General features: G+C 40.4%; 2 protein-coding genes and 4 long non-coding RNA genes across 14 annotated transcripts in view; 3 read left to right on the forward strand and 3 right to left on the reverse strand.

Annotated features, from left to right (window-relative positions):
- The window catches only part of LOC135295539 (uncharacterized), a 16,038-nt gene extending 5,846 nt beyond the window's left edge, over nucleotides 1–10,192 (reverse strand). The window contains exons 1-3 of the long non-coding RNA XR_010357667.1: nucleotides 10,093–10,192; nucleotides 9,003–9,104; nucleotides 8,455–8,541 (exon numbers count right to left, since the gene is read on the reverse strand). This is a non-coding gene — a long non-coding RNA (uncharacterized LOC135295539). The remainder of the gene's footprint in view (nucleotides 1–8,454; nucleotides 8,542–9,002; nucleotides 9,105–10,092) is intronic.
- Nucleotides 10,193–11,934: 1,742 nt separating this feature from the next.
- Nucleotides 11,935–14,002, forward strand: LOC135295540 (uncharacterized). The gene is made up of 2 exons (XR_010357668.1): nucleotides 11,935–12,240; nucleotides 12,372–14,002. It is a non-coding gene; the product is annotated as an uncharacterized LOC135295540 (long non-coding RNA).
- An 8,039-nt stretch (nucleotides 14,003–22,041) lies between these two features.
- Nucleotides 22,042–180,285, reverse strand: TMEM135 (transmembrane protein 135). 2 transcript variants are annotated; one of them, XM_064409588.1, is made up of 15 exons: nucleotides 180,001–180,284; nucleotides 169,783–169,910; nucleotides 164,275–164,367; nucleotides 145,232–145,265; nucleotides 112,161–112,226; nucleotides 80,647–80,693; nucleotides 39,544–39,585; nucleotides 38,144–38,290; nucleotides 35,931–36,000; nucleotides 31,861–32,028; nucleotides 29,174–29,237; nucleotides 28,401–28,477; nucleotides 26,682–26,780; nucleotides 25,136–25,203; nucleotides 22,042–23,601 (listed from the first exon to the last, which is right to left on the reverse strand). In XM_064409588.1, the coding sequence occupies exons 1-15, from the start codon at nucleotides 180,139–180,141 to the stop codon at nucleotides 23,469–23,471; spliced, it is 1,377 nt and encodes a 458-aa protein (XP_064265658.1). In that variant the 5' UTR covers nucleotides 180,142–180,284; the 3' UTR covers nucleotides 22,042–23,468. The 2 variants fall into 2 exon arrangements, with proteins under 2 accessions (XP_064265658.1, XP_064265659.1); XM_064409589.1 differs by lacking the exon at nucleotides 112,161–112,226 and having other exon boundaries at nucleotides 180,001–180,285.
- On the reverse strand, nucleotides 119,757–126,297 carry LOC135294405 (uncharacterized). Its single transcript, XR_010356506.1, has 3 exons — nucleotides 126,234–126,297; nucleotides 122,517–122,698; nucleotides 119,757–119,972 (listed from the first exon to the last, which is right to left on the reverse strand). It is a non-coding gene; the product is annotated as an uncharacterized LOC135294405 (long non-coding RNA).
- A 113-nt stretch (nucleotides 180,286–180,398) lies between the features above and the next one.
- On the forward strand, nucleotides 180,399–196,950 carry LOC135294406 (uncharacterized). Of its 8 annotated transcripts, none has more exons than XR_010356510.1 (8): nucleotides 180,399–180,423; nucleotides 184,278–184,387; nucleotides 185,062–186,577; nucleotides 187,507–188,166; nucleotides 188,310–188,383; nucleotides 190,344–190,421; nucleotides 191,786–191,911; nucleotides 195,322–196,950. It is a non-coding gene; the product is annotated as an uncharacterized LOC135294406 (long non-coding RNA). The 8 variants fall into 8 exon arrangements; XR_010356514.1 differs by having other exon boundaries at nucleotides 187,507–187,574; nucleotides 188,076–188,383; XR_010356509.1 differs by having other exon boundaries at nucleotides 185,062–186,002; nucleotides 186,296–186,577; nucleotides 187,507–188,383.
- A 1,887-nt stretch (nucleotides 196,951–198,837) lies between these two features.
- Nucleotides 198,838–204,239, forward strand: FZD4 (frizzled class receptor 4). The gene is made up of 2 exons (XM_064409590.1): nucleotides 198,838–199,133; nucleotides 200,295–204,239. Exons 1-2 carry the CDS (start codon nucleotides 198,873–198,875, stop codon nucleotides 201,621–201,623), a joined length of 1,590 nt encoding a protein of 529 aa, XP_064265660.1. The 5' UTR covers nucleotides 198,838–198,872; the 3' UTR covers nucleotides 201,624–204,239.
- The last annotated feature ends 84,119 nt before the right edge of the window (nucleotides 204,240–288,358 follow it).

Consider the following 288,358-nt stretch of genomic DNA (forward strand, 5'->3'; position numbering starts at 1 on the left):
TCTATAGCTACAAAAGTCCTTCACTGATGAAATCACCCACAGAAGATCCCACATAGGAAGCACATGTCAAAGTCAGGACAGTGTGACAGTGCTGTCAAAGCTGCTGCTATGCAAGGCTTGGTAGCCCTTGAGCTACAGCTGAATGCTTTGAGACTCTCTCTTGTATCCCACTCCACTCCAGCACTTGAAAAATAAATCCAGAAGCAGAACTAGCTATGAGCAGAGGGCATACCACATCAGAAATTATTTTTTGGGATCTACCATGCAGATCGGGGGGCAGGGGAAGCTGTGTCTGTGCCAGCCTGCTGGGAGGACTAATATCACACAGAAATCAGGACAAATGTGCTGGCAGAACCCAAGCAGAGCATGAACCTGCTGCAATGCACCACATGTCCAGGACTGCTGCAGGGAGCTCAGCACTGTACACAGATTTCTGTGGGCACTTGCATGTCATACAACCCACAGAGGGTCCTGAGAAGGCTCTATTTTGCATTGTAAAAGTATCAAACATGTTTTCACTGCATATTAAAGAGGACTTGATGTTTGATTTGAAGAATGGTACCTTCAGTGACTAAAATGTTACTACTCTTTATCCAATCACACACTTACTCACAAATGCTGGCACTACTGACAACTGGCAATTTGATTCAAAACTCAAAATGTCAAAATGAAAATATCGCCCAGATCATCAGCAACTTCAGTTTTATCTGATGAACTTCATGGGAAGTATCTTTTCTTGCACGTTAAAGCTAGGAGGAAACATGGCACTGAGAGATCTGGAGCCATGAGGACTACTGAAAAGGCCCAGATCCCCTCTTTAGAAATTGTGTGAAAAATTCTATTATCAATCCTAAAAACAAGACTAGTGAATTTGCCTTCTCTGTGCCAAAGGAAATTAATTTTGAATGAACAGCTTTAAAATGTAGTCGAGCACTCTCACTTTCCTTGTCAGAGTTTCTACCCCTTGCAGCAGTTACAGCTGCAGTATTTGACTCTGCTCAGGAGGTAAAATATATCCTGAGGAGCCGAGATAGAATAAATGACTAATGCTAGGAAGAAGGGGGAAAAGGTTGGTAGGTCTGCATGCTCCTGCAAGTAGCAACTGTGATTTGGGAGGTTTCTGCCTTGCACCTTTCCTTGTCTGCTCTTCAGTCATACCAAGGGTCAGAAAAGCTGTTTCTGTGCCCTTGCAGCAATGTGACAATTGCAAGAGAAAAAGCAACCTCTTAAAGCATTACTGACAAGCTATTTCAGCTATTAATTCCAAATTATTTTTTTTTTAAAGGTACTATGCTGGTTACCATGTAACCTCCCTATTTCAAAATGAACCAAGGAAAAGGAAAATACATTCCTGAATATCCATGAACTATTATTTTGCTTGTTGAGCAGGCAATATGTAGAAGTTTGCTCAAAACAACCCCAGGAAGTTCTGTATCCTTTTCTAAGAAAGGAATCAGTCATTGCAGTTAAAGACAACAGCTTAAGACCCTCAAAAAAAACAGCAAGTATATCCCACAGGCAGAAAGGAATCCAAATTTGCCATATAAATGAGTTATTGTGAATTTTTGGCTCAGCTCTGCAAGGCAGATTAGCATTCAACCGAGCAGTCACCTTCCATATGTCTGAAACCGTGTGACGTCGGTCCCTATCAGTGCCACGCAGCAATCACTGACTTGCAGGTTGAACAAATGCTTTCCACAGTTGCAAAGAACAGATGTTGCACCATTCACTATGGTTATGAAAGATTGAAATAATTGGTCTTTGTGCTAATATACTTTTATGACTCCTATTGCCCAATGATCTCAACACTCTCTCATATCCCTACTGTGTCTCCTATGGAATGGGAACAATAACCCATTAACACAGCCAAACAGGCTGTATTGGTCAAAAAATGCATTGGGAGAGGACAGGCAAGCCCAGGGAACTTTTCCTTGGCCAGATCAATTGCTAATGTCTGTTAGTCCTTGCAGCATTCAATTTTCCTCCAGAGAGCATGACTGAATTAGGCTTTTATAGTAAAACAATAAAAAGTAATTAGACTGTTCTACAGGGTTCAGCTTAACTAGATTTTTTTTTAATATTTTTGTTTCTTTATTTTCATCTTGTGAAAAACATCCTGTAAATCACTATCTATCACAGCCACTTTTCTAAAACCATTGACTTGATTTAAAGAATTTGCTTTGTTTAAAACTTAACTGAAATAAACAATCTCACACAACTGTGAGTTACAAGACTGATACAGATCACAATTTCTTTTTCTGATTTTTTTTTAAATATGTATTTGAAAGATAACAACATTTACCATGAGAAAAATAACCTTTATTTTAAAGAAATAATTTCAACCAGTCCTATTCCCTAAAATTTTCTGGAAGACCACTTTTAGGTTTGCATTGCCTATGTAAACCTCCTCCCATGTGAGTAGGACCACCAAGATACCTTGGTCTACTTCTGTAGGTCCCTCAGAGGAAACAAGGATGGTTTTCTTCTAACACATTGGAAATTTGTAGCCAAAACCCCATACTTGTTTGTTTAGGTTGCATGGATCTAGAGTGGGGTGAGTCCCAGGAAGCCTGCATCTTTAGGTGGGTAAAGACAAATAAATTTCCCATGTTTAGCAGCAGTACTACTAACATGGCATGGCAGTTCAGTTATCAGTCATATCATTTTGTTAGCCACAAAACCTTAAAATAATCTTGTGTGAAATCACTCCAGTAGAAGAAATTTCAGCCTAAGTATCAGAAGTGTATTAAATACCTAAAGCCATTTTTTGACTCTTACACACTCCAGTACTTCCACGTATTTACATGCCAGCCTATATCTACAAACAAAGCTGTGACCATGACCAAAATGAGACTTCTCTTTTTCCCCAGGCTGCACACATCTGCCACTTGTGTCCCTGAGTAACAGGACAACAGTTTGGAGGCAGTCCTGCAGGGCACGGAGCACTCTGTCCTGCCCAAAACCTTCATAGATGCTTACGAAATCAGAGGCTTGAGCTACAGGCTCAACCCTAAGTGAGGCCAGCAGAGAAGGTGCTGTTCACAAAATCACAGAATATTTGAGATAGGAAGGGATGTCTTGGAGATTGTTCAGTCCAAGCCCCTGCAAAAAGCAGGGGTCATCAGGAGCAGGTTGCTAGGGGCCAAGTACAGCTGGATTTTTAATACCTCCATGGACTTTGTGCTGGTGTCACAATGATTTTACCCCCACAGTTCAGTCAGTTTTCAGTCCACCTGCCTGTCTATCTGCCCTATATTTCATCAGTTTGCCTATGAGGATGCTACAGAACAGTGTCAAAAGCCATATGGTCTCTCTTCATCCACTGAACTCATCATTTCTTGTGAGAAGGTTCTTGGTTTGGTCTGCAAGACTCCCCTTTCTTTAACCTATGCTGACTGCTCCCAATCACCTTCTTGAACTTAATGTGTTTGGAATTGGTTTTTAGGAGTATTGCCTTCACAAGGTGAGGCTGAGCAGCCTGCAGTTCTCAAACCCAACTTCTTGCTCATCTGAAGTGACACTCATCTGGGTGACAGGAGTGACACTGGGTGAAAGAAATGCAAAAACTTAACTGAGAGAGCATGATCACCCAAGGCAACCATCCAGTTTTGCTCACCACCAAGGTTTGTTACTGACCTTTCTCATTAGTGTAAAAATAAGAGCTGTCCCAGATAAACAAGGTAAAGTGTATTTCTTCTTTTTCTTTTTTTTTTCCCCTGCTCTGGACACAGTTGGGCACTGATGTCTGCTTAGTACACCTACAACTCATTTGTCTGCTAATTGTTCCTCCAGGAGACATCAAGGTACTTAAAGTTCCCAATGAAGATCAGGACTTGTGATTGTGAGACTCCTTCCACCTGTGTGAGGAAGATCTCAACTACTTTCACCTCATCAGGTGGTCTGTAGCAGAACTCTGCAAAAACAACACCAACTTCTGACCAAATCCTGACCCACAAGGTCTAAGTTTATGGCTTACCACTCACACCAAGGCAGAGCTCGACATGTTCCCAATGCTCTCTCTCATACAGGGCAGCTCTCTCTACTTCCTTCTTTTGGAGCCTGTAGCCAATCTTCAGAGCACTCCAGCTGTGTGAAATATATCACCATGATCCTAAAGAGGCTGTGGCCCTGCTATTGCACAGAGACCTCTCATTCCTTCTGTTTGTTGTGCTGCACTGTCGGAGTGCCAGCACTTCAGGGAGGTGTCCAGTCATAATGATTTCCCAGAAGAGGCATGAGAACTTTCCTAGTTTTTGACCAGGTTGTTGAAGACTCCAGTGTGTTGGCTCCAGTCAGTTTTACATGGGTTCATCAGAGCCCATTTCTCCTGCAGCAGTCAAGCTGATGAAGTTCCCCAAGTCCTGAATGTGCCCAGAAGGGCTGAGAATTGAAGAGGATTTGTTTTCCTGCCCTGTACCCTTTATTAAGCAGTAGTCCAAGCTCAGAATAAATGTGAAATTTTGCCATTTCCAAGAAAAAGTTTCACCTGATGCCTTTAAAGAATTGCATCTTTCTGCACCCTCCAGTTTTGCCAAGGTGGACATATCCTACTGAGTAACTTCACACTTCAGATACCCAAAAAGATACCCAAAAATCTCCCACCATTTACAAAGCAGGTTCATTTGCCCCTGTTACTTGTGTGACCTATCAGCATCCCCTTGTTTGGTATTATCAGTATTTCAATCCCATTTACACAAAGAGGGGTGTTCATGCAGTCCTGACATGATCCTTCAGAGGGACAGCCTATTTCACAAGTGTTCATAAATACAAGTAGGCAAAATTTGTTTCAGAAGAGGAATGCTGAATGGAGATCCACAGGAACTCACTGACCACCTCAGAACTAAACCAGTAATACTCTAATCTGCTCACAAAATGTAAGTAGCCATGAGGCCTGAATTTATTCTCGTTTATATTCTAGAAGACACTGTTGTTCAGGAATAAATATCGTATGTAAATAAAAGACAGATTGTGAGTTGCAGATTTTCAGTAGCAGATAAAACCATAAAGCTTATCTTAACACTAGACTCCATGCATTCCTGTAATGCTAAATATCATACTTCAACAACCAGAGAACAAAAACTAGTGAAAAAATCCCACATATTTCAATGAGATTCTCATACCTTATAGCTCCTTTGAAACAGAAAAAGTGCAAGATTTTATATGTATTTATACAATGCCACCTAGTGTTGTACTCACCAACACTTTTTAATCCAGAGAGCACCCCGTATTTTTTTAAAAAACAGTGTTTGCTGGCACACTGTCATCAAAATGCTTTTCTAATACTGAAAACCAGCAGTCAGATTACATGGCCAGACTTCATTCTTTATCTCCATTTTTTCCTGTGTTGTTCTTTACAGTGCATGCAGGAATGTGACTTAATTCTTACTATTCCTAACTTGCAGCTATTCTATAAGCCCTGATGTCACACATCACCAAAAAAAAAAAAAAAAAGAAGAAGAAAAAAAAATTTATAACACTCCTGTATCTAGACCAACTTTGTAGCCACCGGAGAAAACCAGGCACTTTGAGGGGCTATGTAATTTCACCCTAAAACCAGTATGTAAGATAGGGCAGATGAATTACAGCCCCAAAGTTTATCTGTCTCTCTCTTGTTTCCCCTACTTTGCAGCAGAGAAGCAGGCAGTGTTTACCTCCCACTAGTAAAGTAAACAAAGTTTCTGTAGAAGGGGAAAAGTGGAAGCCAGTGAATTCTGGCATCAGGGTGAAGGCTTCTGCCTCCTAAGGGCTTAGAGTTGCAAAATGGATTCGCCACCATCAAAGATGAAGAGGGAACAGATGTGACAAGTAAAAGACTCACAATACTCCAGGTGAGACAATCCCCTCCCTTGCCCTGCTGGCCATGCTGTGCCTGATGCCCCCAGGGCACACTTGGCTCTCCTGGCTGCCAGGGCACTGCTGACTCACGTTCAGCTTGCCATTAATCAGGAACCCCAGGTCCCTTTTTCAGCACTGCTTTCCAACCTCTCATTTCCCTGCACACACACCAAAGGTTGCCCCATCCCAAGTGTAGGATCCAGCTCTTTCCCTGTGTGAGTGACAGGGGTTTGGGTTCTGTGGCCTGGGACACATCTGCAGAGTAGCATCTGCTTGGAAGGTGTTTGCTAAGCAGAGAGAAGTAATTTCCATCATGACAGCTGATCTCGTAAGGAGGGCTTTAAATTCAGGAAAATGAAGGGTAGGGTAACTAGCAGTCTTGTGAAGGAGAGATGGACAGAATCACCGAGCAAAGGGCGTGAGGAGTGATGTCATGGAAGGGACCACGAAGTCAGCAAAATGAGGCTTAAGCAGGATCTCCAGCATGTGAGCAAGGAAGTGCCTGCAAGGCACTATCATGGAGAAATCTTCCAAACCATCTCCAGAAACTCAGGGTTCTGGGGAACCTCTCTGAAGTACCTGTACAGTCGTGCTATAGTATGGAGCACACACAAAACCAAAAGAAATACTGCCTGAACATCAGGAGACACTTTGTTCATGTGAGAGAGCACCAGCACAGGCTGCCTAGAGTGCTTATAGCCTCATCCTCTGAGATATTCCAAAGCCATCTGGACAACTGGCTCAAGGTAGGCCTGTGAGAGCAGAGGGGCTGGATAAGAGAACCTCCAGACATCCCTTCTAACCCTAACCAGTCTTTGATTCTCTAAAGAGAGCCAGAGTCCCTTGATCAGACTTCCACACTGCACAATTCCAAGGTTCTGTACAGGAAAGAAAAATATTGACCCCAAAACCATTATATTTTGAAAGAGGGGATAAAAGATCTTGATGCCAACCAGCTCACTGTTTGGGCCTATGTACTTAATATTGTCGAACAGACTTGGAAGGAAAGGATAATTAAAGTCAAAAGCTAAAACTGTGTCTTATCTGAGGTACATAACATTCAGGGAATTGGACTTATCTCAGGAGATAATGGGCTTCTTACATAAGTAGAGTGCAGAGCACCTATGCTGTCTCTTTTAAAACATAGTGGATATCGTGCTTCATGTCCTAAAATAGGGTCTCCTGAAAGAGGAATCACCAGGCTAACAAAAGGTTGTTAGTGCCGTTTCTCAATATTCAATTGGGGCACCAAGCCAGTTTAATGCTTTTATTTCACTGTTGCCCTGTATCCCATTAAATTCAGGATTGCCATTACTGTAAAAGACCACAGGCTTCATTCTTTCTCTGCAAGGCCTCAGGACTTGCCAGGCTTTGTTCAAACGTGTCTTGGCTTGCCTAAAGTTTTACTTTAGCTTGCTCAGCTCTAACAGCACTTTTTCTAGACACCCTGGCCATTATTGCCTCATTTGTTTTCTTTGTTATAATAATGTGGTAAAACAGTATTTTTTTTATATAGACAATACTTATTCTGCACTAAATGAAACATTTATGACCGCGGGATAATGATACATTGTATGGGGAAAGCAAGGCTGATACGATAGCAGAGGCCTTGAGAATGGGGACATGGGATGCAGTGCAAGCAGGCAGAGGGTGATAGGGACATTCATTAGCGCTGGAGACTCCCCCAAGGCTGTAAACAACCCACCAGAATGTGCTGTTAGAGGACTGCACACCTGTAGCTGAGCAAAACAGCTTCAGGGGCAACAAGGAGACCAAAGAAGTTGTCTTTGCACTGGAGTCTCATTGATAGCCGGAATTCTCACCAGCTGTCCTGGGCGTCGATCTAGTAAAGCTGTTAAGCCTGTGCTTAACTTGAAAGAGCACTAATGGAACTCAAAGCTTGAAGCAAACAGGACTTAGGCTGAAGTTAAAGTAGCTGTCTGGACTGAATGGGTTGTTTATATAAAAGTATTACAGCTCTGTGAAGCTGAGCAAAGTTTTCCAGTTTCCTCATGATGAAGTAATATTACAAATACAAGAATTACATTCTCAAAATGTATCTATATTTGTGAGCACAAACTTATAAATACTTTCTTATTTACTCAGAGAATGATCTGTCTTCAGTGTTACACTGTTTCCTATATACCTACTCAAAATTTTATGGTCTTAGTCTAAATGTTTATGATTTAAAAATCACATGGTATAAACATTAGTGACAAGGGCAAGCTAGTATGTTAAAGAAACTTGGTCTCAAACCAGCTTATTTTTTTTTCCCCCCTGAGGATTTATTGATTTGTACAGTTTGGGGTTTTCCTCTTTGGCAAATGGGCTGTTCTCTCCCCCACCCTTATCAGTGCAGCTGTGTAACTTCACTAATCTGAATCATGCTCTTGCACCAGGCACTGCCACACTGAAATGCTGCTGAAGTCAATATTTATGGGTGTGAATTGCATAGAAGTGAGGTGAGAATCTGACTGATTTCAGTAGCTCTGATCTACTGAAAACTGGAGGGAAATCCAGGGCTGCACTTTGCTAAGCCTTCATGTCAAGATAACCAATATCAAGTTGCCTCCTCTGCTCAGACAGACAGAATTCAATTCAAAAATTCCTGATTTTTACCTGCTGAGTTGGGTCCCGAAGCACTAGTCCTGTGATGACAAAAGAGGCTACAGATCCATTAGACTGGGTCACTGCTGGTTGTTTTAGCTGTAAATTCATAGAATCATAGAATAGTTTGGATGAGAAGGGACCTTTTAAAGGTCATCTAGTCCAGTTCTCTCTGCTGTGAGCAGGCACATCTTCAAAAAGACCAGGTTGCTCAAAACTCTATCCAGCCTGACCTTGAAAACTTGCAGGGACAGGGTGTCCACAAGTTCTATGGTCAACATGTTCCAGTGTTTCATCACTCTCATTGTAAAAAAAAAAATAGTTCTTAAAAGTGTTCTAAATCATCTCTCCTTCAGTTTACAGTCATTACCCTTTCTCCTACCACAACAGACCCTGCTAGAAAGTTAATCCCCATCTTTCTTATAGGTTCCCTTCAAGTACTGAAAGTCCACAAATTCAGCTCTTATAGGATTGGAATGGTGGTGGGTGGGCAGGGAATTGGGCAGTAGGAGAGCCTTTGGGGCTTTTTCCTGTGTGGGTGTTAATTATGCAGTACTTACCTTTGAGCTCTTTCTGGTAATCCTCTACCAACAGGAGAGGACATCTTGCTCTTCTTCTGCCTCTCTGGGTGATGTAATTTCAGTGCACCAATCAGCAGTGGGCTGGCAATGATCAGAAAACCTGAGAACTCATCTCTCACAGGCCAAGGATGAATTATGTGTAGCCGACCAAGCAAAGAAAAGTAGATGAATTCTGTCTAGGCCATATTAAAAACAGGCCAACTCTCATTAACTATGTTTGGCTTTGACCACACTGTTACTTGCACCACCATTCTTCTCTCAGTCTCAAAAAATAGCTACTTCAACCTGCATAAAGTAAAGGAGACTAAAGCATGGAAAACTCTAACCAGAAACAGAGCAGAACATTTATTGCCACTGGCAAAATCTCGTGGTCATCCAATGACCAGATCCAGGCAGGGAGTGGGGCCAGCCAACCTCCCACAATCCCTTCAGAAGTACATCACTCTGTGATGCCCTGACAGTAGAACCTTCTTCTGTTGTACAACTGCAGCTTGAAAGATCATCTTGATCCAAAAACCACATGTTTACAGTTAAATGTTCTTTTTTTCCATTCAAAACAGTCCCAGACAGACATGATGGACATAGAGTGAAAGAGGAAACAACAGACAGACATTGAACAGCTTTGCCCAATGTCACAGAATAGACTGAAAGCAGAAATGGAAATAAAACACTGTGTACAATTCCGAATAAAGAAGGAAATGGGAGTTTTGAGTCACTAAATCAAGGAAGATCGAGGAACATGACTGCTGAGGAGGGAAGGTTTCCAGAAATAGCATGCTGCATGCAACAATCATTCCCTAATGCTGCCTTCCAGACATGTGTACAAAATCCCCTCAAAATCCTCATCTCCCCTGAGACAAGGACTGTGCCCTCGTGACTAATGGTGGCTTAAGGCCTCAACATGCATTGCAGAGCTCACAGACAGCCCTGGCTGAGGGGAAAACCCAAACTGACTGCTCACCAAGCCAAAAGGAGAGAAGGGGCCCACATGTTGCTAATTTGAATGAATTTGTCTGCTGCTTGCTTAAGCCAGGATACTCTGTGGAGTTGATCTGGGGACCACACTCACCTCAGTAACAGAGGAGGAGCTATGCCTGCTCCCTGTGGCTCCTCTTCCAGCAGCTGCATTTCCATACTAGCCAAGAGCCCCAGTAGCCTGCTCAAAGATGCTTGTGCCCACCACCACAGCCGTGGGGAGCCCAGTGCCTCCCAGCACCAGCCAGCAGCACAGGGCAAGCTGGATTCAAGGCAGCACGCACTATGAGTGTTTCAAATCTACCGTGGCAGGCCTGCATCGCTGGCTTCCCACATCTCCATGGAGAGCTGTGAAGATGTTCCCATGTGAAGATGTTTGGGGCTGCTGCTTGCCCAGGTACCTGTAATAAATATCTCGTTTAACCTGATTTTTATTTTTTTTTAAAAAAAGAAGATAATTACCCAAAAACTTCCATTTCCAAACTTTGCCACTTCTGTGACAAAAAAGAAAAAAGGTGCAAAATTATGTCTTTTAAGAAAAATGTTTTCAGCAAAAATAATGAAAGGAGAGCTGGAGCTCTTCCTAAGAAGAGGAGAAGACAGGAACTGTCAGGAAGCCTTGTGCAGCTTCCCATGGTGCTGTGACTCAGAGCACTGCTGTCCTGGTGATCTGAGAGGATGTTCTCCTCAGCTGTCATCCATGACCCTCTCACCTGCTACAGTGCAAGAACATTTATTCCATAAACCTTTACAGAGAACAATGTGTCAAACACTTCAAAACAAAATCAATGCATCAAACAGCAACACCCATGAAGGAAAACACGGCTACATCAGTTCTGCAAGTGGAAGGTGTTCTGCTTTCTGACAGAGCACAGCATTTCTCAGATGCTGCAGGGTGTAACTCGAGTTTCTCCTGGTTCACCCATATCCTAAGGAGGAGGGCAAGGATGCCTGGAACACGCTAAAATAGACAAGTCAGCTCAGCTGCTCTTCCAGCCCACATGCTCCTGGCCTGGGCTGTAACCTGGCACTCAGGGTCTTCTCAGAATAGATGATACTGACAGCAACTGGCAGAGCATCCCAGCTCACACTCCTGTGGGAACCAACAAATAATATCTTTCCAATTCTTTCCAGGCTATATTGACATTTTATTCAGTGATTTTAAAAAATGTTACTCTGCAGGGTTTGGTTTGTCACAGTGTTAGACCTACTGAACGTCTATTTCTCCCCTCTCGGTCAGCAACAGGCTTGCTCACATCTGGCCTGTCTGGTCTTGCTCTCCAAAGACAGAGAGCAAAGAAGTGCTCTATTTCTATTTCATTTCTGCCAGTTATTTCTTTCTTTTTTTTCTTTCCTCCTTTACTACAGTCAGATGAACATGATCCAGCAGTGCCCAGATGACCAAAAAGGCTAGTGGCATCCTGGCCTGGATCAGCACTGGTGTGGCCAGCAGGAGCAGGGCAGTGACCGTACTCAGCACTGGTGAGGCCATGCCTCAAATCCTGTCTTGAGTTCTGGGCCCCTCACTACAACAAAAAACATTGAGGGGCCGGAGCGTGCCCAGAGAAGGGCAACGGAGTTGGGGAAGGGTCTGGAGCACAAATCTGATGAGGAGTGGCTGAGGGAGCTGGGGGTGTTTATCCTGGAGGAAGGGAGGCTCAGGGAGACCTTCTCACTTTCTTCAACTACCTGAAAAGAGGATGTAGCCAGGCAGGGTTGGTTTCTTCTCCCAAGTGAAAAATTATAGGACAAGAAGAAAAGGCCTCAAGCTGTATAAAGGGAGGTTTAGATTGGATATTGGGATAAATATGTCCTGAAAGTGTGGTCATGCATTGTAACAGGCTGACCAGAAAAGTGGTAGAGTTCCCACCCCTGGAAATGTTCAAAATCATGAGGATATGGCACTTGTGGATATGGTTTGGTGGTGAACTTGTTGGTGCTGGATTGATGGTTGGATTTGATGGTCTTGGAAGTCTTTTTGAACCTAAACACTTCAATGATTCAGTGATACCATAAAGAATCTTATAAGCATTTCCAGCTGTGCATAATGGTTCATGGTATTTCATTGATTGGTTCTTGATTGGCTCTTGGGAGCCTGATCTTTGTGCTGGGAGGAGTCAGCACTGGTTGCTCCATCAGTGTAATAAAAGGTCACCCTTGGATTTGTAGGAGCCCATAAAGAAACCTTCCAGAGGATTTGGGTGAGACATCTTGTATCTTGCCTGTTGTTTTTTTCCTTAGTGTAAGTTCAGCTCTATGATGAATACCCTTTGCTCACTAGCCTAATTTTGAAAGAGCTGTAGGGAGCAAAAATTGCAAAAAACTCTTTCCATTGACTTCTCTCATTGAGGTTTTTCCCATTTCTTTTGCAAGCTCCAGGTGTGTTCTTGGAGGATGAAGACAATTCTTCAGGATGGGTGTAACTATTGATGCTCCTGGAAAAAGTTGCAAAAGATCCTCTGCCCTCTGGGTCATTATCACCTCTGTGTCTCCATTAGGCTGTGCACTGCTCAGCAAGCTGAGGCACTTTGGGCCAGCTGCATCCCTGCAGGGATGGACCTGACCCCAGCTGAGTCCTGCAGAGGACCCAGCTTATTCAGAATGCGGGAGAAGCAGCTCAGGCTCAGCATGTGGGTGAGAGCCCATGGTTACACCCTTTGTGGAGCAGCCCCCGTGTCAGGGCTGGGGATTGCCTCAGCACTCTGTTATGATGAAGTAAGAGAAGGTCATCTTGTACCAAAACCTCACAAATTAAGTGTAGCACAGGAGACACAGGCTTCAGACACATTTCTTGGGTATTTTTGTTCTCTTATGACCTCCAGCTCAGGTGCATCCTGCAAAAACAAGAAACTCCTCTCCCTCCTCCAGGGATGACACTGTACCTTTGGAAGAGTGAATCCCTGCCACCAGGGGGGTAACCCAGGGCTTATTGACCCAGATCGTGGTGGCTCACTTCCATCCAGGGGTTCAGGGAGAGAAAATGTGGCACTTACTGCACTGAAAAATGCACCAAGACCAAATCCACCAGCACCCACCTGCACCCCAGTAACTTCTGGTAGGAAACCATTTGGTGAGAGCCTCTGTCCTGCCCCCACTGCACTCACTGAAAAACTGCACCCAGGCAAGCCACCTGACAATGAGCATAGGTATCAAATGAGATCTGTTTCTGGTGTGTTATCAACAGCTGCAAACCATGAGTTTTTTAGCTCTCCACAGAGTGAGGGTGAAGATTTCTAAAGTGACTTGTGGGCTTCAGGTGCAGCTCATGCACTTGATAGACTCCACTCCCACTGGAGTGAAGACTTCTGCAGCTGCATCAGAAAAATGTTCCACCAGAGTAAACCCTGTTTCAGACTTCTTTGCTCATCTAGAGACAACCCAAAAATCAGAAGGTAAAAGTTTGGCCCCAGGGAATTCAAATACTTCAATAGGACCAGATTTCATGCAAAAAATCTGTTTACAGAGGAGGGACAAGGAACCAACCGTGTATTGATGGAAGAAGTTAGTTTGACCACTGTATATTTGTTAGATATAATTAAGCTCAATAGTTTTATTTTCTGTGGTTCATTTGTATAAAAGTACCATTGCCAGGAAAAGGTTGGCATTAACCCTCAGCAATAGAGATTTTATAAAGCATTTATAGGCGAGAAATGCATACATGCTTGATCTCTCTTAAAATGTTTCCTTTGAATTCTCCTTTGATTAAAAAAGAAAATCAAATGTCTATTCTCAATGTAGCATCAAATTAAACCACATGAAACAAAACTAAGCAAAGTGCCAAAACATTTGTACCCTGTGCTGTGTTTATCTGCACGTGTGCGTTCCTGTGGGTGTATTTTTATATCTGCCCAAGTCATCTCATGGCATCAGGGCAATTAGGGATGTGAGGGATTCCTGGGTGCTGAGTTTTGGAAACATGTTTATTGATAGGGAGGTATTTCTCGCCTTGGCATCTGAGCACAGTGAGGACTCCTCATCTTCCATGGGGGAAGCTCAAGAAGGAGCCAGAGCTGGATCTGAGTGTTCATGACAGTCACGTAGGCAAGGGCTGTGTGGATGGAGAGTACAAGCAACTGTGTCTGTAAGAAGAGACGGTATTTTCTTCAGTTCTTTAAAACCTCTAAAAGGAGATGAGAGCAGAGGACAAATCCCATAGCATGGTACAGGCATGTTGCAGGGAAGATTTCTGAAGTGACTTGTGGGCTCCAGGTGCAGCTCATGCACTTGATAGACTCCATCTCTGCAGGTTTGATGGGCAATCTTCTCCCAAAGGTTCTAGATTACCCCTCTAAAAAGGGGTAATTTCTCAAACAAAAGAATGGCAGGAGAGTAGGAACCTACCTACCTATCTGCTGAGGTCCCCTGATCTGCTCAAAAGGTGTCATATTCATGTGCTGATGTCCCCATCTCTCCTACAGGAGCAGAGATGCTTGGTTCCACACTCACTGCCTACCCCGTAAAACCAATTCACTTTTTCATTCAGTGTCAGAGCTTATTAGACAAACTAAAATGAAACCTGAGGAGCAGCATTTAATCTGCTTCATGTGCCCCTGCACAAGCAGGAACTTAGAAATGTCAAACACATACAAACAACATGCAGTTGGACTCCTCTCCTCTCCTCTCCTCTCCTCTCCTCTCCTCTCCTCTCCTCTCCTCTCCTCTCCTCTCCTCTCCTCTCCTCTCCTCTCCTCTCCTCTCCTCTCCTCTCCTCTCCTCTCCTCTCCTCTCCTCTCCTCTCCTCTCCTCTTCTCCCCACACAATTTTTATGGCCTCATGGTTTTGTTGGCACAAAGTGTACTGTCTTCCCTGTGGAGTTTGGCACAGATTCACATAGCTTTTCAGAAATTTTGTATATCTCATGCAGGGCTGGTTTTCCTCACATGGTAGTTACTTGTTTTCCTCCTTCATTTCTTGACTTCAAAGGCAGAAAAAGGTATTTTGTTTAAAGAAGCAGTTAAAGGATGTTGATGAGAGCAGAGTGCATCCTCTCAGCAAGATTTTCCCCCTGGAATATGAAAATGCTCCTTCTGTGCTGTAGGATATCACCCCTAGGAATGTTTCTCTGGCCAAGCAGGGAGGATGGAGATGCCCCTCCTGCTCCCAGGCACCCACCACAGCAGCCCCTGGGGATGGACCTGCCTGGGACATGCTGGCTGCTCTGCCCTGGAGCCCGGCTGCAGCAGGGACCACAGACAGCACGGGCCTGTTGGCAACACACATGTAAGTCTGTGCACTTCCTAGTGAATTCACAGGGATTTCCAGGGAAGGACAAAGGGGGAGCGAGAGGAAACAAGCACATCCATCTCTGGTTTCCTCTCCTGCTTTGTCCGTGCAGTAAATTTTGGAGGCTAAAGCTATAAAATGCACATCGCCCTGCCTGACCCCGGCCTTTGGCAAAGAAACACCGCTCCCTCCCACATTGACTGCCCACAGGAGAAATGTGTTTATGTGCATTACTGGTCCAGGCAATTAATTTGCAGCCATGATAATGAATCTGAGACCTTTTGCCTGATTTCTCCCTTGCTGCCAGGCGCTTGGCTGTCTGGGCAGAGTCCCTAGTAAGTAATTTCCCTGCATATCTCCTCAGGCCAATAGGAAACTCCATGAGTCACTTTCCTCCCTTTTAAGAGCAGTAAGCGACAACTGGGAATCAGAAACTTCCTGTGAAAACAAAGCCACAAAGCCTTGCCTTGACAAGTCTAAATCACAACGAAATCTTTGTCAATCCTCCAGCTAAGGCTGCCATGCCTCTCCTCCCACTGCTCTGCTCTGTGCAGCAGCAGCCCCTTGGCAGTACTGCAGTTGTGGGAAGCCCTGTCCCTCCTCAAAGAATCATGTAATGATTAAGGTTGGAAAAGACCACCAGGATCATCGAGTCCAACAGTTAACCCAGCACTGCCAGGTCCACCACTAAACCATGTCCCTAAGCAGCACACCAACATGCTTTTTGAACACTTCCAGGGACAGTGATTCATTCCACCACTTTCTTCCGCAGCCAGTTCCAATGCTTGACCACCCTTTCTGCAAAGAAATTTTTATTAATATCCAACCTAAACCTCCCTTTATACACCTTAAGGCCTTTTCTTCTTGTTCTATTGCTTTTTACCTGTGAGAAGAGACTGGCTCCCCACCTGGCTAAAGCCTCTTTTCAATTGTGGAATTGAAATTGTGCAATGTGCAATTGTGGAATATGAGAAGGTCCCCCTGAGCCTCCCTCCAGGAAAACACTTCCACTTTTCTCAGCCACTCCTCCTCAGTTTTGTGCTCCAGACCCTTCTCCAGCTCTGTTGCCCTTCCCTGGACACAGTCCAGCCCCTCAATGTCCTTCTTGGAGTGAGGGACCCAGAACTGAACACAGGATTCACAGTGTGGCCTCACCAGTGCTGAGTACAGGGGACAATCCCTGCCCTGGTCCTGCTGACCACGCCATTGCTGATCCAGGGTGCCATTGGCCTTCCTGGCCACCTGGGCACACGCTGGATCATGTTCAGCTGCTGTTGACCAACACCCCAGGTCCTTTTCCAATGGGCAGCTTTCCAGCCATGCATCAATGCTGCATCCACACCTCTAAACTGAAGGGTGCCAAGGGATGTTGCTGGGACAGAAAAGGTGAACTCTCAGAGCTAAGTTGTTTATAAGTTCAACAAATTGACATTTGTTGGCCAGGACCAACCAGTACACACCCAGCACATCCTGGGACATATCCAGGAGTTTACATGGGCCAGACCTCATTTCCTCTGGTCGGTGGCTGCCCTAGGGGACTGGCCTTGGCAAAGGGACCCTTGCACCCCTGTGGTCATGTGGGAGGCAAAAGGCTTCCCAGCATTATCACAGCTCACAAAATCCATGCGGAAGTGGCAGCACAGAAGGTCCTTGGAGGTTTTCACAACTGAAAGGAACACACTACTGTCAAGTTGAACTGAACCTCACATGGATTTTGAGAATCATGATTTGAAGCTGAACCTCCAAAAATGGAGACTGATATTCTTAAGTCACTTAGGAATCTAATCTGTGCTCTCAGCTACTGCAGGAGGGAGCATACAGGAGGGGAGGAAGATGTTGCTTGTATATGATAGCATAAAGTGTTTTTATTGTCAAGTCTTGGGAAACATTGCCCAACACAGCAAGTAAAAGGTCGCTCTTTCTTATCAAACAGAAAACTCTTTAGAATGAAGAGCTCAAAGAAAGATTTGTTCCAAGGATCTGAGCTAACGTCTGAAAACATGGCCTCAGCCCCCAGGAAAAACATTTTGCATTGCTACACACACTGTTTTATTTGGACTCAGTCTCATCTTTGTGAGAATATTCTCCTCCCACTCCCACTTATTACAGCAAAATAATTTAAAACTAACTCATGGAATCAAAAATTAAACCCATGCTGAGTGGTATTATGATTGCTGGAGCAAGCAATAATTTCTGCCCAGCATCCTTGTCTGTGTACAGATCAAAGCCAGCATTAAGGCCAAACACATCCTCAGCTAAGAAGGACAGCCCCACTATTGCTGTTCCCAGCTGAGCGAAAAGGCTGAGCTCTCCCTGTTGGATCATCTTTGGAGTTTACATGCCCTGGAGCTGGGATGCAGATAATCTTCAACAGCTGTAGGCTACCATGGGGTTCAATGAGGAGCATACAGCTGAAGGGGGACAGACAGGTGAGCAGAAACTCCAGCTGAGGTGAGCAAGACTTCAGCATTCAGCTTCCCACAGGAGCACTGTGAAGGCTGTTATCCAGGCTCCCTCTTTCCCAGAGACACGTGAAGCCTGAAGTCATGCTCACAAACAGCTGACTGTCAGAGACTGCATGGAGCTGAGTTCCCAGGCAGGCCAGCATGTGAAGGGCACCATCAAAGGGGAGGTTTTCCATCAGAGCTGCTTTGTTCTGCATGCTGCACATGGCGGGGAGCTGCTGGGCACAGCTCTGATGGCAGCGGCCAGTCTGGCTCAGTCCCCTTTGCTGGGACTGCTCTAATTTGCCCAGTCCGTCTGACTCCAGCAGTGACTTAAGAAACAGGCTCCAAGGCATCAGAGGAAGCCTGCGGTGCTGAGTGGCCTTGGGCTTAACAAGCCTGAGTCTGTTCTTGTGGCCACTGGTTTCCTGCCTGGGTTCCAGCAGGCTGTGCCTGGGCAGATGAAGCTGGTTCCATACAGAAAAACCCATGTGACAGGTGATCTCTTTTATCCTTGTAAGCCTGCAAACACGAAGTAGCGCTATCAGGGCACATACCAGCTTTTTCATTTCTTGACATCCTCTGCATGAGCGACACTGCTTCACTTTAGAGATCCACAGCAGTTTGTGCTCCAGTGACAGTTGCGGGAGAGGGCACCTGACAGAACAGGACACCTGCTGACTTCCAGGACACCTGCTGACTTCCAGGACACCTCCTTGCTGTCCCTGTGACCTTGCAGAGGATTAAGCTGTACTGTTATAGAAACCAACTGGATTTCTTCATCACCCCTGGTACGTGAGCTGGGAAATCAAGGCCGTGTGCCTTCAAAGATGACTTTTGTCCAAGTTGACTGTTCCTCGTTGCACACTATCCACAGCTCCTCTAGGTTCAAATAATGCACAGATAATACTGTCTCAAACCCATGGCAGTGATGACAACGGGTTAAGGACTGCACCACATGAGCCAATGTTTTTTTAAGCCTTTGGGTATAGTTAGAGCTGACAATTTGGTCACTTTTTCAACTAATGTAAATGGTCAAAGGAAAGGAGTTTCCCAGTTGAGTTACTTGTCATGGTGAGGAGAAAAATTTCTTTCATTTTTCATTTGTTTTACAGCCAATAAGCAAACCAACATTTCTGGATTCTTTGGAACTAGGTTTTTTATGTTTGTATCAATGCAGTGCTATCAGCAGCACTTTAAGGTGGGACTCTCTCATCAGATCTGTTCATCCCAGCCCATTTACCCTTTCTTGCAGGTTTTTACTGCCTGTAATGGGAAAGCAGGTTTTTACTCTAAAATACTATGAAAATGCAGAAAAAAGCCTTGCCTTTGTTCCTGATTCTGTCTGATTAGGTCTTTTGTAAACTTCAAGCAGGCCTGGGAACGGTCTCATCAGCTCCTGCTCCAACAGCCACAGCAGCATTTTTTAGGTCTCTGTTGTGCCAGCTGAGGGGAAAAAACATCCACTGGATTCCACCAGCATGAGGAGATTAATAATTTGCCTAAATTTCTAACCAGACTCCTCTACCCTGCATAGAATTTTGTCATTAATGCTTAAAATTCTTCTGACTGTTCTCCATTTTAATTAGCGAGTGGAAATCTCTCTGGCCTGTGCCAGGGAAAAGAAAACAGTCCTTGAGATTAAAGTGGGCTCTAATTCACATTTCTTCTTGCCACATTCAAAGCAGCATTTGGTAAAGCAAGTATCCTGTTTGATGGAGAGGGAAGGACACAGTCCAACTGCTGCAAAAGATGAATGCTGTGTCCTGAGTGAAGACATCCCATTTCAGTGTGGCTAAAGGCAAGGAAGAGCACTGGGTGATTGTGCCAGTATATCCACAATGGCAATTTTAGGTTTCTTACGGGGGAAAGATTAATGCCTTAAATCTTACTGTTAATGTATCTACAGGATAAAAAACCCATCCAGGATCTGCTACTAAATGGTAAGAAAACCCATGTAACTGTGTAGCTCAAAGAAAAGTGCCATATTTTTCTGTTGCATTCTCAAGGGTGTGAGAGAAAATGTATTGGTTTTGTCAAATGAGGTGACTTGTGAGGCACCCTCCCCCTGCAAATAGAGAGGGAAATGAACACCTCCAGACCAATATTTAGGTACAAAACTACAGCCACTAAAATGTCTTCACTGTCCCAAACTGCATTTTGCTACATCCCCCTAGTCCTGAGCTTTTGCACCACAGCAAGGACTCATAACCCTGATGTAGAGTCACGTAAGTTGATAAAGACCTCTAAAACCATCAAGTCCAGACATAGAAAGCCTGGGCCCTGCCTCCCCATGTAGTTGTGTAAAATAATCCTCAAAATCATAAAACCCCAGTATAATCCTCACTGATTTTCTTGCAACCTTTTTGTGCCTTGTCAGTGCACGCACAGTCAAGGACCACTTGTCCAGAAATATTTTCCTCTGACAGAGTTGGAAATTTAAGCAGCACACAAACTGTTCTGAATCTGAGCATAAGGCTGGGCTCAGACCACAGCAGACTCTTCTACCTGGGATGTCATCAGGAATCTGGAAAAAACCTTGCCCATGTCCTCAAACATAGGCAAAAGCACAGTGGCTTGGAAAAAAGGAAGGGAAACTCGCAAAGGGGAATGACCCAACACGGGGATAAGTAGAGGTGAGGGAGGAAGAACTAAGCCATAGGCCATGCTTGTTTCTGGGAGCCATGGATGAAGGAGCAGCCTCCTTCAGGCAGGAGATGCCTGCATGGAGCTAAGCACTGTTGTCCTGAGCAGACTCCCTAAGGACACCCAAACCTCTGTTGCAGAACTGTGACATTTCAGGTTGACCCACCACTTCCCACCACCTCCTGCGCAAGCCTACCCCTGTATTCCTCTTTGCACAACAAACTTTTGCAGGAAGTTTGGCATCATCAAAGAGACACCATCCTATCATCACGAGCATCAGGAGGCAGAAAGAGCTGGCCTTTCAGTCACATGCGGCCCGACCGTCCGGCCACGGCAGGCAGAGCTCAGGGTGTGCAGCTCTGCCCTGCCCGCACATCAGGACATGTGGCTTGCTCTGTTTGAAAAAGAAACAGTAACATAACTCACCTTACCTCATCACCCAGGGAAGTGCAGAGCTGAAGTTGCCAGCTGAACAGTTCCGAGGTTACCTCTTCTTCTCTGACACTGCATTGAGACTTTATTTTGTAACAATTTAAATGCTCAGTCACATTCCTGGAGCTCCTTCACCACCAAGAAGCACTTCCAGGGCTAATGCCTGCAAACTGGGAGGAGAGTCCACTTGGATTAGATATAAGAAAGAAGCTTTCTACAAGGAGGGTGGTGTGGCACTGGCACAAGTTTCCCAGAGAAGCTGTGGATGGCCCATCCCTGGAAACATGCAAAGCCAAGTTGGATGGGGGTCTGAGCAACCTGGTCTGGTGGAAGGTGTCCCTGCCCACGGCAGGGAGCTTTGGAACTAGACAGCCTTTCCTTCCAATCCAAACCTTGTATGATCCTATGCTTTCATTTCACGTACAACTCCAGAGAGATTATTAACATGGCCCAAAAAGTCACTTTTTAAAGCAGCAACTGTTTATTATTGGGAAGAACATTAGGACTTTATTTTTTTTTTCTTACATATATTCAATTTTAATAAAAATAATTTAAATTTTTTAAATTTTTCTTTATATTACATGAAAATAACTTGAAACAACTGTGAATTTTGGAAGCAAGAAACATAGACAAAACTGTTATTTAGCTGCTGAGATGTAGTTCTTGGATTTTTTTCCCAAAAAATCCCTCAAATAGAGAAACAATCACAATTGTCATTCCAGTGGAGAAACTTAATCCATCTATAAAATATCTTTAAGTTTGAGAATGGTATATCATTACACTAGAAAGTATTCATAATATATTGTGTGAGTTTTAATATACCACCTAAAATATATAACGTCTCAGACTTTACAAGGTCAAAAACTTTAGACCATATTCCAGTGGAAAAACACTATAAATCTCTTACAATCCTTTAAAGTTCTTGTTCAATTAACTTTTATTTCCTTTTGAGGAATTCTAATATAATTGCAAGCAACAAAATATTGCATACAAACTAGCTTGCAGAACTTTATTCACACTAAATTGGACAACCACTGTTTAAAAGGATGAAGCACCTTTAGTAACAGTGACAAAACATCACTGTTAGTGGAGCTGATGAAGAAGCAGATTTTGTGCACAAATTTGTAAAATTGTCATGACAATAAATTTGATTAAAATGACTGTATATTCAGTATTAAGAAATTCAGCTAATTGGAATTAAAATATGTTTATGGCTGGGGTAGGATTACAGTGTTACAAGACAAAGACTAATTAGTCCAGTTCATATTATCTGTTACAGACTTCCAATAAAACACTGATTTCTTCTTTTTGGTTTGTTTTTTTTTTTTTTTTTGAAAATACATGCAACCTACTGCAATTTCCCTGGCTTATTTCACTTCTTTTCAGTTTTTTCAGTTGAATGTGAATATAGTTCATCTTCTCATTAACTTCTAGGATAATGAACACCATTCAGCACCACCTGAACGGGTTATAATTAAAAAAAGCTCAAAAAAGCAAAGGGAAAAAAAAGCAATTAGCATGTCAAGGTTTCACTTTGGAGCACAAATCTGCAGAAATATGTACAGTAAAAATGAGATGGACTTTATGTAGGTAGTTATTTGCATTGAGTACCAGATAAAATTTAATGTAACTGTGCCAGTCGTGAGTCTGATAGCCTGGTGGAAAACCACTCTTCACCAATCACAAGGAAAAAAGACTATTAATATGATTGTCAAAACTGTTCTCTCCAACAGCTTAACCTCAGGGGTCAGTTCTCTTCCAAAGAAATGCTTGAAATGCTGGCTGGTGCTGTAGCCCAATAAACAATCTGATGCCATCTAAGGCGACAATGACCAACCCTTTCAAAAATAAACATTTTGCTTCAGTATATTTTAGCTGGGGAGGGGGGGAGGTGGGTGTGTGTTTAGCTTTGTTTTGTTTTGTTCTTGGCTTTTTTATTTTTGTAACTGTCTGCTGTTTCCAGCACCATCTCAGAGGCTGGAATGCTTCATTCCTTCCTCTGCCAGTTGTGTCCCTTTCCACTTGGCAGATGCTGACCACCACACCCGCCGCTCCTCGGCGCACGGCAGCCACCGGTGCCACTTTCTTGTTTTCCTTGCCTGTTATCTGTGTCATCAGAGGAAATTACAGCCCTGGAATGTGATTTCTGAATCAATATATGGGTTTTTTTCCTAAGGAATGCCTTATTTTGCAACCACATCTGTGTAAAAATACCCTAATTTTAACTAATGAGGGGGTGGTGGCTCTTTTCAGACAAATCAGTGATGCAATTTGAAAAACCAGGGAGGCATTTTCACCCGACTGCAACATTTTTAAGATCAGGTAAAATTTTGGAGCTAAACTATGCCAATTGTCTTCATTTCTAAATTAATAATTACTTTTAGTTTTATCAAGAAATATTCTATTGGTATGAACTATGGAATTTTTGAAATCATGAAGCATATTTATGTTTTACTTCTCTTCTCTAAATATATTACTCATTTGTTTAATTCATTCTACCATACTGTCAACCAACTATAGTAATCCAGAAATGTTTTCTGCTTATGGAAGGGGGTTAATCACTAAGCCACACCTCCCTGCAAAGCTTCAGTATTTCTGATTGGTAAAAAGCTTTTCTCATTGAAATAATACTGAAGTGGAGCCCTAGTCCTCCTCCATATATACGACTGTCAAGTTAATTAACTTTTCAGGACAAAATGCTGATCACAGTCAATGACATTCGTGTTCAAGACAGCTCCAGTGGTAACTCTGGTGGCACAACTGTGTATCTTGGGTCAAGTTTAGGCGTGAAATCCTTGAAGTTCTTAGATGCTTCAGTACCAAACACATCTAAAACTTTCCTGTTCATGAGAGCAAATCTGAAAAAGAAAAGACAAGAAAGCATGAATGCATGACTCATTTACTTATGAAAAAATAAAATTATTTCATGTCATAAAAGTTTACCAAAATCTCTGACATATAAGGCTTCAACCTGCACCATTTATATGTTGAAAGTTCTTCACCTCAGGCAATAAAGATTTTTTTTAAAATTGCATTTGAAAAATGTGGCTAATAGTGTTTGTGTTAGTGTACTTCAAAAATGCAACTCATTAAAAAGGGGTAGGGTCCCCTTCTACTTTTAATTCCACAAAAAAAGGTTAAACCAAAACATACTGCTGTTCTCTCTCACTCCAGCAGAGCAAACTGGGGCCCTGTCTGCCCAAGTCTGGATGCCAATTTTATGGGTGTTACAACCGATTTCCATTTTGTTGTTCTTCACAACTATAGAATGAAAAGTGTATGAAATGTCAAAAGAAACTGCCTTTATGGAGAGAGTATCAAAACTACCATTAGAGAGATTTGCTTCAGATAAAATAAATGAGCAGAACAGAATTTGTATTCCTTCCTCTCCTTCAATTAAGGCAAGCATAAGATTATGAAAAAATGCAGCCAAAATTGGACATCTGCACTGACATCATTCCCTATATCATGTTTGTATGGCCTCAGAGGTTGCCTGAGGACTGCCTCCAGGCATTCCAAGGAAAGCTTCCCACTATATCTTCCAATGTATTCAATCACCTCATGTGTACTGTGCCACGGGGAGTGCAGATTCAACATGCTCCAGGGACTGGTCTCTGATTTCATTTCTATTTTTGCAGTCTGGAGAGCTTGTTGTCACGAGAAGCATTACCTTTTATAACCCCATTCATAAACTGATCAAGATTTGGATGCCTTGTTCCTGCCACACACTGCACCAGTATAACAGTGTACACTTCACTAAATCGTATTTTTGTAAGTCAGTTATAGCAAGATCTATTTTTAAAATTAAGTTTTTTAGATTCCTGCAGAAAATAGGAAAAACATCCAGTATGATATTACATTGTATACTTATGATTACGATGAGTGAAAATTTTTCATTAGCTTTCCAAGAAAAAAAAAATCCTTTCCCAACTGAAACAGTTGTAAAAAAAGTACTGAAACTTTCAAGTATTCTTAGGAGATATTCTGACATTTCCAGTAGTGCTTTTAAACCCATAGGCATACTATGTTGTCAATCACTGTGCATACTGATTTCTTCAACATGTACAGTTGTTTACTGGATTCTTCATGTTCCAATGGAACTTGAAAGCATCCCACCCTCCAAGTGAACTAAAAAGGCTTCAAGTAAAACACTCATCTGCTAGATAGTCTTAACTAGAGCAGTATGTTTCTGTCATTACACTAAACCCAGCAATGTCACTTCAGCAGCAAAGAACTTCAAGAGTACTGGAAACCGTTTGAAAAGCAAAGTAAATCCACAGGAAATTAGCCCTCATGTACTTCTAGCACTGCTGTTGGTAGTGAGTGACACAGAAAGCTGAGTGTGATCAATGACAGGTTTAGACAAGCCAGAACCTACCCCTGAGCACATACCTGCCCTTTGTTAGACGTAGAAGAAATTTCCAGTATGAAGGTCTCAGGTTCTGAACTTCCATGACAGCCTGCAAGGAGAGGATTCTGTCAGAGCCAGCTGACAGTGCCAGGCAAAAGCTTCATCTGCTACATTAGGTTGCCAAAATCAACAAAAGGATTGTTATGGAACTCCTTTTTACTGCTCTCTGCTGAATTCAATGCTCAGTATGATCACCACCAACACAGACTCATATTTCCAGAATACAATATTTTACCAATGGTGACAATTAACTTACATCTCATTGTAAAGAAAGCAACAACAACCATTATATCTACATACATGACTTTGGACTGGTGGATGCCAAATTTACCTCCTACTTAATCCCCTATCCATTCTGCATTTTGTTATCCACCATTTCTTGTAGTCATATTTCTATTTCATGCCACATTATCTTAAATAATGTCATAGATTCAAAATCTATGTATTCTCTCTATTCCATTACTTTTCTGGGTCACTTAGAAATACAGAGAAAAACAAACATCTCAGTGTGGATCCTTTTTATAATTTTTCCTTCCTTCTTCCTGCCAAACCCAGCAATTTGTTTCTAATCTTAGATTTGTTTTCCAATCAGTTATTAAGTAATCAAAAAATCCTTCTTTTCTTACATTAACTTTTTGTCTGTTAGTCTCACACAATTGTCCCTGACAGGAGTATTTTGGAGGCCTTCAGGCACATCCCAAGCACTAAAATATCAATTCACTTTGATACTAGACTTAGAGATATCCCAAGTACATGGGAAGAAGGAGGAGGAGGAGTGTCTCTTAAACATCCTGTTAAGCACAAGACTGCAGAAGATTGCTTTAGGGTCATTTTATATTCTCTTTATTTGGGGGCACAAAAAATATAAATTGTTATAGAGGTTCCAGAGAATATGCAGTTCATGCAGGGATGTTTCAGCAGAAGGTCTAGAAATAGTGAGATGCAGTAGAATAGTAGAGCTATTTGGGTAGCACTAAAAAGATGATTTTCTAGCTGATGTAGACGATTAAATGACTGAGGTTAAAGGCATGTAGCTAACTTGAGAAGTACAAAAAATGGTACTACTGCCTGTGTCAAATGTAACGCTTCAGGGTTTTTACTACTTTTTGCAGATTTTTTCAATTAGGCAATATTAATTTAAGTCAGTGGAAACTTTCAGTTGATTTAAAAAAACATAAAATATTGTATTACACTGGTTGCCTCCTTGAAAAACTGTCCTTTCACATGCTCATGGAAGTTCATACATTAATGTTCATCTGCCGGGTGAGCGCATTTCAAAATTCTTTCCAAAGAATTCAATGCTTTGTATAACATATTCAGCTATAAGCACAGAAGAAACTGAGTCCTAGAAATGACCTTCCCCCAGTGACACTCAAAACCAGGATCCAGGAGCCCCAGGATGCAGGAGCACGATGCTGTGAATCACTACATCTCACCATCTTTTCTACAGAACTATCTCCCTGTGCTCCTCTTTTCATTCAACAGTTGATGTAAAGAACTTCATGCTCTGTTAGAGAACATACTTACTGCCTGAAAGCATATTGATGTAGAAATGGCATAGATGATGCTGTCTGCATGAGGGAAATAGGGAACCTTCCCTGCTTCAATGCCTTTGAAGTATATAGTCTATAAAAATAAACAAAAAATGTTGAATGCAACAAAATCATAGTATCTTTTTACTTTTTTATTTTACCTTTTAAAAAAAACACATCAACTTTATATTTTTTTATACGTCCACAAATGTGATATTGATTAAAATAGATTATAGATGTTGCACAAGATCCATCTAATAAGAGGCCATTAATGCACAGAACAGGACTAGCAACAGCTTGGGTGCTACAGAACCTAAAGATAAAAAGAGAAAAGTTTGCCCTGTTAAATTCTTCATTTTCAAAAAGCAAAAGAAAAATGCAATAACTATTCCAACAAAGTGAATATTCACTGTTCTTAAACAGCTTGAAATCACATACTTTACTTTCTGAGAAAACATGTACAGTTTATTTTCCTGAGCACAGCCTGACCTTGCGAAGCAGCACACGCCTCTTTGGTCAGTTACCCTTGGCTTGCGTAAGATGATAAAGCAGTAAAAAAAAAAAAAACCAACACCCTCCCAAAAAAAAAAAAAAACCCCACACAGCACACAGCACTTTTTTTATTTCACCGTAGCCATGATGTCTGAAAGTCCACAGAAAACCATCAGCAATACAAGATAATACTGGATTTTTTACAACTGGTGATCCAAAAGTCATAATGGATAACTAAGGTTTGTCTTTATATGACCAATATGTGAACTGCCTTCAGAGCTCAGTCTGGGATAACCAGGAGGAGGAACAGAGAGTATCTTCCCTTTTTATGTTTCATTTTATGTGCAACAGGAAAAAAAAAAAGTTCCTTCTTTTTATGAATTCTGTCTTTAAAATTAATTCTGCTCTGGTAATGGAGGTGGATAAATATCACTAGAAAACAAGGCCTTCAAGTTCTTCAGGAGAAATATGTGATACAGGTATGATCATACTCAGAGAACTTTATCAACTCATTCCAGTCGTGGTGTTGGGGAATTAACAATGACTAAGTCTCACTTTTCTGGAAAAATCAGAGTAAGAAATCAAATGCTGGTTAGAAAAGTATAATCAACATACCCAAACTCTGCAACTATTTTTTTCCTGGGCTCCTAATTTTAACAAGTTCAGAGAAATAATTCAAACCTGAAGAACAGTAATTAGAACAAAGTTCATTCCAAAGCTGGGTATTCAATCAGCTGTAGTACAGTGACAAACAACTTCAGCTCTAGACCAAAACCTAAGCTATTTTGAGTTATCTTAGACTGTTGAATGCCAAAATTAGGGAACAAAGGCAGGAAGTTAAGCTGTAGCTTTTGGCAATAAATCTGCAATTAAGGACTAGGTCTGATTTATGTTTCTGGCAGAATAGACATTCTTGGAACTTTCTGATTTAAAAAATCTGCAAAAACTACAAAGCAAAGGGTATCAGAAGATTTAAAAAGTAATGGAGAATATATATGAAGACCAGTGGATAAAGGACATTTAAAATTAGTCAAAGAAAAGAAAGTAAGAAAGAAATGAGAATACATGGCAGCATTGCCTCTTGGCACACATGTAGTCAAACACCATACAACTTTGTATTTTACTGGAATTGCCTGACAAAACCCCTGACATTCATTTTCTTTTCTTCTGCCTTGAAGAAATAGATTAAATGAAGGCCTCCTTTAGGAGGATAATAACTTACCTCTACTAATTTAGACACCAGATACATAGAGATCGTTGTACTTTTGTAAAACATCATAGAAATTCCTGCTAGACACCCTGTAACAATTAGAAAAGCATTGTTAAGGTTGTGATTTGGGTTGTTAAGGTCACTGTTACGTGTCAGCCCAACAAACTGTACAGGACTATTTATTTCTGCTGCTACAGACTGCACAGTCAGCTGATGTTCTTTTGCTGCCCATCCAAATATGGTTTGTATCACTAAAAATAGAAAGTCTCACAAAGCTGAAAGAAATCTGTACTTCAGTGCTCAGGAGCACACTATCAAATTTCTCCGTTTTTTGTGGGATGAGAGATCTCTGCGGTTCCAGCATGTGACAGATGCACATGAGGGAAGGGCCCTCACCACCACACAAATTTCATGATAAAAGCATCTTGCTTTGGACCCAGTGGAGCTCAATGTGTATTCCGTCACATATGGAAGAGTATTTTCATGTCAATGTCTACAGCTGCAAATTAAAGGACAAGTTTATATTTATGTACACAGTAATACACTGTCCTTTGAGCTGACCATAAACTCCACATATGACTGAATTTGCCTTACAATTTTAATTGCAACTCTTTCCTTGACACCACTTGAAACATCACTGTCACTTTGACACAACCTTGATGTACATAGGAACAGGAACAAAGTCCTATTTTAATCACAGAAGTCTGAAAATGGAATTGAATGACAGACAAGAGGAATACTTGCAGAGTCCCAACACAGACAACACAAACTTTCCATGGACTCACCAGCTACAAGTGCATGAAGCTCATCATCTAGGTTTCGGACCCAGCGCAGGAAGCAGCTGGTACCCTGCAGGAGAACAGAATGCAGGCTTAGCCCTACTTATTCCTTAGAACACACAGACTGGAGGTATCCCTTATAAGCTAGTAATACAGCACACAGTATGAATTAAGAATGTAGTGTGATAATACCCATAATCACAGAATCATAAAACGGTTTGGGTTGGAAAGGACCTTAAAGATCATCTCGTTCCATCTCCCCTGCCATGGGCTGGGACACTTTCCACTACACCTGGTTTCTCAGAGCCTCATCCATCCTGGCCTTCCAGGAACACTTCCAGGGATAATGCATTCTTCTTCTTGGAAGGTTGTTACAATAAAAGGCAATTTAATTGATAAGTGAGCAGGCAAACTTTCCCATTTTATGAGTCTTGTAAGGGAAATATAAAATCACACCGTAATTTCTTAGGAGCTGTAGAAACTTTCATTATAGAGACATGATATGTATGATTAGGTAATCTTAACCACATCAAGAAACACTAAATTACATCAACAAAAATACAGGCAAACAACAAAACTAAAGAACAAGCCTTTCAAAAGCATGGATGATACTAAAGTCTGAAGAGTCGGACATAGTACCCATAACATTCCAGTGTCTTAAATTTTCAATTTACTGCTGCCATTTCTTTCAAAATCGGAGAGCAGATTAATCTAATTTGAATTCAAATCTAATACCAAAGCTAATCTTGAATTCATGTCATCCTCAATTGCTGTACCTGCTAAACTCTTTCCCATGATAAAGGGTTTTTTCAACTACATACGAACCTCCAGAGATTTTTTCGTTCATCCAATAAATTCTGGAACTTGGAAAACACATTAACTTAAAAAGGCAGAACTGCATACCCTTGGATCCAAAATGCACCAAGCACGTAATTTTTTTTTGCCATGGTCCTATTTTTTTGAGTGACTAGAATCTTTGCTGCCCTACATGTCTATTTAGACTGGAAGAAAAATATAATGCAACCCAAATTTGTGTAAGTTATGAAATGCAAACAATAACATATAGTAGATCATAGAATTGCAGGATCATTTAGCCTGGAAAGGGCATTTAAGATCAAGTCCAACTATTAACCTAGCATCCACCAGGTCCACCACTAAACCACATCCCCAAGTGCCACATCCACACACCTTTTGAACACTTCCAGAGATGGCAATTCCATCTCTTTCCTGGACATCCTGTTGCAGGGCCTGACAACCCTTTCAGTGAAGAAAGATTTCCTACTATGAAATCTAAACCTCCCCTGGGCAACTTGAGGCCAATTCCTCTTTTCCTGTCCCTTGATACTTGGGAGAAGAGACTGACCTACACCTGGCTGCACCCTCCTCCCAGGCAGTTGTAGAGAGTGATGAGGTCCCCCCTGATCCTGCTTTTCTCCAGGCTAAACACTCCCAGCTCCCTCAGCCAGCCCTCATCAGTTTTGTGCTCCAGACCCTTCCTCAGCTCCACTGCCCTCCTCGGGACATGCTCCAGCCCCTCAATGTCTTTCTTGCATTGAGGGTCCCAGAACTGAACACAGGATTTGAGGTGTGGCCTCACCAGTGCTGAGTACATACTTAAAAAAATAGTAAATAAAGGTCAGAATATGTCACCCACATTTTATGAGTATCCACTGGGCTGAATTGCACCTCTTAGTTGAAGCTTTTAAATACATCAAAATCATTTTAGCTTTTGCAATTTAAATATTTTTCTTCTCTAAAGGCTTTTTTCTTAAAGTTTAAGAAAAAATTTAATTTTCAAGCAAACTCTGAACAGCTCATTTGCACTTTCCTATAAAAAATTTTAGACTCTGCAACCTACAAATTATTGTCTCTCGATTTAATTACCAATCAAGTGAAGTGCTGTTTTACTTATGTTTAAGACCGCCTTCATTATTTTTCAGTAAATAACATTTACCCTGAATAATACAGCATGATATTGAATTTGCAGAGCAAATAAAGTGGCAGTTGAAAAATGCTATGTGATTAAGAATACAAAAATGCAAAAGACACTTCAGCACTGCACTGTGCTGAAGTGCTATTCTGCATTAGGGCAGGTGCTTTGCCACATTCTCTTTTGGCATAAATAAACATAATTGATTAATTCCAACAATGCTGTATGAATGCATATCAGTTCACAATCTGTCATCTTATAATGGGGTAGAAAGGATAGACTTCCAAGCAGTAAGTGCAATGTCTCCCCAGCTACATGCTATATGTTCTGCAGTCTCCTGCTATTCAGTGTCAAGTAAGAATTCCAGATATGTGAACCATCAAAATCTGCACATGGCTTCTCTCTGGCAACACAGACACTATTGCAGTCACTACTTGTGCCTGCATGAAAATGCTTTTGTGTAGCAGCAAATCCCTCTGAAATCTGAATTCACTTTCTCTGAAGTACTCTCTTTCTCCTGATCTTGAAAACAAGTTGCAAAATCCATCAGGTTCATATAGAAATTACAGAAAAAACACACAGAATAGAAGAATAACTTTCTATTTACAATTTGATTACTGCAATAGTACTAAAATTGTCAGTAACATCCTGTAGGAAACAGCACCAGTACCATTAAGCAGCTTGACATTTTAGCTCTTTGTGATATTCTGAAAAGAGAAATAAAAAACAGAGCATTTGTCATTTCTGTATGCTATAAACTTACTTTGTATATACTGACAAAAGATCCCAGAAAAGCTCCAAGCTGGAAATTTTCCTTGTTGTAGAAGAGGGAAAGCAGCCGTGATGGTTGTGTAAGCAGATGCCGGAAGGTGGAAGGAATCCGAAGGCAACACTGGATCAGGTAACCAATGCTAAACATCCTAATGAAGCCCTAGAGAAAAGAAATAGAGATCTTGTGGTAAGAAACCACAAAATCTGGAATAGGAAAAGCAAAAGCTTCTACAGAAGGTTTTATTTTTGACATCAAATAGTATAAAAACCCACTCTGAAGGTAAACACATCAATGTATCCTATCCCCACCTTCTAACTCAAGAGTTTTCTTTTTCCCAGTTATCCTGTAAAATAGCAAAAGCAGTAAAATTATAGACAATTGACTCTTCTTTAATTTCTATGAATTTCTGAAAGGTCTTAAGAGAGAGCCTTCTATTTTACTCCAAAATTCTGTCCTTTGAAATAATCTTGATGACTTCATTTCTAGGTTACTTGACCAGCTTTTAACCACAAATGGGTTTATAGAGGAAAGCGATGCAGTGGAAAAAAAATGAACACTTCTGTACTCAAATGTCTCGAGAAAACAGTAAGGAGGAAAAAGTCCACTAAAAATAAATTTCAGAAAGTGTGAGAATTAGAAGTTAACCCTGGTGGCTTGGCACATGCTCATGGACTTTTCCTCAGCCAAACATGAAGTTGTGGGATGCCTGTAGCAAGGGAAAGGGAGAAACTGGAATGGAGTTCATGTGCAGAGCTACTGAGAAGAGATAAAATGGGTTCCAAAGAATTTACTTACTATTCCACCTTGAATAGGAATCTTTTTTTTTTTTAACATGGCACAAAACCACACTCACTTTTTTCCCCAAATTATTCTCCCCAGTTTCTTCAAAATTCCTCCAATGCTTCCTACCATTATTCTTACCCTGAAGTGAACCTTTTTCAATAATTCTGATTATGTTTTGCCCAGTTTTTCTTTGGAAGATTCTTTATGTGAAAACTTTCTGCACCCGCCTGCAAATAAGGCAGGCACCTTATTCAATTACAGGGACACAATTCCAGTGACAAGGAAATCTGGCAGAGGTTTTGACTGAGCAACCTTTCAGACTCAGAAACTCAAACCACTTTCGTCTCCTAAAGAACTTTATAATGCATCATAAAGCTCATAAACTTTTATTGTGGTTAAACATCCAGTAATAAACTCTTCCTGAAGCAATTACTCTTCCTGCTACTCAAGAAGTGATTTATGAATTCAAGTGGAAGAAAATAAGTCAACAAATGATCCAACAGCATTTTTGATTGAAAAAATTCTATTCTTTCATGCCATTACATCAGAAAAGAAGAAAATGTCCCAAACCCAGCAGTGATGAACAAAGCCCAAAACAAGAAACAACAGAACAGTGTATTTGATGTTTTTACAGAGGAAAGGTGACTTCAGTGGGGCGAACAAACATCTAAATTATAACTGGAAACACTCAAACACATCCCTGATTTTATTCCTATTTATTCCTATTAGTAACCAAATTAGAAGCACTGAACAACACGACAGAGGTTTAGTGTTCATGTGCATGAAATACCAAGTATTGTGCAAAATCTCCCTATTTAGCTCCTTACTTTAACCAGGTGAAATCATATCACACCTACAGGTGTTTTTTTCACAGTCACAGGAAGTATCATGTCTTATAATCCATGTACAGTATTTTATCTTTTATCTTCCATAAAAAGCCATCCAATAAGAATGGATGTAATACACAGCAGAGCATATGCAGGACACTGTAATAAACTCAAGTGACCAAAGAAAACTCTGCTAAGAGCCATTTCTCCACAGAGATTTTGAGCTGGAGCTCAGGTCAGCCAGAAGTAGTAGCACAGTGTAATGACATATCTCTAGAATTTGCTGAATAAAACTTTCTTTCTGCTTTTGAGAAACAAATTTCTCAATACCTTCTAGATACTTGCTATAACTCAAATTCAGAAGAGCACATGTGGACACAAGCAGCATACTATAAACTCTGTTGCAATATATTAGGAATTAGTTAAGATAGTTAAAATCAATTAATTAGGATATTTAATATTTATTCTGGGTATAGAGTAGCCCATGTTCCTTCAAGAGACAGAACTCTGAGACAACAATCATGGAAAATAATCTCAGAGAAGTCATGGATACCCCATTCCTGGAGCTGCTCAAGGTCAGATTGCATGAGGCTTTGAGTGATGTGCTCTAGTGGAAGGTGTCCCTACCTACAGCAGCGGGGCTGGAATGAGGTGGTCTTTAAGGTCCCTTCCAACTCCATTGTATGATCCTACAACCTTCTTTGAGGTCACCCTAGTCACCAGTAAATTTGGAGAGTTATCTGGTCCTGTCTGCAGCACCAGCAGAAGAAACAGACAACTGGACTTGTGGCTAATGGCTCCTCACTGTAAACAAGCAGAATCCTAAAGAGGAAAAATATTGTTCCACTGCTTCTGTCATGGCTCTTTTCAGACATTTACAAGAACAAAGCATTTCAAGTATTTAAAGTTTGAAGGGAAGTCAATGAACTCAGGTGGTATGGCACTACTGAAGGGTACCTCATGTAAAAGCCATGATGCTGTCACCAAGCTAATGCACATTTAAATGTGCAGCAGGAGAAGAAGAGCATGCAAATGGCAGTTAAAGCACAGATGTATTAATGAGGAGAAAAGTTGTTCAAGGGTAAGGGAAAACAGCACTGAGGGGAAGTTTTGGCAATAAGCAGCTCATCACATCGTTATCAGATTTGAAAGCTCCATTACAGAAAAGGAGCTGTAAAAACATGCTCAAATCATGTCAGCTGACAGTTGTTGTTGATCAACTCCAGGAACAGTCATAGAGCTGAACTTTGAGAATTTTGGATCTTTAAAAATATGAATACATAAAAATAAATTTTTTTCACTCATGTTTTAATTTAAATAAAAAGTCACAGAACAGACAGGAAATTAGAGGATCTGACTGCCACCTTCAGCAATATCTTCCTCACTAGATTATTGCAGTCAAGACTAATTTATACCAAAATACTACAGAGGACAGGTCCAAGGATGTATTCAAAATATATTTCAAATGCACAACTGTCTTCTCTAAAGAAAGAACAGCCTTATAAAAATTTCTTTTTAAAATTTACGTTTTTTCAGGTCAAGTCTTTATTCAGCTTTATTATCAGTTAGGATTTTTCCTTCCCTCATTACATTTAAGGATATATAAAACAAAACAAAATTATGCTGAATCAGTAAGTGAAAAGTATGTGTATTCCTGAATATCTACCTTCCACCGCATCCTCGGCTTCCTTTAACATTTTAAAAACTTATTTTTGAAAGTAATATACATTAAAAGCATCTGAGGATACTCAAATACATTTTTGTTGCTCCATCTATAAAACCAGATCAACTGTTAAGGGACTGGGATCTTCTGGAGCCTTACCAAATCCCAAAACAGGCATAGCAGGTGGTACCACCTGTGCCAACCCAATGCCAGCTAATACAAATTTCTGCACAGTAATTTTCTGAAAAAAAAAATTGCACTGCTCACATTAATAATGGAGGATGAATTATACCACCAGAGATAAACAGCTCTTCCTGGGCGTAGCAACTGTGACCAATCTCTCATTACCCCGAGCCCTTAAAATAAACGACTGGAGGAGTGCACCCAGTGCCCAGCAGCGACGTTCCAGAGCTGTGCAGCTGCACGGGAAGCACGGCCGCCTGCCACAGCAGCACATTCCAGGTGCTTTATTTAGGGGGGAGTCACAAGTGGGCTCAGCCGTGAAGTGCATCACATAGTTAAACAAGTTCCTTGCTTGCTAGGCCATTTTTTTCCCACACATTTTATGTTACTCATTCACTACAGCTAATCTGAAAGACCAGAGAACTTTAACCCCACCACCGCCCCATCCTAAATTGAGAAAATCTGTTTCTGGCTTGTCACATTTTCAATAGAAGCAGAATGAGTAACAGGCTCATTTCTCACTTCCTAAGCATATGCTGTTCCTGACTACAGACTTTTACCCCCTCTTTGCCAGAGTTTGTCAATCCAACTTTTTCTGCACTTACTTTAATACAGTATGAGATGCAATTATCTCCATAGTGTTTACAGCATCTATGCCTTGGGCCATGTTTGCACCTGCAAAAAGCATAATGAAACACGTATTAACTCGTAGCTGTTTTCAGCGTCAGCGACAGGAGACTTCATAAATTTTTCTTGCCTAAAAATACATAAAGTGCTATTTGCCCAGCACTCATTCTCCCCATTACCCACTGAAGGGCACTGTGAACTTTTATGATGCCATAAAGGGACAATAAAAACTAACAATACTTTAGTTGTACACCAAGAAAAAAGTGTCTGCACACTTATTTGGATCCAACCTCTTGCCATGCTACACATAAAATACTAAATTAAAGAACAAATTTTCTGCCATGGTCAACAAGGAGAAGTGGTGTGACCTCTCCTCGTTTGTCTCTGCTCCATGGTTCTGGAAGGATATTTGAGCAAGCATCTGTTACCTGTATCCTTTCATCTTTCACACCACTAAGGGTCACTGAAAGGCAATGCAGATCATACAAATGCACACCCTGTGAGACTTCCCTCAATTACAAGCCTCTCACTTTTGGGCTATTTCTTCTGTAGTGTACATTTTTATGTAGCTCTTCCTTTGAACTGAGAATTTGACCTTGAGTATGTAAAACAGACTGGCTTGGGCTGTTGGGATGTGTGGATTGTACAGTTTCTAGCCCTACACTATGCAGAATTAAAATAAGTAATTCATACTGGGTCTGAACATTATATTTTGCTATATCCAAGTATTTAAGATTTAATGTAAAATAAATTACACAATTTATATACTATGTCAAATATCTTGGAAGTTTTGAATTGTGTACCATAAAGTCTAATGGACATGAATCATCTGTGAGGTCAGTTTATGTAGCAAAATTGTAATGAGAATGTGCTCAGGTTACAGGCATTTAGACTCAATTATATTGAAAAGAACCATATGGAAGAGAAACCAGTGGGAGCATAAAAACTCCATATTGAAAGTTTGCTGAACGTCCGAGTTGGGAGTTTCAAAACCTTAAAAAAATTGTTCTTCTCCATCTTCAATCCTTGCATTTAACCAACAACAGAAGAGCAATGATCTATCTCTAGCAAACTGAGTCACAGGTATTTAAGACAAAACAGACATAAGCCATTCAGGTAAAAGCATTTGATTATGGCTGGAAGTGTCTTTTCCTTGTAGGTCTTTTGCTGTCTAATACAGTCAAGCCTGAAAAACCACTGATGACTTCCCTCATATTTTTCAACTAAAACTCACAGAAAATCATAGGAAGTCACCAGGTAATGGGGATCAATTCATGTTTGTTCATCATTGGAACAAGTAAAATAAGCTACTACTTTGAGTACACAATGCACTTGGAAGATTCCCTCCTGCAGGACAGCAGGTAGAGATTTGGTCATAAAACTGCTCTGGAAGAGGTCGATGGAAGTGAAGAATCATAGGTGTCACTATGAAAATACTCCCAACCCATTTTTTACTCCATCTTCTCTGTAAATGAATGACTCCTCATGGTATCCAGTGTGCCTGAAGCAGAGGAATCAGTCATAGCAGAAGTCAGCTGAACATATCAGACTGAAAAGCACACTGCTCTCCCTTCTTTAAGCTCATACTAAAAGACAGTGAATTGGATCCTGCAGATAGGGGGACACCCACCTTGCCTAACTTCACATGTCTAGATCTGACCTCATGTAAAACAGTTTTAAGACTCTTTGCTTTGCAATTTCCTATCTCCAGACAGCAGAGGCAGCCCACGTGCCATTAATCCTCGTTTTAGGTAGTTCTCCTTTATGCAAGACAGTCCCCCAAAAAACTATGTTACAGTCACTTATGGTGACATAAGTAAGATCTGCTGCTGTGCAATTTTTCTCCTTAATAGTACTACTAATTCCAGCAGAACTATGCCATGAACTGGTTTTGCTGAGAACTGCAGAAAAAGCAACCACCATTCTGCACTCATCGTGGACTGCATTTGCTCTCCCTTGTTAGACAACTGCATGTTGCAAGTCATAGTTATGACATAGGTCTTCAAGTTTTGCTTTCACCAGAGTCCATAATTTGCCACTATTAACTACCTAGTAAAAATGAAATTAATAAACACTGAAATGCAAAGCAGAAGTATTACAAAACATTGTCAAATACAACATAACAGGCATTAAAGTGCTCTATATAATAAAGGTTCAAATTTTTTTTTTTCTTTTGGGTTTTTTCACTCACACTTTGTCCATGAGCTTTTTTGTTAGTGCCAGAATGTTCATTGACTGTGATACTTTTTCATTATGCTTGATTTTTCTATCTGTTTTTGAAAATGCTGCTTCAGGTGAAAAAGAATGGGTGGGGATTTCTTCTTTCCCTACAATGAACCTGAAAGAAAAAAGCAAAAGAGAACAAAGCAATTGCATAAGTAACTCAAAGAAATACATTAAGTCCTGTATTAGCCTCTAAGTCTTAGACTAGATTGAAGTTACTCCCAGACCTGTAAAAACCCATCTTATACAGCTGCTAAACCTCCTACTTCTTCAGAGAAGATCACTCCATTGACATATATTTAAAGATATACTTCAGCTAGAGGATACAATTCATGTGGGGAATTTTTTAAAACTAAAATCAAAAACATTAATAGGGAAGTCCACCTCTCAGACAAAGGCAGAGCACTAAGTAAGAATATAAAATGGCACTTGAAATATCTCAATTTTCTCCAGCAAAATGGGGTTACATAAAGGTTGATAATTACTATAATATTTTTATAAAATATCTATTTTGCAGATTCTTTGAAATGTTTTGGCTTCTGCCGAAAGCACCAACTTTGTTTTGCTTGGCCTCATCTTCAGCCTTCTTACTTCACCCAGAAGTTGATATTGCCAATATATTGGCTCATCTTAGATGTAGAATTACTGTGTATCAATGACAAGGGAGGACGCAATGGCAAAATGTTTCCTAAAACCATGCACTATAATCCAAGTTACCTTTGGCAAGACTGCCAAGGTACAGTGTAAAGAAGATATAAAGACTTTGTCATTCTGTAATGCAGCAAATAAGATCCAGGTACAAACACAGCAGCCATTTGCTTCCAGGAAAACATGGGTTATCATGAATACCAGTTTTAGGAAGACAGAAGATAAATGCTCCTTCTAAAACATGCAATCATATGTCTGAGTTTCCTTTAATAACAGTCCCAAATATGAAGGGATTTCTCTCTTGCTAGCACACAGAAGGAAACTGCCTCAAGCTGCACCAGAGGAGGTTTAGATTGGATATTAGAAAAATTTCTTCACTGAAACGATTGTCCAGCATTGGAACAGGCTGCCCAGGAAGTGGTGGAGCCATTGTCCCTGGAAGTATTTAGAAGACATGCAGATGTGGCATCTGGGGACATGGTTTACTGGTGGACCAGGCAGTGTTGGGTTAAAGGTTAGACTGGATGATCTCAGAAGTCTTTTCTAAACCAAATGATACTATGATTATGCCTTCTTCAAAATATGTTGTATACTCAAAAGTTGGACAAATTTTAGAGCAGCATGATTTTTCTTAGGAATAATCTTTTCTTACAATGCAGCTGCCACCTGTGCATGATTCCTCAAAATCTTGTCTTACATAGTCACAAAACATTTACTTACTTTAGTGCAGAGTATGTAAATCCTTTCAAGCCATCTTTGCACCTGAAAGACAAAACCAAAAGATTTTTCTAAAATGGGCTGCTGGCAATATAAAGTGTTACAGATTAAATATGGCATAGAAGGGCTGTGGAGGAACACCAGTTTTCATTAACAAAAAACAGCACGTTTGCAACAACTCTGTGGTTATCCTTGATTCTCAGTTGTCACCACAGCCTTGGGACACATTTCTGAAACAAAGGGCACAGCATCAAATGCCAGTGCTTCTCTTTTTTATCCTAACCATGAGTGGAGAAATTTTTAAAGCATAGTAACAGAACCACTAGGGCAACAATGCAAGCTGACAAAGAACTGTTGCTTTATGGAAAAGTAGTCATGATGAGTTGAACAAAACAGAAGTTTTACTGCAAGGAGAGAAAGGAGGGTTGGATCTCAATGAAACACCCACCCTTCTTGTGAAAAGCTGCAGGGAATAATTTCTCTGACTTCGAGATAAACTGTGGTACTTTGCAAAGTGCTGATCTCTGCAGCTTCTTACTTTAAGAAGACTCTTAATCTGAAAGTCCTAGGTTTTCAATTATACAGTCAGTGGTTGCTCTGATTCTGAGCTTGACAGTATGTATATATATAAAATATATATATGTTCTTACAACTATGGGGTTCCTTTTTTGAAGAATGACCACAGCAAGGAGCCCATATTTGGCTACTGAAGATTTGGACTATTGACTTTTTTTCTGTCCAGGATACAATGAAAGGAGCTGAAACTTGCAGCTGCTACTGATTTCTCCTGAAAAACCATGTTGACAGCATAGTAGAGAGGAGATATCTGTGTTTTCTCCCCTTTTCTTTTTGTAGAATTGTATGGGGAATATAGGATAGCAAAAATGCATTCCTGACACAGTATACAAAGCACAAACTAGTAACTTATCAACACCACCATTTCGAGAGCATGCCTACTCTAAGGGAAGGCAGGACAGCAGTCGCAAAAGCTTTGTAAACAGAAGCAGCTGATGACAACCCTTTGCCTTCCATCTGCACAGACCACATTGTCCCTGGAAGTTCTGTGCCCACACCCTTCAAGAGCAGGTGACACCATCTCCCAAAAGGCTCCATGCATGGTCAACCTGTACTACCAGTGGCTGGATACATGCAAACAGCAGGAAAAACATATCAAATCAAAGATGTTCACAAATGAAGAAAGTCTTCCTTTGTCCTGGCAGGGGATTGCCTGGTGCAGAGCTGGTAAGACATCACAGCACTAAACACTCCTGGGAAATCTTCCCAATGTTACGACCTTCAACACACATGTTTCCAAGGACTTGGTTTTGTCAGCATGTGCACAGTTACACAGAGCACCAAAAAATCATTGCAAAGAGTTTGTCTTTTAAAATGACTGCAGTTAAAATATTGGTCGCATATTTATGATGCATAGGGGTTCAAGGTAAATATGTAAAAATAAAATTGCTCATTGTATATTTAATTAACATAGAACTTTGAAACCAAAGACATAATTTTACTTATGATTCTTTACCCATACATACAATTCAGAAGCCAAAACACTATCACAGCACTTTTACAGCACAATGGACTCAAAGATGGGTTGAAAACTAAATGATGGACTGAAACAACTCAAATCAGATTAGCCCAGAGATCACCGTGAATCACTGGCAGAAGTCCAGAGTCCAAATGCACAGGTTTAATATACACCCCACTTCATCCACAGTACCACAGTCCAGTTTCCAAAGTTTGATTTTAAACCTGCAGCTGACTGTAAGTTAAATGTCCTTTGAGTGAAGGGTGTCTAACACATTATGCCTGCAAGCTGCCAGCTCATGAATAGGGCTTTAGTTTCTACTTTTCCAGTAAATTAAAACCATATATACAAACTGCAATCTAAACATGCACATAAGTGTTTCAAGAATAATATCAGAACAGAAGAGTAATCACAGCATGGACATAATTATGTTTTCTCCTTAATCATTCCAATGTAACTGCACTTCCAGTTGCAAGTGTTCAATGATTCCTTTACTGCACCACCAGATGTCCCTGCCCAGCTGTGCTAGAAGCACCCTGATGGATGCTATCCTACAACTCATTTCCTTTAAACTGACCCCAAAGAAAATGTCAAATCTTTTCTTCATTAATATTGAAAATCAGAAAACATCTGAATGACCAAAAGAGAAAACAGCACTCCAACCCACAATTTTTTTTCTCCAAGAAATAAAAAATATTTCTAATGCCTAATCTAATTACAAAAAAAAGTCAATTCTGTGTAGAAAGTATTTGGTGTATTGGAATTTTATTAGCTATGCTTACTTTTCTTATTTTTCAGTTGTTCTGTGTATTTGGAGCTACAGCTATGAACCTCCCTGAAAAATACATCAAAGTTAAATATGTAGTTCCTTAAGGAAGTGATGCTAAAGACACAATTAGAATTTTTCCCCCTTAACTTCCTATTTAATTTTAAAAAAGTAAAAAGTGCAATTAAGCTTTTAAATACAATGTAATTAATGTTACTTGCTGCCTAAACTCTCTCCTGTAAAACCATTCTGCAAAACTAATGGGTGTGCAGAAAAATTGTTTATTAAGGATTTTATAAACAGGAGTCCTAGAAAAACAATACTTGCAGTAAAGAGTAATTTGTACTGTAACTTCCCTTCTCAGGCACGGCCATTTTGCTCTTATGGATGAAGAGGTAACCAACAACAAAACTGTAATTCTAATTTTTTGTTTTACATCATGGATAATGAATTCACTATATTTAATGTTTCAGAATGCTGGTCTAGAGATTGAAATGACCTTTTTATTCACTCAACACTGGCAGCAACCAAAAAAGCTCTACACACTGACTTCAAGCACACTTTTTTTGGGGGGGAGGTTGTGACAGCCCCCTTGCAGAGACATCACAAATTCAGTGACTGGTCTCGACAGTGACTGCTGAGGAACAACACTGGCTGCACATGGCACGTTTCACAAACACCTGGCTGCTAATAACTGAACTAAGAGTAATGATTTGCTTCATGCAGCCACTAATTGGTAATAATAATGCCACCACTAATTGGTTATAGTAACTTTTACTCAATGCTTCACTGCTCAAGGGGTGAAAAAGCCTGCACTCTGCTGCTGACCCCCACGAACCACTCAAGCTTCAAATGAGCCTAGTACAATACATTACATGTGCCCAGCACTGCAGACACCCCTGAGAGGGGAAAAATCTAAACAGTGAATTGTAAGGGGTTTGTTTAGGGTACTATTCAACTTGCAAAGCTTGGGATAACAGAGTTGTATGGCATCAGAGGGACTCTGTGTAGCTCACCTACCCTTCTGTGAGGGCATGTAGTGATAGGACGAGGAGGACAGGCTTTAAACTGCGGGGGCAGGTTTAGATTAGATACTAGGGAGAAACTCGTCACTGTGACAGTGATGAGGCACAGGTTGCCCAGAGAAACTGTGGATGTCCCATCCCTGGCAGCGTTCAAGGCCAGCTTGGATGGGTCTTTGAACAACCTCGTCTAGTGGAAGGTGTCCCAGCCCATGACGATCATTAAGGTTCCTTCCAAACCAAAACACATTCTACTGCTCTATGTTTCCCACCATGCTGAATGTCCCAGGGACCAAATCCCATTCTGCAGGAGTATAACACTGTTTTCTGCCCAGCAAGCAGTAATTAAAATGGTCCATAATTTGGCTACATTTTCCCATCAGATGGGGACTGTCCCTGGTACAAAGCCAAGAGTGCCAGTCACTTTGCTAGCTGTCCCTGCTGGCACCACATACCTGATCACACAGCAGAAATGCTCTACTCTGCTCCAGATTTTGTTTGGCCAGAACTTGTGTTTCGTTGGAGCCAAAGGAGCAGAAGAATCAAAGAGCCAAAGCAATAAATTTGGATTCTCAAAATTCTCCTGCTGGGACTATTCTGGCACATGAGCAAATAGGATTGATTTTAATCATGCCTATTTATAAGATAAATTTAACTTACGGCCACACACATTTATTTTTTCATAAAGAAAACAGCAAAAGTGGAATAGAGCCAAGGCTTGATACAAACTATACTTCCAACAAGACATGAACAACTGTAATTGTGTTTGTATATATAAAGAGGTGCTGTACATTAATTAACTGTACTCTCCCTCCATCCTGCGGGAAGAATTTCCCACATTGTACTGCACAAGCCTGGATGCCAGCAATTATATTTTGGGTTTTTTATTAGTATGTCTGTTTTGGAGTTTTTTATTAGTATGTCTTGTCATAGCTCTTCTCAAGACTTCCTCTGTGACCAATAAATATACACTGCACAAGAAACCTTCTGAGGGAATGTCACTTTTCACCCATGGAACTGGTAAGCAGAAAGCAGCTCACAGTAGTAAAAACATGCCATGTTTAACAACATCCCCACAGTGCTTATGGTATCCTTTAGGGTAAGAGTAAATTAGAAACTCCTACATGCAGAGCTCTCATTATGGCCACGTGGGAAGGAAGCACTTCAAGCACAGGACGTGTTAGCATTTTACTGCAGCACCTCTGCCTGTGAAGACTGGTCAGGGGGACTACATTTCCACATTAAGGCGTCTTCTTCATGAAGAAGGGAGGATCATACTGATGAAATGTGACTGTGTCTGAACATGCCAGCTATACCTCTTGCTATTAAATCCCTTCCTTTTAGGAATTAAAGGCTATCTACGGTATTTTGTGACCTATGCTGATCTCTAGAGGACAAAACATTTTCTGTTTTAAGTTGCTTAGAGAGGTTACTATATCTCCCTCCTTCTGTTTTTCAGCTGGACTCCATGATCTTAAATGATTCATTCCTCATCCTCTTCCCTGTGTTAGAAGTCAACAACAACAGGTGCCATTTTTCTGATATGCCTTCTGTATCTCTTTCTCTTCTTCCTTCTCCATCTTCTCTTTCGCCCTTTCTTCCTACAAGTTGAGCTGCTCTTCCACATTTCCACCCAACTGTCCTTTCAATGTTATTCTCGAAAGCTCATTTCTCTTTCTTAAGAAAAATTGCACTGAGGAAATCCAGACATAAGTTTATGTGAAAAAAATTATTCATACCCAGATTCTCTCTTTTGTGAATTTCCACTTTTATAGATTAAACATATATCTTCTTTCTATTTTTACACACAGGTCTTACCTATTCAAGCCAGAACTGTGAAAAAAATATAAGGTGCAATTATAAGCAAAAATCTAATCTCCTACCCCATAGACAACATGCAGTTTTTGGAAAACATGTCAGAAATCATATTAAAAACAATTCAAATCAGAGGAGTTGTAGTTTATAAAAATTATACTTCAAAGTTTTAAATGTACAAATGTAACCAGGATCAAAATTCAGTCAAAAGTCTCATAACATGTGCTTCCAAATCAGATAGCTAACTTCTGCATGTTTAACTTAAACACTAAAGAATGTATCCATGGCATTTCTTTTAGTTGTGCCTGAAGTATAACATGATCTTTTGAAAAGGCCATGGTTTTGCAATCACTATATGCAGTGAATATAAAATCATATTTTATAAAAAAGTAAATGAACAAAGAAACAGTAAATAGGGACAACATTCAAGGAGAAGGATGAGATTAGCACCATGGAGGAGGTACATTATTTTTTTCTTGACCCAAGTTGAATGCATAATTTCCAATACTTGGAAAGAAAAGGTGCATGGAAATGACAAACCATGTAGTCAACAGTGACCTATGGTCCGTCCCATTAAACTGCCATGTAAATCCAGGGAATTACATTTTAGAACAAAAATTCTGCAATTCTCTGAAGAATGTGACACTGCAATTGAAAAGAAAGCTGTTTATATTGAAGTTAAATTACAATACTGGATTCAGATTTGCAAACCAAAGTTCCTATCAATCAACTTCACATCTGATTGTTAATCAAGTTTTCTGCATTATTGTCAAATTGAAATCAGATTTCTAGTGATGCTAATTGTCCTACTACTTATAACACTCTCATTTCTTCAGAGATTAGCACTTTCTGAAATGTGCAAGTAACTGCAATTTCAGTAGGTCAAATTTCTCTTAAAAGGTCTTGTAAATGACAAAAAAAAATGTTATTTTAGCTGGATGCAGATGTTCCATATCTTTTTGTACCAACAATGTTGTGCTGTGGGCTCATACACACAACGACTCAATCATTCAGGTGGCCACGTTCCCATCTCAAAATCCTTCATCAAAGCCCCTGCCTCACACAGCTAATAGAAGAAGCCAACACAGAACCACAGAACAGTATGGAGTGAAGGTACCTTTAAAGATCCTCTTGTCAACACCCCTACCAAGGGTAAGGACACCCTCCACTGGATCAGGTTCCTTAGAGCCCCATCCAGGCTCTGAATGTTTTCAGTGATGGAACATCTACCACCTCCCTGGGAAACTTCTGCCAGTGTCTCACCACCCTTATAATAAAACATTTCTTTATTATATCCAGTCTAAATCTACCCTTTTAGTTTAAAACCATTAACTCTTGCCCTGTCACTACAGGTTCTATTAGAAAGTCTGTCCTCACCTTTCTTATAAATCCCCTTTAGGTAGTGGAAGGTGCTCTAAGGTCTCCCAGGAGCCCTCTCTTCTCCAGGCTGAACAACTCCAACTCAGCTTGTCACAGAAAAGGTGTTCCAGCCCTCTGATCATCTTTCCTCCTCTGAACCTGCTCCAACAGGTACAGTCTTTCCTGTGCTGAACACTTCAGAGCTGAATAGTTGTCTGAGCAATTAAAAAAGCTGACTAAACAATGAAGGATTTATCTGCTTAGTTAAATTGATTTGCTGAATTTTGCGAAGTAATGCAATTTTTCCACTATTCAATTTTGACCTTTTTCTTACAAGTGTTTTAACAAAATACAGCGACCTTCTGTTAAAGCAAAACCCAAACACTCTCTCCAAAGCAGGCACAGAACAAAAATAGGAAATGGAAAAAACCCCTGGAGACATGAAGATGGGAAGTCAAATTGTCTCTAGAGGCATGAGGACACAGAGAAATGTACCTCGACACGTGTTCAAAGCCACGTCCACCTCTGGAGCCAGGGCTGCACTGATGCTGTCTCATTGTTGTTAGAACAATGAGTCAGTCACTAAAGGGACATGCTGTTACAAGATTACAAAACAAATAATCCTTAAACCCACAACGGGTTTTGCTCATTATTAAATAATAGTGGCACCTGCAGCGATTCTATCTTAGAAGGAGACTTGTGCTAAATTTATCTACTGCCAGATTTTCTGCTGGCTTACTCTTATGGCTCTTTGCAAATGGAAAAAAAAATAAAAATAAAAGAAAAAATAAGAGGCTAAATTTGCTGGAACTGTTTTTTGTAAACATACTTAATGCTCTTTGCAAATGATTCAATATTTCTCTTACTGATTGATTACTTCATGCATTCAAAAGAAATGGCTACAACATTTGATTTACCAAAATGATCCTGTAATTGGATTTGAGCGAAAGGTTTGGCTGTTTGCTTTGTTTCAATTTGGGGAAAATATGATTTAAAGAAGAAAATCCATTTATATTTTTACATTTATTAATTCTATCTCTGACATTTAATAACATATATGATCAGGATAAATTTATATTTCAATGCAAAACTATAAAAATATTTTAAAGAAATTAGCAAGCATTCTGAATGTGCTCAGGCTGTTGCTGAGCTAGGATAGAGAGTGAAGATCAGTGAGTTATTTTTAGTACATTAACTTGAACTGAGACCTTCACTCTATTTTTCAGAAATATTTTTCATTCGGTATAATGCAGAATGTTGCCAAAATTATTGAGGCTGTTACAAGTATTTAGCCACAAGCATTAGGACAACATCAGCTGGTTGTTACACACAAACTAAATGACTATGTTGCAAAGTTTGTTGAAATTCAACTTCTATTTCTTTGTGATGATGACTGCCCCTTGCAGATTTACCCACTGACCCAGAGTTCACACCCACATCTCCAAGATGAATGCTGTGGTATTTGCCTCTGATGCTTGTAAGTACCATAGGAAGTCTTGAAATTACATTAAAATGTAAAATCTGTTCTGGAAGAACCACATAGCGAATAAAGTGTTTGTGCAGAGCCTCAAGAAAACACTATTTTGAAAACCAAATTTCAGTGCAACCACAGAAATTTACTCCTGAGTAACTCCCTTGCTGGCTTATACTTCAGCAAGAGACCACATTTTACTCTAACATAACAGTTTTATTTTAAATTACTACAGTGCTGGTCAATTAGATCGTATTTTTAGTGCTGCACATCCAGGTGCAGTATTTGGAATAGAAAGTTGCATCACCAAAAAAAAACCCAAAAAACCAAAAACACCAACTTGAGAGACTGGTCATGAGACCTGGAGTGAGCTGACACAAAGCCCAAGCCTACATGTCACAGTCAGAGGGAGGATGCATCATTTCTGTGATACACAATGCTTGTTCTTTCTTCTTCTAATAATCACATAAATTTGGCTTCTGAACATCTATAATTCCTTCCAATTTTGAATTTTTGAAAAAACAACTTTTAAGAAAAAGTTAATTCCATACCAAGAATGTATATAATCATCCAGATAAGACACAAGATTTCCTCAAAAATACAAAGAAAAATAAAATTAATTATTTTACACTGAATACTTGCTGCAGTTTACTAATTTAAGCAAGAACATGGTATTTATGAAAATAATCTACCCAAAATAATTGCTGGGAAGTTAATGCTGTTGGTATCCTTTAGGAGATCAGTAGAACCTCCTGCAATTATTTCACTTTGTAAATATACCACATCTGCATTTGTCAGCTACAAAGTATGTAGCATAATCTCAATTTTCCTGGGCTTCCGAGAGAAGGCCAGGTATAGACTGATTGTGAACCACCAAAGTGACCTCTATAGTGAGAAAGCTACATAACTGTGGGATGTTTAGTTATTTTTAGAAAAGACAGTGCTAAATACTAACTATGGTACTGTCTGGGAAAGGAGGAATTAGACAAAACTGCAATTCAACTGGCTTCCTAAGGAGGAAGGCTGTACATAAACAGACCCTGTAAGCACCTGGAAGACAATCATGAGGACATGACTAACAAGAATACACACTTATGAAAAAAAATCCTTGTAACATCGTGTCACATTTTGTAACTGGGATTGCAAAGTGATAGGTGTCATATGCTATTGACTTAATTCAGGCTTTGAACATAAAGCATTTGACATTTTCTTACAAAAACAACCACAGAAATATAATCTAATGGAAAATAGCTAGAATGAATACAAAACTGCTTAGAATGTAGTAGTGAGAGAACAGTTGTCAACGGCTTCCTGAAAAACTGGAAGGACAGACCAAGTGGTACTCCACAAGGACCAATTCTGGATGTCTGCTACTCAACGATTTCAGTACTGAGAGTGGTGACAGAGAAAAAAGTGCATGCCTATTACATCTCCAGGTAATACTGAGCAGAAAAGGGCTACAAGGGCTGCAAAAAAAGGATGAGAGAGTTGGGGTTGTTCAGCCTGGAGAAGACTTTGGGAGACCTTATATCATCTTCTAATACCTAAACAGGTTGCAAGAGTCCTTTCTAAGAGGAACGTTTAGAATGTCATTTAGTCTTAGGACAAGAAGTAAATTTATACTGAGAGGAGGTTTAGATTAAATATTAGGGAAAAAATTTTCCTGTGATTGTGGTGAGACACTGTTACAGGTTGCCCAGAGAAGCTGTGGATGCCTCATCCCTGGAAGTGTTCAAGGTCAGGTTGGATGCGGCTCTGAGCAACCTGGTTTGGTGGAAAGTGTCCCTGCCTATGGCAGGGAGGCAGGAACTAGGAGATCTTTAAGGCTCTTTTTAACCCAAACCATTCTGTGACTCCATGATTTTATGAGGTGGAAGAGATTGGCTCAGGAAAAAAAAACAAACAGGATGCTATTCATCAACTGCATGTGCATTATATGTGTGGAGAAACAATCAACTACACTCAGGATAAGAACTGTGAAGCATTAAAAAGCAAAAGCTGATATGGGATGCAAAAGAAAGGCTACAACTTGCAGAACACTGGATTGTCTTTCTCTATTGTATCAATCAAGCTTTATCAGCTGAAATAAATTATCTTGAGCATCACAAAAGAGAATAGGGTAGAGGGAGACAAGGGGGAGAAAAATATAGCAGTATGTGATAAATCTTTGCTACTAAAGTTTGCTACGAAGTAAAGCAAATAATCTGTTTCACTCATGTTTGTGGATGAGAGAAGAAGGAATAGACTAAAATTTTATCAAGATATATTCAATTAGACTCTGTAAAACTGTTATCCAAAAAAATGGCTAAGAATAGATTGCTCAAGGATGTCGTGGACTCTCAATTACTGAAGACTTCAAAGAAAAAAAAAGTCAGACATTTTACATGAATGGGGAGAAAATAAGACAGTCTCTCATGAATTCAAGTCTGTTTATTCTACATTAAAAGACTGAAAAATAGAGCAAACACTTAACATAAATGTCCTCACATATCCAAAATTTAAACCAATGGCATAACCTTAAGGAGGGAAAGTGGAGATTCTCTAAAGCTGTTCTTGAAGGTTTCTTTGCAGTGAATGAAAAACCAAAAGGGATCAGCCCATGATCAACCCTTGGTTCTTGTTCTTCAGCTGAAAAAGTCCTCAAAAATAGTAAACAAGAGCTCGAAAATCTGATTTTAACTTTGAATTCATCAGTTTTGTATTGGAATTTTCATTCACTTTTAATGTTCAAGTTACAAATGTAACCATTTGTTCTCCTAGAATAAAACTAATCTTGCTCTCATTTTACATTTAAAAATGTGTTTTAGCAAGCTCAATGCACTTTGTTGTTGTTGAAAATATAAAGCCATATAAAAATGGTTTTGCAAACAAACTTTCACGTGGCTGCAGTCCCAGCAGGCCTGGGAATGGAAGGTGTTGCATTATGTTTGTTATTCAAAAGTAAAGGTCAGCTTAACTTCATGAAGAAAAACAGTGCTAGTCAGTTATCAGCCCAAAGAAGAGGCACAGGTAAATGAATCCACATGGACAAAATCCACATCTGAAGAAGCAACACAACTGGCTTGGCTGTGGAACACAACTGTGAGACAGCTGCAGGAAGGACAGAAAGCACATTTGCCACTTCTTCTGTGTTTGATGCAAATGTGCAGCCAACTGGAATTAACTGTTCTATTGGTCTGTGCCAGGCTCTTTTTTCAAAGTCAGTATTTGGTAAGAAACAACGTCAATGTGACTGGCAGACCAAGGACTCAGGATGAAACTGTGGGCTGTGCCTGTATCCATCCAGTTAAGCTGACCATCCTTCTCTCCTTTTCCTGTGGGTTTTCTTGTACAGAGTGCTTCAGGAGAGATCTTATGTTTCTGTCTTACTTCTGTGTTCTCTTCATAAAGTTTTAGTAAGAATAAATAAACAGGGAATGTCAATGACACATCTCCTTAATTCCAACAGAAGCAACAAACTAAATATGGAAAAGTAAAGAAAGAGTGTAATATACAAAGGAAATTTTTGGCCCACTTGACCTGCTAATACCCCACATTTTAACAGGAAAGGAAGAAAATCAGCAGACAAAAGATTTGCACCATGTTCCTTCAGCTCTGACAGCTTTCCAGTGAAAAAGTTTAGAGTAATAGCCAGGGCATTTGGACTGTTTTCTTCAGGGGATTACATTCCTCCATCTATCTCTTCCCAAGCCAGAATGTGTCTTTTTTCTAAATGCACCTGATGCTGACTCATGGACTGCTCTGGACACTGCAAAGCCATGAAAGCAGATTAGACAAGGCTGCTTAATTTTTAATTTCCAGTCATTAGGTGGAGAGGAATCAAAGTTCTAGTGGCATATTCTTGGTGGGTTTTTACTACTTTAATATACTCATCGATATTATGTGAACACTGTTCCTAACTCCATATGGCAGATATTAATTCTTGGATCCATAAAATTTTAATTGTTTATAATAAAGTTATAAAAACTAGCCAGCTGTGGAAAAGATCATTATAGTTTCAGAATTTTACTTGTAATCCAGCATGAAAGTACAGCAAAAGTTTTACTTTCATATGGCAACCACAGTTCAATAAAACTACACTGAAGTCAAGTTATTAAAGGTACGTAAACCAGGCAGCATGTAGCAGCTTCATGGTCTTTCATTCTACCCATTACTTGCTAAAGTTTAATTAAATTCATTATTTTCCACTGGCTGTTAGAAATACAAAATTTTTTAAAACAGTAGTATTTTACATATTTCACCCAAAATACACTGATAGTTGAAGGTAAAAAAATATTAGCACTAGTAAAAGTGGAAGAAATTGAAGGTTTATTAAATTAGGTAGTTGCATGAATGTGCAGATTCATGGTAAATTTTACTATATGCACAGAAAATGAGTTTTGAAATAACTGAAAATAAACTACTCTTCAACAGGATTTAGGAAACCCCCAGCACTTGTGAAAAGAGATGATTAGCACTGTATTCAACCAAGAACTGACGTTTTAAAAAAAAATGTGAAGAAGCCATGTTTTGAATTGATGTGTTTCAGTCTATGATGCTGAGAATAAGGAAAGGATTCATGGCAAGGATTAGGATGTTACAAATCATATGGAACATATGAATAGGAGTCTGTTTTCACATATCAATAGGGGTTTAATTTCTGAATGAGAAGCTTAAGCAAGGGCACATTCTTTTGTAAAATATCCCACGGGTTTCCTAGAATACACAGATGTAGTGACATCCTCACTTCTAACTTTATTCAATAAGTTCTTATAAATCCTCTATGAATGTTTAATTTAATTCCTAAAAAAGTAATATATTGGAAATTGTTTTTTGAGAAGGATAATAAAAATAGAAATAAAGTCCATGACAGAGAGAAAACTAAATCCCCTCAACCTAAGAAGAAATATTTATTAAGGACAACTGCTTATAACTTCTCAAAGTTTGCTGCTCTGACTGCTATCTGAAATCATTATCTCCCAGGGGAAAAAAAAAATCCAAACCAAAGCAAAACAGCTGGAACACAACCTAGAGATAAAAAATAAATCACTTGCAAGTGAATTCCACATGCAGAAGCCCCAGTCAGTACTCTATACAAACAACAAAACAAAGACCAGAAGGAGCATTAACATCCCTGGTAACTGGTGTCTACTAATTGCAGAGCATCAGGACAGCTTCAGTGGAAAAGCAGAACCTGAATACGATTGTCTGATAAATCTCCTACCCTCAAACACTCCACACAATATTCTTGACCTTGTAGGTCACAATCTTTTGCTCCCAAGTCACTCATGCCAAAGGGAATAAAGAGGTTTACCCCATTCTGTTAAGTCCCTGTAATTATTTGCTACAGTTTTAAGTCATGTAGCATTATGTACATAGCAGCTTTGTGAATCACCCATGCTCTTTTAAAATGAAAACTCAACAGACAAAATGGATGTAATTTAAAAACCTGTAAGGTAGCCCAAAACTTTACAAGTTTAATTACTTTCATATTTCATTTGTAAGAATTCTGTGTAGCAAACAATTTGCAGCAGACAAATTAGATGTAATAGCCTCCAATTATGTCTAAACCAAACAAACATGAATTAATTCACAATAGAAGAAGGTTAGAAATTTATCTAAAGCTTAAATTCACACAGATGGGAAAAGCACATATTAACCACAATTGGGTAAGAAAAAGAGGGTACCATCAGAGAGCAGCAGAGTCATAAGTAAGTCTTCAGATAGTTTTCATTCTCAAATTTCACATCGCTAACAGTTTGCTGTCAAATATAATATTTCTTTTATGGTGTAATTTGGCTGGAGTCTGCCAAATGCACTGTATAAAAATGATTACTTCACCTTATGAATCACTTTTCATCAGCATACTTTTAAATACAGCTGTGAACTTTTGTTCTAGAGAAAAACAACAATTTTACACTTGATTTATCTGATGGAGCAAAGGGTGGAGCCTGGGAATTTAGGATGTTTTGAGGTTTTTTATATTCACTTATTTGTTCTCTATTTTAAGTATAACTACTTTTATAAATATATTTCAAAATACATAAAAATATGTGCAAAAAATATTATATGGCTCTCAAATATTAATGTGTTTCATAATATGCTTGCAAAAAATTGACCTGGGGAATGCAGCCAAGAGAGTTTTGGGGGTCACACTGCAGTCTGGAATATCACTTTGGGCTTTATTAGGAAGAACATTTTAGCCATATTGCTAATCCTACTAGTAATGGTAAGGTCTAAATGCCCTAGAGTCATGTCCTCTTTAAGGGCCATATCTTGCAGAACAAGCAGATATACCTAAAACTGGCAGTTTGAAAGGACAAAGTAATCAATGCCTGTCTTACTCATGTCAAATCCCAGTAAGAGTACTTCATTCTTTTCTCATTTTTGGATTCATGATCCATCCCTATGGGCCAGAAGAAAACATGTGCAAGAAAGTTTAATCTATAAGGAGGAAAGGAAAGTTGATTACAAGCAATCTGCACCAGGAATAGCATTAGTGTTCTCAACAGTATTTCAGAAGAAGTTTCCATAGAGGTTTTTTTGGTGTTTGCTTATAATGTGCACAGAATTACACTATCAAATAAATCTTCTCTGGAAGGTTATCCTCCAAACTGTTGTGTATTCCTATTATCAGGGCAAATATTCCAGAATTAAGACTTCTTGGTAGAGGCAAGCCACATTGATGTCTGGACAACTAATGAACCCTGTAGCTACAACCCTGACAAAGCAGCATGTGCCTTGACACTTCAGAAGATTTATGTGGTCAAGTCACAGAGGCTCCACAGAGCACTTGGTAACGTACATTTTAGATCTCACTTGATAAATTGATACAGTTTGATCTAGACTCAGTTCCAGACTTTCTTATACCTTGCAAATTAACAGGGGCTTTCCTCACACAGAATGCTCATGAAGATGCAAGAGACTGTGTAGTGGTGGTGTCAAATAAAAAGAGTAATGCTGCATCTCTTCATTAAACCTACTGGCTTGCCAGGAGAGGTTTCCATAGAGGAGCAGAGCACATACAAATCTGCTGGTGTTTTGTATATTGAAGCCAGAGAGAGAGGCCAGATTGATTTTGCCCTCCTAGAGATTCAGACTCTCTGACCAGACATGCATATTACCCAGTTTGTTTTTTGAGGTTTGTATGTGTTTTTTTTCTTGTTGTTCCATCAATACAGAATTTGCATGGTTAAAAGCTATACTGAAATTGTGTCCCAAATTAATTTAAACTAAAAATTAACAATCATAGAATTAAAGAATTATTTGTATCCAAAGGTATCTTATAGGTCATCTAGTTCATACTCCTCTATTATACCTTCCACTAAACCAGGTTGCCCAGAGCCCCATTCAACCTGGCCTTGAACACTTCCAGGGACGGGGCATCCACAGCTTCTCTGGGAAACCTGTGCCAGTGCCTCACCACTCTCATAATAAAGAATTGATTTCTTATATCTAACTAAATCCATTTTCTTTAAAGCCATTTCCCCTTGTCTTATCATTACAGATCCTTGTAAGAAGTCCCTGGAAGGTTCTATAAGCTCTCCCTGGAGCCTTCTCTTCTCCAAGCTGAACAACCCCATCTCTCTCAGCCTGTCTTCACAGGAGAAGTGCTCCAGCTCTCTGATCATCTCCATGACTCCTCTCTGGATTCTCTCCAACAGGTTCATGTCTTTCCGGTGCTGGGAGCCCAGAGCTGGACACAGCACTGCAGGTGGGGTCTCACCAGAGCACAGCTGAGGGGCAGAATCCCCCACCTTGCCCTGCTGCCCACACTGCTTTGGATGGGTGGCTTTCTGGGCTGTAAGGGCACATCGCCAGGACATGTTGAGCTTCTTGTCAAACAATATTCATCAACTTTTTGTTCTGATACATCAAAGTCATGTCTTATACAACTCAGATTTTGAGTATCTGCACACAGTAAGCATTTTTATTGCTACTTTATCTAAATTGCCAGCATATCAAACCATAACTTGATGAACTTCTCTGCCTTCCAGGGTTTTTTTGTTTGGTTGGATTTTTTTCTCAAAAATATAGTTTTCCCTTTTTTGCTATTAATAGTTTAAAAAAATAACTTATACTGAGAAGAATGTACATAAACAGTTATCCTTTTAGAGACAAGAAAAATACCAGACTTTTAAATGCCCTTTATTATTGATTAGACAGGTTTGTTTTTTTTTTATCATCCCCATTCAACTTCAACAGGACAGTGGCAAAGTTTTTAAAACCTGTTAGGCTAAATCTATTTTGTTTTTTTCATGAACAATTAAAGCAACAATTTCTTCCAGGAGAAAACAAATTCACGGAGCCTGGTTTATGGGAAATGTGAAGAGCAAGTGTATTCTATGAGTGCAACACCCTCACACACTTCTGTGAGGTCGACAAAGGACTGGGTTCATCCAGGAGCATGTGATCACCAGCACAGCTGTCTTGTCTGCACAACTGCTTATTGTTGTGAAAAAAGCAGAATTTTCTGTATCTTTGGGACCTTAAAACTTTTACAAATATGACTAAAACTGCCTCTAGGGTTCAAAGCTTCCTTAGGAAAGGGATCGGCAGAAACACAAGGGAGTGCTGTGGGTAACATACTTCCTCCTTTAAAAACCAGGTGAAACACAGTCAGGATTTCACTTGACTAATATATGAGGTCTTACAGTTATCTCCCCTGACAGAAATGATGCCTGTTAAAAGGCTAACCTGAAAAAGATACACTTAAGAAAAACAAACTTTCCCCGACTCTTATCTTTTTCACATCTCGTCATCTGTTTTTGTGGGAAGTTTCTATTAACATATGTTCACAATATGAATTTCTAAAGTCACATATTAAATTCAATTCATTATATTTTGAAATGGAGATTCTCATATATCACTTTTTTTACCCTTTTTTGCCCTCAGATTGCCTCATTCTGCCAACATAAAGCAGCTCAAATTTAAATCCACAATGAATTTGAAAATAACACCATTTGTTGCTTAAAGTATCATTAAAAGAGCAGTTTTAAAATTTACCTGGTCATTTTTCTAAACAGATATACCACATCTACAGTATCTCCTCTTTTGCAAAACATTCAAGAAAACACCATAAAATTATATGAACCACAAGAAAGTGCCATAGTTTGTTTGCTACAGATTGCCTTAATCAATGCTTTAATGAATTGTGATTATTTGAGCTGTAAGTGCTTTAGAAAGAAAATTCACACTCCATAATACATTCATGCAAAAATCTAACTGTGGATGTTTATATAAATTAAATATAATGTACATTATAAATTACTCCTCAGATCCCAGTGTTAGCTGAAAAACTGAAATATTGCACCAGCTTGCACATCAATGTCTGCAAGAATAAATTCATATAAGTATGTCAAAAGAATTATTCACTTTACTGGCAAAAACTAACTCATTTCTCCAAAATGGGACTCAATAAAATTCAGAAAATATAACAATGGGAAATTTGCTGTTGGATGCTGTTTCTTTGGTATCATTTGGATAAAGGATTTTTCTCAAGGTTAGCTGAGAAAGAGCCTGTCAGTGACCGCAGCCATCACAACAAACATTATGAAGACCACATTTCATTTGCAGATAAGAGCAGAATGAAACAGTAAAGATTACAATTTGGGACATTCACATTTTTCTCATTCTTAAATGAGATTCCCAATATCAGAGAAACCTACCTTTTTTCCCCTGTTGATATTTTTTAAATGGTGCTTTTTGAACTGGAGAACATCTGGTGGGCCACCCTACCACTCAATAGGGCATGCCATAAAGGCATGGAATTTCACTGAATTTTGTCAAATTCCTTTGTGAAACAAAGTCACCAATGATACACATATATAATATACACATACTTTTTTTTTTGGTCTTGTCCTCTAGTAGAGATACCTGTACTCAGGGATACAGTTTGTTAGATGCTGTGCCCATACTGTGGCAACACAGAGACATGGCTGGAAGGAGACTGTACTGCGGGATCACACCCATCACCTAGAGTAAGCAAACTCAATTCTCAGCAAGGAACCACACTTCTGATAAGCAAATCTTCTTATTCCTTATTCGAAAAACCCATCAGACTTATTTGCTGTGAAACCTTTCACTAAGGAAGATGTGAAAAGAAAGGGAAATTAAAAGGTGGATTTTCCTTTCCTAAGCATTCTGCTGGCCTCAGCAGGCAGCTCAATGCTCAGTTGAGTCTATTTAGATTTAAGAGACATAAAACATGACTTCAGATCTGGGTGGGCTGTGTAATGTCCAAGAATATATGAATTGGTTCACCTTCAAAATAATATTTTGCTGCTTTTCTTTCCTCCAACAATAAATTATATCCACTTTTGCAATAAAATTACAGGGTAGTGTCTAACAATACTGTTCCTTCTACATCTACTGCTGGGTGTGCATCGCTGACAACCGCCTGCCTCTTCCATTTAAAACAGCAGATCACTTCAGTAAAACTATAATTACAACTGGATGAACAGATAGAAAGTCAGAAGGTGCTGGTTTTACACAGTTTCATAAACAGATCAAAAGTCTTTTTTTTCATCATGCCCTAAGGGGAGAAAAAAAGGCAGCTCTCCCTCTGTAAAATGAGCTAAGTGCAAGGTGTAGCCAGAACTCTGCTGAAGCCAGGAAAAATCTGACAAGAAAGAAAAGACCCATGAAACTGAGTCGTGCCATAAATTGCTGAAGAAATCAAAATATCAAGCTACTACCTTCTGTAAGACATTTGCTGTCATAAAATCATATTTTCAATAATATGAACATCTGTACAGTACTTCAATCACTTTCACAGCACCTCAGGTTTATTTAACACTACATGAGTTCCTAAGTGCAATCCAAAATTAACATTCCATCCAATCCAATCTTGTAAAGTCATACCACACCTCTAATTATGTGTCTTATAAATACACTGGTTTGAATTTTTATTTTATATTTCATAGTTCCCAATTATAACTGATTTTTACACAGGAAACAATTTTGAAGTCCTAGTAAGCATTAAGAGAATATTTTATCCTTCTGTATTACTGGTATTTCAAAAGTAAATCTGCTAAATAGAGTGTTTCATTTTCTGAGACCAAAACCCACATTATGTCACCTTTAATTATGTGGTAAGTATCCATATTAAACAATTAAAATCCCATTCTGCCTGACAACCACCAGTCAAACATTCCATTTAAAGAAACACTGTCACAGACATATAGTTTAAAAATTAGTATTTGGTTTAAGAATGGGGAATTTACCTAAAATCTGGTATTCTCAACAAGTATGTCAACAACACTTAAATTTACTGGCACTGGCATCCACTAACAGGTTAATTTCACCCTATGCTTTTCAAGCAGCTTTGTAACCCAAACGACTTAAATTTAAATGAACCAGAACAGCGCCTGCTCTGAGGTCTCCAACCACGCACATGCAGCTATAGTACTGCTGGGTGTTCACAAACATGCCATTGCCAGAGACCACAGCAGAACACGTGCTGTGCATGAGGGACTCCAGCAGAGCCTAACAGAGGGCTCTGTGGATGCTGTGACCTCCACTCAGATCATCACCACTGGCAACACTCACTTCTTCAACACTGAAGAATTTCCTACCCCTGAAAGGGATAGGGTAGCCTTGCAGGAAGGCTTCTACATGGCTTCCTCTGTATCTCCTTAACCTACAGCAGTCAGGCATTAAATAAGTTAATCATGCTTTCTCCTGACTGCTTCCAAGATGGAAAGGGAAATTCCTTCTCTTCCATTAGCCAAAGAAGGATTCAGAACCTTCACACCATGGACTACTCAGGCAGCAGCTCTGTCATGTCTGAATAGATGCTACATCAAACTGTAGATCCTACATATATATCCTAGGTTCATGACCAACCATTATCAGACTGGATTACACACAACAGGACCTCATACAAAGGCTGCTCCTGTTTCTTGTGGCTACAGCAGATCTGTGGGGGTTGGTTTGCACCTTCACAAGACACACTTCACCCCGTAAGGGCCATACTGTGCCATTGGGAAGTCACCACTTGAGCATCTTCCTCCAAGGAACGGGGCAAATGCTTGCTTTATTAGCAGAACTGAAACACAAAATGACCTTAACAAAACAGCAGTTCGACACATGTTGTCCCCCTGCCCCCAACTACACAAGGTATCATTTTTCCATCTTACAAGACTCTGCAGAGATAGAAGAATGAGAAGCCATGCACTTGGCTCTTGGGGAAGGAAGGCAGGTCTGTACAGAAGGCCTACGGTGCAGGCATCCCAGCCACACAGTCCCACCTTGCAAGTACAGAGCAAGGGCTCACAAGCAGTGGCCTCCCAGAAGACCAGGAGGGATTTTTCTGCAAGTACCTTCTAGCACTGACACTTTAACTCAGTGAAGGAATGAGACCTCCTGTGGGGCAGGAAGATGGAGGTGGGGGGAGATCAGTCACCCATGATTTGCACTCTGCTGCCAGGTCTCCAGCTGGGCTAAGCATTGTGTGACAGACCTGAAATCCTGATCAAGTCCTTGAATTATGTTTTGGCATGCTTCACCAGTGCTTCTCAGCAGGACTAGATGAATCATTGATCTGTTCCAGTACAATGATTTCTGTGTATGCTCATAACCTTGGAAGAATCTGTGTAACATTTGAACATGCATTTAGCTTGCTCAGTGCTCAGCTTTAAACACTGAATTGTATTCAAGCTGCACACTTACATTGTTGCTGTCTACATCTGCACATTAAAAAAACACCAAATTTTAGAAAAAATACAAATTTTTAGAAAAAAATACAATCATTTCTTATATCTTAATTTAGGCCTGAATTCAAACATTTTGTGAGATAAATGGTTCATAAATTAACTGTATCAGACAATGTTACTGTTATAAAATCCTTGACCCCAGAAAAACTTTATTTAATTACTGAATAAAATAAATGTAGCAAGAGAGACAGCTAATCCTTGAGCATTCTTCCTGAATTTTGTCTCAACCACACTCATGCAGGTCAGACACAGACAGACTGTCATACACAAATGAAAGTAACTACAACTGCCTATGCTCAGAGAGCTCGAATAACTCTCTACCCTTGCACAGCCAGCAGCCCACTGACATCACCTTTTAAAACAAATGCAAAAAAAAATTATAATGATCTAAAGAAATTTCCTGTTATTCTGCTCTAGAGAAAACCCCCATCCCATGTCTTTCACATATGGTGGAGACCATCAGCATTTTCCAGGCTCAGGACATATTTTCTTAATGAGCATTGCAGACAGATTTCCAAAGCTGTATGTTAACTTGTGAGGCCTTTGGAGCACCAGGAGCTCCAGACACCTTGGGGGTCCCTGACCTCCTCTTCACAGGTGGGTGCCACAAGGCTGAGGACCAGAGAAGCTCTGCTTCCCACCTGTCACCTCACTAACTCTGGAAACACTGAGTTTGCAGCCCTACCTCCTCTTTGGTTTCCCTCAAATTAGGTTCAATTTGATCCTTACAGCTCCATTTCATGTCTAATGCGCCACCTTGAGCAACTCTGGCAGTTAGTATAAAGGAGAGACAATTACCTAGTTACAGAAAGACTATACACAATGCAAACAGTTCTTTCCTCTATATATCCAAGAATGCCTGAGGTTTTATAGGGTGTTACTTAGGAAATATTCATTGCATAATTATGCAAAGAAAACAATGAATATTTTGTTTTACTGAGTCTTGCTCAAGCTGAGGAACAGCAATGTATTCACTATCAACTACCAACTTACTTGATTGTGAAAATGAAGCAACTTCTTCCTCTTTGTTAAATATCCACATCAGAAACCACTGAGATTATATTAGATCAAATACCCAATTCCCAAGAGTTACTTTTAAAACACCAGGCAAAATTATTCAGGCAATATTCCACTTCAATAATTTTTTTAATCAATAAATCTAAAAAAGTGCTTATCTACTATTCCAACAAATAACACCAAAGAATACTTTAACTAAAAAGAAAATTAAAATAATTATTTCTTTTCCCATGACTTTTTTTAGTTGCTAGCATACGCAATATCAAAAAAGTTCTTAAAAGTCAGGAAATGTCATTGCAGAACTACAACATTTGGTATTTAAAAAGAAAAATAAATTTACTATTAATCCTTTAAAAACCCTAAATGAAACTTAAGTAGTAATGCCTTCTGAAGCACTTTCATGAAATGGCACTAAACTACAGATGTAGTTTATTAAACTTTCTTTTTCTTTCACTTGTCTTTATCTTTTAAGCTGCAATTCTCATACGGCATGAAATAAATTATATGAAAATTGCAACTTAAAAAGGACATTTGAGTGCACATTTTAAAGTAATGGTATTTGAAAACTCTTAGGTAAAGAGGCGATTTCTGGAAAATCTTTGTCAATATAAAAATGCAGATGAGGTTATCTACCTTCTACCTACTGAGACATCTAAAACAAGATATCTGCATCAAATTAGATCTGACATAAGATGAAAAGAACAAAGCACAGGAGAAGAGATGCTAAGCAGAACAGGGAAGGTGTTGGGTTCTTGAGATGAATGTCAGGTATGCCAGGTAATCATTTCCAGCTAAGTGAAAGAAGAAGAAGAAAAAAGGCTATTACAGAGCAGATGGCTACTGAAAGAGACATTCTCCAAAAGCTCACTCTACCCAGTTGCAGAGTAAGAGCTATGTGTAAATAGCATCCTGAGCTTTACCAGCAGACTAGCAGCACACAGTATGCCAAAGAGCACTTGTGGAAGTGGCAAATTATCCTACACTGCACACACCCTAAAGCCCTTCAGACCTGAATTGATTTTATCTCTACATTATCAGACACCTTCTGAAATGCTAAAGATTGTGTGGGTCTTTTCTTCATTCCCTGCTTTTGCAAATAAAATAAAATGAGAGAAAAATCACAAGCCTAGCAGACCATCTCATCTGGGGAAAGGAAACCTCCAGGACTGCTCTAATGGCCATAGAATAGGATATCCTGTACACAATTAGGGGTTAAACATGTCCAGTTTCCTGAAAAGAAAAGCCCCTCTAAATAGATGACTTCTTTATGTGTAGTCTATAGAACAGAGAAGAAAAGACTGGAAAAAACAAGACCTCGAACTTAAGTATTTCCAAATCTCATCTTGGTGCTCTGATAATTTATAACACCAAATCTTCCCTAACATGGAATCTTAAGTTATTTCAAATAATAGAGGGCTTCTGAATATATATATATATACATACATATATAAACAAAATATAGTATTTATATACAAACTATTTTTGCTCAAAGTCAACAAATACTTTCAGCTGAAGTTGTACTTTGCAAGGAGGAATGGAGAGGCACCAATTAGAGGGCAAATAACAGAAATGCACATTTTAGATTTAATTTAGCAGAAGGCAATCAACCAAATAGTTCCTAGATACTAAAACATACCATCATAGTTTTGGTTGTTTTCCAAAGTATTGTTTACTTTATATTAAATTAATATAGTAATATAAATTAAAGTCTTAAAATGCATTTGCAGATCAAATGCCAGAGGACTTCTTTAAAATTAGAACTGAAATGGAACTGAAAGTGCAGGCTCTTCCACCTTTGAGTACATTATTTAATGAGACTAAGAATATTCAAAAGAAAATTTACTTTATATTAATTTTCTCTCTCCTGAGAAATGCTGCATTTTTTTAATGCCTCTCATTGAAACCTAGATAACTGCTTGTCAACGGATACATGTGAGCACAAATGTGCATATCAGTCACAGTGTTATCTATAATTCTGAGTACCAGGTGGCATGTTCAACATTCTATTAATTGCTGCTATGCTAATTGATTGCAAGGGCACTTTAAAGAGGGATATGCACAAAATTATGCATAAAATTAGTCTTTTATATTTTTAAAATTAATAGTAGCTGTCTGTGAATCGAATGTGCCTGAAATAAGGACATGCTGAGAGGCTGAGAGTGAAACAAAGAACCACCAGACTGCTTCGGTAAATCACAAGAATAATTCCTGGGTAAGTCACTCCATGCTTCCCAAAGACAACTGACAACAGATTAACAGTGAACCTACTTCAAATTATCGCATCTTCAGCTTATCAAACAAAATGTAAACAAATGTTTCTTATACTGCCAAAGAGGAAAAGCATGGATATTGGTTAAGAAACTCAAATAATTTATTCCTGCACTTTCCCTTTATGTTTGTCACTTCTTAAAACATACTCAAGCACTTTATAACACCCAATAAAGAGCAGTCAATCATTTTACATTTTAATCAATATGATTTACATTGTATTTCTAATGTGACTCTTTAGACTAGAACTGCTTGGGTGGGGCGTGCTGATATAACTCGAACTGACACTTCCCTGTCACCTACTCACAGCACACTCAGTACAGTGAAAACACTCACACTCTTATCAGAAGCCACAAATAAAGCCCCAAACCTCTTAAACTATTTGAAAGCTTTGCTTTCAGCACCAGGCTTACCCTTTGTTTGTCCCTGTGAGAAGAGGTGCATCAGCAAGAAATTATCAGTAACCTGTCAGTCTTTATTACAGAGTGACAACAGAAGATAAGTAAAATGCCAATTTCTTTAAGTCAGTTTTGGAAAGTGACACATGCTGAAAACCTAATAGTGCTATCTTTTAGCTGTGTCTAACATTTAACTTTTCTAAAGGGCAGGGACAAATCAAATCATTTTCTCATCAACTGATCTTTACAAAATTAGAAGAATGAACTCAAAGCAGAATTCCAGAAAGAAGCTTTTCTACTTACACATTCTGGTTTCAAGCATTTTATGACTTCAGTTTTTCCTCTAGTGCTATAGGCAGTTATCTCTTTAATTAATTCTTCATGAAGCAACAGAGAGAGAAAAGATATTCTAAACCAGGAAATGAATAATTGGAAAAACCTGAAGTTCCTTGGTATTCCCATTGCACAACAGTTGAGATTTCAAGATTTCAAAAGCCCTTTAGAGCAGCTGCTAAATAAAGACCTGTGCTACAATCATGTATCTTTTCCTTCTTTCTTCAGGAGACCTTGCTCCTGGAAGAAATGCATACAAGCATGTATAGAGACCCAGCCTATGACAGCTACCACACATTTATATTGCATGAAGTCACAAAGGTGTTCCAGCACATCAAAGGTGTCCTCAACACATCATCTTCCTCTCTACAGCTGATCTTTGTTGCTTCAGTGACGTTTATTTTGCCAGCAGTCCTTCCTCAGAATTCTACCACTAAATACAATCTACTGTTCTTTGACACCTAGGTGATACAAAACATAGTATTTCCAATAGGTTCTCTTTTAGGAGTGATGGTTCATGCCTTATGCAGAAACAGTTCCTGCAGGGAACAGAAATCACTATTTTTTTAAAAATCCAATATAAACATCAACATTTTCATGTTAGTTCTACCATGTTAGTTGGACCAGACATTTAGCCTCCATGTATGGATGCCAGTCCACTTGAGTTCTCCTGTGCTTAGAATCAACACGCACACTCAGAGACAGGGTCATAATCACGACTGAACTCAGACCACAGGTTATATAGAATAATGACATAAAATTACAGAAGAAGTTTCAAACAGTCGCTTCTCCATCAAAAACAAGGACTGCAGCTCTACCCTCCATGTCAGCCCTGGTCATCAAACCATCCCTCACTATTTGGTTAGTATTAATATTAGAAAGATTCTCAAATATAATTATTTCTAACCCACGTCTAGACCCTGCAATTTTAGACTATTATTTTTTTTGCTTTTACCCAAAAGAGAGTCCTTCATTCTTGTCCTCATTACAGAAGTACTGCACACATGAGAGACTAGTATCAGCTTAATATCTTTCTAGAGTAAACAAAACATTTCAAGTAATTTCAAGTTTCTCAAACAATATGGTCTATAAATGTCTGATCACTTCCATTCTGCTCTGGCTCTGCACAATGTGTCCATGTATAGATTAATTTTGTTACTGCAGCTGGCATTACTGACACTAAGGAGAGATCAGTGGTTAACTTCACATGCTTTGTATGCTCTACTCTTATTTATATCATCACAGAATCAGAAAATGTTTTGGCCTGGAAGGGACTTTAAAGATTGTCTAGTTCCAACCCCACTGCCATGGGAGGGGACATCTTCAGTTAGACCAGGTTGCTCGAAGTCCCCTCCAGCCTGGCCTGGAACACTTCCAGGGATGGATGTGCACTCAGTTTCACTGTCCATATCATTGATGACCACTAACAGAGATATGTTCCAAGACAAAGCTGTGAGGGACACCACTCATTACTGGCCTCCACCTGGACACAGAGCCATTGATGACAACTCTCTGGCTGTGTCCATTCAGCCAGCAGCCACATACCCCCAGTTACAAGTGCTGTTCTCCACAACTCAGTACTTTGGCTCATGTCCAGGTTGACATCTAATTCCTACACGCTGCTATAAGAGCTGTGACCCATGAAAAGGCTCCAAATTCTCCATCTGTACAGTTGATTCTTTCTTCTAAAGTGCAGAACCGTCCATCAATTCGCATTGTATATTTTGGGAGTATTTTCCAATTTGCCAAATTGCTCTGAATGACATATTCATTAAATCAGTGGAAAAAGCCAGACATCTTGGAAGACAGGTTTGGTCTCATTGTTCAACAACTTTAATAATGATCAGGATGATTACTTAGAGCTTGATATTAAATCTGAGGATGGAACCAATTATCCCTTCCACTCGATGGTAAATTCAGTACTCTGGTTTTTCAGCCAGTTTTAAGTAGGAGGGGTTTTTTCTACAGTGTACTTTCTGGCCTTTCCTATGAGAATGTCACATGAGAGTCTGTCTAAAGATTTACTGAAGATATATGATAGCCTCTATTACTTCTGAATCAACGAAGCCTCTAATCTTCACAGAGGGAAGCCAGATTGACTTGACACAATTCATTCTTCATCAATAACTGTGCACACTGCTATTCACCTCCTTGTTTCTTCTAAGTGTCTTCAAAGAGCGTATTTGAGAAATCATGCCAGAATTTTTGACATTTGCATGATCCTGGGCTAAACACTACTGTAATGCCTTATTGAAAAAAATTAAATATGTTTTAATTCAAATTTATAGAGAAAAAAACTCTGGCATATCAGAAAATCGCTATTTAAAACACCTGAGGTATCCCACCTACTTTACAAAACAGACTTGAAAATCTAAAATGCACTAATCTTACTCCTTTCAACAAATACTCAAATATGACTGTTCTAATTTAATTTTTTTTCAGGGTTTTTCTTACTTACTAACTACTTATATTATTTTATTAATATAAGATTATCTTACTTCTTAATTATCTTATTCACACCATAAGTGAAATCCAAGGTTTTTACAAATTAATTAAAAAGAACCATAGTTTCACCTGATGATGAGAACCATGGTTTGGAATTAATGTAAGAGTAGAGTCAGAATCTGAATTAGAGTTTATTATTATATTAATCAGATCTGGTTAGTTCATGGTAAGGTTTATTTAGGCAAAAAATGTAAGACTAGAAACCTTTCCTCAGTATGGTTTCTAATCAATGTATCAAACATATGAAAGAGAATAAAGAATGTCTCATTCTTTAGAGTATTTGAAATGGCCCATAAAGTCTCAGTTTCACAGAAGAAACTGGTTTTTCTTGCAGCAGTTTCTTTTTCTGTGAAATTGAGACTTTATGAACTGAAGCATGTCTGTGAAAATCATCTATGACATAATTTATACTCTTTCAACCAAATAAGCAGATGGCAGAATGAAGAAGAACTATGTAAATCAATGTTTATAAAGTAGCAGACATTTGACAGACTTCAAATTATGTCCAGGGTACACGATAGATGCCATTATCCATTACTGTGCTTTCTCTGACATTTTATCTAAGGGCCAAAAGCCAAAAGAAAGACCACAAGCATCTAACCACAAAGTAGCTCTTATTTTCCTATTCTAGTCAGCAATTAGCTCACAGGAACAGAATCTCAAGTATTTCCAATGCCTGTAGTTAAAAATATGCCTTTTTCTAAAATGAAATACAAATGTCATATGCTAAAAGCCATATTTGAGACTGCAGTCTTTGGACTAGAAATATATACTCAATTTGCACAGTAGTTACATGTAAAATATTTGATCACGTGCAAGCCTTACACAAACAGAAAGACTATTTATTTTAAAAATACATACCAAAACATGTAGACTCTAATGTAATGTAATTGCCTTCTGCTTTTCATGAAACGGAGATTTTCTGCCCTGTCTGCTATCAAATCAGAAACATGTGATGAGTGTGAGTTACCAGTTCAGGACTTGTATTTCATGACCACCCTGGTGTCTGCAACCACTCAGTCTCGCCACAAAGGATTGTAGCAATCAAATAGACACAGGTAACATTCAAACAACAAGCAGAGATTTCTGAACTCTAAATCCATCTTCTAAAAATTATAGTTCATTTCTTGGTGTGATTCTCCTTTCATAGGTGGATTTTGTTAATACATAGATGGTTCTTAAATTTTTCCTAATTGCTGCTCAAAGGGATCTCTCTTTCTTTAATGCCAGGAGAGAATTTTCTAATTTAAACAAGCAACTACACAGACCCTCAGCTCAGCAAAACTAGGTAACTATTTTTAAGAAAGCAGCAGCAGCAAAACCAGGAAGAACCGACAGGCAACAAATGGGCAAAAGAAATTAAGCTGAGCTGGGACAGCAAAGAAAACAAGAGGAGTAAAGAGTACAGGATGTGTTAATGATAACTTCCTTCTCCAAGTGATAGTGGAGCCAATGAGTACAGGAGCTATGCTGCACTGTTCTCACCAAGAGAGGGCTGGTGAGGAGCGTGAAGCTCAAGGGGAGCCTGGGCTTCTGTGACCATGGAGTAGTGGATCAAGATCCTTATGGCTGCAAGGAGGACACACAGCAAGCTCAATCCCCTTCAGGAGAGCAGACTTTGGCCTCTTCAGGGAGCTGTTTGGTATAATACCGTGGGATAAGGCCCTGGAGGCCTCAAGAAATCTGGTTGATACTCAAGGATCATACCCTTCAAGTTCAGGAGTGATGCATGCCAAAGAGGTAGTTCAGCAAAAATGCCTGGAGGCCTGCATGGATGAACAACATGCTCCTAGGCAAACTCAAACAAACAAACCAAAAAAAAGCCTATAGAGGATGGCAGCAAGGACAGGTAGCCTGAAAGAAATAGAGAGAAATTGCCTGAGCAGCCAGGGACAAGGTTAGGAAAGAGAAACCCCTGAGAGAATTAAAGCTGGCCAGAGACACCAGGGGCAACAAGAAAAGGTTCTGTAGTACCCTGGTGATAAAAAGAAAACAAGGGGAAATGCGGGCCCTCTCTAGAAGAAAATGAGAGACATGGTTACATGGGTTTTGGAGAAAAAATAGGTATTCAGTGACCTTCTTGCCTAGACTTCATCATCAAGTGCTCCAGCAACACCACCTGAGTTGCACAAAGAAAAATCAGGGTCTGGGAGATGGAAGAGCCATCTGGTATAGGAAAAGATCAAGTTCGACACCATCTTTGAAACCTGAAGGAGCACAAAGCCATAGAACCTGAGGAGATGCATCCACAGATCCCAAGAAAACTGGGATGAAGTAGCTAAGATACTTTCCATCCTTTCTGAGCAGCTGTGGCAGGCCAGTGAAGTTCCCAGTGCCTGGAAAAGGGGAAACAAAATTCTCACTTTTAAAAAAGAAAAAACAAAGACCCAGAGAACACAAGCCAGCCAGTCTCACCTAAGTGCCTGGCAAGATCATGGAGGAGATCCTCCAGGAAACTATGCTAAGGTACATGGAAAACAAAGCAGTGATTGCTGACAGCCAATATGGCTTCACTAAGGGTAAATTGTGCCTGACAAATCTGGGGGCCTTTCACAATGGGGTGACAGTGGGGTGGATAAAGTAAGAGTGATGTCACCTGCCTGGACTTGTGCAAAGCATTAAGCACTATCCTGCATCATATTTGTGTCTCTTGTCTCTTTCTATGGTTCTGTATAGCTGTTTATATACTACTTTCCACCTAATGCTCTCGCAGCAATTCTGCACCATGCCCCACTTTTCAAAGTTAAATTATGTCCTGTAACAAGAATGCAGGAGAGATAGCCTTGTGATTTAAGAATAGGACTGGAACTCTACGGCTTGAAGGCACACAAATTTTGTCTCTGGCCTTCAGCAGGGTATTTAAATCTTCTCCTTTAGCACTCTGTATGTAAAACGTAAAGTGCCTCAAATGTATGTGAAAGGGTAAGTCAATTAGCTGCCAAATCCTTACTATACGGTGCAGACATAAGAAAAGCAATACAAAAAAATAATTTTAAATAAGGAAGAAAAAAACCTAGTTCCTTGTAGTGCTGGCAAAAAACATAGATAAAATACATCTAACAGTTTTGAAATCCTGCAAAAATACAAGACAATCCCTGCATCCTGTGAATGGATCTTTTTAGCAGTGGGATTAAAGCGACCAGAAATCTTGTCTGCACTGTACTTCCACTCACAGAGCTTGGTACTTTAATGCCAGGATCAAAGACAGAAATCGAATCTGTGAACCTCAATTGCTTTTTCATCATCTGACTTGTAATATCAGCCTTGTTCTGGCCAGTGCCTGGGAGCTACAGGGTGATGTGAGATGGTGCCACTGATCACATCCCCACAGAAGGCATTCCAGGGCAGCTGGGATGCCGAGGTCCCCAGCAGCCACAAGCAGTTTCTTCTCAAAGCCTGAGAACCAGAAGCTATTTCCTTTCTTTTATTTTGCATTTAAGGATGACAGGAAGATGATAAACAGCCAAAGCCCAGACACATCAATATGCTAGCAGTACAAAAGCCCTTTGTGATTGACTGACAAAACCTAAAGAAGGGGAGGAGACCCTCTTTTTCTTCCACTGAGGATGGCTCTGGACAGAGACGCCTGAAATTTTAGCCCTCAAAAGCTTCTCCTGTTACCACCAGATCACCTTGCAGGTAAACACTTTCCTGGTTCACTGAGTCACTGTTACGTATCTGAAAAAGAATCTCCACTGAAAAGTGATAATGGTGGAAAAATACTCCCTATTGTACAGCCGTAATTCTTGTACTGCTTGTCTGCAGGCAATGCATTTCCTCTCTTGAGGAGGCTGTGCAACTGGATCCAGCTACATGTAAAGCAATCTGTTAAAATGAGGACAAGATTTACTGCTGGAAAGAAAAAGTTTAAATACATTCCAGGAACCTACGTACCATATGACTAAAAGTGACTAAACATAGTAAATTAAATTTAATCTCTTCACATTACATTCAAAAGTTTGTATTTTTCTATACAAGAGTAAACTTACTGATTTAGCAAATGCAATTAACTATTTGCAATAACTGGTATTCCATTTTAACTCTTAAAGAAATAAATTCTTTCTGTAGGCTAATTAGTTATATTTTTAATAGTGTATGCACAGTACTAAAATCCATATTTCACTTACTTCCTAGCATGCAAATTGGCATGTGTACCATGCAATGTGGCAACAGAAACCATGATGCTTTTATCAAAAATTTTTCCTTTCTTCCCCTATAGCTGTAAAATCATTGGTACTACTTAATCCACAGGAAGCAATTATGCAAGACTTCTAAATTTATGGTAAAAGGGGTTTTGTTTCTTTTAAAAGCAGTGAAGACCAACAAAAGAGAAGTCATATGTTTTAAAGATTCTTTAAAGAATCTTCTTGACTTTTGACACATGTATTACCATTGAACAGATGTACCAGCATATCTCAATATGAAAAACAACCACAAAAAAAGATAGGAAAGACAGGAACTAAACAGAACATAATTTTCCTCCCTCACTGGCAGCTGAAAAAGCCTACTCTGCAGCCTTTTTGCAGACTGCAGGAATCAGGAGCAGCATGATTTAACATAGGGAAAATGAAAACTAACCCAAGTTCAGCCCACACATTTGATACTTCTCATTTGGACCTGACCTAACCACAGCTCATGCCTTCAAGAACAGAGCTAGTTTGAAGACAAGGGTATAATACAACAATAAAATACTTGCCTACTCATTTCAATCCACTGTTAGCTTTTAAACTTGAAAGACAAAGTGAAAAATAGTATGTACTGGAACTGGCAAAATTCCTATAACAAGAAAGGTGGGATTGGAAGCAGTATCTGTCTTTTGTAAAAAGCCAAAAGGACAATGATCACCTTTATTCTGGGCTATCATTTGATACAGATAACATTTGGGTACTGCTTAGGCACATAAAAACAGTTGTAGAAAGCATGCTGCAAAAGTATGTGATGTTTCTGTTAGATCCAGAGGCAGAAACAAAAAAAGGAAAAAAAATGACCTGATTACTTGCAAATTACTTTTATGATTCACTATGCTTTTAAGTAATTACTTTATCTGAAGAGCTTTCGTAAACCCAAAGAAAAAAAGCTGCACTACAGCCCTAATAATGCAACCACCTATGTTCTCCGATTCCTTTAATTACAGATGGATCATGGGTGGTCAAAACTCTGTCCTGCTTGGCTTCTTACTCCTTCACTGTGGATACTGTTCCATCTCTCTTCCTCACATTTCTCTTTTTTACTCTGGTCAAGCAGTGCATCTGATAACAGGAGTAGGTGAAGGGGAAACAGCCAGTTTTGAAACTCAATATAATCTATCATCCTTAAGAGGATCCAAAGAAAAAAATATTTTGAAAGGCACTCAAGAGGAACATTTGTTTTCCCACTGCTCATAGCCCCATTTGGAGCCTCCACCCAGTCCCTTCCCTCCCCTTGGCTCTCACCACCACTGCTCCCAATCGATCACAACTCTGGGAAAGCAATGCTAATCATCTGACTCTGCTGATAGAGTCACAGTGACAGTGTCACTATCTCACCTTTCCTACACTCTCACCTGCTTTTGAGGAGACTGCAGAGCTGCCGGCTCGGATGGGGGCAGGCAGAGATGCCACTCGCACAGCTTGGCAACAGGTAAAAGCTGCTTTGATCTTACTACCAGATGGAGTGTTTGAAATACTGTAAATATATTTATGCTTATCCCTTTGAACACCTAAATCTTGCAGTATGGACTCTCAGGTTTGGTTTAGTCTCCTATGATGCATATGGACATGCACTCTGCACCTCTTCTGGGGTAGGCACAAACACAGCGACATTGCTTGGCTTGGCACAGCAGCCGTACCATGGCTGACCATAAAATAACCAGGACAAGGATTAAAGGCTGCTGTGGTGTGCATTTCCTTGGGAGAAACTGGAAATACAACGGGCAGCACACAATCAATGACCATTATCAACATGTCAGAAGTTTTCTCTCAGGGTATTTTCAGGAAATTAGTCCAGTAACTCCTGGTATCTTAAGACTAAGTATGTTCTAGTAACATTTCAGTATCACAAACACATATATTCGAAAGGCAAACATGAATATTAAATGCTACATTCTAATCATTAAATATATTGTTAACACATTCTTTCTCAAAAAAAGGTACTAGAAAAAACTTTGTAAAATTAACATGACATGCATGACAAGTCTCTAATTTAAAGCAATACTTTAAATACTGTTACCAAATTGGTATGTACATTTTGAAAGACAGAAATAAATAATGGCAAATTTAAAACTTTCCAGTTCCAAAGATGGATCTCTAGGACACAAAAAAGGTGTAAATGCTATCATTTTTTCCTCTTGACAAGAATCTAAAGTGATCACAGTGTTTAGTGAAGTTTTGAACTTTATATTACTGTAAAAATTACAATAATTCAATTTAGAACTTAAAGGATATTTTTAAGTGTTTGACATATTTTTTCCAAGCAGGAGAGCAGTTTGCTCTATGATGTTCTTTTCCTGCAACTTCCATCCAAAAACTTTGGCAATAATGCATAAAAATCAATACTTAAATAAATACTTTTAATAAACACGTCCTTTTGGGGGTTTTTTGCTTTTATTAGCAGAACAAAAAGTAATTTCTTTTCATCTCAAAGCCAAGAAATTGAAAGATGACATGGGCCATGTATGCAGAATATGTCAGAAAAAACTTAAAATCATAGTATCTCAGCATTTCATTAATTCCAAACACTTACCATCCCTCAGAATAATTTTAACAGGATTTCTAGGTAACTTGAAAGAAAAATGTTAAATAAGACACTCCATTTGGAGCTATGCAAGTAAGTTTAGTGCACAATCCCCTATATAATCAGTTAGAGAAAGGAAGCTCCTCAGCATGAGTTGAGCCTACACAAGATAAGAACTGCCTTTGATTTGCCCATTTTTCCCTCCTATATCCTAACTTAAATCAGATAGGTGCCTAAAGCTGAAGATGAGTCCTGGAAAGAGGCCCTAGAGACAGGTCAAAGATCTAATTGTTGTAAGGTTCTCTTTAATGCTATGCTGGGTATCAAAATGGATTTCTTCTGATTTTATGAATACCACTATTGTCTTCTTCCTCCAGTACCTCCCAAATGAATAGATGAAAAATAATGATTCACAGTTGAAAATATAAGAACACAAAAATTGCAAAAGTGGGATTTGCTCATGGACATTGAATAGCAGCCACTGCAAAAAATGAAGGTGCAAGAGTGTCAAGAGAGGCTCACAAACCAACTAAAGATGCTCCCCTTAATCCTGCTGGACACTGCAATTTTCCACCCTAAATTTTTTTTTTTTTTTTTTTTTTTTTTTTTTTTTTTTTTGGTAAAATCTCTAGGTCCAGATATTCTTCTTACTTGTATGAAGATCTCAAAAACTCGAATTCATGCAGTAATAAAAATATGCTTAAGATGCACCTTTATAATTTCTGAACCACACATGTATGTCCAGCATTAGCCCGAGGAAATCAGTCTCCCTCTCCTGTGAATGTAGCAGAGTTTGGACCAGAGCTCCACAAAATTCAGCAATCCACAAAATTTCCCTTCAAACTAAACCTAAAAGTACTATAAACCCAAAAGAACAACATGGTATAGCAAGATTTAAGAGACAAAAATAAAAGAAACAGAAAACAAAAACTAAAATGCAGTGGAAGTCTGCTAAAAGACTATGAGAGGAAAAAAATATCATTCATGAAAAGAAAAAGAGTAAAAATCCTCTTTCACTTTTTATTCCATTGGTAGATAAACAGAACATGGATTATCTCACCTTTTACCCATATTTATATTTGAACCCAGTCTGTGCAAGTCCAGCAGCAGGTCTCTGGGGGCATTTTTAGTTGGTTTGTGAGCCTCTCCAGAAGTGCCTGAGCTAACCCCCAGAAGGTTATCTTCTCATTCCCAACCCCCTCCTGCAATCCATGTTCTACTTTTGCTCGCACTAAATAAAGCAAACTGGTATTTATAGCATTTCTTAGGAGGCTGACTGTTTTCATCTACTCACCAGGTCATCCAAAATACCTCAGAAATCAAGTTTCATGACATTTACCAAAACAATGCTTTGAATCACTAACTTTGAGATGTTTATATAAGGATAGTAAAAAACATATAAACATGGAAAAAAAGCCTCATCTGTTTTTTTCTTCTGATTTATTACATAATAATTCAACAGCAGAGGGCTTTTAATGCACTCCTGTAACTCTACAACAAATGGAAAAGGCTCCAACATAATCTTTATAAGAAAGGGGAAGATTATTTCATATTAAATCCATATAACAGCAACTCTGACTGTTAAGCTTGCTGATTCTACTGCAGCAGGAAAGTAGAATTACAAGGCAAAAATATCCTTCAAGCAGTTGCTTCAGCACAGAAGGCAGTTCAGGTGATTAAACAAGAGACTAACATGGCACTGGTACCACACATTTTTAAAAGAAAATAAAGGCACTTTGAAATATCATGTCGAAAATACTGAATAAATTACAGGATATGTGTTTCACAGAGAAAGAAGAGCAAATAGCTGTAATTTGGGAAGCTAGAATTTCCTTAATGAGATAGCATAAAGGGCTCTGCAAACAAAAGGACCTTTCTCAAAGGTTTTCAGTGTCTTTACACAAATTTCAGTACTCTAGTAGCAGTATATGACACTGCATCTGCATTTCTTAGGTGTTTTTTTTCACTAACCATTTTTAATCAGCACATAATACATAAATGGCATTAAGAGATCAAGAGCTTTCTCTTGTGAGCTATGCCAATCCTGTGTTATGAAAAACATTATGTCCTGCTTTGTGAAATCATAGCAGTAACTTCAGATTGTCTGAAATTACTGTTTCAGAACATAACACTTCAGCATTTATCTCTAGAGAAGGCAGCCTTCATCCTCAACTCATGATCAATCAATCATCAGAAACATTCAGCCTTCCTTAATAGCTGGTTTCAGCTCATAGGTGGGGCTTTGCTTTCTAAGGTTCAGAGCAGATGAATTAACATGTGCATATTATAAACTGGTGGTATATGGTCTAAGGATTAACTACTATAGCAACCAGTACTGTAGTCTGACAACACATATTCACCCAAATTGCTGGATTTTCTACATTTATATGGATAGGATTTCTACGTAGGTGTTCATTTATTGTACAGAGATTGCAAGTTTTATATTAAGTGGATTTCTTCAAGCATGAAAATGCACAGCCATTGCATCACCCTTCAAAAAAAATCTCTTGTGCATTATTCAAAATGAAACTGCTACTAAAAAAAACAATTGCACTGTGTTTTACAAATATTTATTTTACACATTGTAGGATCCCTCCTGCTTCTTCATTTCATTCTATCCAATTACTCTAGAAAAGTATTCTGAACAGTACCATGAATTATTCAAACTGAAATAAGCTGGCATGAAACCATGGCATAATGAAAACCTTTCTACCTACAAATGTAATTCCATGTAAACTGCAATTTAAAAAACAATTAGAAGCATTAAAGAAAAGTGTACTTTTATTATAAGATATTTTAAAAATTATCTCTGGGGACAGATCAAGTGACCTCTCTGCTCTCTCTTCTCCTTAAAGGGAACTAGAGTTGGCTAGTCTGTTCATATCCAGAGGTATTTTCACCCAAACCCCTCCACACCTGGTCTCTTTAGGAAAGCAGCACACTGTGAAGAACTCCTACTCACAACACATTAGATGACACCACTAAGTACTGGCCTTTTTGAGTAAATGGTGAACACTCAGACCCAGTGGAGTTCAATATCACCTAAAAATTAATTCATACAGATAATATTCTACAGATATGATAACATTCCTTTCCCCAGACACACTTCTGCATCTAAGATTCTTAGGCAAATATGGGTGGAAGAGCGACAATCCTGTTTCAACTGTGGTTGCCTGTATATGTAAATTAATATACATGTATCAGATTCCACTACACTGTGTATACTACAGCAATCTACAAATGAGTAATACATCTTAATTTCATCACTACCAGTGGAGTGGAGCAAAAGCATTTTGAGAAAAAACAGAGGTCCAAGTTAGAAAAAAGAACCACAAGATGAGGATGGAAGAGAAGAAATAAAAAAGTACTGCACTAAAATATGCTTCCTCTGAGTGTAAATATAACTCTGTTACTTGTAAACCTATCATCTGTATTTCAGCTGCTTTTTTCCAAGTATATTCTTCTATTTTTTCATGTCTCCTGACATGACCTTTTTTTCTTCCCTCTTTGGTCACTCTCTCCTTCCTTCTTCCTACTGTCTTCCTTTGTATATTGCTCTTCTGAATTTACCTTTCACTCTGACTCTCCTCCCACTTCACCTATTCTGGAGTAATTATTCCTGGTTTTTCCTTCTACCATTTCAGCTCTGTAACCTCACTTCTTTACTCCTGAGATTTAGCACCTTATTTTTCTTGTCCTGTAGCAGATGCAATAATGTTTAAACAGTCCAACAGAACTGGGGAAAAACTCCAGCAATAAATATCAAGGCTGCCTGGTGAAGTTTTCAACTAGTATGGAACACCTGCCCCATTAACAGACCATTATTACAGAATTTGTTTAGAAAACAATGTAAGATAGCGATTATAGCAAGATACTGAAGATGATCAATATACTAGAAAAGTAAATATTCAAATACATCAAGAAGAACAATGTCTATACTTCTACAAACCAAGACTCATGCATCTGTTACAGCAGTATTTCCTGCAACAGTAGGGAGTAGGCAGGAAGACACCCACCTCAAGGGAGAGGTATGATCATGTTGCAATTAAGTGCTATGCTGGTTTTTTTTTTCCTCTTTTAATGGATAACTATCAACAAGAGCACTGGCCTTCCAGAAGCAACGCTAAGCAAACTCAACTTTACAGGCTGCTGTTAACCTGAAAGCAACCTGAAAGCTATCCTGGAAGCTGTGTGATATAGAGAACATACCTCAATTCTTCCATGCAGAAAACAGTTTTGAACTTTCCAACTCAAATAACTTTTGATTTCCTAGATTCAGCTAAGATCACCTAAAGTCATGCTCATATGCAGTTACTTAAAAATTACCAAAGTCCATGTGAATGCTGTGGAGCATCTGTGCTCTCCATGCTTTCCCAATCAGCACCACTGGCTCAGTCCAATGCAGCTACCATGCATCACAGTACAAGCTGTGCAAGGAAAATGATTCAGCTCAAAACAGAGCAGAAAAAGCAAACAAATTTAGTTAAATCTGGAGCTGTTAGGAATGCAGCTCCAACCAGGGCTACCTATTAGGGACAGTAATAATTTTTAAGATCAGAGAACCCAATAACCTCAGATAAGGCAGTTTATATGAACTCAGAAAATAAAAAGACTACTTTTCTTTTATTCCATGCAACAATTGACTCCCAAGCATCAGACGTTCATAGCATAGAGGTAGACTTATATTTCATCTCTTTTTAGAAAAGTTTTAAGCTTCAAATTACACCATACAGATATTAGGATTTTATCTTTAATAATTAAAGATATTTTATATATTCCTGGTGACTATGACTACTACTGCTGTCAGTACCTTTGCTGATATTTTAGTTGGATGGAGAGGACAAAAAGCCATTCTGGGAACAAGTTAAGTAAAATGTAAAAGATAATTTTCTGTTTTTCAGGTCAGTCAATGCTTGTTAGGAGTTAACAGTGTTTTATAGTCAACAGGAATATATTCCACAAGCCAAACAGATCTGACTTTGAATAAGGTGTTTATTCCAAAAGTATGAACATAATTTTGTCAGTTTGATCCACTTATGATTAAGAAAAAGGCTGAAGCGATTTTGAACCATTAAATAGGAAATGTAATTTGATGACTCTCCCAATTACTTTCTGCTTTAGATAACAACAGAGACAAGACTGCCTTCCCTAGGACTCCACACAGGATTTTCATAAGGGCTCTCCACAATCTTACTGAAGGGCATCAATGGTTAATTCACTTATTGATTCAGACTGCAACCAGCTCACAATCACAGCCAGTTCAGACAAATGGACAACTCTGAGGCCTGATTAAGTGACCTCTCTGCTGTCGCTTCTCCCTGAGCAGTTGACCAGACTCTGTTCCTACCCAGAGGTATTTTCACCCAGTCCTCTTTATACCTGGTTTCTTTAGGAAAGTATATGAAGAAGTCTTCACACAAAAGAAGACTCACAAAACTGATTATACCAAGGAAAAAAAAAAAAAAACTCAAAAACTAGTTTGTGCTAATTATTTTTGACAAATTTGTCTTAGTACATTCATTGGTGTTTACAAATAGATTTTATTTTCCCCAATAATTAAACTAAACTTGTGCCTATATTTTAATTCCACTGTTAAAACACAAAGGCGAAAGGAATTAAACGTTGTTCCTGATTGCTCAACAGGATATTCCATCAGCCTTGGCATGGAGTCACTATTTTAGAAGACAAAGTGGTTTGGAGACCATTCAACTGCCAGTGTTTGTGTGTCAGGTCAGGGAAAAATTCACCAAATATGTCTGGGCTCTGTGTCCGTTCTCACCTCTAAGGAGGCCACAGGAAAGCTGGAGAGGGACTTTTTACAAGAGCATGTAGTGACAGGATGAGGTATTGGCCTCAAACTGAAAGAGGGTAGCTTAGATTTGATATTAAGAAGAAATTCTTTACCGTGACATACCATGTGGTGGTGAGTCACTGGAATGGTTTCCCTGACAAGCTCTGGATGTCTTGTCTCTGAAAGTGTTCAAGGCCAGGCTGGATGGGGCTTTGAGCACTGGTGCAGTGGAACATGTCCCTGCTCATAGCAGGGGGGCTGGAACAAGTTGACCTTGAAGCTCCTTTTCAGACCAAACTATTCTAGGATTCTGTGATTTAACTTACAGGCTCTCTCTAAAACACCACTTCATTACCGAAGACATAGGTAGGAGACAATTAGCTTCCTCCAAGATCATATAGTTTTGACCAGAATTTTAGTGCTCTGAGCTCATTTGACCAGCATGCATGCCGACAGGTGTCTAACCTCAACATCACAAGTCAAATTCTCTGAGGTTGTTATGGCTTAACTCAGAGATGTAGAAGAAAATAAAGCAAGAAGATCTGCTGCCAATGCAAGGTTCTTAATAGGTTATAGATAAAAGGAGGAATGCATCTTCAAATCCCCTAAATTAACAGCCCTCTTCTATCCACAGACTGTTCTTGGCCAATATCCGTAAGTAATGGAGTTATGAAAAACAAGCTGCAGCTTCCAGAGTTTTGCAATTACCAGGGGATCATACAGCTTGAAGAACCATAGATGGCTGCACGCCGCAGAAAATTCTAAGCCAAAGGGTTGTAGTCAAAGGTTACTTTAAAAAGCAACTTTCCAATTTGAGATATAATGAAGCAAATTTGAGAGGTCCGGTATTTAAAGGGAAATAAGATAAATTACATACATCTACATTGCAAACTGAGAGAGAAACAAGCCATTAAAATGAGTGTCTCATCCATCTCCCACCACTGTAAGTTTTAAAACATGGCTATAATTCATAATTTGTGAAAACATGTGAAACAAGTTTATTCCAAAATTGAAAGAAGGTAGTTACACCCGCACACAAGTCAAATATTTGGCATTATTTAAGACCACAAAATTTGATTTTCCTCTTCTCCTCTGTTTTTACCAGAAGAGAAAATGTGATCTTCCTGCTGTGAGCTCTTAAAAAGAGCCATGAAAAGCAGATTTCAGTTGTTTTCACACCATGTTATATCTCCAGGGTCTTAGGAGATGAAACTCCTTAAGTAGTCAGTATATTTTCCAGAAGACTCAACATTTCCCTTTTTAGCCCAATTATGATCACAGCACTGGGTGATGCCACTGAAGCAGTCCAGTCAATTCATCTTGAGCGAAGAATATACAGAGGAGTACCAAAAAGCAACAAGCTCTAAGAAACACTGTTCAAAACGATTTGTACAACATAAATAGATACACCAGTGACATACCTGAAGAAGAACATGAACAGAGCAGCTGTGATGCAGAACAAAAGAACCTACAAGAAAAAGAAAGGGTGTTATTACATAACACACTACTACTGCATGTTCTGGATCACGAAGATTTTATGACTTTTACTATAAAAGCTATGCTTTATTTATATGCTTGAGGGGCCAGAAAGAAAGCTTATCTGAGTCCACAAAAAAGGACTGCCTAGTTTCTAGTGAACTTTGAATGATTCTTGTAGAAGCTTAAAAAATTGAAACCCAAACCAGGGTAGTGGGACAATGGACACAGCAAATGGCACGACTTAAAAGCATCTGTAATAAAAGGCCAAGTAATAAAATAATTATGAAACAACAGAATTTAAACAATAAAATATTAAAACTGAAATTTAAACATCACATTTTACCAGTCTTTGTTTTTGTGATTTATTCAAATATCATATTGCTAGTTCCAGTTTAAAAGGAATGTTGTTTAAAACATCTGTATAGACAACTGGTTGCGCTGAACTGCTTTCCAGCAAGTTTGAGAGTAGATAATTATATTCCAAATTAACACCCTTTCTAGCAGTTTAGCTTAGTGCTAAACTCACTTGGAACAATCCTATCTTGCTCTGGGCTCACACACGAGCCTTTGAGCAAACTTAGCAGCCCTCCAGCACTGAGAGGGGAATATCCAACTTCCTCCAGCCATCCTCTCTGCTGGGGCTTAGAGCTGTTACCTCCTCCTTATCACCTGCACAGGGACTCACAAGTGCTGAAGAAAACCTGCCTTTATCCAATCCATCTTTGTCAGGTACCCCTCACAAGCGAGAAAATATTATTTTATTCTAGATATACTGGCCCATATTCATACCATCATTTAGGAGGCAAAATCCTTACAGAAATATTGCAAGTCTTTCAGAAAATATTTGCATCTATTTTCAAGAGTTGAAGAAGCTTTCATCATGAGAGGATACAGACATATCATGTGAGAAGAAATGGAAGAGGTGGCAGAGGTGTAAATTAGAAGGTCATGAACACATAGAACAGGAGGCTGCTACGTGTTAAAACAGATCAGAAAGTGTGAGAAAAATCTGCATAGGAAATCTTTACAATGACTTTCAGAGAAAAAAACATCTTACAAATGACACCATTTCTCTTTTCTAAGTCCTCTGTGATTTAAAACTAGGTTACATGAGACAGTATAACATGTGCTGTGTAAACTATCCATTTTTTCCTTTTCTTTCATCAGCACTATCATACTTTATTAATCTGCATCAAATATGTGAACATCTGAAATCATTTTATACCAAATCATTAGGGCAAAGGTATATTTCATGAGGGTAATTGAATATTTCATTTCAAACTAGCAGCAAAAGCAGAAAAGCAGACTTGTTTTTAAACATAAATTCTACTCAAAAAAATCTGCCCTATTCCTCTAAAGTTCAAAATGTATTTGATCAGTCAACCAACCATCAGTTCTCTGGAGGTTATTTTGAAGACACAGGGAGAAGGCGGCTTGACAGCCTGAGCAACAATATTGAATATTGGGAAATCACTGAGCTATGGCAAAGAACCAGTTTTCTGGATGACTGGGGATTGGGGTGGGGTGGGGGGGGGATGGGTGGGGAGGAATGACAAATAAAACTAATTAATTAATTGATTAATTAATTGATTAATTAATTAATAAAAGTATGCCTTTGCATCCTAAAACCACTTTACTAAGCAGTCTTTTTCTTGCCCTTTTTTCTTTTATTCCTTTTTTACCTTTTTTTTCCCAGTAAGTTTGATAATCTACCAAGTATTCTATATAGCCTATCTAACAATCTATATGTATAATCAAGATTCCCTCAGAGCTCTTTCTACTCCAGGCTAAAGCACCAGAGCTTTCTCAGCTTGGGAAAGGCAGCACGGGACACAACACAGAGACATGTCTCAGCAGCACTGAGTAGGAGGGAAAGATCACCTTGTTCAGCCTGCTGGCAGTGGCCTCCTATGCTGGAAGGGGCCTTTGCTGGCTCATGTCCAGCTTGGTGCCCACCAGGACCCCCAATTCTTTTTTGAAAAGCTGCTTCTTTCCAATGCCCGCAGGATACACTGGTGCCATTCCTCACCAGAGCCAGGACTCATCCCTTTGTTGAACCTCATGACCACCACGATTAAAGAAAAGCACAGACAAAACAAGACAGTCCAGAAGATCATGATGGGAATAAAAGGCCTGTAGGCCACAACTGTTGGAAAACTGCTGAAAATATAAAAGTAGTAGTTAATGATGAATATGACAACTATGTTCATATAATTATCATACACTGATAAATCTGTTTCATCAAGTACAGAAGGAGGAGGGCAGAGTTAAATCTACAGCAAATAAAGCACTGTTAGATAACAGAAAGAGCTCTCCCAGGGTAGTGATACACCAGAACAAGTTGCCTGTGAGATTGTGGAATGCCCTTTATCAGAGATGCTTAAGATCAGTAGATGCAAACATATCCAAGAAATGCTGTGGGCACGTTTGACAGGGTCTCTCCAATATTTACTCAACTGAAGGACAGCAAGATGTGTGGCTAAACCAGACCCAGACTCTTCTACATGAAATTCACTGCCCCACATGGAAAGTCTGGAGACTGCCTCATCATAGCACAAATAAGGCAGAAACAGAAGAAAATTGTCACTTTGCTCCAAATCTAAGCTACTTTCAAAATAATATTTTTTTAAACTTTTTCCCCATTCTAGAATGTTTTATAATATCTTCAATACAATATGCAGTACATATTTTAGTTTTTAAAATAACTAGATTAAGAAAAAAAAAGGAAAAATACCTACAGAAATAGAATTCTAAATATTAAGTGAATTTAAGACTTCTATTCCAGTGCACAGGAAGTCTCACTTGGGATTTTTCTTGCAGAGTCCATTACTTTTTGATTTACAACAGAAGACCAACACAATGTACTTGGCAAAATACAGACTATGAATCTTTCCAGCTGCAGAAACAGATACAAGCAGAAAACCTGCATGTTGCTAATGAGAATTATATGCCCTAAAGATTCTAACATCTATGAAGAGATGCCTGTAGGTTACAAGAAAAAATCCTTAAGCTCCAGGACAGGTTAGCATTTTTGGTATGTGAGTACGTTAATTTAATTGATTACATTATACTTCACTGTACTATGCTAAACCTTAAAAAATTTTTTTAAAATAAAAGGAAATTTGCTGACATAACTGAAAAGGTACTTTTTTCCAGATCTCTCTTCGCTGACAAAGCCAGTATTTATTTTTTTCCAAGAAAGTTCAGCCCTCATATAATCAGCCACAGGAAGTGACATCTGGCAGTACCCAGCACTGAGCACAAAACAAAAAGCTCTGGGTGAAAGTGGTTACCACTTGCCCTGGTGACAGCAGTAGACCCAGTAACACCAGCAGAAGTAGCTCACAAATGACCTTCCCTCACAGCCAGATAAAAATCTTGGCCCAAAGAAAGGAAAAAATAACACTGCTAAAAGTATCAAAACTACTTGAGCCTTGTGTATTCAGGCTTTTCCCGCACATTACTCAATCCTGAGGTTATGTGCATTTTCTTTAAGCATTTCCATTATAGTCGGATTTCCTGGGGTACAAAGGTCTCTGATTGGAGGCTGCTCCCCTATCAGCCAGAATAAAGAGCAGGACTGAAGTCTGTGATAAAGGAACACAGACCTAGTAATTAAAAAGAAAAGCACTGAAGGTACTCATAATCTATTTAATGAAGACAGGAGAAGGTAAATGGGCAGATCAGTGATATTAGCACGTAGAAGAATCCAGAGTGTTGGAGCTACAGTTCAACACTGCATAGTGCTACTACCAGCTCATGGAAGACCTAAGGCAGCTTCAACAACTGGCACATAACACTTGACTTCCAGTGTATTCATAAAGCCTGAAAATCATCACCTTTCTGATCAACTATTTTGCAATGTATGTGAGATCTACAGCTACACCTGATAAAAATAAAGTTACTACTACTACTCCTAGATCCTTGGAGGCTGCATGCTACAGAAAACTGAACTGCCAGCTAAGCTCTGTCTGAGGAAAAGCTTAGTGGCAAAAACCATGGAAAATTAAAAACACAGTTTAAATAAGCCCCTTCAGTAATTAGTACTTGAGCCAAATTCTTCAAAAGTTACCAGATATATAACTCGGATATATATAACTAGGAACTTTGTACAGTTGGTTACAAATTTTTACTCTTAAAATATATGATGCAGAAAACCCCAACTATTGTGCATATATTTTTATTCCAGAAAAAAAATACATTCATCCACAGAAGAGTTTACTGCTGCCTGTGCTGGTAGAGGTTATAATCCCCTCTCGCCTTTATACACACAGTTGAATAGCAGCATAGCAGCTCTAATATCTATTATTATACCAGGGATCACAGAAGATGTTCCATGGGACTTCTGACTACACAATCTATTTTTCTAATTTACCCCCACTTCAGACATGAAGAATGATTTGCTGCACACAAAAGCCATTCTGGTTTTTTCCATACATATTAATTAGTCTAATAAAAACCAAAGCATCACTAACAGTAAGCCCCCAAAGCTACACTTGTTTTCTGTTCCTAAATATGTGTTATTGCCGTTATTAAAATGTTTTCTACAGTTCTTATCACTAATATTATCTCTTAAGCAAACTCCCTTCTAACAGAAGCAAAACAAAACAAATTAAAATAATGGAACTAGCCATGCAGATTAATGTAATGGTCTTGTACTCCATGACCCAGGAAATACATATGTATGGAATACCTCTTTTTCACCTGAACATTATACAATATTCTAATCAATGAACGGTCTTTATTAAATACATTGGTTAATATTTTCCAATTAAAAAAATAGCTAGTTTAAAAAGCATGCAATTTTCTGTACTTCTCTAGTAGTTAAAAGGGATGGAAATCAGTCTGAGTAACTAACAAAGATACCAGAAGTCATACCAAAAGACACCAAAGACACCAAAAAGAACTTACGTAAAAGCAGGAGCCACATTGCTTTACATTCAGCCTCTTAAAATCTGATCTGATCACTCTTCTAATATAAATAGTTATTTTAAACCATTATTTAATGCCTCAGGCAAAAAATTACCACAGTAAACAATTACCTGATGGAATTAGTCACCATTAGCTGAGACACCAGTTCCTATGTGACAGTTCCATCACCACAGCTAAAAGGCAGAACTTCAGCCCTAAACCCAGGAGGTGCCAAGAACATCAGCTATACCTCTGAGATCACTGCCATGAACAGCACTTGCACAGACACAGTGCAAAGGAGGGCCACTACAGCCACTTAGCACTAGATTACATCAGCAATGGGTTTGGCAAGGGGTTTTCCTGAGCACTGAACCAGTTCTCCCTGCTCTCCACAGAGATTCACTGTCCTATCTATCTATCTATCTATCCTATCCACTTATCCATTCACTGTCCCAAGTAAGTAAAAATCACTTGGGGAGGTCACTCGTCCCCCACTTTTTAGACTGATGTTCTTTTTGAGCAAGTACAGCAGATTCTCCAGAGCACAACTCTACTCCCACCAGTCAGTGAGCTAAACAACACCAGGAAAAGGCAGATGCAAAAAGCAACTCAATGCCCAAGTTACACTACTCACTACAAAACTAAAGCTAGCAGTGTCTCAATGCCTTCGGCTTATTCACGAGAGGACCTTCAAGGAAGGTGGCTGGAGCACCAGCCTGCAGGAATAAAAACAATCCATGATTTGGTAGAAAAATGAGAGCTAGAACTTGAAGTCTTGTCAAACTCAAACTAGTAAAATTGCAACTTTTTCTATGGTTACTTAGATTAATTAATGAAATTTGATTAGACTGGTTTGTGTACACTTGATGCAGTTTGTGGTGAGATGCACCAGCCACTGATCAGTATATAACTGGATGATTTTATGGTCTCCTGTGACATTACCATTCATAAAAATGGTATTACTGATGCATGTCTCTAAAACAAATGCATTATAAATACTAAAACATGCATTTCTACACACTTTAGCAAAAGCTTCTGAATCTGTTATTTTTATTTAAATTTCAGTATTGAATAAAATATATACCTCAGCTCTGTCAAATGACTTATTAATACTCTATTGAAAATATAGTGAAGACTGAAGGGAAAACAAACTCCCAAATCCTGCAGCAGCTCCAGCCCTACTGCAACCCTCCAGCTTTTTGTGTCCAAGTCCCTTGCTACTCCCTCCACGGCCAGTACTGTGTTACAAATGGCCCCTTAGAGCACCAAGCAATGCCTTGGACAAGACTAGGGTGCTTCCAATGACCATTTTTACATTTAACCACAAGCTCCTTATTTCTCAATCCCTCAGGGAGAGAAAAGGAGCCAAGTGGGAACGCAAAACTCTCTGAGTTTCTTCAGGCACGTACAGATCTGGAACAACCGAGACTATGAGTCCAAGATCCAACAGCTGTAACAGAACACATGCAACCACCATGGAACATTACGGTCTGTACCTGCTGAGTTGGCACTGTCTAGTTACTGTGAAGTCATATAATGTCTCTTCTCTTTTACATACTAATCAGAAATTGTGATTTACTTTTTACTTTTTAATTTCCATTTAAATCTCTTTATAATATCCCTTTTTTCTATTAGGAGCACTCCTCAATTCCTAAGAATTGCAGCAAGCAGCAAAAATGAGCTATTCCATTTCTCAGAGCTGCCACTGCTTATTAAAGAAGTCACACAGTTCCTGTACAGAAATGTCATTAATGAAGTTTTTAAAACAAAGATATTTTACACTGAAAACAGGTTATTTGGTTTTGTATGAAAGCATAAGGGCTTAGGAAAAATGGTGGTTGTCCTTCACCAAGCTCAAATTTCTAGGAATCCCAAAAGACATATGTCAATTGGAAATCCTGAAATGGAGCCACATCTCCCTGGTAATTTCAAGGGATGCAATGTTTTGCCTTCTTTCACTAGGTGATCCTGTCAAATGGAAATCCTTGTAAGACCTTATCTCCATCTCTAATTGAAATGCGTCATATCTGGGGAGAACTTCACGAGCTATCAAAAGTAATGGCAAAAACTCTTGCCATTCCCATGGTCATTGCATAATTATTATCTTCCTAGCTGAAATTAAATAACTTTTGAAGCGAAATTGCTGCTGCTTTAAGATTGATAGGCTTCATGAAAATGCAGAAAACAATTTGTCAGATACTCATTGGGCGCAGGGCCAGTTCAGCTACACCTACAACACTCAGCTGTTAGAGGCTCCTGATTTTTTTTCTGCCAGCAAGTCTGAAGCAATCTCTGGGCTGATAAGATCAAAAGAAACACTAGTATGTGTTATTAAACAAGAGATTATATAGATTCTTGTTAAAGCACTGTTGTTGGATCACGATTAAAAGATTACAATTGGCAGATGCAGACAATAACTGAGCCAAGACTGGGAGCACCTGCCAGTCCCAGAAGAACAGCAATGAATTTAAAAAAAGCTAAACATCTGATTTTCGAGTTCACAAATTCTGTGTATGCATGTGTGTGTGTGTGTGTATATATATATATATATGCATACCTATAACTGAGCATTTCAGCATCTTCATTTGTTTTCTCAAAAAAAAAAAACACTTGTCAAGTTTCTTCCCCAATTTTTCATATTCTACTAGCCATAGCAAACAGAGCTACAACACACATTGCCAGAGCCACCAAATATCCTTTCAGCTTCTCAGGAAAGTCCACTGCCTTCAAGAATGCACAAGACTTGAGAGACTGAAGCACAAAAAAAGTAGTTGCCAAATGACAATGTACTCTCATCACCAACAAAAAAAAAAGTTTTGTGTTATACCACTGGAGTGTACTGAGTTCAATTTATAAATCTACACTTCAAATCCACATTTAAAAATCTGGACTGGGTCACTATGATCCTTCTACAATCTGACATGTTCCTCATGACGGCTGCACGTCTTGCTGTGCAGGTTTGCCCATTGCTGGGTCACACACACAACTTGAGTTGAAACTAAAAAGTGCTTTCAGGCAACATGAACATATGTAGTCATCACTCCTTTTTTTTTTGATGATTATTCCATGTGTCTTCTGATGGCACAGAGATGCACAGAAGAACAAATCTTAGATGTGACCCACCTGAAAACAACTACTTCCTGCTCTCAAGGACTGAATAGGGGCAGGGCCAGACAGCTCAAACCACACCCAGATCAAATCATAGCCTCATGCCAACAACAAAGTCAATTCAACCAGCAGGATTTGAACCTCCCTCCATTATACTTTTGACAAATAAATGTGAATTAGTTGTGAATTGCTCAAATTATATTGAAACAGCAGAATTAGTGATATACTTGAAATACAACACCACAAATGCAAACTACAAAAACACTAACATCTCTAAGTATCAAATCCATATGTAAACTGAAATTTTAATCTGGCTACTTATCCGACAAGAGCTTTACAAATGTAGGAAATACTAAAAACCCAATAAATTTTCTTAGTAGTCTGTGCGGATGTCTTGTATTAGGCTTCTGAACGTAAGTGCTTAGCTCATGTTACAATCATCCAAGATTTCATCTCCACCATGAGAATTTTTGCTTATCTGTCTCTTCTTCTTCCAGAGCTCACAATCACTGAAGAATTACAAGGTTTGATATTACCTTAGTATCCAAAAAGGAACTGCAAGTTATTAATCTTTAAAAGTTTACAGGTATTGTATATTTTGTTGCTGTAAAGCACATGTATTAACATTATAGACACAGCACTTTGCAAGGCAGCATCATGAAAGCCACTGTATCCAGGAATGATTCATACTGGTGAAATTTCCGAAAAGTAGCAGAACGTGATGAATTTCTGATACGCATTGAAAGCTAGTAAAGGGACAGGATTAAAGAGGTAGAAATAAATTATCTATTTCATAATTTGGACATAAAAAGCAGGGTTTTCCCACTATTGCAGCCATTTAACTATTATCTATGTATTTGATAATTGAAGTCAGTTAGGTGGACAAATTTTAAAATTACTAAAAATTTTGGCATGCTCAGATTTATTTTAAGTTGACTACAACAGACGAATAGTTATCTTTTGAGCTCAAGAGCTTCCTGCCCCACATGCCCATGCCCATAGCTGCCCGCTCTGTTCTGCCAGTTGAGACTGTGGGCCGTGCAAAGAAGAGGCTGAGGAAACCAATGGAGGAGCCAGGAGAAATACACATTAAAGAATGTGCTCAGAAACTGTGCATTTCGTTTCTTAAAAATGCTGTACAACTAGCAGACACAAATGCTATTTCTATATATACATATACAGCAGTGTTTTGATGTTTAGTAACTGAGGAAAAATATTTAAAATTTATGATAATTATTTATGTTTGTGCATAAATCCTGGTACCTTGTATATGATGTCATTTAACATTCCTGTATCTCTTCACAATTTTGGCAGAGTTTTCATTAACATTCTGAACTACATGCATTGCTTTGCAAGTAAGAACCCCCCTTGAGAATGTGAGGAGGGGGAATAGCTAAACTGATAAGCTAAAATGCCTCTCACATTTCCCCAGATAGGAGCCTCCACAATGTATAGCTCACACTGGCTGTCATCATAAGACACAGTCAGGTCCTCAGGGGAACAAGGGCTCTTGAAAAGTAACATTTATGTGAGCATGTAAGGAAAGAGAATCAGACCTGGCTGGAAGGGGGTGAAAGCAGTGATTGTGACTATTGAATGGAGGAGATCATGCTGAGACAGAATTACTTTCCAGTGAATTTTCCTGAGAAAGTACAGATACTCTTGTGGCATATGAACACCAGTTGAGTTCTCGCCACAGATGTCTACTCCATCCCACTGCTGGAGGCTCCTTCTCCCTCATCATCCACATCACTGCAGTAAGCCAGGGAAGGGGCTCAGGGTGCTGGTGATGGCTGTGCTTCAGAGAGCAACTCATTTTGAAGAGCCCCCCTGGTGGTCTTTTTAACCACCTGTGACATGGTGACTGAGTGGAAAGAGGAGATGCTGAGCAGAAGCTCATGAAGCACTATTATGAACTGTTCTAGCTTGATTCACAGTGCCTTTCCCTACCTTTTTATTAAGGTACAATATTCTCAGACCTACGACACACAAGCTAAAAACTAATACAGAAATCAGTGGAAAAATAATGGTGTTTTACTGAAGTACTTAATTTTTAAATATTACACAGCAAAGGCCCACACACCAACAGTAAACACCCATTCTTCCTCCATTACAGAACTTTATTACACCTTGATTAAGATAAACAGTACCGACTATATTATGCTTCTCTTTCTCCCAACAGTTTAAATTTTGTCTTGTTTGTTTGTTTTACCAACCGTCACTTTAGTTCTAGAAGATCTATCACCCACTTCTCCACATAACACCTACAGGTTCAGGAAAAAGTCTTGGCACCAGCAGAGAATGCAACTGAGAAGGCAGACTAATTTTTATTCTTTCTGCTATTGTTACTACCACCACAACACAGAAAAAAATCAGATCAAAACAACATAAGCAAATTGAAACAGGGTTACCATAAGATTATGCCCTTTGGTCACTGTTTAAATATGCTCTTAGATGGTTAAAAATTGGTGTGGATGTTTATTCATGCCTAGAGGTATTACTCTGTTGCTGATCCAAAACCAGAATACAATATTTTCTAACTGGCACATAACAAAACAACTAAAATGGTCACAATTTCATTTATATTACACCCCTGCTGTATTCTGCTCTGCACCCCCACCTCTCTCACCCGTTCCTGTCCTCTGGGAAGGGAGGATGGCTGTCTGCACACAGCTTCTCCTGCCAGGAGCTGGAGAAGGAGGGCTGCCAGAAAGGCTGCCCTAGACCCTCAAATTACGTCTTTCACAGCATCTACCATGGTGGATGAAATTCCTAATGGTACACTACACCCATACAGTGGTATCAGACAAGTAGGAAAACAGGATAGGAAAGAAAAGCAAAAGGGACAGATAATGTGGGTTACCTGGTATACCAAATCTCCTGAGTCTGCTCTTGGAGAACTTCAAAAGTACTGTGGTACTTGGTAATAGTGTGATTTTTATTTTTTTGTAACTTTTATAAAATATAAATGAGGACGCATTCAAACTGGGCACAAAAGACCTCAAAGAAAGAAGTCACCGTGATAAAGAGAGTTAAAAAACCCTTGAAAAGCATTTAATTAGGTAAGAGCTGGTTATCAAGATCTAAACCAATTCATCTGCAAAGATTATTTTCATTTAGCAGTATTAATCATTACCGTGAAAATTAATGAAAATCCAAAATTCTAATTCTAGTAAACAGCTGTGCAATCCACTGAGCTAACTGCAGAAAACACCTATGCCCAAGACTACAGTGTTGTACCCTACAAATTACTGGGAACCTGAAAAGGTCACAATAGGGAGATTAGCTGCATTTCTAACCCACCACACAGTTAAATTTAATGGGCTCTTGACACTGCTGCAGTGTCTTCACGCCCAGTTGCTTCAAATTCCTGGACACATTTTAGGAAGCTATCAAAAATTTCAAGTTGTTTATTATTTTACGCAAATAATGTCAAATACTACAAAACTGGGAACACGCATTATCTCCCATTAGCTAAGGGGCTACAGATTTACTTTAGGCTCTCCTTCATCTGGCCTCTCCTACTCAGCAAGGGGACACTCAGCAAGCACTCCTGAGTGTAAGTAACAAGCTCAAATGAGACAACCTTTCAGCAGCTGAAGCTGAGAGAGAAGTCTGATCTTTCTTGCAACACTTTCTCTCACTCCTATCTTTTCCAGTCATTATCTCAGAGCCATCAAGCACTGTATCACTGCTTTTTCAAATACAAAATACATTAACTAATGGCTAAAAATAGTGTTAAAGAGACTATACCACAAACAAGATATTTAATCAAAATTTTGAACTGCTGCTAACTGTGGGGTTTTTTTTACCTGATTCACACTTGATTTTGCTGCAGAGACACAGCTAACATTGAGTAAAAGTACCAGGTCTATGCAGAGCACATAGTACAACATGGCACATGTGAGTTCAACTCCTTCCTAATATGCATGTTCCGAATTTCAATGCAGTACAAAACAGTTATCCCATGAGAAAAACTTACATCTGAAAAATGTTTTACTCCACTAATAACTTTTAAAAAATTAAATTAATATTTGTTTGTGGAAAAATAAGATAACTTATTTAAATTATTTTTAAAAATTTAAAGGCTTATCATATGTATGATCTTTAGCTACAGGAGAAAAGAGAATATTATTTAAACACTTGTATTAATGAAACATCTGCATTTAATACAGTTGATTACTCCTCTAAAAGACATCATCAGTTATATTTTTTCCTGTAAAATTAGTGCTATAGATTTGAGTCTTCAAAAACATCACATTTTCAAAGTGTTATGAGATTATTTCCCCTCCCAAAATACTGCATTCAAATAATTCTTAGCCCCAAATTAGTCGTAAATGTCACCAGAATCTACCTCACCTTGGCTTGACCGGGGAGCCACAACACAAGTACATTTGAAAGACCTGTCTGATTTGGTTGACAGCAAAAGATGAAGTGCAAGAACTCTAGAAAGATTTCTTGTGATAAGAGAAAAAGTGAAGGAAAGCACATCATGATTTCACTCAGTTCACTGAACTGTGTAAAACGACTCAACATGAACATCTTCAAATACAACAGCAAAGAGCTGAACTGATTCCCTCCTGCTGTCCAGAACACACCTGCTGCCCTTTTGAACTGCCTCATTAAGTATCGCTCTGAAGCACATGGGCGAGCTTCAGCTAGAGAAGATTACAGGGCTCCACACATCCCTCTTTCAGGAAACAATTTAATTCTCTGTCTTCTGCAACTGTAGATGCACCACAAATGATGCAGAAGACCAGGTGACTTGGTTAAGATCCCACAATTAAAGGCTTTTTGATTATAGAACAGGCACTCTGAAAGCAGTCCAGCAAAAGGTGAAATGTACCCATAGGTGGTATTGAAATATTTGCTCTATTAAAATGATTCAAGTTTTCCAAGTCACCACTGAGAAACTCAGTATTTCCCAGGCCGAGGTGTGAGTAGATGAACTCCCAGCTAATGAAATAAAATGGCATTCAAAGCAGTATTATAAAAAAAAAAAAAAACCAAACCAAAAAAACAACCAACTTATTTAAACTTCGAAGACCATGGATGATTATAATGTAAATCAAACAACCCAAACACTCTTGGGTTCAGGGATGACCAGTTGAAAACATCTTTTCATCTCTCACCTACTTCCAGACAAGTTTTTACATAAAAACAGGACTAGGAAAAATTTGTGGGGCCAGTTCCCTATTGCACAAAAAAATACTATCTTAGTTGTACTCAAAAGCATAACCGGGCTATGAGAACATCCAATGCAAGGCAACAGCACTAGAATCTTATCTTTCCAACTACAATTTCATCATTTTTATGTCTTTAATGCTGAAAAGGAGAGCTAAACGAAGTGCCACAACTATGGTTAACACAAGGGGTTAAAAAATTCAAACCCAGAAAAATGTAAACTCAAAGTAAAATTTCCTTCCTGCAAATTGCAGCAATGGAATTGAAATTAAACTGCATTCAGTTTAAATCCTATTATCACTGGAAATTCTTTTTTAAAAGTCAGCAGCTTTGGCATAATTATGTTCCTGGCCTGTTTCCTCAAAAGTCTCAAAAGACTTTCCTGTAAAACAGCTTAAGTGCACATCCTACTCTGTGAAATGACAGAGTGCATAATATCAGGGTATCCATCACGTATAGATGTGCCTTTTTCCCCAACAGAGCACATAAGAACAAATCAATCAACCAAAAGAAGACTTCAGCATATCTTAGTGAAAGTATCCTGAAACAAAGACTTCTTTCTGCTAACTTAATAACAAAGACAACTGAGGTAAAAGAAGACGACATATAAGGTTATCTCATCAAATTTCATTATTCCATATTTAAGGGAATGCTTTCACAAATACTCCTGAAATCTTTGAGTAAACTGTTATATCACAATTCCCAGGGATTTCAGAGATTTTAGTAATTTCTCTGAATCCAAGGCAGAAACAAAAGGACTTAATTTTTGTTTCCTTAATAGCAGCCACGACAGCCCAGCAGCACCCAGCACCACAGCCTCCTGCACTCACCTCTGCATGGACAAAGGGCTCTCTAGAGGAGGCCAAGAGCTCCTTATATTCCACTAGCCAACAACAGCTGTTCATTCAGAGCATAAGCAGAAGCCTATAATCTTACAATTTAAAACAGGCTTATTAAAAAAAAAGGGAGTTTTATTGTTGCTGTTGATATATTTTTTAATAACTTGCCTGCCTTGCTACCTCTTGGCACTGTTACTACTCAAATTACTTTTTAGCATAAGCTGGTAGAGAGAGAAATTTTTTGAGCTTTCAAATCACTCACATGTACACATCACTTCCTACTTTGCAAATGGTATTTCTAGCCTAGAGCCATCTCTTCTTTTGGAAACCTGTAAGAAAATATTTTGTGTTCCCTCCATGCACTCTCACTGTCATCAGAGACTAAAATTATTCCTTAGCAAGACCAGTTTCCTTTTCATGCTACCCAAGTTCAGGTGGTGGTTATCTAGAAACAGCTTTGGCAACACACAAACCCTAAAAGTAAAAAAATAAAATACATACAAAACATTAAAAAACACAAACTCAGAGACAGAAGATCCCTAAACATGCTCAATTTACAGGATTTTTTAAAAAAGTTAAATACAAAAGGGGGTTGGGAACAGGAGCTTACTCAGAGATTCAAATCTGAACCTAAAGATAAACCAAACTTCATGCAAAATCCTTGCAAGCTGCTCAAAAATTACTAGCCTCTAAATTAAATACAGGAAACACCGTGCAACCCCCCCCCCCCCCCCATATTTGTCATTATTTGCACTATTATCACTATCTGCAAGGTATGGTTGACCTCACATGAACCTTAATGTTCACAGACTGCAGGGAATCATTATACAAGTGAAATCTAGGGAGACAAAAGCAGAGTGGAGTCAAGCAGGCAGTACATGCTCCAGAACAGCCAAAATTCAGACAAATAGGTCAGGTTACACAAACTCAAGCAAGTGCAAACCAGTGTAAAACAGGAACCAATAGTTTCAGCTATCACATTACAGAAAAAAAAACCCTTGTAGAAATGAAATACCAATATAGATAAAATGTTAATTTGGACAATATTTAATAGAGTAATACTTAAGAGATTACTTATGTTATAGATATTTGGTTGAAAGTCAGAAAATAAATATAATAGTTCTGGTAAACAAAAATGAACTATTGTGCTCACATTAGTATTTTTAAAGAAACATCTTGCAAACAATAATATTCAGATACATCACATAATAACAGAGGGTATTAATGTTTTTGACACTTTAGATTACCTACTTACTATCAATTTCAGCCCCCACTGAGAACAAAAGAAATACTGGGGGGAAAAAAAACCCTCAAATGATATTGTCTGATACACAAAGTGATTCACACAGAGAATAGGCATTTAGTAAAGTAAAGGCACCAGCCTTTCCAGGTATAACACTTTCTGGAGGGAGGATTTAAAAACAACTTCCTTCCCAGCAGGATTGGACTCTTCTCCCACAGAACAAGTAATAGAACAAGAGGAGACAACCTTAAGCTGTAGCCAAGGGAGGGTTGTTTTAGCAATTACAAAAAAAAATATTCACTTAGAGGGTTGCCAAGCATTGGAAGAGGCTGCCCAGAGAAATGGTGGAGTCATCATCCCTGGAAGGATTTAAAAGATGAGTAAAAGTGGCACTTGGGGACGTACGTTTAGTGGTGGACCTGGCAGTGCCAGGTTATAGTTAATCTTATGGGTCTTTTCCAACCTTAATTCCTCTGTGATTCTACTCCACTTTTCTGATGACTGCAGTGACCAGGGCCTGAACAACATCTAGTCTTTACCATTACAGAGATATTTGAGATGTCAGCCAAGGGGAATAGAACATGCTTACTATTTCATTTCATGAGTTTGTGTCTTTGAGGTATTTTCTCCCATCATTCTTGATGCGCACCCATATGAGCTATCAGGTTTCTGGCTTTTTTCTGAATATCAGAACATCACTTCTTTGAACACAGTGCTATTTTCAGAACAAACACTATTTTTCCATTTCAGCTGCAGTAATAGCAAAGCTTTCAATTGGGAGACTGTTTCAAGTGGGAGTCTGGAACACCTGGTGAGTTCAGAACACACCCAAGGCTGTCCTCTTGCACAGCTTACTGCATTTGCTGCACTCACTGATGCTGTTTTGGTCTTGTGTAATCCAGTTGCTTCTGTTAAAAGGATAACAAATCTTGGACAAAAGTCTGTTCATCATGAGATCAGTTCATGAAGACTCAGTAAAATACACCAACTATTCTGATTCACATAGTAATCAGTTTGGTCCTCCCATTATGTAAGTTTTTTTCCTCTACCTACTCACACAGGAGTAGGTTTGCTGGGGTTTTTTTAGCTAGGACTATGCCCTCCTTACTTTTCTGTGCCCTACCGCCTTATCACTTACCATAAATTAAATGCTGATGCAGAATTATGTTTTTGCAGAATTATGCTATTCAGTCTCTGGAAAAAGTAAAACTGATCATCTGCATCTTTCCTCATTCCTTGAGAAATAACCAAGCCAAGCAGTACACAACCAGAAGTTATCTATCAGATGACATGAATCACTCAGTAGTGGGATAACAACAGTATAGATCTTATAACATACAAAACACTAGCATAACACTGTATTTAAAAAAAAGGTTGACAGGCAGAAAAGGAGAAAAATTTCCAATTTTTGTGGAAATTATAAAAGAGGATCATTCTGGTAGGCGGTTTGGTCTTTGTATAAATCAACTACTCCCTTGCCAGTGAATGACATGAAAAATGTGTTTCCTGAAGCAAAGGGGAAAAAGGAAATAACAGTGGAGACATTGATGGAGACAATATGGAAAAGTTCAGCCTGTTATTTTAAGTTTAGAAAAAATGCCAGGAACCCAGGAAAGAAAAAATATTACACGAGGGAGGGAATTTTACTTCAATTTTTAAAAATGTGAAAGTTAGATTATAACTTTATGAGAAAATATTACAGCCAGTAAAACTGATTTAAACCCTCTAAATTGCAGCCAAGATGACGATCAGGGAATTTAAAAAACACTCATGAGAAGTAAAGGAAATGTCTTATTGGCTTATCTACGATTAAGTAAAACACAGGTTATGTGAGGAAGAATAATTCACTAGTACAACTCACAAAAAGATGAAACAAAATGGAAGGAACAGTTTTATCACGGCCCAATCATCAATGGAACTGGTCAATTTTGGACTAGTCATCAGTCTATTCACTGATACTTAGGAATAATTAAACCTGTCAGGACAAGGAAGAGGAATAAATTAGTAGACCATTAAGAGTCCTTTTCAACCCTAATTACAAGCTGCCTTTTGTCAAAAACAAAACCAACCAACAACAGAAGATATATATTAGGGGGTTTCTATTGCTGCCTTTGTGTAAAGTAAAGAGCTTTACTTTAAACTGCAAAAACAAGAAACAAGAAACTATATGGGAGCTTGCACAGGGTCCTAAACTTGGTACCCCTGTACAAATATTGTACCATCAAAGCAATTCTCAGATTGCATCCAGAACTTCTAGCAGTGTTTCATACTATTCCTAGAATTTCACTACTCAGGCAATGAAATGCATGTTAAAACACTGAACAATACTGTGCTCATTACCAAGGGAGAAGCACACAAAAATATTGTTTGGGGGGGAAACCACAGACCCTTATTACCATTCAGCTTCTTAAAACAAAAAATAAACTTCACAACAAATACACATCACATTAAAATTGAATGAGGGCTTAATACTAGCAGATTTAATGTAAGAAGCCTTTATAAATCTGACCTGAGGTCTCTATGCTTTTGAAGAGAAACAAATCCAAGGCAGAAAATTAAACAACAGAAAAAATCAACAACTACAAATAAATAAGAAATATTTGAAAATTAAATTCTGTTATCTTCTGGTTCTCTTGAAAATGTGTCTTCCATTCGAAAGCTTTAATATTTAAATTAGGAGCTTTCTCAGTTCTTACCTATAGTAAGTGCTGAATCTTCAGCAAAGAGTTTTTGCTTCCAATTAAAAAAGAAACGTTCACACCAGAAAGGTTTTGATTAATTATAAGACCGCCTTAAACAACTGTATAAACACATTTGTATAGTCTGAAAGGGTGTAACTTTGCTACATATATAGACATTAAAGAAAAAATGGTTAAATTAAAAAAAAAAAAAATTTAAAGTATTTTCTCTCCTCCAAGTACAACACCATTTTTATCTTCTTGCTAGGTCAGCTGAGCAGAAACTATTTTAGAATCATGTAACACATGACAAATCAGTCCTTATCTTCAAAGGTGGTGGTGGGAAAACCCAAAGGAATTTCAAACTCCTGATATACCAACAAAGAATTTAATTATTAAGTGATTTACTACAGTATTTTGATACTATAATCTGCCTACAATACAGGAATGGGTCAAAGAAAAACTGAAACAACTCTGGTTCATTACTATATCCTCAAATGTTTAATGTGTATATTTTCAAATGTTTAATATAATGTCAGATGAGAACATCAGAAACAGAAACACTATTCTTTCTTTTTTAGAGATCTTGCATAAAATTCTTTAAGATACCCTGAGGGAATTAATGGAGACAAATCTGAACTCTCATCTATACTGGGAAAATGTCTGAATGAGGTATTTCAGCAATAAAAGCAGCTTTGTCTAAGTTTAGCTCTCCTAAAATCCCTTCATATTCAGCACTGTGGGACTGAAGACATCTTAATAGCAGGCAGCACAGAAATTATGTTGTAACTCAGAGACAACCTTTCCCACAGTCTTTTGATCAGATGGTGACACCAGTCCAAAGAGTCCCTCTTCAACAGGCTGGCCCAGTTCTCCCAGTACCACTCCAGCAACACTGATACCCTCTAACCACATTTTTCTGCCATAGCTCTCACTCTGGGGATGAAGCTGAAAATCTGCTCTAGAAAGGCTCTTTCCACTTACTATAAGAAAAGACTTTGTCTTGATAGCCCCTTAAAAAACCCAACTGTTAAATACTGGAGAAAACAAAAATGGGGAAGGGTGAAGATGCAAAGGGAGAACTTCCAATTGCACAAAGTATTCTGTCTGCTTCAGACATAAGCACAGCATTTGAAATGCAAAACAGGTGTCACTTTTCACTCCAGAATTAGTAATGTAACCTCAAATTGTAATTTTTTTGGCATAAAAATGCATTGAGATAAGGGACCAAGGCAGGAACATTTTCTTAGCCAGCTATTTGTCACTGTGTCTATTGTTGAGCAGCACTTTAATGGCTTTAAAATCATGTACTGATATTTTAATATATACCAAAATATTTATTAGTCAGTAGAATCAAGTATCTTTATTTCTATCTTTTGTATATAAATTTCCACTACCTAGAACAGTATTTCCCATATTACTGACACATTAAAATAATAAAAACATTTGTGCATCTCAATGCCAAATGCTGTTTGTAGAAACTGCATATACTAGAACTGAAATAATTTATATTGGGAGTTAGAAAAAAAAAATCATTTAAGCCAGTTTCACAAGTACAGGAAAATAAGACATCTCACAGAGGAATGATTTCTTGATACCCACTGCCTCTACCATACTGCATTGGTCACCAGCTGTTACTTTTAAATGGCTCTCTGTTATTCAAGATCAAACAAGAGAATGAATGATCTTTGGTGGCTATCAAAAACATAGAAAGAAACATTAGTCAATCTTTTCTTTAAACATCATCACTACCATTCAAATCAAGTGAAGGACACTTTCTTTAAGTCTGATAAACAGCTCCAGAGTCAGATCTGATTACATAAAAGTTCTGAGTTTCAGGAACCTAAAAGTTAAAAAAAAAAAAAAACAACAACAAAAAAAAAAAAAAAAAACCAAAAAACTCCTATTTTATCAAACATATGTGAACACTTCCAAATGTCAGGAATTCCAAGCACTTTCCTTATGACTGGAAAATTGTACCCACTCATGGTCTCTTGACATAGTTATTTCAAAGTGAAACTGAGTTCAAGGACATGCAGATGACACAGGGAAATTTATTTGTCTACATTTTTGTCCCAAATTTACACAAAGTCCAATGAGTTGTACTGAACACCACAGAGAAGAGTACATTGTGTACAAAATAATCTTCCTGAAAAGAAATATTTCCACATCTGCCTCTGTTCAGTTCCATCCTGCACAGACTGCAAAATGACAGCTCAGAGCAAATTCAGAGAAGTAAATTGTACGAAAGTGTTGAACTCTTCTTACAAACAAGTAACAGAGATTTAAATCCAATGTGCAAGGGAGTGAAAGCACCTGCCAGAAAGGACCTTTGTAAAAAATACAGTGCATCTCTCCCTTTGCTATAAACATTTCAGCAATGAACAAAAGGAAGCAGCAAGGCTGTTACTGTTAAGCCAATAAAAGATTTCCTTCTAATTAGGAGTGAAGCTTAGTTTACAAACTTTAGCGAAATTCAAGAGGTAGTCAAAGAGTATGATTTATCCTATATTCCAAAAATATTATAAACTCTAAATTTTTTGCATGAAGTTTCCAGGCATCACCTTATTCCTGAGCATCACCTTATATCACTGGATGATTGAAAAGAATAGGTGCTCCCAAGCCACTGGACTTAGATCCACCAGAACCTAAAACTGCAGGAGACCACGTGGGTTATCAAGACCATCTTTCACTGCAGTTAACCCCATTAATTAGTTTATGATAGGAATTAAGTACATCTACTGCATGACCTATTGCAAAATAAGAAGTGGCATTTTGCCTATATAATGAAGAGAGCATAAGCTTACTTTTCACCTGTAGGATTCCTAGTCAGTCACTTACTTATCCCAAACCTCTCAAGGAGATGTTAATACTAAACTTTTTCCCAGCCTCTTCCTAAATTTATTCAGGTAGTCAACTGTCCAGGGCAAGTATCCCTTACTAAGTTCATGATACACATTGCTGATGCAATTTTAATTCAGGTCTGTGGTCGATCTCTCATTACTTTGTCACAAGATGGATTTTATGAAAGACCTCGTGCCTCCTTCATGAAAGGAGGCAAAAAACATTGCATAGTGCAGATGGGAAGCACCATCCTCATTACCCTGGAAAATGTCAGTCTGAGAAGCTTGAAATAAAAAAAAATTGGTACATATATAACACAAAATATAATAAATATAAGCCAAGGTTGGTAACCATTCCAGAGATTCTCAATATAAGGCTAAAACAGTGCTGATTCTAATGAATCTTTCAATGCCCTGACCTAAGATAAAAAAAAACAAAAATTAAAAAAAAAACCTTCAAGTACATGCTTAAATTATTATTTCCTGCCTAGCAAAAAGCTTAAGTCACTTGTTTGGTTAAATACTGTTGAAATCAAGGGGACATACACACACTTTTAAATTCACTCCCCACTGAGTAAAGCACTAGACCATGTGCTAAACATGCCCTTGGGAATTAGTGTCTCATGCTGCACACTCTCACAAATATTTTGGCACGTGTTTGTTTTGTTACCATGAATATTTCCATTGATAAACGTGTCCATAGCTGTTAACAGGAAAAAGACCTGAAGCATTACTAAGGAAGAAATCTATCAAACAAATTACAACTGCAATATTGCATATTTTTGTAAATTGCAATCTTAGAGGTGAATGAGAAATTTCTCTACATGAAGAGATAAGAGTAAGGGACTCAAAGCTGTTAGGGTGAAAAATACACTACAGAAGCAAAGCAAGTTAGTGCCACAGCCAACCAACAGAAAAACAAATTTTATTTGCTCAGCTTCCACATCTTTTCCATACTCACAGTTCCTTAATAGGGCACATAAATCCAAAAGAGCAAAGTATTTGCATTTTTAATCCCAAATAATTAATGAGCATTTTCCCTCTTACTTCAATCAGAACCCCCATATAGGAAAATATAAGCCAATTGATGCCATATGTCCCTCTGAATTGTTATTCCAGATGTATTGCTTGTATTCCTTGGAGTCACAGAATAAAAGTTCTTGTTTCCTTGAAAAGTAACATATTCCTAAAAACTCAAATTAAGCAATTTTGAGTATAAAGTAGTTTATTAATAGGATTCATTTTTTTTGGTAATATTAATTTCCTTCAACATTTTTTCCCGTAACCTAAGCACAAAATAAAGGAACAATTTACCTATAACATATTGAATTGTCGAGAAGCACAAATGCATTTAGCTTTAGCTTTTAGCTTGAGATTTCTCTGGCCAGAATAGTTAACTAACACGTAGTCATTTGAGAACTAATGTTTAAGTTTTCACTTCCATTACCACAGAATAACTTCACCCATAGTCTGAAGCAGTGGGATTTGACCAGAATGCTTGCTTTTAAAAGCAATGTTTCATTATCTTTTTCTTTAGCCTTGTAACAAAGAAAGAAATAAAAATGCACCGGTTTTGTGGGAATATTTGCTTAACTGAAGGTTAACTGTTCTTTAAGTACTGCAAACAGAAAATCAGAAGCAGGGAAGGGAGTGCAGCAATAGTTTTCCCACACTGCCCTGCCAACAACCTCAACCTTGTTGGGCCATTTTCTCTAAGGGCTAGAAGTAATTAAGTTTCATTGCTAAATCAGTCTTGAGGCTGTCTTGAGCAGAAAAATCACTTATGCTTAATTGCATGCGGTGATGTGGTGAGCAGTCCATTAGGCAGACTGCAGATACCAGTTTACTTTTTGCAGCTCTGCAGGATACTTATAAATGAAAGGTCATTATTTCATCCAAGCAGTCACTTGTATAATACATATTTCCTACAGAAAACAGTGGTACTTCAAAAAAGGTTCACATTAGACTTTTTGCTACATACTTTTACAAAATATTATTTTGAGGGTTGTTGGGTTAAAAGCTTGAGTTCCTGAAACTTAGGAAAAATAAAACTGAATATTCATCCTACCATAAAAACATATGTTTAATAATTATAATTTTATCAATGATGATACAAATATTTTAAAAACAGTATATTTAAAAAACAAAACTGCCCATCATTTTTTAATACAGGAAGATAAATATGTAACATAAATATGTAACATATGTGTAGTCACACACATCTGAACACATGCATATGGCCAGAGGAATATTCTCCATGACCAAGAAACTCTACAGACTCTTTGCTAATCAGAACCACATATTTTTCACCTGATTCCATCAACAAAAAATTAGTTTCCATAAAATTGTAGCTGCCAGGAACAGATTGGTTTCATGGTTCAGAGTGGGAGAACTGTTCCAGCAGCTCATGCACCCTATCATTCCTGCTGCTGACAGACCAGATCTTCACCCAGCACAATCACCTTGCACTGAGGTATCAATCAAGAAACACAATATAACCCTTCCTAAGTCATTAAATATTGCAAAAATATTACAATACATTACAATGAACCAGTGCAGACTGTTACTACAGAACTTCAGCAATGTTAATTTCCATTAACATCCACTATTCCTGATTCTTGAGTACCCACTCCTGAGCAGTGAGCAACAGCATTTGATCGTGCCCATAACAATAACTTCCTTAACATTGAAAAAGGTACCTAAATATCTCAGGCTAGACTGTTCTCCTGCTGGTATTTAGGTACAGGGATGGTCTCACGGGGCAAATGCATAGAAGTTTTTTAAAAGAAGAAAGAACACCTAAGATTTTTAAGTTTGAAATCTATAGTACCAGTCTTACAGTGTCCGAAAAAGCCAGCTGTGCTCACCCAGTAAGGATCACAATCTGTCACGTTATGGAAATGCTCCAGAGTCTCTTCCCCATGCCACCAAATAATGTCACACCAGAAATACTACACCCTAGTTTTGGTACTCGTTCCCAATCCCAGTAGTCAACCTCCCTATCAACAGTATTTTCCCGTATCTTCACATTTTGTAAAGAACAAAAAAACCATTAGCCTTTATAAGCAGGAATTGCTTACCCTAGGAACTGTCATTTGATTCTTCTACAGCTTTACATACAGAAATGTATGTAAATTTTAACTTCTATATAATATTAATCAAGTAAGTATACACCAAATAAAAGTAGAATTATTCTAGTTTCATATCTACAGAAAAATGTTTGAAAATTTATGTCTTTAAACACAGAGTAGCACACAGAACCACAACACGATTGTTTAGGTTGGATGGAATGGAAAAAGCTGTCTCACTGACTATAGGCACTTTCATCTTTTTTTCAGAAACCCAAAAAAATAATTTCAAACTGCATTTTGATTTATGCAATCAGTTAACATACAGGACAATTAAAAGTTACCAAACATGACTATTATTTCTTGGTTTTGTTCAACAACACTTTAGTAAGTCTAACACATGGCCAAGAAGCATAAAATAATTTGAATTGAATGAGAACCCTGTTTTCCAAAGGGAATATTACATTTAATTAGCTGAAAATCTTTGAATGTAAGTAACATACACTCAAATTAAGATACTCATCCTTCAAAGTGACTGTTCAGCCTGGAGAAGCAAAGGTTGCAGGGAGACCTCATACCAACCACCTAGCATCTGAAAGGAGATGGAAAGGAAGCCAAGTGGGGTTTCCTCACCAGGCACTGTAGTGATAGGACAAGGGGGAATGGCTTCAAACTGAACGTACATTTGGATTAGTTGTTCAAAAGAAATTCTCTGCTGTGATGTTGGTGAGGGACTGGCACAGGCTGCCCAGAGAAGCTGTGGATGGCCTATCTCTGGAACTGTTCAAAGTCAGGCTAGATGTAGCTTTCAGCAACCCGGCCAGTGGAAGGTGTCCCATGATGGGGAGGAGATGTAATTAGATGTTCCTCAAGGTCTTTTCCAACCCAAACCATTCTATATTCTGTGATTGTACATACAGCAGTGATTTAGTTGACATGTGTATATTTACACGGCAAAGTGTTAGTGAAAATGGTGCACATTCAGACACTGACAAATTCTTCCAACAACTTGCACAAAAACTAAGGATTAGTTACACATATGCTTTAGTAACACTCAGCATTTAAGAATACTAAAGGAATGTGAACAAATTCGTAGCTTTATCAGGTTAAGTACCTTCTTACAGTTGCCTATTTCTTCAACTCTATGAATGAATCAACATACAACGGTATCGACACCACCAAAGTGAGAAAGAAGCCATGACATACAAGACTAAAAAAACTAGATTGGGAGCTAAATAGCTTTCCTTACATTTAGCTTTGTTGCCATAATTTTTTATTGTCTACTTTTATCATGCACTAGCTGCTTTGCTGATGCATAAGAGTAAGAAATCTGAAATACACAAGCTAAGTACTAAGGAAGGAAAAAAAATGGAGAATTCTTTAAAATAGGTAATTCTCTCCTTACTTTACTCCCTTGCCAATACTTTCTTGGTGAAACACACCTGGCAAATACCTCAGGGCATAGTTTAATTTACTTTTTAGCCTTGTGTTTCACTTCATTAAGGGAAGTTAAGACCACTCTAAGACAAATACATACCATGAGCTTGAACCAAAGACAATTACAATAATAATAATGCCCAGCATGATATGCTGAATGCTTAAAGTATTAAATTCTGTTGTTCCGCTGCATGAAAAATAGACAGACTACATTTTCCATACACTTAAAAGAAAACTACAAAGCATGAGTTACCTAGATATTATTTCACTTCTGTTTTGAAATTCAAGTTCTCCAAGCTTCCAAACTTGTGTGTTACCTTTCTTCAGTGGTACCTCTCCATATTCTGGAATATGTAGCCATCTCTTACTTACAGATATTTCTACCTTAAATTTACTACATCACAACAATTTAAAATTATTTAGAGGAGGTCAGTACCCTATCAAGGCTTGAGATGATTTTTAGTAAGAAACAGACTATCTTTAGGCAAATAGTATAGTACAAGAGCAGAAAAGTTCTTCATATTCAACTATGTTTTTTAAAACAAATTTTCCTTCCTCTTAATGACTAAAAATTAATGAAAAATCCATCCATAGACCACTTAAAATGGATAAACCATTTGTCTAAGGCCGGCTAGACAAATAACACCTTCACACAACTGAACACACGGCAAAAACAGTCCTGGAACACTGTACACTGGAACAGCTCAAAGGCAATCTGCTGGTTTCCCTCCCCAGGGTTCAATGGCATTCTCAACCTTTCTCTCTCTCTCTCTCTCTCTCCAATCAAGCTTTAGTTTTCACTGCATTTAATCAGAAGAATTATTTACTTTTGACTTACTTCCAGATAACATAGATAAGGTATGCCAGTCTTTGGCAATTAAATTACCTTTGAACTGTTACCCATTGTGACCTGCCAGAAGAATTTTCCAGATCCCGGTACTATTTTGAAATACTTCTGACACATATGCCCCAAACCAAAACCTTAAGCCAAAGGACTATAAAACAGTTCTATTCTTGTGGATACATTTTATCCATTGCTGCTTCTTTACAAGAAGTTACAAAAGACAAGCTCTATACTACTTCCAAAACAGATTTCATTAATGAGAAAGCTATAACCATGTATGCCAATAATTTGAGCTGTTAATTGATGGTTCAGAACACTCTTATAGGATATCTTTTTAATTTTATTTTTTTAAAAACATTTCTTTTGAAAAAGCTAAAAATAAAATATTATTTTCTTAGAACAGAGAGAAGGGACTCACTTTTCATGAACAGGCACTTAGACCTGCCTGCAACCAAATATTTTCTTTTAATTTTGCCAATACCTTTCAAATATAAGTAAGTAATTTTATACGAGAAAATACTGAAACCTACCAGCACTTTGGAGCTTACACAACATTCAGAAATACAGTCTGGTTAAATTACATTTACACTGCTTTGCAACATTTTTAAATTTAAAAAACACACATGTTTTCTGTGTGCCAGCAGCCCTTAACCAGGCCAGGAAAAACAAAGAGGGTAAGACTCAAGAGACTAACAATCCTTTATATAGAGAAGAGATTATCCTTTAATGAATACTTAGTTCCACATTACACAACTAAATATGATGACAGGTGTCATAACATCTCTTTTGAATTACCCCACTGGCAAGTAAAATTAAGATGTTCCTCCTCATGAAAAAAGTAATCACAGTTTTTGTTAATAATACAAAAGGTTCATGTCTAGATGACTTTAATTCCACAGGTGACTTTCCAGGAGCCTACACTGCACTCTGCTATGGCACAGAAGACTGGGAAGAAAGAGGGCAAGGAAAACCCGACCTGGCAGTAATGTCACTTGAACTATATACCCTCCTTCCCAAGGTTCTTTCAATATACCTGTGGAACAAAAAGTAGTGCTGCATGAAGGAGCATTTCAGTGCTCCCACTGCTACATATTCACTTGTAAAAATATTAAAGAAACCACATTTTAAAGATCCTTACTGGTCCTCTTGTTCAACGTTTAGCTAAGTGTGGCATCGCAAACACATCACTGGTATTAACTATGAACACAAATCCACAGAAATTACTCTTGACAGATATCTGGGCTAAATTCATAAAAGTTTGCACTTCATATTACTGAATTTACAGAAAACAACCAGAATGGTGACATGTCCTAAAAAAAGCTTTAAACAAAAACAAAGACTTGTCTTCTTCCAAGGAAGTCCACTTTCAAGCACGGGTATATACTGCCATAGCAATGAATGCAGTTACATGTAATACACTGCAAGGCAGTAAGCCATTTTAGGCTAGAAAAACTTACATATTTATGCTAACAGCCACAAAGATCATGGCTGGTATCAGTTGGGGCTCTTTGTGAATCATAGCTCTACCATGAAATCTGTTGGCTATGTCAGCCTGTGCATTTCACACATTTTTTCCATGTATGGGTTCCACCCTCTCAGATTATCCCCCCCCTGCTCCTTCTCTGTATGGATCCATTTCCCTCATCTACAGAGCCTGAGACCATCAATGACTTGTGAGCTCATTGTTCTAACCAAATCTCTCCTTCCTGTTCAGCATCTCCACAGGATATCCATATCCTACATGACACACTGGTTCTGATATATCACTGGCACAACGTGAATAAACTTGGTCACTTCCAGTAAAATTTTGGAAATTTTCTCTCTCTCTCTGTGTATAGTCACCGAACTGATCTCAGCTTGTGTCAAATGTATTCCATCCTGCTGCCATGCACTCAGCAACTCCTCACAGCCCACTGCTGCCAAGCCTTACTCCTCCTTACAGCTCTCCCTTGGGAGCTCAGCACACAGCAGCAGAGGCTTCAGGAATTCAGAACTGGAAAGCACAAAAAGTCACCTCTGAAGCAGAAGCCTCCTTGTATTCCTCTTGTCACTCATTTCAGCTGGCAGACTGTTGCTGCTTTTGTTTCCTCAACCCCATCACTGCTGCCCTATCAGCCAGCACCACAGAGACAGCAGGCCTGTCTGGCAGAGACTGGCACTGAGAGGAACTGATGGCAGCAGATCTGAGCCTCTTGCAAGACCAGAAGCAGAAGAAACAGCTGGAGAGGCTCTCTAGGTGGTGCCAGGTCCGGGCTCCCCAAATGCACAGCTCTCAGCTGTGCCAACCACCGGCTCTCAGCCTTGTGTCATTAATGAAATGCATATAAAGATTGCCAGAGAGAAGCACAGCCATGGGATTTGGTGTGATCACATCTGCTCCCACAATTTTTGAATCATTTAGGCATCAGCTAGAAGTAGCAATAGAAATGAACAGGGCTCTGCCCCATATGCCACCCCCACAATAAAATAACTCACAGGAATCACTAATTAACATAGAAAACAACATACTGAATCCTGAGAATGAATTACACTTCTGGGTTTGATTCCCTCCCACATATGCTACTACACTTAAACCCACCCAGGAGCAAAGAGAACTGCTGAGAAGATTCTTCAGGAACCTCTATGATTAATATTCCACAGTTAAATAATTTTTGGCACTATGCACCGAATTTTGGTAATTAGTTTTGGCAGCATAATTATCTAAACTCTTAACTGTGATTTTATAAACCACATGCAAAAGTAGAAAGATCAAACCTATACATCCTAATTTTTCAATTTCTTCAAGAAAAATAAATGAAAAACATAAAAATTCTACACACATAAAGACCTTATAAGGCCAAATGAATGAGGAAATGTTGAAAGGAGAAATAAAAGAGACTGCCAGTGGACAGTCAATATTGTAACTTATAAATCCACCTGGTAATGACAGCTGGATCATAATGGACAGCTTTTCATGCATCCTGTTTTGCCTGTAGAAGAAATGTTTGCATAATAATCTGTTCAGTGGTAGATACAGAATAATGCCATTTTTTTAAATAATTTAAAACAAACAGGTATGACTTCTGCCTCCTAGCAGTGAACAGTTTTACCCTCTTTCAAATTTTAAATGGTGTTACATTTTTAAGTGCTGATGTGAAAGTTGAACAGCACTTTTGTACATTTGGATTGCTGCCTCCGTATTTTGAAATTTCCATTAAAAAAGTTTCTCTGTTTTGATTCTCACTGCCAAATTCACACTTCTCAAACAGAACACAGTCAACTTTAGTTCATATTCAACTTTTATTCTGGCTTCCTTTCTACTTATGTGTGCAAACATCCAGCAAGTTCTTGGAAGGGCAAAAAAAAAAGTAGTATGACTTGATAACTATATATTTTTTCTGGAAAAATTAGCTTCATTTGAATAATGTAATCTTTCATTTTCAAACTAAGTAAATTATAATTACACAATGGAATTTAATGAAAATATCTCCCTTGAGCGAAAACATTTTCTGCTGCATGAAGTCCAATAAAAATACAAGAGAGAAAAAAGGTATTTTCTGGTTTCTCCCGCTGCCTTCTTACACAAAAAGCCAATTCTGGACCATTATTACCATGTTTTATCTATAAATTATCTAGCTTAGTCTTAACTGCATTTCTACTGAGGTCCCAGGAATACCTCAGAAAAAGTATCATAGGACATCATACACCAACATGAAGTTGACTTTCTCACACTTCCTTTCTTGCTAACCACAGTTACAACTTCTCACCACTTATATTGCTGCTCCTCCTCTGGTTCTTGCTAGCCTTTGAGGTGGTTTAACTGATAAAAAATCAGAAGGTATATGTGAAGAAAAAATTAAATTTTTTTCTACCTTATCAGTGAGCTAAACTGGCTCAACAGAAGATGTATCAGATTCAAAAATTACTAATATCATTCACAACAGACATCATTACATCTGTTGTTGCCCCAGTATTTTGGATTGCAAAACAGTACAATTAGTTACTCTTTAAGAAAACCAACAATTTTCTTTTTCCAGAATTCACACCCCTGACTGGGTAACTACATAAACATTTTGAGCAACTTGGTCATTAAAAAATAGAAAATTAAGTAGCCTTCACTGTGAAAAAAAAAAAAAAACAAAAAAAGAAAAAAAAAGAAAAAAAAAAAAAAAAAAACCACAAAAAACCCACAACAACCACCTAACCAGGGAATTTGGAAAAGATGTACATATTAGGTAACTAACACTTCTGGAAATGGCATTACATTCTTCTGCAGAAAATAGCAGTACACAAAATTCAGAGAGGACCCATATATTCAGAAAAGCTAAAACTACTTTAAAGACAATGGCAGGACATGATATCTCAGGTACATCTTCAGACACTGATGCAGAGTTACATTATTTTGTCACAAAAAAGAGATTAAGGCAACCTCATCAGCAAAAGGAACCTTTACAGTACAGCTGGGACTCCAGAGTCACTGTAGGTCAAGATTCCAGACTAAACACTGTGTCTCTGATAAGAACTTTTCACAAACTTATTAGTAATTTGATCAAAATAATATTACCATGAGAAAACACTGGGTTTTCTGATACTGAAAAACCCCACACACTGTAGCATCCAGCTGTGGCAATGCCCAGATAATTTCTCATTTTCAGCATCATGACTGACTGTAATATTTTATTTTTAAAATTAAATCCAACCTAAGTATAAATGGCACCAACTCATATTGGACATACTTAATCATAACATTCAAAACCATGTTAACCAGATATAAAACTGCACAAAGAAGGGAAAAAAATGTTCACCACAAACAGAAGCATGTATGAGCAACATAATATTCAAATACATTTAGCCTCTCTGGAATAATTGATTCATTAATACATTTATATGTAACATGAAGTTACTATTTCTCAGAAGGAACAAAGGATGAAGTAACCTCTCCATAGCTATCCAGTAATAAATACTGATCTCCTGTGAACTTCTCTAGATTTGACCATCCTTAATAGAGAAAATTGAGTGAAAAACTTGGCAAAGCAGCTGAAAGGCTCTCTTGAGCCACTCCTATCATACGGCTAAGTAATGACTGAAGCAAAGAGAATAGAGTATTCTTTGAAAAATATTTCATTTCTGACTGGGCAGTATTTAAGTTCCTGTTCTCCTTTAAAACAATACAGGAATGTAGGTATGCACATTATATGTAGTCCAGCTCTCTTCACTTACTTGAAGACAGTATGACTTCCAGGAACTTATAAAACACTATATTAATAAAGCATTATATAAAACATAAATAAGAAACAAAAAAATATATATATTTAGCCTTACTTCTCCATGTCTCAAAGGTGTGATAGCTCCTCTTGCTACCGCCATTCGGAACAATGTTTCTGTGGCCTGCATCAATAAACACACAGTCAAATTAGTTAGTTAGTTAATTATTATAAAAAGACAATACAGCTCATGACAATTTGTTTCAACTTTTATACCATTTTTTATATTTTCTGCTACCTTCTAGCACCTATTTTACAATTGAATTGCTCCAGTAATTCCTTTAGAACAACCTGCAAAGTTTAGGCAAGGGGACACATGTTGAGGATTTTGGTGTCAGTCTAAGTAACAGTACATCATTCCTCAGGCAACATCACAGCTGTTCCAGAAGACTCTTTGAGCAGGTCAGAGATGCTCAGCCCCAGATAACTCTCCTCCAGAAGCTGCAAAGAACTTCTTGTTGGAAGTTGTAAGGAATATAGTTGGGTTACTGTGGAAAAAATAGCTATATGGCATTTTATGACTCATGAAACTTAATTTCAAAGTTGCTGTTTAACAATACACACTTAAACTGACAAATGTGTATGAAAAAATAGTATGATGCAGAGCTTTTCCTAAAAGCACCTTAGCCCCTCTTAACTCTCAGTAATGGTGGGATTATAAAACACAACACTGTCATGCGCAAATGGCAGGGAACACAAATTTGGGGAAATCTCCTATCTTTGATTAGTTTGAATACCTTTCTGTGTTAGTTGCCCCATCCTTTCTTTGATCCAGCGAGACAATTGGCACATACCTCTGATACAGATATAAATTTCTGGCTTAATACATACTATAATAGGTTCTGTACCACTTATCTTTCTACAAGTTGGTTGGAAAAAGGCATGAAAAAAATCTGCAAGTTACATAAATTCACGGACAACAGCACACACATGAACAGATTTGTTTTAAAAACTTGTTTCCATAGCAAACAGTGAAGATGGTTTCAATTTCAGCTGTAAAAAAACCATGGGTTTAATATCTGGTTCTAATTAAAAAAATACCCTGACATTTAAGGATCTATGTTAAGCAGAAGTTAGCAGGCTGTTTGGGAAAAAACAACAACAACAACCAGATTTAGAAAGTTTACAAATAAAAGCAGTTTGCAGTAGCTGATCATCTTTGCAAACAGTGATTTGAAAAAAAAAAGCATCTCAGTGTTTCCATGATTGCATGACTTGCTGGGTTCCCACTACCACTACCTTAAGAAAGCTGCACCTCAATAAATGTGGTATCAAAGACATTTCTTGAGCTAATTCCTCAGTCCTCCTAGAGACACATTGAGGCTTATTCTTTCCTATGTAATTTTCTAAAATAACTTAATAAAAGATATTTAGATTACCTTATGTTCTCCCAACACCCCTGTAAATGAATGTGTGCACCCCAGAACATTGGGCTGCAGTATGTATTACTTCATTTACACCCTCAAGGATGCAGGGCAGTGCTCCAATGTGATTCTCCTTCTCAAACCTTTCTTCCCTGAGAGATTAAGTGAACCTCACACAACCTTTTGTATTTCACAAAATTGGCTTCTTTCACCAAGGTTTTTAGGGATGTTGCAACCAAATTGAGCATTCTGTCAATACAGCTAAGCTGCTTTTGATTCTTTTGAAAACCATTGGTGTGTGTGACTTTCTTTTCACATCTACTAGTAAAAGACCTCTCTTAGTACACTTGTACTCACCTTGTTAATGCCAGATGTCAAAACCATTCAGAGACAAGGAAAAATCATAGCAATAGCAAATGCAACATCACAGATGCCTTCCAGTAGGCTACCCTTCACTAAGAAGATTAGCCCTACAAACACAGCTTCCCACACAAACTGCATGGTGGGGATGAGGCCACCCATAGCCTTTCACCGGCAATGACAAGGCTGGAGAAAGAGCTATTGGGGATTTCAGCATGCAAAATCCAAGAGGAACCTTAAAGAAGTTTATCTTTCAAAACAGAAATCAACCCAAGCCTACTGTTGGTGTAACCTTTAATGTGAAGGAGGTGGACAGTGGCAGTAAATAGTTCAGGTCTGCATTCTTTTGACAAAGCAAACTAGGTGTGAACATGTGGAGATTCAGTAAGGCAATGTCTTACAAGGTAGAAGAGCATGATGTAACCATTCGGAATTTTTTAACATCTTCACAGGGCTATAACATCACACAGACTAATGATAAAAATAAGCAGCTAGCAAAAATTTGCCAGTCTTAAAACACAAATTTATCTCTAACACTTCTGTTTTTTTAAAGCTTCCACACTGTCTTCAATTTCCATCTTTTTCCCTTCTGTCCTGCAAATGAAGAAACAATCATACTGGACCATGTCCAAGGAAGTGTAGCAGCCCTGGAAAAGGGTCTGAAACACAAGTCTTATGAGGAGCAGCTGAAGGAGCTGGGGATGTTTAGTCTGGGGAAAAGAAGGCTCAGACGGGACCTTATCCCACTCTGCAAGGGTGAAAGGAGGTTATAACCAGGTGAGGGTCAGACTCTTCTCCCAGGTAACAAGTGACAGGTCAAGAAATTATCTCAAATTGTACTAGGGGAGAGGTTTAGATTGGCTATTAGGAAAAGTTTCTTCCTGGAAAGGGTTTTAAAGCACTTGAACACAGGCTGCCATGGGAAGTGTTTGAGTCACCATCCCTGGAAGGTGCTTAAAACCATTTGGGGACATGGTTTAGAGGTAGACTTGGCAGTGCTGGGTTAATGGATGGATGGATGGACTCTACGACATTAAAGGCCTTTCTCAGCCTTAACCACTCTATGTTTCTCTCTGATCCTGCTCAAGTTTTCCCTTGAAAAAGCTTCTCTGGGCCCATTTTCAGCATCTCAAAGATTGGAGGTCTCACAACCTCTCTGATCAACATGTTTCAGCATTTCAAAACAACATTTTAAGTGACAAGCCCACAAAAAAAATGCAATTTACAGATGACCTGTAAATTCCTTCTGCTCCCCAAAGAAACACAGCCCAATTCCTCAAATTCTCTCTAAGTGGTGGAAAAGGTTTGTGCCAGCCAAGTGGAAGGCTATCCTGCAGTTTCTAGCTGTGACAAGCCAAGACACAAGGAAATCAAAAAACACAGAACATCCTGCTGGCATTCAAGCTGCACATGTTGGATATGAAAGAATAAGCATAAGGGTGGAGAAAGTCAAAATATACATGGATTGTATATTTTTTTTGAACGTTAGAGACAAACTTCATCATACTTAATGCTCCATAAAGGACAGAGGAAAAAAAAGCTGCATGAGGAACCACAACGGCAATATAAAAGCAACAATATTCTTGCACACCTCATATATTTTCTAAAATTCTATTTATGATAATATCTTGCTGAGAGTAAAAGGATCCCTACAGGACATCAAATCTACTTTGACTAAAAATCCAGTTTATTGAACACATCTTGCCTGACATATCTTTGGTATGTAATTTCAAACCTACCAATGTTACCAGTATAATAATAGTCAATATTTATGCAGCAAAATATTTGCATATAACTTGTTTCAATATGACTAAATCTACTAATGACATTTGAGTTCAAAGGATTTACTTTTAAATAATGTGTTAAAAGATACAAAGTATATTGAATGGCAAGTTTATTTCATTGTAGTAAATCTGCTAAAAAATATGCAGAGTATAGCTGTCACAAGTCAAACTAGCATAACTGTCCATTTAAGAAATAATAATACTATTCTCAAAGAAACTGCTGACTAGGAATTTAGCTAATTTTTAACTGTTTTCACTAAATATTACTATATACTCAGATATTTTAGAAAGCTGTAAAAACTTGAGATTTATTTGCATTCAATTCACTGTGAATAAGCCTTCTACTCAGCCATGGGAGTCAGAAGTTCCTAAGAAAGCAAACTGTCAACACATGTTTTTAGTGATCTCAGTGTGAAATAAATGTGTTGCCAAGATGATTGTTACTGAATCCTAAAATTGTTGCTCGTTACAAAGAACGTGTAGTGTGTTACATTACACTTGAGGTGAAATGGCAGCCTGAGTACGCTATCACTCTGTAACGCTGTGCAAGCTCTAATGTCATCTCCAGACAAAGATGACCAACTGTTCCCACTCCAATAAAGCAGTTGCTTCTGATCAAATTCTTTGCGAGTTAAAAAAAAAAGAGAAACCACTGATTGTATGAAACAGAACTAAAGTGGAAGATAAATGTGCATTATTGATGGAAATGGTAGGAAAAAACAGAAACACTGCATTAGACTCCAGATGTCTTGAATTTTCTAGGTATGCACAAAAATAAAGTGGTCTCACATAATGCTTCAGCAGAATAGTTACTGTTTTACCAAAGCTAAAACTGCAAATGCAAGCAGTGCAGAGATTGATCACACAAGTTAATGAATTTAGAAATGTATGCTTTTTAATCATCTGACAAATTTTGGCATCTACTTCTATATGTTCATTAAAAACCCAAAACAAACAGAAAAAAACCTAATTGAATTCCAATGAAATTTATGCAGATTGCTTATAAGAATAAAAAAGGATGGAATACCACAAAAGACATTTTTTCTCTCCTATTAGGTTTGCTGATCTTGGATACAATAGCTAGCTGACAGCTCTGGCCTGTAAAATTTGTGCTGCTTCGTGAAAAGCAAATTAAATGAAAAAATGGTTTTGACAGTCTATCTTAAATCATTAATAACAATCTTTTGACTTGATTATATATGAACTATTGTTATAGTCTTTATTAGCTAACCATCACACAACTTTTGAAAACAAGGAGTGCTAGATAAAACAGATCTGGTGAGATTCAGAAGCAATAATGACTAGGAAAACACAGAAGAAGTTTTTGAATTTTTTTTCCTCAATTCTGTCCACAAAAACTCAAATGTAAAGCAACTGTCTGCATTTAAACCTTACTCAAGATGACAGATTTAACTGAGGAACTCAACTATTGTTGCAACTTTTAATGAAATTACCACAATACCAAAATAGAATGCGTTGCCATTCTATATACTTTAGAAATTTAAAATATATAATAAATATGTCAAAATACAATACTGAAGCTGAACTGAAGCTTTCAAAAAGTCAGATACTAAATTCCTACTCTCTGAAAAACCATAAAAAGTTCCATTAATTCCATTGTAAAGATGTAAATTCCATATATCTCCATCTTTTAATTTGTTGAATTACTCCAAATTTCTATGCCTTCATTACTGAACTACTGGAACCTTATTTGTACAATGCGTAGATCAGCCTATATTTGACATCTGCAAGACACAAGCTCTTTCCGGTCACCCATTAATAGATCAAATAATATCCTACCTTTACTTTCAATAAATGTAACTTAATTGTGAACTCTCTAAAGGCTAAACAATTTAAACCCCATGATAAAGAATATTTTACAGAGTTTATGAAAGTCTTGTATCCATTTTCCAAAAGTCTCTAATTGTTTTCCCAAATTAAGCTTTCAGAATGTGCTGCACCAAACCCTCACCTTTGCTTCCCATAATACTTGATCTCTCTCTCCTCTGGTTACTTACCCAACATTTATACAAACAAAGCACACATCTGGCCATGTATCTTATAAGTACTATATGGAAAGTACTGTATTTATTTTCTTAAATAATAAGCATGTGTTGATTCCCTAACTTGAGTTTGGAGACATGCAAAACACATCACTAATATAGCATAAGTAAATCAGTATTAAAACTAACAAGACTAACAGCATAGTAACTTTTTTGAGTTGTCTTGCTCATTCCTGAGAGCATTTTCGACTTTGTCATGTAAACACGCGTTCAAATTTGTACACAGTTCAGTGTAACTTTTATTCCATTTACAAATTCCGTTTGCTCATTGACCTGAATGTGCACTTTCAGGGTTAATAAACCACCTTATGAATTAATTTATCTCTACCCTCTACCTAACTAAACTATCCTGATCTTCCTCCCTGCTGCAGTCTGCTCAGGAACCTCAGCCTCTCCTTAGACAGCTTTGTAATTTACAATTGCAGAACACACGCTCAACAAACCAGGCATGGAAATAATCACATGATATATGTTACTAAGAGGATGAAATAAAAAAACATTTGTATGTATTTATCTTAATCTGAAGCTAGTAGTCTGCAGTTGTGGTATTTGTAATATTTGCCAAGATTATGATAATTGCTTTTTTTCTCCTGACTTCTCCTTTACCTGTTTCTCTCCCTTTCCTTCCTCCCAGCCCCCTCACAAAAAATGCTTGGTATTTACATTGGGATTCCTGGTCCCAGCCTGTAACTGACTTTCACCTTTTTCTAGTTTTCTCGGCATGAAGGATTGAATGGCTCAACATTGCAATTAACTAAGTATCAGGAAGCCAGAAAAAAAAATAAATCCAGCAGTACAATGCTCATGAACTGAATTACCCACAAACCAGGCCAGCAGCCAGCATGGGAAACTGGAGAAATAGGCCATTTAAACGCCCCTGCCTTGACAGAAATGCCAGAAAAAGGAGATCCAAGCAAGCCTGCCCCATCATCATAATGGAACAGAGGTTTCTGCATCTGAGAAATGATCCAGTGAAGCCAATTTAAACCTTCCTTTTTTCCTATCACACAGCAGAAGGACAGCAAACAGCTGCAAGCCAGCCTGCAGAAAGCACATGACAACTGTCAAACCTGGTTTTGATTAGTAATGCTGCCAGAGCAGAAGATAGTGGCCAAAAGACCAGTCTGGCCAGACCAGGAATATACAAGCACATTTGCTTGTACAGTCAGTGACCCTCCCAGGATTTAGGGGCAGCACAATCTTCAGATTTTCAGCTCTAAAATGGTGAGAAGGAGCACTCATCATGCTTCATATCCCTTTATCCCATTTGAAACTGATCCATGGAGAACTTTGCTGCTGCCTGGCCAAAGGCTACTGAAGAAACAATAGGTCTGAAGAAATAACAGGTCTAACAAGGCTTGATGTAGTCACCAAGTTCTCAGGATAAAACGCCAACACTGCCCTGAGTCCAGAGCTGTAATGAACTCCAACACTATACAGAATTATTGATAGGGTTGGGTTGGACAGGACCTCTACAGACCATCTAGTCCAACTCCCCTGCCATGGGCAGGGACCCCCTCCACTGGACCAGGTTGCTCAAAACCCCATTCAATCTGGTCTTATCACTTCCATGGAATGTGTCAGCCACATCTCAGGACAAACTGTTCCAGTGCCTCACCACCCTCACAGCAAAGAATTTCTTTCTTTCTTTATAATCTAAACCTGCTCTCTTTCAGTTTAAAACCATGGACCCTAGTCCTGTCACCACAGACACTTCTGAAATGTTTGTCCCCATCTTTCTCTTAAGTCCACTTCAAGTACTGAAAGGCTACAGTGAGGTCTCCCTGGAATCTTCTCCAAGCTGAACAACCACAACTCTCCCAGCCCATCTTTGTAAGAGAGGTGCTCCAGCCCTCTCATCATCTTTGTGGACATGTTCCAACAGGTCCATGTCCTTTTTATGTTGGAGACCCCGCAGCTGAACACAGCACTCCAGGTAGGATCTGATGAGAGCTGAGCAGAGGGACAGAATCCCTTCCCTCACCCTGCTGCTCATGCTGCTTTGGATGTAGCCCAGGATGAGGCCAGCTGTCTGGGCTGTAAGTTCACATTCCCAAGTCATGTTGAGCTTGTCATCCACCAATAGGCCTTGGGGGTTCTTCTCTCCAGGGCTGCTTTCAATCCATTCTGTATGCTCAATCTGTTTTTGTGTTTGGGCTTGCCCCAGCCCAAGTACAGCTTCTTACCCTTGGCCTTGTTGATCATCCTACACTTATTACTACATCTTTGCCTGTCCATCCATCCATTTTGATTCTTGGCTGTGAGTTTGTAGCACCACACCCTCCTCACCTTAAGAGCACTGGTGAAAGAAACACAGCAGAAGAGAAGACAGGGTGTGTGACATCGCAACAGGCACCAGGAAGTTCCTGTAGAATTCATTCCCAAGCTATTATAAGTAAGTGAAGCCAAACTCTTCTGCCACACAAGTTAAAGAAGACTGAAGTGAGTTTTCATGGTCCACCTGTAGTTCCTTGGTGAGTTACTGGGACAACAGAGAGTAAAATCAAAAGATTCTTGATCTCTCTTCTTCACTCTAACCCCTGAAAAATGGCAAATATTTAAACACCAGCAAGCTATTCTAGCAGCCTTGGATCTTGTAACAGACATTCACTATGACCAGTAAATTAATGAGAGCTGCATATTTAGACAGCTTTATTTCATATTATCCAAGCACATGTTCTGAAATTCCAGACTAATTTAAACAGTCATTTACAATTCCTTTATCTGCCTTCATTGACCAGAATTTCTTGTTAGCGTGAACTCTGAGCGGGTTCAATTCAGTACTTCAGTACATTCCCTACAAGTTTTACAAGATTTACATTTAATGTGTTTCACAACCAGGGCCCTTTTTCTTCAGGGGATTACCTCACCTTTTACATTTCCCACTGGTAGCAATTTTAAGTAGTAGCTCTCTGTATTTGCAAATGGAACAAAAATTTCTTTGTCTCAATTGGTTTGTTTCCATGTATTGTGATTTACTCACAGTGTTATGTGCTAAACTAATATGAATCCAATCCAAAAAACAATTTTAAATTAGTGATTTATCATGACCATGGTGGAAACAGTACAATAGATTACACTGACTTTGCATGAGACACTTAACTCACTTCCCAAACTTGTTGTTTAAACACGTATATGTCACACAATCTTTCAGAACTAACTAGAAACAGAGCACACAAGTTAACACTACTTCATTTTTGGGGGAGCTTATAAAAAGTTTTACTGATGGTAGACAACAGCTAAATTGCTTTTGAGGAAGAATATGTCTGTTTTGGTGATGACCTAAAATAAAACACTGTGATTTATCACATGGTCTTCTCTATAAAACACTTAACTAATTCAGATGCTGATTGTGATTGAAACCACTTAATACAAAACAATCAGCAAGAAAATGCAGAAAGCCATATACTCCATAGGAAATGGTAATTAACTACCAATGTAATGTAGTACTCTGAATCATTTTTTAATCAACTTTTTTTCCTTTTAGGAGAAGTGAAAATGTCATTGCTTAGAACAGTATTTTGAGAACTGGTGGAAACACTGGTCAAATTCTTCCTATTCTCAAGAAAGCTGTTCTTACTTTGGCCATGAATAACTAATAGAAACTCTCACTTATGGGCTGCACAACACTCAAGAGTTTGCAAGTGAAGCCATTTGAGACAAACTAAATGAGCAAGAATTCTTATTCCCAAGTATTTTTCCTCAAAATTGACAGGACAACAGTCTCTCCAGCATCTAGAATCACCCCTTTCTGCCAAGCAGTGCAAAGCCCATAGCAAAGCATGCATGCACGCTGTTTTCTCTTTTCAAGAAAAGCAGAAAATTTTTATCACAAGACTAATCTCAGGAGGAAGCCACACTTCTCCTTCACACACGCCATCAGAAGAGCCATGTCTACTTTCAACTTTTTAAGGCTGTTGACAGAAGCCATGGTGCAGCTGTACTCCACAAGCCCTGCTGCATTACGCACATGTATAACAGCGAAAAGTAGTAAAATCTGTCAAATCTGCTCAAACAAAAGGCATGAGAATTCACCACCTCTAATTTTGTAGCTAAAGAATTCTAAATGTACAAATCTGGAGGATTTACCCATTTATAGCATTAGTCTAAAACGTTTCCCTTCTGTTTCTCTGTATGCCAGATGAATACTACTCCTTCTTGCTCTTGAGTGTTTTCCATGAAGGGAAGGTAGCTGGCCTGATCCTGCAATGGATGAATTACTGCATCCAGCCCAGCCGCATGACCAGAGGACAAACAGCAAATGTCAAAGCAGAAGAAAGCAACTCTAGCAAGCTGAACTAGTAAAATGCCCTTAAAAATCAAGGCATGAGCCAGACTCAGACTCAAGCCACCTGAAAAGAAGTTGGCTACGGCCTCCATATCCTGAAACACATTAAATCCAGAGAGGTTTTCAGTCAGAACTGCTCGAGAACACTGCAGACACCAAAATTACTGTAGTGAATTGACTTCAATACTATGGAATATTCCTGCCTGGTGTATAATGACTTGGTAATTGCTGCCAACTAACTTTGTCAACCTAACAATAATGGTTTTGTATACGAAAAAACTGTAGCCTACTTTAACTCAAGAAATATGGGACTTGATTTCTACTTTCATGTGTGGGTTGTCTCAGGGGATATAGGACTTTCATCAAAATTCAGATGGTTGCTACAGACAGTGGTAAAAGAAGAAAATGAAGCTACATAGCAATCAGTGCCAGGTCTGTAAAACTCCTCTTTCTCTAAAACTTGTGAGGCAAATCACAAGGAAACACAATGAGATTACTAGTAAAACAAGCAGAGTGCAGAAAGAAGGGCCAGATTGTAGCTTTTGTTTTTCTTACCTGACATCAGGCAGGACAATTGAAACACAGAGGATTCTTCTGTAAACAGGTAGTGTAGTCTTCTTTCCCAAGGGTGGGAGACCCTCAATCAAGAGATCCTAAAAATCTGCTCCTGATGGTACTACCATGGCAATTCCTCATCCAAAAGAGAAGTAATACTTTTCATTTACCTCCCAAAAGTCCTAAAGAACATTGACTTAGTTATTTCCATACACTGCCTTGAGAACATACAGAACAATTACAATTCCAGTGTAGTAAAAAATGTAACCAAATAAATTTGGCAGTAGTCAAGGGCAACTGCCTCAGCTTTCTAACACTGAATCACGCCAAGTTATTGAATATTTTTTGAACACAATCCAAATAAATAATTCTATGATTCTACTTCTCATGCAAAAAATAGTTACTATATTTACCACTCAGAGCCCACTGATGAGAACAAATTTTAAGAGACTGTGAAGTATTTACAGACTGCAGGTGAGGAGTGTAAGAGAAAAGCCACTGGAGGAACTGATAACCTGTATTTTATGGAAGTTTTGAACACACCAATAGTTACAGTTATGAAACTGAGCAGCTGCTAATCTGCAAGACATCTACAATCTTTTATTGGGAATGAGCAATGTTCCCAAGGAAAAGACAGTGACTGCACAGTTAAAGGCCACTGATTCAGGTCACAGGAGGCACTATCAGTATATCTACTGCTAGATTTACCAAATCAGAAACTGCAGCAGAGCCCTAAGTTAGTCCAAGTGATGTAGAGCTGTATCACAGTGTTGGGAAGGTAATGAGGAGATGGCCTAAAGTTCAGTTCAAATATAGCTCAAAGTCTTGCTTGCTTCCAGCCTCAGGGACAGACAAAGAGAATCTCTTCACCAGACTAGTTTATTACACTACATCTACCTGTTCTCTTTATTTAAAATATGTAATTAACAAAACTACAGAGAGTTTAAGATTTACAGCAAACACTTTAATCAAGTTCAAACTAACAAGAAAGAAGATCAGGGAACAAAATGTACAGTTATTCCTGGCAAGGTTTAATGGTACTGAATATATATAGTGGGTCTGTTCCACAAGCTGCACAGGATTGCACAGACAGGTTTATTTAACCACGCTGTACATTAGCACAGCCAAATAATAGCTCATACTTCTTAAAGGAAAAGTACATAAATTAAAACAAGTAGACCATTACAGAACAAGGAATTGTCTAAGGAATATAGCAACACTGAAAACAATTTAGAAACCACAGCAGACAATCAAGTGAGCCTAAAACACACAGTGCTCCCCACCAAATCTGGAAATTAATCCTGATAATTCCTGATAATAAAATGTCAATTAAGAACATAAGTCAGAAGCTTTCAGTTGGACTCACTCTTCAGAAAGCTTTCAAAATATGGCTGAAAAAAGGACGCCTCTGTTTTGCAAACATTTAAGAGTAGCTAGCACCATTACAGGGTTAAGGACCATATGTCAGGTCAGGTCTTCACTACAAGTTTGTCCCTCTCATCTATCACATGTTTAAGGTCTCACCTCTTCACTGACAGAATATACAGGAAAAAAAAAAAACCAAACTGGTGCTAAAATGGATGGGTTTCATTGACCCTTAAAGAACTTGCATAATCAAAACACCAGAAAAACTGTCAGCGTGAACTGTCAACAGTAAGATGCTCCTCCAAGACAGCTCTGTTCCATGCTTTATGCTCACACAAGTATCTGTACAGAAACACTTTCTGATAGCAGCCAACTCCTTCACTCAGTAAAGAGAGAAGGATGAATTACCACTTTACAAAAGCCTACAAATAAAATAGCTTCAACTAAAGCAGTGAGATGTGGATTTGTTGTTTTAAATACATGTCTTACCAAAGCAATTAGCCAACACTCATCTTTCTTAAGTCTGGATTTAAATGCCCAGTAGCTGTTCAAAAATAAGTTACCAAATAGAAGTGTCCAAAAAAGGCTAATGTGAAAGGTTTGTCATCAAGCTGGAAGAGGGCTGTCATCAAACTAGCCAGTAAACCATAATTACTAGCAGAGGCTACAAATAAATCCTATTCCAACTATTCCAGCCTTCATAACTGGTAAAGACTCTCTGTGGCAGGGGACAGAATAATTTAAAATAAAATATAAAAAAGCACATCCTTTTTTGGGAGGGAAATATGTGTGCATGTGTGTGTAGAAAGGGCTAAAGGGCCATTCTCAATCCTTTCCTATACACCAAGGTCTCATTTCCAGCATGTACTACAGATACAGTTGCAGAGCAACACATGGTCATAAACAGCCAGACCCCATTACAGGTTCCAAAATGCAAGTGCCACAGAAACATGGAGAAGTGACTCGGGATTAGGCTTCAGGAATTGCTGGAGTCTCTGTGGCTGGCACCCACAGAGCCAGAAAGGCAGAATGAATGGATCCCTCAGTGGTTTACAGTAATTAGGCACATTTCTGAAACTGGCGCTGTGATTGCTTCGTCTGCACTAATTGAGCACAATGCAAAGCAGTGCTCTGAAATGCCAAATGGCACATTTAACAACCTTATAAAGGAGCCAGGAGTACAGATTCCTTCTTTTTTTTTCCTTAATGAAAAAAAAAAAAAAAAGCACTGGCCTAACTTGTCACTGCACAATACAGAGAGCTGGAAAGTTCCCAAAATTGCTCTGTAAGTGTTGTTTTATTAGCCTAAGACTGTTAATAAATATATTGTAAATGAACTTATACTTGCTTGGGTGAACATAAAGAAAGAATTGTATCACTGTTCTTACAATGTTTGCAATTTACTCTAGTTCTTCACTTTTTTAATCCTAGTTACACTGTTTCTATACTAGTGTACCTTAGCAACTGACATTTATTTGGGCCATAAATTACCCTAATGCAGTTTAGTGCTCTTTCATAAATTTTACTAACACAACACTTACAGAACATAGACTTGTATTAATTAAACCCATGCCTACACAAATCAAACATTTCCTTTTAACGTTTTTACTTACTGCTAATTCTGGAAAACATACAAAGGGACAAAGGCTTTCTCTTCTCTTTCACCAGGTGTGAATATACATATACATAAATATACACAGAAAATGTGGGGGTTTGAATGTGTATCTTATTACCAGTGTGTCACAGCTGATAACTGACAATCTCTGAGAAGAAAAATATTGTCTTCCAAGAACTTGGCATACTGAGCTACAAATTAGATGCCTTCATTAAGAGAAACTTAATTAACTCTTAGCAATTTCCACTTTTGACTGCAGTACTGCAAGACTTCCATTACTTGTCAGAAACAGTTTTAGCAATTTCAAACCCTAAATGTTAAGAGTCTTTCAAGATTAACACTTGAGTCCTGTAACAGAAGTTTAAGAAATTTGAAAAAAGGCTTGTTTCCCATAGGAACAAAAAAAGGTTTGAGGAACATATTTACAAGATAGGAAAACTAAATACTAAGGTATTTTTGGTTTTTCAATGCTTTTCATGCCCAAGTTTAGTTTTAAAATGGAAAAAATAAAGCTACCGTTATGCAATATCTGTATATGAATATTCAATAAATATTCTGAATAACTACAGCAGTAGAGCACACTACAGTACAGGAAGACACATGACATATATATGACAACGTGTGTAATATGCACTTAAGGTGCTACTTAGCCACACTTGTCTCCTATTTGCCAACATTTGAAAATATGTTGTATTTTGTACAGAAAATACATTGCACCAAATCAAAAGCAGAACAACCTGAGGTGCTGCACACCCTGTCCTGGGCTCCTGCCTCCCTCAGGCAAAGCCCCTGGGTTCTGACACATGGAACTTGAGATGAGCAGCAAAACAATCCCACCACTGACATACCCAAGACCTCACAGAATGCCTACAACCACAAAGCACTCAGACAGACTGCCCTGTGTAAGGCAGCATCTGCGCTGCTGGAAGCAGAGCATGAAGCCCCAGGTTCTGTGTTTAGCCTGCTCTGGTCACTCACTCACTACAAGAGAAAGGGCAGGTCTGTGTGCCCCCAGCTGCACACACACACCAATCCCACCCCCGACAGCAGGAAGCATTGCTCCCAGGCACACATAAACTCTACACAGGCATTTAATCCAACATGACATATTTGTGAACAATTTAAGCTAACACAGCAGCACTTACACCACAGTAAAACCTTAGAGATATGATAAATAATTTACAAGAGCAATGCAGTCACCAGCAGTGTTTGTTTTCTCAGTGGTCTTTATTAAACCAAATCACTGGGATTAAAGCTACTACAACAAAAACTGGAGACAGACATGAGTGGGTTGACAACTCTTCTGTTTGTTCAAGCCTCCTTACTGAGAAGACTCGAATTAAATATGACCAGAAATAAATTTGTCACAATACAATTTTAATTCTCAAATATCTGGAACCAATTAACTTTGGGAAAGTTTCAAAAGGGCCACCCAGTGATACACACAAAATCATTTGTGTCTGCTGTCTTGTTTGTGATAATTTTTTTTATTGCTACCTCAGTTTCAGATGTCAGAGTAATGACTTCCACATTCCGATAAAAATGTGAATTGAATCCATATGGAAAAGATGCTCAAGCCCATCAAAATCAAAAGAGCTCCCCTATTCCTAAGTTCTTATACAAAGAATTTTATGAAGGCTAACATTTTGACTATTCTCAATCAAAACCAGGAAATTTTTAATATTCTCAAAGACTCAGATACATCTTTCTGTGACATATCTATTACTTAAGAGAAACATTAATGTAATCCATTTTACTTAAAAGTCGCCAGTTAAAATTAGCAGGTAACCCTTTGCAAGATGTAGCAGCCCTAATTGCCAAATGATTTCACTTCCTGTTAAAATTATTTAGGAAATACACATTACGATTATTTAATGTTCCACACTTTCAGATATTTAGATCAAATATTCCATATACAGCATATTTATCTTCCCACTGAAAAATAACCTAAGGCAATTGCCAAGACTCAAAAGACTGTAAAAGAAGCTATCTCCTCCTTCTTCAGTCACAAAGTCAATGTCCTTCCTTACCATCCTTCCAGCCTGAAAAAAAAATACCTCACCACTCTTCTAGGAGTTTGTTTCTCCTAGATAACAGAGAATAAACAGAGCTACAGGCAGAACTTGTATACACAATTCTCTAAAACCATACAGTATTTCTTTATATTTCTTTTTGAAAAATATCACTTCTGCCTATATTTTCTATGACAATTAAAGAGTACGAGTGCTTCAAAAGTAACAAGGAGGGAAGGGGAAGAGATCTGCTTTATCTGACAAGGTCAGGCAAAACTATGGAATCAGTGTTACAGAAGCCTTCCTAATCACACAGCTAAAAGCTCCCCACTGTCCATCCACTGGAACAGAGACTCCCACATTTGTCAGGGACACAAGCTCAGCTGAAAAGAGCACTCTCCCCATCTGCATAGACTAACAGAGGATTTGGTGAGGTAAGTTACATGGACCCAAGCACACATCATCTCCGAGTAACCAGGTGCTAACAACACACACTGTCTGTCCAGGGATTCAACCACATACACTCTGAAGTACCAAATGCCATGGGGCTTCCCTGCATCTTCTTTAGCGCCTGTTTCGCCTGGCTTTTTTTACATATGGTAAGAAGAATTGAGGATTAAGCCTAGATAGAAAATCCTGCTCGTGTATGCTCAATTACTTATTCCATGGACAGCAAGGAGAATGAAAAATAAATACAGTTAAGAACCTACACACCAAGAGGCAGTGGGAAGGGGAGGGATGTGCTTCAGCAAGCTCTGCACAGGACTCCTGGAAGTCCAGTAGGTCACCCCACTAACTGTGGGAATCGTTCCTCAGCTTACACAGATGGCTAAACGCCTTCCTGCTGCTGGAACCAAAGTGGCCTGAGGTGCAAGACCTGCCTCGCCAGATGTAGGTGTACAAAGCCTTTGAATTCCCAGTCCACAGGCCAAAGGAGAAATATCTGCATTAGATCCCAGAGCACAGGTCCACAAAGAAGAGTTCCACAACACACACAATTCCTGGTTTTGAAAAAGCAACAAGTGCCTGAAAAATACCTTCCCTGCCATACAATGAAGGAAATTCCAGGGCACAGCTGCCAAAACAACATATAGGATTGCAACTTGTGATTGCACTAATGAATTATTTTTCCCACAATTTCTCCTGCAGCCCACAAGAAAGCTTTTGGCATCCTAATTGTCCCGTGTAGTTTCACATCTGTGTGCATCAGTTTGTTTTGAACTGCTAACAGTTTTCTTTGGCATCCCTTCATTCCTGTATTACAAGTAAATAATTCATCACCATTCCCCCTCTTCACATAAACATGATTTTACTTTTCTTGTCTCCTACTCATTCTCCCCCAGGCTAAGTTTACTGAACTTAGCTCCTCCACTTACACATGTTCTTCAACACTTTTGCATCTTTATTTTTCCAGGAGGTACTTTCTCTACTTCTATTACACTTTAAAGAGGACTAGAACTGCAGACAGCAGTAAACCTGTCAGCACACCCATGATTTACATAGTGGCATGATAATGATTTTTCAGTTTTATCCTCTACTCCTTTCTCAATCATCCTAAATATTAAATTGAAGGAATAGGGAAAATGGGGGTTGTTTAATAGCTACAAAATGTGGAACTGACATTTTCCTCATATTTTTGACTTCCTGTCTGAGTGAAGAATCATATTCCAACACTGTACATATAAAAGAGGAGTTTTCTCCCCACATGCACTGCATTACTGCCACTTCATCAGTGGAACAGTGTTACAAGGCTTTAGAACCAGCTCTAATTTTTACAATCTTGGACAAACTATAAATAGCAAAAACTTATCTTCTCAGTTTCTTCTTTCCCAGAGTGCTTATGACAATGCCAATAGGTGCTCTTCCTCATTACCTAGTGCTTGGCCATATTTGCATGATCCTTATTTTTGCAATGCCAATCTGAAATTCTGTGGCTAAATTTAAAGAACTAAAAATTGAGTTGGTGAGCATGGATGCCTGAAAATTATCAATATGAAGATATTTAAAAATTAGAAAATTCTGTGCTTTTAAGTTCATCTTAAAGATATATACAATTTCTCTGTATTGTTTTCTACCTGCACAACAGGAATATTTTATCAATTCTTTAAACAAGCAATCTTTGCATTCTCTTACCAAGGGCTAAATTACTCTCTTTTTTCTGACCAATTTCTTTTTCCAGTTATCTTCTGATGGCATATCTTACGAATCTTTAAGCTTTCTATATTGCTTTATAAAAAGAAAATCTATCCATACTAAAAATTCCTAAATGCTATTTTAAATAAAAGCCCCACATTTTTGAGATAAGCACACAAAGTGTACTTTCCTTTAGTCTTAACTTCCATTTTCTTCCTTAACCATTACATAATCTATTGGAAAGTTCATAGGAATCTGCTTCTGCTTGTTTTTGTTTTTCTGTCACCTATGCCACTGCTTGCCGGTCCAGCACCAAAAGGAGTCAACTACCAACTTTGCTCAATGACAACTTGCACAGGACAACAGCTCATCTTCACTCCTTGTAGCCTCCCCACTTACAGCATTGTCTGTAATCTCAGAATATATTTACACCAGGTTGCATCTGGTTGTAAGCATTAAGTTGCTATTTAAGACCTGAACATTGATCTCAAGGATCATCATGTATCATGACCTAAATATTCATCAATCTAATTTCAATAGCCAGGCTAAAAATGCTTCATGAGAAAAGAAAATGGCACAGAAACGGTCAGAGTTAATGTGCTTTAGTGAGATGAACTTCCTCTCATTATTTTATTAATCTAATACATATTGGGTGATTATTTAAAAATATTCCAGGAGCTCCTGATGACATGTTTTTGTGCCCTCAAAATTCAGTATTAACACTATTAGTAAGGCTGCCAAGTATTTTTTCTCCAAATCACCTGCTCAAATGACCTGTAAACTCCTGGTTAACCCATAAAAGTTTAATGACTTTTATAGGTAATACAAATACACTCTGCAAACTTGCTTTCAATAACAAAAAAAGACCTCTAATCAGGGAGACGTCATGTTTTATCTGACTTTTCTTATTTGAGCAACATGTAAGCAATCAGTGAAGTAACAGATTAATTAATTAATTCTCTGCATTTGAAATCACAAGTCCAAATTAAAAGCAATTATTTGAACACTGCTATAATAGAAATAGTGAGCAACTGAGTACAAGACAAAAGTGACCATAGACCAGTGGAGAATTATTACATTTGCAAATATTTGCAAATACTTCAGTACATTGAATTAAAGTCTGTGCAGAAGACTTGGCAGGTTGAAAAAGTGAAAAGAATCACATCTGTACTACAGCCAAAAAAAAATATACTTGGTCTTATGACTTAATTTGGAAATGCCCATAGTGTGAGACCCAGATGTACAATGAGCTCAGCTGGTCAGAACACAGTCCTAATTTAGTAACATCAAGGCTGTGGGTTCATCCCTGTATGGGTCATCCACTGAAGGGTTGGACTCCCTGATCCTTGTGGGTCCCCTCCAACTGAGAGTATTCTGTTGATGAATCTGTTGATTTTGCACACAAGATGACCCAAGAACTGAAAGATAGGTTAAAAATACAAACATGAACATCAACTATAGGTTTTGTTTCTTAGGTTATTGCAAAACACCAACTTATTTTCTTCATTTTAGCACCTAACAGTTTGTTTGATCTTATGTTTCAGTAAGTCTCAAATAATTAATCACCTACTTTTGCTGAAGGTCATGATGCTCATTGACAGACCTTTATGCTAGCCCTTCCTCTTAACCCAGTGGTAAAATTCCTGTAGCTGAGTCCTCTACTACGGCCCACACCAGCTTTTTATTTTCAATTCACTGCACAGGTTTGAGGTTTTCCATATCCCTGACCTGTGACTGCAGCTTCCTTCCACTCCCTCCTCACATGAGTGAATACTGTTTAACCCAAATCAATTTGACTTTGGTTTGAACTACTGCTCAAAGTATAGATTGCAGTAACTCTATTCAGTAAAGTTCCAAATATAATCCTTCCAGCTTGACACACATTCTTTGAGTTTCTACATGCACAATACACAGGCTACTTTGCAGAGAAGCCAGAATTCTGAGAGAAAAATTACATATTTGTGTCCATTAGTAAAGCTTTCCTAACAAATCAGTGAGAGGCCTTACTCTAAAATTTGTCAAAGCAGAAATGTCTTCAACTTCTGGTTCATTCAGATTCATAAATGCCATACAAGCAACGAATCAGGAAATCTAGTAGAAAACCTATACAGATTTTCTTTTGGGGAAAGGGGGAGATATCCAAGAGTTTCATTAGTTATGACCATGCAAAGCTCCAGCAAGGTCATTTATATCAGTGAATTCCCCTTACATCTTGCTTTGCCTAAGGCTAGTGACTTACTGTGATTTGCAAGCATTATCAAACAACACCCATATTCAAGTTCAGTGTATCCATTTTGACACAAAATGGTTGATATTGTGCACTAGAGTCCTGCCTCAGGACTCAAAGGGCCGGTTTGAACACCTTAATGTGCTCAGGAACATGGATCAGCTCCCAGCAGTCTTAATTAGGCCAGGAATAAGTAAGAGACATGATGAAAATCAGGGTTTAAATGCAAAGTAAAAGGGTTATTAAAAAAAATCATTTCTTGCACAATAGAGAATTGCAGCATGTTAAAAGAACTGTTGTGACCAAAACCAACTTTATATTTTTACATAGGACAATGACCATAATTTGTAAATTTCTCCTGGTTAATAGAAACAGAAAGAGAAAAATAGAGACAAAGGCAGTACATGCCTGGATGCACGAATCCATGTGCATGTGTCAGGAAGCAGATAAGGTTTTTATACTCCTTAAACAAAAAAATTCCTACACAAGCATCTGAAGAGTTTAAAAATTTCAAATATTCAAAACAAATACAATTGTTTATGAAGTATTTATAAGCAGCTAGTGGGGCATGAGCTTACACATATAAAAAGCGTGTATTTCCAATCCACTCTTTGAAAATTTTTGTAATGACTGATATTTAATTCAACATCGTGATCTGCAAAACACATCAAATTCTTTAAGTTAAATGTTCCAAATAGAATTTTGTCTCAGAAACTCTACCAGCACATTTGTGTGAGAGTGAAGCCAACAGTTACTTTATTCAAGGCTGCTGACACAGATGATTTTATATAAACTAAAACAACTTTTCAAGATTAAGAAATTTGCAATTGAAAAATAGTATAATCATTAACACTTTAAAATATTCAAATGTGACAATTATTAAGTTTGATTTTGGAGGAGTGTTAAGCAAATTCAGGACACTTTTAATGAAGTTATTTACTTTCTATGAACTTTACATCTAACACATCTTACTGAAAACTATGTCTATATTTTTTTTAACCCAAACTATGGTAGGTATACTTTACAAAATTCAGAAACACATAAAACGCTGGCATATGTGTCAGTTTATTGAATGTTCTGTCAACATAAACCAGGTATAAAAGTTGAGAAACTTATGTTCTTAAATATATGGTGTTCAGCCCCTCTTTCTGATTCCCACTTCAGATCATTCTTCTCCCTAGAAATACTGAACAGGGAATTTCCATTTCCAGACTTATTTCAATTGAGTCTGCAAAAATCTCCTGCAGTTCTCAAGATCTGAGGAGAGCAGCAGCTATTGAGGCACCCCATTGCAGAGAGAGAAGAGTTACTGAACCAGAAAGAAACTCCTTAAAGAATCACACTGCTCATGTTACAAAAACATTAATAGTTCACATGGAAGTGACCACACGAGATCAATCTCAAACGATGCAATTCCTCAGAAATAACCCCATTCAGCAGATTACTGTAGTAAGATACAGTAACTGATGCACTACTGAAACTTCCAGAGTCACTAATGGTCTGATTTACTGATCCATTGTGTGGAAAGGGTAGAAAAGAGAGAGGACCAGATTCAGAAAATATTCTAATGTCACACTCATTGCTGGATTTTCCTTTAAAAATACTACAAAAGTCAGTTTGTCTTCCAAAGACAGAACAGTCTTAAAGACAGGACACTAAGTGGCAAGTTTCACACGTGAACAGGATTCAAACCAAGACAAAAAATCTGGCTTAGGAAAACCAGTCAGATTTAGATGTAGATAAAATAAATCTTATTCTTTCTTTCTTCACATTTAACAGATGTAGACTGGTATTTTAGAATTATTTCCTTCTGCTATATGAAGAAATTCTACATTTTCTTTACCAATGTTTCCTTGTTAGAACTCAGTTTCAAGGAAGGATTTTTTCCTTTCATTTTCCAACACCAATACAGTTTTCAAGCTGACCTGTCTTCCATCCAGACTGACATTTACAAGCTGTGCTAGAAACTGTCCTCCTCCGCTTTTCTAACCTTATTAGAGGCATAAGGAGCATATCACAGAGACAAGATTTAAAATGTACCACCTCCCCCTGAATGCCAAACCACTGACTGTTTAGACAATTAAAAAACTTAGTCTCAGCACTGTTTAAAAATCTAAGTATCCTGTAACAGCATCATGTAAAGAACTTCAGCAGCCACGTGTTAACATTTGCCATACACCAGCACATCCATTCTATCTGACTATAAACATAAGCAAAAGCATTTACTTTTTCACAAAAAGACTTTTAAAAACATTTTATACATAGCATGAGAAATATTTTTTAACACAGAAAATATTTCAACATATAGAAGTGAAAAAGAGAACATTCTTTTTGACTTGTATGTGCAAAGGCACAGTTTTTGTTTTGCATCACAGAAACCATTAAAATGGAGAAACTAACTGTAATATTTTTGAAAACAACTCATTTTTGTAAGAAAAAAAAAAAGTTATAATTTTTGGTTGTAATGATTATAATTTTTAGACCAAACTGGTTTTCCTCCAAAACTCTCTGTGGAAGTCTATTTAAGGAATGCAAATGCACGACTGACTTTTATTTTGACAGCTTAGTGTTTCAAAAGAAGCAGAATGATTTCTGGGCTCAAAGTACTGCTCTGTTTAATTATCATCCTATAAATGATGTCAGGAACAGTATCAGACTAGAACTGGCACTAATATACTATAAATGCATATAGGCAATTAAAACATGAAGGATTTAGTTTCAACTGAAACATGGAGCACAGAAAATAATAATTAAATGTAATATGCAATTAATCAGAAGGAATGCCTGCTCATTCCACTGGCCAGCTCTATGGCAAGATTAACACTGTGTTGAAAAAAAATCAAAATAAAAACCAGCAGAATAAACTTAAACTTTGCAAACTTTTGTCCTCTTAGAAACACCTTCAATCTGCATATTTTGAAAAGAGAATTGAAGATTTCCTCTTCTTCAAAATGAAATATGCACTCCATGACTAGTTTTCATAATACCTGAACCATCCAAGAAGCCATAAAGAAACAGTTTGTCAAAAACTACCATCAACACAATAACGCAACAATTTTGAGCAGGGCAGCCAAAACCTCAAAAAATAAAGATTCCACAATTCTACACATTACATTACATATACATTTTGTTAGAATGCAGTAGCGAGACAAAGTGGATGTTTACAGATTCATCCAATGCACTCAGTTAGCAGTTCTGATCCACCAACTTCTCTATCTTTGACTACGTAAAAACACCTTTACCCAATTTCCTTTGTGCTCCAACAAGAGTGAGCCAAACAACGTTTAGTGTGTTCTTGGTAAATCTGCTATCTGACACTAGGTCCTTACAACTGTTCCCCAGAACTCTTCCACATCAGCAGCTTGCAGAGAACCCAGCTCAAGAACTTTTCCTCTATTCTTCATGCCTGAGCTCACCACTGGACAAAGCAGATACATTAATAACATTCTGTCTCAAACACACTCTTACCATGCCTCTGATTTTCAAGCTTCAGCAGAGGACTCCAGGGTTTTGGGTAGCGCAGGAGTAAGAAGCCTGCAGCAGCATCTCACCTGCTTCACTGAACACTCAGAGCATGCCCTCCTGCAGCTGCACCTGGACCCTGAGCATTGTTCTGAAGCAAATGGAGATGCAAATGGGAAATACTGCTGGAAATTGAAAAAATCCCTCCCTTCCAAAGAAGTTTCTGTATCTACACCTCACTACATACAGAATAAGCATTCCTTTTGCTTAAGGTCCCAACTTTTTCAGTCCCCAGATTGTATCTTCACCTCATTTCCCCCAGAGCACGGCCATCTGCCCTTCTTCCCAAACCTCACAAACTTAGAAGCATGAGAGGGCAGCAGAAACTGCCAGGTAACAGAGACTGAAACTGGAAAAAGGAGGATAATGCCTGTGTTTTTCAAAGGCTTGAAGAACATAAGAGGACTGCCTGACAATCTGAGAGAAGGGAAGAAGACTGCTAAGATGGTCATGAAATTGAAAAAACAGGAGACTCTTGCTCCCACAAGCTTTTACCGGAAGACTTCTGAAAACTCTTTCCTCCCACCAGGAAAATCCTCAACCATCTTGAAACACTACTTGGATTTGTTCTGCTGCTGGGAAGTCTTAAATTCTCTCTTGGCCCATTTTCTGCTCTATCAAATCACTGCCCACAGCAATTCTCATAATCAGAAATGTTACATGCACTAGAGAGGGGTGTCTGGAGCTCTTCAGAAACTGAAGCCATGCATTATTTTCAACTTCACTACTGACCAGCAGGGAGTTAACTATAAAAGTCAACTACCTTTCTTTAGCTAGTATATTTTCTTACAGGAAATTCTGCATAAGCTACCAGCTGTGGCTGAGAGGTTAGCCTCAAAACTGAATTGTAATATTGACACTTTTGCTAATTCTAGAAAGTCAAATGGATAGATATTTGTTATAGAAGATCACGTTAAAGAAGCATAATGATAAGTACAACATTGAGTTTCTAATGAGACACACAGGAAAGCTCGAAATGCAAAGCAGCTTTGCACAGAAAGCAAGAGACAAAGAATTAAATGTTTTCTCTGACTCTTGCCAAAAGTCCTGCTCTGAATTGATGGATGAGGTTTCCTGAGGCTAAGATGCCAAAGCCAATTAGCCATGTCAATCCACAAGAATGCCAGCTGCCAGGATCTAACTTTATTACAGTATTACTTAAAAGTGAAGACATCAGCAATGTTTAAGTTCACATGACTCCTAATTTTAAAACCTGCCTTTTTCAGATTTAGGGTGGGGGCAGTGACAATGACCTTAAGTTTCAACCTATTGAAATTCTCACAGAGTACCATGATTATCCATAATTTAATTATGTAAAGCATTCTGTTAATCAAATTAGACTACATTATACACTATTCAAAAGAAAGTAAGACTTCAGCTTATTTCCCTCCTCATATGAATTCTATGTAATGTTTATATTTAAAAGTAGCAATTTATTTCAATAGTGCCTGTTTCAGTTGCCAAACTGCATATCCCACAGAACATGATATGTGTAAAGTATATAGCTTACCCATTTATGGCATCTAATTTTGAATTCCAAAATAAAATTTTTGGAAAGTGTCTTGAGTATTTGTTGACTAGAATAAAGCATGTCCAAGTCTTTGATTATTTGAAAACATCTGCATTTAATTTCTAAGCAAGGAGTTTGGAAATGTTGATCTTACAATATACTTCCCTGCACATTCACCACAATAAACTCAATCATTCTATGAAAGGGTAAATTTTTTCTTCTGTTTAGGTGCCTGTGAAATAAATCTGAACATTACTGTCAAGCAACAAAAAGCACCTATTTCTTTGGAATAGCATCCATATTCCTCCAAACTTCTCAGAAAACTCTGTATACTTCAAGTAGATTACATTAACTTTATTGATATCTCAATTGAAAGTTTGGCTTTTTGCTACCACTACTACATTTATACTGCCTTTATTTACCACCCCAGTACACAACTGGCAGTCCTTCTTGAATTATTCTGTACCTCAAGAATGCTGAGAGAATGAGACAAAAGCAAAAGTATAACAAGGTTAAGGAACAGTTGCAAGCCTTCTGGAAGAAAAATCAAGCTTTCTTTTCTAGATTCTTATCCAAAACTGGGATTAGTTTTAATCATTTCCTGGGTGGATAGTTTTTGTTTCTGCAGACACATGCCTATACACAACTACATATACAGCAAATAAGAGCCATTACCAAATAAGTAAGAGCTTTAAATCAATAAAAGTTTGTTCTCAACTCTCAGTTTAACCTGTCAAAGGAAAAAGAGACTGGAATGAGTGACCAGCCTATTCCAGTTATGCAGATCTTTCACTACGTAAAGCCTATTTCATTAGTATTTATTTCCTTCCTTTGAGATGTTTCGGAAAGATAACTTGGAAATGTAAGTGCCATCAAGTGTCCAAGAAGGCTATATTTTGTTACCATTTATTGAGCATTACAGTCTGCCTACTGAAATGACATGAAAAAAACAAATCCTATTTCTCATTCCAGAAAACTGTCTTCAAGTGTAAACTAACATGATTAGCTTTCTTTGTTGAGATTTGCCCTTTAAAATCTAAAGGATAAAAATCCATTGATCTTGGTTCTTGTTCCTGAGTTTCATAAGCCAGATTACTGTCACTGTCACCAAGTGCATCTGTGATGCCTGACTGCCCATGCTGTGACACCAGCCATATTGCAAGTGTCACTCTGAGAACAAGGGGCTGACTCCCTCTGGCTTTAAACCATGAGGCAGCACAAAGATGAGGGCCATGTCTAAAGAATAAACAATAAGCTCCATCTGAGTATGCCTTCCATGAAATGGGAAAGATGCAAGCTCTTTTTCTACCTTATTTTTCCACTAAGATCCAGGCAGTAATGAAGCAGAAGCCATGGAAGATTCTTTCCTCTCAAGCCCAGATGATGAGCTAGGAGAAAAAAGCCATCCCACAACAGGAGGCAGAACTTCCCAAGGAACATCACATGACCTGACAGAAGAAGAAGCAACCAGGTCTTGACAAAATCCCATGCTACAATGTGGGCCAAAACAGTTGTAAAAATGCCGCTATTAGAAGCAGGGATCCAGGACTCTCTGTTGAGCTTCAAACTTCAGATGTGTTATATTAGAACTACAGCCCCAGGGAAAACACTACTGAGTTGATTCCAATCAATATTTCAAGTCTTGTCTAAATTGATACCAGACAAGACTTGTTTCTTGTTGGCATTAAAATTAAAAGCTTGTGACAGAACTACAAAAATTAGCAACTACAGCAAATGGCAAGACATCACCTAAGAGAGTTTGTCCATGCAAATGCAGAACTTCTGCCTCAAGTGAGTATTTCAGACTTCTTTCCAGCCAGGACTAAATTATGTGCTTTTTGCTCTTCCCTCACCCAGGCAGCAATGACTTGGTGCTGGATGCTTCCCTACGAGAATCAGGACATGCTTCAGAACATTGTCCCAAAATGGGGCTTTGCCCTCCACAAGGCTTTACAATCCTGAGCTTCAGTTTAACACAGTTTCCAAGAAGGAAAACCTTTCCCTCTGAGCTTTCAAATTTTCACAGAATTACAGAATTGTTTAGGCTGTGAAAGAGCTTTAAGATCATCAGCTCTGACTGCTAACCCAGCACTGCCAAGTCCACCACTAAAGCATGTCCCCAAGTGCCACATGTACAAGCCTTTTAAATTCCTGCAGGCTTGGTGGCTCCACAACGTTCCTGGGCAGCCTGTTCCAGTGCTTGACAACCCTTTCTATGAAGAAATTTTTCCTGGTATCCAATCTAAACCAAATATCAAAGTACTTCTCCTATTCCAACAGTAACTTATAAAACCACTTACTATTCTACAAAACAAAAGTAGCTTAGTACTTAAGACTTTTTTGTATGAAAGAAGGAACAACACAATGGTTTTACCTTAACTAGCAAACTGTCAGCTTAAAAGGTGACAATACAAGGAATGAATGGAGAATCTGGACACTGTCAGACAATAAACTCATGTTTCCTGACAGCTGCTGCTGTAATCAAAGCCACTGTCACCCCAGAAGAGGAGTAGAGAAAACAGTGACAAAGCAATCCTGGAAGACAAGTGTCTCAAGCATTTACTTGATGCACTTACAGTTATGGAGATTACTTCTGAAATGTTAGAAAAAATTCAAAAAAACCATTAATTTCTATTTGGCTAATATGCTAAAAGAATAGCTAAAGTCTTACATCCAGGCAGTCCTCATATAATGTTAGTACTAAGGTTTACATGAAAGCACACAACAAAACTTTAATTATCTGAAAAGACAAGGCATGACTAGTCAAATTCATTTTACCACAACTAAAAGGTTCAAAACATTTAAAATGTGTATTTGGAAAATTTAAATCCACCTGTCCTTCATCATTTTGGATTCCCTCCATGTTTTGACTAAGATGAAACTGTTCCCAATGGAGAAGAAAAGGTGGAAGGCAGTCCTGTTTATGAAATGTCGGTTTAGTAATTTCAAACAGAAAACATTTTCCTGTGCTATGATGAATAAACTGTGTAGCCAAATATAATGCTTTGCTGAAACAAATGAGATGTGTTAAATATCTGTTACTTCACAGTTACAAACAAAGAAGTGACAATGTTCTTTTTTTTTCATTTTAAAGGATATTTTTGAATTGGTACACAATGTTTTATAGCACGTAGCAGCACTGGGTGATAATTTCTCTGAGTTGCAAGTTATATTAATGACAAATGATTGCACATTACTGTAAAACCTGCACAAAACAAAAACACCCTTCAAACTGTATTATTAATAGTATCCTCCCTCATTTAATTGTAACTGGCACAAGGTATTTCTCAAGACATCTGTAACAACTAAGATACGTCAGCAATTTTGTACAGAAAGCACTTGATAAGCTCATAAGAAAAATCACTTAGGAATGCTCAGTCTTAGTGCATTTCTTGCATGCAAGTACCTTCTTTTACAATATTACCAGTCTGGCTTTAGCAAAAAGTTAAAACTACAGGATCAGCAAAATAACAATTAGAAGTGGCTGTTGTTTATTCTCTTGCCATAGCAAGTCTCTTTCCTCCTTCTTTCATCCATCCACCTATCACCCTCAAAAGGGCATTAAACAATAACAAATTTAGTGTATATGGAAAGTTATATTGGAGGGTTCTTGGCCCCAAACATTTGAACCATGTCCTATATTGTGCCATATCTCTGTCAAGCTTGCTATTTACTTGGCTCTCTGTGTGTGCCAGATATCTAGAATTAGGCTAATAGCTTTGAGGTTTTTTTAAATATTACACAGCATGAAAATTTTGTGATATTTTGAATCACTATGACTTCCACCCTGTAAAAAATTCATACAAATACCTGGAATTAAATTTGACTGAAGAGCAATGGATACTAATTTCTCCATGAGATCCTGAGGGATTTATTTTCGAGTCTGAGTTTCAGCATTTTGCATGCTTCTAGACCAAATATTTCAAGCTTTAAGAGCACAACTTACACGCAACCTTCACACTTGACTAGTTGGAATAAACAACAATACACCCAAAATGAACCCAGATTTAGCCATTTTATGCAACTGAAAAACAAGTCAACTGTGAAACTGCTTGGACTACTTTAAAACAGCAAAAAACTGCTCAGCTGTGTTACTTTATCATATACAGAAGCAAAGCATCACCCACTGCAATGCCACTGATCAACTCATTCTGTACTTGTCTAAGTAGTATCTCTTCCTCTGTGTATAAAGATCTGTGTACAGTATTTCATAAACACCAGATGCACTGATGACCCAACATCAGCAAATAAATAAGATTGATCTCCAGATTTCTCTGTAAACTGTGTCCAGATGAAATTGCTAACAATTTCCCCCACTTCCATTTCCAGACGCCAACAATACCATCTCTCTGTGTCTCTCTTTCTGGTCTCTTCCTAAAATTTTCTTAATATTAATTAATTATTAAATTAATCCAATCCTTCATGGCAAACCCATCATTTTCTTTATTGCCTGCTCTTTCCTTTAACTAGAGTAAACTCTCATCTTTTTTCCACTTGTTTTACCTCTAACACTCCCACACACCAACTCCCATTGTGTCAGTCCAGCTCCATGTCTCTTGCCACAATAGATTTTTGGGTTTTACTTGCAGATTGTGCTTCTCTACTTCCTTTCTTTCTATATTTCTTATCTTACTTTTCAAATTTATAACTTTCCACTCAGTAATGTTTTCTCTACGGCTGGGACATATCCCTACACTTCTTCCTCGCATCACTCTCACGAAACAGCTCTCAACAACATCACTCTACCTTTTGCACCCAGCTGCTTCACCTTGTGCTAAAGCTTTGTCATTTAATCCATGACCCTCGAAAGCCTCTTATTGATATTAACATTTCCAATTCTGTAAGCAGCCCACCATACACCAGAAGTTTTAGTAGAGAATGAATAAAGACTTTGATGTAGTGATGCAGAGTTTGAATTTCAAACAGCATGCAGCTCAGCACATGCTAGGATAACTGCTTCCTCTCTGGGGTAGCATATCAGTGACAACATAGCAATTTTTCTAAAGTTTTGTTTCTCAAAGAAGCTTTATATCAAGTCAGTCCTAGTTCAGATTAGTCTCTTCCTATTTTGCATTTTGAAGGCAAACTTTGTTTTATTTTCAACACTAGAAAAGCCAAACCCTAACCCAAAGACACAGTTTCTTCAATGTAAAAGCAGTAACTCAACTGCTGAGCTGTTCATAACAAAGTGTGCCCCAAGTGTCTGGAAAGATAAGAGCTATAGGTCGTCTTAATGGACAGTCATTAATATCATCTACTGTTCCAGATAAAAATAACTGAAAGATTACATTTCACTTTCCACCTTTTGCTGGAATCTTGGGGTTCCTTTTGATCTTAAATTATCCATGAAGGATCATCTTATATGTTCACTATCAATGCATCTCTCAGGATCCTAGAAATTTTGTGACTTTAATACATGCAATCCAAAATAGAAATTGAAAGCTCCATAGCTCTGTGTGTCCACAGCAGTGATTACCACTACTCTGTTCTGGGCTATTAGAGAAAACTTAGGTGTCAAACGCACATGTTAAGCAATGCTAGGACATAGGTGTACTAATTTAGTTCTAAAAAATTCAAATTACTTCCAGTGAGAAGCTAAGAAGTTGATTTTAGACTCTGCACATTAAAAATAAAGCTACAAATGCTTCAGTCCCATGCTTATTTCTAACTCCTATCTCAAAAAAAAAAAAAAAAATCCAAATCCTAAAGTACATTCTTATATAGCTTCAATTTAGCAGCAATTTAGTCTGAAAAAAAAAATTATTCTATTTTTCCATAGAGCATATATAGCCTAAACATCTTATTTTTAATCTGCCATGTTAACATGTAAGCAGCAAGGAAATGCAGCTAGGGAGTTCAGGTTCACATAAATCTATAATCACTGACTTATTTAAAATTAACTAGGACACTTGTTCACATGTTTCCATTCACAAGTTTTCAGTAGCTCCAGATTAAAAAAACAATAAAAATGTCACATTTAGAACAAGAGTCCTTAGACCTCGCTGCCTTTCATGTTCTACTGAATTTAACTCACTGAAATGAAAAACCGCAACCATGCATAAAGATTTAACACACCTTTCCACTAAGTAAATTCATCTCCAAGGACAAATTGTCACATACTGCCAACTGGACAACAGGACTTAAATTTTCTGATTTAAAAGCTCTAATCTGGCTATAAAAATTCAGTGCAGCAACAGTCATGATAATCACTTATAATAACCAACAGTAATTACAGTTACCTCCTGCCTACCTGGGCAAAGGCACACATGAAGACACACAAAAAAAGCTTTAATAATTATTGCTCAGGCCGCAAAACCCAGTGTAGCAAATCATGAAACAAAACAAAGGAATATATTTAGTTCCATTATCATCCTAACAGGTCCTGACACAAGTTTTACAGAATGAAAGAAATGCAAGCTAATTTCACAATCTACCTGCCATCACTAATGACGAAAATGTGACAGCTTTCAAAATGGGACATGCTGAAATCTAAAGCTAACAGACAAACATTTTAAAGGCTTAGTAACTTTATAGGTGAATCTTATAAAAGCATATAAAGTTCTAAGCCAAAGATAAGCAACACAAATAGGGAAACATTTACTGTGATTACAGGGCTTGCTAACAAGGTACCACATGATCACAAGTTTACAGAGCAAACCCTGGCAGCCCTGGCTTCACCAAAGATTTGTGACTAAAATAAGCCACTGTGCTGAAGAGAATATCCATGCGGAATGGTATCCACAAAATGTAACTGCACAGCTTGCCTTTTCCCTTACAACTCTGTCCAACACCGGGTGACCTATGTGGCACCTCCTTAGAGCCATGAACACAATGACAGCTTTCTCAGAATCTTGATACTCAGAGGTGACGCTATTTAAGCACGCCTATTGCCCCCTTCTCTTGGAAAGTCTATTCCAAAGGAGTAACAGTATGTTCAACTAAATACCACCATCCTTATAACCTCTCTTCCCTGAATGAGGAGTTTCTACACAGTGCCCTTCTGAATTCAAGGAAAACTTCCAAGGTTCAGATTTCCTTGCAGGAGTCAAACCTTGTTGCCATGCATTACTGGGACTCTGAACAGCTAGTTAATTGAATTCCAAAAGGAGAACTTGTCATCTTTTCAAATTAGGTTAAAAAACTTCATAAAGAAAAGGAATCCTAAAGGACAGAGTATAAGTCATACAAATCAGGAAGTTATAAAAGTTACAATGGTACTTCAACAATAATAAAGTGAAGAGAAAAAATAAATTTATTCTCTTCTGAAGTCTGTAAGTTCCTCACGAGTCTGTCTGTAAAGACAGAGTCTATGAATACAGAACAACCCAAGAAACAATTTCTGCCTAAAAGAAATTGTTAAGCACCAGACTTCAAGAGAGAACTATATAATGGGTTTGGTAATTGCATAAAGGGACTTTCCAGGATATCTACCTGCTAACACATGTCATGATATCAGCTCCTTCCAAAAGCTCTGCCCCCACAAAATACTCAGAATTACAAGTCATAAACAATGACTGTACAAGGACGGAAGAGAACCTATTAATTTTATCACCCTAATCTGTACTATGATACATTGCCTTTGTCTCACCCCTTTTAGTCATTAATCTTATCATCACCATCAGAGTTTGACTCATGCACAGCTCTACTGAGGCCCAAGCAAACTCTCTCAGTAGTCTGAACACAATTCTCGTTTTCTTTTTTGTAGTTTCTGTGACTACTTATGCAACTCAAACTTACAAAAACTACATAATTCCTTTGGCAAAGTAAGATCTTTCCTAAAGGACTATGATCAAGTGACAGAAGCATTTTATATTTCGAAAAAGTTAATGCACAAAGCATCATTTAGATAAATGTTATTTATTTGAAGGAGAGTAAAAGAAATATGACTCAAGATTTAAGTTGATACAATCATGTGGTATAAATGTTTGCATGCACAACTGACACAAGTTGTAAAATTATTAATTGCAAAACTGAAGTATATGGTGTTGGATTTCTCATCTGCAAAATAATGATCATTTAAGTACCAAATGCCATTCTATCATGGAAAAGAAATGCAAAATTACCATCTTCTTGGGGCTACAATACACAAAACTTTGAGCATAGTTCAAGGAACCATATTTCAGCCTCTGCTTTACAGCTACTTCTGAAAGACCTCTGATCACAATTTGCTCTTAAGGGAGTTTTAGTTATCTAATTATACATACTTCTTAAAGAAAAACCCTGCAACAATTTTAAAAATGCAATGAATCTCAGCATCTATCAACATTAAAGAAAACATTTCCCATGGATCTTACATGTTTTTATTCTTTATTGAAATAAAGGACTACTTACTTGATTAGCCATGTATATTGTGAGAAGACCTCTCCTATAAACAGAAAAGATAAAATAAGAAGATGAAACAAATATTTTTGTCAAACTGAAGAAAAACACTTTAATCATTAAGAATATTTTATTAAAAAAGAGGATTTTAAAAACAGATTATTGATGAAGAATGAATCATTAGCACCTTATAGAAAAATAACTGCAAACATAAAAATAGCACCTTGATAGCACAGTGTCCAAAGCAGTTAGGAATTACAGGAACCAAGTTATATTATATATAGCAACTGGCTACTCCACATGAGTCCTGAAGCTCTCAGAAGGGGCAAGGCACCTTGAATTACACACAGCACTTATCACAACTTAAGTCTACACATAAGCCAGTAACATAAGCATGCAAACATTGACCTAAGCCTAAGTTAAATTGTGAATTTGCAGCAAAATGCTCCTGTGTTAACTTCTGTTTTGTAATTGGTGCTATGCAACTCCAGGCACCTTAGCCCTTCTGCCTACAATATCAGGAAATGTTTTCTACTGAGACTGATGCACAAATCTTGGCTCAAGCCAGTTGAAAGTCATGGTGCCAACAGTCCCCTGAAACAGCGGCCACCATCTTCTCTTCTAACCTTTATCTACTTTTACTTCCACTCCAAATTTTTAATCTGTCTGTGTCTCAGCCCACAGCTCACACTGCTCTTTAGGAAAAGTAATAAACTTGGGCTCAAGCTCTCACATTTTTGTTGATCTATTGCAGCATAAAATGAAAACTGAACTTGACTACATAGATGTGAGCTACTCCAGCAACCGACTGCACTGTAGGGTTCAGATGAAATTAAAATTATTTTCTCTACCTGAGTTGCAAGCCACCATCACCCTTGAGAAAGTGGAAGACATTATCACTACAGGTTTGCTTTGCCCTCAATTATTCCTCCTCTTCTGCAAAGACTACATTAGAAACTGCAGCCAAAGGTTGGAACACTCAGTTTCAGTATTTCCTACTGGACTGGTGTTCTTATCTTCTTGAGTTTACCATCAGCCTTGTAGTACTTGGGATTTTTCTCATTGACACCACTGGTCTTACACAAAACACCTGAATTTTTTTGTGAAGGCATTACACGTTCAACTATTAAAATTTCTCAATATGGAAGTCAGTCTATAACCTGAATCCATACTTTTCTTCATGTCACTTAGGATTTTTTTTTAATATCTCTACTACAGAAGGTAATACAAAACAGAAGGTTTAACACAGGCTTGCATGTTTCATTTTGTCATGACATTTTAAATTTCTAAGCATTCATAGAGTGCTTAAGAGAGCCATGTGTTAACAGAACATATCCTGCTATTAATTCAGTTGAAGAAGTGAACAAAAGCACACATAGCAGGAAAAAAATCTGTATCACACAGTTCCCAAACTTGATTCATCCAAAGAGTTTATTCAGTATTTATTAACCTCCATGTTTACAAGTCCATAAGTTTGTCAAGTTACACATCCAGATCAAGGTTTTTCACAGGAGCCATCTAGGCTACAGGGATACATTCCACTTAAAAGTTTTACTGCTACCACATCACACTGAATTTGTGGAAAGCAGTAACACAGCATACTGACTTCCACAACTTGCTCTCTACTCACAGGGAAGATTCAAATTTGGCTTAAGTCCAAAACTTTAACCATCCAAATCAGTTCGTTTCACAGTTGGTTTTTGTTTTTTTTTAAAGCAGAGTCCGCTCTCTGTATACCTTTCTACCCAGTACCACCCTGTGCCAGATACTGGAAACAAGATTCCAGCATGGAAGCTAAGGAAAAAAAAGCCTGAATCTAAAGATTTGGTGAGGATGAGGCATACAAGAAAAAAAAGAAGACAAGAGGTAGGAAACGGGGTCTCTGAGTATTTAAGCAAAATAGCTCCTACAACTTGCAATAAAGGATCAAAATACTGTATGACATTCTGAACAGGAAGGGGTAAAAATTCACCCGATGCAATAGATAAATTCAACTCTCGGGCTGGTCTGCAAACATTCAGCCAGTCTTTCCGTTCACTAGCTCAAGTGATAAAACTATACTGGTGCCTCAACCCTCCTGAGTAGCAAACTGCCAGATAATACACAGTTCTGTGTACTGTAAATCTTATTTAATTTAGTTTCAAGAAAAAATATTGGATACTTCATGTTTCTTAGCTTTTCTTTTTACTCCTGTAATAGCATTAAAAATTTATGATAAACATCCACTCAGCCATTTGAAACACAGAGATGAACCTACCCATAACAGCTAACCTGGTAACTCAATCATTTTGAGTATTCTGGAAAATGTCAGAACATTCAAAATCATCCTCCAGTAACACACCTGTGAGAAGACTCAACCAGCAACGGAGCGACAGATGCAGCTTTCAGAGTACACTCTGTGTATTCACAGCTGTACATTCTACAGTGGGCACGAAGCAGGATGATCATTGTTATGTGCACATAACTTACTTAGTGGATTCTCCCCTGCAACCTCTCTGTAATGCAGAGCTTTTCAGCCTCCCACTGAAATTAATTTAGTCTTTTTTAAAACACTAACAAAGTAAGCACTAAATGAGTTTTAGTTTCTATTGTAGTCCCTTTGGGGGAACATTGCAACTCACCAACCACAAACACAAAGAAAGGAAAAGGGGCTAGAGAAGAGGAAGGAAAGAACTCAGAAGCTGCAGTGCAGCTGTAGCAAGGCCAATGTGAGAAGTAGGTGGCTGGGAGGAGACAAAATGTGCAGACAATAAATTTGTACAAGGAAGTAACTTCCGGAACTGAAAACACAGCAAGTTGTTAGGTTACGTCATCTCCAATTGCCTGCAACAAGCCCGGCTGTGAGGCCCAGGATAACTCCAAGCAGAAAGAGTTTTCTTTCTCCAAATTAACTCTGTGACTGTTTTAAAAATAAATAGCCCCATGTTTCCATGGAAAAGGGAAAAAAAGGGGAGGGGGAAAGGGCATTCTTCCTGGCCCTGAGCAAATGTGATCCAACAAGCCTAACCCAAACCTGAACTCTGATGTTAAAAAGCAGTTGGAAGTTCAGAAAACGTTGCACTATTTTGTAGCAATGACAGCTGACAGAAAACAGGACAGAAAGATGGAGGTAGGCCAAGTAAAAGGGTCACTGGTACAACCCAAGGACTGTATTAAAACTGCAGCTGGTAAATAGGGGGAGAATATAATTGGGAAATGGTATTAAGAGAGCAGGAAATTATTAAACAATAAAAATAATTAGTCAGCCATGTCTAACCACATGCTTTGGGGAGGTTTAAAGATACTAATAAACAGCTTACATTTCACTGCTAAAGTCCATGACCCAGTGCTGAATGCTAGTCTTGGCAACACCAACACTAGCAGGTGGCTACAGCAGTGACAGTCTGGCAAGGTCACCACGGGAAAGCCCGACCAGACACACACAAATCCCTACTGCCTGCTCTTCCTCCATGGTTTCTGTCTTAGGCCATTTTCTCCAAAGCCTGCTTTCATTAATATCTTCATTGTGGCTTCCCACTGACTCCCAGTCATCGCCTCAATTGACAGACTCTCCTATACCCAGCTCTGTTTCTAATGACACCTGTGATCTTTAACTCAGGAAGGAAAAACATGAGCTAGGGGTAACCTTAAATTCATGGACAGTAGACCAAGGTCCATCCTACCAGTTTCTTGTATTAAATTAAAGAACCAAAAAAATACTTTGCTGAAAAAATGTTAACAAGACAGGTCTCCTTCACCTGAAAAAGGAGGCTTGCGTGAAAGTAATAATGTTTTAATTGCTCTTAAATTCAAATCTCAAAGAGAAGGAGTGTTTAGTATACTTTTCACGTAGTTTCTCCTCCTTTTTCTTCCCAATTCACACTTTTAAATAAATTTTCTAACATGCTTGATAGAGAACTGAGTAAGCAAGGTCTCAGAGTTTAGTTATCCAACACAGGTCACATTATCTACAGTTGAATAATTCCAATCTTGCAGACTCCACATTTAATGGTTAAATTACAAAAGACCACAGGCTTCTAGAAGATAATTCTCTTGTTCATTTAAACCTTCCTCAAAGAAAAGTTTAACTAGATAAAATTTGCTTTTTGGACAACTTAGGAACATTCAGATGAAATTATAACAGCACTAGCTCTTAAACTATGGTCTATAAACCTCAACAGAGAACCACATATTTTTGTTATTGCACTGCCCAGAGGAAAGAGTCTAAAATAACTGCTAAAAACCCCAAAAAGCTACAGGATAAAAATAACAAGGAAACCTAGCAATGTACTGGGCTGTATTACCAGAAGTTTAGGTAGGAGGTCAAGGGAAATGATTAATCCCATTTACTTGGCACTCACTACACCTCAGAGGCCTGTGCCTGGTTGTGGCCCCCAGTACAAGCAGGCACTGATCAGGCATGGAGGACCATCAGAATGGCTGGGCAGACTCCCACCTGCCCCAAGGAAACAGCATTTTCTCCAGCAAGTCATGAGAGCACTGGAACAGGGACTCAGAAGTCTGCAAGGCCAACCAGACAAATCCCCAGGCAAGCTGGACTGAATTCAGTGCCAGCCCTGCTCCAAGCAGGAAGCTGCACTAGCTGAATTCCCAAGGCTTACCTGAACAATTCTATTACTCTACAGAAAAAGGTGGAAAGCAACTTCAAAATATCGTCAATAATTATTTTCACAGATTATAAAACTAGAAGAGATTAGAGTGATAAACAATCTGTCTTCCTAACGAATACAAAACAGGAACTCTTCTTTAATGAATCAGCCATGTACTTAAAAAGATCAAATTTGTCTTTTAAGTATTTCCAATCACCACAATCACTGATACATTATTTTATGGGTACTTATCTTTACAGTTTGCACCCTAAGAAATGAATTAGTCTGGTCTCTGAAAACATTTACATCTTTACCTCCCCTGTAACACTACCCCCTCCAACCAAGTCCCACTCAATACCATTTCTTAAACAAGAACTGAACTCCTTCAGTTTTTCCATGATGTTGCCTAAGTTTTTAATCATACTTATAGCTCTTTGCTAAAACTGTCCCAGTTTTTCAAAATTCATCTTTAGGTCATCAAATGAAAATACAGGAAATACAAACCAGATTAAAGTTCTCTTATCTTTTGTTTAAACACAAGTATTTTAAAGTCAAAGAAATCATTGGGTGCTGGTCTCAGACTTTGCATTCACCTGTGAGCAAGGTAATTATATCTTTTTGTAAGTGCTGTAAATTCTGGAAAACTTATTTGACTGAGGCCAAAGTCTAATTTCCCTTACACGTGAGTAAAAAATTCTACTTGTGCCAATAGAAGCAGCAACTGTCCAAATCTGCATGCCAACATATTGTTTGTGGAACACTTTGCTGAAGAATGTTTTCTTGCTCGGCTTGATGGGCTATAAAATTCAAAAAATAACTCTATTTTCACAAGCAGAATAAGCTTTTACTTCATATAATAGTAAATCATAAAAAATACCAATCTTTAAATACCACCAAGATTGTTTTTTCCTACAAAATTCATTGCCAGTTCTCTCTCATGTATGGTTTTCCTTCAATGTATTTATGGTTTCCCTTAAATACAGAGTTGTTGCTAAGCTAAAAAAAAAAAAAAAAGCAAAACACAACAGCACCATCTGCACACACAAAAAAACCCCAACCAATCTTGCCTGAAGGCGGGATGAATCCTTAGAAAGTACTTACACTCATGGAAATTGTACCATAAATTAATTATTGCAACCACAGAAGCCCTCAAAGAAAATTTCCAACAGAAAGCAAACACCTTCTCTTTCTCTAAAAAGCCACAGAAGAGAGGCAGGACCTGTCATTTTTAAACAATATCTTTCTCAATATTTATTCTTCCTTCTGAATATTTCTTTCTTTCATACGTTTTGCCTTGCCCTGCCTACCTTTTGTGTCTAATAGCAGCACTCCAGTTCCTAGAATTTCCTCATGAAAAACTCATGAAGAATTTCCTCATGAAGTTTAAAGAATTGTTTTCTCTATTGCCTTGTTTCAGTTTAACCACAAACCTTTCTGAGCAGACATCCTGAAATCTAAACATTCACTGCAATTAATTAAACTTATTTGAACTATTATAACTGCTCTTTTTTACCAGTATTGTGGTTCTTATGATCGCTTTTTTTTTTGTCTTGCTCAAAACTAAAGGGGAAATAAGTTAGCAAGTCAGAAATAACAGGAAATAGCTACAGCAAGATGAATACCACTGTGTACAGAATTAACACAAAATGACTGAACAGGCATCTCCTTCAGTGAGCACAGCCCTAAGTGTGAGCTAAAAGAAGGAGCTCCTAAATTCACTCCCAGGGCAAGGGACACACCAGGGCAGGTACACCCAGGCCCCACCCCTGCGACAGCTCCCATAACCCAACACAGCAGCAGCCAGCAGCACAGGGGGATAGGAGCCTAAAGATGGATATAGCACCTTGTTAAAAATCTTCATGCATGCAGTTAAGAGAACAGGTTCTCTGATTAAACATGTAATTGATGGATTATGTTTCTCCACATATGCAATAAATTTAACAGCTGGTGGGACAAACACCAGAAAATAAAAATATCCAACTCACTGCTAAGACCAGAGCAGTTTTAGCTTTGCTATAAAGCTTTCTAACTTCATCCCCAGTCCAAAACTTCAAATTCCTGATATCTGCTTATCTGCTTTGCCAAAAGTGCTTCATGTTGACAAATCAAGAAGAAGCAGGTACTAGAATCAAATTCACCTTTCCTTGTGACCTACACAACGAAATCAGAACTCTACATGACTTCCCCAACCATTTTTTCCATAAATTCATTACATTAATTTCCTACAAAATCAAATCTGAATTTTATATGAATGTCACTGTTCACTGAATCTGTTGCATATTCTGACACTTATCACTGTATTTTAACTATTTTTTTCATTATTATTCTTTAAAAGTCTAAGAAATGACAAGTAAAACTACTTTTATAAGAATTTCTGAATTCAAAGGCAAATAAAGGAAAAATAAAGATTCAAAAAGAGTTAACTCTGGCTTTAATTTCTGAACATAAACTAAGAAGCTAACATAATAGTTTGTAATGGCTCCCCAGACAGGACTCGTGGTCTGTAAAAACAGGAAGAATTCCTCCCATCAGCTTCAATCCCTCCCCCCGCCCGTAAAACATTACTTTATAACCTGCAGAATTAAGTCAAATACACAAATCACAGGTTTCCCTGAAATGAAAGAAGTTAAAATGAAGAGGTAAGAGGTAGGGTTTTCTCTGCTCTACAGCAGCTTGACACCACAAGCAAACCCAGCATAGATGTGGAGTTGTGATTGCATCCCTGTAATAACACAAGCACTGCAGATTATGTTTAGGGTATCGTTAATCTCTCACACCCACCAATTTCCTACTGACAGCCAGAGGTCAGCAGCAAAGTCCTGGTGCAAAAGTTCACTTAAAATCAGCAGGAACAGACAAGCTTTCAAAATAATGCTGAAAATTATGAAAACAGACTTAAGCAGTGAGTTTTCAAAAAAGAACATGGTAACTTTTTGGTTTAGTAAAGACCAGTAGGTAAGTCCTTAGCACAAAAATCATGTTCAGAACTTCATCTCAAAAATATACAGTTTAAGGACTCAAGACCCACTTTTTTTTAAAGTAATTTCCTTCAATATTTTGGGTTGTTTAAAGTAGGAAATGGACACTTTGCAAGCTGGAGAAACTGAAATTGCTCAAAACTGTAAATCAGTAATTCTTGCTTGGAGCACATTACATGTTAAGCAAAATGGTTTTATGCAAATACTCAGAATTTGTTGTTCTTAAAAGGAAACAAAATAAACTCAACATGTTCTATGATTTGAATACATGCCAAAGAAAGGGTATGAGAAAACTGGAATGGGAGAGAAGCCAAAAATAAAATATATCTACAGTAATACATTCCAGCTAAATTAGTACCAATAATTCTTACAGAGTTTCCAGAAAGTGCAACACAAGATAATATCTATAGTTCAATTTTTTTAAACTCCTTTATGCTCTATTTTGTACAGATTTTCTTTCACTATTCCCTCCCTCTTCCTTCTCTCTGAGTTTCTCTATGGTATCTACAGAGCAAAAACAAACGCTGACCTACAGAGGGGAAAAAACCTCTTAATTAAAGTGTGATTTAACCTCACAAGATTCTGTGAAGAGATAAAAAGATTCCAAAAAGCTTATTAGTATTAGAGAATGACTGACTGGGAGATAACAGAAGAAAAACAAATTAATCAAACCTCAAGAAAAGAAATGAAGGATTTCAGGATTTTTTAAATTATTCACATTCTTGGTACAGAAGGTCTATCTAGTGTTAAGTAAGGCCCCAAACAACAATTTCTTTGGACTGTTGATAGTAACACTGAACTGTTTTTAATCAGCTCAGTCAATCACAAAGAAAACACTCAGTTCTTTCTGGGCATGGGCTGTTTGGCCACTCTGTCTGGAAGGTATGAGCATAGGACACAAAAGCAAACACTTTTTAACAAAACTGCTTTGGACACTCTCAGCAGCAGGAGGTCATTGTTTAATGCAGTCTGTTGGCAATCACTACCACTCTAAAGTAAAATAGGACACTATGGACAGAATAGTTAATAAAAATTAGGAAGAGCAGGACAGGGCATGGAAAAAATTCAGAGTTGAAAATATGTCCAGTATTCACTGGCCTTGGACATATACTCAGTGTATTTTAAGAGTGAGAAGGCAGGAAGGAGAAACAATTTGTCATATAAGGTCACTTCTTCAGTTGACAGCTTGGGGCTGTCCCAATACCAGCTGAAATTTATGCAGTATCTGACCTATTCTTCTCAACCTCTACCCTCTAGCCCTTCTTAAGTTAAGAGCCCTTCAACCACACCCTACCTGCATATCCCAAAACTAGCTCACAGCACCTCAACAAGAAGCAGCTCCAGAGGCTTCCCAAGAAGCCCCTTGGAATGGTTGGCCTTCCCTTTCCAATTTATAGTCTGTGCCAAGTTTGAGACAGTCCAGTCCACAAGTTTTTTGACAAGCTACTCAAATAATCAGTTATTTCATCTGTTTCAAAAGACTTAAGCAGCCTGATACTGTTTTTTCAAGTCTGTAAGACTAATACCTCTTGTAGTGTTTGCATGTTTAGAACTGATTTTCTCTTTAGAGTCATAATGTTATAATGTTACATTTGTGATAGAATTGTACTGTTTACAAAGCACCTGAAACAATCTGTAAAAATAAGAAAGCTATTTGATTTGACAAATCAATCTAACTGCAACAAGTAACTATTGAAGCTTTTCACATGGTGTGACTAACTTCTAAATGCCCTTGTGTTCAGCAACAGCAGACTATCACTTCCAAGGGAAGTAGTGCATGGAGTTAGACTTGTCAACATGTACAGTGACATTTGCTTTTTTCCCCTCCCTTTAGACCCTCTAATGACAGCCTATTAAGTAATTTTAAAAACAGGCTTTAAATCCAGTTAGGAACTATTAATTTAATCACTCAGAAGACAGATGAAGAATGTGTCTATTAGGAATGTGCCTACATCCGTAATGGGGGTCCACCAAGGGGTCCCAAGGAACAGCAACATCAGAAACCAATGTGAACTTTCTCTAGAAAGGCAAGAAAACCACACTAAAAGTTTGACTGAGTGTCATTTCAACACATCCCTACTGACTGAGAAGCCAGTTTCTGGCAGAACATCAGTCCTGGATGATGAACTGTGCCAGATACTACAGACAGATGTTAATGAGACATTTCACCTACCAAAGACAGAAATAAACTATTGCCAAGTCCAGTTTGAACCTACTATTTTCTGGCATTATGCTCAAACATCCAAATTGCCAACAGTTGATACTGGAACATTTTTGCTAGTTCCTCAGTCCGCTGCTCAGAAGGAATGAATAACAGACACTGAAGAGCTTAAAAGGAAAAACATATCACTGAAGCAGCAAGATGGAGCCCATATAAATTCCTTCACATAGACCAAATTATGCTGCACTACCAGACAGTCCGTATTGCTTCAGTCTGTCACCACAGCTGGAGCATTCTGGATTGCGATAACAGGTACTGGCCCAAATTCATAAGACCTGTTTAATACCAGGCTTGCCTTTAATACCATGGACACTGTTTGTTCCTGCTTCTTAGACAAACTGTCTTTAGGAGAAGTTTTAAAACGGCATACACTCACTTTATCAAAAAAGATTCAATCTGGAACAGAGGTCATTAGATTACAAGAAACACTACAACACACAGCATTTCATTTCCTTATTGAAGGAAATAAAAACATGTCATTTTCTGTCCCAGGATGTGGAGCGGAGAGGGCAAGAAGGGGAAGTAAGATGTTTGACCTAAGAACAGTGCTGTAATCTTTGCCACAGAAAAGCTTTGCATAATTAAATATAGCAAATCACTACCATTCTAAGTCTTTACCTTCACACTTTTCCTGCTGCAGGAGCTAACAACGACCTTAGTTCCTTGGGAACAATGAGGGTCCAGAAAAGTCAGTTCTTTTATAGAGGGTTTATAGGTGTGGCTTGCATGGAAACAAATACTTAAGCAGCTCTCATCTATAGCATCTAACAACAATATCCTACAAGCAGACCTGAGGAACACAGCACCAAAAAGTTCCTTCCAAGACTTCCAGCCATTGCACTAGGGACATGCTAGGCATGGAAATTATCTTGCCAGGTAAATGTCAGCACTCAAGCCAGCTCACCTAAGCAGCATCTGAAGTTTATTCTATACTAGCAGAGTATTTATTCTCCCTCTGGGACCTACATGTTACACACAAGCGTTCAGACACAGAAGATGTATTAAGTGTTTGCTTAAGCCAAGGAAGTCCAAATGAGTGTGTCCTGGATGCTAGTGCTGAGCCGGCAGGACAGAGCAATTAATCCACTGTTTGTGCCATTTGAATTAAAGTCAGACTCACAGAAAAGTCCAACGTTCAGCAGCAGTCGGAATTTTAACATTTTATCTGTCAGTGTTTCAACAGGACTAAGTTTTACAAATTTTGTTGGGTTTTTTTATAGTTAATGATGAAAAACAAAGAATACAAAAATATACTACTATGCAGATGACTAAATCGTTTTTACCTAAGTTTTCAGCCTAAAAAGTGAACATTTCAGAAACAGATTTGCCAAAAATGGTTCTTGAAATAATTTTTAAAAATCAAACTATAATCAAGTCTCAGTTACTCATGGAGCCATGCAGAAAGAGAGGAAGGTATCTGCACAGTCACCTGGGACCTATCAGAGCTTGCTACCTGACCTTAGCACTGCCCTTTGTTCACCCAGGCTGGCCTCACGTGCACTGATAGAGTAGGCCAGAGTTTAATGGGTGCTGCCCGAGGTGTCTTTACTTTCATGAAGCAGCCACGTGGCTGAGCCTATGCAGGTAAATCCTTCTGAAACTCGAGATCTGGAGGCCGCTGAGCAATTGCAACCAAATAGTCCTGCATGATCCATCTCAGCCCTGACTCTAATAACACAGAGAAAATAAACCCAGTCTCCACAGACTCATCCAGATGCTGCAATGCATTCTGCAGTGTCTCCAGAATCAGGTATATATTTCACAAGGGATCTTCCAGTATTCTTCCCTGTCTGTGTTATCCTTGAAAATGAATTGTCAACTATAAATCTGTAGCTGCACTGCTGCTCTTCATCTTGTGCAAGATTTCAGTTGCCACACAAAAAAACTGAACCAAATTTTTACAGCTTTCAAATGTTGCAGCCTGAATGTTAAACTTGGTTGCTTAATACTTACGCAGAACCGGTACAGTTTTTCAGAATCCTGGATGGTTTATAACCTGGACTGACTGACTACACATGTATGGAACTGTAGTTACTGATTCCCAATAAACCTTCTTGCTCTGTTCACAAGTAAAGAATTTGCCTTGCCAAACTTTTGCTATCTCAAGTGGATGAAATCTAGTTTAAGACAGTTATCTAGACAATAATGAGACAGAATGGTGAATCATTAACTGGTGGGAAAGAAATGACTGGTATGAAATAGAAACACACATTTCAGATAGTTAGGAAAGTCCAAGTGATGAGTGCAACCACTTCTTTTATCCAGAAGTATAAGGATTATACCTGTATCTTATGTGCATACACAGAATCACACAGAGTAAAGGGCAGGAATGAAGGATAGACTTGCTGTAGGAGTAATTAAGAACACCATACAGGAGAGAAGATCTTTCTCACACAGTAAGCCAAGTGGTTTCCATAGTTCATATAAATAAAGAAAATTTTACTCTGCAGCTACTTTTACAAATGGAGCAGACAGTTTATACTATGCCAGTAACACAGCATCTTTCTATGACCCACAGAAGACATCCTTGTCCTTCACACAGGACAGGCTCACAATATGGCTACAATTTAAATGACAGCCTTTCCCTCATCCACTAGATGGGTGACCTAGTGACAGAAGGACATCAAATAAGAAAACAGGACAAGTCCTGTTCACTTTGTGAACTCCTGTTAACTGTGCCTGGTGATCATGATGCTCCTCTAAATGTCTTTCAATATTACCCAGAATAATCTTCAGAATGTTTCCAGAAACTGAGATTAGGCCAACAGGTCTATAGCTTATTGGGTCTTCCCTCAGACCCTTCCTGTACACTGAGTAACACTCCTGTTGCAACACCCAATAGCTCCTTCAGAACTCTGGCATGAATCCCATCAGGCCCCATGGACTTGTGAACACCCAGCTGATACAACTGGTTCCTTTCAATCTCAGTGTCTGCAAACGGATTGTACTAACATACATGGTCCTCCAAATCAAAGAACTGAGCAGCTCAAGATCGACCAGTGTTGTTAAAGATGGAAGCAAAAAACAGACTCTACTCTTTCTACATCTGTATTAGTCAGGCAACCACCTTCACCAAGTATCTTCAGAAAACAAGTGTTTTCTTTAGACTTTCCCTTGCTATTAATGTACTTTAAAAAGCCCTTCCCTGTTGTCAGATAGAGCACAGGCAAGTTTTGACTCTAATTGACTTTTTGGCCTTTCAAATCTTCTCCCGGAATATGCAAACCACAGGTCTGTACTCTTTCTACGATGCCTGACTTCGCTTCCAGAGATCACACAGTTTCCTTTTCCTCTTGAGCTCCATGAGGAGTTCACTGTTCAGCCAAACTGGTCTTCTGGTTCACTCTCTGGACTCACAACATACTGGAATTGCCTGCTCCTGCACTTGGAAAACACAGTTCTTAAAAATGGACTTCATTAATACTGAATTAACTGAACAGTTTAAAAAACTCCAGAAACTGTTTACAGGATTAAGACATGATGCAATAATAGTAAGACAAATAGAAAACTCTCTGAATATATCAAAAAAGTTATGACTGCCAGGGATATACCTCAGAGTATTAATTCTTCTAGTTTAAAATACTAGCCTATCACAGATTTTTCCATGAAAAATATCCCAAGAGCTGCCTATCCTGAGCTACCCGCCATTCACAATATTGCCATCATCACAGCCTCTTTCAGATACACTTCTGCACTCCCAGCCTTGAATGATCAGTTTTCCCTACTTCTGATAACTGTTAAAGCAATGTTTTTGTGGAAGGTGTCTCTGTCCATGACAGGGGTGTTGGAACTAGATGAGCTTTTAGGTCCCTTCCAATCCAAAATATTTTATGAGATGGTTCTATAACTACAGCACAGTAGCAGCCCTCCAAGCATGCAGCAAAACATGTTCAAATGTTTTATGCACTGTTACTATAAAAACATAAATACTCAAACACTGACTCTCACCAAGGCAGTTGCTGAAGTACAATAAATTTAACTTATTTTGGTTTAGAAACAGAAAGCTTTCCCAGTAACTTCTACAGCCTGGCTCCATATTCCACAGCAATAATCACTCTAGAGGGGTACAATTCCAAAAAATTTGTTTCCCTGCTAGCTCTCCTTACCAGATTACACCACAAAATACTCATGTCAGTGATCCAGACTCCAAAGTTTTTTCACTACAATGCAAAAAATATGTAAAGAATTACCCTTCAACATAGCCTGCTTTCTCAATTTCTTACTTGTAGCAAGTACGACTAAAGCTTGCAAAAACACTTGCTGTGTTAAGTTTTTTCACTTGTTTTGATTACTCACCCCACTAAAATGGTGATTTATCTGTTTCCCTAAAATATGTCAAACTGAATAACCACAAAACATTTCTGAGAAAGGAGATTGTCACCTCAAATCTAAATATACTATCCTTCTATAAAGAAATATATATCAATAAATTTGTATTTGAATCTTACAAAGTTACTAAATTCATGTATTTCTTTACAGTGTATATTTTTAATGATTACTGCCATATGCCTCCTTTACAGTGTGTTTAGACTAATGGCCGTTATGGCAAGCAAATAATCCCAACAGCACTGAATGTTTAATCAGAACAAACATACACTGCAAAAATTCCACATTGTTCTCACACAAATGTTTCTGTCACTTTTCCAAGCAATGCATAGTAATACTTTTGTTTCCAAAAACACTAAATATATATGTGTGTGTATATATAGATCTCCTCTATAACACGCACTGTTGCACTGCTTTACTTTTTAAATGCATGTGCTTCAAATATTTTTCTAGGAGTCCAGCATGCTAATTTTTTTTTATGAAAAACACCCGAAGTTTTCGACTAAAAACATATTACAAATACTTGCCCAGAGCAAGATTTTACAACCAAATTATAAAAGCCCTAAATCTCAAGTTTTATAATACCATCAGTGACAGAGTCGTAACTGCAGCGACGAGACAGGCGCCGCTATAACGTTAACAGCCAGTATGTAAACATTAATGCAGCCTAAGGGGGGAGCAGGGGCAACCCCACAAGTGTCCCCTCACAAACACCACAGAAATTTTAGGTGGCTGTAGTTAAACTTTCTCCAGCATAATCAGTTACAAAAGGCAGGGGGAAAAAAATCCAAAACAGCCAGGCAACAAGACAATTAATTTAGTTAAAACTGGAATTGTGTCCCCTCTTAAAGCTTTATAGTTCTTGAAATTCATTAATACATGATTTCTTGAGCAAGAATAAAGTATACTTCCAATAAAATGAAGTTTGCCATTTAGCTACTAGCAAAACACAACTTGAAATGGTTTTGAAATATCAGCACATTTACAAAACACTTAAAGAGAACACAATTTTTTCCTATAAAGTAATCACAGAGCACTTAAATACAGGCTCTCCACCAAGCTATGGTACTTTTTTGTCTTAGAAGTCAGCAAGGTACAACTGCTCTAATCAGATTTCCAGTAACAGGCTGGCTTCAGCCAAGTCTCAAATCACATTTCAACAGCTCGATTCACAACAATTTTAACAAGTATATTCAGTTACTTCCTTGCTTTCTAACAAGTTTCAGTACTTCTAGAACAAGGCAGTGCCATGCCTTTCACTCCAAGCTGCATATCTCCTCCTTACTGTATGTTCAATTCTTGGTGATATCATTTAATAGATGTTGAAAGAAATTACAGGAGACTGTAACTTGGAATTACAAACAGAAGCCAAAATATGCTTTTTTAAAAATTATAAATAAAATTGCTTCTTATCACCTGTTGACAATAACACCTGTAGGAGATAAGAAGGATTGTATGGTTAACTCCATAAAAAGGTTAATAAAATGAATGCAATGATTTCCTAAGGAAGCTCAATGAAATTAAAGGAACTGAATAATTTCTATTTTTGAGGAGACATTAACACAGCCTTTAATGTCTAATACTACAAAACTGTGATAAAACAATTGCACACTTTTCTTTAATAGAACATGTAAAACAGGTGAAACTGCAAAGAACATTATATTCTTTTAAGTATAATCATGCCACTGCACCTATTAGAAGCTTGCTTGCTTATTATTATATAACCATAGCCATTATGACAACATAAACATAAAGAATGACTAAAATATTGCATTTAAAACAAATTAGAGTCAGTAAAAATGCTTCCTCCTAACCCTAAAAGGCAATCCACATAGCTTGAGAGCACTAGAAAAAGGGAAAAATTCTGAGTTCCTCCTACTGGAGTAAGGGACAAAAGGCATAGAATATGTGTTTGTAATGCGCAGATTCATAATCTCCATGTTTATGTATCCAAAATCAACTCTTATCTAAGAAATAATTTTTATCAAAACATTACTTAATCATAATAATGTGACCAGTTCTCTTTCAATAATCTCACAGAACATTTATGGATAGATATACAGAAAAGTTAGGAAGTGTTTTTATTCCTTGGCCTTTCCACAGATCCTGATAAACTAGTTTTCATAGACAGGACAACTATATTTTATGGTCACCACATAGAATAAACATGGACATATTAATGTGCCATTTTTATCTTTATAGACCTGTAGGAGCATAATACAGTGCAGAGCATTTCCCGAGTCTCTTTGACATTTCTGTGCAATGTCACCTCCGCTCCTCATTGCCAGTGTCCTGCAAATCTGTAATTACATATAACACAGATAAAATCTACAATCAAACTAATTCTGTAACACATTAGAAAACATGCTCCTCCTCAGGATTATAATGCACCTAGCCAAGCTATCAATCTTTTTCCCATTCTTCCATATGAATTACATACTACTGGCACACATGAACAGCAACACTTGGAAGAAAATCTGATTTATAAGCCTGCAGTTCCCAAGTTTAAGACTGACAAGGACACTGCGCAAGCAAATGCCAGTGAGGTACTTAAAATAGGGTATCCACTTGGGAACAGATTAAGTGATTAAGTTCAATGCTGCTGCCAGCTGCTAGTAGCAATTTGAAGGGCTACAGATAGGTTTATGAACTCAAATCAGGACTTTTTCCCACTTCCCTGATTTTTCACAATTTGTTCTAAGCTGCTCAGCAGATAACTGAAAATGCCCCTGTGTGTCTCCATGTGAAACATCAGTTTCCTAAGGGACTGTGAGTCTATTAAAATTTGATTTTGCCTGTAACAGAAGCTAACAGACAAACAGATGTGAAATCAGAAAGTCATATTTCACTGTCAGCAGCAGCATTTTGCACATTATACATAGTTGCCATCTGAGAACATACCAAATAACTTCATATTAAAAAAAAAAAACTTAACTTTCAAATACCTCTTGATATCTTTTAACAATTTCTTTCATTAAGAACATTTTCCTATGTGTTATACTGCAATACCACGATTTCCTTCTTTCCTTTAACTCATCAAACATAATATGAATTTTTAGGCAAAATATCTTAGGTCACACATCATGGATTCTGACAGAAAGGGGAATAACCCTACAGAAATTAAGTATTCAAGCATCATTCACTGCATACATGCTGTACCAATATACTTCTATCATTTCCACATACTATTTCTAGTATGTGGAAATGACAGTCATATTTCAACTTCCATTTCTTTGAAGTTTCAGATCCTAAACAGAATCCTGTTAACATGTCAGAGCTTCCATACATTACTACAAACAAGTCTAGAAAAACCCATTTAACATAAAATTTGTTTGCCTACTTTTTTTTGTTACTCTCAAAAAGTGTAGCTTTGCAACTTTCTCATAGTTGCTTTGCTGTTATACGAAAACCTTGTACAGGTTTGGGCTCATAAGCAGTTTCAACTCCCCAGTCACAAATATTCTGAAAGGTACAAGAAGATCACAGACTGACAACCAGCTTGATTTCTTCCTCTTTAATGTTACCTAGAAATATTAGAAGTCTGGCACAGAAAAGCCTCACATTGTAACAAGTCTGTAGGAAAAGTTAAGCCCGTGTTACCACTGAAAAAAGGGAGAAAATATATTTGCTCTCACCCCAAAATGATACTGTGATACCAACATCAGTGCAGGAGTCTAAGTAACTAGATAAAGTTCTACTAAAATGTATCAATCTCGTAAAAGTAATTACTGCAAGATGAAAATCAGTCAGCTAGAGAGGACATGAAAAAGATACTTAACTTCTATGGTAATGATTATGATTATTTTGTAACTTGATAATGATTATTTTCTCTATAATTACATTAAAGAAAGTGATTTAGAAGTGCTCCCATACTTCCAGAAACTCTTACACATCCTAAATCTTCAAAAACAATGGCTCTCTTTTAAAAGGATAGAACTTTGACATACATAAAACTTGGCATGGGATTTGCTTACTCCACAGCTGAATTTCAGGAATGGGGCCTGACAGTGAGTCAACAACATAATGATACATATTTGCCATTAGTTTTAAATGACTCCTTAAGGAAGTTTCAGACATCCAAAGTAATCAAAAGTGCATTCACACCACCTCTAGTACCTCCTCCACTATCTTTAAAAAGAGCAATCCTTTACCCTTCTTTTACCTTCTCTTCTTTAAATTAAACTAACTAACTAGATGTCTAAAGCATCTCACTTCACAGTAAATTAAGAAAGTATTGTAATTGACACTATTTATACAAGCTACCAATGGAAGTTGAGTTGGATTTCCAACAATAAAAACTTCCAAGCCAGGATTTCATCTGCCATCTTCCCGGGCACATTACAAATGGCAGCTTTGGGCTATCCTTGGATTACTTAGAATTTTCTTCCCCCTCATAACACTTTCATAATGAACTTACCTCTGATAGATGAACTTCAGCACCTCTCCTTAAGTGAAAGGCTTTGCTTTCTGTACCACTACATTTAATCCAACCTGAATTATTTCAAACCACAGTTTTCTCCACAACATCCTATAATTCCTCCATCTTAATTAATGTCCCATTCTTAATTCAAATCATCAGCATTCTCTTTTCTGTGACTAATTACAAACATTGCTCAAATTATATTTTAAAAAACAAACAAGAACAAAACCATAGTTTCATTAGGAAGCCCTGATAAACCAAGCTTTATCAGGCAATACTGAGCAATGCAACTGCTCATTAAACAAAACAAACCACAAACTTGAAACTGAATGCTTGTAAAGTGTTTTTTCACTGTAGCTTTCTAGATTTAAATTTAAGGTTGCAAAACAACACTATTTCAGATGAACTGTATTTCCAGCACTCTGAAATAAGGCCACTGAACTGTCAAATGTCAATCATCAAACAACCAAAACAAGAAACATTACTATATTAAGCTGAAAATCCATAAACACAAACCCTACCTGCTTTTCCTTTCAATGAGAATAGCCATGTAAGAAGCAGGTAAAGCTGCACCAAAGCCAGGAGACCAAAAGTAGAATTTTCCAAGTATCTTCCTGAAAAAGTAATTTAGACACATATTACATATAAATGGAACATTCATGCACCACATTGTATTTTATCTGTATTATAAAATTACAAACTATGTATTAATTTTGTCTTCTTACATTAATCTATACTTACTAGTAAACACTAATTGCTGTATTTTTACAGTTGCATAATTCTCAAGGTGTTCCCAAAGTGCTTCATAAATAAATGAAATGAATACATTAATGAAGTCTTTCAGGAATTTAAGTGGCTACTTTTCTTCCAGGAAGTCAGTGTCTTCCAATACATATTTTTGAAAAGTTGCAGATACTAATTACAGAAAAATCTCCTAAAAGACCTTATAGCCAGTCATCTCTTTGCTACTTGTCCAAATACAAGTAGGATATTCAGGAAGATCTGCCTTGTGGAATGCAGCAATGCACTCAGGTGAGAGAGAAATCAAATCAAACAATTTTAATACATGCCACACTCCAAACATACAATCCACTGACGCTAAAAACAGGAAAGTACACATTTCCAGTAAGCCAAGGAATCAGTCTCTACATTACAAGTGGAAGCAACAGTGAATTTTCAGTAATATTAAGCTGCGAAGGCTCTCATTTTTGGCAGCTGGATCTGGATTTCTTTTAGACTTCACACAATTTCAACTACCAAAATTCCTTCAACAATAAGAATTAAAAAAAAGTTACACAAATGGCAAAAATGGCAATATCTAAGAAAATCTTTCTATAAATTGGTCATTATTAAAGGAAGAAAGCCAAACTGCATGCCAGACACAATGCCACCCACCATGCTTGGTCTGCTCAGGAGACCTGCACTTTCAAACTTATTCAAGCCAAACACAGGCAAACAAGAGTCAGAGTTGTGACATTTGGTAGCATGATAATAAACATACTTCAATTATACCAATGCTGCTCAGATGACAAGCAATATCAGTGAGAAAACAAAGGATTACAATGGAGTCTACACTTCTAAAAACACAGCAAACAAAATAAACCAACAAAATGGCAAACACGTACATGGTAGAAGAGGCTACTTTCTTAGACAAATTTTCATGTTGACGACACAGAAGACAGAGCAAAGATAAGTAATCAACACCATCTGATTAGCTAACTCTTATTCTTGCCGTCAAAGGCATGAGCAGCCTCATCTCATACTTCTGCAAAAATAACATTACAGCCAGCAATGCCAGCTTATGTTCGTAAGTGAAAAGAGAGCCAGTGTATCAGCAGCAAGTGATGTAATGGCAATTACACACACTGCTCATTCCCACGGCTGCAAAAGGATAATTTCTCAGGATGACAATGCCAAATGCTGCAGGAGCTAAAGTTCATTATTAGGGCTCTCTCAGAAAGTAATTACTGTATGAAGTTTCAGGGAAGTCATTTTAAGCATCTTAATAAGTATGAACACATCCTACCAGACACACCTGCTAAGTAACAGAACAAATGCCTTTTCTGTGGGAAAGAAACAGTAATTTGTTCCTTTGGCATGGTTTCGAATCCTTTCACAAATGCTTCGATGTTTGGTTTGACAAGATTTCGGAAACAACAGTAACATATTTTACATAATAAAGTTCAGTGGAAATAAAAATGTACAGTCACTAACTGAAACATTTAAACTTCTACTAAAGTAAATGAAAATTAGATTTTGTTATTACTTGCATGGTTATTTTCACATGTTCTATGGATAGAAACTGGAGTAAGAGCGAGGAGTTCTTTCAGGCCAAGCACTCAATTCCTCAATCTACAAGCTGTACATGGGCAAACTTAATTACTCTAGTTGATAGACTAACGGAACCATGTCTTTGTGAGGTTTTACACGTAATTGAACCATAAACCTAAAAATCACACCTTTCATTTAACAGATGCAATGCCTGTCAACACAGGAACCCCACACTTCCATCTGCAGCCCAGACAGATGTAGTCTGCTGGATCTCACCAGAGGAAGAGATTACAACCCCCAGCTGGACTGTCACACATCCTTAACAGAGATCATCACTCTCACTGCTCTGCCAACAGAGCAGCCTGTACATAGACCCTAATTCACCACACACAAAAAAAAAATAGGAGCTAAAAGAAAGCCAGTCAAGTTAGCTTGGCAATCTTTTCTAAAACAAGAACATCTACCCACTGCCTAAGACATTGCTGACACTGAACTTAGATATTTTTGAAATTTTACCCACTTGTGAAATAATAAGAGTATAAAACAATGCCTGCAATAATTTTAATTCCGCATTCTTGCCTGAAGTTTTACATCCTTGAGAGTATTTTTATCAGCTTCAATTTTGGTAGTTTTTCCTAGTTGAAATGAAGAAAATACTGTAAATATGAGTTAATGTGTCCAGCTATAAACCCTTACTCCATTGCTTTGGTCTAGAACTCCAAGAGGGCAAGAATAATCAACTGCGCAGGGCTTGCTGGACAATTCTGAGTTACTGCTGCTGCTACAATACACCTTTGAAGCAAAAACAGATCTAAAAACTGCAGCATATATCCTATACTACAAATCTTATCACGTCCCATCTCTCATCACTATCTAGAACCACATGGAGAGCATCTAGATCTTCACAGCCTGAAACAATCTCTTTTCGTGGTTTCATATCAACTCCAGAAATACTCAGGCCAGTTATGCAGAAACAGAGGTACTGGTATTTCTTTGATGGTTTAAAATTTTTCTGGCCTAGATAATCACAAACCATTACTCTTGCTCTCAGGGGCCACTGAAGGAAGTACACTGTATCACACAGCATTAAGTTCAAAGAATAATACAACTTCAATCAAAACATTGAGAAAGCATAAACATTTAAAAAGGCACAAATTGGTTAAAAATAAAAGACTGAAGGCTCACATTTCCATCCTCCATCAACCACCCAAGAGCAGGTGAGAGAAGCAAGCTTATATGACTCAAGCGGCAAGACAAGTATATTAAATACAAGACATTAAGTACATTTCAAGTGAATGACTTCTCAACATTATGATCTTAGGACAAACTCTTATAAAGGCATACAGAGCTCAGTTTGTAAAGGTGTCATGTACTCATTCAGCTTCCTGGTGCAGTCTCATTTTTTTCTCCAAACACTACTCAGTCAGCTCCTTGACCATATTCAAGTGCTGAAGTGACTTGTTCAAAGAACCTACACATAATGATCCTCAAACACTCTCCTGATAAATAGCAACTAGTTTAAAGCCCATCCCTGAGTAAGGACAGAGCTGCTTTTTTACTTTGCACTTCTCTCTATCAAATTTCCTAAGTTATTTTAATCAACAGATCTTTCTGAAATTGATGACAGTCAGTTTTAGATTTCTGTACTGTAAATAATCTTACACAATCTCTCATACTAGTGTTCAGCCCCTCTTCCAGATTTCTTAGGTATTTCCAAAACAAAGGACATAACAGGAACTTCACTGGCAACTTCTTTCTACTATGCAAACTAATTCTTTATGCCTTGTTTTGTTTCACATATATTAACTACTTCTTAATCATTTACTAATTCCTGGAAGACAGAGGACCTTCCTTCTTGAGAGTCCTAGCAAGCGTTCTTATCACCTAGGAATACATGGAAAATGCACCAAGCAGATCATCACCAGGTATGTATTCGTTCTTCAAAGGATACAAGTTTGGAAAGCATTTCTTCTCTGATATATAACATGAGTAACAATCATGCTATCCATTGTTTTCTGAAATATAATTTAATAGCTCAGTTGCTGAGACTCTGAATTTCATTTTGGACAGAAAAGCTGCAAAATTCTCGCTATATCTGGACATTCATGTACTTCAACAGGCACCATTACCATGGCTGCCTTAAACACTTGTTTTGCCTCTATTAGTGAATCAGTTCACCAGTTTCAATCAGCACTCTAGCCAAGAACATTTTAGTTGCAAGTCCTGCAATTGCAGGTGGTGGGCAGTGTGCAGAGACTCTGCCAGCAGGGATTCTGCTGCAGCTGTTTACTACTCAGGGACATCCCTTTGCAAGAGAAAAAGCACATACACCTCCCCAGATGTTGGCTGGATACTGTGCAGCACAACTGTATGAATGGCAGAGTAAGCACTTACATGTGTTTCCTGTCACATTTAATCATTGGAATTGTCCTTTACATGGTTCTGACCTAGATCAACCCAAACAATGCTTCAAGAGGACTTGGAGGGCACCTGGGCTAGGCAGCATTTCCATTGCCCAGTCTGCATCTGGCCATGCTGTTCTGGAGGTCAGAACAGCTTAAACTGCTATGCTCACATAGGTGAAAGTGATGCCCTGCCAGAGTAAGACACTTACCTACTTCACTGACCAGCACAGGCACAGTCACACATCTGCTAGATGGCTAATATCCTCTGTAAGAGGAACTACTGAAAACCATACAACTTAAAACCTACCAGCTTAATTTAGAGAATAACACTGAACTACAGCATTGCAATAAAACACTGTAGATTTACAGGCAAATACATGGCAGAATAAGGAACAGCACTCTGTAGTTCAGAGCAATAAAGATAAATCAATATTAACACAACCGAAATTGCCAGAAAACATCATATTCTTTAGAGCTCATTACTTATAGATTCACTTTGAACTCTGAGAATTATTTACTTGAAAAGCATTCCATGGCTCCTCAGCCAGCTCCTCTTCTTCTCTGCCTTCTTCTCCACCTTTGGAGGAAAGCTGAGAGGCCTCTAAACAGATTTAGAAGTAGGCATAAGGGGTTTATCTTTTAGAGGGGCTGGTGAGTATGCTGTGAATTAACTTTCAAACATCCACAGCTACTTTAGGCTTTACATTTCTGTGCATAGCATCTCTTACAATAAATGCATAATCATATTAATAAAAAGCAACTTTTAATTTTTAACTATCCAGATAGTTACTTGAAATATATGCTGGAAACAGAATACAGAGGTGCTTTTTATGCTCATTTTTCAGAGCAAGTCTGTATCTTACAGAATCTCAGAGGTTGTGCTGAGATTTCCTTCATTTATGATCATAAGAAAAAGTACAAACTTGGATGGCTGGATAAAGTTCAATATAATTAAAAGTTGCCACAGACTCTGCATGAGGAAAATAGAAACCAATATCAAATTACATCAATTATTTCTAGGAAAGAAAGATTAGGCCTTTTTAATTCCCCTCTAGAATTTATTTGAATTTCCTGCAACAATGTATTTTGAATCTGTAAAACAAAGAAAAAGAAGCAAAGTGGATACTTTGACTTGTTTACTCATTTAGAAGACTACAAAAATGATAAAAAAGTCATTTTTAAAAAGCAAAGTCTCATATTCAAATGGTCAAATCAGAAATCAAGATGATTTCTGTAGCTTATTTCAAAGCATTACAAACAAGCCAGTTAAAGAAAGAGAAATATTATTATACAAACTGAAAAGTTGCACAAAAATAGCTTTATTACATTTCATTTTTAGGACAATATACCAACCTTAGAATGCAAAAGCAAGCAATATACAAGGTCCCATTTGCTGTCAGAAAGGAAGTTGACTGCAAGATCTCAGGTAGCAGCTTGTACAAATAATAGTCAAGTTTTCGTTTCCTGAGAATAGCTGCAATCTAAGGGAGAAGGGAAGAAAAAAAAAATTGAGGATAAACATTAATTCAGTTAGGCACTTTTTGCACATGGTAAAGAAATAGAAAAAGGGAAAATGAGGCATGCCCACTTAAGTAGTAAAACAAAGACTATTAAACTTTATGGACAATACCACAAAGATTTGCTTTGAACTCGTTCTACCCGTTACAATATTTATACCAGGAAATACATCAAGCAATATGAAATAGGAAGTATAGGAGGAATTTTATTACCTTGTTAACGTTGGCCATAATTGTCAGAAACACTGTCTGCCAGATATCAAAACTTTTAAGATGTTGATATATCTACAGAGTTCTATCTTTAAAACAATTGGACAACCATATAATTATGGTCAGAATATCACTAAAGTAATCCAAATACGTGCCTTGCACCATGCCTGTGAAGTGGTGATGTATTTTTAAAGATTTTCTACTTCAATTAAATAACTGCAAGTCCTCAAAAAATGTTCACCATCTGCTGGGTGAACAACACATTCCTGACATATTTCACAGAATTGGTATATTACCTAAAAAACTGCCTATAGCAGAAAACAGGCTCAATCTAAAGAATAAACATTCTTTTTGTTCAGTTTAATGTATGTCCCATGTATTATAAAGAGTAGCTTATTTAATGACTCAAAGAGTAAATTTTGTCTACAGAAATTCTGTAATTAGCTAACAGGATGATGTAGCAAACCACGCTTGTCTCAGAGGTACTCAGGGTTAATACAAAAGGCAACAGACAAGCTCAAGTAAGGGAAACTCTGGTTACACCTAAAGAAAAAAAAGTTTTCATTTGAGGGTGGCTGAATAGTGGAGGAGGCTGCTGAAAATTATTGTGGACTCTCCACCCCTGGAGACCCTTGAAACTTAACTAGAAAAGTCCTCAAGCACCTCAGGGCCACCTAAGGTCCCTTGAACCTGTGTGCTCTTACAACTCCAGGGAAGTACACTTTGAGTGCACCATGAGACAATTTTTCATTCTACAAACATTATTATCTTCAGCTGCACTGATCTCCCTGAGACTCTCAAAACTGGACTGAGTTTTTGGTCAATGCTTAGAGAAGTTCCAAACAGAGCAAGCTTCATATTGCTAGTGCTGATGAGAAGAAAGTTATCGTGTCAAATCCATACTGCCAGCACATCTCAAAGTCTTGGTTGTCAGAGGGAGATATTCTTCCCAAGCATCGTCCACTGAATAGCAAGTAGATGTTTTAGAATCAGAGATGGGCTCAGGATTCCACTAAAACTAACCACGGGAAAGCTCTGCCAAAATCTTGCTTCCAAAATGAAGCTTGAACTAAGGATTAAGAAATCCATGCATGAACAGACCTCTGAAAACAGATTTACACATTACTTAATCAAGTGTCAAGACTGCTTTGAGCATAATGGATTAGGCAATAATGCAATCCAGATAATTTTTCTGCTGAAGGAAAGTCTTAATGTAGTCTAAATGCCAGATAACTAGTTGCTACCCACTCAGGTATTTCTAGCATATTGCAGGAAGGACATGAACATTGTAACAAAATAACCATTTTTTTAAGAACACAGCCCTTATACCAAAGCGTGAAGCCTTGCTCCCTCAGACCAAAGTGTAAGAAGTGCAACATGGAAAGACTGGTATCTTATAAATTAATGTCAAATCAAATCCCAAAATTTATTTCTGTAATGTCTCCAGGAAGTTTCATATTAATGTAAATTTCTGCTTTCCCTTCTCTTTACTATGCTACTCCCAAATGAAAAACAGAAAAGAGCCAGAAATAATAACACACAAACCATTGCAAAGAAAATTGCTCATATTAATTAAAAGAGAAATATGTGTAAGAGCAATAGAGCTCCATGCACACACACAACAACAACAAAAAAAATTTAAAAAAGAAAACCACACAACACCTTATAAAAGCTTAAATTTTCTAACTGCTTTATAGACATCAACAAAGCTAAATATTGTGCAGGGCTGAAAGCAGGCAAGAGCAGACTATAGAGTTCTTCTACTCTTCTACTACCAGTGATGTGATTACATGGAAAAAAACCCAGATATTTCAGGATACCATTCTATTGTCCCTATCAGTGCCACACAATTCAGAAAAGTATTATTGAAGTGCAGAAAGATTATGAAATCTGATGTCAGATTTATGGCTCCCACTGGGATACACTTCACTCAAATCAGCTGGGAGAACATTGTGATGAAAACCAAATTCTTACAATAAATGCACAGGTCAAGGCTTCCACTTAGCAGTGGATGCCAATAGCAGAAAGAATAGAAGGAGAGGGCATCAAGACATCCAGTAGGTACTTCCTTGGCAAAAGAATAATCTCCATAACGATGCTAACAGATGCATTGAAAAAAATACCTGGTATTAATAAAGGGACAAAAAAATATTTTCTAGCATTAACTGTAGAATTCACACAACTGCATTTTGACTCTCCAACATAAAAAATGTTATTATAAAAAATCAGTCCACCAGTTTCAGGATACTTCAGTTTGCAGAATATCATTACCCAATGATATTCTTTTTCTTTTTAATTTAGTCTTTATACACAAATGCTAAGCCCCATGGATCTAAAAAAAATCAGAATTTATTTATTGCATCCTAACCATGGAAAGAATATACACAATTCCAATGCCATCCCCAAACCACAGCTACACAGCCTACTGCAAGATTACAGCTAGGCAGTTGCTGTTCCAGCAGAAAAGGAACACAAGACTCAAACCCAAGCACGATTTGAGGCACCAGCCAAGCCTGATTATTTTCATGATGTGTCATGTAACGCCTACAAGTATTCATCATCCAACCACAATAACCTCAGCTTCACCTCCAGTATCCTTAATCCTCAGCTGTATCCCTGAACTATGGATTCCACAAGAGGCACTGCACACAAAGCATGGTTTGACTTAATTAAAGTACTAATTGGCTGACCAACACACAGTTGGACAGGTTACATAGCAGGCTAAAAACACCACAGGCTTTCTGCCAATTCTGCTGTCCTGCATACAACATTTTTGTCTCTCCCTCCTCCAACCTCCCTCCTTAACCATGTAAACCCAAGTTTGTACAAAGTGTATGACTTCAAGGACGACTCCTCCATCAAAATTTGGTCAAATTAGACAACACATACTACACTGACTGATGGAAAATGGAAACAAGTACTACCATCTCTCATTCCTTCACAACATCCAGCTGAAATCAACCACACCATAACAAGCTTTTATGGAATGTCTGCACAGAAATATGCAGACACTTAGCCAAATCCTTAGGAAAGCAGAGTTCAACAGCATTTATAAGCACAACTACCTGACATGTTGAGGCACCTTTAAAATGCAAATTTAGAGATTAGCAATACAACTGTGCACATGGTTTATATAATCCATGTGATGCAAGTCATTAAAAACCCAAGGAAAAATTCATAAATTAAGTCACATGCTAAAAGCAAAGCAATCTCCAGTATTTAAAATAGTTAAGAAAATACTTCAGATTACTCAAGTGGCAGGCAGAGATACAAATACATGCTAGATTTCTTTCAAAATTGTATTCAGTTATTTATATGCTCTTTTAGAATAATTTGCAATTTTTTTACAAATTTTACAACAACATTACTCCTTTGTTTTATAAAAATTATTTTTAAGCTCTTTGGAGTAACTGAATTTCAAAATGCCCTCAGGTAACACTTGAGTTTTGAAAGACACTTGTTCAAATAAGCAACTTCTTTCTCATGTGTCCTCTGAAACACTCAGATTTGTTCTTCCTTATTTAGCTCGTCCCTTCCTGATTTCACAGATTACAAAACCTGGGTTCCACATTGTTTAATTCATATCAAAAACCTGGCTTCCACATTGTTTAATTTCATAACTCAGTTCCTGCAGTACTCTGAGGAAGAAGCATGTGTGCCTCCTGCTCTCTGAGTCGCCCTGTCTCATGCGAGATGCTATATGAGGATCACCATCAGTGGGTTGAGTTGTTTTGATCTGAATTTTTTTAAATTTTCCATATCACCCAATCAACTAAAAAAAACAGAAACAGACAGTACTCACACATTCTTTGAATGACATCTAAATTACCTTCAAGCCTGGAATCACTCTCATCCCATGACAACTTATCTTTAGTATTTGTTTTCCTTCTACTGAAATGAGTTGGAGACTGAATTTCATTCAGTCTAACTCAGCATAATTTTAAAATGTCTAACTCAGCATAATTTTCAAGGATTATCCTCCTACCCTGAAAGTCTTACACCCTACAGTAAAGCTGTACCAACTTAAGAGAACAGATTTATTCCTTGATAAACAGTCCCTGCTAGTTCTCAGTATTTGCAGTGTCTTTACCAAGATCTTGGCTCAGTCAGTCAAGGCTGAGACTTGCCCTCATTTCCAACAGTACCATGATGCAGGTGCCTGGTTACCTCTTGCATCTTTGAGCACAAATTTTTTAGTTTACCTGAATTCATTATATGATTCTTTTTCAAGAAATTTTCAATTTATGAAAGAATTTTTATAGCATGGCCCAAAAGCCACCTGAACAGAGTGGAATGATCGCAGCCTGGAATGAAGAAGTCACAGATTCTTACTTTAGTAACATCTAGGCTAATTTTAGTCATATTTAATCCAGCTTCCAGAAGAATCTAAAGGCAAGAAGACAATGACCTAATGTCATTCATAACATAGCAGAGAGACACAGGACACTGCACAGTACTAAGACGAACAGATATCCAAAAGAAGGCAATCACATACCACCATCACAGTAACTCTAGGTGCTGGATCACACAGAAGAGAGATTACTGACAGTGTAACCCAGAGATCCAAGCTGGCATCCAGAAGCATATTCCACAGTAACACTATCATTCTCCCTAGTCTCCCCACCCTACTTCTAAACACACAATGGTTTGCAGCACAAAAAGGAAAAATCACATTTTAATATACCCAGCAATTCCAGTGTATTTTAGAATACAGTCTGGGCAGTGCAGCCTTCCTGCACACCTCAGAAAGATGATATATGACAACTCCATCTGTGCTGGCAGATAAGAGGATCCACTTTAGTGTTAGCTGGCTCCCCACCTTTGCTCAGGACCAGGTCAAACAGCTCTCCCAAGGGAAGCTGCATGCAAAGCAAACCTGAAGCAACCGCAGCAGAGCCAGTGTGCACCATCCATCCTTGGGAACAACCTCTGGCCCAATCCTACACAATGTGCATACAGCCAGGAAAGTGATGTGAGACTCACACTTCAGCTTGACCTTTGGCTGGTGATTCTGTCCCACCTATAACTGTTTTCTAAATAATTCACTAGCACAGTAGGAGTTGTTCTTGCTGTTGTTGCCTCCAGCCAAACAGAGATTTCCCTGTGGAGTGACCTGCCAGCTGCCACACCTTGCACTGCAGCTCCCTGGCCCATGCTGTACTCATACCACTGTCCCTCCCACTGATATTGCAGAGCAAGGAAAAGCACTTCATATTTATACAATAGCTGATAGCATTTGTGTCTCTGACAATATGATACCCAATGCTATCCTATTCCTAGAGAGGTTACAGAATACAGAATGGAGATTAAGATACAGAATGCGGTTAATGATGGGTCAAACGGCTCAGGAAGACAACAGCACTGGAATCCTAAAAAAGACCCTTCTGACACTGAAAGAGAAAGAAGCAACTGGCATCTAAAAACCTGAAGATTATTCTAGGCACAGGAAGAAGCAGATATGGCACAAGTATAAAGAAATATTAGAAGTGCAACCCAAATGAGAATCAAAAGTAAGAAAATGGGTGTGAAAAGAGTATGAGAAGAAATTAAGAAAGAAAAAAAAAAATCAATAAAATAGGGTAAGTGCTGAGGATCATTAAAATCTGTACTGGAGGTACTGGAGCAACAGACTCTGGTTACATCTGTTCTGACGAGTTGGCTGAACCACCCCTCAGTGCAGAGGACATCTGAAACAGACCTGCTGGCACCCACCCCGCACTAGGCCTGCTGCTCCCCTGCTCTGTGCCAGCAGATCTGTGTGGGAGAGGTGGCTGCAGTCAGAGCCAGGAGTAAGCCAGGAGTCAGCTTGGGCCAGTGCTCAAGCTGTGCTCTGGCTGTGCCCTTTAGCAGCAGGAAGGAAGGACAGCAGATTTAGGGGAGGAAGGGGCTGGTGCTGGGAAGGAAGGGCAGGAGATGTAGGTGGGGAGAGGAAGACCTGTGTTTGAAAGGGAAAAGGGAAGGACAGAAGTCAGGTTGCAAAGTGAGGGAGGAAGGCTGTCTTAAATTAGGTGAAGAGAGTAGACAATCAGACTAAGAGAAAGGGAAGGTAAATGGCACGACTGACTCTTGCCATCCCATAGGTAAATGGTTAGAAGAAAGAGTTCTAGAGGTTGCTACTACAAATTAGCAAACAAACATTTTTTACTTTATTCAGAGTAGGTGAAAATGTTACCTGATCAGATTATCTCGGACACACTACAAAGCCTTCATATGAGCACATTTATTTACTGTGCACTATCAGCAAACAAATGTCTAAAACGTACAAACCCCCAGGAAAAGAGGACTTTGCTCTAATGTATGTGATGAACAGCACTTTACCCATGTGAAATCAACAGAATCTTGGGAAATGGAAGCTGAGACAACTCAAAGCCAGTATTCCAGCCTTTTCCCAGCTTCATGCAATTTCCCTGTTAAATCATTTTCTTCTCCTCACCTCTGTCAATTTCTAGAGAAAACTTCTCCAGCTTTGAAAACACAAGATGACACTTTCCCTTTTTGTTTAGCTTTGACTAATGTAAAAACAAAGTATCGATGGAAGAAAACACAGCAAGTTCTGAGGAAGGACTTTTTCATTGAAGCTTCAAGATATCAATGCAAATAGTTTTCATAAAGTATAATTACAAGTTTTATGAAAGACTGTTTAGGGATTCTTCTGCAGGTATAGATGCTAAGCAACTTTTTTTTAAGTGGGTCTCATAAGATTTGCATATGGAGACATTCAGTTTGTGAAAACACAAGCAGTCTTCCTTACAAAACAGGCATTCCTGTCAGCCACTTCATATGGGGAGGGACAATTTAATTAGATGTGAAGCCCATTTTCACTAAAGCAATCCATTTGTACTGGAGCAAAAATAAAGACAGTGCAAGTGTGGTGTCTCAAGGCTATATTTTTTTCCAACAAAAAAAAATACTCAAGCACAATTACTAAAAAGAGAAGGAAAAGAAACAAACAACAACTAAACAAAAAGTACAGCACTACTTAAAAGCAAAGACTCTATACAGTCACTTACTGACAGCCAGTATTTCACTTACTAATGCCACTTAATTCAGCTCCATCAGTCTCCCACAGACCAAGGACAAACAAAACATTTAAGAGATGTGGGGTGAAGCTGTTATGAGTTTGCACTCTGGATTGTAACTGTCCCTAACCACATTCTCTCAGAGAACAACCTCTGGATATTTTTTCTCATCTATTCACTCATTTCTACACAAGCTTTGTGAAAGGAAACTCTTTCATCTCCTTTCCTTAGTTATTAGCTTGTAGCAACAGGAGGAACAATCAGAAGCCATTTTACAGGCTTGACATAGAAAAATGAAGTGCATTTTTTGTTGCTGAGCTCTACAAAGGACCAGGACTAAGTACTGCCAGAAACATTTTGAACACACACTGATATAACTATAAAGACAAAATAACTTAAGTGCATCCTCTTATGTGAACCTGAACATGTCTGCTGTACAACTGTGGTATTTCCTCTACAACTAAAAGGTTTTCAGGCACAGCTGTAAGTCCAGCAAAGAATGAATTCTGTGATGACTCTCTTAGTACAAGACTGTTCTTTCCCTGCCAGGCTATTTAACTTGCAAAGCTTCTGCTTCCTCCTCTGCAGCCCACATTGCACCCTTTTCCTCTTTACCTTACACTGGTTCTGGTGCTCATCAAATCCTGCTCAACAATCCAATTCAATTCATTACTGCACCTGAAAATGACCCAGCTAAAAGCAGGGTAAGTAACTTCTTCTGGGTTAGCTCATGGAGAGATGAGGTCCAGAATCACACAAAGAAAAGATACAGTTATGTGTCTGGGAGCAGAGACTGGCAAGTGCTTCCTCTCTCTTTAGACAGGATCTGAGAGCAGCTCAGCTTTAGATTACTCTGGCAGGTCAAGTTAAACACTATCAATAAAAACCTAAGAGAAACTAAACTGAACTGAAAAGAAGACAGTGCAAAAAGTGAGGCAGAGGTTTTACAATATAGCAGGACATTGGTTGAGAAGGTTCCCTCCTCACTTCGGGTTTGTGACAAGATGTAACTGTTTATGGAGTCACAATGCAAAACAGGTCAGGAAAACATTTTGCATTTTGAGGTTTGTTTTTCTTTTCAAAGAAATAAAAAGCAGGAGCCTTCCCCCAACCCATGACTGCACAACTGAGTGAACCATAACAGAGCTATGAGCAGGAAATCTCTTGACCAGGTTTGGCTGATGGGGATTTTTGATTTAATTACACAACTGTTTAAGCTGCTTTATATTGAGCCAGACCTGAAAGATCACCACTACACCTCTCATGGCTCACTTGAAAACCATGCTCTGCTGGTACAAGTATTTATGCTCCCACAGAGCAAACTAGATAGAAAACAGATCCAAAGAAACTAATACTGGTTAAAGGAAGAGGAGAGGAGAGAATGTTCTCTGCATTAGTTTCATTATACAGCTCACTGTATGCTCCCACCACCAGTGCCAATCCTGTCTGTGGCAGTTCAGAGGGAAAATGTTCACTGTCAGACAGGACAGCTCCTTAGGTTCACACTGCTACGTCACTGTCTCATCATATAAATGGATGTCATCACAATTTCCACTCAAGAAACCCTTCAATGGGAGCTAAACTGAACTACGTCAGGATGCTGCCATCCCACTCCTTTCCTTCTCTTTATTACATAGCTCAATAATTTTGCTGCACCACCATTGGTGCAGACTCGATGACTTGTGCTTCTTTCTGTCACGTCAGCTTGGGGGCAGCTCGGTGGCCAGCTCCCTCCTCATTCCCCAGGGAGAAGCAGGGAGGTGGGGACAGAAGGGCTCCCCTGCAGCGATTCCAACTTAGATTGGCTTCCAGGGTATGTTTACACAGGTGATGCAAGCACATCTCAGCTCTTCTATCTACACCCTAATTTGCTGGAAATGTGCCAGCTGCAACTGAGGTGATATAACCAAGTCTAATTGCACACTCATACTAAGATACCTCACCTGTAGGATACTCTCTGAACACTCAGACTCCTTCAGCCTTCATAATTTTTTTTTTAGTCTAGCTTCATTATGCAATGGAATCTCCTTGATCTTAAAGCACTGATTACGAAGGTGTCACCAACACACGTGCATTACACTTGCTACTGCCAAAGACACAATGCTAGCCTCCCAGGCAAACACTAAGGCTTTTCATTCAGGTACCACAGGTATTGGAAAATGACAAAAACACGATGTTCAGGCATGTGCCCATGCCCCTCTACCCACCAGCACCAATCCTCTCACAGTATGTTATGCCTCCAGGTGCCACCACCCCCTATGTCCTTCCTCTGCCCTACTTGGCCCAGATTCAACATATTCTTTCATGTCATGCCTTTCCCCCCTCAAACACCGGCTTCTCCCCACCACCAAACCCTGCAGCCCTTTCACCAAACGGCCCCACCACCATCCCTCTCCTCCCCAGCACCAGACTCCACACCAAACCATACTATTTACGATTCTTTCCCTTCACTCCGGGGTCAGGAGTCTTGTCTCCTGCCTTTTGCCTCTGACCATAACCCTCTTCCCCCACCCCAGACGAGCTTCCCTTCCTCAATAAGCCTTATGTCCTTCCCTGCCACCCCAAGCCAGACTCCCCTCGCCATGGCACGCTTGTGCCCTCCCCAAAAACACCCCTATGCCCTTCCCCCTCCGCCCAGGCCAGGCTCCCACCACGTCCTTTACAGCCCCATTCCACTCCTGGCCAGGCTGCCCGCTGCGCCCCAGTATCCCCCCAAAGCCAAGGCCAGGCTCCCCCCTGCCTGACACCCCTCCTGCCCTTGTCGCCCCAGGCCAGCCCCCCCTCGGGCCGGGCTGCCGCACACACGCACGCACACACCCACCCACCAGGTAGAGGGTGCCGTAGATGCGGAGGGACTCTGCCAGGGCGCTCTGGGTGACGTGCAGCACAGCCCAGGAGCACTTGGGGTGCCAGGTGTGCCCGATCTCGTAGCAGCTGTGGGGGATGGACTTGCTCAGCGCCGCCATCTTTGCAGCGCGCGCGCGGAGGGGAGGGGAGGGGAGCGGGAGGGGGCGCGGGGCGCGCGCGGCCGCCGCGTCACCGCCGCTGCCGGGGGAAGAGGTCGCGCGGGGCGCTGCGCGCGCCGGGGTTACTCGCGGGCACCGCCGCTCTTCCCACGCCCCCGCCCCGCGCGCGCGCCGCTCGCGTGAGGCCCGCAGCCAATCCGCGGCCGCCGGGGAGCGGCCGGGGCCGGGGGTGGCGCGAGCCGCCGGGCGGGGGAACGGGGGGGGCCGGCGGCGCCTGAGGGGGTGCGTGTCCTCCGTGTGTGTCTGTGTGTCCCCCGTCTGTGTCCCCCGTGCCCTTGGGTGTCCCGTCAGTGTGTGCCGCGCCCGTCCCGAATGTCCCCCGTGTGTCCCCGTCCGTGTGTCCTGTGCGCGTCCCGTGTCCTGTCGCGCACCCGCGGCGGCACGGGCACCTTTGTGCCTGGCCGAAGCTGTGTCCCGTGTGCTCGGTGGGGTCGCGGCCGTACGGACTGTGGGATGTGTGCGGCGAGAGCACGGCTCGGCTGGCTCTTGTCGCGGTGGTGAGGGCAGGTTTCGCTTCGGAGGAGCCCAGGCCGAGCAGCTCAGAATTAAAGTCGTGCCGCAGTTCGCCCGCCGCCTGTCACGGCAGCGACATCTCCTTCAGCTCGCTCCCCCCGTGCAGCCCTGTTCCCTCCGGTTTTCCTGTCATCCCGCTCCTCCTGAGCCCCTGGATAATGTCAAACACTGTTTCCTGTCTTAATTGGTGTGGCCTCCTCACACACTTAGAAGTCTGTCTCCTGTGGTTAGAGTGTTTGCAGGCTGGCTGGAGAGTTTTGTAAACTTGCTGGGAAGTAGACTGGCCTGTGCGTGAGTCCCTGTGCAGAACTGTGTATGAAGTGCAAAGTCTTCCTAAAAAGAAGCGCTTTAATTATGAGCACAGTGAGCCCAGGGAGATAATTAAGTAAGGTTTAAAGGGACCACTGGAGGTTATCTCGTCCAAGCTCCCTCCTTAAGCAGCATCCCCAAAAACATGCCACTCGGGATTGTGTCCAGGCAGCTTTTGGATATCTCAAAAGTGAGGGAGACTCCACAACACCTCTCTGGGCAGCCTTTTCCAGTGCTTGGTCACCTACACAGTAAAGAAGTTCTTCCTCATGTTGAGGTGGAACTCCCTGTGCATCAGTTTCTGCCCATTGCCTCATGTCCCCTTGCTTGGCACCACCAAGAAGATGCCTGGCTCCATCCTGTTGACACCCTTCCTTCAGATGCTGATAGACATTGGTGAGGTGCCCTCTTAGTTTTCTCCAGGTGAAAGAGCCCCAGGTCCCTCAGCCTTTCCTCATACAGAAGATATTTCAGTCCCCTAATCACCTTTGGACATGGTAGAGTTTTACAAAACCATGGAGGCAATGACTGATGACACAGTTACAGCTCAATTGCAAAACTGACATCTAGATCCAGCTTGAAATTTTGCTAATTTAGGGACTAAAGGGGCAGCGTGTACCAGGAGCTGAGGATTTCATTTGTGTCTCTGTTAAATACCAGATCACAAACACTCTGTCCTGATGAAGCAAGTACACTCTGTATGTCCTGTGATGAGGTTGAGTCAAGAAGAGATTGTTTCCAAAGGAGCTTGCTTGTGGGTGCAAGAACATACTTGCATTTCAATTTTAGCAGCCCAGAGATGGGTAGGTTGAATGGTTCACAGAACCTGGGGCCACTGAGATTTGCAGACTCACAACAAATCTGCAGTAGGAGACTTTGGCCTAAATAGTTCAATTATGCTATTTCAGTCAGCATATCTGACCAACCAACCTTCTTCAGGCAGAACTCTGTCTATGATAGTTTGTATTTAAAAATCTAGTAGAAGGCCTTAGAGAGAACTTTAAAAAAATAATTCAGCTTTAGCACTGGGGTACAGCTTCCCTGCATCTGTGGCTGTGTGGCAGCCTCAGGGAGTGAATTTTGCTGTGAGCTGAGCCTCACAGGGAAGCAGCCTTGGCAATATAACCAGCTGCAGCGCTGTCTGGACTTTGGCTTGGACCTAGTGCCTTGCTTGCTGTTTTTGTAGTACTCTGTAAAACACTGCTTGTGGGCAGAAAAGGCAATTATTGCCTAAGTTATGGATTCTGGCTCTCTTTGCTTGCATGTTTTGGCTTTGATAATATTCTGGGCTTAAGTCTTGCTTGCTGCCTTGTATTTGTAGGCAGAGAGCTATGGCACATACAATAGTAGTTGCACAAGCTGATTCTTTCACCTCTGACACAGGTTTTTGCAGACAGTCCTAATTTTGGGACTACTCGCCCAGCTCAAGTTAAGCAAAACTTGCAGAGAAAGATCCAACATTTCATTGTTGAAATTGTTGAAAAAAAAATGTTCATGAACATTGTTCATTTGTGCAGTGCCCCTGATCAGGCTGAAGAGTTGCCTGCTCAGAACTGCAGGCTTTTGCATGTCTCCTGTTGGGTCATCTGAGGAAGACTCTGATGACTCTTTATCTGACTGATAAAGAAAGCAGTGCAGTCCTGACCTTGCTCTGGGCTCTTTTCCATGGGGTTGCAATATTCTGAGAAGAAGCCCCAGGGGTGAAGCCACGTGGGAGTACTGCTGATGGCCCAATTGGCATTGGATGCCACCCCAGGCTACTCTGTCCTGGGAAACCTACCCTTGATTGGAATAGGGACAAAAAAGTCTCAGAAAAGGATGGAATCTCATGAATTAAAATAAAACATTGAAGACCTTTACTTTTGCCCCATAAGTACCTAGAGTTTTCAGGAATGCTCCTTTTTGCATTAACAACACTCTCTACTGGGAATAGCAGGGTGTGTCTATAATGTTGCTTAAACAAACACTAGTGGTGAATCCTGTGGCATAAAGCCAAGTGATGTGGCACACACGGTTCAGAGCTTGCCTTGTAACATCCAGGTGCCTTGGAGAGAACTACCCAGAGTTCCAAAACCAAAGCCAGGGAAAGAGCCAATTGCTAAGCAACATGAATGGTGGGGGAGTTGAGACTGCTCAGCTTGGTCCCTGGTTCTTGTTGATGTAGCAGAGTCAAAATATACCAATGTGTCTGAATAAAATGTAGGCTGACAAAAATATGAGCCTCACTAGACTAGGACAGCAGTGATGTCCCGGGCTCCAAGCCCCGTGTCACAGAAGGGAGCAATGTAGCAGCATCCCACTGCATTAGAGACTCTGTTCCTGTTGCCTATGTTAACTGCAGCTTTAGCACAAGTCCCTGGCCAGACTTACTCTTTAGCAAGGTACCTTAACTGATGGACAGCACTGCAATCCTTTAGTTTACCCATGCAGATGATAACTGATTACATTAGGGAGGCAGATAGCTTGGATAGCAATTGCTGAATGAAGAAAAGTAGTCCCTTCCTTTCCAGGTTTTAGTGGGTCTCAGTTTGGAACACTCTCTGCTGCTATCATCAGCATCTGCTAAGTCTGGTATCTGCAAATAAATTATATATCTCATCCCATGAGAGTAACTAGAGGTGTGAAGGTTTTTCTCTTGCCTTCACACTGGGCAGTTATCAGTGTTAGAAAGTGGCCTGGCTGGGAACCCAAGGCAAGCATTTAACTGATTAGAACAAAATCAGGCAGAAAAAAATAAACTGATGAAAAAAAACAACCAGGGGACTTGACATTTCAGGAGCCTCTGCCTTCCAAATGCATTGGGATCTGGGAAATCTTCTTTCTAAATATTTTTACATATCAGAACAATCTGGAAATATTTTAACTTGGAATAAATGTTATGCTTTGCCCTCTCCATTCCCTCTTGTTGCTTTCCAGCTTGTGTGCTTTTTTCTTTTTTGTTTGTTTTCTCCCTTGGGACAAGGGATTCAACTTTTCCCTGCTACTCATGCTGTTCTCAGTGTCTGCATTTTGGTTCTGGAAGTAACTTCTCTTGTCTGATAAGAACTGCTGTTTCCACCAGCAGGGCTTGCTTTTCACTCACTAATTTTCCTGCTTTTCCTATTCTTCCACTCTCATTGTTATTATCCCTCAGCTTGTTCTCCTTCCGTCTGTGCAATTGTCTCATGCCTCCATCATAAAGTATATGAAATCCAGACTGAAAAGTATTCTGCTGCTTAAAAAAATCTAGGGATTAAATTCATTCTTCTCCTCAGGTCAGTGGTGACAATGTGTACATGAAGATATCTACTTCCCTCAGTAAACTGCAGAGAAACTTGGAGATATTGCTCCAATCTCTATTTCTTCTCAAAATCCAGGAGAAATGGTGGGTACAATATATTATTTATTTATTTTGAAACAAACCACAGTCTTGTAACTTAGATCACTAATACATGAAATGGCTGTTTTCAATGGAGGTGAATGGCCATTGAGTGGATTTACTTTCCTCCAAGAAAAAAAGGGCCCTTTAAGAACTACTTTTCACCCTTGTGCCTGAAACTACTTATGCTTTTAACTTGACCCATTTTGCATTATTTGAAGAGAGATTCTCTTCTGGCTTGCAACCATGAATGCTACTTGTTCATTTTTTAGCAGGGGATAAGCTCAAAATACCCTTATGTTTGCTGATATTTCAAGGTAAAGGAATTATCTGGAAGTTTTCCCATTTTCCAAGATGTAGTAATGTCCAAACTAAATATGGGATGGACTGTGGGATAATACCCTGTGAACACTTTAATACACATAATAATATCCCCGTGTTTATACAAATGCAGATTTTTTTTTCCAGATCTAAATGTTGCAGTCTTTCTTACAGAGGTACCAAGGATTATACTAAGAAAACAAAATCATAGCATTCACCACACTGACTCTGTGGGCCAAACCAAGAGATGACACACTGAGCCATATTCATGCTGCTGGCATCAGTTGAATGTACTTCAACTGTATTTAGCCCATGGTGTTGCTGTTCCTGGAGACAGTGATTTCTTCTTTCTAAATCAGGTGACAGAATTGGTCATTAGAGGCTAAATTAAGCCACTGCTTTCACTACAGAAGGAATGAGAGACAGTGCATGTGGACACACCATCCCAGGAGCAGCCTGAAACAACAACTGTGACCCTGCTGCTTCCTCGCTGATCTCCTGCTTTCCTGGAGAGTGCTTTCTATAGCTCTAGAAAGAATGCACAAATCAGCCTTGCATCATCCAGGTAGTTCAGCATGTTCCTGTGCTTGAAACTCCCTTGTCCCGTCCCATATACCTTTGTTTGACTGGAACCACTACAACACAGCTTTACACCACCCAAACAGACCTAAATCTTTTCTGGTGCTATCAGAAGGTATGGCTGCCTGTGCTCTACAGTCACACTGCTGTGTCTGGAGTTCATGTCTTTCCTCTGCCATCCTCTTGTGTCGTTGTTCACCAAATTGAACAGTCAGGAAAGACCTGTCCCACACAGCTTCGACGTCCTTCATTTCTGCCTGCCAGGTGGGGGCAGCAGCCTTCAAACATGCAGGTGATGATCACCTTTCCAAGACCATGAGTGGGAAGGGTGGGAGCAGCTGAGATACCACGCTGTTGCACACAGGGAGTTCAGGGGCAGCATCAGATGGGTCTGCACTCCTTAAGAGCTCCAAGAACTGAAGTAGAGCTCTGCACCTCTATTGTCTGTGACACCTGATAGCTAATTCACTCCCTGGCACTTTTTTGGGGCCTTTTGAATGATATCTGAGATCAATATGTTATAGAGAGGTCTGGCTCTAAGTAGGATAGATACCAGCCAGTCATTGTCATTTGCCTGTAGGAGCAGCAGTGAGTGGTGGGCTGTTTTTCAGTAGCGTCAATGCCAAGGATCTTTCAGAAAATAGGAGAGAAAAAGGAGACAGGAGTGAATCGTGACACCCTCAAACAAAACCTTTTGTTTGCCATTCCAAACTTTTTTGAGGTAATTATTAAGATTTTATTTATTCTTCCAACACAAGCATTTTTCAGTCATGATCTTAAGAAAATAGGTGCCTTTTTTATTTTTCTTTTGGAGTTTCTAGTTGTGCTTAAATCTTCTGTAATAAAACTTTCTATCCATCAAGTTGGACTGCTGAGGCCACAGACAGAAATGTAATTATTCTAAAGCAATTGAGCACCCAACAGCTCCTTTGAAAATTAATGATAGCTTCTAATAACTCAGCACTTTTGAAAAGACTTTCAATTTAAGCCTGATTTTCTTTTTTTTTTTTCCAGAAGAATAATGAACAGTAAATTTCAGCTATGTAGTTGTCAAATGCTCATGTTGAAATAGCCTCAGGACACTGATCACTCGTGCTGCCAGCACTTGGATGTCACAGCACTAGAATTCAACAGCCTAAGTAGCAGCTGCTGAACTACTTCATTTTTCAGGTTTATATTTTCAAATAGGCAGTGATTTTATGTTATCCTGGGTTAATAAAATACATTGTCCTTCAGTAGGACTGTGGATATCCAAAGCTGTGAGCAGAGTGAGTGGCTCAGAGGAGACTCTTTGAGGCAAGCTGCTCCCTTTGCTTTTATTTTCCAACTTTGCTGCTTGTTTTCTTGAAAGTGCTTTAAATTGCAAATTAAAGAAACGGCACAGCCATTGTTAGATTTTGAAACACTGTGTTTAGGTGGGCAGATGTATCTTTAGACATCCACATTCAGACCTCCTGTCAAAAATCAAGGCAGTAAAAATCAATTGTGGATTTGATGGGACTACAACACCAGACTCTTGGTTGGTTGGTTCCTCTCTGCTGGACCAGGGTCTGTCAGAACAAGAATCAAGGAAATAAGTTGAAGCAAAGTAGTTAAAACTCTCAAAAATTTTTAAACATAGAAGCATTCAGAGGACAAAGCCTTCTTTTCAGCACCTCTGGCTCATTCCTAGAAGCCATTTCTAACTTTTCTGCTCAATTAGTTGAGAAAGTCACTAAAGCATAGCAACATCACAGGAAAAAAAGCACCAAAGAGCCTTGAGAAAACTCTGAATAATGCAGAAAGAAAGAACAAATGTTTTATATATGTGGTATTGTTAAAACTCTCAAGCGGCATAAATACTATAAACAATAGCAAAGAATAGGATATTTCTGTTTGTTTCCCCACACTTGAGATGACCTAACCTACCTCAAGCATGGTTCCACTTTGGGACTTATGAGTTATTTGATCAGTCCAAAGTTGTGAAAATAAACACTATTATTCTACTGTTTTACATTCTTTTGTTCTCTGTAAATAGACTGAGGACTAGCAAAGTAAATTATAATAAAATACAAATCAAAATAAAAAATGCCGATAAAGCAGAAACAACGCAAGGGGAAAAAAATGTAATAAACACAGAAATAATGAAGTTAAATACTCATTGAGTATTTCACTCAGAGAACAGCTCTGTGTGCACCAGATGATTTTGTCACTGTTTCATGGCTGTGTTCTGATCTCATTCACAGACATCTCCTGCAGAGACTTCCTGCATGCTAACCCTGTCATGGCCAAGAGAAAGACCTAACATCTTGGGGTCGGTATTTTCAAAAACCCTGTGAAGTTAGAAGTTCAGGTTTCATTGGATTTCAGTGCAGGTTGAACACCTAACTTTGTGTCTCTGAAAAAAATCCCTTTGTAAAGTAATAAGTCATTTCTTTGGCCCTACCTATATTGTCTTCCAGACAGTATTTTCAGTGTTTTTTCTAGTTGTAAGTAAATGCTGTGGGGGCTATATAGTACCTGCAGACCTAGCTAGAAGATATTAACTTGACTGTACATTCTTTATTAAAAAGAGGTTTGCTATCTGGGCCCTAGGCCCAAAACTCCATCCATGCCTCTGTGTAGCAGGGACATCTTGAAGGCATGTCTTGCAGATCATTTAATGTCCAGATCTGTGCACATCATGTGTCAATAATTACTATTGTTCGTAACATCAATGATAGGGCTTTCATCACTCCCTGGGAGAAGTGATTTTGCAGCCTAATATATGTCACTGTTGGAAGGCTTCTCTTGATACTTTTATAATGGTTTTTAGCACTGGAAGACTCTGAAGATAGAGAGCAGAAAGCTCACTGCACTAGCTGGAGCTCAGTATGCATGTGCATATGCCTGTGCATAGAGATGAGGTAACTGGTCAGACATGGCATCATTTTACATTCCCCTCCCACACCAGAAAAGCACCTTCCTTCTTTATCCTATTTATAGAAAATGGAAGAATTTACTTGGTTCTTTTTCTGGACAAGAAATGTAATGTTAATGTTTTATACAGATCTCTTCGGTCAAAAGCCCAGGATGAAATCGATACAGCCCTGGCTGGGAGAGCATGCTGCCCCTAAAAACAAGGTAGTAAGGGTGGTTAATGACCTGATGTCCACAAATGTCACAATGCCAAAAAAAGGATTAACCCAAATAATATAGTACAAGTGAGTTCCCTCATAGAAGAACTTAAGCAAACTTCACATGGGAAATCATAATGTATGCAAGAAATTATAACTCCTCCTGGCACTCCCACACCCACTGAACTGCATCCATCTCTGCTTAGAGAGAAAAATGTAAAAATAGCACAGAAAAGCATATTTTCAGATGTTGAAGTGAAATTTTAAGTTAGCTAAATAGCCCAGTTTAAAAGAGTATGCAGCTTTTACCAATGTATGAAGGAGTTATAATTACTGATGATCCAAAAAAAGAGATATGTGAGTTTACAGGATTACCAGAAGCTCATTGTCACAAAGCAAATGTCATTTAACATTCTGCATCTAAGTTTGGTTTAGCTGAAGAAAGTAAATCTATTTCTTACCAATACAACTTTCCAGAAGGGTTTTTGAAATCTTCTTTTCCCTTGTGTCTACTTAACAAATGATCTCTGGAAATGCTGGCGATTTCCTTACAGAAATCATGTTCTTAGGACCCAGTTCATCTTTTCATAATTCAAAGGCTGGAGGGGCATGTTATTATGTTTTATGTGTGAGTCTTATAATAAAAATGTTAAAATTATCCTCTAGTCAGGCTGAAGAATATTTATCCTACAGTCATGCACTGTTGCCCAAGGGTTCTTATATAAATTCTCCCTCATTCCTCATTCCCCTACTTCATTTGAGCCTATGTTAGTTCCTCTTCCCTTTACCCAGATGCCTGAAGGAGCTGAGGAATTAGATACACATCCTGAGCTCCTTTGGCAGTCAAGGGAGAGTGAAGCATCTCCAGTGCAGACTCTGTAGATCTGACCTGGCCTCTCAATGATCTTCTCTGTCTGCCTTGCCCACATGGTAGTCAATGGAGACAAACCTAGCACCCTCAAAACTTATCAAAATTACATCCCTGCATCATGTGCGCAGGGAGGAGAGGCAGGCTTTGGGGCAGGACAGAGAGGGTCGCTGGCCTTGGCAGTGCTTCCCTTCTACTGTAGTCCTCTTGGCATGGTGGCAGAAAGAGCCTTTGAGAGCCTTTCCTGCAGGATTAAAATATGGAGGGGTCACTCCACCCCAGCCTCAGGAACCAGCTGCACTTGAAGAATGTCTTTTGTCTAAATTTGGCACCCAGTTCTTCACTGCTTTGCCCTATATGAGAGAGCAAAGGGTGTTGTTCATATGTTGATCTCCTTTTCAACTAATTTCTTCCTACATCTGAAGTGATATTATGTCAAAAATTGAATAATAATCTTGCCTCTCAATACAGCACCATGCCCAGTTGTGGCCTGAAACTTTCATATTCTGGAAATAATTTGCTGTAAATTTACTTGGGGAATATTTAGGTTAGATGGCAGCTTTCTTATGTTTTAAATGCACTTTTTAGGAGTTTTCTTTTATATTTGTCATAATTCCCCAAGGATGTGTGTACAGTGTCAACAGTACTGAAAGTTATGAACTTTTACTTTAAGGAACTGAAATATCATGGTAATATAGTTTGCATGGTAATTTGGCCCATGGAAGTCTCTCCCAGGAATAAAAATGCCTGAGAAAAACGGAATTCACATAAACTCTCATTATTTTCTAAGTTAATGTATGAGTCTGTGGGGAAATAGATGAATTGTCAGGCTCCAAATATAAATTACACTGGCCAAGAATGAAAGATCAGTACATACTCAAATTCCAGATCCAGTAATAATAAAAATAAAATTCAGCACTAGTTCCATTGATAACAAAACCTCAGTACAGTGCAAAAATACCACACCGTGATCAGCACAGCATAAAAGAATAAGGGTGCGGTTCCCTCACGGTTGAAGCCAAACTAAGCTGATCTGCTTCCTTTCGTGGTCACACCACCCCTCCTTGTCATCACAGCACTATTTATTTTATTTTCTTAGTTTTCTAACAATCAGTGTCTGGACCTACCCTGCCCTGCCAGGGCGTCAGAAGAAGAGAACATATGTACAAAGTGTAAGGTGGGTTGCACTCCCTGTAACCACCTGTATGTAGGCAAGGAACATAAGGCAAAGTGGATGGCATTATTTATGCTCAGACTAATTTGAAAGTCCATTGGTTTGTGTTACAGTAATCCATATGATTATTTTGCCACCTTGGATAGAAATTAGGAAACCTGTTTGCCAAAGACTTGCCAAACCAGTCCTTCTCACTGTCTGGTATGGCATTTATATGTTTGCCTTCCTGTGAATGTAGCACTGCTTTAAATAAAGAAAAAGAAAAGCTATGAATGACGTATACAAATGGTTAATGGAAGAGCAGGACTGTCTGTGCAAGAAAGGGGAATAATCTATTCTGGAAGAGAATAAAGCGGATATCTTTTGCAATTACATGCATGCTGGGTGTATAAATATATTAACAAAAACTCATCTCCTTAAATTAAATAAATACACAGCTCTCAAGCTGAATGCATTCTGTAATCATTTAGAGAGAATAAAACCACAAATCAATTAAATTTTTTTGATAGTTAGAAAAAAAATTGAAGAATTGCAGTGGAGACAGGAATGTGGAAATAATTAGCACTCAGTAACTATGTTTTAAATGGCCCACAAAGTGACGAATAGTGCCACTGTAAACTGGGCAGTCCAGCTAGAACTGGAAGGCTCAAGTTTGGTGCTTATTTTAAAGTCCTCTATGATTCCATAAGGACCTGGAGGCAGTGGTGTGTATAACTTGAAGCCACGTTACGGGTGCGTGACTCGGCTCCAGAGAGCACTGCCAGCAGCCCGTATCCTCACCGGGACAATTTTCCCTCCTGTCTCCAGTTCCCGCTTTGTGTATTCACAGGCACCACAAAAGCAACGTGCATGCAGCAAACTTCACCTCTTGGCAGATGTCGAGTTTCTTTCCCAGGAGAATGACCCTACTGCCTGCCTAACACAATACAAAGAAGGGTTTTTTTTCCCAGCCGTGCCCTGCAAGTCAATACTCGCTGTTATGTAACTAAACACAGCATATCAGCTCACATAGCCTTTTTAATGGGGAAAAATAGTACATTTTAAGATTTGTGGCCAGATTCATCACACGCCTGACAGCTCTGTGCTGCTCCAATGACACAGAACAGCTTTCAGCCTGCAATAACAGATTGATTAAACCAGCTCGTCATGGTATCACTGGAGCAGTGCAAACCAGTTGAAGCATAACCGTAAACCTACCACCTCAGCTTTTATTTTGAGGGATTTATATCTCAGCCTGATATAATTTCCAGAGATAAAAAATATAATGGATTAATTAATTAATGTCCATGCTTAAAAGCTTGATATTTACTTATTTATTAATAAGTAAACTAATTTAAATGTTTGAAATCTTTGTGTTTACTTCTTAGTGAATATATTTGAGGAGAAAGCACTAAAGGATGATTTTTAAAAAATCTGTCCCCCTGTGTTCATAAGCTTGTTTGTGTGATGTTAGTGACAGCTGGATGTGAAGACCAGGGCTGAGTGCAACCTGGGTGAGTTAAGAGAAGTAAGTTGTCTCAAAGTCTCACATAAAGCAGAAAGAGTCCTTCTTAAGTCAGGTCCACTGAAATTTGCTTCACAGAATGTGCAAAATGACACCAAAAGCCAAGTACAATGTTGCTTATGGACAGCAAACACACAGGAAATAACCTCTGATGCTGCCATAGAATTAAAGCAAAACAGGATGCAGAAAGGTTTAGTGGGAAAGATGACTCTGCAAAAAGGAAACTAAGCCTTATTTATAAAGCAAGACTCATGACCTCTCAGGGAGGGAGAACGCAGCCTGTCATTTTCTACCACGGCTAAATCACACCACATGAGCAATCAGTCTATTATTTCCAAAGTTTTCAGGCTAATTTGCTATTGCAAAATAAAATTTCTTCAAACACTACAAAAAGTGCATTCCTTCTTCAGGATTGTACCCTGCACATGCCAAATCTGAAGCTACAAACCTAAACTATTTTGGACTTATCTGAGCGTTAAAAAAAAATGGTATCTCCGAACAATTTTCTAAGAAAACTGTTCATCGATTTCCAGAAAAAAAATAATCATTTGGGCTGAGGTCAGTGTGGCTAAGGTCAACATTTTCAAGCCAAAATGTGAGTTTCTGAGCATTATAGAAGTAATGGTGAGCAGCAGTTTAAACTGAATGTCATTCTGAGAGACAAAATCACTAATTCCAAAGTTCATGCTGATTTTTGCTTCTACCGTAGCAAAAGGTCTACTAATTTTCCTAAAGGGAAGAGATGTCCTTGAAAGTGTATCTCTGCAGCAGAGGTTTCCTGAGAAGTTTGTCAAAATCAGGCAAGGGCAGAGGGCAGGGTTTTTTAGATGGGATTTGTATTTTAGCACAAAATTTTATAAATGTAGATACACTATGAAATGCTCATTCTGAAAATGTTTTTGTCTCACTAGATCCTGAGAGTGACTTTGCCTCACAGCCTGTTGTGCTAATCTGGCTGGAGAGGAATATTAGTCTGAATTATATGAGGAAAGAGGCTTTTGGAAAACTGGGGATTTTTTGGTTTTTTGGTTAGTTTTTTTTGGGGTTTTTTTGTTTGTTTTTGTTTGTTTGGTTGGTTGGTTGGTTGGTTTTTTTTTTCTAATTGAAGTTATTCTTAAAGTTAAAAAGATAAATACCTGTGTAAAAAAAAAAAGAATACTAACACATAGATGAAGTGACCTAAGTGGCCTTTACATAGGCACCTTTCATCCTATGAGATTTATGGACAGTTTTGCTCCCTGTTCCCCAGGGAACATTGTGTGTGATACCTCTGTGCCACCTGGATTTCTAACCCCACCCATCATCTGAGAAATCCTCTTGTATTGTTGAATGTTTTGATGGTATCTAAACGCATAAGATTTCTCAAAATTATGCATATTAAGTAGTACTGAAATTTCCTGTTTACAATGCTATAAAACCAAATTCTGAGGTCTCTGTGCAAACCAAATATTGACTTTTAAGGGTCATGGAGCAACTATTGAACCAAATTGGCATGCAAGGAATTACACATCTGAATCTAGATATGGGATCTGTGTCACAGCTTAGCTGCACCAAAGTACTTTAAAGAAATTACAGTCATAACTGCATGAAAACAGAGATTCACAGCCTGTCAGGAGACTTGTGCTCTAGACACACTGCTGATGTTTTCTGGATCTCCCTTTGCAAGGAGAGCTGGCCCACGTGGAGACACCAAGGGTAGAAACTTAGAGTATCTTGAGACTATCAGGAGCCAAATCCCATTGGGTCAGGCCCAGAAGGCTTCTGCAGTGTGCCATGACAGGTAAATTTCCACACAATGCACATTTTATTTCAAAGTTTGAGACAAGTGCTGCCCCACTGAGCTCAGTGTCGATTGATTCAAATCATTGAATACGAGTGCCACAAAGTGCACCACCTCGTGCACTGGTGTCACCTGTGCTATATCTGCTCTCCACAATTACCTGAAGCCACTTTGGGGCCAGTCTCTTCTCCCAGTGAACAACAGAACAAGAGGAAATGGCCTCAAGTTGCACCAGGGGAGGTTTAGATTAGATATCAGGAAAAATTGCTTTACTAAAGAGGTGATCAAGCACCAGAACAGGCTGCTCAAGGAAGTGATGGAATCACCATTCCTGGAAGTGTTCAAAAAACATGTAAATGTGGCACTTAAGGATGTGGTTTAGTGGTGGTTTTAGCTTGGCAGTGCTGGGTTAATGCTTGCACTTAATGATCTCCTCCAACTTTAATGTTTCTGTGATTCTATGAATACTTTATATATAAACCCTCAGATGTTTGTGTGTGTAAATACATTTGCATATCTATATATATAAATATGCACACATATACATAAATACATATGTAGCTCACTGCACTGGGAATTTTTTTTCTGAGATTGCATAGAGCCTTGTTCACTGGAAGTGTCATGACAATACCATTTCTTTCTGTTGTTACTGGACAATTGAAATGATGATGATAATGGATAAGTGCAAAGAGGGGAATATATATCTTTCCTGCTTCAAAGGAGTCAGCCTCATGAAGTACAGAAGTAAGCGAGAAAACTTACTTTGAGCTTGTGAATGGCAATTAGGAAATTATTTAAAAATTATTGCTAGATGCTTGCAAAGACATCATTGAATAAAATAGGTCATTGATTTAGGTCTTGATTTTGAGAAAGAAGGTCCTGCATAAAAAAACTCAACTGGAATTCAGATGGAAATTTTTCTTTTACAATTTTTTAAATTATAAAGTTAATTAAGTTTAATAAAAGCATAAGTGTCAAAGAGTATGAAGGAAACACTGATTTGAATGAATATAAATCCAAAAGGAATGACAAGAATGTGATAAAATATACAAACCAAAAAAAATTAATGGACAGATGTTCAAAGACAATATTATTTTATGTAAATTGAGACTAAAAGAAAGCCATTAATGGTAGAAGTCTGTTACTGAGAGAAGTTGTGGAATTGTCAGTAAACAAAACAGATAACAGCTAGGTCAAAAAGTCTTTTTTGGTGTATATTGAAAAAATACATATGAGATTAGTTGTATCATAGAGATAACTAATAGTAATTAAGTCATTCTTAAAATTTCAGTATCCCAAAATTGCTCTAGAAGCTACACATTTTAAAATCCTTATATGTTTATTTGACTTGTATATAATGTCTTTCAAAGAACTTTCTGGAAGGTAATATTCTCTGTCATCAGTTCCCAGGAGACTGGCTGGGAGGCAGGGACTGTCCTCATCCAGCACTGGACACCTCTGTGAGAGTTTTCATCTCTGGGCTGGTCATCCTACATTCCTTTTACAGTCAACTGAGAGAGAGAGGCATTTCTAGAACGAAATTCATCTGACTAAAAGCTGACATCTATGTTCGGTTAAAATAATCACATCCTAATGTCGTATCCACATTTTTGTTTTAGAAAACCAACAGGATGCCCAAGCTTTCTCCAATCTGGCTCTCCTTGCAATGCAATGCAAGAGATCATGTCCTTGGAGGTCTAAGCAAGGTCATCTTGTAGGACTCAGCTTTTGACATGAGTATCACTCCAGTAGGAAAGCTGAACTGAGAAGTGAATGTTCTATCACTAGAGTTCAGGCAAATGTTGATGCAAATGTTGAAAATGTTCAGGGAGGAGTTATGAACCTTCCTAGATGCCCTACAAATCAGTGGAAGACACAGAGATCATGGTATTTATTTTCATAGTGTAAAAATATGCTCATGGCTTTAATAAATATGAAAAAAAATACATACAAATGTAGGGGGGAAGTACTAAAAACAAGATAATAACAAGTAGAATTTTGTATTAATGTCATTCTTATTATGTAAGCTGCTTCTGCAAGTGTCTGTCTATCCTGACTTTAGCTGACTCTAAAGGGACCAAGGATGCTTCAACTACTAATTCAGACACATCAATTTATACTTTAAAGGATGGTTTGGGGTGAAAGTGGTATTTAAACAGCAGGGTAAAACCTTGCTCCTTTAAAATCAAAAGCATGATTAAAGAATTGGGAAAAACACCTTACAATAAGAAACTCAGAAAGTTCGATCTATTTGGATTAATAAAAAAGTCCAAAAGATAACTTAATCACAGCCTGACATTACCTATAGGGTTAATCTCAGTAATGACTTCTCAACCTGTCCAGCAAAGATAGAACAAAAGTCGGTGGCTGGAAGCTGAAGATAACTCAGACTAGAAACCAAACGTAATTATTGGCGGTGACAACGAATAATAATAGTAAGGGTGCCTGCTGATCCTTTAACTAAAGAACTCTCAAAATCAAATTTATATTAAAAAATACGCTGCAAATCAGGCAGTCGATAATTGAGGAAGGAATATAGCTTTTTCTGTGCCAGATTCAGGCCAGTGTCTCACACTGTCCAGTAATCCAAGAATCTATAAATCCACTATCCAGGAGTTTTGCTATTTTGAGCTGTTTAAAGAAAATGTTATCTACGTGCTTATCATGGTGACATTGGATCACTGTTATATGCATAAGGTTCAAAGCAGGTTAATTACCATTTTTTCCAACTCCAGCCTCTCATATGATTTGCCACTGCCTCTCACAGCACTCTTGTTTTCAAAACTAATTCCCATTATCAAAAAGACTTTCCAAAGCAAACACAGCAGTGTAGCACTTTCTAATATTTATTTTGTATTCTCAAAGAAGAGGCAATAGTGTTAGGAGTTTTTTTGGGGTGAGAAGTTCTTCTTCTACAAAGGTACTTGTGTCCACTGTAGTTTTGCTTAGTCCAAGGACTAGGTTCATGGGCCAAGGCTTTGCTTTGTAATTTCTGAATATGCAGTAGGTGGTTTATTTCATCAGAATTAGGTAAAGGCCTTATTCTAGTAGCCGCAAACTCTGCTTCAAACTCAGCACCTAACTGCAGCAGGAGATGGCAGATGAAAAGGGGTTTCATATACTGAGACAAAGATGCATAGTTTTTAAGGTCACTATGATTCTCCCTCTAGCCTTCTTTCCTACATAATTTGGAAAAACAATAAACTCCAACCAAAACCTTCTCCCAGGGAAGCCTGCCTCTTACTTTGATGTGTTTGACTGCATGGGGAGCACCCATCACCCATTCCCTGAACTTGTGTGCTAGGGAAAGTAAACTTGCAGTGCTGGGAACAGCTTGGTGGACATGTGCAGCACACCGTGTGTGTTCACAGCATTATCACCCACCCAGATTAGCAGCTGAGCGCTGCTGGGTGCAGACACCAATGCCTGCAGGTAAATATGGGCTTTGTATGATATGGTTGAGTTGCTGACTCCATTGCAGGCTCCTTGACTGACCTTGGGACTGGAGCACTGTCTGCCTCTGTGTTTGAAAAGTTAAGATAATATTACTTGTCTGCCTCACAAGAATTTTGTGAGGTTAGAGACAATGTTTATGCAAGCTAAATGTAAAGTGTTACAGCAATGAGAGCTCTGTAAACACCTACGCTCCCAAAACCTCAATTAAAGCACCATTTTGCTAGAGGAAAGCACGTTAATGCCCATCAGTCCCTGCAATGTCCCAGGACAGCTCTCACACAGTTTCCCCCCTCTCTGAGGTAAAGAAACCACATTGGCAACGGAGCCTCAGAGGGGAAACCTACAGTGAGTGAGCAGAGAGCACTTCCCAGCACAGCTTTGGCTGTGATTTACAGTCTTGTGCTTGGTAAGGAGCAATAGCTGAGGGGTGGCTTATCCCATTAGTCCCAGTCTTGGCTGACCAATGGAGCTGGGGAATGATGGGGAGCAGCAAAGGCCCCCATGTGCACTCAGAGGCCGGGCTGCCTGTGACAGACACCCTCAGGAGCACATGCACATGCCACATGCTGCGTGCACACAGAAGGAGGTTGCTTAACCAGGGCTTTACAAATATTTTCAAAGTGCTTTACAAAGAATTCATTAATAGATGACATATTTTTGCTAAAGGCACAACCAGCTCAACTAGATTTTATTACAGGTGTAAATAATATCAAGGGAATTTAAGTGTGAGTCTTGTTTCTCTGCTCTTAATCCCTGCTCCTGCTGACATGCTAAAGGTCTGCTTAATCATCCAGCCCTTTCCTCCCAAATTCACAAATGCTTCATCCACATTACTTATTTTACAGGGATTTATACAAATGCCAGGAGGTACCTAGCAGTGCCCTACAGGTTTCATGGCCCCAGTGAAAAAACAAACAATGCTACAGCCCAGATGTGACCCAGTGGTGCATTTTAACCCATTCAGAAGACCAAACAGCAGCTTAGAAAGCCATCCTCAAAATATTTTTAACCCCACAGTGGAAGAGCTGAGCACTTAGGGCTGGGAAAAGGCCAGAAATGAGGGGAGGATTGCGGCACAGCGAGCCCAAACACATCTGCTGAGCCCAAACACATCTGCACGGGGCTCAGCCTACCCTGTCCTTGTGGAGCCGAACTTGGGGAGCCCCTAGGACCAACCCACCACGGGAACTCGGGGAATAGTGACAAGGTCACCCAGGGGCACTGGCCACACGGGGACCGGTTGTGGGGAGACGAGACACGGACAGGTATCCCCGGGGGTTTCTGAGGGATGCAGGATGGGGAATGCAGGTCACCAAGGAGAAGGGGCCCCTGCGAGGCGCGCTGAGTGGAAGTGCGCTCCTCGGGGCTGGCGGTGAGGGTCGGGCTCCCCAGAGAGCGGCTCGGAGAGGACTCCCGGTACCGTGCGGCAGGTAGGACCCCGTGCCGTGCCGTGCCGTGCCGTGCCGTGCCGTGCCGTGCCGTGCCGAGCCCTGCCGAGGGCGGAGGCGCTGCGGGCGCTGCGCGGGGCGGGCTCCCGCGGCGGGGCGGCGGCGCCGGGAGGGCCGGGCCGGGAGGCGCGTCCCTCCCCTGGGCCGTTTCTCGGCGAGGCTGTTTAATAGCGGAGCCGCCCCCGGCCCGCCCCGTTGGAGCCGGCCCGTGCGGCACGGCGCGGCCGGGGCCGGGGCCGGGGCCGGGGCCGGGGCCGCTGCGGGCCATGGCGGGGGGCGGCGGGGGGGCGGCCGGCCGCGCCCGGCTGCTGGCCGTGCTGCTGGCCGCGCTGCTCGGCGGGGCCAGGGGCTTCGGCGACGAGGAGGAGCGGCGCTGCGACGCCATCCGCATCGCCATGTGCCAGAACCTGGGCTACAATGTCACCAAGATGCCCAACCTGGTGGGGCACGAGCTGCAGGCGGACGCAGAGCTGCAGCTCACCACCTTCACCCCCCTCATCCAGTACGGCTGCTCCAGCCAGCTCCAGGTGCGTCCGGGCTCCGCGGGGACCTGGCTGCGTGGGCGAGGTGGGGACGACACTCGGCGGGGCCGGCGGTCCCCGGACAGGCTGCTGTCCCCGGCACCCCATCCTCATCCCCGTCGGCTCGGCTCGGTACTAACCCAACCCGAAAGTCGCGCCAGCTCGCAGTGTCGCTCCTGGCTGGCTGGGGAGAGAGCGCGGCTCACGTTGGGCGGAGGCGCGGTGTCCCGGCGGTGTCCCGGCGGGGTCCCGGCTGCCCGCGGCAGGAGCGCCTCGCAGCGCGGTACCCCCCGCCCGGCGACTCCCGGAGCTTTCCCGGCCGCTGCCCTCCGTGCCGGCCGTGCCCAGGTGCCGCGCCCGATTCCATGCGGGACGAGCGGAGCTGGCCGGCCGCGGGCAGCTGGGGACCCGCCGGGAGCTTCGCCGCGAAAGTTTCTTTCCCAGGCGAATGGCAGGATCCCTGTCCTCCCCACGGGCATGGATTTCCTCAAACAAAACCCAGCTTGTTTCTCGGGGCAGAGTTCCCGAGTCAGCACGCAACTCCTCTCACGGTGTCGCGTCGCCGAATTACTGTTTTTCAAAAGACGAGAAAACTACAATATTTTATTACTGTCGCAAATGCATACGTGAAAAGCATTTTTCTTTTACAATAAGATCGCGAACTAAAGTATTTCAAGAAATGCTCTTTTTCTCCTATTTGTTTCTCAGCTGAAATATCCAGGCAATGCTCAGAACAAATATGTGTGTTTGTTTAAACCCCTTTAATTTGGTTTTCTGCTTTCTTAAATTGTACCCTCGAGGTTTAAATCTGGCTAAATCCCACTTGCTTCCTTGGAAGTGATGGGCTAAGTTTACATGGATTTAATCTAGGGAGTAAAATTTTCAGACTTTGGCTTTGGACCACATTTGAACTGAAAGAAGACAACATTGTTGGGGTTTTTCTCTCTTTTGTTTTTATTGTTCTTGGTTTATTTGTTTTTGGTGTTTTTTGGGGGTTTTTGTTTGTTTGTTTTGGTTTTGTTTTGTTTTTTTTTCTGCTTCCTGGTTTTTTAAGGGAAAGGACCAAATATTACTGCTAAAAAGGACAAAAAAAGAAGAAAACTTGCTGTATTGCAACCTGTTTCATTTTCCCTCAATACACTTGTGATTTCTGTTTCTCTCTTCCAGTTCTTCCTGTGTTCAGTTTATGTGCCGATGTGCACAGAGAAGATTAACATCCCCATAGGTCCCTGTGGAGGCATGTGCCTCTCTGTCAAAAGAAGATGTGAACCTGTTTTAAAAGAATTTGGGTTTTTCTGGCCAGAAAGCCTAAACTGCAGCAAATTCCCGCCCCAGAATGATCACAACCACATGTGCATGGAGGGCCCAGGAGATGAAGAGGTTCCCCTTCACAGCAAGACCTCCTTGCAGCCTGGAGAAGAGTGCCACGGCATGGGATCTAACTCGGATCAGTACATTTGGGTGAAGAGAAGCTTGAGCTGCGTTCTGAAGTGTGGCTACGATGCTGGTCTGTACAGCAGGTCAGCTAAGGAATTCACAGATATCTGGATGGCCATATGGGCCAGTCTTTGCTTCATCTCGACTGCCTTCACAGTCCTGACCTTCCTGATTGATTCATCCAGATTTTCCTACCCAGAGCGGCCAATCATATTTTTGAGCATGTGCTACAATATTTATAGCATTGCTTACATTGTGAGGCTAACTGTGGGCCGGGAAAGGATATCCTGTGATTTTGAAGAGGCAGCAGAACCTGTTCTTATCCAAGAAGGTCTTAAGAACACAGGATGTGCGATAATTTTCTTGCTGATGTACTTTTTCGGGATGGCTAGCTCCATCTGGTGGGTCATTCTGACATTGACGTGGTTTCTGGCTGCTGGACTCAAGTGGGGCCACGAAGCAATCGAAATGCACAGCTCCTATTTCCACATCGCAGCCTGGGCCATCCCGGCGGTGAAGACCATTGTCATTTTGATTATGAGACTTGTAGACGCAGACGAGCTCACCGGCCTCTGCTATGTTGGGAACCAGAACCTGGATGCGCTGACAGGCTTTGTGGTGGCTCCACTTTTTACCTACCTGGTCATTGGGACTTTATTCATTGCAGCAGGACTCGTGGCCTTATTTAAAATCAGGTCTAATCTCCAGAAGGATGGAACTAAAACTGACAAACTGGAAAGACTGATGGTCAAAATTGGGGTCTTTTCAGTGTTGTACACCGTGCCAGCGACATGTGTCATCGCCTGTTATTTCTACGAAATCTCCAACTGGGCCATTTTCCGCTATTCGGCAGATGATTCCAATATGGCAGTGGAGATGCTCAAAATTTTCATGTCCCTCCTGGTGGGTATTACATCAGGTATGTGGATCTGGTCAGCCAAAACTCTGCACACTTGGCAGAAGTGCTCCAACAGACTGGTGAACTCAGGGAAAGTGAAACGGGAGAAGAGAGCAGACGGTTGGGTGAAACCTGGGAAAGGGAACGAGACCGTGGTATGAGAAAAGGACAGCATCCCGCTGGTCTGACTGCTCTCCTGTGAAGGACTGATCATGTGCAAGCATTGCTGTGTAAATGTTGGGAATAGAGTAGGGGGATGGTTACACAACCTGTCTCTGGAGATTGGAGGGAAAAAAAAAAAAGCCTTAACGAATAGACAGCAAAAGGATCATGCTGCAGATACAATAGCCATAAACCATGCTGCCCAAAATAGGAGAGCCCAGGGAGGCTTTAAAAGCTGTGAAATAGCTAAACATGTTATCTTCCTTTTTTAAGTCTTGAACTCTTTAGAAATGGAGGTGCTGTAGCCCATAGCTGTGAGATGATGTTTTCCTTTCATCATCTTACAGCTGATGGTGGAAAGGCAGTCCAGGGCCAAATCCTGGGCTTAATTAGTATCCAGTTACCAGAAGATGGAGCAGGACCTCAGTCAGATGTCTTCTTTGCAAGTTCAGCACTGAGAAGGTAGCACTTGATGGGGATTCTGTCTTTATGCCCTGGGGAATTCTGGTGTTCCAATACACTGTACAATTCAGTCAGGGATCATGTCCTGAAACAAATAGTAATTGGACTTTCCAGGTCTTGTCCGTGATGAGTAGGATTCAGTGAAGTATTAGTGAGGATGACTTTTCAGGCATCTAATGGCCTAATAATAATTTTGATTCATTCTTTTTGCCATTTATAACCTGGTCTGAATGGAGAATTGATTCTGCCTTGTGGGACTTTGAACCTCCCTGTGTTTTTTCTCACCTCAGTTTTTCTGTGCTTCTATCAATACTTACAAAATCTAAAAGCTTTACTGAAGGCCATCCTCAGAAGTGGAGGAATCAGCTCAAAGTGGGAAACTGTGCATGGTCTTCTGCATCTATTATCATTATCCATCTCCTCCATTCCTGCCCCTTCAGGTGCTCCAGCTATTTCTAGCAGACCACTTTATTCTGCTGCATTTATTAGCTTTTAAAAAAGTCTTAACTCTATAGTGTTCTTTCCTCCAGGAAAGAGAAAAATTAGTTGAAGGTACCTTCAAACAATGCCATGTTTCTCCAAGCAAACTTACTTGACTCTGGAGACTCATTGCATGAAGCAATTAAGTCTCAATGTAGTTCATTCAGTGTGATGGTATCTCCTCTGTAGACGCCAGTCTGGCGAGAAGCAAAATGTTAAGTTCCTTGGCAACTTCGTGTTCACACAGATCAGTTGTATAATTATGTGTGTCAGTTGCAATTAAAAGAACATTCTCAGCCCATGACATTGCAGTGCAGCTGACTGTCTCACAACGATGCTTCAATTGCTCACTGACAGCTATGGAGACGGTTTTTTAATATATATTTACGCACAGAATGTGAGCAGGAGCAACAATGACTTTTCCAGTTTTTGTAAAGGGACCCAGGAAATCCAGCTTCTTGTTGAATAATGTTTGAAAGAAACCATTGCATTTCTTATTCTTTTATTTGAGGAGGCACCAGCTTGTGCATGTGGGGAGCTGAATGTAGTGTCAGGGGGTTGTAAGAAAGGTGATACAAATACAGATATCCTAGAAGCACTTAAGAGAACACTGTTATGATGCTCTATCCTTTTGAAACACATTTGATTTTATCTATGTGCCCCAAGCTTTTGCTTCATTTGTTTGTGTGGAACCTGATCAGCTGTAAAGCATCCCCCTGGTGCCCCAACTCCCGTGATCTTCCAGGGCAGCTGAGAACAGATGCTGCTTTATTAAAGTACTTGCTTTCCACACAGGTGCCCATGTGCTTCCCAAACCACAGTTCACTCCAGCTCTGGAAGTGAGCACTAATCCATCCCAGAAGCATGTATTGTTTCAATGTCAGTGTTGAAACATGTGCTAGAGAACTTTTTTTTTCTTTTACAAACAAAATCCAGACCCCAAACAAACCCTAATGGCAGTCTTTGCGGTTGGGCTCCCTCTCCAGCAGAACAAGTGACAACTTGACACATTCTGTTCAAGACACACAAGCACTGTCTTGGCCAACACCACATTCCAGCTGGGCCTTTTCACCCTCTCCATAAAGTCTCTCACTGTTAGTGTTGTGTTTGGATCTGGTTATTCCTTTGTGGATGAGGAGTTTTGCAAGTGTGAGATCTTCAGATGGCTGAGCTTCTCCATCACGCAGTCTTTCTGCTGGCGCAGTGAGGAATGTAAAGTCAGCAGCTGTAAGTTGGCTTTCAAGGAGCAAGGATGCAGTATGGCCCTTTCTTGTAACCTAGTATTTGGCCATGCCAAAGTGTCATGTTCACTCAAGGTGTGCTTCACTCTGAAAGGCTTTGGATAATAAGACCCATGTTTGAGCAGACTGATTCAATAAATGGCATTTTAAACCTTGTTATGTACACAGAAGTGAATGCTAAATAGTGCCTTTTTATGAAATCCTTGCATCTCTGCCTGTAACCCTGTGAACTGTTGACAGAGGGATGCCCCTGGTGATGTGAGACACAGTGAGCTGGATGAGGATGGCACTGTGTAGCCCTAGGAGGGACCTGGAGGGATATTCCGTTAAAGCATGTGAGGGATTCAAAAGCTGTGGGAAAGAGGTGGGCTGGGGGGAGGCACCAGCTGCTGTTCCTGAAGACACATCTTTCCCCAGCAGTTGGGGGAACGCTGTCCTGACCCAAAGTGAAATTAGTGGTTGCATCAATTAAACCATTCCACTGATGTATTCACGCCCATGCATTTACCTGGCTCCATGTCAGGGCTGTGCAGGGAAGACCCAGCAGACAGCCTAAAAACTGGCACTTGCGAAGAGCGGGTATCAGCAACTCTGAACTCTGAAGCTCTCTCATTTCAACACTGTTAGGAGCTTAAAGCCATAGCCGGTGTGACTAATCCTGTCTTGGAAGTGCAGTTGCAGTGGTTATACAAGCAGAAACTTTGCAGGCGTTTCCTTCGATTGCGCAGTCCCTGCTCCCATCTCCCCCTTCAGTGTGTGCTCTTGGCACTGCAGGTTTCAGAAGCGTCTGCCAGAGAGGTACAAGCTTAGCTCTTACATTAAACAGACAAGTTAGCTCCTTTCTCTGAATTTTAAGGAAATAGACACTGATTATTTTGGGGTGTACAGAAAATATATCTACTTCAATGTATGTACTGTAAATTTCTAATTTATCACTGTAAAAAACCAAAACAACTTTGCTATTTAATTTTTATATCAAAATAAAATTTTAACCTCTGTGGATAACTAAAGAATTCCTGGCAGCCTTCACATTTTTGGTGAGTTTTTTTCTTAAACATTGTTGGAAGTGCTTTTTTGCCCTGAAGGAAGAAGGACTGAAATGCTTATGCTGTGGTGAGAGGATGCTTTGAATGGGTTAATCCAGCATGGTTTGGATCTAATAACACAGAAGGAGACATCGTTGGGAAACAGTGAAAGTATGTTCATGTTTCTGCTCATGGGATGGACAGAAACCCTTTCAAAGACAGCACGCAGGTCCTGGGTGCTGGCTGGGGCTGCAGCTGGAGCTTTGGTGTTGTGGGATCATGTCCTCAAAGCCCAACTGGAAGGCAAGGCAGAAACACAGCCCGCTGCTGCTCTAGCACTGCTGTGATGTGGCTGCAGAGAAGAGCAGCACCTCTGTAAGGCTCCTTTTCTTCCAGGTGTTATGGAATGCGTGCATCCAAGGTGTGAGTGCTCGGATCCAGAGCGTATGGTGGAGGAGGGCAGCATCACCACTGGTCCGTTCAGTGTATGGGAGCTATTAGTGCCTTTTGGAAGGGGAAAATCCTAATCTTAGTAACCTGCTTGAAATTAGTTCATTCCTATGGGTGATTTCACTGATTTCAACCCTTCAGAGGAGAGATTCAATTGAATGTCTACATGGTTTTCTAAAACCTTGGGCTTTTTAATGCTTTACTTTTCTTTCCTGTTTGTCATTTCTGTTCACAGTTGTGATGTATGGGGACAGCAAGGAGTTACCTTTTGTGTGCATCCCTCACCAGTTTCTTTTGACACTGATAGAACAGTATGCAATATTAATTACTTGAACCCACTTAATTGTCTCCATCAAGAAACAATCTGTGTGTGAGATTATTTAATTAGCAGAATGTTATTCTAATAAGAACCTAAATCAGACTAGAGTGGATAATAGTGAGGGCGTGCTATAAAAAAGAGTAGCAACTATCACCTGTGTATCTGTAGCTAATCAAGTTTTGAAGAGCAGCATCTAAAACTGGTAATTATGAGTGATTTGCTCATGCCTTTGGCAGCTCATCATTGTAATCTTCTCAGGCTGGTGATTAATGCTATCTCTCAAACTTATCCTAATGAGTCTAATAAAGCTACTGTTAACTGTAACAAACATCAAAGAGCTTCTGAGGGAAGGAGCTCATGTTCATACCACCTGAAAACCTCAGGTGTGGCATTCAAGATGACTTTGGCTGCTCGAGTTCTCTCTCACGGGTACTTGCCTTCGCACAGATCCCTCACATCGGGTGTCTCAGAGCATCGCCTGTGAAGTGATAGTGGATTGCTGGAGTGGCTCTGAATGGTGAGCAAGCTCCCCAAGCCACAGAGATGACAAATCCACTCAGGTTTGCCTGTTGAGGGAAGTATGTATTTGTATACAATGCTCACAAAAAAATTAACATTTATGAGGACTTTTTGTGCTTGTTTTGATATTTAGGCTTGGGGGTTTTTACTTGGTTGGTTTTGTCTATTTTTTTTTAAGATGTCTTTAAAGAAAGCAAATGTTAGGGAGTTTCTAGAGAAGGAAGACAGAGTTGTGCTGCCAGCAGTCAGGAGCAGCCTAAGCTCCAGTGATGTGAAAATATGGTACCACCAAGTCCCTGGCTTCAGTGGTGGTTTCCATCACACCTCCTCCATCCTCAGCCACTCATTCCCATATGGTGCCACATTTCAGTTCCTCCTTCACTTTGCCAGTACAACTACTTGTGGTATGATGCAGACATCATCCTGAGGAGCTGCTTCCCAAGCCCTCTTGCACCATTTTCCCCATCAGGCCACAGCTCTGTCTACCTGTGAGGTTGTAGGAACAGGAGAGAGCAAAGTGGCAACTGCCTGAGCCCTTCCAGCTTCCCCAGACTCAACTAAAACAACAAAGCCTTCAGTGGGGCTGTTGGTGACTCCCTGATTCTTTAACTGGGATGACTGAGTCCAGATGTGAACTGCTCACCTACAGGTGAATGCCCCACTAGGCAGCCCCACAGCAGCTGCGTTGCTGATGCTCCATAGTGCCCTTTTCAGCATGCTGGGACTAATTGGCTCATAATATAGGCCAGGAGTTCGCAGCCTCTTTCTCGATCTAGGATGGCTTAACCAGACTGCAGACTCTGGTGTAGCTTGTGTGGAGAGCAAAGCATCTCTGAGCGCTTGCAAAGCCAACTCCGGCTGCAACAGAAATGAGGCAGAGCACGGTCCTGGCTGGAGCAGGATTGTGCCATCCTGCTGCACCTCACCACGAGGAATGGGTGAGAGGATGGGTGCAGGTCAGCCAGCTCTCAGCTGATGCTGAACTGGTGCAATAGATCCCATATCACTATTTCCTGCAGCTGGGAAATGATTTCTGACCAGAGGTCCTGCACATCCTGGCAGACTCCAGCTGTTGTAACAGCTTTGTGTTGTTAGCAACCAGATGTTTTGTTTTATGCTCTGGGAACAGCCTACCAAACAGTCACCACGGGGCTGGAAGAGCACAAAGGTGGCTTAGAGGGGAGCAGCAACAAATGAGGACTCACTTGCTAAGGTATCACCGAGAAGCTGTTGTTTTCTTTTCCCAGTTTTTTTCAGGGAGCAGGGACACCGTGTGTGCCAGATGTTAGGTACAACACCAGAGAAAACAGGTTAAATGCCAAAGACAAATATTATTGCACCGACAAGCTTACTGTAATCTGTAACTTTGATTTTGTTGTTGTGTTTCCTTCCAGAAGGTAAAGTGCTTATTAATTAGATCCACTTGGAGAGCTCAGAAAATTGATACTTTACTTAAATATTGTCCATTTTTAAATCAAAGGTTTAAAACATTAAGCATAACCAAAACAAAACAAAAAACCCAAACAATTACCCATGGCTTGTCAATACACTGGCAATATAAATATCTTCATCTTATATTTCCATCAGCATTTAGCTAGTTTCCTGTCTGGTTCTTTCATTTCCTGAGCTTACTCTAAGGAAGGGAAAAACATCCGTCCTGCAAAATAGATGCAAATCACTCAGCAGACTACTTCTGCTTCTACAATATTAAATTTTAAAATATTACTATGCAGAGAAACAGCCTGACAGTAAAGGTTTTAATGGATGAAGTGTTTTCTTCCAAAGCAGCTCAGAGGCACTCTCACTCAAGTACTTGGTAAGGGATGATAAGCAGAGTGCCATGGAAAAGCAGAAATTGGTTTTTCAGGGATTTTTCTTGCATTCGACGGTCTTCTGCCTTGCAGCAAGGAATGGCTGACATCTAGTGGCAGCTGCACCCTGGCCCCAGCTGCTCGAAGCCTCTCCCAGCCCTGCCCTCCACTCGTGTCAAAAAGCAGGGCAGGTACCTCAGCTACTGCAGGTGAAGGCTTTGTCCAGCAGCACGTTCCACCAGCTCTGGGCTATACATTATGGTTTGCACCAAGTGCATCAGCTAAGAAAATCAAAAGCTCACCCTCTATTTAATAAATTCAAAGATGTTAGATTAGATATTAGGAAGAAATTCTTTATTGTGGTGGGTGGTGAGGCTCTGGAACAAGGTGCCCAGAGGAGTTGTGGATGCCCCATCCCTGGCAGTGTGCAAGGCCAGGCTGGATGGGTCTTGGAGCAACCTGGTCTAGTGGAAGGTGTCTCTGCCCATGGCACGGGGCTGGAACAAGGTGGTCTTTAAGATCACTCCAACTCAAACCATTCAATGGTTCTATGATTCTATTAATCTCTCCTTGTTCAGCCCTAGGCTCAAGGCTGGCATGGTTACAGCCACGTAACCATGATAACAGTGCTCATGGAGAAAAAGCCAGACCTGGTAAAGTAGCATGGCAAAAAGGCCAGTGGGACATCCGTCCCCTGCTGTGATGAGGAAAGCTGCTCTTGGCAGAAGCCAGCAGCACATGAAGTCCAAAAAGTTTATTTGAGGACTTAACACAATCTCTTCCTTGGCCTCACACTACTATGTTTATAAGAAAAAGACCTGTGGGGATCACAGCAGAACAGACAGCCTCCAACCTGGGCTGACAGCCTGCTTCTTTCTGCTGCCATTTGGCAGCGGTGGGAAGGGCCGTCAGCCCCAGGAAGAAAGCATAAGGCATTTGCAGAGTCACGTGAAGAGACCCACAGTACAACTGTACATCCTGAAAGGAGGGCTGCAGGAGAGGCCTGGAGATGGGGAAGAGGCTTCTCAGAGCAGGAGAGAATATGTATATATATTACAGCAAAAAAAATCAGCTGAAGAGGCCCTAGCATATGAAAGTTATGACAAAAAATAATGCCATTCCACTCACAAAACAATCATGTTGCTACAGCTGTGGCCTGAGCGGAGCCAAAAGAAATGAGGAGCCATCCATACCTCCCCAGAGAATGCTTTTATAACCAAAGCAGGGAAAGGGGCAGACCCTATTCTGAGACACCAGTAATTCATCCCGTCAGCGGCAGCGAAGCCGGCCGTGGTTTTGTCACGGCTTGAGCTGGGTTTCACTTTTGGAGCTCCCGGGGTCCCTCCCTCCAGAGAGCAGCGGCTGCTTCTGCCACAGCCCTGCCACCTTCGGGACGCGCCGGGACACTGCACAGCGCCTCATCCCTTCTTCCCCGTCTGCTCAGAATACCGGGTGCTTTTTGCTTATTCTGGCTGTGAAAAGTTAAGCCTGAGAGACACGGCCACCAGCTCTTCTTTTGGGTGGCCTTTCCAGTGGCTGCTCTCTGCAGCCCCGTGGCTCCCTCCCTCAGCCTGGGCTCCCATCAGGCGTTTGCAATTCCCTTCCAAATCTGCTGCTGAGCAGAGGGATTGGCCATGGCGACTGAGAGAGGGAACAGGATTCAGCAGCTGCCGCGGATAGTGGGACATGAGTGGTCAGACAAGAGAAAATGGCCTTTAACTGCATCTGTGGAGGTTTAGATTGCTTATTAGGAAAAAATTGTTGATTTCCTCATTGTCAAGCCCTGGAAGAAGCTTCCCAGGGTTTAGTGGAGTCACCATCCCTGGAGGTGTTTAAATGATGTGTACAAGTGTGATAGTCTCTGGGGTCCCCATTGAAGGAAGGAAATTGAAGGAATCTGACTCCATGTTCTTAGAAGGCTAATTTATTATTTTATAATATTATATAATATTAAAGAATGCTATACTAAAACTATACTAAAGAATAGATAAAGGATACTTACAGAAGGCTAGAAAGAATGATAATGAAAACTCGTGACTCCTTCCAGAGTCCCGACACAGCCTAACCGTGATTGGTCATTAAGTCAAAACAATTCACATGAAACCAATCAAACACACACCTGCTGGTAAACAATATCCAAACCACATCCCAAATAGCAAAACACAGGAGAAGCAAATCAGATAATTATTGTTTTCATTTTTCTCTGAGGCTTCTCAGTTCCCAGGAGAAGAATCCTGGGCAAAGAGATTTTTCAGAAAATATAACAGTGACAAGAACCTAACTAGCCTCCAGGGGACAGAAGAACGACTAAAAAGTCTGAGAATCTGTTGGTCCAAAGAGGCACACAGAGTAGGGTAAGTGGGAGAAGAATTTCCATGTGAATAGATTCACAGCAAAAATGAAACCTGGCACTTTGCATCCCATTCCCTATTGCACCTACTGGCTCATCACCTCCTGGCTAAGGAAGGAATGAGACTTGTTTCACAAGGGGAAGCAAAGAATTTGCCTTTTTTAAAAAAATCACTGCAAAAATCCTTTCTCCATCTAGGTTTTCTAGCTCCTTTTTGAATCTACACACAAATTTGACTAAGAGTGTTTTTTATCTGAAGCAGACACGCACAGAGACAACCCTTAGACATCTCCTTTCTCAAGGGTTCGAAAGCAAACTGGGCCTGAGCCCTGCAGGGCAGAGGCAGGAGGAAGAGATGAGATAGAAGAAAGAAGAACAGCCTAGAAGTAGAGCCCCAAGGTGGCCCAGAGCAGAGGCAAATGCCTGTCCCAGCCGTGGCTGCTCAGCACTCCCACAGGGCTGCCAGCAAAGAGACAGCACACAACACTGCCAGGGTGTGGGGTGTTTAAACTAGTCTGGGAACCACTGCACAAAGCAGAGGGGGCTGCACCCAGGTCTTGGCAGAGCTGAAGAGTCAGTAGCTGCCAGCAGAGGAAAAAACCAAGAGCAAAATACTTTCAATGGATGCAGCTGTTTGCCAAGTGAATGTCTGTGCACAGCTCATCAGAGAATCATGAAATCATTTGGATTGGAAGAAATCCCTAAGATCATCAAGTCCAACTATAAGCCTAACACCATTATCCATTTTTTATGGCTTAATGTTCTAATATGTTATCACGTTAACAAGAACACACTTAAAGCTGGCATTTGAACAGGGCAAAATTAGCATTGCATCTTAATCTGACACTGATGTAGATGTATTGCCAGGTTCAAGCCTCTGTCTTGGGTTCCTCTTTGATACTTTAAGCTACCTAAAATCTTCCGAGTGAGGGGAAGTGGTTTTGGCTGTGACTAGAGTGTATAAATTAAATTCTCTGAGGGCTACCTTCATTCTGGGAGCTCTGCCTGCAATTCAGTAGGACCCTGTGAATCCAGATTTCTATAGTTATCTCTTATGTTGGAAAGGAAGAGTCCCTTTCTGTGTACACTTTGTAAAGGAAAGAGAGGAAAGGAAGGAAGGAAGGAAGGAAGGAAGGAAGGAAGGAAGGAAGGAAGGAAGGAAGGAAGGAAGGAAGGAAGGAAGGAAGGAAGGAAGGAAGGAAGGAAGGAAGGAAGGAAGGAAGGAAGGAAGGAAGGAAGGAAGGAAGGAAGGAAGGAAGGAAGGAAGGAAGGAAGGAAGGAAGGAAGGAAGGAAGGAAGGAAGGAAGGAAGGAAGGAAGGAAGGAAGGAAGGAAGGAAGGAAGGAAGGAAGGAAGGAAGGAAGGAAGGAAGGAAGGAAGGAAGGAAGGAAGGAAGGAAGGAGAAGAGCACCTCACTCTTAAGATCAGCATTTAAAGGTGAAAACATTGGATAGCACAAGTGTGTGGCAACACCATGTAAATCCTATTTCTTCTTGAAGTGGGAACACATGAGTACAGAAATATTCATTTCTGCCAATTAAAAAAAAAAATCCAGCTGGGTTGGTTTTGTATTTTTTTACTTATTCTACATTATATGAATATACCTTTAACTGGATCAATAATTGCAACACCTTTGCTGAACAACTTTAGTGCATCAGCAGGGAAAAGTGGATTTCCCTTCAATTTGTCTTCAGAATCTTCTGATTTTGACTTTTGATTCAAAGTATTTCAATCTAAATTTTGTAGCAATAAATACAATTTGATTGATTACTCCTGAAGTATTGACTCCGAAATGAAGTGTTTGCTCAGTGATCAGTCTCAGAGCACTCTGAAATCATGGAGGGGGGGTGTGTTTACTCACTTGATGGATGCCAGACTGGCAAGCAGGAGGAAGGCCTCAATAAATCATTTTTGACATTAACCTTGCAGAAACAAATTCCCAAGAGTATTTGTGTTAGTTTGGCTGCCGGTGCTTGTGCAAACACTGCTGGACAGAATTCACATCGCTATCTTTTTGTGACTAGTTTTACAAACAAAAGTTCCTCATTGGCATTCCAGACAAAGTCAGTGGAACAAGCGGGATGAAGGAAAATGCACTTTGTTTATTCAAACAACAGTTCGTGTGTCATTGGAAATATGTATGAAACATTCATAACAGATTTTGGAGTTGATAAAAAGAAATTTTAAAAAGCATGCACTGGACTGAGGAATGAAACCTCATTTAAATTTGTTTAAATAAGCAAAATGTTCCAGATATCCAGCATCTGGCATCTGTACTTTTCGTATGTATGTTATTTTTTGTGTTAACATTATATATGCCATGAAATTTTCTTTGCTTTTTTTTTTTTTTTTTTGCACAGTGATTATGGGGTTAAGATAGTACAGGGAAGACCTTTTTGGTGTGTCATGAGAAATAGCTGGAAACGGAAGCCTCTGTTTCTGAGGACAGGCATGGTAAGTTGGTAAGTAGCAAGTGCGGGGTGCATATGTATGTGTGTGTGTGTATATATGTATATGTATATGTATGTATGTATATTTGTGTTTTTAGTTTAAAGTTCTAATGATAACCTTGTGCAGAATTGCCATATCTTCTTCAAAGACACCAAACCTCTAACTGCAAGAGCTGTAGTGGATCTTCTTTCTGCAGGGATAGGGACCTGCTTGCTTTTGTGCCAGTGGGAGCTGTGGCTGAGCAGCACTGCCTGAGGTCTGCCAGCACATGGGGATGTCACACCACCAGCACAAGCAAATGGCTGAGACCTGATACCCCACCAATGTCCCACCAGTGCCAGAGCTGGACTTTTAGGGGCTGTTTCTAAACAGAAAGTCTTTTCCAACAGCGAGGCCTGAAAACTCATGTTTAGAGCCTGAAGACTGCAGAATGCTTCCCACACTTTGGATGTTCTAGAGATCCACCATGGAGCTCAGCCATTCTCCACTTCGTTTGTTGAGAAAAAAATAGGACAGTTGTGCTTCTCCCACTAAATTAAGTAGGAGCTCTGAGCTCCTTTGGGAGGCAGGATTTTTGCCCTGTTCACTGCATAGGGAAGGCTGTGGGCTGGAGTCTCCCAGAATGTGATGTGAAGGGGCTGCTCAGGCCCAGCTGGTGACAGGGAGCTGTCCATGGGACTGAGGATATTCCTGCTGTGGTAGCACCACTTTCTCCCCACATTCCTGCATGGTCCTGCCAGGCACTGCCCACACACAGGTCTATCACACAGGGATTCTGCCTGCTGAGCCACCTCCCCATGGATGGGAAGGGTATCCCAAAGCAGCAAAAGCCTTCCAACCTGGTTTGTCCCAGGTAGCTGCTGCACCCTACACAGCCTGCCCAGTCAGAGATGAATCTTTCCACCTGACATTTCTCAGAGCCAGGGAAAGCTTTATCTCTCTGTAAGCCCTGATATCACTCCCTTGGAGTAAGAGACAAAAAACACCTCTGACCTTAGCAGGACTCTCAGTAAGCTGCTACACTCATTAATAATAAACCACCACACTTTCCTGAAAGCTCCTGTAACTTTTGCCACATGTTAAGCCCCCCAGCAAGAACTTGGTTCTCAGGGGTCCTTTTTCCACAAAGATAGATTGAAATTCTGCCTTTGACAAATTAGCAGGAAAACTTCCCTGGTGTTTTTTAAACAGGTGGTTCTTCCCACATCACCAGACACAAAGTCCCTGGGAAATATGTTATTTTTACTTGACAGAAGGGTGAAAAAACAGCCTGACTGAAACGTGAGAAACCAGCATGTGGGCTCGACAGCCCTCACTGCCCACTAAGCTGCCATCGCTCATTCATCGAGGCACTTAGAGCACGAGGGAAAGGAGTGATTCTTTTTCACCATCTGGGAACACCAGTCTGGAGAAAACAACCCTGTAAGTCTGTGCTCACCATTCAGCAGCAAAGCCAGGGCAGCCCCATGCCATCAACCACCACTCTTTCCAGTAGATCCCTGCACTGGGAATGAGAAAAAAGCCACAGAGATGACGCAAAAAACTGGAGCACCTCTCCTGTAAGGAAAGGCTGGGTGTGCTGGGACTGTTCAGCCTGGAGATGAGAAGGCTCAGGGAGAATCTCATCACTGTGGATAAATACCTGGACAGAAGGAGCAAAGAGGATGGATGGTCTCAGGTTCTTTCCAGTGGTGTCCCGTTCCAGGAGCAGAGGTCCAGGACATAAACTGAAACACTGGATCTGTCACTTGAATATCAGGAAACATGGGGGTTTTTTTCTCCTTTTTTCTTGCTCTGAACAAAACCAGTGACCAAACACCAGAAGAGATTGCCCATGGGTGCTGTGGACTCTTCATACTTGGAGATAGTGGAAATCCAGTGGGACATGGGCCTGTGTAACTGGTTATAGATGGCCCTGCTTGGCAGGGTGGTTGGATGAGATGACATCCAGAGATTTCTTCCAGCCTCAACCATTCTGTGAGTCTGTAACAGCTGCCAAAGACTAAGTCTGAAGCTCTGACAGTAGGAGAAATCTTCCATTTCCACCTTGAAAACTGAATTTCCCAGTCATGAACACAGGACTTCTCCCTATTTCCAGGTCAATCTTCCTTCCACCCTGCTGATAGAGAGCATGCTTACCAAATCAGAGTGCAAGAGCTGCAAATTCTAGAGGAGCTTGTCATTCCTGAGCAGCTCTTTTTCTTTGATGGACACAGACAGCTTCAATCCCATGTGTAACCTTCACCATGCCTGCAGAGGAAGTACAGGAACACAAGTCTGCTGTCAGCAGCAGCCTGGATCATGTCTTAAAAATCTGTGGGGATCTGAAAACTGAAAACAGGATCAAACCTTGTGTTCCAGTTAGCATCCATCATGATCCTTTTACCTTTACATTAGTCCAAGAATGAGGAATAATGAACCTATTCTGCTGCCTGTTTAGCTGTGCATAAGTGTTGCTCTACAGGCCGGAACACAACAACCTTATCCTGTCCGCTCTACAGAGGGAACCAAGAGATGCATTTCTTCAAGTCCTAGGGTGCACAGACTTTTATTAAATGCTGTAAATGTTCTGTCTGATGGATTGTGTAGGAAGTTTTCTGTTGAAACAACTGAAGAGGTTGCCCCTCAGGAGTGAAAGGACAGCCTAATCCCAAGGCACAGGCCTGAACACTTGGAAGGAGGAAAGAATTTGTCCAATAAAGTAAGAATGCTTGGAATTTCACCTGGTTTCAGGGTATGCAAATGGAGTTGCAAGCAGAGAGAGACTGCTCAGGGATGCCACCCTCTCATCCTCTCTGTTTTCTGTATTCTTGGCATTCAGCTCCAGACACCCTTTGCTTAGAAGTAAAAATATTTAGGTATAAGTTCTGATGTGGATTCTGTGATGAATATTTAGGTGTAAGCTCTGATGTGGAAAGGACACTTCTAAGTCTTAACAATTATCACAAAAACAACTGAGGAAAGTTTTTATTCCTTCCAACACTGCTAAAAGAAAATGGTATTTGAAGAACAGACATTTCTGACATCTCTTGATTCAAGGTAGTTTTGGGACTATTTTCTTCCGGTTTAACTCAAAGGGCTGAGGGTTTTGTAGATTTGTGCTGCTAATTCCCCATCCAAGGCACACAGGAGCTCACTTGGCAACTGGTCAGCCAAAGGCAAAATTGTGCTGGGCTCTAAAACCTGAGTCCCCTGACAGCTGGGACCACCTGATGGGTGGGTTGACATGTCTTCCTTTACCTGTTCTGTTCCAGCAGCACAAATGCACCCCCTGCCTTGGCTCTGGGCAGATAAGAGGCCTTTGATAAGGGGTCTGACGTGTCAGCTGCACATGGTGCACTTCAGCAAGCTGCCGTGCTACAACCATCTTGTTTTATCTGCATTTTGCTCTCAGCGGTGTGAATTGTGCCTCACTCAGCTTGTTTAGCCTCAGCCTTGTCTTCCACTTGCTGGCATTTTCACAATGCCCCTATGAAAGTTTGTTCCCAAGCTGTTCTTACTCCCTTTTGCTCTCATACTTTTTAACTATGCTACTCTATGCAGTTTCTGGGTCCCCTGGGAGAAGGTTCTGAGGCACCTGCTTAGCAGGGCCACTCTACACAGAGACAAAAAAGGAGATGCTTTACAAGTTATTCAAGCCTGTGACAATCTGTGACATGAAGACTTCCATAGACCTTCCCGGCTGGGGCTTCCAAAGATGTTACTCCCTTCTCTTCTTTGCTGAGGATCTGCCAGGCTTGCTCATCTCCTGCCATACATGGCTGTAAACTTTTGCACTGGTTCAAAATTTGCCACATCAGCCCTCTTCCTATGCTTACCCAGGCCTTGTAACTCTTTCACAACATTACTGTATATTTGAAGATTTGTGACCTCCACCTGTAGTCAATCATTCCCCATGGTCTAACTGGTCTCTTTCCCTCTGCAGCACCTTCCTTACACTGCTGTTGTCTGTAAATTATTTACCCCACACTCAGAGAGTAATGAGTGTCCCTTGAGGCATGCACAGCTCACCCACAGTTCTGCTCTGGTTTAGACTTCCCAGATTTTCTGGTATCTCATATAGATCTCCTTGCTCTTTGTTCCATCAGCATTCACTTCTCACTTTCAGTACAGCAGGCTGCTTTGGAAAGGTTCTGGACCTAAATTTTGAATTTCCAATTTCACTTTACATGGAAGTGCAAAGTAGGGATTATGTGGATGGAACAGTGTAGGTCACTGGCATGCAGTTTTGGGAGTGTGCCCCATGTAGAATCATAGAATCTTAGAATCATTCAATTTGGAGAAGATCTTTAAGACCATCAGGCCCAACCAGCACTGCTAGGTCATTAAACCATCTCTCTAGCCAGCACATTTACCCTTTTTAAACAACTGCAGGAATGGTGACTCCACCACTTCCCTGGGCAGCCTTTTCCAGTGCTTGAAACTCTTGCAGTGAAGATATTTTTGCTCATATCCAATCTAAAACCTTCATAAAACAACCTGAGATCAATTCTGCTTGTCCTATCACTTGTTATCTGGGAGAAGGGATTGACCCTCACCTGGCTGCAACCTCCTTTCAGGTGGCTGGAGAGAGTGATGAGGTCCTCCCTCTCCCTCCTGTTCTCCAGGCTAAACATCCCCAGCTCCCTCAGCCAACCCTCACCAGACTTGTGCTCCAGACCCTTCCCCAGCTCCGTTGCCCTTCTATGGACATGCTTCAGCCCCTCAATGTCCTTCTTGTAGTGAGGGGCCCAGAACCAAACACAGGATTTGAGATGAGGCCTCACCAGTGCCCAGTACAGAGGACAATCCCTGCCCTGCTCCTGCTGGCCACACCATTGCTGATCCAGGCCAGGATGTCACTGGCCTTCCTGGCCACCTGGGCACTGTGCTGGCTCATGTTCAGCTGCTGTCAGCCAGCACCCCAGGGCCTTTTCACTGTGCAGCTTTCCAGCCATTCTTCCTCAAGCCAGTAGTGCTGCCAGGGATTGTTGTGACCCAAACAGATCTATGGTAAGAAGCATGACCCAACCAGAGAGAATGTCCTATCTCTCTGTCCATGGCTCATGTGCAGCTCTTCATCCAGCTGTAAAACTAAAGAGATTTAGATTAGGTATTAGGAAGAAGTTCTTTACTCAGAGTGTGGTGAGGCACTGGCACAGGCTTTCCAGAGAAGCTGTGGATGCCCCAACCCTGGAAGTGTTCAAGGCCAGGCTGGATGAGGCTGGAAGGAACATGGTCTAGTAGAAACTGTCCCTGCCCATGAAAAGGGGAGTGGAGCTATATGATCTTTAAGATCCCTCTCAACCCATGAATCTGTGATTCCATGATCACTGGGAATGACCTAAACCAGGGGTTTGGGACTCACTCGGGGTGCCTGCAAACTAGAAGTTTAATGTTTCACTTCCCAGCACTGCTGTGTCTAAGTCCCTTAGATTTTTCTGCTCATCATGTGAACCGGTTCCAAGGTGTGCAGAAGGGTTTGTGTGGCTGCCACACAGCAGGGGACTGGCTCACAGAGGCTGCAGGAGTGAGATCAGGAGGGTGACACCGGGAGCAGGATCCCTCAAAAGGCCGGCAGGGAGCCCGAGCAGAGCAGAACTTCCTTAATGTGCAGAGTTCCTTTGAAAATGTGTTCTGGGGCTCCCACTGGTGCTCTTACAAGATCTGATGCCCTTTTTCATACTTTGTGGAGCCTGAAGACCTGTGAGATGGTGCCCGCGGGCCGGGGCCCGGGATGTGGCGTGTGTCACCACTAGGTGTCACGGCTGTCCCGCAGAAGCCACCCTGTCGCACAGCCCTGGAAGCGGCCAGGATATCCCCCTCTTGGCAGCTGTGGGAAACCACAGAGCACTGGTAAAAACCCTGGGGAGCAGGCAGAGCCCGTGCCTGGCTGTACCCTGCCTCCACGGAGGACGCCGCAGGTGGGAGAATTTAGGGTGTCACCAGAGCCCAGCCTGGCTCAGCACAGCACAGTGAGGGGAGGGAATTGAAGGTGCAGGACTGACTTTTCAGATTGACTTGAAAAATTGTATTCATAAGGCAAACCATCTCATAAACAGGGTCTACATTCCCCAGATGTCCCAGTGTAGTCTGTGCGCATGCTCCCAGAAAATTGGGATTTCTTTCACATGACTAATGGCTGCTGTAGCAGGTCACAAGTTTCACACATGTTCTGCAGTAGTGCTATTAAGTCTTAAACTGATTCCCTTCCCACAGTGTATTTCCAAAACCAGTCTTCCCCACTTCATGTTTAAGCACTATGTCTTGGTTTGGGCTGGGATAGTTTTTTCTAGCTAGTATGGGGCTGTGGTTTGGATTTGTGCTGGAAAGAGTGTTGACAATTCTGGGATGTTTTAGCTACTGCTCAGCAGGACCTACACAGAGCCAAGGCCTTTTCTATTCCTCACCCACCCCACCAGCAAGAGGACTGGGGGTGCACAAGGAGCTGGGAGGGAGCACAGCCAGGACAGGTGACCCTGGCTGACCAAAGGGATAACCCAGACCAGGTGGCATCATGTTCGGCAGACAAAGCTGGGGGAGAAGGAGAAAGTGTGGGACATTCAGGGTTAAGACATTTTTCTTCCCAAGTCACATGTGATGGAGCCTTGTTGTCCTGGGATGGCTGAGCACCTGCCTGCCCATGGGAAGTGGTGAATGAGTTATTGTTTTTGCTTTTTCTTTGCCTATTAAACTATCTTTATCTCAGCCTATGAATTTTCTTACTTTTACTCTTCCAATTCTCTTCTCCATTCCACCAGGGGAAGATGGGCAAGCAACCATGTAGGGCTGAGCTGATGGCTGGAGTTAAACCACAGCACTCTGCTTCTCCACAAAAGGAAAAGTGACAAATGCTTTACACAGTGTAATTTCCACCCAATTCATAAATCCAGATCATAAATCCAGAATTTCAGAGATGTGGTCCCTAAAAGCATTTCTATATGAGGTTTACATAATCAAGTGTTCAGTCAGGTTATGCTGGAGGTTTTATACAGCTAAGGTGTGTCCATGAGGAAGGAGGCAGCTCATTTACTCCATTCCTGAAGCTTTCTCTTCTTGCTACCAAGCAGCCTGCAGGTCTCCTGCTCTCTTTTAGCACATCCACATGCCCACATTCAGCCAGCTCCTCTGTTTACTTTTCTAGTGCTGGAGCTGGGATTACCCTCACTGTGAGGCTGTGTGGATCAGCTGCTTCCCATTGTGATCTGCTTCATTAGTAAAGCTTTTTCTGGGGGTCTGTTTTCAAGATGACATGTGGGAAATGCACACCACCTCCAGTAATGTAAATTAATAGCAATTGAGCTGTGTGAGAGATTCCCTGTGAGCTGCTCTGCAAAAACAGTCCTGCAGCACATGTCAGGAGTCATTAACACATCAGCTGCACCGCATCCAATGCTCTGAAAAAGATTTAGGAGGGACTAATCCCTCCAGTGGCAGAACTGTGTTGGCCTTTGGCAGAGTTACATCATGGATGAATTTAGCCTCCATTGTCCAGCATCAGACAGACTTGGCACCATAGGAATCACAATGACAATAGCAGATGGGCTTGACACGCCTGAGTGTCACTGGTTCCCATCCTCCTGTCATTTCAGAGGGAGTTCCCGAGCCCACTCGATTATCAGACCACGTTCAGAAAACTGGAGTCAGCACAGGGAGCACACATAAGCCTTCAGGCAGCCTAGCAGATTTTCTGTCTTCTAATTACATACATCATTTCTGATGACAACTTCATGATTTTTATTTTCACTCAAGAGTCCCTAAATGGGCTAACTGCTATGGTTCACTGTGATTTGACATCAGGACGGGAACTGTGGAACAAAAGAAGAATGCAGGCTGTCATTTCACAATGCAAGCACAGGAGGCATTCAACTTCAATAATTTGTGTTTGCATTTATGACATTTTACCAAGAGTTTTGGTTCACTTCAAGAGGAGATTTGCTGCCTTTGTCACAGAATGGAACACCAGTTTGGGTGTTATTCACAGTCCTGGTGAGGGGTGACCATCAGCCAGTCATTTACCCTCACTGCACCTCTGAGCATCATTCCTCCTTTCCACCACCTTTTTATCTGACAGTCTGTCTTTCTTTTTCTGCTTGTAAAGAACCTGGTGAGGTCCCAGCTTGGCCCACCAAGTGTGTCAGTGATCTGATAGAGAGCATTGCAAGCTTCTCTAATTTGGAAAGCACTGGTGGGTGTTTGCCTTGTGTAGGAGCCAGGATCCCAGGGCACTATCTTTGTGTGAAAACAAGAGAGTTTACAAATCTGTTTGGATGACTTCACACGGGAAATGCACAGAAGTCAGCGTTAAAGGGATAGGAGAAATGAGCAGGACTTGCTGTACTCCACTCAGGGAACAAATTGTCAGAAGTCTGCAATTAAACTTGCAGCAGGAAGCCTCCTGGGGTAGGGCTGCTTTCTATATCAAGTACTTGACAGTTAAAATTGAAGTCTGTTGAACTTTGCTACATAAATATACATGTGTTTCTTTTCACTTATGAGTCATACAGTCCATTTTACTTGTTTATGTGAGACAAGCTTTAAGAAATGATTTAAAAAGCAGAAATGTGGCCACTGATGATGCTAAACATACCTGTCTACAAGAAAACACAACGAAACATTTGGGAAGAAATGTATTTCACATGCAGACTGTGTTTATTAATTTTATGACAATGTAGCTTAACCAGGATAGCATTACATCTTTAGAAATTTGTTATGCCATTGAAAGACAGCTGGTCCTCACATTAAGAAAACACAATGAAAAATACAACATACAAATGCTCCAGCTCTCCTCAGGGAATTGTATTCCAGTGTGGGCAGTCAGTCCCTTAATGAGTTTTTATCATTGCTGATCTCAAGTCCCCATGCTATTTGCAGTCTGCACAGTCCTATCCATGAGTAAAACAATTTTTTTTTTTAGGCAGCACACAGGGACAGAACTCAAGCAACTCAGTAAGTACCCAGCTATGATCATGGTTATAATCTGAGGACTTTAAAAACCTGCTGGTATGAACTTTTTTGCACATCTGCTATCAAATCCCAAAAATCTCTCAAATTCTTTATTGACTTCTACTCAATTTCAGCATGGGATCACTAGTGAAAGCTGATTGATAATTGACCCAGAACAACAGACTGTGTACAACTATGTATCTGGGACACAAAGAGCATCTCATAAGCTTCAACTCTCCCAAAGTCAGACTTTTATTTTGCAGGATTTTTTTTTTTTTTTTTTTTTTTTTTTTTTTTTTTTTTTTTTTTTTTGATTAAGAGTTTACATTTAGGTCATTCCATCCAGTCTGAGGAAAGTGTCCCAGTTACAAGGTTATTGATTATTCTCCCTCTCATTTTTCATTACAAACTTCAGATGTTTTATCCCTGATGGGAGATTATTAACTAAAAAGCCATTTTAGTTCATCAGAATTTATAGGATGGGAATGTAGTTGGGATGCTGACTCTAAACTTTTTGCTACCAAGTTAATACATTGCAATATTTGCTACAAAATATATTTGCTGGAAATAAATCCTGTGAAATGCAAGCTTCTGTATCTCCATAGCTCCCAGTCACACTGAAAGCCAAGCAGAATATTGTTTCATGCCCAGGGGATGCCCCAGCATCTGCCAAGCCTGCCAATGTTTCATCAACTGAGATTTCAGTTTCTGTAGATGGAAAAACCATACCATGGGAATTACACAGGTAACTCTGTCATCTTTGAGAAAAAAATCTTCAAAGATAACTCTAAAGGACCAGCCCAACCATCACAGATAGATGTTGATTATGATTGTAAATCCCAAAGTTATCTAGGAGTCCTGATACATACATTTCCAGTTCATGGCACTCCTACATAACATAATGAATTAAGCAGAAGAGACTGACGTACCATTTCCCTCAATCCTGTTTATACCCTTCAATTCTACAGCAAACAACTCTGTAAAATGCAACTAACTCCCATCCACCTACCACAAAAGCAAACATACCAGAATACCAAAATACCAGGCACTAACTGCCACTACCAATATCCATCCAAAATCTCAAAAGCAGAAAAATTAAAATGCAGTCTCAATTAATAATGCCCACAATGTATGAAAAGCAAAATTGCTTTCACCATGTGGTCTACGAGCATCTTTCAAAGTGGAAACTCAGTCATGTTTGTCTAGAACCACTTGATATGAGGGTGTAAATTTCTGGAGAGTCTCCTTCACAGCCTGACATGATGTGGATTGGCCTGATTTCCTGTCAGAATGAGAATTAGAATTAATATTTGAAAGTTCATTGATTGTGAGAGAAAAGCAGCTGGGCAGATCATGCTCAGCTTGCATTGCTAGGACTGCTGGGATGGGTCAAGCCTTGCCAAAGGAATATGACCTCAAGGCCTTGGATGAATGTCTGCCTTGGGAGCATCTCAAGTGAGAAGACCTATTTAATGAGATCTCCAAAGTCAGAGCTGAAGGATAGAGTCAGGTGAGAACAAGGCAGGCAACAGCAGAGGTTTTGCACCACACCACAACACCTGTGGGTAATTCTTCTATTATCTGAAGGACAGAGTTTCTCTGTGGCAGCCATGGCCACAGAGAAGACTGGAGAGAAATCTTCTTTCCTGGCAGTTCAGGCTGCAGTGCTAGACAACTCGTGTCACAGAAATGTGAAATAGGAGCCTCGGACAGGGTTTGTGTCTTCCACTATAACCTTGGCTTTTATTCATTTAGCCATATTGCCTGCTTATCTGTGGGATTTTCCACAGTGTCCCTGAGGAAGTTGCACTACAGACACAAGGACCAAACAACCCAGACCAAGATGCACTGTCTCAGAGCAAACCCCTCCAATGCCAGCCTTTGTGATATCATTGTGTGAGAGAAAAGCAAGCAGCACTCGATATGGTAAACAATTTTTCTGTCTTTCCAGCTTTACGAGAAGACAACACTGTTGGAAGAAAGCTGTTAACACAGAAGAATATGGGAAAAAATTTCATCTCTGAAAAAATTTCAGGAGAAATTCACTAAAGACTTATCTGTTTTATACACTTATTCTGAAGAAAAAAGTTCAGCAAAACATTTGTATCCACAGATGACATTCTTTGCCAAAACAGCCCTGGGTTTAGGTATCAGCATCCCCATAACTGCAACTTCAGCTGTGTTGGGAAAGAGATTTAGTTTTTATAAATACAAATTTATACACATAAATACATATTTTACCCAAGTGTTTTTCAAATAAAGAAGAAAATCTTCCCACATGCATAGTAGAAGACCCAGGGAATTCAAGGCTTTCCAAGGAAGCTGCTTTTATTTATTCCTATCATACCTTTGAAGGTGTTGGTTTCATCCTGAGGAACTGTGAACAGTTTTATAAGTTGGAAAAACCTCTCTTCTACTGAATTTTAAACATAGCTCATAATCCATATCATTTATATGGGAATGAGCTGGAGGTTCAAATTCTGACTGTCACTGAGGATCCATGCTATACTTTGTGGGCAGTTATGGGGCCAGCTTTATGTAAGCACAATGCACCCAGCAATTTGTCCATCTGCTGCCCAGGTGCCATGTACATCACCCATCAGATAGGCTGGACTATTCCTGAGCTATTCTACATGCAAATTTGGGATAGCCTTCAAAAGCACCTGGCAGCCTATGAAATGCTGCATTGATCTTATCAGCACCTTTGGAAGCAGAGGGAAACCTTGACTGGCACAACAACCTCAAGGCACTGTACAGCAGATGACACAAACCTCAGATGAGAAATTCTTCCTCATGAGAAGATGATTTCTGCTCTTGGAGAGTTCAGTATGAGGCATGTTAGCTACCAATGCTTCCTGCTCCTCCTGCTCCACTTAATGAAAAAAAACTCACATTGTGGCACTCTGAGCTCTCAACATTCATCTGCCACTTCCCTTCAAACCTTAGAGAAATCCATTTAATAGGAAGGTTCATGGCTTTTGCTCTATTACATTTCAGGGGCAGCCAGCAGGAGAGATATGCAGAAGCCATAAGCATAAGAAGCTTCATGGTGCAGAACTTCCCCTTCTGTTTATCTCAGAAATACTTGAGTACAGGATGTACTCAAGCAGGAGAAAACCACATATGAAAAATCAATAAAGAAATAAGCTTCTAGCAGGGCTAACCCCGAGCTAGCCAACAGAAGAGAGACTCCTGGCTCTAGCAGTCAGACTGTCTTGGTGTCTTGGATATTTTTGATTAAATTTCATTTGTACTGTGATGTAGCATCTGTACTATTCTCAGATTCTGTGTAGTGGCAGAAATAATACTAAGGGACCAGTTTTGGATGCATCAAAGGAGAATGATAAATGTAATCTTATTTAATATATTTCTACAGCAGGATTTGTTTGCCTCTCCAAGGCCTGTAATTCACCTGAAATGAAAAATCAGACAATCCTGATGTTTTGTGAACTCAGACTGTAATCTGATTTTTAAGTTTCTATCAAATTTTGACTACTCTAGAGTGACTGAATAATATAGTTTTTACTTGGTCCTTCTCCCCATCTGTAGGAAGAGCACTCATGATCCATAGAAGTATAAAATAATTCTTTTTTTTTTTTTCCTGGAAGACAAAAGGTTACCTGCAGCCCAAGTTATCCATATGTATTTTATTAGAGCAAAGAGACAAAACCAAGATTTCCAGCCAAAATCAACAACCTTGAAAAATACAGTTCTGTTCACCAGCTTAGTCATCTTGCATATTGCCCATTTGATTGGGTTTTGAGCAAAACAAAGAACTAGAAAGAATAGTGTGTGTTGCATTAGGATCTCTACCAAACTGTAAGAGAAGCCAGAGAAAAAATGACTCACACACTGGGAAGGATTCCACCTGTTCCCATCCAAATTATGTTTCCCTGTCAGGCTGGAAGCAGCTGATGCACTGGTTCCCATGGGGATATTTTAATCTTGAACAAAATGCACATTTAAAGGCACTTCCTGAGTTTGTCCTTTTTATTGTTTGCATTTTGTGCTGCCCTCTAACCAGCACAGAGCCTGGTACTGTGTGACCCCTTCTGCACCCCCAGACTTCAGCACTGCTCCCAGCTTTTAAGGAAATTGAAGGTAACTGACATAAGAAATACATTACTATCTCCAGGACTGGGAAAGCCATGGAAGAGGTCACCTGTGAAAAGGGGTTTATTGAGAAGCAGATACAATGGGAAATGGACTTGAAGTGATATGCTAAATACTTTGGACTTCCAAAGAAAACCACGCCATGTAAAAATAGGCTCAAGAGATGTCTACAGTAATGGTCTAAAATTCACTGTCCAGAGATACTTTTTGAATGCTTCTTCCAAACGATTACTCCATTTGCTGTTGATGAAAGGAAGGCATTTCACTGGTTCAGTCCTAACAACTGGAATATTGCAGAATGTTCATACACAGTTGTTTTTCAAATAAAATTAATCGTCTTTAAAATTGGATCCAATGAGCCTTTAGCTTAAAGTCATGAATCTCTCTGTTCATAGCATAGATTTGAGCCAGATGTTTTACATTTTTCATGCCTGAGTCATGAGCTGAATGTGTGACTGTTGACCCACGTTTTGGAGTGAATTCGTCGAGAAACCCTTTGCGGTAACTATAGTTTCCTGTCAGATGGAAAAATGCTGGAAACTCTTTCTCATGAACTTCTGTCCCTCACTGGCTCCATTTCCTGTCCAAGATCTTTCTAAGTGGGTTGGCAAAGTGACAAGCTTTATCTTACATGCAATCGCTGATTAGGGAAAAAGGGAATGTCAGTGGCACTTCAGACAAACTGTAAGGAAAATTCTTTCCTAGCTCACTTTTTTAGGCATGTGGTGAAAGAATCTAAATGCAATTTGTGTACCATTCAGGCTAGTGTCCTCAGAGCAGTTATTAACTAAGATTTCATCTGTACTTGGCAATATTTGGATCTCCAATGTACTTGAGCAGATAAGGTTTTGTAGTGGTAAATAAGAAAAAAACCACATTATTCTCTATAAACACAAACAGTCTGACTGGGAACAAACAACTCTCTTGTCCTCTCTTGAGATGTACTTAGGAGCTGTTCAGACCATGTGTCTGTCCCCTCCCATTCACTATATAGCAAGTTGCTTTTATAAATTCACATGGATGAATTTCATTACCATACAGACTGTGAGCTCATGTAATGACAAGGCCATTTAAACCCCTTGGCAGGCTTGGTCTAGCTTTGATCTAAGTTCCAGCTTGAAAAAGACACCAAACAGCATTACAGGTACAAAGACAAGACAGTCAGCATGGAAAAAAATCAGGTTAAATATTAGGAAAAATTTTTTACTGTTAGGGTGGTGAGGTACTGGCACAGGTTGCCCAGGGAGTTTGGGGATGCCAAATCCCTGGAATTGTTGAAGTCCAGGTTGCATGGGGCTCTGAGCAACCTGGTCCAGTGGAAAGTGGCCCTGCCCATGGCATCAAGTTTAGAAATAGATGATCTTTAAGATACCTTCCAACACAGGCCATTCTATGATTTTATGATGTTCAGGGATAACAAAGTGTTCAAGAATCTGAGCTTGACCAAACCTTTGCTGGTGTAGAGCCAAATATCAGAACTTTCATCCACTAATTTCTCTTGTCCCCAAAGAGGTAATGGTGAGCAGGAAGGTGAAGTAGAAGAATGGAAGAAAAGTTGAAAACCTCCAATAGCTCTGCACAAGTGTTCAGGACATACTGCAATTACAGCTTTTCTAAAACTTGCCACATAGCTTCTGTCAGCAAAGCAAAAATGGTCACAGAATCGTGGAATACTTTGGGTTGGCAGAGACCTCTAAAGGCCATCTAGTCAAACCCCCTTGCCATGGGCAGGCATTTCAGCTAGATTAGGTTACTCAGAGCCTTGACCAATCTGACCTTAAATGTTTCCAGGGCTGGAGCATCCACCACCAATCTAGGCACCACCCACAATATAAAAATATTCTTCTGTATATCTAGACTCAACCCACCCTCTTTTAGCTTAACACTCTTACTCCTTGTCCTCTGCTCCTAAATCATCTCTCCCCATCTTTCCTGTACATCCCCTGGCAGTACTGGAAGGCTGTAATAAAGTCTCCCTGGAGACTGCCTGGACATCTCGGGCAGTAGTTATGTGTTTTTCGGTGCAAGGGGTGTAAGTGCACGGAGAGGCTCGGTAGCAGCACCCCAGCTGCGGCTGTCGCTGCAGGGCTGGCAGCAGGGGACATCTAGTGGTGTTCAGCTGTAAACAGAGGAGCAAACAGCAGCCGGTGCATCATTCCCCTGGGCCCGGAGGACGTTTGCCTTGTCCAAGTGCTGCAGGAACGGCTGTGTGCTTTCAGGAAGCATTTGTCCTCCTGCTCTTTGCAACGCCACGACATATGTCTGCTTTGCACAGAAGTGAGGAATTAATGCACACAGGCTAGAGGTGGCAGTTTTAATTTTTGTACTTTGGTATATGTGGAGGAGGAATCTACTAGAAAATTTGTCTTTTAATGAAGTTGTGAATCTAGCAGATCACAGAGATTGCTTGTAGCTTTTCCTAACAAAATTAAAATGCTGAGGTATATCACAAAAGCCTGAACTAAAATTAAACATCTGCTAACAACACATAAAATTATGTTACCCCTTGGGATGAGACACTGCTGCAAAAATTCAGTGTCACACTCCCAGTAACATCACTATCACCTGTCTATGGAGCCCTTTATTAGCCTTTCCATGTCAGAGTACAAAACTTAGATAGTCTATACAGAGAAAGCTTCACATAATGTCTTTGCCATATATCTGGGGAGGGATGGCTCATTTTATTTGCTTACTTATTTATTCTTCAAAATACTTCAAAATTCTTCAAATTACTTCAAAAAAATTCTTCTAATTACTTCAAAAATGGAAGTGAGGAGGGCCACTGAAAAGGCTGCACTGGGTTTTTAATCTGTGTAAAGCATACCTTTGGGATGGATTTCCAGCAAAGTGCCCCTTTGGCCCTGATTTAGAAAAGCCTACGAGTCTGAGGCTGAAGTCAAACGGGTAATTATATGCTTTGCTGAACTAGGGCCAGAATGCTGAGTACTTCACACAAACCTCTGGCACAAAAACAGTACCAAAAGGCCACCAGAAGTTCCAACTGTGTACTGAAAAATAATATAGAATTATTTCTATACTGCTGGATAATAACTTTGAGTGCTGATCAGAAACCAATCAATAGGTTGAAATCAAATGCATATGGCAGACTCTTCAGTGAAGTTAATGTTGTGAGCATGTTGTCAATTTTGCACAGAATATCCAGCCTGGTAAAGTAGAATTTTTTAAATTATCCTGTTCCAGAAACACAAAAAATTTGACACTTGATTGCCCAAATTGTCAAAACTAATAGAAAAACATTTTTCTTGAAGTCACTGCTTTTCCTTTTGTTTGTTTTTTTTTTTTTTAAGAAAGAAAGGGAAAAAAAACCACATCCAATTCAAGTTGCATGTTCCAGTGCTGCCTCTTGAATGTTATAATATTATAAGCAACACTTTGTTTGAACTGAAATACTGATTTACAATGCTAAGAGAATTCCATACCCAAGTAAAAGAAAGTGCCAAATATCAGGGGACCCTAACCCAAAAATATATGTTATGTGAATGATATTGTACCACATAACTTTTAAAAGACCATCCCTCTCTTTTTCCATCTGATGTCCAGTGTCTCTTGTCCTCCTATCATGAATCATTGCAAATAGTCTGGCTCTGTCTTCCTGACAACCTCCTCAGATACGGAAAGGCTGCTCTTTATGGAAAGGTGCCCCCAAAAACTATTCTCTGGGCTGATCAAACCTGTTTTCCTCTGCCTCCCCTCACAGAACATGTACTCCATGCCCCTGATGATTTTGGTGACCCTCCTGCTGACTTGCCCAAGTTCATCATTCTCTTTGTTTTACTGCGGGCCCAAAAACTGGTCACATCACAGTATTCCATGTGTGGTCTAACAAGGGATTGGTAGAAAAGAATAATAACCCCTTTCCCTCCAGTATCCTCTAGCTACACTCCTGTTAGCACAGTACAAAAACTTGTTTGTTTTCATTGCTGCCAGGGCACATCACTAACTTACATCTGGGTTCTTGTTGTTCCCCAGTCAGTCATGTCCAGCCTGCAATGAGTTCTTCCTTCTATGGGGCAGGATTTTACATCTTTGTTCAACTTCACAGGGTACCTGTGGACCCATCTCTCCAACCTGGCCAGGACTTTCTGAATGGCAGCCCTGTTCCCAAGCGTGCCAGCTGCTCTTCCCCTGATCCTCCCCTGGCTTAGTGCACCTGCAAAGCTGGTGAGGTACATCCTGTCTTCTCTTCCAGGTCACTGATTGAGATTTCAAAAAGGATACATCCCAGGACAAAGACGTGGCTACATTCACTTGTAACCAGCTTCCAGGATGAGTACAAACAAACCCTTCCCTAAGACTCTTAGAACCTCTTGGCCCAGCTGGTTATTCAGCCCCAGACAGTAATCTGAGAGTCAGACCTTAAGAGCCCAGCTTGAAAAGAAGGGTGCTGTGACTGTTATAAGTCTTGATGAAGCCAAGGTAGACAACACCATTCTTTCTTCATCCTCAGAACCAGCTGTATCATCTTGGAAGTTAAAAATGCTCTAACATTAGGGAAATCCATAAAATACATGTGACCTTTCTCAACTATCTTGCTCCAATATTGAGTCCCTTAGATGAACAAAGTACTGTTGGAACATTTCAAGTTCATCTTCTTCCTGTTGTGAACTTGGTACACAAGCAAAGAGCTGACATAATGTCAGTTTCCATAGTGAGTGAGGCAATTTATTTCACTTAGGAGGCCGCTCTGGGGACTCTGAAGCATGGCTGCAGTAACTTGAACTGAACATTTCTATCTCTGTGTCTCATCAGTGAGGTTTTTAATGGACTTATTATAATATGATTAGAGACTTAATTCCATAATTTGCTTTCCTTTTTAGTTCTTGAAATAAAATATGTGCCCTCATGAACAGAAAGGTGGGCTGGGTGGACAAGCCACACATGCCAGGCTGAAAATGTTGAAAAAGAATCATAGAACAGCTTGGGTTGGAAGGGACCTGAAAGATCATCTGGTTCCAGCACCCTTGTCATGGGCAAGGACACCTTACTCTAGACCAGGCAGATTAAAATCCTATCCAACCTGGCCTTGAAAACCTTCAGGGATGGGGCATACACAACTTCTCTGGGCAACTTGTTCCTGTGTCTTACTGGAAAATAGGAAAAAAATAGAAAAATATAAAGCATAGGAATGAAAGAGGAGAGGGAAACGAAAGGGAAAACAGTAGGAAAGATGTTCTCATTCTTGTTTGTGAGTAGTCAGCAGCCCGGCCAGGGCAGGGCATCCCCCGGGCTCAGCAGCGCCGGCGGGCGGTGGTTCAGCACCATGGCCAGCGGGGCGGGAGGGATGCTGAGCTGCGGGGATCCCCCCTCGGCGACAGGGGAAATACCTCCTCGGCCTCTTCCCAAGTCCACACAGCCCTGGCTTTTTAGGAACATACGGGAGGGATGTTCCTAAACAGTGTATCTGTGGGCCTGGGCTGCGGTGGGGGTGTTGGCTTTGAAGCATCCGCACACGGACCAGCTGCCAAGAGCTGTTTGTAATTCTCGGTCCCCCAGTGATTTCTTGGCTCAGATTGAAAGTGCCTGCAAAGTTCTTTGGAAATGTCAGGTTACCTTGCTATAACATTTCTGTCTTCTTTTTTTCTCTCCATTTTCGCTGACAGTGGCTTATAACTGCTTGTAGTGCCTTCTCTGGAAGAAAAAGGCATTCATGAGAAAAGGAGTGGTGGACTTTTGAGGATGTGATCATACATAGATGTTAGGAATTCATGACATCCCAGTTCATTACATGCTATTAAATATAAGATGATGAAAGGGGGAAAGAAAGCTCTACAACATGGAGGACATTAAGACTCCTTGAGAAGGTTTGCTTTATTAAATTCACATGTGTAGAGTCCATTCTAGTTGGTTTTCATTTGATGGTGGCTATCACATCTCGGATCCAGCTGTCCACTGGCTTCTTCCCTCCCTACAAGTGATGGTTTCCTTCATGTAATTTCTCAAGGAATTAAGCTCCTTGTTTTTAAATGGCTACTACTTGGAAAGCTGTTAAATCCTGCTCTTAGAACTTGGGTGTCCTTCCATCTTTATGAAACTGTGAAAATCAACAGGACTGGTGCCACAGGTTAATACAGGGTCTTCATTCCTGAACCCCTTCACAGATGTCCTTGTGGAGAAATATCTTGCTCTTACAATGACTTACCCATCCATCAGCTTTTGGAATTAAGGCAGTGCACTTACATCCTGCCTGTGCCCTTACAGCCTGTCTCACCTCTCCCAATACCGTCTTTGCAGGGAGCATTCACTTTCCTCCATCAGCACAGCTGCTCTCCATCTGTAGAGCTCTAAGGGAGCTCACAGCCCCGGGAGCCTGGAGCACGGAGGGAAGAGGCATGTGACGGTCTTTACCTCACCACAGAACCAGGCACTGCAGGGAACAGGTGGAACAAACAATCCTCTCTCCTCCTTGGGAGCTGGATGGCCAGCGAGGACCGGCTGCTGCCCTCCCCGGGGGGCTGGCGATGAGAGCCCACCCATCGCCCTCTGCCTGGGCAGGGCTGCGGGCACCCCCGCATTCCCCGCTGGCAGCAGTAGCGACAAATCCCCACGGCTGGGGGGCACGGGGAGTGGGGTACGACTGCCACGGCAGAGCCTTGAGGACGCGGGGACACACACACGTATTCCCTGTCCGCCGCAGCTCCCTCCTCCCGCGGTGCCAGCCGCGCTCCCGCCGCTGCTCCCCTTGCTGCGCCCGAGGGTGAGTGCGTGGGACGGCACGGAGCGCATCCCGCCGGGAGCCGGGCTGGAGAGGAGGGACGGGCCCGGGGGCCTCTCCCGCACCGCGGAGGGGTCGTGCAGGTGCGATTTGAGAAGGGTAAAACAGAGTAATGGACAAAATAATCAAGGGGGGAGGGGTCTTTCTTTTTCCTTCCTTCCTTCCTTCCTTCCTTCCTTCCTTCCTTCCTTCCTTCCTTCCTTCCTTCCTTCCTTCCTTCCTTCCTTCCTTCCTTCCTTCCTTCCTTCCTTCCTTCCTTCCTTCCTTCCTTCCTTCCTTCCTTCCTTCCTTCCTTCCTTCCTTCCTTCCTTCCTTCCTTCCTTCCTTCCTTCCTTCCTTCCTTCCTTCCTTCCTTCCTTCCTTCCTTCCTTCCTTCCTTCCTTCCTTCCTTCCTTCCTTCCTTCCTTCCTTCCTTCCTTCCTTCCTTCCTTCCTTCCTCTCTCTTCCCTCTCTTCTCTCTCTTCCCTCTTCTCTCTTTTCTTTCTTTCTCTTTTTTACAAATTAAAGCCTTTTCTGCCGGACTAGCCTGAAAGAGAAACTTTGGTGAGAGCAAGTCAGTTTTAATTTGGGCATTTGGTTTGGAAATGTTCGTGTGTTTTTTGGCAAAGGCTCAATGCCTCACATTGGTTCTCCCTTTTCACAGGTTATACATAAACCAAGGGTTTACACCCTGCAATTATGCATGAGTGTATGAGCAGGTGCTTCCAGCTGGCCCCTGCTGCCCTCCCTCCCTGCTCATTCCCCACAGCCAGTATGGGAAACTGCCAGGGATAAAATGATGAGGACATTCATCATGGGGTGAACCTGCCCTGGCTCCCACTCCAGCCCTGGGCTCCTAAGCTGGCAGCCAGGACATAAACCCAGCAGACGTGCTAACAGCTCAGTGCCATTCACTTAATAAACCTAGGAAAGAGAAGATCTGTTCAGACCCTTACTGATCTCTTACTGATCTCTCTGATGCCCATTCTAAGTAGAATTTTGTGGGTTTTGTAACAATGGGCCAGTCAAAGCACTGTGGTTTGAGCAGGAAGAAAGCAAGTGACATGCTTTGGAAAATGTTTATAGAAAATAGTAAAAAGAGAAAAATCCTTTGGCACTTATGTCAGAGACACATATCTTTTCTTGATGCTGTATGCACTGCTTGGATTACTACACTGGCTGAGGGAATGGTGTAGATTTGTTGGTGCACCGTGAGCCCTTCCACAGGGCTTGCACCTACGTCCCAAGCACTGTCAGTACCAGACCATCAGAGAGCTGAAATCTAGAACATCTATTAGAGAAAACACCACTGTTCAGTGCTACTCACAGAAATAATTGTATACATTGAAATAAATCCTTTTTCAGAGTAATTTGTTCTGGAGATGGCTGAGTTTCCACTCATGCAGGGAATCAGAGTCCCAGTTATTGTAGGCTGATCTGGCTGCAGGTTAAAGAGTCTTGCTACTTAAGAAAAAGAATCCTGTACATACTTTATTATAAACTTCTGTGTCATAGTGCACTTTGTTTGACAAGGAGTGACAGAGTTCAGGATGCTGCAGCTCATTCTAATGGAGCAGATCTGAGCAGAGTGGACTGCACTGGCTTCCTATAATCTTCTAAATCCGTGATGACATGTTCAGTGATTTCACTGGGGCTGGGACTTGGCCCTCCTATGTTACCTGGATGACTCTTTCCAGATGTATGAGTACAGTTGAAAATACAGAGGATAATACAGTGGTATTTCTACACTGCCCAAGAAAGCACTGAGCAGAAATGGCACCAGTCCATCCATAGAGACAGCTTAGCTGCCCAGGACAAGGCTGCTTAGCCCAGTTGCAGCATCAGAGTGACAGAGCTGGGCTGATACTGGTGACAGGGCCAAATTGTCTGTGCTGCCCTCCAGGACACACAGAGGTTTGCTCTCCTCTATTTCATAATAAAACCTTTTTTAATTGAAAAAAAAAAATTGTTTACCTATTTGAATGATTCATAGAAATAACTTTATGTATTTATGTATTATGTAATCCATGTGTAATGAACTAGTTTGTTTATTCTGGATTAATATAGTGCTCTGTGAGCCATAAAAACAATGAGTTTTAGAATCATGGAATCATTTAGGTTGGTAAATTTTTTAAGATAATTACATTCAACTGTTAATCCAGCACTGCCAAGTCCATCGGCAAACTACGTCCCTAAATGCTCCATCTAGACATCTTTTGAATACCTCCAGGGATGGTGACTCCATCACTTCCCTGGGCAGCCTGTTTCAGTGCTTATCCACCCTTTCCATGAAGAATTTTTTTTTAATATCCAATCCTGGTGCAACTTGAGGCCATTTCATCTTGTCCTACCACTGTTCCACAGGCAAAGAGACCAGCCCTCACCTGGCTGCACTTTCCTTTCAGGGGTTATAGAGAGTAGTAAAGTTCCCCCCTCACACTCCTTTCTCCAGACTAAACACCCTCAGCCCCCTTCAGCCACTCCCCATCAGACTTGTGCTCCAGACCCTTCCCCAGATCCGTTGCCCTTCTCTGGACACGCTCCAGCCCCTCAATGTCCTTGTAGTGAGGGGACCAAAACTGAGCACAGGATTTGAGGTGTGGCCTCACCAGTGCTGAGTACAAGGGAAGAGTCACTGCCCTGCTCCTGCTGGCCACACCATCACTGATAGGGGGCAGGAGGTTTCTGTACACAAGCCAGGATGCTTTTTTCTTGCATCTCAAGGCTGGGTGCTAACGTCTTAAAAATGGAAGAGTTTCTGACATCCAGTCATCTGCTGAAGGGCATCTCAGAAACAAAAAGCTCTCATTGCTTTGAAATAATATTTTTGACTTTCCAAGGTATTATGAAAATACCTTGAGTCAATCCTTAGTTGGCCTGGCTCATGCAAATCAGACTTAGGTAAGTGAGCTGAGAGTGTAAAACTCTTCGATCCCTACATATAGCCCATCTCAGCTGTCACATTTTATGTGTGATTTGTAATCCACAACACTCCTTGCAATGAAGGAACTGTCCTGTGAGAGTCTTGGTACTGCATTTTCCTCAGTGCTATGTCCAAAGTCATATCACAAGTTTGTGGAATATAAAGGTACACCAGCATTCCCAAATAAAGGAGGACCAGAATTCAGGCTCGAGCACTGAGCACTTGGTCAGCCACACTGCTTAGCTGGTAGTCCTGTCCCTGTGTTATCCTTGTTTTTTAATGAAATGTTCTAAATGGCCACTTACTATGAAAAAGAATTGCAGCAGTATATCTTCATTTCATCACAGAGAGATGTCTGGTGGTTGTTTTGATGACCACTGTAGATTCAGAAGTAAATTTAGAATTTTTTTAACTATTAAACTTTTTAAAACTATGGATAGATGGAAGATTTTTTGGTAAAATACAGCAGATTAATTACATAAAGTTATCTTTTATGTTCCTTTTGTATTTTAAGAAAAAAATCATTCAGATTTAGCCGTGGGTTTATGATCCTCTTCAGCTTGCTTTTGGGGGAGGGAGGAAAAATCTAATTTTGGGAAAAGAAGTTATCAAATAAACTAAATACTGGGCTAGGGGAAAAAAATATCTGAGTAAATAAAAGAAACCATGCTCTAGCAGATGACTTTCTTGGCTGGGGAGAAACATAACTAGACAGATATGAGACAGCATTAGAGACTGCAGCTGAACAAGCAAATTTATAACAAATGATCTTACACAGATTAACTTGAGATAACTGCAAATCTTCTGATCACCCTCAGCCTTCTTCACTGTTTATTTATCATGTCTAACCTCCAAAAAGTAATTACTGGGAATCTCTGCTCCATCAGAGTCATCAGATTTAGATTCTCATCCTAATTCCAAAACACAGAGCTGTGCCAGGTGCTGGGAGGAAGATGAGCTCTATCCCAGCTGAAGCCAGGACAGTGAGATGAGCAATAGCCCCTGCAAACTCTGGGCAGGGGACAGCCACAATCAAAATGGTCATAACACGAGCAGCACAGCCACAGGTGTTTCTAGAAGTGCTCCCTCTGACAGTAGCACTGCTCAGAAATTGTGCTTCCATCTTCTGCAGCAGCAAAGGGACCCTTTTTCATTGTTTCAACCTTCATTGGCATGGATGCTTCTGGGGTTGTACCTGACTTGCCATGGCTTTAATCCTGTTTGGCAAATCTTACTTTTCTATCTGGGACTGGACCTGGAAAGAATAGTAGTTTAGAAGAAGCATGTGCAAGGAAATGATTAGAAAAAGAGGTCACTGGAAAAAGTGTATCTTTGTTTAGTAAATATGGTTGACAGATGCTAAGAATGACATACCCCACCAGATGTTTTACGTTTTAGGAAAAAGAAGCATCACAGCTGTAGCATGATGAATCTATTTGTTAACCTTTCTGGCAGGTGCTGCAGGGAGGGCTTGCATATAAAACTGTAATCTGCAGAAACTTTGCACTATTTGAGGAAGGTTAATCATCCTGCAAACTTGTGTTGGATCCTCAGCTGACGTAAAACAGTGTAATTCCACTGTGCTCAGTAAAATCAAGTTGATTTATACCAGCTAAGGACATCATACCTATCCCTATATTTTATTTGTTTTCCTAATTAGAATTGAGATCAGAACATAAGCAGCATTTAGCACTCCTTCAGGAGTTATTCCACTATTTTAATTGTTAGAAGAATGAAATACTATAACCCTCATATCCTCAATTGAAATAATACATAACTCAACAAAAATCTGATTGGAGGAGGACATATTCTTGAGAGTCTCTGTTTGTAATTTTTATTCTCAGTCATCTGAGAATTAAAATTAATTGTTAGCAGCCTAAATGGCTCCCCCAAAAAATAAACCAGGATTCAGCTGGAGTGTGTTAGATAGAATCAGGGTGACAACTTTCTCTGGTCATGAAAAACAATTAAAATTAAATATAGTAATAATTTACTAATAATTATAAGTATCTAAATTCAGTGGAAAATACTGTCTCTTCCATCATTCACCACCAAGGATATGATCTCCTTGCAATAACTGCCTACTTGTTAATCCTACATACTTGAGAGATGAAAAGCTGGAAAACAGTCTTTTCAATTTCTGTTGAGATTGTTATTCGCTATTGTATATGACAGCAATGAACTGTCATACCAGAAATTCCAAAGTTATATTTGAAGTACAGTATCTGTCACAAATCCTGATTTAGGATTCTGCTGACTATGCCAGTTTGTCACAAATGAGTGGTTTAGGCCACTTAAAGAACAACCATCAAAGGTATTAGCAAAAGCAGTTGTTAATATACATTTGTGGAAGTGTGACTTAAGACATTTATAAGACATTGCAATGGCAAGGCTCACTCTAGTTCTGATTGCATGGATGAAGATTACAAAGGAAAATGAGATCACAATCAATAAAGAGTCACTCACACAGCAATCAGGGATGAAAAAAGACAAGGGTGCAAAGAGTAAGGGTGCAAAGAGTAAGGTTGCAGAAGGGTTTAGCAATATCAACAGTACTGGACACTACTACTCAGGTGGGGAGTGTTCCAGGGTTGTCAGGGGATGGCTGATTATTCCTGTTCTTGTCCTTCATTTAGCCAGGCAACTGCAGTACCTGATATGATCAAGGGACACTTCACCACCCAGCTCCTTGCACAAAGGCCAGGGCCTAGCAAGAATCCCTGAGATCATAGAGGAGGGGTGGGGGAATGCACCAACAGAGTGTCTTGTTTGCCATTTCCCTAACAATGTTTGTACCAAGGTAATTTTATTCACTGGAAGTTTGGTTTAATGGCACTCATACACTCTTCACTGTTGCACTCGAGATTACACTCCAAAGACAAGGCAGATAGGACACAAGACCATTCTTCAAAGGTTCTTTTAAAAATCCCACTAGGCAGCTCCATGTTTCTTTAGGCATGCAGGTGTGCTAGAAAGTCTGAGCCTGTAGATGAATAGGCTCATGGAAAGCTGATTTGATTAAAATACTCTATTGGGTATCTACTGTAACCCATAGACCAGTAAGGAACTGGTCTCAAACATCCACTGTCTAGAATGTATAATACATTGGTCTTAGATTACAAATAAATTGTGACTTTCCTGCTTCCTTTGGGAACTTATGACTCTAAACTACCTCAGCAGAGTTAATTTCTCCTGTAATTCATTGTAAAGTTTCCTATACATAGCTTCATCCTATTAGTCACAATCTTACCTCATGGCACATGGTCCCTCTGAACATTTAAAATTACATATTCTGTGTATGTAATACATACATAGCTAATTTCTATGTCCCCTAGCACTGCCATTAGATTACATTATATGTGGCTAGATTTCAAAAATATTTGTAACATAACCATTATTGTGTCATTAATGTTTAATTGATGACCTGTTTACTCCCTATTTCTGTCAGTTCATTACTGCCTTTTTGCTGCTCAGTTGCAACCCCCATGAGCAGGGTGTTAACCTGGACTGCTCACTGGGGCAGTGCTGCAGCAAAGCTGTAGTATAAACCCATGCAATTCTAAAAAAAACATTGATGGTTTATACTGCATTCAAAAGGGGCAACTCAACCTATAGCCCTTCTTAGACTCCATCTGAGTCTTCTAATATGAGATCATTACCTTTCATCTTGCATGGCATTTCTTTCCTTCACAACAGTTTCAAACGTGAACCAGAAGCAGAGTCTTCATTGAAATGGAGTGAATAGGATCTGCAGAATTTTACATTTGAAAGGAAAGTGGAAAATAACAGAAAACAGCTATCAGTGCTTCAAACCCTCTATTTGGATACTGAGGCACACACAGGTAACAATATCCTCTTCAGTTAAGAGTGCAGAGGAGATAATATGCAATAAATAAGTACTCTGAGCTATTCTGAAGAGGGGACTGATGGAAAAGTGAGACAGTTAAGTGCATTATTTTTAGATCCACAGTTCAATGTGCTACCCTTATGACCACCTTCTTGACAGAAGAGCCAAAGGTAATTGATGCTGTCAGTCACAGCATGCCTGGGTGTCCTTTCTTTTTATCCCTTTCATGAACAGCCCAGAGTAAAGCACCTCTTCATCTTTTCTTCCATTGCATCTTTGAAATTCTGCTATAACTATAAACACAGAGTGTGTCCTGTTTCTGTCCCAGGCATTTATGGTGTTCTGAACAACCTGTTCTGGTTGAAGATGTTCCTGCTCATTGTGGAGGCATTGGACTAGATGGCTTTAAAGGTCCTTTCCAACCCATTGAATCACCATTCAATGAAGATGCTTGCTACTGTTATAAAATCTCCTTTTAGCTCTTGTGCTTCTGTATTAGTAAGGATGGAATTTCTCACACTTAATTTATCTCACAGCCCTGCCTGAAATGTTTATTTCTGTGCTACTCATCCAGACTGACCTTATTGCAGTTGCATCAGATGTGTTAGAAACACCTATCCCAGGATGAAGTACACATGACAAAGCAGATTTATCCCTATGCTTGCCATCAGGATAAACTCACTGATTCATTCAGTATGTACCTTATGCTTCAGAAGTCAGGAGGGGAACAGATGAAGGCTGAAAAAGATCAGCTAAAGCCTGTTCAGATGGCTGTTTGTTTCTTTGGTTGCTTTTGCTGCTTTAATAGAACTGATGTTCAAAGCCACTGATTTTCTCCAGTTAAATGAATTTTGTCCACTTGCTGGAGATAGAGGACACCTGCCTCTCCCCTTAGAAAGGCCGATGTGCTAGGCTAAGCAGAAAGATTATTATATGGAGTGGATAATTGGAAAGGTTTGGCAATTTGAAAAGCAAGCCAGCTGAAAGCAGGCCTGAGGTTTGAATACTTCCATGGAAATTAATGTTGTGGTATCTGCTCATTTTTCAATATATGGTGTGTGGTTTTGTAAATGAATAGCAACTTGCTTACAGGATCTGAGAGGAAAAGTAACACTGGAAGGAAAGAGAAGGCTTGAAAAGCATCTTTGAGAAGCTTATGTACTGCAAAATTTCTTCTTGTGGCAATTCTTCATTCCTGAAGATAAGAGCCAAAAATTAATTTCTTTGTGTTGGAAGGAAAATAGTGTCAAATCTAGTAGTTATCTAATGCGTTCTGGTTGCCATAGAATCAATTATAGAATAATAGGATGGTTTATGTTGGAAAAGAGTCTTAAATATATCTAGTTCCAGCCCCCTACCATGGGCAGGGACACCTTCTACTGGACCAGCTTGCTCCAAGCCCCATCCAGTCTAGGCTTAAACACTACCAGGGATGGGCCACCCACAGCTGGGCAACCTATGCCAGTGCCTCACCACACTCACAATGAAGAGTTCTTTTCTAATATCAAATCTAAACCTACTTTCCTTCATGTTGAAGCATTCCCTCTTGCCCTGTCACTACACATCCTTGTGGGAAGTCCCTCTCTGTCTCTCTTGTATTCCCTTTAGCTGCTGGAAGGTGCAAGAAGGGCTGGAAGGCTGCTATAAATAGTCTAATGATTGACTGCTGCTTCTCACCTGTGTAGTCATACATTTCACTCTCTTACTCCAGACTGAAGCAGGCTACTGCTGGAAGCTTGGATTAGGATTCCTCTGTCTGTGTTCAGTGCTCTTAGCTGGCATGTGGGGCCATGCAAGCTGCAAAAACCAGTCCTGGCGTTCTATGCCCACAGGTTTGGGCTATTACACAGCTTATGAAGGACCCTGCAGAGCTTAGGCTCTCCTGGTGCTGCTTGGTCTTCTGAGGCTGCCAAATCTTCCTGGTGCTTACCTCTCAAAATGATATTATTCTACAACTGCAGCTTGTCTGAGCATAAGTAATCCTATTATGAGTAAACTTGGCCTCAGAGAGGAAGAAGAAGCCAAAAGGCAAAAAGCAGTGAAGTCACACGCTTCAAAGACAACTGCTCTGCTGCAACAACCCCCTACATCAAATTATCATTTCATTTACAGAAATCCATCTTCCTTTTTGAATTCTTAGATTAATATCTTAAGTAAACAAGATACATTTGGATGGTCCATTTTTTTTTTAATCCAGTTCTTCTTTGGAAGGAATTTTTTTCTTTATTTGCTTCAAAGAAGCCAGACCCATTCCCCCTGTTAATAATATGGAGTTAAAGAGATATTTCATGGGAGTTAGTTTTGATTTTAAGACACATCTAATTATATTCTTCAGCTGCTGAAGATCATCATTCAGGATAGGAGATCTATGGAGATTTAGCCAAAAACACAGAAACTTTCTGAGTTTTTCACATTCTCCTTGATTCAGGTTTGAAAAAAAAAGTGTTAGACTGTGTTTCTAGGTTTCTGAATATCCTGGACAAGCTCCAAAGGACTGAGAACTCTTGTGTCATAGATGGCTGAAGAGAAAGGGCAAAAAAATCTCTGTTGCTGCCCAGTGTTTGTCCTGGCATCTTTGCTGTTTGCCTACCAGCCATTAAAATGCAATAGTGCTTCTCATGGGTATAGAGCTGTGGTAACTTATTCAGTGTTAAGGTTAAATTCCACTTCAGCTAGATACATGGAGGGGCTGCTGATTTTCCTCTTCCTTCTGTAGCAGCTGTGGAGGGTCTGCCTTTACAATACTATCTGCAAACCAATGTGGTACCAGGCCCTAATGTAAAAATGCACAGTAAAAGCACTGACAGAAAAAATAAGTTGGGATAAGATGTTTAATGACTTTCATGAAAACTTTATGTTTTATCCTCTTAAGTAAAAGGCAAAATATTCTGGGTGAGGGCTCTACCTTTGCATTTCAGTGCTAATTGGAGTGACAACTTCTGCAGTAATGTGCTTAGATATCAATCACCAATTGTGGCACAGTGCAACTAAATACCTTTGTATTTCCTTACCCTTGGCACCACTAGCCTGATGGTACAGGGGCCCTGAACATACATCTTGGTTCCACAAACAGAACTTGGTTCTTCCTTTTCAAGTACATTCACTCCCTTCTTTGTTCCCACTGTAACTTGCTGACATTTCCTGATTTCCTCCTTGCTGACCCAGATCCAGCTGATTCACATCTGGAACAAAACCCTTTATTTTTCTGCTTTTATCTGTACTGAATGCCTCATATCCAGTGTCAATACACAGAGAGGCACTTTCTGCCAGCCATGTGGGATGAAGAAGCTCTGGGCAATCTGCTGCCTGAAGTGATTGTATTTTGCTCCTCTAGCACACTCTTAGAGATCATAGGCATTGTCAAATTATCAGTGACTGAGGACAGCCATTCGCCCAGGCCAAGAAGGTGTTCCATGCCTCTAAAATCAGAACAGAAGGATGGCTGTGTTTGGCTCTGATGAGCTGCAGGGTGAATTTCAGGGCTGGAGAGAGAAAATTGCAGACAGAGACTTTTGGGAACAGCTGGAGACTTTACTGCTAATTGCCTGATCTAGTGAGATGTTCTTGGCATACAGCTTTGTGACAGAAGGATTACAGTGCCTGATTACCAGCCAGAAATGCCTAAGCATACAATCCACCTTGTGTGAGGAAATGGGAGACTAAAAGGCCCTCTGTGTGGGAAAGGGCTTAGAGGCACACAAAATTGCTTACAGGGAGCCACATGGCCTCAGTATGTACCTTCCAAGGCCATATACCTTTGCTGACCATTTCCTACAATGAAAAATCACATGATTTGTATAAAATATGGTTGTCAGATTGCACTTGCCACACAACCCAGTCCTCTGGGCATGCAAGTCAGGAGTTCAGTTCTGCATGACTTTGCAGACATTTACCAGCTCCCAGGGTTTCATTTCTTTTCCCTCTTCCAGTATGAGGAAGAGCAGAGAGCTGCATCACCTATCTCTTTGATTAGGAAGACAAATTTGAACTTTGTTCATGGTAAGACTCAAGAAAGTGACATTCCAGGTCTAAAGATATCTGCCTGTCCTCAAAGAATGGTCCCTGAGCCCAGCACAGCACACAGTTGTGTGATATATGTCACTTGTGCATTCCTTGGCACGCATCCAGAGCTCCAGTCTGTGCCAGCCCTGTATTGGTGTCAGCATAAGGAAAGGGTTGGCATCAACTCAACTGCTGTGCTTGGGTCTGCCTTGATGAGCTGCAGTCCCAAAGGAAAAACAAAGCCAGGAGGAAGGGCGCAGCAACAAACCTGACCTTAGCATGTGGCTGAAAGCCAAACTTCTTGTGGGTTGAGTACTTGAATTTTTGAGCAAATTTGTTCAATTGTCTTTAATTTTAACAGTGGCTAATGGGTTGCCTTTGGTTTTTCTTCTACAGTGGAGTAGGACTTTTGTGTATGGTCTTTGTGCACAAGAAGGTTTCCAAACAAAAATGTTCAATAGTCATGGTACATTTGTCCTCAAAGAGAAAAAAAGCTACAAAATCGGCATTCCTCAGCCAACACACACACAAATACTGTATCTTTGTGTGTATATTCAAACAATCTCTTATATATGAATTACTGTCCTTCCCTAGTTTTCTCAACATGTGAAATGATTCTCATCTGAAAGCCAGATGCAGATCTCCAAAATGAGTCTGGTGTGTGTTCCAGACGTGTGTTTTCGTGGTATCTAGTCCCATTTCTCCTTGTTTTACCTTTCTCATATTAAGAATACGAAGAACTATGAAAGCTGTTGAGGATATGAAATTCTGAACTGATTAATCTAACTGAATTATCTGACAAAGATACTTGCAAAGTTAGGGCCTACATCTCATTTTATCCAATAAACCAGCAGCAGCTGGCACTTCCACAGGGTAGGGCAAATGGTGTATTTTATGCTTCAGGATGAATTTGCTCAGTCTTTTCCTGGACTCCACCTCTGATTCACGTTGTCTGGCACCTACAGGCAGTGAAATAAGGGCTGGTGGGCTCTGGACTGTGTGGTCTGTTTTTCATGATTACTGAATGTTACCTCATGGGTAACACCAGCATTTTTTATGTCTCAGTAAAAGCATGTTACTAGTGTCACTGACTCAGAATTTAAGCAGTGATTTATCACTAGTTTATTCTCAAGATAACATCCCAGAATCTTTTCCCTAGAGCTAAGGTATTAATTCTGTATGTTACCACGTTTCAGCAAAGTCCCAGAAACAAGACCCAGTTCTGACGCAGGCAACATGCAGACTTCCACTTCCTTGTGGTCAGGAAGATCCAAACATCAGGTCATGCCTGATATTGTCTTTCAGCCACTAGAAAGATAAAATCATGAGGTGCCCAGACTCTTTGCACATCCTGCAGCTATGTTCCACTAACATGTCTGCATAAGGTGATCCCTTCTGCTTTGCAAAAAGCCAAGTACTCAGCTTTTCTGGACTTGGGTCATTCAAATCAATTTGTCCTGGTAGAAATGACATCTTTTAAGAGGACAAGCATTTAACTTCAGTCAGAGCAAGATCACCACACCCAGATTTGGAAACAACATTTTGATCCCACCCACAGCAGACAGTACTCACAGTGACTTTTTATAGAAATGCCCTCAAATGCTGATCTCAACTTCTTTCCAAATCACTCCGTGTATTCATGGGGAAGACTATTCTTAGTGCATTGTTTGTATAAAAGGAAAAAATAGCAAAAGTCCTGTAAGCCTCTGCATACGTGTACCTTGCATGGTAACACATCAAATACATTAAGGCAGTTTTGTCCTGAAAATTTTTAAAGTATTTTTTTGAGTAGATGAGAAGGAGATAGTCAAAGCACACACCATTCAACAAATATGAGCAGCCTGTTTTTTCAAAGGTGTGAGAGCTGCTTGGCTTCATCCAGCTATATTAAAAAATGGGAAAATCAGGACATTTGTGGACTTCTCAATTTTAAATACCATAAATGAAGTAGAACTGCCCTGCACTCCATCCAGATTGCACTGGCTGATTTCTTCCAAAAGAAGAGAGAATTAGGCCTTCAAGAGAAATTCCAGAGAAAGATTGTAAGTTTAGGGCTGAGATATAAAGTGTAAATAGGATCATGGGAAATACAAACAAATACAGGATGAAGCTGTCTTTATCATAAGAAACTTGAAGAGACACAAGAGCTGGCGGTCATAGCAGAGCTGTGAGGGTCTTGAGGACACATAGGGGGAGCTTGGTGCAAAGAGAAGTCTGAGGTGAAGAGATTTCAACCTCTTTCCCTCCCCTGTGGACTCTTGCTCCCCGCAGTCAGACAAGGAAGAGTGGACCCAGCACTGGCTATCTGAGCTGGCAATCCCGCTGCCATTGAAACTGGAGGCAGCATAACTGAATGGGAAAAGTCAATCCTGCAGAAAAGGAAACCTGCACAGCCCTCTGTTCTGCCTTTGCAGAGGGCCTGGCTGCTCCGGAGCCTGGCCCTGTGTAGGGAGGGCAGGTGTGCTACTAGTATGTGTCATTTCTGCTCTGAAGGAGAGGGCTGGTGTGCAGCAGCAGCCCAGATGGACACCATCAATCACGGTGCACGTGCATTCCCTCTCCCAGAGGCGTTGCCATGCGTTTGTCGCTATGGTCGCTGAGATGCAGAAGCAAACAAATGAATTAGGTGAAAAATGAGCTCATATTGGGAACTGCTGAGCAGGGTACAAAAAGGGGCAAAGCCCTCTTGGTGGCACTCACAGATGCCTCCCACCCTTGTGTTACCGCCTGGGGTCTTTGGCAGCGCTTCACGTTTTGCACCGACCTTGTTTTCCTGACACCTGAATGCGAGGGCTGATCTCGTCATTTGTGCTGCTGCTTGTTTGTGTTGAGGAGCAAGAAGCAGCCCCATTCACCCACCCACCCACCTTCCTTGTTCTGGGCTCCCATTTAATGAGTGCTCATACAGCAGAGCTTACAGCCCATGAATAAGGCCAGACAAAAGGGCAAGGAAAAACAAAACACTTGAAAAGGACAAAGAAATAGTGAAATTACCATAAATTTACCTAGTTCAAAACATGCCAATTGTAGCAAAAACCAAGGCTGGCATTCTCACAGCCTGGCTTCGCTGGGGAGTGTTTTGTCTGGCACCATAACAGGGGTGAACCTCTAATTAGTATGATCTTAAAATCAGTGGGATATTGGCACAGTAGGAGAAGTGGCTGCACTTCCAGACCTCCCATTTAAAGTAGCCTGAGCCCTGAAGAAATAAGTCTTAGAAGAGAAACACAAATAAATTCCACCATATTTCAGAATTCAAAAAATTCAATCATCATCACTGTTCTATTCACAAGAAAAAGAGTGGAAAAATCTGGCCCCTATTAAAAAAAGTTTTGGATTAAAATGCTGATTTTAATGCAGATTTCAAAGGAGAATCCTATTTAAAGCTCCTGTTTCCTCATTTTGGTAAATTCCCCAGGGAAATGTACATAAGGATACCTCCTTTAGAAAGCACAGTGTGCTGTCTTTTGAATTTACATGGAATTCCATATGGAAAATATAACAGCTTGATATTCTTTTTGCTGATAGAGTCAACAGAGAGATATAGGTATACAGAATGCAACATATATATTTATATAGATATATATGTAAATAATAATCTGCTCCAAAGGAAAGGAAGCAAGCTCCAGGCTAAAAACAAACAGGAAAAATGCAGTGTTTATCTTGTTTCTGCTCTTACTTTGAGAGTAGGATTCTGCAGTCAGGTCTCGCATAATCATCCCACCTCTGCTGAGACAGTGTGTATGGCTTCCTGTGCAAAAATCGGACATATCGCTGCTTAGGTAGAGGGGCAAATATGCTGCATCAAGCACAGGCTTTCTTTGTGATCAGATAATTTAAAAAATTCATGCCAGTGTGAGATTTGTCTGTAAAGTAGGGGTCAATTACACAGAAATGTCAATAAACCAGGGTTTGGGAAGGTAAACAGAACGCAGGCTCAGACACAGATTTTAAAGCAATCTGGTCATATTAGTAACCAAGCACAGGATTTCAGGGTGAGCACACGTGTGCTTGACATGCTCAGCACACTCCTGACTGAGGCCCATAGTGAGGGACAGTACCAGAGAGCTCTGAAGCATGAAGTGCCTGGCACTGATTTGGATAAGAGTGGAAAAGAGTGACACAACGCTGCCAGACATGTGAGCTGATTTTGAGCAGTATTCTCAGAAAAAAAAACCCACTTATGAATTGATCATGACCAAAAATCCAGTTAAATAATATCACTTGTCTGGAGTGGATTTCCAAGGGACACATCTTGGGTGTCCAGATTTCCAGAGAATTTGCTGTGCACAGAGCAAGTATCTAACCCCAGGGTAAGGGTCATTGTCACTGTCATGGACAGCCCCAATTGACTGATTAAGATAAATCAAGGTCAAAGTGTGTCAAACTTTTCTCAGGAAGAGGACTTCACCAAAACTATTTTCAAGGCCTCACAATTCAAGTATTGTAACTGCCTATCCTTATATTCACTGCAATAATTTTTAATTCTTTTCTTCATTCTTGCATCATCCATAAGAATATTTCCATATAATCAGATTCAGTAGCTGGTTTATGTTTTCTTTTCCCAAAAATGAAAGGCATCAAGTGTGAAAATAATTTGACTAAATACAACTATCTATTTTCAGTCTAGTCATCCCCTAACTTCCTTTTGACTGTCTGCAGAGACACTTTATCTCATGTTAAAGACAGTAAAACTTAAGCAAATTAATTGTGCCCTCAAAAATCATATTTCTTGCTTTTCCTTGCAAGCAAGCTGAGATATACTAGCTCAGGTGTTCCCACATGCATTAAAAATGTTTAAAGTTAACTGAGATAAATACTAGTGTGTCCTACTTCATGCTTTTTTGTTGTTGTTGTTTTTTAAGTACCACCAATATTTTGGACTTTGCTCAATTCCTGATGCAATTTCTGATTTGTGACAGCTCTGTCGTCCCCAGGTGAGACACAGCATTGCCTCCCTCCCCCACAGCAGGAGGACTCTGTTTTAGGAGATATGGTGTCACCAGCTCTTAGTGCTACAGTCATTACCATCGTCACTGTGCTGGCATCGGTGAGCACTTACTTGTGTTTCCTGAGGTACATCTGCTCTGGATGCTGCAGGGCCGCCCAAGTAGGACCAGACAGAAGACTTGATCCCAGCAGGTTTGAAGAACAAGTCTAATCTCACCTCATCAGAGGATCTACTGAGCTGTGACAAGAAGAATCTGCAAGAAGAAGCCCCAGAACTTGTGGAGGAGACATGCTATTCAGAGATGAACAGCAAGAAGCACACCCTCATCCACCACCAGTGTTTTGCCACACTGCACTCTCTGTGTCTTTGATTGATTTTTCTAGGTACAGTGAATCTTCTTCTGTAGTTTTCTGATTAAATGCTTCTATAGACAACACCTTCAGTAGCATTTGGCATTCCTTGGCATTTTCTCTGTTATCATCTGATTTACTGCGGACACTTCTCCGCTTTCACTGTTGAAAACGGATTTGAGGTTCCAGAGTTCTGCCACTGCTACCATCTTTCCCACCTCATGAGAGAGAGAAAGAGCCAAGGACCTTGAGAACTGCCTGAATTTATTATCTTTTTAAATTGTAATGACAAACTGGGCACACTTTTGGCACTTCAAAGGTAAGACTTTGCTCTCCATACACAGAAATCCACACACTTCATACATTACAGCTTGCATCATATCAGAGCTCAAAACAGGTGAGCTAGTGATCATCTGACCTTCTAATCTTAAATTGATCTCTTGATCTTAAACTCAGTGCCAACTAGTGCTCACATTTCTGTTACTAACAGAGCTTTCAAGTCCATGTGTTGCTTTTTCTTTGCTGTTGAACCATTTCATTTTTGCCATGTAGCCAAGATGTTACTAGGCACCTCTCAGAGCCACAACTGTACTGACTGTTTAAAAGAACCTCTCAGCTGCTATAATTCTGGCCATGCAAGTGATATTCTCCCATTCATGTCCTAATCAGTGAGTGTCCCATGTTTGAACCATGCTAACTGTGGGGGGGAAAAACCACATCTGAATAAAATAGAGAAAATTAATCTGAAGCTTCCTGACAGCAGATATTTTTGTCATTCCCAGGACCAGATGAGAAAATGATGTTCAGAAGAAAAGGCCAGTGGAATATCTCTTTTTGGGTCATCTTGGTTTAAGATGGGCAGGGAAGAACTGAAAAGCTTTTTTCAGGGGGACAGCTGATCGTGAGTTTTTCCTGCAGCTCACAAAGCAAAAGAAGTACAGATAAATAAAACACAAACATCCCAGTGGTGGCCTGTTTGAGACCTGCCTGCATCAAGTTTTTGAGAGCTGTGTTGTTTACCACTGGCACATTCACTGAGGCAAACTACAGCTGTATTTTCCCTCTTACAAACTTACCCCTCCAGCAGAAGTTTCTTTTATTTCAGCATCTTCTCTCATCTTTAAAACAAACCCCAAACCATTCTGATCTTTGTTTTTACAGGAAAAAAAAACCTGGAAGATGGAATATTTGAAATGCCCATGAGGAAAATTTGAAAGAGAAACTCTTATTTTTGCAAATCTGCCTATCCTGCATGAGCCAATCCACATTTTTTGATGAGTGGAGTTGCCAGCAATGCATGCCAGGCAGGTTTTGGATCTGATCTGCATCCCTTGGGCATCTAGTGCTCCTAATCCAACAGCAAGTTAAAAAAGAGCCAAGACCACTTTTATTCTGGGACAGGCCAACAAAAAGCAATGCAGCTCTGCATACAGACCTGGATATCATTGTGGAAATTAAATCCATTATTCATAGCAAAATTTCACCTGCAATGGATCAGCACTACTTGTGACTAAAGCTGATATGTTTGTTTTGCCAAGTCAAAGCTGTACATTGTGTTTTGCCTCTTAAGTATGTATTTCAGTATTTTTGTGTATCTGTGTTACAAGGTAACTGAAGAGACAATTTCCATCAGATGACAGACTGTCATTGGCAAATCTACTGTGTTACAAAATGCATAAAATAGCAATGCACTCAATAGCTACTTAGGCCTTTTCTTTGTTTCAAAATTCAGCTTCCTAGAATATCTTTAAACCTAAATCAGGAGAGAAATGATCACTTGCATTCGTGTGTGCCGACATTTCTTTTAATGCATTAATTTCATCTGAATTGTAGTTCCTAGCATTTCACTGAGCAGATTTACTATGTTCCAGTGGCTCACATGCTAGCTCTGACAGAGCTGTGCATCCCAATTGTTTTTCTTGGATATATTTTTTTTGCAGTAATAAGGTGATTTTTGGCTTTTAAACCAATGAAAGCTGAAGAGTGAGATAATAATGTTATAAACTGAACCCATATTAGTGATAGCAAAAGGGATAAGGGGGAAAAGAATGGGAAGTCATAAAAATATATAGGGGATCAGAAATCCTGCTCATGGTGTATTATTGTTCACTCCAAGGAGAGTGCAGAGGTAATCCCAACTGTTCCCATTTCCTCATCTCTCTTCCACAGAGCTTGACTCCTCCAGCCATTGCTAAAGATATTCTCAATCTCTTCTATGGTCCTAAGTCCCCACCATGGCCAAGACTATTAATGTAGCCATTCATTCTCATTATTCACCTGCCTTAGTTTTTGGGGTTTTTTTAATCTCCTCCCATCTACTCCATATTTTCCATGACATTCTCATTACTCATGACCCAGTGCATAACTCTTTTTACTGTTGCCACTTCTGAGTTACTTCAATTCTGTCTTCCAGGAAAAATTGTTCCCTAAATGTACTAGGGAGCATTATAGAATTGGAATACAAACTATGTAACCATATTAAAAAAAAACTTCAAATGTAATTTATACAATATTCCCCATATTTTATTGTTAGATATAAGCCAATTCTTCATGCATTAAAGAAGAATTCTTAGTTAAATGTATCTGATGAAGTCCTCAGAGCTCTGCTTCTTGAAACTACGGATTTCAGTTCACAAAGTCATCTTGTAAAAAAGAAGCCAAAAGAAAAATTTTTAGGTTGCTGAAATACAGAATAACCCATCTCTTAAATCAATATGGATTGATTTTCAGGTCTGGTGTCTAAATAGTACATTTTCAAGTTAGACCATTGATCAATGAAATGAGCTACTGCAGCAGTGAAAACAACAGAAAACTTTTGAAAGATATATAGACAATATTCTGTGGTTTGTATTTTGTTTTCATTTAACCCTTTTCTCCCACCTTAACTGTTTGTGACTATATAAAGACAGCAAATGCATAACTCTGATTCTTTGATCGTTGATCTGTTTGGTTTGGTTATTTTCATTTTAGATATCTGCAGTATCCTGGTTTTACAGAAAAGAAGGGTTTGTTTTGACACATAATCAGCCTGCATTTCTTCCTCTGCCAAAGATCTACATGGACACCTCAGAGCAGCTCTAACACCTTCCAGGACCTCTGCATATCTGCCCAGCATCAGCACAGCTTGAGGCAAGCCACACCAGCAAATCCCACCAAGTCCACCACTGCCAGCCTGCAGGTCCCGCTGCAGTTTCCATCTTTCCTCCGCTGGGCAAGTAATTTAACATGACTCAACCAGGGGAGGAACAGAAACAACTTAGTGGTTAGGATACTACCCTGGGCATCCGGAGTCATGGGCACTGCTCCCTTTCCCTGGGATTTGCTTCTGTATTTGCCATTAACCTTCAAAAGAGAAGCCATAGGTGGGAGCAGACCAGGACCCATGCCTGCTCAGCCAGAAAAATATGTGCCTGATTAATGGTTAGTATTTTTATAGCGATGTGACAGCAGCGTTGAACATCACAAAAGTTGGAGGAAAACTGAGGGGAAGTTAACAAAAAGCTTGGGGTTCAGTGTTGAATATTCTCAGTGGTTTACAGGGAAATCTAACCCCTAAATCCTAGTTTGTAAAACAAAAATATTGAACACTTCCTTTCCCATGAACAATCTGTCCTCAGGAAAAAGGCCTCAGCAAAGGAACTGCATCAACAAGAAATCCCAGGAAGGCATCCACCAGAGGGAGTTCCATGAATGCATCAGACCCAGCCTGAGCTATAAATGGTTATACCCCGGCTGAGAGGAGCCCTGTGCACTCCCCGGGACAGACAAACTGCTCCCCGCAGCTGCTGGTCAGGGGCCTGGGCTGAATTCAGCAAAGTACTGACCCAAATCTGCATAATCTTAAGTGAATACTCAGTGAACTCTAAGGAATTGCTCTGTGCCTGGCATTAAGGGAGTGTTTTATTAGAGCGGGGTCAAAATACTCAGTGCTTTGCAGGATCATATGAGGAAAAGAAAAGACTCTGTTTACACCTCAGCTTTTATTTTTCCCTCACTGGTTCACTTGTTAGAAAGAAAGCTAAGCCAGGGCCAGCCTGGTTTCTGGGAGGCCCAGGGAGGAAGCCTTGGAAGCAAACCCAACTGCTTCCACTCAGGAAGAGTTTTTGATGAGGCTGCCTCTGACACGCAGCAACGGCAGCTGCTCTGGATGGATCCTGGCCCCTCTGCCAAAGAGAAAAACAACAACATGGTGACACCTCTCTATCTGCAATACAGGATAAATCTCTGGTTCAACATGAAGTCTGCTTCTCAGATCTTTTTGTCTAATTCATATTAAAACTATTTTCAGCAGAGGGAAACAGTGTGTACTATTCCTTTACCAAAAAAAAAAAAAAAAGAAATCAAATTCTTGCCTCCCTCTGCCCCAGAAAGCAGGCAAAGGATCACAGTGCTAACAAGCCTTTGTGAGAATATCCTGGAATAAAAATACCATTTTAGACCTTTTGGTTTTTTTTTTTTTTTTCTTTTAATTGCTTCTCCTGGGTGTTCTAGAGTCTTGAACAGTTCCTAAAAGAAATTTAAGAAAAAGCACTCTACCCTGCTGGAGATCTCAATCCAAATTCTGCTTTATATTAGGATAAAGGAGCCCAAGGAGTTAATCCCAGTTATGTGCTTTGACACAATTCCTGACTAAAGCCTCACAGAAGCTGTGAGAAGACATTAAATGAAGGTGATTCCTGTCTTGATGAGATTATTTTCCAATAGGAGGGGAAAAAAGGCATTGCAATATTAGAAAAGCACGAGGCTGTCATTTCTGTGACCACAAGACGGAGATGCAGAGAGGGTTTCCTTTTAGGACATTCCTGAGCTGGAATTCCAGCCCCAAAAGCAGGAGGCCCCCAGCCCAGGGCACAGTCCTTTGTCACCTCTACCCTCTCTGTAAACCAGGCATCTTAATACCCCCACTTTTCACAGGAATGCTAAATAAAATGCCTTGAAGATGAAGTGCCTGTCTTGCTGTCACGCTGCCAATTCCCCTGCACTGTGTGGATTCATATGGTAACAGAAGCCAAGGTCAGGGAAGCATTAGTCAGTCTGAATTTGGCAAACAGGGGTGTCAGTGTCTGATAGCCCTCGCTCGCAGATTAGATTAGCATGCAATGCCCTGCCTAGGTTATCCTTGAAAATCACTTCAGCTACTGCAGGAAATGGCTGCTCTGTTCATTAGCAGGGGTGAAAGCAGGACAGTTACTTTTGACATATATTTGCTTTGAAAGTTTTGATTTTCTGTGCTGTTAGTTCTGGTTTAAGCCTATCTGAGAAACAGTTTTTTCATGGGGTACTTCTGATCTGTTCATATCACAGGAGTTGTTCAAGGCCAGGCTGGATGGGGCCCTGAGCAACCTGGTCTAGTGGAAGGTGATGCTGGCCACAGCCAGGAGTTGGAACTAGATGGTCTCCAGGGTCCCCTTCCTACCCAAACTGTTCCGTGATTCTGTCATATCTAAGGTATTGCTTTCATCCCATTCCTCTTTCCATTTCTTTCAAGCATATCCCTGGGGTGTCTACTGCCAGGCCATTCCCAGTGGTGGTTTCCTCACCATGGAGGTCCTGCTAGTCCTACCTGAGCGTGCAGATTTTGGTGCAATGAATTGCTGCAGGGAGAACGTGATGTAGCATCCACTGAGCCTGTACATCCATGGGCTGCAGAGCAGTGCAGACATGACCTTGGCATCAGTGTCATTGCTTCTCTGAGAAACCCTGCTATAAGCAAGGCTGATGAGCTTCTGTGCAATGTCCTCTGCCCAGAACACTCCCAGTTTTGGAGCCAGCTAACTGGGCCCCAGCTGTCAGGCACCCTGCTCCACTGATCTGTGCAACAAGAGGCTGCTGACAAGTTCACCCTGCACTGTTGGGTTGGAGAAAACATCTGGGCTGACAGCAGGTAGCCTCAGTCCTGTGACAGGAAACGAGCACATCAGGTCTGTGAGGCTTGTTTTAATCATATCAAAAGGGTCTCTTTCAAATCTAAAGTATTTATTTAAAAAATATTTTCTTAATAGAAAGACAAACACTAAGAATTAAAATGTCAAGTGGTTCTCTATGCTGTCTGCCAGTCACCTTTAGTCTGCTGTCACTTGTAGTCTAGGTGAAAGGCGAGCCTTTTGAAGCACTACTACTGTTAGTGGAAATCTAAATATTAGCCCTTCCTCTCCATGTCTCCATCAGATAAGACACCAGGTTTTCTGTTAGCAGCCTTGAAGGTCGTAGCTGTTGATGCCAGCCACGCTGTATTCAGCAGGAGTCTGGGACACAAAGAGGTGGGGAGACAACATGGATCCAAGCCACATTTTTTCTTTCCTGCCCTCTTGCACAAAGTATTGCAATTAATTGGATACTCAAATTGGAGTGAAGGCAGGGACTGCTCTTTCTTGGAGTGACCCAGTGCTTCAGCCCTGCTGCCTTCATAGCCTTTACCTCCTCCTGCCAGCGCATGCACTCACTCTCAGGGCAAATGTTCACCCCCTCTGCAACAGTGGAAAAGAACAAAGCAAAATACCCAGATTGGGCCAGTGTCAGCATATTGGGAAATAATGCTATTAATGCAGTCTAGAGCATCTTTCATGTAGTTCTGTGGGACTCTGACAATAACTGTATGTCTTATAGCAGTTCCTTTTGCTCTACACAACCTAAGCCTCACTCAGTAAATTGCACATTGTACAAAAATGTGAAACAATCATCCCAAAATATAGATGTCTTTCAGCTCCACAGTCATTCTGACAGAGATCTGTGTTGCCCTATACAGGCAAATCATCTTCCAAGAAGCAACATGCTTCTAGAGGGACAATGTTAGCAAAATCAAAGCATGTGTGAGGGAAAGCCAAGACAAGGCTGGGAAGGCATTCAGCTGCCAGTAAATACTCCCTCCCCTTTATCCCCCACCATTCCCTTGTCCCCTTTATCACTGGAAAACAAAAATCTGGATGAAGCCACAAATGACATAAGGAATATTTAATTTTTAGCAGTGAACCCAGTGTGGGATAGCACTGGGATGCTAAAGCCCTGCAAACTGGGGCCGAGTCAAAGCAGCTTGTGTAGAAGCCAGGACAGCCACAAGACTGCTGAAGGCTGCCATGGAAGCAGGGTCCAGAGTCACATGGAGATGAGTCTTTGAAAAGAGTCATTTCTAATATAATCAAAGTCAAAATACAGTCCAAGATGAGATTCCTGTAAATAAAAGGAAATTTATTAGTTCCACATGGCATTATAACACAAAGTTTTAAAAAAACTTAAAGCCAGCATGCTGGAGAACATAACCAACCCTTTGGGCCTTTCTTATGGAATGATGTACAGACAGCCTCACTGGATGTGGTTATTGCCCTGTGATCCCTGTGAGAGAAAGGGGAAGGGGAAGGGGAAGGGGAAGGGGAAGGGGAAGGGGAAGGGGAAGGGGAAGGGGAAGGGGAAGGGGAAGGGGAAGGGGAAGGGGAAGGGGAAGGGGAAGGGGAAGGAATACCCAAGAGAAGGGTTTCCAGCCTGCCTTCTCTGTATATCTGGTATATTCTGGCCTCTAGGCTTTTCAACCTTTGAGACCAAGAGAATATTTTTTTTCTGCCCAATGAATTCTGATTGTTTTAAACTTGAATAAGTCACAAATTTCCATCTGAAAAGCCAGCTGTCCTTTGCACAGCTACTGGCAGGAATAAGTTGGGGTTATCTATGCCTTAATTGTCTTTGAAGCACGAGAACCACTTTCATAAAAACTCAAGGATGATTTCACTGAACCCAGTAGCATGCCTTAGTGGGTCCAGGATTTCACCCCAAATATTCCTCTTGCAGTCCACAAACTGAACCTGAATCTGAAAATTGTGTTTAACTTTCTCTCACTTTTCCATCACCAGCAATGTTTCTACTCCCCCAAAAAAAAGTGTTTCTAATGCATAAACCAGAAACTCATTTCTGCCCATGTTGTCCCTGCAGTGCTCTCAAGGAGAAGAAGCAGGGCAAGTCTATTTTAGTCAACCAAGTCAGTTGGTGAGGTCCTGTGTACTCACAGGAATTCAGTCTGTTGTATAAGCAAGGGTCAGACACGTTTACATGTTTCCAAAGTCACTTAACAGCCACCATATGCAAAATCCCCAAGCTTTGCACGCTTTCAGTTGAACAAAACTCCACCTCAATCCTAATCCTCATCCTGCTTTCATTTAGACTTCCTTAGCTTAAACTGACATTTTGGGCTCAAAAGAATAGTAGATACACACCACCTGCCCAGATATGGAACGGTAAATGTTTGCTCAGTCCTGGCTGTGTGTTCGGCTGGCTCAGCACCTCTAATTCTCCCAGATATTGTGAGAGTTTTCCATTTTCCTCTCCATTTCCATTTTGCCCATTTTTCTTCCTTTCCGTTTCCATTCTCCTTTCCTAGCAAATACTCCCTCCCCTCTATCCCCCACCATTCCCTTGTCCCCTTTATCACTGGAAAACAAAAATCTGGTGGTGGCTTCTTCTTTGCCTTGTTTTGATCTGTGTGTGATAAATTCATTTATGAGCTGTGATGTGTTTTTTTGCTGATGCTTCTTTTCTTTCCACAGCTGGGACTGCAGTGCCTCTCCCAGCACCATCAAATAACCTATTCAAACATCTTCAGAAACTTTGCAGGCTATAGTTTTTCCTTTTATTGCTTCTTTTGCTGTGTCTGGTTGTTGACTTCTCAGAGAGTAAGAGTAGCGTGGAACTGGAAACATTTAACACTTCGTCAGGAACATAAGAACTTCTCTATAGGCATAAAAAATAAATCTTCGTTGTCTGTGGCCTCTTCTAAGACTAATATGCCATTTCTGAGGGGCTTCCTCTGCCTTCTGGAGTGCCTCAGGGCACCATGAGGGAGCAGTGCTGCAGCAGGGCCCCAGCACTGCGGTGTTCCAATTGTTTTTCTTCAGCAGGGAAGTGACAGCTGAAACCATGGCTTCTGCCTGGAGCCAGTCTGGGAAATATTCCTGGTTGCACCTCACCTTCATATCGGTGTGACAGTGTTTGAGACAGCAAGTCCAGAGTCAATGAGCATAAACATGCTTTAACAAGCACCTCTGAGCATCACTGCAAATCACTTTGCAGGCAACAATGGCTTGGATGGTTTCAAGCAAGACTAAAGTGGTGCTGGTCAAAAAGGGGAAAAGTTGAAGAGAGCTCACTTGGACACTGAGCTCGCATCAATCCTGCTATTCCCATTCTGAAAAGCTTGGAGTGTTCAGATTCGCAGGACAGTGTCTAAAACAGTGTCTAAAAGCACCTTATTTCATCTTTAAATTAGATGTTAGTCAGAAATGCCTTACTCAGAGGGTGGTGAGGCACTGGAATGTGTAGCCCAGAGAAGCAGTGGATGTCCCCATCCTGGCAGTGTTCAGGGCCAGGCTGGATGGGGATTTGAGCAACCTGGTCTAGCAGAAGGTGTCCCTGCCCATGGCAGGGGCTTAAGACTAGATGATCTTTCTATAGTTCTGTGATTATATATTCTCTGGCAAGCTAAGAAATTCCCTAGTTTCCCTGTGGATGAGGTCTCAGTGTTCCATACCTCCCATTGACTCACTGTGATTCCCTGTTTGAATCTGAATGTAAAGACAATACAAGTCCAACTCAACTTTCTTTCTCCAGGCCTCAAGTCTCCATGAGGCTGCCAGGGAACCCCTGGTAGCAGTGGTCAAACCCATTTTTGTTTCCTGAGAAGTAGGTGCTACTTTGGGGGATAACAAAAAGCTGAGATAAACCTCAAGACAAAAAAAAAAAAAAAAAAAAATTCTTTTCTTGACTGGAGCCTGGCTGTTAGAGGCTTTTGGACTAATTGATTCCCTGAGCACCTTTAGGAAATTAGGCAAACCCTTCCTGTCCAGATCAGTTCTCTCAAAATGTGACTCAGCCCCAGTCACTGCAAACAATTGTTGTTTTTGTCTCAGCTGCAAGGTCACGTCTGGATTAAAATATTTTCAGTTTACTTTTGATGAATATTCTCCATCTGAAGGCAAATTAGAAAGGCTTTTTATTTCCCTTCAGAACATTCACTGTTTGCACAGACTTAAACAGCCCTTCCTCTGGGACAATGTCACATACTGAACTTCCTAGTAAAGCTAAAACCAGCCTCTAGAAAAAACCCAGAACTTCCCTAAACATTAGGGAATGAAAAATGACTTTAAATACAGAAAGCAAGGGCTTTTAAGTTACTGTTCTTTGCAAGAATTTGTATTATAATTGTCACTCTTAGAGTAGCACCTAGACATAGTAATTCAGATTAGCATTCCCCTGAGATAAGCACTGTTCAAAGTCCTTATAGTAGGAGGCAATCCCCATAATAGCAAGGAGATTAATGTTGGAGAGAGTGAAGTATTTTATAGGTGAATGTCCTGCTCAGTAAAGCTGGACAAAAAGTCTTCTTTTCACACTCCATTTTCCTCCAGCAAAGAAGGACAAATTAGCCTGCATGGTGTGACAGACTAATGACTTCCAGTCTTCAGGCCAGGTCACTGAGGATAAATCTGCCTGGGAGAGCTTGGGCAGACATGGAATCCCTTGCCAGATCTCAGGTGAGATGGAAGCCAGCTTTGAGCCAAAAGCTGTGTGACCAGGTTATCATAATGCTGAGGTGGTGTCCCTCTGCCTGGCTGGTGTAACCTAGAGGGAAAGGCAAAGAGCAGAAGGAAGGATAATTCTGCAGTTTGAAAGAATTGAGAGAGTGTTTAGGTGACATCTCTAAGGTCACCTACAGGCCCTGACTCTGATGGCAACAGGGCACAGGAGTGAAAAGCAACAATCAAATCCCATTTTCTGGAGTATGAGCAACCCAACATGGTCTGACATGGGTTTAGAAAACATTTTGTATAGATGAAACATGCATCTCATTTTCTTTCTGACTGTCACCTCCAGCTTTACCAAGCTGCATTTTTCCCCATGAATTTCTTTCAGATTTTCTCTCTTCCACCCCAGAGCCCTGGGTGAAGTGCTGTACACCAGCAGGGAAGGTGAGTGCACACAGCAGGAATGTGAGTGCTGGAGGAAGCCGGGCTGCCAAGCAGCATCTGTGTCTGCTGCTGAGGGCATTGCTGACACACCGGGTTATTTCTGCTCTGATGTCACCCGGGTGTCTAATTAAAGACAAGGTTAAAAGCACAGCCTGAGATTTAAAGTTGTGAATACTTGCAAGGAGAGATTTCATTGCTTTGGTGTTTAAAAGGTCAGAAGCTTTATGGCTCCTGCCAGTCGCTGGTGAGATGCATCCCAAGCAACCTCTCAGGTAGCACAAGCCTGGTTTTAGGACGCCAGGACAGCAGAGAAGTTTTCCCCTGCCAGGGCTAATCAGAAAAGTTGCTGTAATGAGAAGCCTAGGCAGATTTTTCTGACTCAAAAATGCTTGGTAAAAATATTGAGGGGTTTTTTGGATATAGCAAATGAAACGGTTTTTTATTGCAACCAAATCACTGTATCAGTTAACACAAAAAGTGCAGGGATAAATACTATTTTTCCATTAGGTTTTATCTGGAAATCAAAAGAAGTACAAAACCATATTTTAAATCCAGCTTCTTATCCTTGCCAAAGACCATGAGTCACACATTATGGTATTCACAGAGAAGCCAGCAAAGCTTGGAGAAATATTTTGGTATTAGGTTTCTATTCCTTATCCAGAACCAGACAAACCTAACTGAGGGTGAAATTTGAGAATAACAACAGTGGTCAAGATTCTTGAACTCAGGTGCCTAGAAGATAATTTTATTCTTGTGGGCTTTGGTAAAAAATAATCTCATTAATCAATTTTGACAGCTACAAAATTTCCTAAAATTTAACTGGCAGTGGACCTGTGCGCAACAAAAGAAATTGGAGTGGGGTTCAGGCACCAATTGTAGGTGTCTGTACATGAACTAGAGACTATGCTCTCATTACAGTAAATATGGATGGTGCCTCCAATAAAGTTATAGTGAATGGAGTCTGGAAATTACTCAGCTGTCTAACTACCAGGTGACTCAGGGTACACCAAACTATACAGAAGGCTCCATGGTGTGGAGCCTGGATTTCTGGATTTCTATTGAGTATAAAAGGAGTATAGATACTTAGGCCTCACATACACACTGGCACTCATGTGTTTTAGCATGCAGCTGAATCCCACACCAGATGTTAATATGGGCCGTCTGTGTACCTGTGCTCAAGATGTCTAAACCAGCTGCGGCTCAGCAGCCACAGCTCCATACAGAGGTTGCTCCTCAACGCACACCACACTCCTGCCCTTGCACATCTGTTTCTTCACAGCAAGGAAGCTGAGGTGCTCAAAGTACCCCTTGGCCCAAAGCAAAATGACAGAAGTTTCTGCCCACGTGGACAACACACAGCACATCCTCAAGCAGCAAGGTTTACCTTGCCATGCCTTGTATCTGCAAGCAACAGGCTTGAAACCCAAGAGAGAACTTCAGCCAGGGGAATAGGGAGTCAGGAGTAACACTGATAGTGCAGTAGCCTGGACTATCTACCTTGCACTGAGCTGGTAGGATAGGTGTTGAGATTCCTGACCAAAACTATTTTGTATCCTGCTGTTTCTATGAAAGCCAATCTCAGAAACCAAACATACAAAACTTGTGTCCTACCTTTCTCGTAGATCTCCCTGGCCCATCTTAGAACTGACCTGAGCTTCCAAATATTTTTAACAATTCTTCAGGTTTTGTTTCTTTTTCCTTTCTTTCGCCTTGATTTTTATTTCTAAATTCTCACCATCTATTTTCCATAGAAAATTGTACCGTAAGTCTGGCCACATTGTCTTGTTACATGGTGCTTTAAATCTCTGCAGGGTGACACTGGAAATCAAGTGCTTATGTTCACAAAGCTCCCTGCCATATCTAATCTATATAACAAAGTACAGGAAGAGAAGGAAAATAAGCCCCAAAGTTCTCAGAAAGGTGAGGAATGCTGACGGAGGGTGAGGCTCCTGCTGCAGCCCAGCAAGAGCCTGCAGTGATGTTGCAAGTGGGACACTTAAGCAAGGCTGTCCCAGTAATTGAAAACAGCCAGAGCACTGTGTCACCATCACTGCAAAGGACACCAAACACTGCAACAAGTGTGCTCAATAGCAAAATGAGGCAAAGTCCTGAGAAATGGAAGAAGATTACAGTATCGGGGGGAGCAACTGGTGGTCAGGTCTCCTCAGCTCTGCTTTTTGCATCGCCATTCCTGGGGTCCAGCTTGCTAAGGAGCCAGGGCTGGAGAGCCGAGCGCTAGGCATTGCTTTCCGCTCATGCAGCCCAGCCTCCCTGACCTCGTGTGATCCCACAGGGATGATCTGCTGAGGCACAAGCTGAAGCCTGGAGATCTTTCCTGGGAAGGGATGGGCCTCACCATATGTACAGGGCACTTTTATAACCCTGCCCCCCGGACTGAGCCTGAGAAAACAACAACCAAGCCGATGACAAAGGGTCGCATTGCCATGTAAGGCAGTTGGAACTAATGATATAAATACACTTTGAACAAGACATCTTTATCAAGAGAGGAAGTATTAAGAACTACATTGACCAGGCAACACAGGAGAAAGGAGGATAAAGAGGGACTGAGATAAGGTTAATGAAGAATGACAAATAGAGCCAAGTGGCCTTTTCCTGTTAAAGAAAACCCGTCCCTTCTACTTATGGAGCTCAAAGATACAGAGGGGACTTTCCTGAGCCAAGGACCCCAGCAGAAAAGGGAAGTGGTGCTCTAGAAACCCAATCCCTCTCCTTTATGAATACGGGGTGCAGCTCCAGCCCAGCCACAGGTCAGCCTGCTCCTCATGGGAAGCCCAAAGCACGTGGATCATTCCCATAAGGCAGAGCATTCTCCTTGAGGCATGGCCAGCCCAGGGCAGTCCCTGGCATGCAGGCAGTACTTCGACTTGAGGCATGGCTTTTTCTGCTCTCCCTGCAGCCAGGGAAAGCCAAATGCAAACATATGCAGGTTGAGCCAGACAAAAACATACTTGATTGCCTAGAGTTGTCTTTTTTTTTTTTATTCCAGAACAGTTCCAAGAAGGATAATAAACCAAAAAGATTAATTAAAGAACAAGAACTAATCAAAAGCAAAGCAGTACCTTCTGGCTTTCAGACCCTATTGCACTTGCAGACAGAATTGTTTCCATCCCTCCACGGTGAGGTTTTAATTTCTAATAATTGAAGTCTCTCCAGACATTTGCATGCAAACTTTCCTGGCTGCCACCTGACCTGAATCTCTCCACTGATGACGGCCTTTCTTGTGGGTGAAAAAAGCAGCAGGCTCATCAGCAGTGCTGGGAGACCAGGAAAAGCCCGTCCCAGTAACTGGCTGGCTCCAACAAAACCAAAGCCAGTGGAAAGGATCCAAATTACTTTCGAGGACGCTGGCTCAGGGATTTTGAGATTTCAGGCGAAGATGACAGGGCTAGAAGTCACAGGAGCAGAGCAGGTGTGAAGGTCACGGGGAGATTTATCTGCCAGCAGCCAGGGCACAGCCCTCCTGCAGAGCAGCCTCCAGCAGCCCCTCTCGCTGTGGGTGAGCTTGTCCAGAGCAGAGCCAGGGCTCTGGGGCCAGTCACAGCCCAGAGTTAACTGGCCTCACCGACCTGCCCGCTCTTCCCCCATGCTGTAAGCAGCCTTGTCTCCAGCCCTGCCTCTGTCTCCCTGTCCTGTTGCTCCTGAGCAGGCTGCCCAGACAGAACCTGGGTCTTGCCTTGTCCAATGGCCACTTGGTGGCCAGCAGGAGTGGTAACTGCTCCTGGCCCGCTGGTGACTGCACCCGGTCAGGGATGGCACAGCCTGTGCTGGGATCACCCCCACTGCCAACTTTTCCTCCCTTGTGGAGCAGCCCCACTCCTACTGCTCCTGAGCAGTCACTTCAATATCATTCACAGCCCACACATGAGGATCCCATGAGAAACTAATGATGGCTCCTGCAGCCATCCCAAAGTGCTTTCCATACTCTGCTCCACTGGCCTTCCCAGCCTTGGCAAGTGGGCAGCTTTCCTGTGAGCAAGGCGGCAGGCACAGGCCTCCTCCCTGCAAGTCAGATCAAGACAGGTGACCTTCAAGCACAGCTCAAAGGCATCTGGTGCTCTCTAGACAAAGAGGATTTTGGTTCCCAAGCCAACCAACTCAATACTTGATCCACTTTTAAGTCCTGAAGAAAGCAGTTCAGTGAAAGAGTGGGTTTACACATAGATATAATTAGGCTAAAAGTAGAGTGTTATGTCATGGTAAATCATATGGTATAGACAAATCTTAAAAAATAAAATAAAACTTTAAAAAACCCTAAAACCAGCTTCATATACACACATCCACACACTTCCATGCTTTCTTTTAGCTCATCTCAGACAAAAGAATGCGGACATACTTATCAATCTCAGGTTCAGATTTGGGAAATCTGGATATATCACTTTAGGTCTAAGGTGATATATCACCTTAGCAGCAATTAGGCAAGATTGTTACAGCCCATTTTTCAGGCATGTTGTCAGTCTTAGCATGCTAACATCTACAAAATACATGTGTAGCTCAAACTGATACTCTCTTGGTATGATGTGCAGGTAGATCATCACCTGAAAGAGTATCTAAATAACAAAACATTATTAAAGATTGTTTATGTTTTGATAAGGCATAAAAATTTTGAGAAAGGGCTAGTGGCATTCAAAAGATGGATGGGAAACTCTTAGTAGTTGTTCTTCTCACCAGGAAGATTTACGACCTCTCAAAAGAGCTGCAGAAGGACTTCCCAGCTCTTACCTCCAGGCAACTAAACACGTGGTGCTGAAAACTGGTAGTTGCTAAGAATATCTCTAATGAAACATTTCACATGGCATCCTTTGTGTTTCCACATGGAGCCTTTTTGACCTCTAAAAGCTGGTCCTTCTCATCACTTTTATCCCACGCAGACATAAATGTTCATCGCTGCTTCACTTTGTGAGCTGATAGGCTGAGATGCAGCTTCAAAGGAGCCTGTTCCTCAAGAGCTGAGATGTGCAGCACAGGCAGGTCTGTGCCTCGCTGCACAGCCACCACATCACTCGTGACAGCTCGTGGTATCTGTTCCAATAACATTTCCAGTGCTCCTTTTAACAATAATTTAACTTTGTGTTTTAATAAAAAAGGCAGATGCAGGCTGCAACAGAACAATCCCCTGCATGAAATAACTTTGAACTCCGGACAAACATGCTTTAATAGACTTCCCTCACATATCATTTAACAAGTTTTCAAATGTACAGATGCTATCCAGTTACTATCGCTTTGCTGGCAGCTGCTTCACAGACCTTTTCTACAGTAAAAACAAGCCATCAAAAAAATGACAGCACAAGAAAAATATGGCCAAAGTGATAGCATTTGGTAAAAGTACCATCTGCTTGTTTAAAAGCAACAAGCATTTAATATCCTGCAGTCACTCTTGTTTTTCAAGCTTTTTATGGTTCTGAAATATTTGCAGGACAAAGGTCCCAGAAGTCCCAGGCGAGGGGAGAGATCCACTGCTGCAAAAACAAACCCAGAATGAAACAGCTCGTCAATGAGATCAGAAAAGAAATGTCACTCACTCCACTGGGTCACTGCAGTCAGCGTATAAAGCTGCCTCTTTGCTCACCCAAACCCCCCTCCTTTGGACCCATCCCACCTTAGGCAGAAGAAGGGCAACTAGCTTAAAATCCATGCAAAAAATAGTGACTTGTCTCACTTCATGCTTTTGCAAAGATTTCACTGTAAAGAGAGCAGAGGGACTCAATAGACCTGAACATGTGGAAGTGCTTCTTTGTTGACCCAAAGGTTTTAGGGAAGCTAAACCAGGCTTATTAAGGAATTTCTTTTTGTATGCTGTAAATTACTGAAGAGAGGTCCCAGACTTCAAAATCTGGCCTGGATTTCAACCTCCCAAAGAGCTGAGCTGATTGATTCTGTGGTTATAGTTCAAGTGCTGTCACAGAGCCAGTTGCAAAACTGGCATGTGGTTCCAGCGTCAGATTTTGATTATTTTTGGACCAAGATCCGCATGCGTCTGGAGCTGGGATTTTATATTATGGCTCTATTAAGTAACATTTTGCAAATGCTCAGCCCAGAAGGAGGGAGTACATTCCAAGGGGCACAGACTCTTTTAAAACAAAATTGTTTTTCAGTGTTCTGGTGCATGGTCAGGGGCTGAGCGGCACCGAGTGCTGCTGGCAGGTGGGCAGGAGCCTGAGCACCACCCTTGAGAGAGCAGTCCCACACCACATCTGGGTCCTCCTCTCCCTCTGCCACCCTGCAAAGCCTGAGCCACCAACACCAAATTCTACACAGGTACCCTGAGGATCCAGACAGGCCCTCCCCAAACTGCCTACATCATGTCTGCCAGCAAACATGCCCGTGGGATTGTGAGCCTCCCTGTGCAATCCCACCACAGAGGCTAATGCTTCCAGCCTTGGTACAAATGCTCAGCCCTGCCATTCTTCATCATGGCAACCATGCTCCAGAAGTTGAGCCTTCACAAGGGACTTTCCCAGCTAAAAGCCCTCTGAGCAAGGCCAAGCCCATAGCAGCAAGCTCTGGGTGCAAGTGATGGAAAAAGGGAAAGTAGGAAATCTGGCCTTCCAAGCTCAGTGCCTTTTCAGCTGAACTGTGTGTGATGATGGGTGGATGAGGGGAATAAGAGACCTGTAGGTTTTAATTAAGCAATAAAAAAATCCTATTTTTTGATCAAAGCAATGGGAAAGACTCCACATGGCATTTATTTATCTCTGGGTTAATCTGTCTTAAGGGTCTGAAAAACACATTGCATCTGCACTAGTTTTTACTATTTCTGGCCATGTGAGCTTTGTCCCTACACATCTGAAGCTCTTGAAAAAATATTCAAGACATTAACTAATACTAGCCCAGTGACTGAGTGTGAGTGACTATCCCATAGAATGTCTTATACTCCAAGGATAGGGTGGGTCTCTGCATTTTGCCTTTTCTCAGTGTTCAACAAAATGAGGATTTGGTCTCTGCCTATGCCCCAGAGGTGCCTCATATCACCTGCATCATTTATAAGGCAAAACCCAGAAACCAGTAAATGGTATTTCCTCAGACAAGTGTCACAGAGGCACAGACAAGAAAAAGTAGTTTCTTACCCCATGGTAGCACAAGAGAAGAAATCTGTCTGCTGCATTACTGATTTGTGCTAATCACCTGTCCCTTCTTCTCACTGAAGAAGTCAGTAAGTATAATCAAACTTGATCTGGATTAACTATGATTCATATCTTACCAAAGTGACTGTTGGAGTCAAGCAGCCTTTTAAAAATTTAGTTCCTTGAAATATTGATACATGTAAACATTATTCAATAAAGATCACTCTTCTAAAATTATTACCTATATTAATTACAATATCTTTTCCTTTCCCCTCTTGCCTGCTATAGAGTACTAACAGAGCTATGAGAAAGTGAAGTGATTTTTAATTCTGGATTGCAAACCATCAACACAGCTGCAGATTCATTTCCAGTTGCAGATGCTTTCTGGCTAATGAAGTTAGAGCCAGAAGAAATGCAGTTTGGCTTTGATGTTTCAAACGGTTTATGGGTCTGACTGCCTGGAAGGGGAAATAAAATAACCTTTTATTTGTACTTTTGGCAAATTAATTTTTGAAATGGCTGAAAGGCTGACAATGAGCCTTGCACTATCATGCTCGCAGAGCTGCTTATGAGATTGAAGCTAAACATAAAAACTTCTTGGATGAGAGCCTGAAGTGCTCCCCAGGGAATAATTGTGCAATAGCAGAGGGATGAACAAGATGGTGAAATAAATCTTTTCTGCCATTACTGTCCCTGATGTTAGAGTGCTGCTAAGGACATGATAGCAGCAGAGACTTATAATACTCTTGTAAGACTTGTGTTGAAAAAAAAAAAACAACCAGAAAAATCCACCAACAGTGTGAGTCAAAGACACTGTCAGGCCTGCTGGCATATTGTGCAGTTCACCCAATATAGAAATTCTACAAACTTTTAGAATTCCACAAACCACTGGATAAAGGACAGCACCAAAAAAATGAGTGCCTTCAAAGAGGGAAAAGGCTTGGGAGAGGCTGTCAGAGCACATGTTGAGGAAAAAACCAGGATCAACCAAGGCAGTGGAAAACAAATCTCCTGCTTAGAGGACAAAATCACTGAATGTGCTTGTGAAGGCAGTTCTGGTCTGCTTGCACCAGTTCGCATCCTATTTTCAGTGACCAGAGCAGGTGTGTGGAAAATTATTCACTGCCTGAAGGGAAGTGAGTGTCTCCAGATGGTAAGGAGAGTAAACAGGGGGCAAGCTCAGTGTCCCAACCCAGAGAAGAGGCTCCAGAGAAGCTGTGAGGGAGGTGAGAGGGGCAGAGAGGAATTGGAATGCATAACCAAGGACTCTGTGTAGTTTGTTGCAGCTCAGAAAGTCCCTGAGTGAGCCAGCTCCTTTCTTCTTAGATATGCCATGAGGGTCAGCAGAGATTCAGGAGCCTTTTTTCATTCACATTCAGCTGGTTTTTAAAATGTGTTTGGCCTGTGGCACAGTAAGTCAAGTGGCAAAATAAAAGGAATGACTGAGCAGAGGCCCATCACAGGTCTGCTTGGTGACTAGGGCTTGCACTTTCCTTTGAGGACTTCCCAATCCTCTCTCACATCAATGGCTTCCACCGGATCCCAGAAAATCAAAACAATTCTCAAAAATGGGCACAAGTCCTAACAATGTGTTATGGAGATCACATCTGAGTTGAATCCCTTTGAATTTTAGAAGGAAACAAAGTGTGTTCCAGGCTGACCTTTCAGATCTATCTATAGTACTTCGACGTTGCTAGACCAGTGTCTAAGCACCTTCCAAATTTAACAGTTTTAGCTGTCAGCTACCTTTCCAAAACAGGAAGGGTCCACGCTCCTGTAACTGAGCTAAGAGCCCTCAGCTCCTTTTAGAGACAAAAGACAGAAACAACATTATTCAGTGATTCATCTGACCTATTTTAAACATGAACTTTACGGAAACAAATCGTGACCTACAAAATTACTTCTCCTTTCTATTGACTGTGAAGAAGTGTTTATCACATCATAGACATCTGCATTTACTCAGCCCAAATTGCATCCAGAGAAATGAAAGCCCAGACTAATTCTCTTTATTTCATTGGAGTTTGATGTTGAAATGTCTTCTAAATCTGTTCATGGTTACACAGACAGGGGAAGTAAATCTAGCTCTGAATTCCAGGCATTACCTTCCTTCTGGGTCTGGTGTAAAAGGAGAAATGGTTTGGTATTAGCTTCTATTTCAGTTACAACTAAATTTTCCAAATAGGCCAATGTGGTTTGAGTTCTTCTCTTCAACAGAACATAAATATCCCCCAAAGACTGAATTTCAGTGTTTCTTCCTCTGTGTTAAAATTCTCGCTGAGACCTAAATTGTCTATCATTTAAAACTTAATCCTAACTCTGTCTCTAATTTGCAACATACCAAATCTGCCTAAAATCACATCTGTCCTGATAATTTTGCTTCAGATATTTACATTTGAATCTTGTCAGAAAACTCTACAGCTGTTTGAGTTGTCATCATTTACTGTAAGTTAGATGAAGTTGTATAATGGGGTGAAAATGGCCTATAGGATTTATTTGTAGGGATATGATTCAGTTATTAACTTTGTTCAGAAAATTTCTCTTTAAAGTTAACTAAAACATCATACTTCCTGGGGAGGGGGGGTTAGGGAAAGAAAACATTTTGCCTTTCTCTTCTCTTCATGTATGTGTCCTTTCCCCCATGCCAATTTTTTGCCCTCTTGTAGTAGAGAAATTTGTCTTTACTAGGGAAGTAGAAGAGGGTTTTCCATACACTCCTTCCTGGAACTGAACCACAATTCCCATCATGAGCAAACAGATGTCTAGTCCATCTTTCACACCCTTTTTGCTGCCTTAACACTCCTTCTTCTCTTCTCTTCTCTTCTCTTCTCTTCTCTTCTCTTCTCTTCTCTTCTCTTCTCTTCTCTTCTCTTCTCTTCTCTTCTCTCTTCTCTTCTCTTCTCTTCTCTTCTCTTCTCTTCTCTTCTCTTCTCTTCTCTTCTCTTCTCAACTCCATACACAGCTTATCCTGGCATTGCCTTCAAAACACTTTAAGCACCTCTAGAACTCTTGAGCTCCTGTCTTAAATTTTCTGCTCTGTAGTTCCTTTCAGCCCTCCACTGCAAGTCTCAGAGCTCATTGACTCTGCCTGTTATTGAGATTTCCTGCTACTTTGTTTTAGAAGATCCTGTTAAAGGTCCTAAGATCTTGGCAAACTCAAGCTCGAAGATGGTGATGTTCAGCCTCCTGCTGACATATTCTTGGAAACTAAACTCATTTCTGTAGTGAAATGAGGAGATGAAAGAGATTGTTGTACAGGTTAAAAAAAGGGCAACATTTTGGGTATTGAAGTGTGCTTGCAGCAGTTATATCTCTCTTAACAGTTTTCTAAAAGTTGGCCCAAATCTGAGCAACCTCTATGTGCTTAGGAAAAACCCAACCCTGTGATTATTCTACAGAGGCTTCTCCTGTGCAAATAAATACCATCTCTGAAGAGATGAAGAAATTATTATGAAGAGATTACTGCGTATGCTCAAACCTTTCATTTCCATCCTGTGTGCTCACACCATTTACACCCACAAGAGAGTGATGCTAACCAGGACTTGTTGTTAACCTGACTGCAAAGGCTTCCAGTCCACCACACCTCTACAACTGCTTCAGCTGAGGACACCAGGGACAAAAATTGACTTTCCTAATGATGAAGAGCCATGGCTGGTGCTAAAACCAAGGGCTGGAATCTGCACTGCTCTGGGTGACCCAGGTTCCCAGGAGCACTGGGAAAGAAGCATTTTAATTCAGCATGGAAGTATTTAAGAGTATGGGAAGGGATATGATTACAGACCAACTGGAAATTTTGGATTAGGAAGACAAAGAGACAGAAGTTGAGAAGGATCTAAATTTCCATATAAGAGTGTGACTTGGGGGATCTGGTTTGGGACGGATAGTGAAGCATGCAGATTTTTAGTCAATACAGAGGTGACATAGAAAATGAAGAAGAATGTGTGTCCAGAATATCCTCCTCTTCTGTCTTTGTGGAGTAATGAGGAGCCAGCTCATATCACTGATGATAAGAACCAGACCAGGTGAAGGGATGAGCTTAGAGAGAGGAGAAAAAGGCAGTAAACAGGTATCTGGCTGTGGTAGGAGATGGGGCTTGGACTGAGAAGCCCAATGAGTGAGCCCAAGACAAAGGCCTTGCATTCACTCCCCTCTCCAAAGAGCTTCCAGCAGTAACTTTGGTTGGTGTTTCACATGGGAAGGGGAGAAGTATTTCCCACTGAAATAGTGCCAGAAGGTGAAGAAGGGTTCTGGTGTGCCACATCCACAGCAAACCTGTGACCCATAACCTCATGGCTTTTAATTTCTAATGTTTTCCTTTTTTTCTGTCTGGATGGACTTTTACAGATTTATAGAAGAGCTCCTCCCCATGGTAGACAGGCTCTCTCCAGGCAGAGGCCAGCTCTTACCTGCCCCATGGTCTAGCACTTTTATAGATACCTCTTGACTTTAACCTTACTACAAAAAGCTCTAGGTGTTTGGACAGTCACCAGTCAAGAGAAAGGGCTGAATCTCACCTATCACCTCTAGAACATGCTCTAGAAGTTGGATCCCATAAAACATAAATCCCATGCAGATTAAGAGATCAGGGTCATTTTCAGCTTGCTGGTGCTCAGACCACACAGCAGCTGGTAGATAATTCCATTTTTTGACATACAGTCAACCTTGGACTTGACACTGTTTTGACACAAAACTATAATTTTGTTTGTGAGAACGTTGCTCTCATATTGAGAATGGATGGCATCCAAACATGTTCTTATCTTCCTTCCCGGGCTGAGCTTGCTCATGCCCATTGGCATTTGAAGAGTTGTTCAACACTCCAGAGGAAACAGAGCCACCTTTGTTTCCAAGCTCCTATTACTCACCTTCTTTATCTTTTAGCTAAAAGCTTTAATGGATCTGTTTTGCTGAAGCATTTGAGGTTGGAGGCTATGAAGAACTTCAAAGGCATTTAATAGCAGCTTTGTCACTGATTTTGTAAAAAGACCACATAGCTTGATTAAAAGTAAACCCTGCTCACAATACTGCATGGAGCTCTGCTGATCTATTTTTACTGCATCACAAATAAAGCCAAGGAGAGGGGAAATCCCACTGAGTAACAGGATGTGCGGGAAGGACGGAGCATGTCTCCCTTCTGTATTATCCAGGTACTCATTAACTCTCTGATAACCAGTTTAGACAACACAAAGTGGAATGTCTCCAGCACCAGATGGTAGTGATGAGGAAGAAAGGGGAGTGCAGCAGACAAGATAAAACTTGGCAAAAAATATGCAGAGGAATTTCTGTTCATTAGGGCAGAGATTGGAATCTGAGAGTCCTAAGTTTTACCATTCCTTTGTTGTCAGGAAGTGTCTGAGAAGTATAAGGACAAACTCCTGTCCCTGGTCACATAGCTGACCCCTCCTCAAAATGCCCAACCGTGCAGTGATGCAGCTTCTGCTCAAGTGATGTAGTGTCTGTGTATACATAAAACAATGCTCCATGTGTGCTGCTGACAGTGTGGGTACCAGATAGATCCCTGCAGAACAGTCCAAGTTTGCAATCTCTGCACTCTTACAAAGTTGAGAAATGTGAGCGTTCTCTTGGCCCATGCAGCTTTAGGTCGAGGTTCACATACATTGATAAATCTTCTTAATTAAACACTCCCATGTGCTTTTTCCAGTGTGTCCCAGAACATTATAACATAGCTTCATCCTTTGTCACAAAGAGTATTTTTAAAATATTTTTTTAAGAAACAAAAGACAAGCTTGGGCTGTAGTAGTATGAAAGGGTTACTCTTCAGAAATTATCAGTTACCTTCAATATCCTTCTGGATTCATAAAAGTAAGGCTTTGTAATGATGAAAGCATTTTCCCAGACTAATAAAAAGTTCCTCTTTGAGTGAAGCAGAAGAATTTTATTGACAAGGATCCCATATAGGCTTTCAAACACTCACTGTGTAGATAGAAATTTTTGGAATGCATCTCCCGATGAGATATTAGACCTGTTATTAATTCTGCCTGTCATTTTTACTGAGAGCCAAACAAACTGCATATAGGATATGAAGAGCAAATGTAAACCTTCAAGGGCAAGTCATGCAAGAGCCCCCAAGATCAAAGCAAGCCATGCTTTCTCTTTGACATGCCCTGTAACATACCATGTCCTGCCTTGGTAAGAATATTTGGCAGGAACATATCATGCACTAAGCAGCAAAAATATGTTCAGAACTCAGAATTTGCAGACTTTGAATTCCATGTTTATTAAAAACTATAATAGCAATAGTACTTGGTCTCCTGCAAAAAGTGGTGAGACCTGAAGCCACCATATATATTAATTCAGAGAGTTTGTGTAAAACATTTAATTAAATCCTGCAGCCTGTTCCCATTTCACCTTCAAATTACAGATCTTTCACAGAAGCAAGTGTGTGTTGCTGGGAATACGGTTTCCTGTGGCTTATCCCTCAGCAGCAAGACTCCTGGAAAAAATAATGCACTTGAATGCAAGTGACTAAGTGAAGGTGCCAGTGCTTGGTATCAACATAACAAGGAGTCTCCCTGCACACAGGTCCTAAGAGGCCATTCCTAATGTATCTCAAGAGAAAGCATTATTATAGGAACTTGGGACCAGCTGAAAACAGACATGAGCACAACAAATCCCAAACCAAATATTTGTCATGGAAGCACTTTAGGCAAACCCAAGGGTGATCAAACAGGATTTTTTTCAGATGGCTCTGGCTGTTGCACTTATGATGGTGTGGAAAACACAAATCCCAGCTCAGTGCCAAAAAGCCAGGACTACCCAGGCTGCTGCCATGGCCCTGTTGTGGGGTAAACCGGGATCCTGGCAGCCCCTGGCTCATACTGGGACACCCCTGTGTGCTGGAGAACCCTCTGAGGCTGTGGCAGAGGCAAGGTGGTGATGCAAGGAACCGTGACCCTCTCATCAGCAGCAGCTCTGAAACAGTAAGGGATTGTGTAACACAGTGCCTAACATAATCCTAACTTTGATTCCTGATTCAGCTCTTCCACTCAAATAAACAAAACATTTCATACCACAAACTGAGGATTTCTACTAAAGCCTTCCATAAACTGACTTTACAGGCTGCTTTTGTAATCTTTCCAGATTGCAAGAATCAAAACTGAGAGGAAAAAGAAGGCAACACTGTTTTTTTATGGATGCAAAGGAAAAGATTCTTCCATTTCCAGATGTCTCACAGCCCTTTCAACTGTAGGAGAAGATATCATGACAATAGATTTTATGATTCTTGGCTTTGTAATGACATGAAAATTGTATTTTATCTGACATCAAAAGAATGAGCTGTTTTATCATCATGGTGATGCTAAAGATCTTGCATCTGCTCAGATTAGTAACAATGCAAATAAAGCATCAATGGAATAAAAAAACTTTGTGTCCTTAGGCTGTATGTGTGGTTTTTTCAACAATCAGCTCTATGAAGAAAGAGAACCAATAGAGTGTTCATGTTCTGGATTAGAGTTCAAGAAAAATTAATGTGTACAACTTTTTCATGGGCTTGAAACCTAGATAATTTTGAAATATTGTCCCATATGACCTCCAGTTATTTTGATAGCATTACACTAAATCTATGCCCCAAAACTGTAATTTTACTTCGTGTGATTTCTTTCTCATGAAAATTAAAGTGAGCATGATGAAATAGGCCATCTATATTACACATAATTTATTGCAGATTCTTAGCATTGTTCAAGCAATAATTTAATTTATAATAATTGGTTTTGGTGGACCTCATCTAACTAGATTTCAGCAAAGCAATTCAAATGGTGCCATATAGGGAATTATCACAAAAAATTCTGGCTGAAGCAGAAACAAAAGGTGCTGAAAGGGGAAGCGTCAGGGTAGGGAGAGGTTGCAAGCACAGCTTGTCAAGCATCACTCTTAGGCAGTCTGAACTAAATATATTCACCAGCAACACTTGCACAAGAAGAAGGAGCACATTAATGAAATTTGCTGATGACACAAAGCTGGGAAGAGCAGGAGAATGTCTCACAGGAAGAACTCAGGGAGCCGATTACTGAGAAATACCCTAAAGACATTTCATTAGACAAAGCTTAAGATCATGTACTTGAAAGGGGATTGTGTTTCCTGAGTGAGGTCTGGTGGAAACAAGGAGACAGAAAGTCTGTTTTTATGGTGAAGCCTGGGAAATGGGAATTTCTAAAGCGGATGTCTCCACAGTAGCCACAAGCTCAAGTCCAGCCCATACAGTTCAGGTTTTTAGTGCTGGCAACAACAGCAGTGGCCACAGTTACTTAGAAAAAACAAGAGTGTTTCTGGGTACCTGTTTGTAAACAGTTATTTAATTGGTACAGTGTGCCTAACACAGCTTCTGTCAGGTTATTCTCTCAATTTTTATTGTTCTTCCTGTTAAATAATTACTGCCCACCGGAGGCAGATGGCAGGTCTTTAGTAGCTCCTCCATAAGGGTGAGAGTGTGCCAATCCCTCTCCTCCTCAGCTGTTGCCAGACACACCTCTGGACATGGGGAAGGGTCCTGTGAGCAAAGCTGCCCTCCTTCCACCTGCAGGGAACACTCAGCCTAGCTCTTTCCTTCAGGGAAAAGACATTTCAGAGTTTTTTCACACATCTGATGTGTTCCCAGCATGAAGGGTTGCTTTTCTGCCACCCACACTTTCTGCAGAAGTCTTTCCTGCCCTTTCATTGCCCACAATGATCCCTCAGAAGGGCTGGCTGTAGAGAAGTGCTCCCACACGGCTGGTGACATTTAAGCCGTGCGGCAGATCCCTCTGCGCACGAATCCTGCTCCCACCCAACACAATAGCTGGCTTGGTGGGTGCAGGACAGAGCCCAGTGTGACATTTTCTTCCACCCCACGCTTCTTTGATGAGGGAAGCTTTTGTGAGATGGCAGAGGCCAGAGAACCCCTGTGGCTCCACCTATTTCTGTGGGCTCCAGTCCCACGGCCGGCTGACCCTGTGCTGCAGGGGTGATCTTCTTATGTCCCACCAACAATGAAACCAGCCCCTCTGTGCTCCATTCAGAGTGAAAAAACCCCTGCAACTGATTCAGGAAAACCATGACTTTCGGACAGGAGAGTTTTGTTGAATGCTGTTGATAAGACATAGTATCATCTTCCATGTCATCCTCATTCTCATGGGGACCAGAACACAGCAGGAAAAGTTACCTGAAGCAGGGTATAATTCATTAGAAAAATAGGTTTGATTTCTTCTAATGAGCTTCTATTAATAGAAAAGACTTTCTTAAAACATCCTGATTTCAAAAGAGTTGATATTAGAAAGGACTTTTTGACCCAGGTGCAAATTTTTGGCTAAGACCAAAGCAAGTGTGACCTGCCTGTCCCAGAAAAGTCAGAACAGCCAAGCTGTTGGGTAGACTCCCTCTTTGCAGCAGGAAAGCACAAACACACCAGCTGAATAGGCTCTCTTAAGTGCACCTGATCCCCTCATTTCTAAGGGTGTCCATTCTTTTTCATCATGGGGAATTTATTTTCCAAGGATGGGCAGGAACAGGAACAGGATAGAAAATCTGGGAAAACAGTTTTAGCTGTTTCCCAGAAACCATTTTCCAGCTAGCTCAGTCTTAAGCTCATCAAAACTACCCCATTTAAACCTACCCCTTTCTGTATGATGACAAATACAGAATCATAGAATGGTTTGGGTTGAAAGGGGCTTTAAAGACCATATGTTTCCCACCCTCTGCCATGGGCAGGGACACCTTCCACTAGCCCAGGTTGCTCAGAGTCCCATCCAGCCTGGCCTTGAACACTTCTAGGGATGAGACATCCACAACTTCTCTGGGAAACTTTTTCCAGTTTCTCACCACTCCCACAGTAAAGATTCTTTTCCTAATACCTAATCTAAACCCATTCTCTTTCAGTTTGAAGCCATTCCCCCTTGCCCTGTCCTGTAGTCTCTCTTCATCTTTTTTGTAGGCTCCCTTCTGATACTGGAAGGGCACAACAAGGTCACCCGACAGCCTTCTCTTTTCCAGGCTGAACAATCCCAATTCACTTTGCCCTTCCTCAACCTCAGCTCAGAAGCAGGACTTTGTGATAGACAAGCCTTTACCAAACTTTTGCAAATGTGAACATTTTTCTGTTCTTCTGACCTGTCCATAGCAGTAAATATATCTGGCTTCAAATGTAATGGGATCCAAAAAATCACAGAATCATAGCATGTGGTGAGTTGGAAGGGACCCACAAGGATCATAGAGATCAACTCCTAGCCCTGCACAGGACACGCCAAGAACCACACCATGTGCCTGAGAGCATTGTCTGAACACTTATTGAACTCTGTCAGGCTTGGGGCTGTGAGCGCTTCCCTGGACCACCCTCTGGGTGAAGAACCTTTCCTGATATCCAACCTAAATCTCCCCTGACACAGCTTCAGGCCATTCCCTTGGGTCCTGCCACTGGTCACCAGATCAGTGCCTGCCCCACCTCTTCCCCTTACAAGGAACTAGCAGACTGCAATGAGGTCTCCCCACAGTCTCCTTCAGGCTGATCAGACCAAGTGACTCAGCCACTCCTCATATGGCTTCTCCTCAAGGCCCCTCACCAGCCTCATTGTCCTCCTTTGGACACTCTCTAATAGTCTTTTTTCTATTGTGGTGCCCAAGAATGCACAGAATATCCAAGGTGAGGCTGCCCCAGCTCAGAGCAGAGCAGAGCAGAGTAGGACAATCCCCTCCCTTGCCCTGCTGGCCATGCTGTGCCTGATTCCCCCAGGGCACGCTTGGCCCTCCTGGCTGCCAGGGCACTGCTGACTTTTGTTCAACTTTATGTCAACCAGCACCTAAATCATCATTAAATTAACTTCATGTATACAACTATGGCCCCCAGGGGCAGAAGCCCAGCGGGGAGGCCGGTTGTCCAGGATAGCTCACGGAGGGTCCAGGATCGCCCAGCGGGGGGTTCAGGCAGCCCAGGCAGCTATGGTGATTTGCAGCTCAGCTCTTTAGTGATTTCAGCTCTTTCAGCATGCCTGGGGCCGTCACCCTGGATATCGCCGCAGCAGACGCAGAGAGAGAGAGAGAAGCGCTGTATGGGTTCCGCAGGGTTCTTTATTGGGGTCTCCGCGAAGGTTCCAGGGACAGCTCTCCTCTGCCGAACCGGGCAGAGTTAGGGGTTTTTATACCTTACAGGGGGATTGAAAACTGTCCAATAGTAAGGGTCAGGGGAAAAAGTGGCCTATGGATCTACAGAGAGATAACAGGGTCCCAAAGGCGGAAGAGAGGGTCTTCTAAACCCTTAGTCATGCTGACTTTGGTATTTCCTAGCTCAGGCTTCTGACCTCCAGGGCCTTGCAGGCCTTGTGCCTGCTACAACTCCACTTTCTGTATTTAGAAAAAAGGCGTTCCCTATGGTTCTTTTAAAACAGTGGACAAGGCATGAGAACATAAGTAACACGATGACAATTACAAGAAAAATCTACAACATTCCCTTAACCAAAGATGCAGCCCATCCCGTTAATCCCCATTGACCGAAGAGGTCATTGACCCAGTCTGGGGTCTGTTCTACTTTTAAGTCTTTCACAAGTCCCTTCAGTTTCTGGATGTTGGCGTGGATGGATTCCGAGCGTGAAGAGAGATTGAAGCAGCACATCCCTTCGAAGTCCTCGCAGCCATGTCCGTGGGCAAGCAGCAGGAAGTCAATCGCTGCTCGATTTTGGAGTGAGGCGTGTCTTGTGGTTTCTTCTTCCTTTAAGAGATCACTCAGGGCAGCAGAAGTAGCGTTAGCCTGCTTACTGAGCCAGCACCCAAGGTGATTTATGTCACCCAGGGCCTTAGCTGCAGCTACCCATGGTAGGAATATAGAGACCGCTATCTTTTTAGGTTTGTTCCAATCGTATAATTTGGGATCGCAATTTTCATCAAATGCTGTGTAGGACCTTTTGTGGCGTTTTAACTCGCTCTCTTTTTTCCAATTGTGCAACAAGGTGATATTTGGAGTAAGGGTGGAAAGTTTTCCTAGGGTACAGGGACCTCCCTGGAGTCGTGAGGGGATCCCAGCCCATACTCTGTCACCACAGATGAGAAACGTTCCCTTGGGTAGAACTTTGGGATGGAGAGAGGACACAGAGATCACACGAGCAGTGTAATTACACCAATCGTGAGGGTTGTAGGCTTTGTTAATTGGTGATATGTCTTTTCGGTATGTGTTTTTGTTCAGATCAATTTCAGGCAAATTATTCTTTGGACGTCTAAAGTAAAATTTGACACAGAAGGTGGCCTTAGAGGACCCCAACAGATCCAATTCTTGAGGTTCCTCAAGAGCATTGGGCAGTATTTTTGTCCACTGGTCCCAAGTTTCTACCTGGTGGGGTCTCTTACCTGTGGTGCGGAGAAGCTCTGAATTATAGGCGGGCCAATCATCGGCTACGAAAGGAATTCCTACTAGACATGTGGAAAGTGGGTTATCAACGCTCCCCATGGATAAACACATGTTATCCTGTTTTAATGTTCTTGCTAAGGTTACCCAGACATTATGGCTCGGCTGTGGGCCGATCCAACCGACGGCACATGGCACGGTGAGGAACATCCAGGCAGCAGTGAGGACAGCGCCAACGGAGATATTTTTCATCTTTGGGCAGGAATGGGGCTTCTGATAGGGAATATAAGCAAAACTTGTTATTTTTATGGTAGGAGGGGAGGGTTAGGGTTCCTTTCTTGTTCTTTTCCTCTGTTCCTTCCACCTCCCCCCATTTATTTTTAGTTTTTTACTGTTTTTTTTTTTGTTGTTTTTTTTTTTTTGTTTGTTTTTTCTATGGTGCTAAGGGTGGAGGAGTGGGTAAAAGTTAGAGGCTTTTGGTAAGGGTTGATAAAAGGGATAATAGGGTTTTTAGGGTAAAAAGGGTAATAACATCTAATTCAAAGAACAGTTTTGTTTTCAGGCTGTGCCTGGTCTAGGGCTTGATGCCACAGAATGTTGTTTAGCTTTCTGGTTTGTCTGCTGCTGTGTGATGGGACAGTCGTCTCCTCCACTTATGGACGTTTGGCGACGTCTTCGTCTCCAGGCCGAGCTGGTCTGGTTTTGAGGAGGTCTTGTGTTTGACTCAGGAGGATTCTTGTCACTGCTTGTGGAAGTGGTATTTGCAGTGCCTAGGTATGGTTTTATGTTTTTCCCTGGGTACCATCTTGGACCAGATGGTAGCAGAACACACGCGTATCCTCTTCCCCACGTGATGAGTTCGAAAGGTCCAGAGACTTTATGTGTTTCTGGGTCCTTCACCAGCACAGGTGGTTTCTCTGTGAGCTTTGCTTGGGTGGTATTTGCAAAGTGGCGAAGTATTGGTGGATCAGGCTCTGAGGTTGTACAGTTCAGGAAGTTGATGACATAGAGAGCCTTGCAAAGTCTTTCAACTGGAGAGGTGATTTTTGTTCCTCTCTGTTGCTGATTGAGGACTCTTTTGAGAGTTTGGTGTGTCCTTTCCATGATGGATTGTCCTGTGGGGTTTGCAGGTATACCGGTCTTGTGTTGTATTCCCCACTCACTGAAGAACTCTTTTAACTTACGAGAGGTATAGGCAGGTCCATTGTCTGTTTTGATCTCCTTTGGTACTCCCAGGGTTGCAAATGCGAGGAGAAAATGTTTTATGGTGTGCTGTGCAGTTTCTCCTGTATGTGTTGATGCAAATACTGCTCCTGAGAACGTATCAACCGATACATGCACGTACTTTGACCTTCCAAAAGGTGCAAAGTGGGTTACATCTGTCTGCCACAGCTGGCAGCTGTTTAAACCTCGGGGATTGACTCCCGTCCCCACAGATGGTATCTGGTAGTTTTGACAGTTCGGGCATGTAGCAACAATAGCTTTTGCCTGATCTTTTGAAAGCTTGAACATTCTGATAAGGGCAGGCACATTTTGATGAAAAAATGAGTGTGACAACTTTGCCTGGGCAAAGATGTTAGGGACATTAGCAGTCTCTATTGCCATGGCTAAGGTGTCTGCTTTCCTGTTCCCTTCTGCAATGAAACCTGGGAGGTCAGTGTGTGACCTCACATGCATTATATAGTACGGTTGTTTTCTGTGGGAAATTAAGCGTGTTAATGTAGAAATCAATTGGTATAACTTTGGATTGGAAACCTCTTTGAGAAGAGCATGTTCTGCTCTCATAGCTATGCCAGCAACATAAGCTGAATCTGTGACCAGATTAAAAGGTTCGTCTTTGAATTTCTCAAAGGCTCTGACAACAGCTGCTAACTCCGCAATCTGTGGAGATCCCTCCACTATTTTTATGTCAGATTCCCAATTTTGGGTCTTAGGGTCCCTCCATGTCATTACCGACTTGTGGGATGACCCTGAGCCATCTGTAAAGACAGTTAGAGCTTTGAGAGGTGTCCTACTTTGGACTAATTTTGGAGTCAGATGAAATGTCACGTCACGATTAAAAAGCTTATGTTTTGGGATATGCACTGAAATTTGGCCTGTATAGCTGTCTAAGGCATACTGGAGACTCTCATTGGTCTGGAGCAAATGTTCCAGATCCCCAGTGGTCATTGGCAAATATATGCATGTGAACTCACACCCTGCAAGGGAACGGAGGCGAGTTCTAGCCTTTTTTATTAAATGTGCCATAATTTCTTGGAAGGTGGTAATGGTTTTTGTGGGTTGGTTATTTGTAAAGATCCACTCCAGGATTAGTAAAGGGTCTCGAAGTTGAGTGTCCCATTGGAAAATCAGTCCATAGAACCTAGGTGCTTTTCCCAGAATGACGAACTGGAAAGGCAGGCTGGGCTCGAAGCGATGGGCTTTGCGTGAAGACAGGGCTTCTTGGACCTTGGTGATGGCATCTCGGGCCTCTGGTGTTAGAGTGCATGGAGAGTCCAGATTCTCCTTGCCCCGAAGAAGGCTGAACAGTGGAGCGAGGTCCTCTGTTGTAATTCCTAGCAGTGGACGTACCCAGTTGATGGATCCGCACAGACTGTGTAAGTCTCTCAGGGTTTTTGGGTCGTCTCGGATGGTGAGCTGCTGGGGTACGATGGTCCGTTCCCGGATCTGGAGTCCAAGGTAAGTCCATGGATTGGTGTACTGTATTTTGTCCTCACGGATCTCAAATCCTGCCTTTTCTATGGTTTCAATAGTCTTTTTAACTGCTTTGTCCAAGTACGTTTTTTCTGGTGCACAGACCAGGATATCGTCCATATAGTGATGGATGATCGCATTTGGGAATAGGTTCCGAACAGGAGACAGGATGTGAGCAACATACCACTGGCATATACTTGGACTGCACTTTAGTCCTTGTGGAAGAAAACACCAATGATATCTCTTGAGTGGAGCCTCTCTGTTAAGAGAGGGAACGGAGAAGGCAAACCGTGGAGCGTCCTGGGGATGCAGCGGGATGCTGAAGAAACAGTCTTTAATATCAATGATAGCAAGTGTCCAGTCTCTAGGCAGCATCGATGGTGAGGGCAGGCCAGGCTGAAGGGGACCCATGTCCTCGATGACCTCGTTGATTTTGCGAAGATCGTGGAGGAGCCTCCACCTGTCCGTTCCAGGCTTTTGTAGTACGAAGACTGGAGAATTCCAAGGGCTGGTGGTCTCTACGATGTGGCCTTTGGCGAGCTGTTCATCCACAAGGGCATGTAGTGCGCGCAGTTTGACTTTAGAAAGGGGCCACTGCTCGATCCAGATTGGGTCATGGCATTTCCAGGTGAGACGAGGAGTGTCTGGCAGTGCGCGCTCCTCAGTGGCCCCAATCAGAAATCCGGGCTGGGAATACGTAGGGAGGCTCCCCACTGACATAAAATGTCCCGTCCATACAAGGTGATGGGGGCCCTTACCACAAATGGGCGGATGGTTGCCAACTTGCCTTCAGGCCCTTCGACGAGGATGTTGTTCTTGCTCCGCATGGAAACTGTAGCTCCACCGATCCCTGTGATCATGCCTGCCACAGGTTGTAGCTCCCAGTGTGCTGGCCATTCTGAGCGGGCGATGATGGTCACGTCTGCACCGGTGTCCAGCATCCCTGGTAGGTGGAACTTCTCTCCTCTGCAGGTAAGACCGCACTCGATGACAGGCTTACTCGGTCCCACAACTTGTATCCACATTGCTGTGGGGTTGAGAGGAAGCTGTTCCCTGTGATTCTTAGGGAGTAGAAAGGCCTGTGCAAATGGGGTACCCTTTGGAAGAAAATATGGTAAGTCTGTGCAGTACACCTGGACAAAGATTTCTTGTCCCGGGTGCACTGTTTGTACTTCTGGAACAACAAATATTTCCTTTGGGCTATGGAGAGAATCACCTATAATTAGGATGTTAGAAGGACCTCCTTTTGGTCCACGTTTGCCTGTGGGAACACGATAAACATTGTTATTTTTAAAGTCAATGGACAGTGCAGTTACCAGCTGACGGCGCGTTCCCTTTGGTATTGCTCCGTGTGTTGGATCCTCCTCATGTGGTCTGGAATCTCCTGGGATGGTGCGTGACTGGGTCTGGGTGGCCTTTGATTTGGTGTCCTTGCGTGGGGCCCCACCACGCTCCGATGGAAGTTTCCCGGGCGCTGCTGATAGTACTGCTGATTCTGGGGCCTTTGGTGGAAATTGCGAGGGTGCCTGGGAGGTGACCTCTCTGGACAGTCCTTTATAAAATGTCCAAAATCTCCGCAGTGGTAGCAGCGGACCTGATCTTTAGAAGCTATTACTGCATATGCAGTAGAAACTCCTTCTGCAATACCCTTAGTAACTGCTTGGGCCACTGTGTCTTCAGTGGACAGGTGGCGTGTGCAGCTTTCCAGCATTTGCTCTATGGTAGGTTCTATGTCCATGGGTAAGGCTCTCAGAATTGTTTTACATTTTTCATTCGCATTACTCATGGCAAGTTTACACAACAGTTCTTTTCTTGCCTCTGTGCTCTCTATCTGTTTTTCCAGAGCATCCTTAATTCTATCCACAAATTTGATAAAGCTTTCATCTATTCCTTGTTTGATAGTAGAAAAATATTGAGTAGGGGTGGAATCATCAGGGGTAAGGAGTAAGGAGGTTTTTGCTGCTATAGCCACGTCTTGTAATGTTGCCTTAGGTAAAGTATCAGCTTGGTCAGAGGGTTTCTGCAAATCCCCTTCACCAGCCAGCTGTTCGAGTGTAAAATTTGGCTTATCAGCATCTGCAGCATAGTTATCTGATAATGTTTTTAATTGCTTTTTCCAATGCCTTTCCCAAAGCATGTACTCGGCGGGAGAAAGGAGGCACTGGGCAATATTTTTAATATCGTGGGGTACCAGAACATGTGCTGAGAATGTAGCTTCTAGGAAATTTCTAAAAATATGTGAACTTCTACCATGTTCTGTGGCTGTATTTCTTAATTGCACAAGTTCTTTATTTGTAATAGGTTCCCATGTCTTTCTATTAGTGGCACCTCCTTTTTTTCCCTTCTTATATTCTACTGGAAAGGCAGTAATTCTCTGAGCTAATTGCCAGTCCCCTGCCTGTGTGGCTTCCATTTTTATTTTTGCCCAAGGATCTACATATTCTATTTCCAAATCAGAATCGCTGTCACTGCTGTCATCAGATGACGAGAAGTGAGAGCTAGCAGGCCTTGCCTTATGTTTCTTATGGCTGGCTGGAGCTGCATTTGGCAGAGGTGCCTGTGGCTGGACCGGGTATAAGGCAGCACATGGCAGGACGTGGCTACACGTGACAGCATTGCCGGAGTGGCCGTGCAATGCGTGATACAGCATGCACAGGACTGGGGGGCGTGGGGAGGGGGGGCAGAACTGAGGGAAGTCTGGGGGGTCCCGACCGGGGGCTGCGGAGCGTGGGTATGGGGTTGCACAGCGAGGGTATGGGGGCAGAGGGTATGCGGGATGGAGGAGGCGGCGGGACTGGAAGAGGGTGCGGCGGGTACAGGGTGGCTTGGGTCTGGGGCCGATACGCGGACAGGCACGATTCCGGCGGCAGGCAAAAGCGCGGAGGTGGGGGGGGGCACGGGTGCGCAGACAGGCTGATCCCCTGCCGCAGCAGGGACGATGCCGGGGGCAGGAAAAGACGCGATGGTAGCGGGGGGGGCGAGGGCGGGGGAGGGAGTGGGGGCGGGCGCGGCAGGGAGAGGAGGGACGGCAAAGAGGGTGGAGGGGGCCCCAGCAGGGTCGGGGGGAACAGGGGGAGGGGTGGGGTTTGGGTCGGTCCCGGCGGGAACTGGCGCAGATGCTCCCGGAGATAACGCAGAGCAAGGAGGCGCGCAGGGTGTGGCTCCCGAGGGGAAGGCGGGGGGGAAGAGGGGGTGGGCAGGGGCCGTGGGCGCCCTGGGGTCGGGTGGTTGCGGCGCAGATGGCGGGACACTAGGACCTAGCGGAGTGCTGGATTCCAGGGTGGAGGGGGTGTTATCTCCTCCATTAGCATTTGAAATAGGCGCTTCTGTTAAGTGAGATAAGAACTTTTCGTTTTGTTCGACAGAAGTTAGCCCTGTAGTTACTATCTTTTTGTTAGTTTTTTCTACAGCTTTAGTAATAGCGTGAAACATAGGTAAAAACTGAGTTACCGAAAAGTCTTGGTTAGTTTGAAACTTATATATCGTGGTCCCAATTGTATCCCAAAAGGAGTCTAAGGTAATAGTCTGTGTATTAGTATCTGGGAAGTGGCAGAGAATCCATTTTATAAAACGTTTCAGGTTAGTTTTTGAAAGGTTACCTTTAGAAAAAGAAAAGTTGTTAGAAGATAGGATTTCTAGGATTAGGGAATATAAATCTCTCTCGTTCTGGGATCGTTTCAACGTACTAAGCTTTGATCCCATGTTTCAGTTCCCGCCAGCAGAAAAAAGAGAAAAAAAAGAAAAAACCCAAAAAAAAAAGGACCCGAGGAAAAATATTTTTGCGCGCAAGAAAGGCTGTGTTAAACTTACACTTTTCAGCCTGTTGTGGGTCAAAGTTCTGCTGGGGGTCGTCTGCTCGTCAGCCTCCGCGGACACTCGCGTGCCCAGGTGTCGGCGTGCGGGTCGGCTGACCTCCTTTTCAGAAGAGTCCTTCTAAAACGAAGAGCTTCTCCTTCCAGGATCTCTGGCGAGCGGAGGCAGTGACAATTTCACGAAGAAATGCTGCTCCTCTGAAATGCCAGGTCCGGCATTCAGTTCCGCGGCCAGGCTATCGCGGCGGTTCAGATGTTGGCCCAGGGGCCCCTCGCTGTTCGGGCGTCGGCTATGTTCGGGGCGCCAGCTATGGCCCCCAGGGGCAGAAGCCCAGCGGGGAGGCCGGTTGTCCAGGATAGCTCACGGAGGGTCCAGGATCGCCCAGCGGGGGGTTCAGGCAGCCCAGGCAGCTATGGTGATTTGCAGCTCAGCTCTTTAGTGATTTCAGCTCTTTCAGCATGCCTGGGGCCGTCACCCTGGATATCGCCGCAGCAGACGCAGAGAGAGAGAGAGAAGCGCTGTATGGGTTCCGCAGGGTTCTTTTATTGGGGTCTCCGCGAAGGTTCCAGGGACAGCTCTCCTCTGCCGAACCGGGCAGAGTTAGGGGTTTTTATACCTTACAGGGGGATTGAAAACTGTCCAATAGTAAGGGTCAGGGGAAAAAGTGGCCTATGGATCTACAGAGAGATAACAGGGTCCCAAAGGCGGAAGAGAGGGTCTTCTAAACCCTTAGTCATGCTGACTTTGGTATTTCCTAGCTCAGGCTTCTGACCTCCAGGGCCTTGCAGGCCTTGTGCCTGCTACATACAACCTGTGGAAAATTACCAATTCTATGATAATGTGGCATAAAGCTGTCATAGGAAGTTGTTTAGGATAAGCTGAAAAAAATTATTGCACGTTATTACTGCTGTCACTCCAATACGAACTAACAATCTTCATACTCTTATCACAAGTCAGAATTTCTTGTGCTTTTTGTATTTGATTTGGTCACACTTGCTAGAAAAATACACTCTCCTCACCAAATCAGCATAGATGGTTATTTCCAAAACTGAAATGAGTGCAAACAAGCAAATGTTCTTTAAAAATATCTCAGATATTACATAATACATGTGCTATTTAAATCATTATTATTTGCTTGGGGAACTAATAGAAGTGTTTAACTTCTTGTATCTGCTTATGCACAAATCTTTAAAATTGAATTTATTGTAAAAAAAACCCCAATATTGTCCATAAAGAGTTTACAGAGGAACATTCACCACCCCCTCCTTGAGCCACAACACTTAATTTCTGTTAGAGATCTTTAGAAAAAAAAGAAACAGCATAAGCCTGCTTCATGGCTCAGCCTATGCCCATTTAGTTAAAAATCAGTCCACACCCAAAGCATCACTGATAATTTTATCCTGGGAATAACCAGTGTTGATAATAGTGTCTGGAGCATGTTAAAGTATTTCTCTTCCCTTGTGTAACCATTTAGCTATAAAAGCCCACACTACCTTTGCCAGCAGGCACAAAGCATGTGCAACCTAATAGTCACCATGTAAGACAGGAAAAAACATCTCCTGGGAGGAGGAGATCGGGTTCCTAATGCCTATGTCACTGTCACTCTTCTCTTATGTATCTATTAGTCAAGTCACAGCCTAAACTTCTCATCTGTGCTGCACACTGGCTTCAGAGCTGGCGTTAATGTCATTAATTCATGGCATTAATGGCATTCTCTTTGAAGAGACTTAATTAACTTCAGCTCCTAATTTTTTGTTCTCCACCTGGGAGAACTAGGAGTGGAAAGTAACAGTATTATTTATAAAAACCCTATACACATGCACACCCACGAAATGGATCCTCTAGGAATCCTCCTCCTGTGATACAAATCATACTGCCCTTTCACTCTCTGCTGCTCTTCTCCATCCACGCTTCCTTTTTCTTCCAGAAAAGCAAAGAAGTTTTTACCCACCCAACATACTTTATGCACTCATTGAAAGCTTCTCTTCCCAAGGCTGTGCATACTGGATTGGCACGCTACCAAAACCTGCTAACAAATGGCAGATTAAGTGGAAACACGGAAAAGAATTTCAAGCATGTATTATACTTGCTTGGGGTTCAGCCTGCAACTTTAGGACGAGGGCTGCCCTCTAACCAGGCAGGCCTGGGAATTCAGTTGCAAAACAATTACAGATGCAAGGAAAATCCTTCTTCTCCGAGAAGGAAACTTGCTGATATTCTGCAGTCTTCAGTAGGCTACATTCAGTGTGTGTTGGGGAGGAGCTCGGCAGGGTCTGTGTTTTCTCGAGACCTCACTTTCCATCTCCAGCACTGTTCTCCAAGGGATTTATAGCAAATTAAGTAAAATTTTTCATATATCAGCCTCTTACATATGCAGGAACAGACTTTAATCCTTTTCAATCACAGTCAAAACAGTGCCTCTATACCCATCTACTGTCTTGCCTTCATATAAAAGAATAATGAGGCACTTCATTCCGTTCTGTAAGCAGAACTGAATAGGCAGTCATTGGCTGGACAATGAAATTTCAAGTGCCACGCCTGTATATAATTTAGTTACTTGTGTTTTCTTGATGAGCCTTATTTTGGCTGCATGGCTATCTTTCTCATAATTTTGAAGTTCTGGTTTTAAAAGAACCTACTTTGCAGCATCAAAGCAAATATCCTCAGGATGTAATTTTCAAACTCGTCTAGCATGCCCAGCCTTGCTGCACGATTACACTGGCAAAATTACCACCAACTCTGGTGGGCACAGGTGAAACAGTGCTGAACTTCAGCACCACAACTCTGCCTGTGTTATCTGAGATTTCCTTTTCTTTCTAAAACTGGAATGTTTGCACAGGGCGTGCAGTGGGATGAGACTCTCCCACTCCTGATTATACTGAACTTGCTGCATACATTCTTAGGGAAAAAAAAAAATAAACCACCTTGCTCACATTACCCTAGAGAAAAT

This window comes from Passer domesticus, chromosome 2, assembly GCF_036417665.1.
Source record: "Passer domesticus isolate bPasDom1 chromosome 2, bPasDom1.hap1, whole genome shotgun sequence".
Taxonomy (NCBI): Eukaryota; Metazoa; Chordata; class Aves; order Passeriformes; family Passeridae; genus Passer; species Passer domesticus.

What these genes read in the sequence shown, in the direction of transcription:
- TMEM135 (XM_064409588.1), bottom strand. Translation starts at nt 180,141, where the DNA reads ATGGCGGCGCTGAGCAAGTCCATCCCCCACAGCTGCTACGAGATCGGG. An exon ending in TGGTGTCTAAATTAGTAGAG is followed by an intron (nt 26,781 to 28,400) that starts GTAAGTTATTAT and finishes TTATTTTTATAG; the next exon opens with ACTATATACTTCAAAGGCAT. An exon ending in CTACGTCTAACAAAGGGCAG is followed by an intron (nt 23,602 to 25,135) that starts GTATGTGCTCAG and finishes TTTCTTTTTCAG; the next exon opens with ATTTGCTCTCATGAACAGGA.
- FZD4 (XM_064409590.1), top strand. Translation starts at nt 198,873, where the DNA reads ATGGCGGGGGGCGGCGGGGGGGCGGCCGGCCGCGCCCGGCTGCTGGCC. An exon ending in GCTGCTCCAGCCAGCTCCAG is followed by an intron (nt 199,134 to 200,294) that starts GTGCGTCCGGGC and finishes TCTCTCTTCCAG; the next exon opens with TTCTTCCTGTGTTCAGTTTA.